Genomic DNA, 288,358 nt, shown 5'->3' on the forward strand with positions numbered 1-288,358 from the left:
TTATGTGGTATAGCCTATAATGATAGGCTCATATGCATGCTCATTTACGCATGAAATTCATCTTGCGTGGATGATCTGGATTACCAGATCCAAACCACTTCATCTGGAGTAAAGGACTGGGCAGGGACTTGCAGTGGCTGTTTTTTAGGGCTCTCCTTGCAGCCCTTCTCCAGAAAATGCTGAAGGTGAGAAAAAGCCAAACGAAGGTCCCAGTAGGATTCATGTTCATGTAAATCTAGCACCAGAAGCGGGGCAGCAGTGTCTGAATTCTGAGAAGGAAGTTGCTAAAAAGGGGCTGGGAGAAGGGAAAGGATTGCACAGCAGATGTGTCCACCCCACTGTAAGCAGTTCTACCTCTTCACCCCCTCTGCCTTCCACTTCCATAGGAACTGATTCTTCCATGGTATTTTAATGGTATGAATTCCCACTTATCAGAACATGGTAATAGTTAATGCTCCTACAGGTCTACCTTTACAAGTTTCTCTCTAGTCAGTCCCAAATTTCCAGGCATCTAGACACTGTTCCAACAAACAGGAAGAGTTAGGGTTTTTCCATCTTCACAAATAACTTCCCAAGAAGTCATCACCAAAAGTTGGATAAACACAGTTATCATCACACTCCAGGCAAAATGACAATACAGCTAGAATCCAGAAGGGATTTCTTCTGATGTGGTACTAATCATATGACTAGTCCTGACCTGGCAGAAGCAGTGTAGTATAAACTCTAGCAGCTTTATCTTTAGAGGACTTTCCGTCCTGTTCAGCTGCTACCTTGTTCCACCATCTCAGACCACAACCTCAGAGTGTCATCCTTACTGAAAGATTTTTGTTGCTCTCATTTAGGGTTCGTGCAAGAAGAAGGGCCCAGCTACACAAATCCCACTGGCAGGATAGGGCTGCTGAAACAAAGATAATATAATAAAATGGATTACACACTTGTACAGCTCTCGACTGATGATCTGAGGGACTCCTCTCCCAGTCTGGCCTGCAGTACCCACTGAAGTCAGTGTAACTATCATCTCCACCAACTCATCCTGGCACTGGATCACAATACTCATAACAAACTCTTGTTTTAAAGTGCCAAGGCAGACGAACTGTACTGTATGACTGTTCCACAACACGCTGCACTGTTGCTTTGGCTGAATTTTTGTCTTTTTAAAAATCTTTTTCTTTTTTAAAAGTCACCTTAATATCAGAAGAGAACTTTCATTTTGTCCATCTTTCCTCTTTCTTGCAGTATTGGCTGTAATTAAACATTAAATTACAGGGACATTACCTGACATTTTTCTCTCTTTCCCAAACAATTCCTGGAACTGAAAATGAACAAAAGTAGATATACCTTTTCAGTTCTTTGTTTAGCTCCCCTGGCTTATTTTCAGCTTTTGATGGTGCTTTCCAGGCTCTTGGTTTCACAGCTTCCTCCCCATTTTCTGGTTCCCTGAGCTTGTGTGCAGTCTTTGATGCTGCAACAGGGCAAGGTAAAGCACTGAAAAAAGCAGGTACAGTCCTCTGAGAAAGGACAGGCATCGCCGCAGGGATTCATGTACTGAAACATCTTTAAAATTCCTCTGAAAAACTGTCTAGTTGGGTGTTGACAGTATCCTTTTAAGAACAGTTTATGTTAAGAAAACCTGCTTAGTCTTATGAACAAGTTTTGGCTGAGAACAAGTGCTAATGACTTTTTTGAAATGAAAAACATTTCTAAAGACAAAAATAGCTAGTACTGAAATCTCTCACAGTCATTATTTACAATTTCTCTGTGATCCCTTGTCCAGATTTATAATGATTGCTTGCCACGCCAGCAGAACTTCTAACTTTGTGGATTTGTCTTTAATGCTGTAATTAAAACCACCATGATTTTCATGGGTCCAGAATAATTTGTAATTCTTCTGAGAGCTCTGTCTTTTAAGTGGCCTTATAGGAAGTATAATCTTCACTGACCTAAGCATGCAGAAATATTTTTTTATATTCACTGATGTTTTCATCAAGGAATCGTATACCTTTGGTGTTTTTTCAAGCTGATTTAGGTAAAAGTACAATTTTCCCAGCCTTTCTCAAGATTTTGTAATGTGTTTAAGTTATCTTTAAAATGCTCCTTCTTATTCTTCTGCCAGTATGCCTCCAAATAGCTTGTCTCTTTTAGTCCTTCTGTAAGAGTTAAAGACACGCCCTTGAACAGGCCTTTCCTACTGTCTTTTGTCCAGCACGACATATTCCATTTTACTATCCACCCACTCACGATACAGGCTGGGGACCCTGCAGTGACCCCCTAGCGTTCCCAGAGCTGAGCAGTCTAAAACCCAAAACCTTCTTGTTCTTTTTAAATATGGGATCATTATGCAGTGTAACCCCCAAAATCTGATCTCCTATTAGTTCTCCATATTTGTTGGAGGGGTGGATGGTTCCTTATCATACAACAAAAAGACCAGGCTGGCATCACTCACACACTCCACAGGGCAGAAATATATTACAGCAATAGTCAGTGAGGGGTAGTTATGTGGGGATAAGTGGAGAGTTATCCCACTGTGAATTTCTTCTTATTGGAACACGTAGCTATTTTTGAAGTCTGACGTTTCATTAGCATGTCCTTTTAACTTGTCCTTAAAGCTTTTGTTCTGGGAATATTTCATGTAAGGTGTTTTGAGTCTCAAACCTGCTCGTGCCTGGTAGTATTAATAACCTGGGGCAGAGAATGTTTATATAGAACTGAGCACCATGACAGCACTTAGTAAATAATGAAATAAATCACAGGCTTTGTTTCTGTTTAAATACTGTGTTTGCCCTCTGTGGATACAGATCTTCTGGATCCTGCTCAACAACCTCATTTGGGTGAAACTGGATATTGCGCCAATTTTATTTCAGCTCCTTTAGTGTATGGCAACAGTACACACAACGCACTGGCTAGCAAAGAACTCAGAATCCCCCATCTAAACCCTCAAGAAAAAGACAAAGCCCCAGGAAGCTGCACTAAAAATATCCCCCAGGATCTTTAATTTTTGTACAAATACACTATCAAGGATCGTGTAAGGAAAGTAGTGAATATGTCCAAATCAACAATTACAGCATGCGGGAACCATTAGGGTTCAAATTCACTGCCGCATTCCAGACTTCTAGACGTGGTCTGAAAATACCAGGGCTGGAAAGTTACTCTGGCTGCTACGGAGAGGATGCCCAGGCATGTGAGAGCCAACATAGACTTAGCGCTGTGAAGAAAACCCACACTAGTTAACTGTTTTGAATCACCAAGCAGAGAGAAGTTGGGAGGACAAGAGTTATTGCGTTCTGTGAACTTGGCCTTCCAGACCCACAGGCAGGTACAGAAGCTGGGGGGAAACGTGTGCCATACGGAGGAGCTGCGTGTTTCCCTTCAGAACACCCTGAAAGCTTTTCAGGAAACCCAGCGCTTAAGATACGTCTCAGAGAAATCATACCACAGTTGACTGTGCCTAGCTCGCATATGTTTTCAATAGAAGCATTGAAAATAGTTTCAAGATTGAGACGTATACACTTTAAACTTTGAGTATAAGCTGAAGAACAAATAGAGCCATGCTAAATTGGTTTCTAGTAGAGCCTGAAAAAATACTCCAGATGCCACCTAATCTAAGTGATCCCATAGAAACCACCAGTATCTATGTGATCTCCTGCCTCCAAATCAGTCTTATATTTGGAGGTGAGGTTACTAAATTCTCAGTCTGATTTAATCTCTTTTCCATCAGAAATTGGCAAAGCTGAGAAATACTGTATGGCTAAATTCAGCATATTTTGTGTTTGTAATATTTGTACTTTCCTATTTTGAACATAAAACATAAGTAAATATAATCCCTATAAATGTGTGAACTCATCATGCATTTATTATGGAATAATAATACTTATATTAATCAAAAGATTTGTAACATTTGTACATAACTTCATTCCTGCAGAGTGAGGTGCACTAAGGAGCCTTGAGCTGGTCCAGATGACAGGAAAGCACAAAATTCAACTCCAACAACCAGCGAATGAGGAGTTAAGGTATTACAAACTGCAGCCTCTGCAAAACCAGAGTAAAATGCAGAGTTAAAAGCCTCTGCCAATTCTTGAACAGAAACTAAGGTCTGCTTCTACCACCAGGAAGTGATAGCAGCCAGGGGAAAATGGGAAGGGATCAAGCAACAGATGGGCGAGAGACAAAAGCTGGAAGACCATCAGGATGAAAGGTGAATTTGCCGTCTTAGGCGTCATCAAAAGGAGGGTGCATGCACTGTGAGCCTTGCTAGTCCATCATAAGGTATTAGGTCCAGCAGAGGATTTCTTGGTCAGAGTTATGCAGGAGGCCAAGCGAGACAATCCAGATGGTTTAGGATGTGCAGTTGGAGTTTCAGCACTGACTGCTGCCTGCTTTATGACAGTAGTTGTAGCAGTATTGAATGGGTGAGTGAGTAGCAGCATGCTGGAAGCACTGCGGTTGTAGTAAGAAGAGAGGTACACTTGTATCTTGATGGCTCAAACGTGCCCCGTGTCAGCAGTGAATTCTGCAGTTTGTGTTAATCATAGGGGCAAGACAAGTGTGTCTACTTGCCATGGGGGTGGCCGGCAGTAGGGCAATCTAGGTGAATGGTAGTTGTGGGGGCACAGAAACAAGAAGCTGAAGGTACGGTCTGAAAATAAATCTCTGTGGAAAGGAAAAAGGGAGATACCATTCTGCGTGTCCGGGCTAGTGTGAATTCATCAGGCTCCGTGTTTGAACGGGAGCCAGTTATAGTGTACAAGTAACTCCTGTTTGCCGTGCCTGACCTAAATCCAAGTGTTGCTTTGTCAGGTTTTGTCTGACATGTGTTCTGGTTCCCTACTGTGTAACGCTGCTGGAGACTGGGTGTTAGCATTGGAAACCTGATGATTCAAACACAAAAGTATGAAGGCTGAATTGCGGCAACAAGGAGGAAGTGGGGACATGTAACCTTACCATGATTTTTATGGTGGTCAGAGGTTTCAGTTCATGTTAAAAGAATTCTCATTTGGGAAGTTTCAAAGGATTAAATAGAGACCATCTTCACATGCTAGATGGCAGTGAGGCTTCACAAGCAAACCGATTCTCTGCTAACAATGCTTGTGGGGATAAAATGTCTTGCCTGTTTATTTATTAAATAGTCATTTTTCAGGATTGACACCTATCAGAGCCCAGCCATGCACCTCCACTGCCTCCCATTCCTTGGCAACGGTCCTCTCGGTGAGAATGCACAGCCGGCACAAGTCCTCGAGCTGCCCCTGAATCCTTCCTCATCTTCAGTCTCACTGGTTTTCAGGAACACAGGAGTATTACACAAGGGGTCTCAGGGTGGTAAGATAAGCATCTGCTATTTGAGCCCCTGCCTTAAAGTACTGCATTGCCATGAATGACTTAAGTTTCCAGTAGCAAGGAGCGAGGAACTGTACTCGACAGGAGGACTGACACCTCTTCTGTGATACTTGCCTCTGACTGGGGCATGAGCAAAGTTCCCCTGGTATGGTATCTGTGTGAACACTGAATCCCACTCACCCCTGATGCTGGTGACAAGGCTGAACAGTGCAAATGCACTCTATCCACAGATGATGCCAAGGTCCTTTTCTCAGTAGAAGAACAGCAGGTGAGCTTGGTGTTGAAGGTGGAGAGGGTGATGGTATCTTCAGTGAGAGATGAGAAGACAAGAAGCAGTTGAGATTGTTGCAGTGTAAATCCACTAGGGCCCCAACCCTGGGATGCAAGAATTTTCCAGGCAGTGGAAGGCATTAAGTGTCTTTACTATTTCAAAGATCCATGTTTAAAGCCTAAACAAGCAAACAGTTAAAAAATAAGCAGCAATGAAACTGAAAAGGAAATCCACCAGCCAAAAAAGGGGTGCCAACAAATAGCAGGGAAGGGAGAAAAACAACTTTTGGTCTAATTAGGTGACAAATGCATCAAGTTGCTAAGAAGCAGTGGTTTTGCTGCAGCAAGAAACTCCATCTCAAGTCAAGAAGGAGTGGAGGTGAACTGCAATGAGCTCGGTGTACGTTCCCCTTCATGTGTTAACACCAAGCATGGGGTGCCATATACATAGAGTTAGCCAAGCTCACACACCCAGTGTGCATGTGTCACCACAGTGCAATGGTTACAAGTGTCGTCACTCGAAGTAGAACAAGGAAATACGCGTAAAATTACCTTTTTGGAGGAAGGAGGAAGGGAGAAGGAGGAGGTGGCTGTAACTTGACAACCCCAGCTTATATGACCTATCAACATTATTCCCTCGCTTACAGGAGATTTCAAGACAACATGACAGATGTGAATTTTAGAGAATGTAGAATAGTCCAAACCAAGACGCAGTCTTCTGCTTTAACTAGGACAGTACTGCATTGGGGCTTGGAGTGCACTAACAGCCCGGAGCTGCCCCGAGGAGCCCGACCTGGGACTCACACCCTGGCACCCGCTGGTCCAGGAGCACCATGCCTGGGTCTGCACCTACCCGAGGCTCCCAGCTCGTCCTGCTGCGTGGAGCAGCCCCAATCTTGCTGCTCTCTGACATACATTTAGGAGTAAAACCGAAGCCATCTCAAAACCATAGGCTCTATTTATGAATGCTGTCATGGTTGCAATGAAAAATTAAAATTAGTGCTATTGCAGGATGACAGACGTGGAATAATACGCCAAAAACAAATCTTGAAAGAAGGAAAATATATGCCTACAGTACTTGAGTCAAGGTCTCAATGTAAAATGTTACAGGCAGAGCAGCTGTACAAAATCTTTAGATATTTAACCACTTCTGTGTGTTCCTGTGGGGAGGGAAATGACAGATCAGTTTTCCTGTGGAGGATTCATTAGTATTCTGTCATTGGCGAATCAATATTTTTAGTTTCGTGAGCTCAAGATATATTGTGGTTTAGGCCTCGGAAGTTACCAACTCTGATTTATGAATTAAAAGACAAAAATTGAGTGCCTTAGGAACTGTAGAGTGATTTTCCGAGATCTTTCATGAACTGCCCTCCTCGCGTTGCTGGTTAGCATTAAGTGCTTATTAACTCCATTTCGGGAAGGTGGTGATTAAAGTGGGTCAAACGGAAGTGATTAGGTTGGATTATCCCTGTCATGGAAAAATTCACTGGAAGATCTAAGAGGAAGAAAATTGCCACACAGACCCCATCAAGTTCTGCTGGAAGGTATATGAATTTGCTGTTCTCTCTGCACAAGAGCTTTGGCCCACCCAGGATCCCTTTAGATGCCTCAAACTTGCTTTGAGTTGAATTGTTTTCATCTTGGAAGTTCCTCAGGATTAAGAAAAGCAGTTGCCCCAGCATTGCTCCCACTTGTGTGGCTCACCCCAGGTCTACCTGTGCTGGATTTTGGAAGCATCACTGAAGACACCGAAGCCACCTTTCCTCAGGGGTCTTTAATGAAAAAAACTCTTGTTTCATTTCTTGTGCTAAAAATTACTAAGGAAATGTTTAGGTGAACAAGGAAGAACAGTGTCATGCGTGCTGGGAGGGAAAACTCTAGAAGGCCACTAAGAGGGCCCAAAATGGACAAAACAAATCTTGTACGTGAAACTGGGGTGAGAATTGGGAAGGCACAGGGTCCTGTGGGTGTGCACGAGCACATCTACAGCACCTGCAGTGCCTTGGATCTGCCCAACCCAGAGAGCAACCTCTCTCCCTTAGGCCAAGGGAGAGGCTTCCGCTGTGTGTAGCCGTGCAGCGAGACCAGATTCAGCAGGGTGAGCCTCAAATTTGCTGTGTGCTAGCAAAAGGCTCCTGAGAGCCCACGTCAGGTAGAAAGCTCTAGAGCCCCGGGTACTGTGCTTGAAATGAGCCCCACTAAAGCATCTAACCTACCCTAGCAACCTCTGCATGATTTGCGCAGTGACCCTGAGCTCTGGAGTAGAGCTCAGAGCAGACACATACCCTGGCAAACCTCTTTCTCAGCACAGCCCCAATTTAAGGCCACCCTCTGTTATGTGATCCTGCCACAGAGAAGCAAATATTTTGGGACTGTCATGATTACTAAGGAACAAGTAGCATTTTATTGCAGGGACTGGTACACGAGAGCTTCCTGCTGGCCAGCAGCCAAGGGCTTACTTCCTCCTGGTGACATCTCTGAGTGCTCTCTGCATGCTTGGCTCCGCTACTCTATTCTATTGAGATTTTCAGCAGACACCACATCACTGACCCCACTGTCATAACCCTTCACCTCTCATGCCGTCAGAGAACTGCCCTGGGGAAATGGGGCCGAGACGTGTGTATGTGTACGAGCACGTGTATGTGCGTGCGCCTGTGCACACAGCTGTGTTTATTTTATGTTGCATATAGAAGAAAAGAGGATTATTTATGTTCCAATCGTGATGTTTTCCCCAAGCGAAATATTTTCTGCTCTGATTTATTGCTCTCTGTAGGCCTGCCCTCAAGCATTGTTCTTATTTGGAGCCAGTCACATTTTTTCCATTTGGAAATGGAAATCTGAAACGTAATGGCATATTTAATGAAAAAAACCAACAGTTACTTGAAGGGAGGAGGAGTTTCCCTTCTCTGATTTCCCATTTTATGTTTGTTTTCCCATTTTATGTTTGTTTTCTTTCCCCTATCTTTCCTTTTACTCTTTCTCCTACTTTATCTCCGAAAAAGCAAGAAAAAACAGTATCTGGAGAAAAGGCAGGAGCAATACTTTTGTTTCATTTTGGTTAAGAAATTAGAAAAGTTCAAAAGGTTTTACCTAGAAGAAGCCCACATGAAAAGTACCTGTCATTTTCTGATTAGCACTGTGGTACTATTGATCAAAAGTATCCAGCCAACAATCCTGTGTAAATTAAAAAGGCTTGTGCACTATATGGAGCCAGCATTTCTTTGTAACTACAAAAGAAATGCCTTTTTTTTCCTTCTTTTTAACCTCATAGTGCTTTACAAAGCTTATGCAAGTGGCCTTAGAGCTTGGTTTTCTTTTTATCTCACAAACATCAAAAAAGAGAGGTTCCCTCACCCCCAGCCTTCTTTTGCTAGAGGACATCTCAGAGGACCAATGATCTCAAATTAGTTTTGTAGGTTGCACTTGGAAGATACAGGAAAACGCAGATCTTTAAGAAACTGAGCTTTTCTCCCATGGGTTTCTCAAGAGTTTTGATTCAAACAATCTCAGAAGAGTTTTTACACAGCCTGAATAAAAATTATTTTTAGGTCCTTTTTTAAATCTGTTCTCCTTACTCCAGTTTTAATTCCCTTCAGTAGCTCAGGAGTCCTTTCTGGTCTGAGGCATGAAACCCATTCAGCTCTATTGCCTACACAGCAAAAAGAGCAAGAACAAAGCAAGACATTATGAAGAAAACCCCACCAAACCCAAGAAAATATTGAAATTTTCTAAAAATGCTCACCCATCATTATGCCATAAGAATACAAAAAAATACCAGCACAAACACATTTTCCCTTCTTATGGGTCACATCTATCAAGCAAGAGAGAATCCTGTATTTGGTTTCTAAGCTGGGTGCACAAACTACCCTGGCTGTAGCCGCCAGGGATGTTGTCACAAAACAAATGCTGTCATTAAAGTGTTGGTAGGAGGTCCATTAGGAAATGCAAAGAGAAAAACAATTTTTGGGGGGTTGGGTAGGAAAAGCAACTAATAGCTAACTCTGGAAGTACATCTGGGTGCTCTTAAATTAGAAATCTTTAGGAGGTCTCCCACACATTCCTGTAAGATTGCAAGCTTGCTGAAGAGTTTTTTGAGCTGTGTGTTGCTGCAGATATGCTTCACCTCCTCCAGCTTTTCTGTTTCTTGCTAAGCTCCTCTATGGCCGTAAAGCCTCTCTTGGTTAACTCCCCAAGGTCCCTCTGGGCAGTGTCTCACTGCTCCTCCGTCTCTCCTTCCAATTCTCTTAGTTCCTCAGTATGGTTTCAATCCCGTACCTCAGCTGCTCAAGAGGAAAGACAATTAGCTCAGTGGATTTCTCCCCTTCTCCATCAGCTGCCCCTATTATTTATCTCATTATGAAACAAAGCTGAGCCAAACGTATAACTAAAACAACACATTTTTCCTTAGACATTTTCTTGCATCACTCTTCTCTGCAGGTAATTTTATTGTTCTTTTACACTGCAGGTAGAAGGTAATTTCCCCACATACAGTGTTGCTTTGCCCTGAATCTGGTGGGTTGGCAATTTTTCCGTGTTTGCAGCTGAAAAGATTTTTTCAGAAAATATGGACATACTCCAACCTGAGAGGACTAGCAAAGACATCTTAATGCATGTGTAACGCCTGTATCTTAAGCATGCATGACTTGCATGCATGTAAGCAACTGGATCATCTCACCAGATAGGTGGGCAGTTCTTCCAGGATTAGTTTGATATATTGGTGATATATCGTTAGAGATAATGAAGGAAGAGAAGCAGTTCCTCTTTTACCTGGCACTGCACAAAGCAAATTCATTACAAAAAGGGAATCTCCAGAATACCTACAACAGTTACTGCACAGACTTTGAGGCTGCTGCACACAGGGAATTATTATTACCATGACAGTGGGAGGAAAAGAATAACCATCAATTGCTATTCCCCAGTACCTTCCCCGTTAGGGCTAAAATTAATCTTTGTTTGAAATGAAAATAAAGCAGAACTCTTGTCGTGCTTGTGGATCCAGAATGGGAAAGATCCTCAGAAATCAGGTGCTTTGGGCTAAAGGCCTCTAGAGGTCACCAGAACCTAATTAATAAGCATTGCTAAACCCATCTGTGAAGTGTAAACTTGCTTTGTTTTGATTGGGACTTTCCACCTCTGCAGCTCTGGGTCTCCCCTCTCGCAAAGGATCCAGGCTCTCATTACATGGCAAATGACATTAAAATGCTTGCAAACCCGTACCCTGCTGGAGAGGCTTGGATATACAGAAGTCAGCTGCCTTTTGGGGAAGAAAGCAGAATCACCCAACTGGCATCTTTTCCTCTGCGCATGGTTCCAATCTTAGCTGCGTGCTTCTGCGACAAAACCGGCCCTGGCACAGCCGGAGCCTCTTGTGCCCCACGGGCAATGTCTTTGCCACACCTTTGTAAGCCCAGTGAATGCCATGAGCATTACCAAAGTGAGAGGGATGCCAGTTCTTTCTCTTGTGCTGATGCATGAAAGCAATAACCCAAAAGGGGGCACAGCCTGAGCATGCGGATTAGGTAACCAGCAAGGAATTTCTGTGTACATTTTTGCCTTGCAGATTATGATCTGCAAACACAGGAAACCCTGTAAAGAGTAAGGTTTCCTTCCAGGTCACCCAGTACTATATCTACAGGGAAGGTTTAGAGAGGAGCTACAGTATGATTATGATTAAGTGGTTGTCATGAGGCCAGAGACCTCATCTGCTTCATGCAAGGGCAGAAGAGAAAGCTCAAGTAATTTTCCTGGAGCTCCCTCCAGGGTTTAGGCATGAGGCAGGCTGGGGAGGAGGGAGCTGGGTACAGTTGAGGGAGAAGATTTATTTCAAGACAGCAAACAGAAGCTGGTCCTTTCAGGAGAAGCTCCTCTGAAGAGAGCAAAGGTGTTTATTTTGGGAGCAGTCACTGGAATGGAGGCCTGTGGTGTCTCAGCAGAGGGATTTTTGTCTCCCCTGAGAAGCCAGGAGAGCTGAATACAGACAAGTGGCCTGTGCCTCACCAGGAGGCTGAGGGTGGTCTGGGGGGGCTGCTGTGAGGGCATCCCCGCAAAGGGCTCCTTTGCTTTTAGATACAGGATACTGCAGGCTCAGGACGAGGGAGGGAGGGAAAAAACTCCCTCTGAGACCAGGGAGTTTTTCTGGATGCACAGCAAGAGGTGAGGCTTTGCGCCTTCAACAGTCCCTGTGGGAGCTCCTTTCCGTGGCCTGCCCTTTGCTTCAGTGGTAGCAGGTGTTTTGCACCCCTTGTGCCCAGCTCTGGGCGCAGCAGCCCACGGTAATAGGATCGCCCTAAGTGTGTTTGCGGGGTATTAGCAGGTATGTTATTTTTGCAGACTGGAACTGTGACGCTGCAGCTTGGTTGTAGTCCGCGTGTCAGTTCCTAATCCCATGCAAAGCCCCAGAGAGGTCAGCAAGAACATAAACAGAGGTATGTGCCCACCTGAAGGAGGTCAGGATTATTTTTTTTTATATATTTACCACTCCCAGAGTGATATGAATCTTATAGCCATCCCTTATTTCCTTCCCTTTTAAAAGGTGCACAGAGTTAGGGGCTTCCCTTCTTCTCAGTTCCCTTCTCAAGGTGGGGTCCTAGAGAAACCTTGCTGCTTCTTCCCCCTCTCCAAACAGCAATCTCATCAAAATTTCTCTGTGGCCACCATCTGTCGCAAGCAGAACACCACCCTTTTTGCTATTTACAGTGCAATTAACCTTTAGCAAATTAGCCTGTGACTGTCATGAAAGGATTAACCAAGGCAACACACCCTTGACTTGTTCCCACTGTGCAAGTAGCATGCTGCGTTTGCAGCAGCGTACCCATGGCTCCACCAAAACCCCTCCAGAATCATGGGGGTAGTTTTTATCCTTTCTGCATTATCCCAGCAAATTTGCCACCCACGGGGAAATGAGTGAGGAAGGGCTAACACAGACACCGTCCCGTGGAAGCAGTTACAGTGGTATAAGACCTGCCCTCCCCCAGCAGCGTGGGTGCTTCCCCACTGCTGAATGTTACTGCCCTAGTAGGAAGGATGTGGGGCCATGCCTCAGCCACTTCAGCTGAGCATTCTAGTTTAAGCAGCCAAAGAACGAAGTTGCTGTCAAAATACCGGGCTGTGATGTGCAGCAGCTGTGCTTTGGAAACATACCCTGTTTTGCCTAGCACCGTCAGACTTCCATCCAGATTTCTGTGTGCACGTCTAGGAAGCATAATGCACACACGCTGAAGCCAAGGCTTCCCGAGAGCCTTAGACCTCTGGCTGTTGTACAGCGGACTTGATCTTTGCAGATGTGAAGGACATGCCCAGGTTATCTGGCCATCCCGGTGCTTGCTGCCACGCCTCGGAGAACCCTCAGGCAGTTCCCCCAGCTCCAGCACAGCCTGATTTCTGGTGGAAAAAGAAGCCTTGGCTGGGGAAACCCAGTACACTGGCCCTGCCTCCACTCCTCTTCCCACACAGCTGTAACTCCTGGCAGAGAGGCAGGGCAGCCGGTAAAAGCAGTAACATCTTAAGCCAAAGCAGCTGCAGTCACCAGAGGTGATGTCTGGAAGGCCAAGATCTCCACCAGAGGACAGCTAGTGCGCAGCAGTGCGGTTGGTAGGCAGTGCCAGGCAATACCTATAGCGCCAGGCAATATCTATAGCGCCAGGCAATACCTATAGCAGCAGGTGATGCTTTTGTTGTCCTATCGGTAGCCCTGTGTCTCACGGTGTGTTGTTCAGCATGGGCTTGGTCCTGCTGTACCTCTGCCACTGCCACCTCCTCCTCACGCAGTGAGATCCCACACACACGGGTTCTAGGGAGATGTCATCGGCCCAGGGAACGGGGCCTTAGTGAGGAGGGAAACAGCCTCATTTCAAGCCACAGCACCTTAAAGTTTAACAGAATAGTGATCGTCGGTAGTGCCCAACACTTGTAGTTCTTCAGCACCGAGATTCGAAGGGCGTGACCCATGGCAACACTGTCCTGACAAACCCTGGACTGTATTTTTTAATTGCAATCAGTTGTAAACTACTTCCTTACATTTCTTTGGACCCATGACATTTTGAAGGCAGAGCTAAACAAATTATTTAACCTTATTGTGAATTCAGTCAGTGCTTGACAGGGTGAGGCACTACAATGCTGTTACTCCTTGATGACGGAAGCGTTTACCTAATGTTGTGTCTTATAGCAGGAGAAATCAGTTATAAAGTTACATCATCATTGATGCAGTTCTGTCATCCATTTGCATATTTTCTCTGATTCCCAAACTCCGTCAAGGCTAGAAAACTTGGGAGTCTTTCAGGGTTTTGCGTCCATGTGCGTACCCTAAGGAAATCACAAGCATGTACAGAGATGAGACCTAAATGCACACTATTCCCAGCCTCCTCCTGGTTTTCTCTGGTGGAAAAACATTTAAGAGCCAGCTTGGAAAATACTGGCGCTGGAACCCTGGGCACGCAGCATGCTCTGATCCAGAGGTACGCATAAACACGGCCCGAGGCGACACAAATGGGTAATAACCATTCAGCATTACCGGGAGGAAGGGCTGAAACAGCATCTGTTGCAATGGTGAACTCAGAACACTGTAACGGTACGGACATTTCTAGCGATATTCAGAATGTCCAAAAAGCCAGTAGGGAGGAACAGGGGATTATTCTGGTTTCAGCCTTACCCTCTGTGTTGCAGCAATACCTTGGCGAGGCGGCTGGCCAAGGCCGCAAGGTGACTGAGAGGTTGCAGCTTCAAAGATGGCAACAGCAGGATGCAAGACTGCACCAAGAATTAAATAATAATAAAATTAATACAAAGTATAATTGATACAGGATAATGAATGAGTGTACTAAATCATTACACAACTTTACACAACTCCTTACCTTCTTACACAATTGATTACTAAGGCCTCACTAAGAACATGAAAAAGGAGTGTCCAAGGTAATTTGCTGGTTATATGGGCATTATCTGGAAATTCCGACAGCTCCTTAAGGCTCTGATCCTTGCCAGATTTAGTAGTAAAAAACTAACGATGCTCTTGCCCCCACAACTGAAGCCAACAGGAACCATAAATCAAAGTCTCTAGATATTCACGCTCCATGTATCAAACCAAAGTGAGTGGCAGTTTGTTGTCATATGTTGAGCTGTAGTATGTCAAATGGGGCTCAGGCTGAGAAGCTGACACGCTGGCTGTTGGTTGGAGGGACAGTAACCCCCGGCAGAGAGGCAGAGTGGGCAACCGGCTGTGCTCATCTCTCTACTGCGGTGGCTTTACTGTGGACTCAGAGCCCTTGGTATTAGGATTTTTTGCCTGTAACAGGGGTGTGACTTCCGTTTAGTCCAGGGAAGACTGATGTGGGAAAGCTTATCTGTCAGGAAGCGGTGGATGCTTAGGTTCTCCTCAGTTGAAGGCAAGGAGAACAATGGCATATACAGGCCTACACTGACAACCTAATTTCAAATAAGTGAGTCTAAAATAAGATAGTCCGTCTCTAGTGAATTGGGTCATCGGCAGTGACCTCTTTGGGAGGAAGGGCCCCTGATGCTGCAAACCTAGCTGGCTGTTACAGAAGGCACTTTTCATTTCCCCCTCCAGGGCACAGCACAGGTTCATGAGGAACACCAAGACGATTACCTCTGCTTTGCAGTCTGAGTTATATCAATATTAATTAAATATTGATAAAAATCTGGCAAAGGCAGCTTAAAGCAGATGCAGAGTTTTTATCTTCAGTCACCTCCTAGTCTGAAGTCTGCAGCTGTTAAACTGCACAATACAGGAATCTTAAAAACAAAAAAGAAGTATAATCAGTTAAGGAGTGTCTTTCTGTGAACAGCATCTCTGCTCCGGCTAATCGAGGAAGGATTTGGCATCATGGCTGATTTTAGGAAAGGCTCTTGGCTCGGGGAGCTCGGGCTGCTTATGCGAGGTCTCCCGGCAACGGGCTATCAGCCCTCCTCATTTTTAAACAGTAATTGCTTCAAGAAAACCCCAGAGAAGTGGAGCAATAGCCTCAGAGACCCTTGACCGGAGTGCGGGGGCAGTTCTCCCCAGGACGTCAGAGCTGCGTCAAACGGCGTCACAAGCTACCGACAAGCTGCCCTCGTCAGCCACGAGAGCCTTCACGGCTCCCGGGGACGGGCCGCCCCCACTGACACCGCCTCCCTCCCCCCCTCCCCCCCTCCCCCCCCTCCCCTCCCCCTCCCCCGCCCGGCCGCCGTCAGCTGCCCCCGCCCTGACGTCACTGGCGGGGCGGGGCTGCTCCCGCGCTCTGCCCGCCCTCCTCACCTCCGGCAGGGACCGCGAGAGCTCGGTTGCCTGGCAGCGGCGCGGCGTGACGTCACGACGGCGCGACGGCCTCCTGCACCCCTCCGCGCCGGAAGGGCCTTGTCGCGGCGGTGACGTTAGCGGTTCCTTCTTTCCTCGCGAGGCCGGAGCAGAGGTAGGAGCGCGGTCGCCGCGTCCCCCGCCATCCGTCCCCATCCGACCCCTGCCCGCCGCCGCCGCCTGCCCCGGCTCTGCCCCGGGCCCGCCCCGCGCGGGGTGGCGGTGGCGGCCCGGTGCTAACGGCGGCGGGGGTCGTTGTGGGGGGCTGCCCTCTGCCCGCAGGGCGCCATGGGCCGCGTCATCCGGGGCCAGAGGAAGGGCGCCGGCTCCGTCTTCCGCGCCCACGTGAAGCACAGGAAGGGCCCGGCCAAGCTCCGCGCCGTCGACTTCGCCGAGAGGCACGGCTACATCAAGGGCATCGTCAAGGTAGGGGCGGCCGCCGCCGCAGCCCCCTGCTCCGGCCCCCGCGGGTGCTCGGGGCCCCGCGCGTGGGCTGCGCCGCCGGCAGGGCCCGCAGCAGGCCTCGCCACCCAGCCCTCCGCGCCGCGCCTGGGCGAGCGACCTGCGGTGCCGCCAGCCGTCCGGCTGCTCCGTGCTCAGGCGTCGCGTGTCCTGCGAAATCAGACCTGTTCCTGCAGGCGCGGAGCTACTGTGGATTTACGGCAGCATTTAAATAAAGAAGCTTGCAGCAGCACGAGTTTCTGTTACAGCTTTGCTTATCAGCGTGCTTTTATATCACCTAAGGACTCCCAGTGCCTCGTGAAGCGTGGGTGGGGAGAGCTGTCCGCATAGCTGATTGCATCTTTAAAAAAAGTCAGTCTGTACACACTAAGTGGCATCCATCATTGTAGCCCTGAGCAGCGGGGGCAAGGCAGTTCTTCGGTTTGGGGTATGGTACAGTGTTTCAGGTGTGCCGTCGGTATTTTGGGGGGCACCAGTGACTTAGGCTGCGAATAGTGCCGCTGGGGACCTAGCCAGAAACCCTGAACATCTAGCCCTCCCTTCAGCCTTTTAGAGCCAGGTCATCTTCAGGCTGTAGAAAGAACTTTCTTTGCATTCATCATAATTAAGTAGTAGCTTTGACTTAAATGTATGTAGTACCTGGGGCGGGGTGGGGAGAGGTGGCCCAACAGGGTTGAAAACAGCAGAAAAAATGTTGGACACCAACAACGTCTGAGTTTTCCTAGAAACTGGACACATCTTGAAGATCTTTTAAGTACGTGGCTGTAGTCTAAATAGATAGATGGTCGTGTATTGGAATCTCAGTCTACTTCAGGAACAGAATTGACACATTTTTCCACAAGAAAAAGAAACATTAAGTCTGTGCTCCCTCATTTAGGGCTTATATAACTTCAGTGTACCTAATACCAGGAGGCTAGAAAACACCTCCATTCTAAGAAGACACCTAGAGAAATGGCTGCTTGTGTCCAACTTTGTCTCTGCCCAAAGGTGATTGGGCAACTAGTGAAAGCTAATTTCTTAGTATGGAGAGATCAGATATCTGCAGAATGTCAGGGATAAAACAGTTCAGAAACTACTAGTTTCGGGCAGCACGCTTAACCAGAGTCACTGTTTTGTGATACAGGTACAGGAGGTTGTATTCTTAAATTGTGATTCTTCAACTTTTTCTTGCCAGGAGAAGTCAAGATCCCCCTGAGAAAGGGAACCCTAGTGAGAATCACCTCAGTAGTAATCATTTCCAGTTCTTCTGGTTCTTTGGGTTCTGCAGAACCCATGGCAAATGATGTGACCTGGTCTAATGTGCATCTCTGTTCCAATAGGACATCATTCATGATCCTGGCCGAGGCGCTCCCCTTGCCAAGATTGCCTTCCGTGACCCGTACAGGTTTAAGAAAAGAACCGAGCTGTTCATTGCTGCTGAGGGTATTCATACTGGTCAGTTTGTTTACTGTGGCAAGAAAGGTGAGTTAAGAGGGAAAGCGTGTTACCTGGGCGGTTTCAGAAGGCTAAAGCAGATGTTGTCTGAACATAAGAAGTTTGGGATGTTTAAGTGCAGTTGCAAGCCACCACAAAGCAGTAGCTTCTGCCAGCTTCAGGCAAACCTAGATGTCCTTGGAGCTGGCGGTCTCCTCACGCAGCCTGTTTTGATTAACAGGCCTAACTGCAGTTCTGGTCAGTTGTTTGCGTCAGCCCAGTTTGCTGGCCTTTCTGTTACACTGAATGTGAAACCTGGCGTTTCCACTCAAGCAATAAAATGCACCCCTGCCCGTTGGCTACTGAAGCATTTATGCGGTGTCCTTCTATGCAGAGGCCCATATTAAATAGAATTCAAGTACAGGAGCCTCAACGAAGCTGTTGATGCTGTGATTGCCCTTTGCAGCTCAGCTGAACATCGGCAATGTTCTGCCTGTGGGTACCATGCCGGAGGGCACCATAGTGTGCTGCCTCGAGGAGAAGCCTGGTGACCGTGGAAAGCTGGCCCGTGCTTCTGGAAACTATGCCACTGTCATCTCTCATAACCCTGAAACAAAGAAAACCAGAGTGAAGCTGCCTTCTGGCTCCAAGAAGGTGATTTCTTCTGCAAACAGAGCTGTTGTTGGTAAGGAGTGACAGCTATGAACTTGTCTTCTCACTGAGTTTACATACTGCTAAGCAAGCTTTTGAATGGGGCCCCTGTCTCCAATACTGTCTAGAAAATAGCTGAATTCACAGGCTGGACCCAGGATTATGCACAGGTGCAGCCTGCGCACAGGTGCCTGGCTTGTATGTTATCCCTGCATTGCTTTTGGTAATGGGAGCTTAAACTCGGAGATAGTTTGACCCAGTGAGAGGACAGAAAAGTAGATACTGATTGTCCTCAAGCTGTAATGGAATCACTCAGCCTGTAAGATCTGCAGTCCTTGGGGAAGAACTTCTGCAGAAAGTGGCGCTGGATGGTTTCCCGCTTTTGATACGGCGACTGAGCCTATAGGGGTAGTGCTGGAGGTGCATAGCTGCTGCAGATGTTGTCAGATGGGTGAAGTATTCTGGAAGGTCTGACAAGGAATGAAAATACCATTGTCAAGAAGCAGAGGTTATCAGGTTTGTTGTACACTTGACTGATAGCTGAGGCAGCTACTTGGCTCGGTAGGTGAGGCTTGCCTGCCTCTGAATAGAAGACGCTAAAGTGAGCAATCTTTGGCCTGTTACTCTGGTAAAATGGACTAAAGTCATGAAATAATGAGATATTAAACCTGAGAGGACTTGACAGTCCCCTGAGCTCTTTTGAGTTCATACTTTCTTTAGTTGAAGATCTAATGTTAACATTACCCAAGAAATTTTAGCAGTAAAACTGGTAATGCTTTAGAAAGTGTTAAACTCAATCCCGCCTGTATGGATTGAAAAATGGTAATTAAAGTACGTGTCCCCTTGCTGACCACTTAACGTGTGGCTCGTAGCTAGAGTCTAGTCTCACGGTTAATTGTTGGCTGGAAAATACTAGTTTGAATACACAGTTGGGATTGTTCAGTCTTTAGAAGCTTATTCTTAGAACTTGAATGTTATTAGGAATTAGTCTTGTTCTTAAACACTTCCTTTGGCGCTTGTCTGTTACATTTGCGTGTTACCATTCCTGCCATTTTTTTCAGGCATTGTTGCTGGCGGAGGCCGTATTGACAAGCCCATCCTGAAGGCTGGCCGTGCCTATCACAAATACAAGGCGAAGAGAAACTGCTGGCCCCGTGTCCGTGGTGTGGCCATGAATGTGAGTCTATATTCAATTAGAATTGTCACTTTCCATTTTTTATGGGTTAGAAAGGATTTGTTTAATATGGGGACGACGCTGGCAAGTATCTGGAAAGCAAGCTTCACAGACTACCCTGGAACGGCACATTTAATCAGGGTGGTTAGCAGTGCTCGATAGTTACTGCACCGTATGAAAAATGAAGCAGTTAAATGTTTTTTGTTGTTGTTGTTCCCTTAAATCAGTTTATTGCTGTTAAACGTCATTATTTATTCATTTCTGTTAGTTATATTGACGACTTGCTTTCCTTTTCCACAGCCTGTAGAGCATCCCTTCGGTGGTGGTAACCATCAGCACATCGGCAAGCCGTCGACCATCAGGAGAGATGCTCCCGCTGGGCGCAAAGTTGGTCTCATTGCTGCCCGCCGTACGGGTAGGCTGCGCGGAACAAAGACTGTGCAGGAAAAGGAGAACTGAAGACCCAGGATGGAGTTTACAGAATAAAGTTTTAAAACATAGCTTGTGTGAAGTGCAAGTTATCTGTTGCTAAAGCGTGGTTAAACCAGGGGTAATATTCAACTTCAACAGGGGAAGTTGTGAGTAGAGGTGAGGTGTTTTTTCCCCCTGCCTTTGAGAGCAGAAATTCTTTCAGCCTGAAGCTGGTACTACAGGCTGGAATAGCACTTGGAGTAGATGCTCTTGTGCCTGGGTGTGATGTTAATGCTGGCCTAGTTATGTGGATGCTTAGGCCTGGCGAAGCATTACAGCTGATCGTATAATCCCTGGGTTACCTGATTTAACCTGTGAATTCAGCTGAAATGGTTAAAGGGCACTCAGTTTTCTAAGTTCGTAGACTCTAACGTGATAGAAATGGAAAACTATCTGGAAGACGTGACAACAAGGTATATGAAATGCAAAAAGTGTGTTTCCTCTTCAGAGGAAAAGATTCTTTCCCCTTAGGTACAGGGTCGTTCACAGTAGAGCAACCACATAATGCCACTGATCCTGATGTGCCTGTGCCAGACCTCTGCCTATGACTGACCTTATACTGACGAATCCAGTGGAACGCAAAGGAAGAATAAAAGTTTTCTGTATCTACCTGCAAAGCTAATACTGGCTAATACACCTGGCTAGAGGGGAACAGGTTATTTAAAAAAAACCAGACCACACACCTTGAAGAAAGGCACCTGGAAAAAATCTAAAAAGCAATTTGACAACTTTTGTTTATTTTTATACAATCCCAATATCACAGTTTGTGACCATTCATGTTTTTGCCATGAGGTCAGAAGCTCTTACTTGTGTGCCCATATTGGTCTGACATGGATCCAAGTTTAACACTCCTCCCAAACAGTATCAGAAGAAAAACAGCTGAAGTATTTAATGGTCAAATGACTACCTTGACAAGAGCCTAGTTAAGAACAAATTCACAGTCCATCAAATGCAGTAGAAGTCTCCTCGCACGAGAGCCATTCTTCCAGGATGCTGGTACAAAGAACTTCCAGAACAGCCTGCATTACGTGCGCCTAAAGAACTCGCAGAAACCACGCTTTCCAGCCACGCTTGCATTTGTTGATTCCATCCGTTTTCTAGGGAAGGGGGAGATTCCGAACTGGCCCCGCTGGCTGCCTCTATTGCTGAGCCCAGGCCCTGGCAGATAGCTCACAGCCTGCCAGGTGTTTACAGCCAGCAGCTGGAATGTCAGTGTGCTAAATCTGTAGGTAGAGAATAACTGCACAAATAAACACTGTATTCCTGAAGGTAGCTACAAGCACCTTTAATATAACTACAGGGGACGCAATGCTAAATGTCACTTTTAAGTCCACATAGTAGTATGAGGATTTTGAAGATGGGAGTCTGTTCCCCAAACTGAGGAACAATTGCTTGTGTTGCAAGTAACTATTATTAATTACTTTTAATAATAAAGCGTAGTCTCTTGTTACAAAGTCTGCTACAAATGGGAGGCTTATCTTTAACATTTGCATCCTATAGGCCTGAGTGCACACATGTTCTACCTGCTCCTTTGGAAAGATTACCCATGGAAATGAAAGCCAGGGTTGCGAAAAGCCCTGCAGTATGCTCTAAACATAACTGTCCTGAACAGGGAGTTGAAGCCAGTCAACCAAGGAAGAATTCGGTATGGCCCTCTGTTCACACGTGAAAGCTTCAGGCACATGAACAGGTACCGTAGTGGTCCCTGGGGCACTGCGCATTTCAGAGCTATAGGACAGGACTACTTGGACAGATGGAACTGGAGGAGCCAGTGAAGCCAGAGGTGGAATTTTATGCATGATGGTGTTTGAACACACTTGTGGGAGCCCACCTGTGCGTGTGTACACGCAGAGCGGAATTTATGATTGCAAATGTGAAGCTGCAGGAACTCCCCGCACTGGTGGAACCGCACCATGAGTCTGCTAGAGGTGGCACAAAGGCCACCAACACCCACAGGAGGCCTCGGCGGCGGTGGGTGCGCCCTGGGAAGGTGTGAAAGGAGCAGCTGCTTAGTGAAACGGGGTGCCTACAGCCAGGGTGCCCAACAATCTGACAGGACAAAATATAGAAAGGCAATATCAGAACGTAATTCTTTCAAAGGGGAAATTACTCTAGAGACTTTTAAGTCCAGTAACATGTAACTTAAATTAAAAAACCCACAGTGATATTAGCAAGTGACCACAGCGCAAGACACACACTCTCCAGGGCAAAGTGTTTCCCCCCCAGCACTAGCCCCACAGGTGGTATAAATTTTTGAAAAGGAATGGGAGGAAGAGGAAATTAAATAAAGTCAATGACTAAAAATAAATATCAGAGTCTCTAAAGAAACTAACTGAAAATGAAAAAAATTCAATAAACTGAAATATTTTTTCCAAACTGAAGGTCAACCATAAGACAAGCTGTAGAATAGAAGGCGAACTCTAACAGCAGATGACATGACGGGAAATTAAGAGAACTAGCAATGTTACCAGGAAAGAATTAAAAAAAAAAATCCATAAAAATATACTGCTGAGTTATTAACAAGCTTACTTCAGCCTGGGAGGATCTGTGAAAACACTGAATGGAAAATGAAAATGGGACTGAAGTTAACGTTAGTCGCTGGCCTCTGCGTGGGCTGAACGGAGTGTCATCCACCTGGGGCAGGCAGGAGGTTCAGCTGAACAGGGTACCAGCTCCTCCTGAATTTATGCTGTAGAAATCAGGAATTAAACAAGACAAGGACACTGCAAAGAAGAAGGGCACCTTCCTTTACTACCTGGGCTGGCAAGATCCTCGGCGTAGGCTTACAACTTTCAAACAACAAAAATGCGGTGCAAACACGGGAGTATCAGGTGGGACAATATTAGGACAATTAATAAATCAAGAGCACTTTGTCACCAGGATCTGGCGTATTTAACCAGCCTCTCCGTGGCTGGTCCTGGGATTCCTGGGTGAGAGAGTTCTCATACAGCGAAGTAACCTGATTGGAAATAGCCCTCCTTATTTCCCACCTTGGTTGGCATCGCCTCTGTCACGTAGTACACAGATGTCTGCTGCGCTCTGGGGCTACACAGGTCGGGTACCGCTAAAGCCGTAAAGTGCCAATAGGAGAAATTAAAGCTCAAGCACCCCCCTTCTGCTCCCTTGCCCTGCGCCTGAACGAGGCCCCAATTCCCCCATAGCAGCCAGTGTGGTGGTCCCTCCGCCCCCTGCTCTATCCCCCACTTTCTGCATGGTCTTGTGCTTCTACCCTTGTAATTTATGGTATGCTTTTATATTCATTCCTAGTAATTATATTTTAAATGTATGTCATATTCAGCAACATCTTGCCCAAACCAGCTGTTCTTATCACCATAATAGACTACACAGTTGATTTGCATATATAGTTTATACCCAGGATATGAAGTCATGGATGAGTGTCTCAATTCCCAGCCCTAATGCTGCACAGAGGGCATGAGCTGCTATAGTCAAACTTCAAAAGCTACAGCCCTGCTTATTATTAAAGTAATAATAGGAAAAAATCTCCTGTAAAGATTAGCATGGCTACAAGGACATGAGAAATCTTTAAAACAGAGTTTGCTTCATTTCAAGAAAAATGTTAAGTGTTCATGCAGGAATTGCAGTGGTTATTTCCAGCGTTAGGCTTTGTTTACTAAAAGAAAAAAATTAAAAAAAGGAAAAAAAAAAAAAAGACACATACCAGTGAAGCACTAAAAACTCTTCCTTTAGAAGGGCTTCAAATTTCCACCTACTGAAAGACCAAACAGCATTTTCTTTGTACTTTGGTGTTTCTCAGTACACCCTTAACAAGTCCTAAGCAAGCATCGACATGTATCACATTCTTTCATCATAATATAACACCCTCGTTAACATCATTATCCCTTTCCGATCTACTCCTCCACCGACACCTCAGCAGCCTGGTGGCTGTCGCACGGGCAGCACACAATTCTCACTTGCACAGACCCCCACACGGCAGAAGCAAGGCTGCATCAGAGATGGGCAAGGCTCGCCTCCCCGGTGCTTTCCACACCACCATCTCCCAGTGCTACTGGGACGCCCACAGACTGGCTGCCCGCCCGCGACACAGCAGAAGGGGGCGTATTTCTGAAGGATCCACAGCCTGCGGCACACCAGTGCAGGGAGGGAGGACATACGGAGGGAGATGCAAGAAAACTGTGTGAGGTAGAAAAAGGTCAGAGGAAATCCATCCAGAGAGATTTTGCAAAAAGAAGAGGTTCAGCACAAAATTATAATGCTGACTTTGTTATGCTGAAGTTACGAGGCAAGCGAGTATCAAAACTAGGAGAAATGCTTTGGGCCAAATTTTCAGCTAATGTAAAAACCACAGGAGCCCAAATTCTAAATGGTTTCAAGGAGCCAGATGATCAATAAATCATTACATATTTCAGTGTCCACAGAAGTTAAAAATTGGCTGGTTTCATCCTGTGGCATTAATGAATCCTGAGAGAGAAATGTGAGAACAACACGTTCGCGAGAGTCACTTTACACTCTTGCTGTCTTCATCAAAAGCTTTCTTCTCCCAGTTTATAGCAACCCCCCAACTGGAAATGAACTACTGGGATACAGCAAAAGTAAGAATTCAAGATAAATTTCGGCTAACATGTCAATGCCCAGAGAATTCAACACCCACGTCCACTCAGATGGGTTACATCAACTGACCAGAGCTACGATAAATGTGGGCATTACCTGCTTCCACGGGTGTCTTGTTAGATAAAAAACCCCCAATTTTAATGTCAGTACAACAAATTCCCAGTAAATTGCCATTGTTTTGTGATTTCATTTACATGTCTTCAAAACCAGTGCAAGAGCAAACACAGTAAACCAGAGGTGTCCATTAGCTCTCCGTTACACCCACTTCATTTTAGGTGATGGCCCTTGCTCCGGTAGAGCAGAGCAGCTGGGTAATTGGCACCTTAGGGAAACACAGCGGTAACGGCAGCTCTCCAGCAGTCCGCATCGGCTTTTAGCAACCAGGAATGTGAACAGACACCGGTCCCTGGACTAGCCCTCAGCGAGGAGGAGAGGCAAGTGCAGCTTGCAGAAGCCTCTGGCCCTCAGTGGGCACGAAGGTGGAGTGACCCCCTGGAACGTTCCCACGCAGACAACTCTTCTCAGGCGACTACAGCGCAGTCAAGTCAATCCATATGTGCTAAAACAGATTAAAAGGCAACAGTGAACCTGGCTACTTTCCCGAGTTGAGGACACCCCAGCTTTATTTCCCTGTCTTCATCACAGTGAATCTCTTCCATCAACAACTTTGTTATATTGCACTTTAATAAATTCAACACAAGAGTCCTCCACTAGCCCATTCTTCAGTTAAGTCCACATTTTATTTACGGTTTGCTGTTGGTACTTCAATCAGATTTATATATACATCATCTAAAACCTACATCAAAATCATGTTGACTGCTCTGAAGACCGAGAGAAGTGACACGATCGAAGTTTTCTTCCACAGCTATATGGTAAGTCTACATTCCCATAGCAGTTTTTTGGTTCAGGTTGCAGAAGTGTTCAGAAAGCCAATGCCAGGTGTCTCAGACTCTGAGTGGGAGGGTTACACAGTTGTCTTTCAGCACACATACCACGGTAGCAATCGTTAACATTTCTTTCTAGGTAAACACCTGGGTTGACCTGCAGCACGCTGCCTTTTCACGTTCCGACATCCCTCCCTTTCTAATCCCTCACCGCATCGAGATTGCTGGAAGCTGATATGCCTCCCTGCAGTTGTATTATTTGAACAGTATTAGTTGTGAAAGGATTTTATGCTACATCACAAGGGTAAGGAGGTAGCACAAGAGACTGAGCAGAAGTGTTTGTGAGTCCGTGTGGTGCCACCTGAAAAAAAATGCGGGATCCTTCATTCTGATGCAAACATACGTACCTACTACTCTTGGAGTCATGTTTCAAATGGCTACTTACATCCCCTGCCTGTGCCTGCCCAGCAGGCAGCCTGCCCAGGTATTTCTGCACCCATGTTGGCCTGACCTAGAAGAAACTCTCACACCGCTAAAGCCACTTCGCAGCCTATCAGCCTGCAGCAGCTCGGCAACGAATTTCAAGAGGTAGAAAGTATTAGAAACAAGCTTGCAAAGCCTCTTGCTCAGCCCGCTCCCTGTCTTCATTTGCTCAGAGAATTCAACTCAGTACAGATCTTAGAGAATAACAGAAAATGTTTTATTATGCTACTTCATCAACTCCCTGCTGGAAATCGATTTGTTGGTGCTTGGGGAAGCCTGTGGCTCAGGCGAGTTCACACCGGGGGGGCTGACACTCAGCTACCACCAGTGGTGCAAGCCCAGGCAAAGCACGCGCGGCATTTCCCGTTCCCGAGGGATTTCACATAGCATGACCTCTCTCCCTTCAGTGATCTATTGCCATTCCTGCTGTTTCACCTGTTCTCAGCCATGCAGCAGGGCAGGCAGACAGAATTTGTGAGCATCGTGAAATCTCGAAGACCCGGCCTTCATGTTTCTAAGCTTTACGAAATTGCTTCCAGAAGACTGAGGACTCTAAAGCACCTACCAGATACTTAAATACAATAAAGTATATTAAGAAGATTCCAAGATTTCAATCAGCCACCTTTTCCAAAGTAGATTCCAGCAAGACCTACCATTTTGATTCACCCGTGGAGACTAACTGTTGAAGACAGAAAAGGAAGCAGGAAAAAAAAACCACACCAAACAAACCCCAAACCCAAACAAAACCCAGCAAGCCTCAAGCTTTTTGAATTCAAAACTGCCATCAGTAGCACAAAGCTTTCATATCCACACATAAATTCTGGGAAGATTTAAGAGATGACAAAGCCCACCTGGCCAAGGCTGCGGCTGCTGCTGCTTCCGCATTGTGGAAGGCTCCGGCTTGGAGGGGCCGGGCCACCTGGCAACGACGGTTCTTTTGCGGCAGCCAACAGAAAGGAGCAGGCATAGGTAGAAAAGGAGGTAAAACACACCATGGCGAGCGAAGGGATTTGATTCCAAGAAAATACAAAAACATGGAATAGAAAACGATCCTGGCAACCCAGAGTGAGAAACCTGGTAAGAAGGAATCATAAGCAATGATGGGACAGGAGTTCCGGAGCGACGGACAAGAACCGAGCAGCATTTCAATGAATACAACTACATAAAAGGCCGATACCTTTCAAAGCTGCATCTACAGAGGTATCGTTACAGTAAAGGAACGTAACTTCTTGCTTAACGGCTCAGGTGAAGTCACACTTGGAAAGCATTCATCCTGTCCTGGTCATCGTATGACGACAGAAACAGCACATCACGACAACGACAATGGAAACGCAGAACAGGGAACTGGCTCATACGGGTGAAAGAAACATTTGAAGATTTTGCTCTGGTAAGGACTAAAGGGGACTGCAAATGCATCAGGGAGCTGCAAACTGTGCAGCTGACGCTGCCTTGGGCAACATAAACCAAGTGACAGGAACAACAGCTGTAAATTAGGAATAAAAATGAACATTATCAGACATTTTAAATAGGACAGAGACAGAAAAGAAGGGAATGATCCTGTTTTCCTGCACTGGATGTTTTTCTATGGTTAGATTTCGGATGAGTTCATAGAACCCGTTTTCCTTTTTTCTCCTATTTTCACTATTCAAGGTTAGCTCATTGTTAAAAACTAGAAGACATTTGCGCATTATTTTGACCATCGAAGAATGACACTGTCACTTCAGAATTGTGCTCATGTAATTAAGGCTATACTGAATTCTTCTACAGAAACAGCCTGCAGGTCAGTTGTTTTATCAAAAAAGTGCCTTTAAGGAATTCTAAAGCTAAAAAATAGAGTTGGGTATTTAAAACCTGATGAAAAGTTAGCCCTTATTCAGGAGAGTGTTTTTCTCCTTCAGAAACTGGTTGTCCTGTGCTTGTTTTTATTTCATTGTCTGCAAATAAGTGGAAATGAAGCAAGTAAGATAGCCGCCTTTTGGGCCACCTGCCGACTTATCTGGCTTGATCCCTGCAACACATCACCAACTTCAACCCTTATGGTGCTGAAATCAACAGGGGTTGTACAAATGCCGTTGAAATCCACAGATCCATCACAGCTCGCATGAGAAAAATCACATCACAGGATGAGGATCTCTGAATTTAAGTGCTGGAATCCATGTCAGCAGACTTCTGTGAACGGTAACAGACACTACAGAGGCAGGACTGAACACTCAACACTTGTAAAAACAGAACAGAAGAATGGCTATTTCACATTTTAGAAGAGTCAGTCCAAGGGAAATTTTTATACCTTAGAAATGGGAGGACATTTATAGTACAAACCTTAAGAAGTAACTTAGTGTAAAAAAATGACAGTGCCCAGGCTGGGTTAAAGCCCTTCTAGAGCAGTAGAGCTGTCTAGTCTGTAACGGAGGGCAAGTCTCAGCATAAATGAATGTATTAACATGACCATCCCCAAAGACCAACAGAAGAAAGGTATAATGAACACCCTGGAACAGTATGGAGGGCGTATATAGCGAGTGTTGCTTGTGCTGCTGCTGCACAGCGGTCTTTACTGCGCTAGCATGGACCGATTCTAGCTGCAAGCCAGAAAGAAAATGCACTGAGCTTTAGAGCGCTGTTTGCTGTCACCCTCCTCACAAGGCCACTTGCAAGATGCACAGAAACCATGCAGAAGGATGTAGCTGGGTTTCTTTCACCTTGCTTTCCCTCTGTTGTAGTATGGCTGTGCAGCACGCGGTATCTAGAAGATGGTTCCTACTTCTCCCCCAGAAAGCCTTGCCTTGCTCTAGACAGAGAGCAGGTTTAGACTTTATTCCCAAGACCTCACGCTGTGAGAAAAGAGGTATCACAAACATGATGGAGAGCACAGGAGGTAGGAAGACGGGGAGCCAAAATTACGGTTGTCCTGATTACACCGTGCTGGAGCAGAGCCACAAACAGCAAACTCCCACACCTGTCTTAGGAAATGCGAGGCCAGCAGCAGCATCTCACCCTCCCAAACACTCAGGTGTGTCCCCTTCACCACAGGGGCGCATTTGCTTTCGGTGTGGATCTGCAAGTGTGGACTAAGAAGGTTTAACTAAGATGCTTAAACGCTTAATTGGTTACTCTGCAAACTTCCCGCCATGCCACTTTTCCCTCTAATTTATATACTTAGTCTTTAACTTCCATTTGAAGTTAAATTCATTGCACTGAAAGCCTTGCTGCAATGCCCAGTAACTGAGACACATGCCACCAAAACCATTGAGCCACTTCGCTTTGACATAGTTTACCAGCCTGTTCATTTCTGGCAAAAGACTCGGAGGTAGACAAAATTTATTGAAACCAAAAATAAAGTAAATCGCTACAGCGGCCAATTTTTGCCCATTTTAGCTTTGGCAGAATGGCTAATCTCATTCTCTCCTGGAACTAAGGAAATATATAGAAAATTTTGGAACCGTTAAGTGCTTTTTCATTATACGTATGCTAAAACACACAAGCTAGGCACAACAAAGTGGGTGAGAAGGCATAATATCAATTACCATAACACAGTTTTCTCATGTCGTATAAAGTTTCACTCGGAAAAAAAAATAATATGAAATGTCATTGTGGCATTTCATTTCCTTCTGGCTCAATTTCAGCAAGATACACTAGCTTTAAAAATAGAGAACTTAACATTTTCAGAGCTGGTAGATAGCAGGGAAAATAATCTGAAAAATTCCAAGTGAAGCAGAGTCCTCTTCTGCTTGTGCATCACCACAAAATCAGGTTCTGCGTGGCATGTAAGCTTTGACTGAACTCTGTGCAATCTCATCAATGTCAATGGGATAACACAGGTGTAGGAAACCAACTTTGTGACCGAACCTTGGTACATCTACTGATATACAAATAGTAACCAAATTCCTTTTATATATGGCTGTACTGTTTTTTTAACACTAACAGTAGCAAGTGTTAAAAAGCTTATTTTAGTCACTGAACAACCATAATCCGAATGTACAAGAGGGAGAAGTTCTGTGCAGTAAGGCTACGGGTTATCCCCTAGGCCAAACTACACGTTAACCGCCACATAACATCACCTACGAATTCTCAGTTCCCACGTATTTGACGTTACATTGCCAGGAACATGAGTAATTGCTTTACTATTTATTGGCTCACTTTATGGAAGACCAGAGATTCCCTAGTAACTGTTCTGAACAGGACTGAAATCAGTGATGGGGGAATGAAATCTTTAGGCACTTTGAGGACTACTGTTTTAAAGTGTGCCATCCACAACGAATGAGGTACTGTGTATCGCCTGAAAATGAGCACTGCCGAAATGCTGTGACAGTAACACGCACGCAAAGCTTTTTGCTTGTACAGTATTCGTTAAGTACAATTCAAAATTGTTTTGCCCAGGGCGAAGGAAACATTGCACCTTTTACTCTGCAGCTATCCGCCTAGAAGCAGCAGCTGCCAACAGCAGCACAGGCTGTCCTCCTCCAGAGTCACAAAGGTGCGCAATGCTCTCAGTTTGCCGCCTGAAAAACAAGTGCCACTGCAGTCGCTCTCAATTCAGGGACAGGTGTGTTTGACTGAAGAGTCACAGCCTCAAAGTGTCACAGGTTTGACATGTCTCTACAACCACTGCACTACTGAAAGCAAACAGATTTGGCAAGGCTGAACTATACTTCACCTATGTAGTAAAAAATACATACTAAACACCTCTGAGATAGCTTGTTTAACAATTACTGGTCCAAACAGATATGAACTATTTCAGCTCGAGTACTCAGGGTAGAATTTTTGAGTTAAAACCTCCAACAAACATCCCCAAACAGAACTGGGAACACTACCCAAGTTTAGCAAGTCCAGGTAAAATGGTGTTACTAAAAAACTACGAAGAAACCTGAATTAACTTGAGCACTCGGGGAAACGTGGAAGCATAAAAGTGATCACCGCTACACAGCATATTCAAAAACCTTCTGTGTCCCTTCCTTATCACACTAAATGCATAAGAATGCGCTTGCGACTGAATTTTCCTTTGTTCATTTCAAAACTACAGACCTTTAATTTGATAAGCAGCTTTGTTTCTATCAACTCATTTGTAAAAAACACCATCAAGCTTGTGCTCATTAAATATATATATGTATATATAAAAACATACAAAAAGTACAAGATAAATCACATTAAGAAACTTTTACAGTGTAATTGTCCTGATTATTTTATTCTTAAGGGCCAATTTGTTTTTGTGCACAGAATCTCAATGTGACTGTTGTTCCAGAATTCAGCATAGTGCCACTGCACAGAATTCAGCTTTCTGTGCAGTCCAATTAAAAAAACCCCAAAAACAACACACACCACAGGACAAAACATTCTTCTTAAATCAAATTCTATTTGTGAATTCAGCAAAATAATTTCTATAAAATAAAACAGCAAAATATTTAAATAGTATAGGGTGGGCTGTATCTGTTTTGCAGGGGTATTTGGTTTTTAGACAGGTTCCAAAAAATTACACACATTCAAGTTACCAATTTTCATTTAAATACAGTATTTACTGATGCGTTTCTTGAAGTCTTTAAACAAATGTTTATTCTGGAATAGCGATACCTCAGAATTGTATTTGACTAACCAGTAGTTTCTTTTATCATTAAACCCTGCTTCTAATGTTAAGATTTCCTGTATAATGGATAAAGAGCTACGACAATTCTCGCTTTCAAGTAGAACTGTGAACGAGCAGAAAACCAGCAAGTTAACTTTGTGCAGTGGCACTCACAAGTACTGTGTGATTTTGTTGACTTCCGCTTCACTGGGATGCAGTAGAAGGAAAGTGTTAGAAGTTTATCTAATAAGCTCTACCAAAGAAACAAAACAAGCACACCAAATACAGTCTATTATGCTCCAGGCATCCTGGCATAGCAAATTTTTGCATATTTGTTTTAAATCTTTTAAATTCCTATTACTGAAAACTAAGTGTTCTTTATCCCACCCAGAGACAGAACTGTCAAACATCAGATGTGAGGAACGTATGTGAAACTGAAAATCACTTGTCACATTTTTCCCTCCCCATTTTATAGTCTAGGTGTAGGAAGAAGAAGTTCTGAGCAATACAGTTGTCACTTTGGGACAACTGCTGTCACGGTCCCCTCCCCCCTCCCCCCCCCGCCCCCCCCCCCCCGTTGGCTACACTAACTTGGTGTGAAGCCATGCTAAATGTTACAGCATAACTATAGCTTCAAAGTGATTAACCTAAGACCAGAATGAAAAAGGCAATGAAAAAAGATCTAGAAACAATGTTACATCACCAATTTTCCACATCAACCAAATAATTAAAAGGTTACCAGCCATTACGTTGCTCATAGTAAAATCGACTCCAGTGGCAAAGAATTAACATGAAACTATTTTTGTGGTTGACATGGATAGGCTTTTTCGTAAAGGAATTGATCCGACTGCCATGAGGCAGGCAACACTGGTCGCAGAGCGCAGCAGATATATCAAGAAATTATTTTTTTGTTTTTGTAGATCTGTGAGTCTCAAGACAAAAAAAATGTTTCTTGCTCAAGAATTAACAGTCAAACATTAATATACTATATACACCTTTGCCATTTACACATTAGCATCAGGCCATTTATTACAAAACACTATACACTTTCCACTGCAGGCGGGTTATATATTGACAGCAATTTTCTGCAGATAAGACAGTGAATAGACTCTCCACTCCATGTTGATTAGGAATAGTTTTTCTAGTTTTAAATATTAGCCAGACACAGAGAAAGGTTGGACTGTAAGGCCTGGGTGCACAGTCTTGATGGAGCAAGTTAATTGATTATGTGCATTTCACTAATCTTTTGCCTGAGGCGGGGAAACTTCTTCACTGCCTTCGTAATTTTCTTGTGCTCGTTGGCCAGTTCGCTGAGGGTTGTTCATATGATGTGCTGCCGGGCCTGTATATGGCTGTCCATGCACGTGGTTATTCTGTAATAAAGCACAAGCATTTTAAAGGGACATTACACTTGTGGACCGTTTCCTAACCCGTTACTTGCTTTGCCCCTTTATACTCAGACTACTGAAAAGTATCCTCAAGCACACTGAACTTCTTGTGTAGTAGTATCTACGTGAACACACATCAGCTTCTTCACTCCTCTGAATCGCATCTTTCACTTCCCTTTTTAATTTACAAAGAAGGTAAACAAACTTTCAACTTGTGAAGGTAAAAGGATTAGTTAAAATAGTAACCTAAGCTTTTGAATAACAAGCATTTACATGCAAAGCAAAAGCAGCAAGAAAAAAAGGGAGATGAAAAGAGGCTGCCTATGTGCTACGGACATGAAACTGTGCACATATTTTATCAACAGATTCAACCAGCTGGAATTTTTTTCCGAAGTCAATGGAAGCAGCATACCCGTTTTTATGCAGCATACTTTAATTTTTAAGAGGGAAAACTTTAATGTTACAGAACTGAATGAAATCTAGACCAGAAGTTTTCTCCAGATCCTGTCCCAATTTAAAAAGTCACACGCACACCTGGCAAATGGAAACATCTACTGTTTTGAGAGTTTAATCAACAGTGGAGAAACCAGGAGTATGAGGATTGTGTGCATTAGTGAGAAATGCCATCTCTTGCAAGAAAGTGAACACATCACACGGGTAACGGTGAGGTTACGGTATGTGTCTGACCTCAGGAGCTCAGAAAGGAGTGGGGAAAATCTGCGTGACTTACCAACTGCTCTGCTGAGAACATCAAGTAAGGAAAGCAAGACGGAGGGAAAATGGGTTTGGGCAGGAAAGGAAATTAAATTAGCAGATGTGGAATATATAAAATGAATTGGAACAAAAAATGGCAACTAAGTGGGGGAATCTAATACTTGACTCAATTCAGTAAAAAACCTGGTTATGATTTCTTTCAGATCTGCCTTTCTACTGAAAGATATTAACAAAGCAGCCATTTAACATAAAAACAGACTTAGATTTTACATGTACTTAAGATTTAGAGATCAGTGTTCATAGCACAAATTATACATAACAAAGCCATCTGCATTTTTTCTGAAAGCCTTCCAATCACCCAAACTGAAATTCAGGCCTTGAAGCTTGATTTTGTATTAGAGAACAAGAAAGCACCTCACAAAACATTATCAATGTCAACAAACAGGACAGAATCAAATTCAGTATGCACTAGTCTGTGACGACACAGACAGACAGACGTCACTAGACTGTGATGACATCGGTCGTCTATCGATAGTTAATCCCTGATCTGGTAACATTAATCCCTGATTAATGTTAATCCCTGATCTGGTAACATTTAAATTCTCACCTGAAACACTGACGGTGAAACTGTTGCTGGCAAAATGGAGGTGTATCCTGATTCCTCCAAGTGTGATTATTTCACAATAACATGTTTCTGGCAAAATGCCTATAACCTAAGTTACCACAAACGCTAAAAAAGGTAACCTGCACCTCTGAATAAATAAATGGTGCAACTCTGAGCTTTTACCTGTTGATACTGGGAACCAGGTGAATGGGGATACAGTGGGGCATCTTCAGGCGGAGAAGACTCATGTTCATCTGGTGCATCAGGATCATCTGGTTCCTAAAGTTTGAAGAAATATTTAGATTTAATTAGGTAAAACGTATTACAAATTATTCTATCCAGAACCAACCCCACATACTACCTAAAAATTCCCACTATCAACATATTATTGGAAAAACAGACCAATTAATAATCTACTTTAAATGGTCTATTTCAATTCTATATTGCTAATTCTTTAAGTGACAGATGTCTACAGAATCGGCAATAGAAGTGGAAAAATGCACAGGAGTATGTAACTGAAGCCAACAAAACCAGAAATCTGTATTTGTAAAATACTTACAAAATGTGTTACCTCTATAATGACTGGAGAGTGTTGCTAAGGTTAATTATTTATAGGAGTACTTTACTCAATTTTTTTACTGGAAGTGAAATTAAATCTTTACCTCCTCTGGGCAGAGCTCACAAGCTTTTGCAAGGGTCATTCTAGCACTGTGCGATCTCTCTAGGAAGTAGCCATTTGATGTTTCATTGCTTTGTATTGGTGGAGACCAGTTATTATAGGTATACTGGGGATTGCCAGTGTATGGTCTACGCTCAAGCTCATCTCCAAGCCATTCTACTGCCCAGGTCCATTTTCTCTTCAAATCTCCATTGCTCTGCAGATAGAAAATTAACAATTCAGAATTATTCCTCTCTGTTCTTCAAAACAGAAGTATTTTTCCCTTTCTATACACCAGCTATCTGAGAAAAGACCACCAGCACATATGCTGCTGTTTATAAGACTCCCTGAAATACCCTTTTTTGCACGAAGAAAACTTCAAATTTCAAATGGAGGCTGCAGATCTGCAGCTGCATCTCAGCTTAACCAAATTGTTCTCAATCGTATGTATCGTTCCCATGATCTCAACCCCAGATATATTCCAAGGTTCAAATGAATTCAACTTGGAAGCTGTAATTTCATCAAGGCAATGAAAACTGAATAATGGTAGTGGGTTCTTTTTGTTTTTTGTGGTTGGTGGGTTTTTTTGGGGGGGTTTGTTTTTTTGAAGTACACAGAACTGGGGGAAAAAAGCAGCAAGAAACAGAATGAAAGTTATCACCTGAAGGATCTGGTAAGCTACAGGACAGTTGCTGAAGAGAGCTACCATGCACTTTATACACTGGTAAGCTCTTTTCTGATAATGATTCTTAGAGCGCTGAATGGTGTCAAATAGTCCATCCCTGTCATCCGGGATTCCCTTAAGTGCATTGTGAATCCTACAAAAAACAAAAAAAACACAAAAAAACAAACCACCAAACACAAACACCCAACAAAACCGAAGCTTCAAGTGTTAAGAGTTTTAGTATTTAAATTACGGCTTCACTTACAGTGTAATTATAAAACAGACAGCTTGCATTCCGACTTCTGGTTTTAGTGAATAGTTTGTGGCGCTTTTTTTTTTTTTTTTAAAATCAGAAAACTAACTTGACACATCACATATCTAACTTCTAATTTTAGCATGTTTAGTAGTATTTAAACTCTCTGAATGAGATATATAAAGCATGTAAGTATTATTAATTCTAACCACAGCAATCAACTTTAGCTTGTTAATTTTTATTACTTATTTTTAAAATCAACTGCTTTTACAAAATAGACCTGTTAACCCAATAGGTCCTTACAGAACTGGAACAGTTAAATCCTCAACAGAATGGTTACTTACTTTATAGTTACGCTTCTTAAAGATAGACTCTTTTAGATGCAGTTCCTCTGAAGAGGAATGAATGGTACATATTTGTGCATGGGGATAAGGGACATGGGCATTCCCTGGAACAAAGCCCACTTCCTATGCCTTCTGCTCTCGAACAAGGGGTAGAGGAATTAACTGCCACCCTGAAACTGTGCAAGAACTGAGAGTTTACATACTTTTGGCTTAGAAAAAAAGTCAGAGGAGGGCACAGAACCTACACTGTCGTCTCAAAGAGCTACACTCACTATAGGAAAAGCAATTGCCCTCTTTCCATATAGCCCTGGCAACAGTCAACTAATAGACTACAGGCAGCCAGCAATCTAGGCTCCATCTGTAAAGTGATGATGGGTTTTACTTCAGCTGATTTAACTTAATGGTACTTGTAACAACACTATTATCCCAAACTTGGCACTTAACTTGTCAAATCAAGAGAAATTTATAAGAGTGGGTCTGATGCCAAAGAACAGCAGCAGTCATCTCGCAGTACAAGGATATAAGGAGCACTGAAGTATGCACACTGCCTAAGATTAGATGATGTTTGTTATTACTGTTTACTGTGGACAGTTACGCTATTTTTGTTTGTTTTGAAAGACAAGACAAAGATCATGAAAACTCTATGATTACCATAGCAAAACCAAGAACAGGACAGAGACCAGTACTTCCAGTTACTGCCAGAAGTGGCAGCAAGAAATCAAAGGATGACTGCAGCTGGCCACTTAATACCCCTCTGCTGAAGCCTAACACAATTCCAAGGAATACTGTTCTTCCTGATACTGCAACCTTAAATAATACAAGTATAGTGAAAGCCATACTACAACATTCAACGTCCTTCACACCCCAGTATTTTAAACATAGCACTATCCCAAACAACCACTTCCATGATTTCTCACCTGTATTTCCACCCTGAAATATATTTATTTTACTTCTCATCTACTAAAGTATGCCCATCCTCCAGCATTCTGTGAACTTAAAGACATCTCATGAAATTATTTATCAGGAAGAAAATATAAGCAAACTGCATTATATATGCATTACTTATACATATATATGCAAAACTGAAAAGCCTATGTATAAAGGGTATTCTCATCCCTTACCTACGCTGTAATTCCTATAAGGAAAATGAAGAAAACCCTTCAACTCAAGTCTTCAGGTTGTGAAGTGTGGTAAACCAGAACACCGTCTTCTCTTACAGTATCTTCTAAAGTAAGGCTAGGCAACTGATAAAATCCCAAGAGCACAGTCTACTTCTACACGTTAAGTTCATGAGTTCAGTCCAAGATCCTTATCGCACACGGCAAGTGTGCTCTTACTCAAAGTATTTTAAATGTCATATGAGACATGGTTGCAAATGATTTAGTAAATCCGGTACTACCTATATTCACTTATTAAGAAACAGTGACATCTTGAAATATTGACAAGTACTATGCTGATTACATTTATTTTGTGTTACTTCACCCACTGCTCTACAAAACATCTGAGCAATTGACTATTCTCTGAAATAGTCAGTATTTGCAATAATTAATTTTTTTAAATCTCAACTTTCAAAAGCCTTATTCTGCAGATATATGAAAATCAGGTTTGAAACTGGATAAATATTTAATATATTGAAGTTAAAATTCGATTGAAATGTAATCACATACGGAATATTTATGTACGAAATTTGCTTTTCTCCCAAGTTCACACTTTATCCACGTCTTGGTATCACTACTACTGATGTGCTTCTTAGTAAGACCAGGCTACCATCAGACCCTCTTGAATGAGATGTTTCTAAGAACTAATCTGGAGCACCTCATAGTAAATACTAACAAGTTTAGCCTAAATGCCACATTCTTCTGTATGTGAAAAATCTTGGGTTTATAGTGATAAGTAGAAAGTTTCCCAACAGTAAGGAAGGTCAAGGTGAAAAATTATAGATTTGTCTCAAAAACTGAGATAAAGGTGGAAAAAATGCTTTATTCCTGTATTTTGATTTAATATATATTTAAAAACAAACCTCTTGAAAGGATTAGCAACCACTGGGAAAATAAGCTGTACAAAACATAATAATCTTGAATTATAAAACGATAGGTAAATACTAACCTGTGAGTTTGCCAAGAGTCCTCAATTAATAGGATTTGCAGAAGCAGATCCAAATACGGTCGAAGCTCATATGTATATGAATATGCAACCTTAGAAAGTAAAAATGCGGAGAATATAAGAAAGCAGCTCTCAAAGCGTGTAGATTACATGGTGCAATGCAAGAACACAGCTAATTTGAAGTGAAGTTCACTTTAAATTAAAGGGTATTAAGATACAATGCATACTTTTTTTTAAAAAATGTTGGTTTTGTCACCTTTTTTGGGGGGTTGTGGTTTTGGTTTGTTTGTTTGGGTTTTTTTGTTTGTTTGTTTGTTTGTTTAAAATATAGTAGGTTTTGTAAAGGATAAAATGTTTCCTCAGGAGTTTCTAACAGAATTGATCTCAAGCCTTAAGCACGAAATGCTGAAGAAGCTACCTTAAAAAAAAAATACCTTTAGAAAAGCAAAATTACAAAATGCTATTTTTCACTGAAAGTACAATCAAAGGTTGTCTTCAAAGGTTATCCTAAAATTTAAAATACATGGCTAGTAAAATATCAGTAAAGTGATTTTTATTCTTATTCGTTCAAGTGCCAAACAAAAGGACATAGAAAAATGTGATGTTCACGTGGAAAAAAAATAGGGTAAATAAAAAGATGAGCTAACAGAACCAAAAATTTATTTGGAGTGGAGAAGTGTGACTAACATTACAGAGACTACAAAGGAAAAACAAGACAGTCCCAAAGATTCTTTCCTGAGGCTGAAGCCAAGTATGTTCTGCAGACTTGTAAAGAAGAACCTTACGAATATACTCCACATAAATACAAGGGAGATCTTAGGAAATGATTCTAACTTTACATGCAACATGAGAAGCTCTTTTATGGATAATGATAGAAAAGCCAAAGGCAATGCTCTTGCAATACATAAAGACCACCTCAGTCTACGTATTTTCCACCCTTAACATAGCGTTCCTCACTCACAAAAGGTTGATTGCTTTCCTGAACTCATAAAAGGAGTTCTCATAGTACTCCGATGTGATATGTAGACCTAAGAGTGTAAATACTGACAGAGGATGTTCAGGAAAGTTCATTTATCGAGCACCTGTTCAGTATTTAATATGACACTCCTATATATAAATATAGAACCTTGCATCATACACATTTATATGCCCATTTTTCTTCTAGCTTTTTATTTTTACCTGCCAAAGAAGTTCACTGAGGACAGTGGAAGAGAACTGAGGATTCTCCCAACAGCAGAAACGAAGTAATTTGATGGTCTCTTCAGAATTGCTGCAATCTTCAATAATTTTCTTCACATAACTAGTTCTCACAAACAAAATGTCTGCTACGTTCTGCTGAAGTGCCATTATAGGTTGAGATAAATTAGGATCACCATAAGGGTTGGCAAGTGGGGGATTACCTAAAACAAACAGTTATTACAGATGAAAACGTACTGAAGTACTTTCAAGGTAGGCACAACAAAATATAAATTGATGTAGCTCATAAAAAAACAATAGATGGAGAAAAACCCAACCCCTCCCTAACAGTTGATTTTCTTTGAAAAATACTATGGTATCAGACAAGGAAGTTTTTTGATTGTGAAGCTTGACACTTGCTGCCCAAGAGCACTACTTCTCCCCCTCAGATAAAATTACACAGTGACAATCAAAGCAGAACAGCTGGAGACATGTTCACATGCAGGAGGAAAAATTACTGACAGCTTCCTCAGTGAAATCCTCTTATCTCTTGAATTTATCTGCTTCACAGGGTCTATTTACTTCACTAGGCAATGGGAAAGGATTCAGAGGAATATCTGTCAGAACCGTCCCATCTGGAATGTCTAGAGTGTAGAGAGAAATAATATGCTCTTGAAAGAAGACTAGTTAATGTATCTTATTTAGTAATCTTCATTTTGAGGAAGGAAAGGCTGTTGATTTTTCTAAATTTAGTAGTGTTTTTAGCTATTGTTTGAAGATGCCCAGAAGTCCAAGGGAGAACTTTTCTGACTAAATATGCTGAAGGAAAAAATACCTTTACTGTGCAAAGAGTAATCATAACTACTAGCCAGAGTAATGTTCATACAAAGTATTTTTTTTAGTACAACATTACGAATACAGTGAATATACAATTCTTTTTCATAGGTAGAATATGTTTTCAGTGTAAGCCTCAAATAATGCACTGGAAACAAAACCCAATCAAAATTACCATATGGTTCTTGGCGTTATTATAGCACAGTAAAATTTTCAGTTCTTTAATCTTACTGTAGCACAGTCTAGCCTATTGACTTTATAGCCCGACACATCAAGCTGTAATGAGTTTGCCATTGAATAGCTTCTCTACAGACTCCTAATTAGGTTTTCTAAAATATGCTTAATAGAATGTGTACATATACAGGCTATAAAGTGGCTATAAAGTCATATAGCCCAATATTCTGTCACCATTTCTCAAAAATAACTGCACTCTATTCAACTGCTGGAGATATTAATGATTTGTACTGTGGTCGACCAATTTCTAGCTGATTCTTTATCTTTTATAAATTAAAGGCTGGCTTCTGTTTGTCTTCTTGACTGCGAACAAGCACCAAATGATTTTCAAGAGCTATTCACAACAATGCAAGATCTCTTTCCTGATAAGCAGCGTTAACTATTTCAGAGCTTGCTGTAGTCTTTCTCCTGTACAGATTACTTTTGTACTGGTAACATGAAAGTAACCTATTATTTTATTGCCTACTCAGAATCAAAAGATTTTTATGCAACTCTATACAATAACCTTAACCTATTCTAAAATCATTACTATTTTGCAATCAAGAAACTACTACTTTGCTACTCAACTCTTTTCCTATATCTTTAAGGAATAAGCTAAGAAGCATAAAATACAGAACAGATTTCTGTCTTGTGCTTTTCAGTAGATTGGTATAGCAAATCAGTTTTGCTTACAACAAAGAGATTTCTGTCTTTGAACAAGAGGAGTTGCTAAACATAAAAGGCAAACATTCTTCCAGCTAATCCATCTTATCCATAATAGCTAAATATGCACCGAAGAAATTTGCTGACATATTCAATTAATCTAAGGAAAAGTTAGAATTCACTATACCGTTGATAGAAGACTGCATCCGTGATGACACATTGCAACAACGGATCAGTTGTGACACAACAGTGTATAGCTTCCCCAGTTCAGCATACTGGTATTTAATTGGAGGACCTGGACCTTCATCCAGAGCGACAAGCATGAAGGTTGCAGGAACATTTAGTTTCAGAAGTTGTGTCTTCTCTGCTACACCTTTATGGGAGGGGAAAGAAAAAAAAAACCCAAACTTGTTTCTGGCACTGACAATGCTTTTTTTTTTCCCCCTCAAAGAAAATAACTACTGTTTATATGATTCGTAACTTTTCAGTTGCTGTGTTTGATTATAACCACCATTTATGCTTTCTGGGGAAAAAAACCAATCAATGAAGACGCACAAATTGCACTGAAGGAGAGTTGTAAATGACCACGATTTCTTAACAGTGCTCATTAGCACTCAAGTAACTAGCACCCGTGTTAAAAGCAAAGCCTCAGAGAAGTCTTTTGGACAAAGAATTAATCTTTTTATCGTGAGGACCAGGATAGGATGAACACCCCCACAGTATATTTCATTATTTATCCATCACATCCTAGACACATCAGTTACAAATTTAAGACACTTCCAACTGTGCCATACTATGCGGTAAGTGTAAGTAAGTGTGACAAAATCAATTTAAGAAAAAACATAATGAGAAAACCTCCATAACCAACCAAAAACCCCAAACAGACAGCTAGCTTCACTGCAAGAATACCTTGTACATACCACACAAGGACTTACCAGTAAATTCAGTATGTCCCTTCTGATCTTTTATTCTGTTTCTCAATTTGGTTAAAAGTAATGATTTTTCACACACTTGCAATTTTTTCTTATTCTGAAATACAACTGGACCTTACCCACCATCTTTCTGATAAGAAGGAGGAATCCAGATAGCACCTTATTAGAGCTCTTTTACAGTATCTTTTTTATTATATTAGTTTTGTAGTTACATCCTTTGTAGAACTGATCTCTTGCTTACTTTGACGTGAACAATATATTCTTTGATTTCTCAAAATGTCAGACAATTTAATCTTTTTCACAGAACTTTGGATGTTACAGGAATGATGTATTGTGGCTTTTACTGAATGAACACTCTACACAATCATACGGAAGCCTTCAGTTAACAGTAGTAAGACAAGCAGAACTACTTAGTATTTCCATGTTTATCTTTGTGGGGTAGACTGTGATAATGATCAGACCCAGAAATAGAATTGAGTTACGCTTTCCGATCTTGATTGAGTGCTTTCCTAGTCAGAGGCTTCAACCATACTGACTATGAAAAGCTAGTAAAGAAGAAAAGGTAAGTTAGAGCAGAATTGCATCTCTCTTCTCTGTAATGACATTAAGCCCACTGTGGGGGGCACGACAGAACCCTGCCTGACAGAGAATGCTTTGGTAGACAAAGTATATGAAAGCAACATACTCGGTAAGTGAAATTAAATTAACACAATTGCCTAGACAAATTTTACAGATAGACAATTTAATTCCTTTCATGCGAGCAGACAATTTTAAAGAGCTTCCAGAACTCTGCGTGTCAATTCTATGTGGAAATACTGAAATAACTCCATTTGGATTGATACACTTGCTTAACACTTCAGCCACAAAGTAATCTAACAGAAACTCACATTTATAACTTGCCCGTATGAGCAGATAACCAGCAGTGGTTGAGCTGCTCAGCATTATGGGCATTTTGTAAAATTTCCGAGGGGACTGGATCTCCTAGCTTCATACTACTTCATCTTATTATGTGAAAATACTTTGTATTACAGTAAGAGGGAGAAAGTATTCTTCCACTATTGGAAGAATATCATATCATGTTTAGAACTTGCTATAGAGGAAGATGCTTTGTCGCTTAGGCTACCACACATTAAAGAGAAACAGGCCCCTAAGAGAAGATCCTAATTACTGGGGAAAGTAAGAATGTCGAGCGCTGGGAAATTACAGTAGATATGAACCTGTGACTACCCTTATCAACCTGAGAGTGCAAAAGCAATCCTTTATTCATTTGATGTGCATTTTATTACCCTTAACTGCTCTTCCTCAGGGCAAATATATAAAGCAGCAATGGATTAACCCACCTGAGAAAGTTTATTCAATCAATTGATTTTCAGCATGCTGATAATGCTTTGAGAAAGCATGACAGAGCTGTTCATTTGGATGCAAATGGAACTGATCTCAGTTTAACGGCAAAAATTATTTTTGTTCTGGAATAGCTAATTCAGACACTATTATTTTATTCTATTCTTAGTATACAGGCTAGTGACTTTCTATGCAAAGAACCTACATAGTCCAAAATTTAATCTAAGTTTTTGTATACTTCTAAATCTATACTTATTTCTATTTCCATAATACTGGATACAATTAAAGATCCTGAAGAAAAATGGGTGATGCTGGAAGTGCCACAGCCAATATTTCATGTGGATCATCACAAAACTGATAACTATCTCATCTCAGTTATATTATAGCATGTGTATAGTGGGTCTTAAGTATAGCACCTGCAAATACAGGTAGTCCTACTGGTCTTGTATTCAAAGCTGCTAAAAAAAAATAAATCCATTTGCAATCATCCTCAATCTCTAATTTAATCTTTCATCAGAAAATTTAGGACTCTAGTCTTCATGGAAAGACTCACTGTCTCAAGCCTGAGAGAACTTTACTTAAGCCTTCCTATATTGCAAAGACACTGGCTTTTCTTGCCTGTTTACCTTGGAGGAACTACAATACTCTATAAGTATACAGTGGAATTTCCCAAGTCTTGTGTTCCTTTACCATGTCTATGGTGAAAGCATTCTGGCAAGCAATGATGTCTAAGAATATATACAGACTGAGCTATTTTCTCAGCCTCCCAAAGAGTCTTTAAAGGGAAGACAGAGTTAGTATTTTGCATTCATAGCTGTGAACTTCAAAGGTGAACTAAATAAATTAACGTTGAACTGGCACAGTTGGAATATACAAAGCATGACCATCTGTATTGACGTTTCCATAAAGGAGAATCACGCATCTTTCTCTTTTTTGAACTTTTATCTTCCTCAACTTCTTCAGGCTCAAAGCAGTTGACAGCCCCACATGCTTCTTGGATCTCATTACCTCCCTGCAAAGGGAGCCCTGAGCAAAGCATCATCTCTCTTGCCATTTTTTCATCCCCACACCCTCTCAGAATGACACACTCTTATTGCTCCAAGATTCTCATGTTAATCTTCCAAGGATGGCATTTAAGACTAAAGCCCCGAACTCCAAACTGGAGGAACACAGATGCTCTAGAGAGAATTTATATGGCATTTAATGACAACAATCTGCCTGAGGCTGAAGAACTGGATTCTCCTGCTGTTACCTGTGTAACTGGTTCATTAATAAAAAACAGTTTATTACAGTGTCATCAGGAAGAGTGTGTGTAATTTGCTTACCTAGATTGGCATACATCACAAACAGATTGAAATACTGCTGCAAATGGCGCCCATGTTCGGATACTTCCCTTCTTAGAAGATTTAGTACCGCTCTCAGTAAGTGATCACTTAAACTTAAGTTATCATAAGCCTATAACAAAAAAAGTTTTAATATTAGTGGTAGCACTTATCTAATCTTTATTGAGGCTATACTTTCTACCATGGCAGAAAATAGAATTGGTTAAAAGGTACAGAATTCATACAAGCTCCAAAATACTAGCTGCTGGTTAGTCTTCTGTATCTTACACAAAGACAGACAGACATACAGGGAATAAGACTCCTATCACTAAATACTATATAAGTCCAAGAAATTATGCAAGTAAAGAAGCTTTTAACTGAACTTTTTCTCCAACAGCATCTAGGCTTAAATACTCACAAAAGCACATGAAGTTCCACTGTGAACTTCATAGATTAAGACAGACAACCAAATCACCTCTACAGGTGTACCTCAAATACCTCATGAAACAAAACACTGTCAAAGCATATGTACCTTTAACTTAATACAAATTATTTTGCTGGATACAGTAATGAATACATTCTGAGAAGGTAAGTGGAACAATACAAATAAAAAGTATCCTACTGTGGACATTAAAAATATGACAAAACAAAGGCTCGGAAAAGATTGATCTTTCAAATTTTAACACAGTCCAAACAAAAACATTGTTATTACACATATTACGTTAAGATTTTGGGGTTTTTTTTTTTGTTTTTTTTTTTTTTTTTTTTTTTTTTTGTCAGTTCTAGGCGTATAATATTAGGCAATTAACTATATACTCCTATGCCAAGTTACAATTTTTGATAATTTCAGTGTTGCAGGATAGAAGGAAAGAAAACTTAGGGAACTCCTGCATGTTTTCATGGGTTTTGTTTGCCTTGGTTTTGTTTTGTCAGGTTTTCCTTTTTTTTTTTAGTTCTAAATTAAAACCAAAGGTTCACTCCCCTACATATTACTTTATTATAAGCCACTACTTTTATTTTGCAGATTTCACACTTGCAACTCAACTCAAAGTTCTCACTACTTAGTCTTCACAGTGATTTACAGATGAGAGAAAACTGAACTGCTCTGACAGCAGCTCTCACACAAACTGGTTAAGTTAACATGATGTATGTAGTGCAAAATGGACTGTACAGCTTTCCTGCCAACACTGATGCATCTGCTCCAGAACCTACTTTACATTAAATGCTTCTAATGAAGAAGAATAAGTTTCAAAAGCTTTTAGTTAGAAAATTAAATACCTGACTGGAAGGTCCAGGAGACGCAAAAGGTGAAGGACATGGTCCGTCTTGCAATGAAAAATGTGCAATAAATACTATAAGTTTTGCAAATGCACCCCTCACTTCAGCACTAGGGCATTCCAAAAGATACTCAGAGAAGCGGTTTGAAACATTAAAAAGGACGTTGTGTGCAAACCAAAAGCGTACATTCTTGCTGTGACGAAGAAGGATGCATAATGCATCATACCTGAAATAGAAGACGACACAAATGAGAGATTATGATCAAATGTAGACATTAATGAATTTTGGCAGACCTTTTTTTGCAGAATTCGAAGAAAATACATGTTTAAACGTGATCCCCAAACATTTTTACTCACAAAATGATTACGATCAGGCAAACTGTAGTTCCTAATGACACTCTGTTACTAGCAATCGCAAATTAAAAACATACTTCAATTAAAAACCTTACAATTAACTGTACTTCTATCTTACTCATTTACTTCTATTTTACTCATAAGAACTAAGACAGGGTTACATCTCCTAACTCCCAAACTACTACTCAGTGCAGGTCCTAAATTGGCAGTCATCATTCCCTCTATATTGGAACAGAGGGAGAGGGTGAGCAGCGGGGAATGTGAGGTGGATTTTATGAGCTGTGTATAAGACAGGTAACTAAATATGTAACCCATCAGGAATGTATATTCTTATTTAAAAGATCTGAAAACCCCCAAATCCTAAAAAAGTAAAATATCTGTTCCGGAGAGGATTCTGTGGAACTGTCCTCCTTCCTGCAGCAATATTTGAACTCCTCATGATCTCTTGAAGTATCAGGAGTAACTTGGCTACTCTGAAAGTTGATATTGGAGAAAAACTTGACGTACATATTCACCATGTATTACACAACCGCTTCCTAGTAGCTGGTAAACTACTGATCATCATGAATACTAGATTTTCTCTCTAATTCTACCAGTAGTAACCCACACTCCTCTCCCCAACACAGAATAACCTAACTTAAAGGCTAAAATGCTGTTGTGCTATGAATAAGATTGCACTGTTTGTTATACTACAGATTTAAATTACAGGTCCCATAGCAAGGTACATAAAGCACTCTGCTAACAGACTTTAGAAGATTAGATACATGTTTCAGAAACAGAATACAAACATGAGCTACAAAAATGGGTTGAAAAGACCTTTGTTTATAACTACTCAAATCATGAACAAACCATTCTGAATTAAAAGTCAGAATACATAGCTTATTAGTTTTGCACTATCGATAGATTCTACTCCTTTATTCTTTTAAAAAGACAGAAAAAAGGTAGATTTAAACTCTGTTTAAAAATTAATTTTGAAGCTGTTCAAGCTCAGCAGCTTATTTTAAGGTTCAGTTTTTTCCCAGTATTTTCTGCTCAATTTTCCCCTTGCTTTCATGTGCACCATGACCATGTATTTGGGGGAGGGGCAAAAATGGGACAGACCACTAACACCTTTTATTGCCATATGATTATAACAGGGATCTTTTAACAGACATCAAACTCCCAGAACTGTAATTGTTTTTAAAAGACAAGATACCAATCACTAGCAGGGCCACGGACTATTTTCTTTGTATGAAATCCTGTGGTGAAGAGAAATCTAGCAGCAAGCTGAATACTAATCATAGTTATTTCTTCTGCTTCAGGCAACAGATGATCTTGTCCTAAAGAAAAAAAAAAACCAAAACAACAAAATAGTCACATGCAGACAAAAAGCAACTTATTTTTAATAATTTAACTGATTCCAGATTACTATTCTGACACTGTGTTCCCATTTTAACAGAAAACTTGATCAAAACAGCCTCTAGCTTCTGTAATGTATCATTTAAAAATGTAAGGTCTAAGACAGTAACAAGTACCGGGGGCTAACACATGCCTGATTTTCCAAAATTCAGCATCTCACCTTTGAGAACTGTCTTCAGCAGAACAGCCCACAGTGTTTTAACATGACTTAGCACATAAGCTGAATAACAGTTGATAGTTTATCAAAGGACCTTTTGCTAAATATTCTGGCATGTTACCACTGACGAACAACTCAACAACAGATGTTTAACTGCAGAAGTCAAGAAAGAGTATTCAAAGCAGAATGCACAAAATTTTCACTGGCTAGACAAATTCTTGGGAACATAAATCACAATTCTTCTTGCAATAAATTATTCGTAATTATTGCACCAACATACTAACCTGGAGGAGGATTTAAGTAGACACTATTACACGTAAGCAACTTCTTTATGAACTGGAAATATTCTAGGCTGTACTGCATACGATTATGCATGAACTGCACATTCTGCTTCCGTACGCTTCGTTCAATGGCTGATGGCATTTTAATCTGATGGGGTTTAGTGGTGATAGCGAGTTCTGAAATATATTTTATTAGTTCATTGTCTTTGTCTATTGTGTCCATACGTTCATAAAAAAGAATGTAAGCATTCCACCATCTCTTCTGTCGTCTGTAGGACATGCGCTTCATCATATGATCAAACACTTCCCCCATGTATTCTCCACCAAAACACTGGTTTTTCATTTCTTCATCATCATCCATTTTACACTCGGTCACATCTCCGTCATCAAATTTATACCACCGATTTTTCTCACCATCTCCACCATTCCTCTGGATAATATAAGAGTAATAGTGTCCACCACTGGCCTGGCCACTGTGTACAAGTACACCAACAAGCCTGTATTTCGTGCTCCCAGAGTGTTCATTTTCTGACTGTTCATTTTGTATTATCTGATTTTCAGGATTTACATCATCTCCTTCCAATTTAGCCACACCTGCCACTGTGTAAGGCTCCATGTCCAGCTCTCGTGGAAATTCAAAATAATCGTTGAATTTGATTGCACATTCCCTTTCCCAGTCATAGTCAAATCGTTTCAACTGGATTGCAAGAACTGGAGGCAACTTCTTAATCAACAAGCGTTTCACTGTATCAACCTAAAAAAGGACACAAACCGTTATCAGCTCTTAAGTTTCCATTCATATACTCTTATCAACAACCAAATTCAGTAATTAAAGGATAGTTCATGTTCAGGGAAAAAAGTTAAGACTGAACTTAGTATGGCTATCATATTAAATCTGTGTACAACTGATGTAAAGAATCAGTACCTTCTTGTTGCATTTTTCACAATGATATGCATTTGCACCTTCCAATAAATCTCCTTTGACATACTGTTCCAAAGAATCAAGAAGGTTTTGGTGATTTCTTATATCTACATTCAGAGTTGTGAAGGATTCCTCGCATTCGTACCTACCAATGAACAGACAGATGTAAGAGAAAAGTGTTGAGCACATTTCTACCTATGTTTTACAGGTGCTATACAGCACCTTACTGCAAAAGTTTTATTCAGCATTTGATGTCAACTTCTGTCAAAAGGAGTTAAGCAGTAACAAAAGAACTGAACTATTTTTTATTGTAGTCTCCCTACAATTATATTACAGGATCTGCACTAACTATTTTTATTTTATGAAGATCATAGAAATGACTTGTATGTCTCAAGTTCACTGAAAAGATCGTGGAAGGTGAATGTTTTAGTACATCTTGTTTCTAAAGCAGCTAAAGTAGCGTGACAGACTCCTGGCTAAGTGGAGAAGCACAGGTAGCAAAGTAGAGTACTTCTTCCATTGCTCACCTTTATTGTCAGGAATTAGACTGATAAACACAAATATTGTATCGTACCTAAAGACAACAGTTAAAAAAAATAAAAAAAGACAGAAAAAAGTGCCTTTTTATTTTTCTAGCTGATAAAACCTGAATAGCTGTCTTCATAAAACCACTTGGCATATTTATGACTGGCTTTGATTTACTGTGTCCTGATATAACCTTTAGATTCCTCATAATGAACCAGCAATGCTTGAGACACAACCAGTTAAGACATCTTGGAAACTTTTAAAAAAAAAAAAAAAAAAAAGATAAAGAAGTGATGAATAAATTTAAAAAGTTGCATCTATTCCAACATAACCCTGCAGGGCTTGTTTCTCTGATATGCAGTCAAGCATACAAAGGTTTTTATAACAGTGAATAAATATTTAGAAACACTTCAACCAAAACAGTAATATCCATTCATCTATTATTAATTTACAAATTTGGAAGGCTGTTAATCTGTCATACCCCAATCCAATGGTTTAGTTTATCATCACTTTTCTCCTCCCTAAACTACAAGCAGGGTAACATTTTTATTAAGAAGTACAATTATGCAAATCCAGCAGAGCTCCAAAAAGACAGGTAGTACTTCACAACAGTAGATAATATCAGAAATGAATGGTAACTCACATTGCTTCACATCTGTATCTTCCATTTAATTACCCATTGCAGATAAAATCAGTGCTTTCATTTTATCTTGCAATATTTCAACTTACTTCTGGTCACATATTTTTAACCCATGAAACTTAAGATGTTCCACTTATAAGTTCTTCTAATTCACAAATGAGCTCAACTGAATTTGAAAGATTACCACATTTAAATCTGTTTGTATCACTGTTTTTTTCCTGTATTTTAAATGCAAACTGAAGGATAACAGTAAATCTTCAACTTTCACAACAAAGAGAATTTACAATGGTAATGTGCAGAGAGATCCATGTTGTTTAAGAATCACATGTGATCTGAAAGATGTCGTGAACAGTGTGAAGACCAACTGTTACTGATAAAAAATATAACGCAATAATAAAAGCAAACAATCAAAAAAGAACAAGTCCCTTATTAGGCCATCTTGAATCTTGCACGCAATTCTAATCATCCACCTCAAAACGGATACAGAAGAAAAAGTCTAGAGAAGTACAGCTGTACAACGACTAATTCTATTCTTTCAACTAAACATTTGTCATTGATCACCACCATCAAGACAGTAGGCTACAGACTTTGAGTCTGATTTGGCGTGGGTGTTTTTTTTACATACCCCATATGAAGCTGAATTTCAGTATTCACATTTTAAGTTAATTAAAAATACAGCAGAAATCTTAAGATAAACTTTCTATGCCATTCTCCTTAATTACAGCTTACACAATGAGTATGAACAGAGTTTTACTCATTGGAATTAAAGATTCATGCTTGGGTTAGCTCTATCCACACACCATGGAAGACAGAAGACAGCAACAGCTGTTGGCCACGTCTTAAAATTTTATACATTGCATTTGGTCCCTAAGTTGTTTTCGCCTTTAACACGAAAAAAGCTGTATCTCTTCCTCCCCTGATCAATACACAATGCTTCACATACAATCTGCTAAGTAGAAGCAATAGTAAGTATTTCAAGGCACTTGAAGACAAGTTAATGTTAAGGCTGTAGAAAACAAGGTAGCAAATTTTATTAGCTTTAAAAAAAACCAACCCCAAACCATGCAAAAACCCCACTCCTGACTCTTTAGTCACTTTTATAAAGATACAAACACAGGTTCTTTTTCTGTAAGGAAGGAGAATTTTAAACACTTACCGATGTGGGCATCCTTGACAAATCTTCTGATCAGCAAAGGACCCTCCTAAAACTTTACTTAACATTGCTGGATGGCCCAAAGCTTTTAAAGCTTCATCTAGGCTGTCCACCAAGGAATTAAAAAATTCTAAAGCATCATGCTGTTCACGTAGATTTACAGGTTCACCCCAAAGTCTGAAAACAAAAGCACACTCTTGTCAAATATCTTTTGTTTTGTTCACCAACAATTTATTTTCTAAGAAAATATTATTCAAGCTATTAATCCCTCCTTCTTACTGCGCAAAACTATTTATTGGTTTGTGGTATAGTACACCAACTGTTACTCTGGCCCCTGACACTTACTGGTAAGTAAAACCAAGCTTTTGTGTATAATGCCACATTTAATTCGAAGTTTGAATGTCAAGGTCAAGAACCACTAGAATTCAAAATAATCATCTTGCTGTAGACTTTGGTTTACTAAGACTTCTAAAGAATGGTGAACAGGTAAGATAACAAGAACAGTGCTGCACAAGTTCTGCTAATTTACACTTAACACCACTACCATTTCTTCTACTATGATTAGTTTTTTTGCATTTCAGTGCTCCAGTGAACAGCCATCAATACTATATTTTCTATTTACCTAAATTGCTTCCAAAACCCTCTTGGTACATAGTACTGTAGCCTGGAAGCTGCTAAATGACCAAAAATTACTTGGAGATGCCTCAGAACTCCAATATTGTACTCTTTTCTATCTTCTGTTTTACTCAGTGCTGGTTTGTCTTCATACTGATGTGGATAACCAAACACGTCATCTCGTGGGTCAACATTGCTCTGAAAAGCAGAAGAAAATTTGTGCAATCAACTTTGACATGTAGCTACCTCACAGTTAGTTGTATCCCTTGTTTCACTTAATCTAAGGTGTTTCATATTCTCATCTGAGGAAAGAAATAATGGTTTTGTATGCATTGATAATTTCTGGTGGCAGAAGTGGTGTGCTGTGCTTTCAAGTACAAATCCATGAGGAGGAAGTCTGCAAACCCTGCTACTTGGATCTTTTGTACTGCCTTTCTGGCAGTGAGCCTATTAAAGTAAGAAATATTATGCTATCGTCCCCACTGCTAGAAGTGGAAAGCAAAGTGATTAGCAACCTAAATTTGTTACAACTTTTTCACAAAAAATAATTCTATTTTGAAGATAAGCAAATTGTACGTAATTAAATTTACCTCATTGTCCTGCTTTTCATCCCCAGACATGTCATCATCTACATCACTGCCTGTGCCTTCAATTGCAAGAATCCCATTCCTGATGGCTGGAATCATGTACAGCTGCTGAATGACAGAATTCATGTAACAAGTGGCACCAGCATTTTTTAGTCCTACAAATCCCTTTGGTGGTCGAGGCCCAACAGGTGGTAGATACTCCCATTCTGTAAGCGCTTCACAAGCTAAAAGAAAATAGGAGAATGTGATTAGGAAACTGTTTTGTTATAAAAGACTTAGACCATCAATGCAGTACAAAGGGCAGTTGCATAAAATTAGTATTAACCTGTATCACAGTGAGTTTAATAAAACAAGTGTTCCACCAGAAAACTTAATTGCTAAAACGAGCACAACTTCTATGAACAATAGTTCTATCTGTAATGTTAACATTACACCATTTTTTTTCTATTGCATAACTAAAAACATGGCCAGAAAAAAAATTAGCCTATTTATGTATCAAACAGAAGTCTTCCCTCAGTACCAGCAAATTTCTTCGCTGAAGATTTCAGTTGAATGAATCTGGAATATATAACCAATTTATAAGCCTTTCACAAATTTATAATCCTTTAAAAATGACAATATTTCACTTATGCCTCACTTTTCCTTGCCAGGATGGGAAACAGTTTTAGATAATGCTATCTATATGACTTGCAGTAGATTATTTTCTCCTGAGTCTTCTCCCTCAGATCTCTCCCATCTTTTCTGAGTACATTTATGATCACAGGTCTCCTACACTAACCTATTGTTCCATGGTTTTAACACAAAAAATTCTGATGTAAAAGGAAGAGAGCATGCATGTTTACAAGCAAGCTTTACTTGGTATATGAAACACATAGCATGCACAGTTCATATATGTGTTCTCTCTTCTGTCTGACATACCACAGAGATCTGGCGTTCTATTGTGCTTATCAAGTATTTGAGTGGAAGTAAATGCCATAAAATCCTTCAAATTGTGAAGTGATAAGAAATACACTAGTTCCCAACAGAAAAGGGTGAAGAAAAAATGATGAGGCAGGGGGAAAAACCATAAAGCTGCTATTTTCTTTTAGTTATTTGAGATGAAACTGAAGAGGAAGTTACTGAAAAACCTCAGATGACTCACTGATACCACCAACTGGGCAAGTAGCACTGCCATTGTGAGAGGCAGTGAACAGTTCCCACTATGGAGCACTGTTTCTAGTTGCTTATAGTTTTGCTAAACTCTAGAAGTTTAAACATTCTATTACAGCACAGAATGGTTTGGGCTGGAAGGGACCTTTAAAGATCATCTAGTCCAAACGCCTGCCATGGGCAAGACATCTTTCAGTAGACCAGGTTGCTCAAAGCCCCACCCAACCTGGCCCTGAACACTTCCAACAATGGGCATCCACAACTTCTCTGGGCAGCCTGTTCCAGTGTCTCACCACCCTCATTGTAAAGAATTTCTTGCTTATGTCCAATCTAAATCTACCCTCTTTCAGTTTAAAACCATTGCCCCATGTCCTATCATGACAGGCTCTGGTAAAAAGTCTCTCTCTGGCTTTCTTATAAACCCTCTTTAAGTATTGAAAGACCTCAATAACATCTCCCTGGAAACCTCTTCTCCAGGCTGAACAACCCCAACTCTCCCAGCCTTTCTTCCCATACAAGCTTGGGTTTGCTTGGTTTGTTCCTGGTTTTTTCTCCTTTTCCTGTTAATATTAACAGCCAAAATGGTTTAACCATCCCATTTAGGGCTGCAAAAAATACACTCATGTTTGTTCATTTTTAAGAAAGTCTACATGCTTTTTATTTATAACAAAATCTGTTTTAAGTATGAGCCTTTGGCCATTCTTGTGAAAACTAGCCCAAGTTTCATTTGGCTATCGGCTTTTGAACAACTAACATTTTAAAGTTTGTTTGTACATACTGTAATTGCTATAATCTTTCTCCAGTGAGAAGGAGAAAGTTCTTTAAGTGCAGAGCTGTGCTGAGAAAAGGCCAAAACTGAGAACACAAACATTTGAGAAAGGACTATAACAAGCAGAGAATGAGTACAGAACTGAAAAGGGAAAGAGGAGAGTGGACCTGTGTCTGTGTGTGAACAATGATGACAAGTGAGCAACCAAGAGACTGGCACTAAAACTAAGCCAAAGATACCTGATGAGGTTCTGGGATTGGTTAGGCAGAGCCTGAAACGATGAGACAAAAGGAGAAGATACAGACAGAATAAGGTTCCTGGGAGCTGGTAGGGACAAAGGGAAGTAGCCAGAGATCAGGGTAGGAAGGGTCAGACTGCGTAAGTGACTGGGACTGAAACTCGAATGCAATCATGTAATGCAAGTCAGTACATTTACTGCATAAAGAAGAACAAATAAAGGCTACACTGACAACCTTTTCCAGGTTTTGACAGCCCAATTTTGCACCATTAAAAGCGGCCACAAACACACCACTAACTAAAAAAACTCAGCATCTAGTTCAGTTAATAATATAAACAAAACCTATACATAATATAGACATTAAAAAGTAGAAAATAGGTAATTAAAAATATTACATACTAGTGATTGCTGTACCTATGTAATACATTTCAGTCAAGGTGTCTACTATCTGTTTGAGATTTCGGACACATCCAACTGCTAGTGCAACTAGTAGCTCAAAGCCAGCATTAATAGTAGCTGGTGAACTACAGACTGGTATGGCCTGCTCAGCAGGCAATTCTCCATTTCTCATGTATTGTAGATAAACATTGGATGCCGGAAAGATGAAATCATCTATCAATTCCTGAAAAAAAAACCAAAAGAAAATAAAGCACCTGTTACCATAGATATGCACACTATTTTATAACAGAATAAGAGTGATTATATAAATGAATGTCTGAGAACCGGAGTACTTAAAAAAGCCCAAGAGTTAAAACTGAGACCAACACCATAACAAGCTTTTAAATTTAGAACATAACAACTCCATTCTAAAGTGGTTCCCTGCAAACCCACCCCCCACTGCAAGTTAAAAATAAATCTGCATTCCTGATGAGTAAAAATTTATTTTGCTAAACCAGTATTATTTACAAAGCTCTTTATCAATTAGTGCTGAAAAAAACCAACGTTGCTGCTGTATAACATCAGAGGTACAAAGAAAACACGACTGATTAGAGATGCTCAGATGTCACGAATTTGTTCAAACCTGCCATAAACATTAATATCACTAATTAAGAACACATGGAGAAAAGACAATACAGGGGTAATGAAAGAAAGCAGCCCCGTACCGGACTATCCTGTACCTAGCTCACTACCCTTGTGTGATGTTTGCCGAGCCTTGGAATAACAGCTTGTGAGGTTACACCAGCTCCGTATGCAGTGGTTCCAAAGAATGAGAATGTTAAGCACCCTTATGAGTGAAACATGCAATTTTTAAAAAAATTGTTTTTAAAGAAAACATTAAACTCCAAGTAGAAGCCCTTGTCAAACAGTTAAATTGGGACCTTTTATGGTTACAGACCATAGGTAAAAAGAATCTTTGCATCTTATTTATAGTAAACAAACAAACAAAAACTCCATAGGTCAAAAAACTTGAACTTACTTTAATGAGATTAGCACCTCCTTTTTCACAACCAATATGGTATTTCTTCTCAGGTGTCTGGAATGCTAACAACTCTTTTGTTACTCCAAGGTGACCCTCTAAGATAGTTTCCTCAACACCTGTTTCCCCTGTTCTTTTTACTTCATCCTGCCATTTAAGAGAAAGTTAGGATTCTCTAAATAATATACATTTACCAAGCTTAAGACTGTACAACATAGCAGCAAAAAGCTGATTGTCGGAAATAAATTGATCCTAAAACTTACCCTAATCCTCTTAAGCCAGTCAATTTCATTATTGAGAAGAACTTCAGCATTGGGTACATTAATATTACTGTTGTAAGCATAGTTAAGAAGATGTCTTAAGAGAGTGAAGTAGTCTCCAGAATGCTTGGCTCTCTCTCTTGCAGTACTCTATGAAAACCAAAACCAAATGATACAGAACTCATACATGCTTCTACTTATTGTGCAATGCTAACATTTTCCCTAAAACTGTCAGTAAATGTGAAAGAAAAGTGTAAGGGAATTTTTAACCTTTTAGAAGCTTACAATTGCATTTAGCTGTTAATGAATGGCTTCTGGGCAATTTTAGTAGCAATTTCTATACCCGAATAAGAAACAAACAATGAAGTGATCAAATGTTCACGAGAGCTATGAACATGCAGAACTGAAAAGCCCTGGCAGGCCCTGTAAAAGGCAGCAATAACTAAGTATCCATCTGATCTGCTAATGATTTTTACTTTAAGGTTAGCATTCACTGAAGATCAAATGCTTATATTAAAGCTTATTATTCATGTTCTTATCAGAACACACAAAAAAGTCCCTTTCCCCCTCATCAAACTCAAATGGAAATCTACTGTGCTGCTGCTTGCCTATAGGTCAAAGGGAATCTGTATTTTAGTGACTGCTGTTAATCGCAATTTGCCTTTTCCTGCAGATATTCCGCCTTATTCTTACAGAAATTCACATTGTACTGTAGCCTTTACCTCTCTAAACTTACCCCTAGAACAGTAAACAGCAAGGTAATGAAGAAAAGGAGGGGTCTCTGTCCCATGCAACACCTGGTAGCCATTAAAAAGAATTGCTCCTGTGCCATCTGACGAACAGTTCTGGAAATCATTTAACAAACATATTAAATGCAATCTCCCTATCCGAGCAGGACATTAAAAAAAATCCCACGATTAAATTTGTGCTGATCTGCTTCATGCCATTTTCTAAAACTCCACATAACATAAGAAATTGGAATACTTTAATTATTCACTACCCATCATATTGTTTCTCCTTGCAGTGAAATTTCAGACACGTGAAATTCAGACACAGGAATTACTGTTACAAAACGTGTTCCACAAATCAAATATTTAAAGGTAAAAGAAAAAAAACTCACCAGCACCTAACCACTAAACCTTTGCAACAGCCAGCAAATACCACATAACACAACAAGCAATGTGCAACCCTAAATAAATTTTAATTTTTTTCTAATCAAGCACCAGTTCTACCTGAAAGACAAAATAAAGCTGCTCTTATTATCACTACAGCAGTTTGCTGAGTACCTATGAAGCAATCAGAATTTACCATTGGGAGGAAATGAGAAAAAATGACCCGCTGCAAATTCAAGTGGCTAGAATTAAAGGAAAATTTCCTTTAAGAACTTAATCTAACCACTGGAATAATGTGGGAGTGGATAATTTTTTTTTTCATTAAGGTTAAGGCAAACCCTATTCTTTCAAGTTGTACAATTAATTGTTGAAGCATTATAGCTCATAAAAACCATTAGAAACAACTCTGCTTGGCTGGGGAGAGAATACAAATGAATGCTGTGCTTTATGAAGTTACCTCAACATATAAGAAAATTAATTTTACAGTGACTTTGTTGTGTGGCTGTCATTATTTTCTGCCCACAAGGTCACTGTGGAAAGTACAAGAAAGAATCCTATCTCCTTCAGAGTTCTTTCATGTGCGGTTAACTGTGCTTCAAAGCCATGCAAGAATGACCATGAGGTCAGAGCAAAGATGCACCTAGCTGAGCACTCCGTCTCTGGTATACACCCATGAAAGGGCACAAGAAGAGGGAAGCATGCAGTGACACTTCTCCAGAATGTTCTCTCAGCTTCTAGCAATTTGTGGTTCAGGAAGACTACCAAAAGCAGTATTTCATAGCTCTCACTGGACTAATTAATGAAAGAACCCCTCAAACTATTTCCAAACTGAAGGTTTACACTGCTTAAATGCTATGCTCAAGACTGTTCTCTATTTACTCTCCCTTCGCTACTTCTGATTTTAAAGGTCTCCGTGGTATTCTCCTCCCACCATTTATCTCTTGTCCAATATGAAGTGCCCCAAGCTATTCAGCTGTTCCTCAGATGGAAGTAATTTCAGAGCTTTGATCTCCCTTGTCACCCTTCTCTGATCTTTGCAAGTTCTACTACATTGCTTTGAGTTGCAGAAGACCGTGGGGTGGAGGGGGGGGGTCTGTTTTGTTCTTAATAACTGACATTTTATGGAATCTGATTGCTGAGCTGACATTTTCATAAAACTTCTCACAGAAATTTCTTTTAAGATGCAACCTTTCAACTGCTTGGGGCACATTACATAGGCACTCCTCAGGTTCATGCACTTAAAAGCAGAAAGAAACAGATAAAAGCGGTATCTTCCTGAAGTGGGAACCATGACCAAGGAAACATATTTCACACTCTTATGCCTCTAAGGAGTATGCAGTATTTGAACAAGTATTTTCATGAGGCTATAACCACCTAAGAGCTCTTAAGGAACCATGGGAAGGATGCATCTGCCTAAACGCAGGCATTTAGTGCCATGTGAGACACTAGGACAATGGTGTAGAGTTGGCAGATAGGACACGAGTTGTATGATGAACTCATAGTCATCTGGTGAAAAAGCCGGAGGCCAAATGCCTCCATTAAGGCAGGCAACTTGAATCCCACCCTACTGAAAGCTCCAGGATACAGATTTCTGTTTAGTTAGCAGGAGTCAGCCTCTTCAATAGGCATAAGCACCACTGCTTTACACAGGCAGTAACAGTTTTTGTTTATTTGGGCCGTATGTTTATGACCACCAAACACTTCGCAGCCATCAGCAGAATACTTCTGGGTTCCAGGATCATTTAGGACTAACTGTCCAGCTATCTACTGTTGGCCAAGCCAGTCTTGTATTCAGGGGTCACCGCTATAAAAATCAATTACTTTGGAGGGTAAGAACTGCTCTGTTATTTAGTATTAAACATTTTGCATTCTGTTTCTCAATTCACAGGTAGCATGGTTATGCTACGAGGAAACAGCAGAAGTCCCATACAATCTCAACCTCTCAAAGAAACAAAACCCACCAACCCATCTGACCATATCCAAAATGATTGTATTTGTGAGATCTGAACTTGACCGTCTTCCTTGTCTTTTACGGTGCACCAGAAACATTTTCTCACATGCATATTTTTACTCACATTGTTCTCTGATTGAGGACAGGAGATTAGAGAACAATAGTTGAAAATGAAAGGATATTCAGAATTCCATCTGGTATTTGCTGTACTTTCTCTGCACTGGAAACACTAAATTTGCTTCCACATTAATTGAGAAAATTACTTTTTTAGCTTAGTTCAACTTCATTGTCTTCATTTTCAAAGCAGTCTTCTGTTTCTGCTCATGTTTATGCTATTCTAACCATCAAGTAATAATTAACAGTTGCATTCTAAGTGAGATCATCACATATATCAGAAATTTCACAAGCACATGAGAGAAAAGTGCTCAGTGGTTAGCTTCTTGGACTGACAGTATGAACCATTTTTTCCATATAATAAATTCAGCTCATTTCACATTTCGGTTGAGAAAGCAAGCAGAGAGAAGGAGCTGAGCAGCAGTCCAACTGGGTAAGAGAAGCCCTTAAAAATTTTATCCCCGCTGACAAAACCCCAAACAAACCTCATCCATTAATGCCACTCTTGTTTTTGAAGGGCAAAAAGCTAACATACCTGGTGAATTAAGGCGCTGTTGTTCAGACTTGGGCTGACATGCCAACAAAACATGTGGAAAGAGAAGCCCCAGCCTGGGGACATATCTAGTTTCTTCCAGTATTTTAGGAAGAAGAGTATAACACAGTGAACTACTCACTAGGCCTAACGATATGAAATAGTGGGGTATCAGATTCAGTCAAAGCAGCTCAAATCAGCAAGAAGAGTAACCACTGGAAGGGACTGGCAAAACCATGACAGATACTCCCATCACTAAATCAAAAGTGTAGGTTTTGCTAAAAAGACCTTCTACCTCCATCACAAACTGTGTTGGTTAGAACCTGCGCAATGAAATTCAGAGACTAAACTGTTTAAGATTTAGAGATTTAGAAGTTCCTTATTTGAACCAATAGTTCACTTCCTTAGGGAAATGACCGGAACAGAAAAATCTTCACAAAGATCATCTTTCAAAGACTAAAAGAGTGGTAACAAGTCATCTTTGCTGTAGGTCTGTCATTGGCACTATTCTGTTTGTAAAACAGAACATTGCTATCTTGCTAATAACTATTTTAATTTTTTACATTGTGCTGTAAATGTAAAACAGAGCAGACTATTTTTTTGTAACTAATTAATAGTTACATGTACTCGTTCTATGTTTCCTTTTGTCTGTTGTTTTTTTTTTAAGTAAACATTAACACAACTATTCTGTGAGTTCTTGCAGCAAAAAAAAGGCATTAAGGCACAGCATTTTTAGAGTGGGAAAGATCACAAAATGGATTCATAGTAACAAAAGAATATCCCCGTATTTTCTTCTTTCAGTTTTTCTTGATGACAATTTCCTGGCCTATTAATCCAAACCAGTGAAAGTAATAGCAAGTAAGTAACTTTTAACCCTGACACCTGATAAATGATGGCAGAGACATATCTAGCTGTGATGACAGCTTTCCAGCCCACATAAACTGACAACAATTCCAATTTGTGATATTCAAAGCTTAAAGAAAGGTTTTAAGACCACTTCATGAGACACATGTCACGCCAGAAGCGGCCCCAAAAGTTTTAATATGGTAAATTAGCATGGAGATCACACAGATTTGGCCACTATGTTAGATAATAACCTTTAGATTCTCCAAAGTTATCATTTGTGCAAGTATACTTCTTATTTACAAACTGAACCTGAGAACTGCTCACTGAACTTAATATGCAAAGAAATACTTCTGTCTGCAAAGGGTTGATACCAAACACTAACTGAAATATAAACAAATGCTGGTGAACACTTCAGAAATGTCACTTAAATTCCAAGTACAATGCTAGAAAGTCAGATAACTAGCAAAATTTATTATAAAAGTTATCACCCATTACTTGAATTTGTACAATTAAAATAATATTAAAAAGCCACAAGTCTGATAAATCTTTGGACCCACATTAAAAAAAAACAAACAAACAACAAACAACAAACAAACAACAAAATAACCACCAAAAAAAAAGTCAAAGGATGGGACAGCACTAACACTTGCCCATGCTATTCAGCTGTACTGGTACTCCAAATATGACATGCAGCCAACATACGCTTACTGAAAAATAGTAACTTGTTATCAACTGTTGACAGTTTTAAAAATAAAATTTAGTGATTTCTTACTCATCAGCCTTGAAATTTACCAAAAATAGTGAAAGACAGCTTGTTTCATTTAATGTGTAAAATTGCAACATACGTTTGTCAGCATGTTTTTTTTAAAACTTATCTAACTTAAGTGATAATAACAAGCTTCAGTGAAGCTGAAAATTCAACATCCTATATCACGGGTTGCAAACTAATAAAGCTTGTGGGATTCTGACAATAACACTCCACAACTCCACTTTCACCAACATGTGCAAATAGTTAATTGTAAAGAGATACTGATGATACTATTGATTCTTTTGTTATGGTGAATATTCATGAACATAAGACTTTTCAACCTATTTTATCTAGAAGAGTAAAAAACCCAACACATGGTGCTGAAATTCTGAGCCCAGTCACCTCAGAGAGCCAATACCTGACTCCAATAAAAATGTACTGAAAGGCTTAGAAAACTTCACTAATTTTTGATATCTGTCATTTCTCAAAGTTAAAATATTTGTGGAACAACAGCAGAGATCTTACAAAACTAGAATTAAATCTTTAGTAACAGTTCAAAGCACTGGTATCTTTTTGTTTAATAAGAACATACAAAAACTTTCAACCTGGATGGCTTTTAAAAATACACACCCCAATAATTCACATCACAATTTCACATGGACTAAAAGTCACAAGACGCACATCATACAGATTTGGTACTGTGCAGATGCTAAGGAGACCTATAGGAGTAACTTGGAGATAACAAGATCCCTGAACTCTACGGCAGGACTGCAGGGCAACTGAACCACATCGCTCTTGGCACCTCCTGCTGGTTTTCCCTGTCCATCTGTCCCCAACTGTGCTAAGGGTTCCACCAAGACGCTGCTACTGCGCCAAGTGACAGCTCCAGTGCGACAGCTCTACTTAAAACATGAGTCATGTGAAGAGTCACAAGTGTACCACTCCAATGCAAGAAAACCAGAGGATTAAACCTTAATTTCCCCCTCTGCTCAAGCTGCTAGCACTGCATCTTGTCTTTACTTACAAGAAAGAGTATAGGAAAGTTCTTCTATACCTAAGTCACTTAAACATACCAACACAGCAAGTATTCACATAATTTCTGAAAAACATAATGTACCTATTATTTTATTCTACATAAATTGTCCTAAAGCCATCAGCAGCACATTATCAGGCATCCATCTGGCTTGACAATATCCTCCTTACGAGTACGAAGAAGATGGGACTGATATAGCTACCACTTTAGGACAGGTATCCAAATGACAGAATTATATTGCTAAACAATAAATTAAGACAATAAATTAAGACAACTGCAGAAAAATCACTTAAATAAGAAGTCACTGCTCTGCATTTAGGCTTTATATTAATTTTGAATTGTAAAGTAACAGATGTGATTTAAAAAACTACGACCAAAACTTACTTGCTGTGACAGTGCAATAGCAAATCGATGATAAACGTCTGCCATGCTTTTTCTTTACTGAGTGCATCCAGTGCCGTTGGAATCAAAGCAAAGCACAGGGTCATCACCTCCAATGCTTCACAGCAAACTTGTTCATCTTCCATGTCTGGTTCATTTCCTGCATTTGTCTGTGAAAATAAACAAGATACCACAAATTGGTTATAGAAAAAAATCCCAAGAAACCCAACTGGCTCCAAGGTATATACACCAAATACAAACACAAACCACAAATTTGTATACTAAGTGATTATCAGTGCCAAGTATTTTATGCACTTCACTCAGATGTGATTCAAAGCACTATGCAGGATGACCTGAACTTCCAGTACTGTGCTTCTCAAAGGAGGATTCCAAGCACAGACTTCAGGAGCTAGATGTTAAATAGGAGACTTGTAGGCAAAAGTGACATCAGTTAGTACTGTTCGGGTTTTTTGTTGGTTTGTATTTGGGGTTTAGTTTGCTTGGTTTTTTGATTTTTAAATAACATGGTTTTCTTCACTACTCGGAACCTGGAGTTTAAAGATTTGGAAACAGTTGCTGTTTAAGCAGAGAAAGGCTGCAGAAAGGCTGTAGCACTGTATAACTCGTCAAGAAGTCCAGTTTTATAAAACTTTGATACTCACAACTTATTTGACCAAAAGCTTCTTAATATTTATTCAGCACTTCACTTTCAGAAACACGAAACAGATGAACCAAATTTCAAACATAGCTCCTGTGGTGACTTTTGAAATATGAAAGGGTAATATTTCTGATTGCTACATAGGTTATTCTTTCAGTTAAACACTTGAAACAAGTGAGTTGATTTGCTGCATTTTCCCAAAATAAATACTTTGAGAAAAGACGCAAGCCCTCTCCTCCGTCTCAGCAAAAATTAATTAGCTTGAAGAAATTCTGAAGAAACTGAATGTGAGCAAGTTTTAACGTTACTTCATCGGTAATTGTGGCTGCATGTTAGCAACATTAACCATAGATATAAAATAAGTATTTGTTTTATATATGGAAAGGTTATCAGGATTAACTAGGCAGAAAGAAGGGATTACAACACAGAAGAGATAATTAATTGTAAAGAGCAGAAGAGTGTACGTCTCAGCCTGGCAATAGACATGACTTTGTCTTTGCACAACAATTAAAAATCAAAGACAGTCACTACTGCTCCAGCAGGAGGATGTGGTAATTCTGACACATCTCAAGATATGAAAATAAAAGCATTTGCTTTTAACAAGTTGAGGACTGCACCTGCTCTGCACTGAAGCCCTGTTTAGAAAAAAAAAGGTATTTCTGCATGGGTGCAGGGATCTAGTAAAAAGGCAAAGTGCACTCTATACTCAAAGAAGTACTTCCCTATACTCAGGCACCAATAGCTGATGGGTCTGTACAAGCAGCATACTTGCCTCGCTTCAGATGGGCATGGGCCTTCTCTGAGCTAATAAGGAAGTGGTGGTTGACACCACTGACAGTCATGCATAGTCTTCTTCAACCACTGGGAAGACTCCCATACCAGATTTTTTTGGGGGGCAGGAAGCAGAAGAGACTCCGTAAAACTCGTGCTCTCAAAATAATTTATCTTGACGTTAAATATTAACTGAATTCACCAGTTAAGTTCAGAAGCTTCTTAAAGTGCTCAGAACATTCTTTCAGAAGCTGTACTTGATGGGACTACTCTGAAGTACTACTTAAAAAAATGATTTACCATAGTTGCCTTTGATGTTTTTAGGACTCCTGACATGTCATTCCGGATTCCACAAATATCAGTCTGCTTTTGTTCTTAAACCGACATTTAGCGATAAAACTCTACCCCATAGACTTAGCAAAACACTCATTTGACCAAAATACTCCTTTTGCTCAGGATAAAACAAATGTAGCTGCCACTTATTATAAATGTCCATGTAAGTGTCGATAAAAATAAAAACCCAAACCTCTCCATAAAAAAAAAACAAACTTTGAAGGATGATTGATAATGCATAGCTTAAACTTCACCTATTTTAAAATGTCAATTGTTTGAAAATATTTTTACAGAACTTAACTGTAAATTTTTCACCCAGAAAAATGTCAGGAAAAAACCCATTTAGGTATATTTTCCTTCAGGTGTATTTTCTCTAGTGCACTACTGTTCTTAAAACATCAAATGTATAGATATAAGAGCACATCTTCACGTGCCTGGACTATCACACTAATTAAACCACTTTTTACATGCAAGTTATACCACCTCCTCCTCAAAAAAACAAAACAAAACAAAACCAAACCCCAAATTCTTTCATGAAGGAGTCATTCTCACAGCAATAGAAGCAGATGCCATTATACAACTACATAAGCTCAAGAAGCTAAAGGTGTTGCATTCTGCTGAAGCAAATATTATTCCTCTAATTGATCATTTAAGCATAGCAGCTAATACACCAAGAATATAACTTCCCTATATATTCCTTTCCCTTTTGCTCACAGACAAGTATTGATTAGTACTGAACTTGATTTTACAAGGCAAACAAGTGAAGGTGTTTAGAAAACAAAAGTATTTTTTAAAATCACTGTCAAAATACAGATTACTATTTCCTGTAACTGTAAGCAACATTCATTAAACACAAGGTATAGGATAACATACTAATATAACACTCAAATCTGAATTATTTGCATAAATCACATGTGAAACCATGAAGATGGTCTACACATCTACTTAATAAAAGGAAAAAAGCATACAGGATTAGCAATTATTTCGTTTTACCAGTGCTTCAGTGCTAATTTCAGATCGATTAGCTCTTATTTCTCATTCTAGACTGCACATATGCTTTAAATCAACTTCTGCAGTACAGCCCTTTTAAATTCGAAGACTAGAAAAATTAGTATTGCAAAGAAGTGCTTATTTCTTATTTTGATACGGAATCTAACTGGGCTGAGAACATGTCACAGCAGCTTACAGAACTGGTGCGTTTTTGAACTGACACCAGATTCAAGTTACAATTAAATATCTACCAAATAAAGGAATTTGGAATAGAGAACTAAGAACTGTGGTATGACAATTGACATATCATACTAGACTCTGAATACCTAATCACCAAGATAACTACCTAAAAGCTCATCACATTCTAAGCCTGACCTGGTTGACACTGTCCCTTCTGTAAACAAAGGAACAGTTATATAGAAAAGAAGTCACTTAGGAATTCTTACCTTTTCATAGATTTTACTGATTTCCTCATTCGAGCTGAAAACCAGCTGAACTGACCCACAACCTGATGCCCAAACAATTTTTTGTACTGCCCTAATAACACAGATATCAGGGATGTATTTTGAAGCCTGAAAAAAGAAAAATAAACCAAAGCAACGTTAAAATGCGGTTGCAAATAACATTACAATGGATTCTAAATTCTCACAAACGTATTTACAGAAATTTAAAACTTAGAACTTTAAAATTTAACAAAGAATTTGTCCTTAAATAGAGGGGGAAAAATGTATCTTGAAAAGCATTTGTACTTCACTTATGTAATAGTTCATTTTTAAATCAAAAGTAGCATGTATTTTAGTTGTATTAAAGAATCTTAAATCATAATGCTACAAGTACCAGGAATTGCAAGAAAGTGAACATATTTGATAAATAACCAGCAACAATTTGATTCTGAGTAAGATTTCACAGAAACTACCAACTTCAATGCTGTAACATTTTTGTTTTGGGGAAAAAACCCCAACAAACCATCAAACATGCATCTGGAAGGTAACTAGCCTCTTAATTAACACAAGTTGAAGTTATTTTAGGGTTTGTCGTCCTGTCCCCCGTCCCCCGTCCCCCCCGGATATTTATTGTGCTAGCTGACAGCTAGACAAGCTAACACTTATCAAGTATGTGATTAATATATAAAGGGATTGTTCTATATTCAAGTTATACAGGTTTTAAAATTAGTAAGAACAGAGATCATATCTTATGAATGCAGACTCACTCTCCAGTATTTTCAGCATGGCTGGGAGTTAACATCCAACAGTTTCTACTGATATACAAACATTACAAAACATACTTCAACTGCCATTATTTATAGTTTGCATCAACTTTCAAAAAAACCCTGAAGCTATTTGGAGTCTATATTCAAAGCAGAACTCTCCAAGAAATCGGCAATCTTTAAAAGCAGATGGTAGACAGCTCTCAAATTTCAAATTTCATTTTTCTAATGCTCAGACTTATTTAAAAAAGGAGACTCTAAGAAGCTTAACTAATAAGCTGGCTGCGTCAGGAAACCTGAACAACGTGCATTCTTACTACTTATATGAACATTAAAGTAGTTACAAGAAAAATAATAGGTATTTCACCTTTGCCACAAGGAAACCAACCTTACAGTAACAGCATCACAAGAAAAATTTGTCATACAAAGAACGAACATTTTTAAATCTCACTGTAGTTTTAGAATCTTGAAGTATCAAAATTTTTTTAAAAGGTGAAAGATTTCCTTCTGTGCTGTAGTCTTCTGTTTGGCCTACAGAAACCACGTCAGACTTATTTTTTTAAAAATTGTGAGGTCAGTTGAAAGAGTCTTTGACCATCAACACATTAAAAGAAAAAAAAAGTTTTTCAAAGGCGAACTATAATATGTATGAAATATAGATCTAGAGCAGTTTTCATAATTTCAGAAAATTACAGACAATACTTTAACAGCAATACTGTGTAGACTCTCGTAAAAGAGATTCAGATTTTGTTTGCTTTGATTTGCCTGGTGAAAGAAAAAAATATTTATTTATTTATTAGGAGACCTCCAAAAAAGACAAAGGCACAATTAAAAACTTTTCTTCATACCTCACCTCAAAAGACACTTTTGTGGAAGGAAGTTTGTTAAATCACAGTTCAACTGGGTAATTTTGCAAATACAATCCCCTATGGATGTAATTCAACCACTAATGGAAATCAGATGCTGTAGTCTTCCAGTCAGTACATTGTGCTTTCTTTAGACACTGCTCTTGTTCAGAAGAAACAGTGTACTTTTCAACATTAAGATGATAATACAAGACTACTTTTATTTAGATAGCTCAGAGCTGTTTTGGTGACAGCTTTGCAGATATCCCGTACAGTACAGAAAAACAATATTCACTGTTTCCACACTGGAAACTGAGGGATCCCAATTCACCATGGAAGAGAAGTTGCACTAGTTCCCATTTTAGCTTCTGCTGAATTCAGCAGTATTCACTAATGTATTCACTAACATGCCTCAGTTCCAAATCCAAATGGGATTTGGTCATACCATACAGTACCATACAGATAAGACTATTACATATGCAAAGCACATTGTTCAACCCTACCAAGCCCCACAATCCAGTTTTTCACCTGTATCATTAATGCATTTTCAATATATGAAGATACACTGCAAACAAGTTGAGACTTATCTTTCAGCATTTAAAAATCATGCTCAATATTGAAAAATTTCCTCCCCTTTTCTGTGTTTCTCTTCAAGAAGGGAATGTTACTCAGAAACCAAAATACAAAGGACCAAAAAAAAAAAAAAATCACAAAATGTCTTCAAAATACCCATTAACTCCTTTAAGTCTATTATAGCAAATCTCTGAAGTTCGAAGTCTAACAGTATTCACAATCCATTAAAGAGCTTGTACAGAACCTGCCTAGTTCACTTAAGGCTCTTTATGCTATTAGACACTGAATTTCGTAATTGCATATGGAAACAATTAATTAAATACTTTTAATTAGTTAGAAGCTTATGAGCCATATGAACATGACCTAAAATGTTTCATGATATTTTAGAAGGAAATCCATGTCTTAAAGCAATAAACCTAAGGATTAACAACAACAAAAAAAAGAGATACTACAGGAAAAAAGGCGATACAGAAAAGAGTTCACTAACCTCATCAGATATTTGCTGTGCAAGACGTATTGCTACATTTCTTAGCATGCATTCTGAGGTTGGATTAGGAATGTTTTGTAGGGCATTTTGTAGCACCACTGCCTGATCATGCGTAGCCTGGTTTATCTGGAAGAAAGTATTTCTTATACTTATTTTTACATTGAAAAAAGAAAGCAAGAAGATATGAAAATAGAAAGTTACTTGGAAAGGTTTACTAGAAGTAGATAAGATCTTGGAAGGAAAACTACTTACAGAAACTGCAAACACCAAGAAAAATAAACCCCCTCATTTTCAAATAGGTATCACCCCATCTGAAGACACTGTATGCTACAGTGCACGATCATAGAGCAAAAGTAGTTAAGAGGAGAGGCACTTGCTCAAAACTACTTATGTTTTAGGGGTTTATTGATGAGACTATTTCAAGTTAACAAAATGTTTAAAATTAACAATGCCTCCTTCCCTTTCTGTTGATGCAGGAAAGAAAGGGTTTGCTAAAACAATGGCTCTCCCTCTGGATGAGCCAACAGTGTCCAGACAGAACACAGCTGCAGTGTTCATTACAGTTAAGCACGTTTTAAACATTTGAGTTAGAGCACTATTGAAGAATTGTATTCTGGATTTTCCCTCTTGTTCTTTATCATACTTTCTCAACAGAAACAGCACCAAGGCAAGTTTTAATCATTTTTGTATTGTTTGAGCATAGAGTTCCTTCTCCTTGGGCTGACAGAGCTCCATAGTTTTGACAGTTCAAGTCTGAAATGGTCGTTTCCTTCTCATAGACAAACTTGCTTGAAAAGACTGTGTGCTGTGGTTAAAAGTTAAAGCGTGACAAAAGAGTTTCTTCATTTTCTAATACCATTTCCGCCAAAAAAAACCTGTCTCGAACACTGCTCAAAAAATGTGCTGTCAAGTTGATCTGTAACACCTGGTGCTGATCACATCCCTTTGCTTTTTCAGCTTCAGTAAGACACCTGATTTGGGGAGCAAAATGACAGAACTCCCACCAAAGACTGTAATGGAGCTTACACAGTCAATTAGCTATCAGAAGCAGGCTGTAGAAGGATCAAACATATATGGGGGCGAATCAGGACCCATGCACCAGAATACTATGTTTAACAGCATTACTGATTCGACTTTCTATGAAAGAAAGGAAGAAAATACAAATTTAAAAGGTCCTAATGACAGGAGCAGACTGGTAACTGGAAGACTGCAGATGCACAGTCTTGGTTACCTCATTCTCAAGTTCCAACAGAAAGCCAAGACAGGAAGTTATGCTATTCTACTTATGCTCTAGATATGATAGATGAAAGGTTATTTACAAATCCCACCTCCATCCCAAGGTGTAAGCTTATTGGTGCTGTAGCCGTAAAAAGTATCAAGTCCAAAGTCCTTTGAACAGGATGACAATGACAGCAAGAGTAACCACATTTTTTCCAGCAAACTGGTTAATACTGTTAGATGTTTGCAACACTTAACTGTGAATGTCAGTAGTCATGGACAAATATTACTACCTCCTAAGTGGTCAGCATAAATCTGTTTCAAACAGTATTTCAAGACTCAACTGATGTTATCTGTGTTCCAAGATGCCTTTTGAATAATTGTCATTAGCGTACAATATAAATTCACTCATTTTAAACAGATGAAGGATAGGATAGCAAACATGTTTGCTTTAAGATGTTTCTATTATATTCTAACATAAGACATGAAAAGGAATCTTCACCTCTTTGTAATCATCAAGAATTTTGATTTCCTTGAAAAAGAATTAATCTGGCATCTTCCAACAGCTGGAGCTAACCAGAACACGTATTAATTTTTCAGACTTAAGGGGAATTTGCTTCTCTGCTTCAGAGATGGATCTTAGTAAATATTCTGGAAGAAAGTTCTCTGAAGTGGGGTGCTCTATGTACTCTTGAGTATACGTTGAAAGCTCAAGCAAACACTTGGGACAGAACTTCACAAAAAAAAAAAGCTGGAATACCTGGAAGGCGAATGCCCAAGGACAGCAGCAAATTTTAATTTTTGGGCTCTATGCTGTATGCCTACTATAAGAGGGCAGAAACAAAGTCTTGACCCACAACATATTTTTCCAGATGCAGAAAAATTAACTAGCCCTCTTAAACACGCACAAAACCTATTACTATGGACATGTGAGATCACAGTTCAGAACACCTGTGTTACACTTTCCCTTTCTAACTCTGAGAAATCTTAGGGTAGGACACCTTTCAACTATCAGCACTTAACTTTGCAATGTACCTAGTTGATCTCTGTGAGAATTTTCTACAAACAATGGACAGAATTAGGAATCTGGCAAGCCAAGGACCTATTTTTGTGTAGAAAAAGGGCTGGCATGACTCAACATCAGTTCAGTTGTTTTATGCTCTCCTCATAAATAGAAGATACAAGAAATTCAGAGGCACATCCTTCAATCAACTCAAGAGCTTAAAAGAATCAGAATTTACATTTATGGAATAGATAAAATTTTCCATTTTCAAGTACATCTACTGACAATCATGCAAACACCACTGAAAATCATATACAGAGCAGGTGGGTCTCACACCTGACTTTACTACAGTCAGAAACAGGATTTCCTTAGTAAGTTGAGCTCTTTTCTAGAATTGTCAGACAACATTATCTGAAAGTACCGTGAGTTCTTGAAATGCAACTCACTCAAAGAGATGGTCACACAGACAGATGTTGCTGCAGACAATATAGAAGAGTACATTGCTATTCGCAACAAGGAAGATTTATATTACCGGTGAAATTGTACTTGTGCCTTCCACAACGGGCTGACAAGCTTCTGCCACAGCTCGAACATGGCCATATCCAATTGCTGTTAGCAATAATTTGGCTATTTTTAGAGCATTAAGATAGGCACCCCTTCGAGTTTCCATATCTGCATTTGGCAGGAAGTTATTTCTAGTCAGCATGCTCAATACAAGAGGCAAACCACCACTTTTTAAGAAGTTGTACTGGAAGTCACTGGCATCTTCTCCCAGAGGTGCGCTGGCAGGCATTAACAAGGCATAAACTACCTGTAGAACAAAATACAGAGTTAATAGAAATGCATTAGCTTGAATATAGATGATTGAACATGAGACTATGTTGGAATACTACTCAAGCAATGCTTTGACAGCATTGGACATACACCAGTTTATTCCAGTAAATTAAATTGTTAGGTACTTTCAAGTGTTGACCTCAAACCAGAATTTCATCTTCGGCTTCGACAATGTTACAGGAAAGATTGTCAAAGAGAGAGTTGAAGATTTTTGAAGAACAGGCAAAGAATCACAAACCTCTGTTAGATACAGCACTTGTGAGGCAGAAGGACCAAAGAACAGAGAATCAAGGGATGGACTAAGGCTGCTTTCCCCAAGCTTTGCATGATCTAAACAAATAGCTCTTAGTTTCTCAACCGTAGTGTTATCTGCAATAAAAACACAACTTATAAACATTTTATAACACAACTACTCCAGAACAAGCCAGTAGTATTTACAATTATAAATCGGAAAAGCTTAAAGTGTATCAGAGAAGTTGCAAAAAATACAATTGATAGACAAGATCAGACCATGAAGTGTTCTACAATGATTACTTGTCAGGACAGAAGTGATCCTATCAAAGTAGTGCTACAAAACCCACTTCAAAATACAAAGCCTCTCCCCATTTTCACTGCACTGAGGCACTGAACCCCAGTACCAACTGCAAACTATGCAACTTTATACGACAGACAAGAAGTGACTACTTGGGAGATACATACAATCCTAATTAGGATAAGTCATGAATTACAGTATCAATTAATTCCAGAAAGTAGAAAATACCCCCCTAACAGGTGAGAAATTATAATATAATTACAATATAAAACAGGATAAAAAAAAGTTTTACCTGGTGGCATGAGCTTCATAAGAACTCGTGCTCCATCTCTAAGAGGTGGCATGTTTAGGCTACTGCCCAAGTCTGCAACTTGCCAAAGAAAAGAGATGTATCGAGGATGCAGTGACATGATCTTAAAATAAGCAAATAAAAATCCCCATGAAAATTGTTAGTTAAAGGCAAAGTATAGGGAAAAAATTTCTTTTAAATTGTTCATTTCAGAATCTAAGTGTATGCTTACCACTCCAGGCAAACAGCTTTCAACTTCTGGATTTGGACCATCACTGTAGTGATTGCCATGGTTGCCCGGAGAACCAGTTGAAGAGTCAGAAGAACTATCTGGACTTGAGGGCATATTAGAATTTATCTGTGTAAGCTTAGCTGTAATTAGCTGAAAAACATAATCACAGTTTTAATACTATGCAAAAATGAAGATTCTTTACTAAATAAGCGTCTGACAAAATGTTAATGGCATAATACAAGGAGGAGGAATGAAACTATTTCACAAGAATAAGGGATCCCGTGCATGGTATTTTTCAAGCAATTCCACAAGGGAAGTGACATCCGAATTGACACAAATAATCAACCTGCAAGACTTACCGTTTTATCTTTGAGATTCAACTGCCCAATTAATTTTCTGTCATCTGCAGGGTCCACCAGCTCACCACCAATGAACAGTTCAACTTTTGTGTGTGCACTGTTGGCTTTAATACGATTGAGAATACAGCGCCGTACTTGGCCAATTGTGTCATTTGTATGAGACCAAATATCCAAATCTTCCACCTGTCGGCCTTGGTTTGGAAACCGAACTACCAGTGTGATATGTTTACCACGGAAAGCTCTGAAAATAAACAAACCAGAAAAAGTTATTTTTGCCATCCTTAAATAAATTATTTTTCCTGCTGTATTTTGTGTTGCAGATTTTTCAACATCGAATCTTTATGTATGGTGGTATACTCCAGCACGAGATTATTTTGTGAAGGCACCAGCAACTATGCAAACATAACATACACAGAAACTTTTGAAACTTTCAAGAAGCCACACTGCACACATGCATTAAACATATGGTCAACTTTACAGTCAGGTTAGGAACATTGACAGAGTTTTGAAGAGTCTCTTATGAAGTTTTAGATCCTTTCTCTTGCTCATAATTTCCTGATCAAAATGCACAAATAAAGCACAGACGGGCAACTACGTTTTGCTCTTTTAGCAAAACAACTCACTTTTAAATACACCAAGATCAGAAAAAGCCATCAGGTTACCAAGTCTTAATGCCTTTTGTTGAAAGTTTTAAAATGGAATTGCAATTTTAAAAATCAAAATGCTTTTAAAAATTCAAAGAGGTCAAAAAAAACCACCCATTTTCACAACAGCAGTGTTCACACTTCACATAATGGCAGGGAACTCAGTAGAGAACATGTGCCCAGATAAGCCCAACAAACTAATCCCATGCAACAGAAGAAGGCAAAGATTCCTCATAAAGCTCCTTGCAAACAAGACCTGTGAAAATGTTAGTCTAATCAAAGCAGCAGCCCATATAAAAAAAGATGTACCTGCAATCAACAAGAGAATTTAGTTAGGACTAAATCAATATATACAATAAAAATGCTGTAGGAGCACTGCGAATTACTGACGTATCACAAAGAAACAGCAATCTCTTCTGTTTTCTTGACAAAAAGGGGATTTAAAATAAGGGGACAACAAACCCTCACCATGTCTAAAAATATACTAGCCGCATCATAAATCCATAGCATCTCAGTGTATTCCTTATGTATTTTTGAGACTTTCTTCCCACAGACAGCATTTACTAACACTGGAACATTTAAACCGTTTTCTGTTCTGCCTTCCTCTCTTAGGAAATAAAGTATTTTGTTTGTGAAAATATCTACATGACACTGGATTTAGAGTGCTTCCTTTTTGTTTGTACCAAAGACAGAGTTAGAGAAGAGCAGCTAGGACTTAAGTTTTTACTCAAGGACAAGTATAAGAAGAGTGAACATATATAGAAAATAAATATACTTCAAAGTGCTTCTTCCCCCCTCTTTCTGAAGAACTTACACAGAATATTTCATTTAGACATAATCCTAAATTTATGCTTGCAAAGTAAGATTAGCATCTCTGTAAACAACTCTGGATGATGAATATATACATTAACAACATGTTTTTTGCATGACAGGACTATGAAAAACTAAGAAGGTTTGCCCATGCTAACTTAAAGAATGGTGTTGCTTTTAAACAATTATCTGAAGGAATACATCCAAAATAATCAAGCCACAAGGTATGTTGTGCTAGTTCTAGAAGAAAATACGAGAAACAAGTTTATTCACAGGTCCGCTATCCCTTTCATATATGCCTCTGTTTGCCTGATCTTTCAAATTTTTTCTTTAACTACAGATCAGAGTTTAGATGTTAGCAGAGAAAATGGAATTTTGAAACTCTGTATTTCCTGAATAGAAACCCTTTAGGATGTAAAAGTCAAAGATATTAGTAATAGTTTATTTAACAGAATTCAAAATCACAGCAATGCATTTTCACACATACCTTGACATAGGTAGAATAGTTCTCTCTTCGTGGTAATCACTGTCACATTCATTTATGTACTCTCTTAAAACAGTCAACACTCTCACCATTCGTATTGCTTCTTGTCTTGCACAATTGATACTGTCTTTATCTCCATCCAACACACATAACGTATCATAGGAGGCTTTTAGACGATCAAAACAGGACTGAATAAAGTCTTCATGAATCACTACCTAATTACATTAAAAAATTGGTGCAATTACAAGAACTAATAAAAGCCATCTTTTCAGCAGCATAATCCAACAGTAAAAAGTTAAAAAAAAAAGCCACCACAAACCAGGTAAGTTACTCTATAAAGCTGTTTTATTCCACTTTAGACAAGTCCCATTGATAAATAGCTGTAATTTAGTGCGCACCTCAAAAATTTTTCATGCCATCCATAGCTGTAACTCACAGTGCAAACTTGCACTTAAATAGAAAAAATGGAAATTTGCACAGAGAACACTAAATTGGACTTTGTTATTCATTTCCTCAGGCTATGTCAGAGGGTCTTTAGCTGACAATCTAGTACAGGTTAACTTACTGTATGCTAAGAGTGAACACAGAAGATTTACAGGCCACCAGAACAACTATCCCCACGTGCCCCCCCCAATCACATAACTCAGTTCCAGATACACTCTTTACCTGCATAAACTCAGAATGGGGATTTTGAGATAGATTCAGTATAGTGGTAGCTGAAGCCAGTCTCTTCCTTCTGCCTAATACCTAACATCTCCTTGCTCCTGACCTAGACTGACATAGAACCTACAGTACCACTGTAAAAAGTCTGCAGCATCTGCAGGTAGCAGTCTGCAACAGAAACATTAACAGTCACAACTACGGCAGTAAAACACAGTCCAGTAGCCGCTTTCCTTAGAGGCAGCTCAGGAACCGAGGCGCTACTAGCACACTGAAATAAAATACCTGCACGCATATTAACTAAATCTAACACTCTAACACTTCCTGGAGGTGTCAGATCTAACCATGTGCAGATGGACAGATCTATTCATGCTTAGTAAGTCCAATCTATAGCAAGGAGCATAAAGCCGATCTGCCCCTACAGTAAGATATAGCTTGAATGGCTGTAAATGCACCACCTAGAGCAGCTGTGCTGTATCTAGCAGCCTGCCAGTTCTGAGGACTATAAAAGTGTTTTTGTGGACAAGTATGAAAATTGGGAGTTTTAAGAAATACAACCGGCAAGCTACAAACTGGAGATTGTCTGAAGGATAATATTCCCCCCCCCCCCCCCCCCCCCATTTGGGAAATCCCAACAGTTCACTTCCTCTGACCTTTCAGCAACTCATCAACTCTTCTCTCTGCCCACTGAAATGCAGCTCCCAATAGATATTAACGTAGGGAGAAAATATCTGATTTGCTAGAGCTCAGCCTGACCGTTATATGGAAACTCTGTGACCCTTTGTAAGGGACATAAGGTTAGACAACACTCAAAAGAGACCTGTCCAGTGAACATACTAGTACAAATAAGTACCACAACTGGAAGTCCACCAAAAGGCTTACCTAAGTGTATGATATGAACTGTTTTCTGAGTAGAAAGAGTAAATACAACAGATCAATATAGAAAAAAAAATTATCAGAGTGCAGTCTGTAAAGATCAGGAAAAAACCAAAAATCTTAATTCTGCATCTGACAGGAACCTGATGGCTGGACTCAGGAGCATACTCTTCAAAGCATGAAAAATCTTCTCTGTTTTCAAAGCTTTCAAGTATAAAAATATCACCAAATTGCATTTTATCACTAGTATGAGAGAAAAACATATTCCAGTTTTCTTGTTGCTTGTTTTTTGTTTTACCTGATTAACTTGTAACCTTGGGCCAAGATTAGTGTAGATCTCTTTAAGAAGATCTATTGCTCTGTTTGCGATGTCATCATTTCCCTGAATCACAACCTGGCATAATAAAAAAAACAAAAGCATTAGAACATCTTAAAACTTTCTGGTATAAAATTTAAAACCAAAATAACTACTTAAGTATCCTGATAAAATAGTACATCTAATGTACTTTATGAGGTGAAAGTGACTAAAATGCTTAGTTACAACATACAATCAACACAACTTACACTCAAGCCAGAGTAAAAATTAAGAATTAACTAGTTTAAAGGAGTTCAGAGCAAAAAAGCCAATGCTTTATAAACAGAATGAAAGTAGTGCTTATATATTTATCTTCACATTACATTTCCATTTTCACTAGTTTCAGAGAATAACTATTTTTTCAGATGCTTGGACAATCTACAGCGCCAAAGATTTAAAAACAGAATTTTAAAGTATTTAAACGACTGCCAGTGGGTGGAAGGCAGCAAGGCAAATGAGTTCTGTTTCTAACCTGATAATCTATATTTTAATTACTAGCCACCAGGTCTGAAAGCAGCCCTTACAGACAAACCCTGCAGGATACTGAGCTGAAGCTTAACGAGTTCTGTCATGCTGCCAAACGGCAGGGCAGATCCAAGTCAGTCAATTCCCACAACTAAAACTTGCTAGCATATGTAGGCACTTTGTACACAAACAATGTGTGAAAACTTATTTGTATAAAAATTGTGATCTACTTCAGCTTTAACTATTATCACCACGACTAAAATACCTAACCCTTCAGCAAGCCACAACCAAAATTACTCAAGACTGCTGCTTTATATACAGCACATTTTACAAAACACAGGCACAATAATCATGCTACAGTGTACTACTGTGTGTTCTAATTCAGCTCAGAAGTTTTATAAATACTCAGAAAATACTCTGAAAAAATTAAGTATCAAATCAGATACTCATGTTTTTCACCAATAGATTTGGCAAGCTTCAGATATCTTTCTATGGGAAAGCTATAACCATGTTTAGGCAAAAGGTTGTGGACATAAGAATCAGACCAGCGATCGTTTGGTCTAATCTAGAATCACTTCGGTTTACCATACTAGCTTATGAAGTGCACAAAACAAAGTCTAGTTCTAATGTGCATGTGAGAGAGAGAGAGAAACCTACAGATAATTCACCTGGAACAATCCTTTCTTCTTCAACAGTGCAGGCAAACTTTAATCTCATGTGCGTATACAAATACACATGACATTTCAAATAACTTTCCATTAAACATCAGTCTGCAAAGTTACCAACTTGCATACTTGTGCTGGCAACACAACGGAGTCAATATCCATGCATTTAGTTTGAAGAAGTAGCTTTTTGTAATTTCAGTCTATAACTAATAGATTACACATCCCTAAAAATATAAAAAGAGACTGAGAAAGACTTAGCAGTTAACCTTTCAGGTGTTTCCTCCAGTTAACTTACCCTCCAAAGGTAGTCTAATCCTATTAATTCCAGATCATCCATCATATAGGCTCGTCTCTTTGCTACTAGCTTTCCTTCTCGACAGTTCACAGCTTTGAAGAAACGTTCAAAACATTTCATTCCATTTTCTGTTAATAGGGAAGGATCCAGCTGAAGCACATTATTTTCAAAGAAGTCCTTATTAATGTCAGGGTCTAAGTCTGGTTCATCCCCCATTAGTTTGGAATACCATTTAAAACAGGCTTCGCGATCACAAAGATAAACTGCATTTTCAGCTAAACACTTCCATATTTGCTTCGCCTGAGGGGCACAGAGCCACAGCTGACCATCCTTCAATAAAAATCTTGAGCAAAACAAAAAGACAATTAACAGCACTGTCTAACAGACATCTAGAGTTACAATTCAGTAAAAAAATACAGGCAAAAAGGTGAATATGTATATAATACATATATATATATATAAGTATGACCCTGAAAACTTTATTTACATCAGTCTACTCATAATTAGCCCCACAGTTTCTTACTAAGTTCAAACAGATCAAGACCTTATAGTCAAAACAAAAAAAAGGAACAAAATTCAGCAGAAAAAAACCACCAACTTTTCACACAAAAGTACCAAGCACTTTTTATATATTATACACAAACAAATGCACCTCTCCTAATGTAAACTATTCAGTTTAAAAGTCAGGTCACAACATAAGAGACTAAATTACATTAAATTACTTCTGCAATCATTTGCTATATTTTAGCACTCTAGCAAAATCACAAAATAAGGTATCAATTCTATGGAACAGAGACAGAAGCAGAAGTCAACGAAGTTGAAATATCTCCTTTTATTTAAATACATTTTTCATTTGTGTTAAATTATTATTAAAGAACTATTAAGAACTTAAATTCTGAAAGTTAACACTAAGAATGTTTCAGGAAGAACAAACAATAATCAAAGTTCTTCAGAATCATTTTCTTTGTAAAAGAAATCAGGGGCTAAGTTATGGCATTGCTTTTCAGAAATTGTTACCTACATATTCTACATTTGACAGCCATGGGACTTCATTAATTCCTTTACATTAACAACTAGTGAACTTAAAGGAAGTTACAATTTTAATGTGCAGGAGTGATAAATTAAGTCCGCTATCCATACACTACTGTATAATTTAATTAAACAGTTGTTTAACACTTCAATTTAATTAATAAAATTTCTTGGTAACATTTTAAGAAGCAAAAAAAATTCAGTTAGAAAACAAGTAAAAAATGCTTCAGTTCATGTACTTTTACTTGTCTAAAAAAGGTTAAAACCAACTAAGAAAAAGCCAAGGCAGAGTCTAAAAAGTATCAACGTGTTGCAACTCTGTAATGAGCAGAGATCCTTTGTTTTCTTATTTTACTCAAACAGCAGCTGGTCAAAAATCCAAACAATTTTTTATTCCAAACCTCTTTCTAAGGCTCAGTCACTGACAACATCAGTGTCTGACACAAGTATATGTCAGTTTATGAACATGGATTTAACTCTTCTGTGGTACAACAAATAAGGACACAGGGCATACCCCTACATGGAATACTTTAATTTTTCAGCTAAGTTACCCCAATATGTATGTAACTATCCACATGAACATTGTATTAAAGTCAGTACGGTTCTGCATGCAGACAGAAAAAGCCCATACAAATCTTAGTGCAGAATCAGAGCCTTGGACTGCAAAAGATCCCAATAAGATTTATTTGAATATTCTAATACTAGCACAGAAGCCCTTGGTGGGCAGACGATGGGGCGGACGATGGACAGACCAAGAACCCCAAAACAAAAGCATTCAGTGTATTTTTGCATTTGAGTTTTGAAAGAAGTTGGCACAACAAGTTAAAAGTAGATAAGAGAAAGAGATAACCGAGGTTTTGTTTATTTTCTTTAAAGTATCCTTGCAGAAGCTAAACAAATTATGGAATTAAAACTAACCGTAAGAAGTTAAGTCGCTCCTGTACTTCCTGCACATGACTGTATCTGCTCCCTGGTCTTACAGTTTGAGGATCATATTCACCATGCTCTGCAAATATAAAAAGTTTTATTAGACAATACATTCAGAAAAGACATGCTGACTCTAAAAGACAGGGAATGTTTGAAGACTTGTTAGTCTGAACATAATTAAAACCACTCAAAGAGCAATAAATTTTCAGTATGGTATGAAAATAATTTTAAGCAGCCTGCTACCAGTTAACATTTCATCCTAAATTAAAGTCAGTATAGGCAAAGATTACTGAGCTCTATAATCAGATCACACACTTACGTGCAGATCATATGCTCATCACTCAGTATAATGAAAGTATTACAGAAGAATTAAGAACTTGCATTCTACTTATTTGAATCAATACTTTCACGTTTCAAGTAGTCAGTTTGAAATCAGAAGTCTGTTAAAATACAAGTATACTTAGCATATAATTCAGATTATCCAGTGTTTTTTCTGAGGATGCTTTAGTTTTGTTACAGAGCATCTTTCTCAAAATTTCAGTTACACATTTTTAGTGGTTTTCCCCTCCAGAGGAAATAACAACTCCCGTTTGTTAACGCCTTTATAGGTAGCTTCATACGTGACACCACTTACAGGAGGAAAGTATATGACAACTTTCTTCACTGCAAGATTCCAAGTACAAAAACCAAATGCCTGTAATACTGACAAGCTTGAAACAGTAGTAGTTGAGTAATTTGGAATAAGGCACAAAGTCAAACTTTTATCTACATTTTATCAAATCTCAGCACAATATTTTAACAAACAGCTGTTTGTTTCACAGGAACTTGGTTTTGGTGTGCGTTTGTTTGGGTTTGTTTGGTATGGTTGGTTTTTTTTTTTATTAAAGAGATACAATCTAGATCTGGACTTGCACTACCTTGATCTGTACATTTCATCATGACACGTGTTCGTTACGACAGCTCCATTATAAACTAGTTAATGCTGTATTTCTTACCTGCAAAGGTATACAGATTACATTTAACTAAGATAACCCAGCTGTGGGAGACTATCATGACAACCTCCAGACTCATGGTAAAATTTATCTTCAGAGCTGAAAATCAGTATCTCTTCTTGGGGAGGGTGGGGGGAGGGAACCCAAACAAGTAATAGTAAAAGTGCATAATTAGTGTTTCAAAATTAGGAGAAAAATAATTGTCATAAATACTGCTCTCTATATGCAAGTGTAAAAGGTACATTAGCTTAAAAATTAAATAAAAGGGAAAACAGAAGACTGGTAGTTAACATGTCTACAAAACTGGAGACTTTATGTTCACCAGAATTCAGTCAAAAATGTAAATTATAATCCTAATCAAGTGAGCATAAATGGGCAATTATCAAAAGTGTTAAAAAATTCTGAAAAAAATAGTATAAAAATAGCAGAACAAAAATTATTTAAGTATTAGAAGTAGAAAACCTGAAAAATACCCTGTGGGTCTAGCAGAAGAAACAATTACGGTAGATAAGCATATCACAGAGAAATTAAAACTAACTTCTTCGAGTGTTACCTGTATTGGGTGGTTTTTTGTTTGTTTTTCTTTTGTTGGGAGTGAGGTGGTGTTGGTTGTTTAACTATGGGGCCTATCTGGGCTTTTTTTTTTTTCCTGATTAGAGATTAATTCACAGACACAAGTGTCAAGAGTGGCAATGACAGAAGAATTCAAGTATTAAAGGCCAGTCAGTTGCCCAAAGGCAGTATATGTGTACTTCAGAATTCTGAAAAACTCTGAACTACAAAAAAAAAAAAACACAAAAAGAAGAAACCAGTATCCTTAAATATTCTCCATCTCAGCTCCTTTCTACATTTGCCTGATTTATTTTCTACAATATGCATCCCACGGCAAGTCTAAGTGTGATGTCCTTTAAAATTCTTTCTATGTGCAGGAGAAGGACGGACAGGGAAATTATAGATCAAAAGCTGACTGGTTGAAAACATAAGTATAGTGATAAACACATAGAAGATCATATGGCACAATTTTTACAAATAATTACATTTAATTCACACTTTGGGGTTTTTTTGTTACTTCCGAAAAACAGAAGATGAAGAACTGGCTAGCAATCTTTTCAGATTTTCAAAAGCTCTTTGATAAACGGTCAATAAGATGAAACTTCTTCAGGACTATACAATGCAATAGCATTTGTCTCATCTCACGGAGGACTTTGCAGAGTTAGACAAAAGGGTGAGTTCAGTAGAAGAGAAAGTCATAGATCATGGAAAAAATTGTGAAACAGATTAGACTTTTCTTTAATCTTAAAAAGGCAATCATATAAAAGGGAGCGTGATAGAAAAGAACATGCATGAGTGAATAACAGGACAATAGGAACACTGTTTTCCATCACAGAACACAATGACGGTAGCCTTCAAGGAAAATAAAAATACGGCAAATTCAAAATTAATACAAAAAATAGTCACAAATTACACAGTTATTGTGGCATTAACTGCCAGAAAGATCTCTGGGCAACTGGATTTCCCCTGCTGCCCTGTGGCATTTGACCTCTGCTGTTTGGGTGTTTGCCCTGATTTTCCCTCCGTCTCAATTCTCCTTCTCTAGCTCAGCTGAATTCTACAGCTGTCCAGTTCTCTCTTTCGGTACTCATAATCATAATCTTCTTTCTTCTCCTTTCATTTATTCCCTTCCCTGCCCCCCGGCCCTCCCCCTCAATCATCTTCCTCCAGGAAGACATGGAAGGTAAACTTCACAGTGCTCTATGTTCTGCTCTATCTAGTATATAAAACTGAAACTCTAAGAGAAGTTGCACAGGAACTGTGTATTACAGTTTTAGGCTTCCCTTAATCATGTAATAAAGCACCTAATGAAAAAAAAATCTTCACTATTGTTTATCTGGTTTTGTACTCTGATGCAAACGAGAAGTCCTGCAGCAGCTGTGTCTCAAGAAAGCACAATTGCTCTGTAATTAGATTCAATTTAACCTCTTTGCACACTTATAATTCCTATCATGCTGAAGATGTTTATATTACTGCTTTACTGAGTTGTTATAGTTCGGGAGGGGCAGGACAATGGGATGTGTTTTTTGGCACAAGAAAAGAATCATGCAACACATCAGCTTAATTTTTCTGCCAAAGTCATCAACAATTTGATAGGTAAACAATACTGTCAAAAGTGACCTTTGGCGTCAGTGTTTAAAAACAGTTGAAATTAATGAGTAATAGTTCATGTATTAATAGTGTGTGTAGGCTATTTTGGACAAAGACAACATTGCATTAGAATATAGCTGTTTATTATGTTTCCTTCGTAACCCTGAGGGCCAAACCCCAGATTTCATAGCTGGCCAAAGTCCAAGAGAGGGAAAAAAAAAAATCATAGAATGACAGATTCTAAGCTACCCATATAGTTAAGATGCAAAGTTCGTTATAAACTAAATTGCATTTTTGCATCACTTTGGCAAAGTTAAAGCTCACTCCAACAGCTTACACAAGTTACATGAAATAATACTTGTTCTATTCCACCTTCCTGGAGAAGACTAAGCCTAAGACAGCATGGCTTCAGAACAGAACAAAGCATTTAGTATTATTTTAATGTTAATTAGTGCAATACTATCATTAAGGAACTTAACTTAGGGTAAACGCCCTCATTTACTCCTGAATAGAGAAATACAGCTGCAGTATGCAATATTTAGCTTAAATGTCACTCTCATTGACCTATACCTGGCTGAAGCTATTATCTTCATATAGCACCACTATTCAAGCAAGTCTTCAAGGACATATTTTGGATATCTTTTATCAAGTACTCCAGAATAAAGTGAATTCCAAAATTAAAGGTGCCTGGGCAACTTACCCAAGTATTGGATGACAAACACACGCCCGCTTTACAATATGCAAATATCCTGTCCTCTCTGAACAAATCTGCATTGAATTCCTACATAATGTACTGAGTCATTTTTGAGATGTAACTGAAAGGCTGGTAGGATGTTATGATGCCAGGGTAGAATGGTCCCTAGTTCCAGTCAGTAAAGTAGATGATGGGGCAGGCCATAGATCTCCTCTCACTTCTGTTGGCTTAAAAGGACTGCGGTCCACTGTAACATGGAGTTTCCTGGTCCATCACTCTCCTTCACTTCCCTACTTTTACTGAGCTAGAAAGCTAGTCCAGAGTAAGAGTGTAAACTCGTTAGCAAAGGGTTGAGTTTAGCCTGAAATATATAAATACTAACATGATGTGCTGCCAAAGTGCTGCTGATAACAAATGCAGCGAGAAAGCAGCTAAACAGAAATGGGGTTGCATAGTAAAAAGAAACAGTATCCCTGTGCTCTAAGTCCTTCTCCCTGACAGATTCCAAACACTGGCTTCAAATATAGGTGACTAAAGGACTTCTCAAAGGAGCCTAGAAAAATTCAGAACTAAAAGTGGGACAAGAGGCAAGATTATTATTAGGACTTGCCATGAAAATAATCACCCTAGCCTAAGGAGGACATGATGATATTTATCAATCCATAGATAAAAAAGAGCTGCCACATCCTTCCCATATTCTGCTGTAAAACACACATTTTCAATCACGAAACAAAATGTTTACATTTTAAGCTTTTCTTGCCCAATCAGACACCACAAGGGCTATCAACCCCCACAGGTGCTCCAAAATTAAACAAATAAACTTAATAGTTCATTATCAGAATTTGCTTTTAACTCCATTTTCAAACTGGAGTTTTCACACACACTATTTATGAGACAATTTTAATTTTAAAACTTACCTTTAGCGTACTGCCTCATGCTTTCCATATAGGCAGACAGATTTTCTGCAACCAACGTAACTAGGGCATGATTGTGCTGAAGTTGATTGATTAAGTCATGTCGGTAAAACACATGGGGACTTCTCTGAGTTTGACTGAAATTAAAACACACGCGTTAGGTGCAAGACTTCCCTGCTTTTCTTATAACAGTTCAGAAATCCATTTAAGAAACTTGTCTTTGATGCAAGTTCTAAATTTTCCTACAAGATCTCTAATAGAAAGCATATTAAGTCTCTGACAGTATTTTTGTTCTGACACATCAACAATTCCTACCAGTTGTTAAAAGCAGCTAATTAATGAGGATTACACAGTTACAGTATGTATGAAAAATATCAAAGCGATCTGAGCAGCTCAGTATGCTGTGGGGAGAATATCTGCAGCAAGACAGGAATAGAAATACCTGCCCACAAACTGCACAGTAAAGATAGAGACCCTCAACTGTACTGCAACTACAGTACTCATAACCACAGTTTCTTTCCCATCCATCTGATATTCTTTCCTCAAATTAATATAAAGACACTAAGTAAAACTAGGTAATTTTTCAAAACAAAAGCTCATGGTCTTACAACTATAGCGAAAAACTACTAGCCAATAATTATGCCAATTCTTTCCATACTTAAAAAACTGCACAACTCTGCATTGTTTTTTCTAATATCTGTCTGAAAAAATGTTGGTACAAACCTAAGAAAGCATAGTTATGCAGAGCATATAGTCTAAGAAAAAACAGAGAAGTTTAATACCCCAATTAAATAATTAGATTATAATTAAAGTATTATCAAGATCTGACCAAAAATGCTGCTCTCAAACAATACTAGACATCATTTTAGATTACAAAAGTAAACTGTAGGAGAAAATACAGAGCATGGATGTAAAACCCACATGGCATGAACATTATAAAATTCTAGAACTGAGGGACTAATCACCTCTGCAGAATAATCTCAAAATTCCCCAATTTCTGTAGATCAGAGCACTGATCTCGGCTGCATAAACAATGTAAACTTGCACTGCTCTTCCATGGTAAAGAGAGAGGGGAAAAAAAGAAGGGGGGCGGGGGGATATAGAAAAAGAGAGGCGTTCCTCATTATATTGCCACTCAGCTGATCCCATAGCCTGCCCTGAAGAAATATAAATGCGATTTCAGAACTGTTCTCCTTTCCTTAAACACTGAAGAAAGCAGACCTCAGAATTAGCTGAACGAATTACAGGTAGAAACTCATCCTTCCTAGGAAACAGGGTCTCCATACTAGGTGGCCTACAGCACTCTACAGCATTGCCACACCTTTTGAGAACAGTAGGGACGGACAGAAATCCCTGTTCCAGCATCAGCTGATAATGATCTTGCAGCTGATAACCACATTTCACTGTACATGTAACAACAGATAAATTGATGCACTGGGCCAAAGATCACTGTCAATCTGGGTTTAAAAGACAGAAGCCATCAACACCCTTCCAATAATTTTGTTATCTGCAACCTACAGAATTGGGCCTGCTAAGCACAGAGATTTTCAGAAGATTAAATTGCATAATATGCAGAGCTTTCCAAAACAGCTTGAAAGGGGCACTTAAAACACAAATTGTGTTTAAAAAAAGGATGCAGACATTTGTCAGAGAGAAAACAAAAAACAGATAGAAGCATGAGGGAAGAAGACAAACGGGGTTTTGTACACCCAGAAAGAACATCCTCTGTTGTCACTTTGAGAAACTTCCCAATTATACTTTGTTCCATCTGGGTCAACCCTCCTTGATCAGCATAAACCAGCAGCAAAACCAGCAAAAGACTGGATATCTCTATTTTAGTGGCTACGCAAGATTTCACCTCTCAATAGAGAGACGCACTTACAAAGGACAACTGTAAATAAGAACACTGACTATTGGGGAAATAGATATGATGAAACAACTAAAGGAACAAGCAGAAGTAAGGCGGGGTATTTTGCTGAATCAAGCTACTGGCATGTATATTTATATCCTCCCTCATTATATTATGCATTTGTATCAATCTTAAACTACCAAAAAAGGAAAGCGTTATCAGCAGAAGACTCAATCCTCTGCACTAGACATTTTTTACTTTTCTCCTTTCTCAGCCACATGCACAAACAGTATATCTAGAAACACGGGTTCATCTTCATTAGCAACTACTTCTAAAAGTTGAGTAATTTTAAGAACTAGAGTTAAGAGCTACGAGTTGTGAGTTGTTACACAGTATTTGTGAGCACCATGTAAGATGCGATTTTGATCATCTGCTAGGATGGAGTCAAAGACAAGATGATTGTCTTTAGGCACAGAGAAGAGCTGGTCTGAGAAGACTTTCTAGCATGCTTTTTAGAATAAAAGCAAACTCCACATGCAACAACAGAATTACTCCTTAAGCATTTGAGGTTAGGCTAAATTACAGTGTTGACATTGGGACATAATCCTTCAGTAATAACTTCAATTTTTCATGCTCCTTGGTTAACAGCAACTGAGTTTCTTTGTGTTTCTATTAAATGGATATCAAAAGCCAACATATAAGAATAATTAGTATTTTGAAATGGGTGCCAAAGTACTCTGGAAACACTAAAAAGGACATTTAATAGTTAGAATGCATGTTTATTTGCTAGAAAAATATTGGCAAAGTGACAAAGGCAAAATTCCAAACAACTTAATTTAAATGGATTTTACGAAAATATTCATCTGCACATATAACTTGCCCAACATAATACTGCACATGTAACTCAGCTTTTGAAGTTGAGTGTTCTTCTACTAAATGAACAAATGCTATGTACCATTAAAAGCAGACATTAAAGATCCAAATAGCAGTGACCAGACCCAGCAAATTCTATTATTTAGCCTAAAAGTGCCTCTTAAAGCACTAATAAAACCCCTGAACTCTTACAGAAGGTCCTCTCAATGTTCAGTTAATGCTTCTGAGCAAGTAATTTAGGAGACCAAACTTTTACTGCTTGAGTAGACACAGGTCAAACTTAAGTGCCTGAAATTGGTCTACAGGAGGCTCTACCTCCATCAGCCAACACAGAGAAAATTAAGATGATTCATTATCTGTACACTAAAGGTCAGTATGTTGAGTAATAAAGTTGACTATTCCTTAATACTAATTAAGTAACCTTGCACCTGTTAAGAATCCTTGTACCAAAATAAAAATTATTTTCTTGTGCTGTTGCAATTCTGGTTAAGCTAAACTTCCTGAAACTCATAGCATTTCTTTGTGGTCATTTGTCAAAGCAACTGTTTAACCAGTTCGTCACTTTGCTCAATTGCATGAATAACTAGCAACAATTAAATCCTCCTCAAAAGAATCTCTACAGTGCCAATGGCATAATATATACTTTTCTGTGCCAAGGATCAGCAGCCTTAGTCACTCTGGACCAAACTTTTAACTGCCAATGCCAACCACCCCAAAATAGTAGTATAGAGATTATGGGATTAATGTTGCGCACAGAAAGCTCTGTGAAATGTTTTTGAGGCAGTTGTCACAAACATTTGTTTTGGTCTATTTTCAATCCAAATTCTAGAAGGCTCTAGATTAAAGTTTTAAGTCAGATGAGGTAAACTGATAGGAACAGGTATTCGATGTATGTATTGGAATTTCCGAACTGTCCATGTTAAGAGTTATCAGAAAAAACTCAGAGGACTGGAAAGTCACTGATTACTTCAAAACAATGTTTTCACTCACCACGTTTCCCAGGCACCTGGGCAGTGATATTACATGACTAAAAAAAATTCCCCCAACAGTATCTTGCTAACAAAGGCTTCTCCATAGAAAGAGGTCTTTACCAGTCCCTTGATTAAAACCTTTAATTCAAAGTTTACTTTCCTGCCATGTGCATTTTCAAATTCTGGATAAAATAAGGTATTATCACAGTCTGCAACGCAGACTTGCCTGAAAGCTGAGGAATGGAAGAGATGGTCTGACCACAGAGAGAGGGAAGGGGAAGAGAGATTCAAACCATCTAACTATACATATACCACATACCACACAGGGAATGTACATTTCCACATTCAAAAGAAGTTAGGTTCCTCCCAAGATTAACTCAGAGCAGAAACCTAATCAGTGTCTTGAATGAGCTCTGCTTCAGTAATTACTTAAAGTAAAGCCTCTTTGTTAAGGCATTCTGCTAAAAAGCACCCAACTTGAGAAAGTACCACAAATAACCACGTAGCTACATTTACCTAGATCTTACACAGCATGTAGAAGATGAAAGACTCCAAGACACAGAAAACAGACTTATCTGCTAATAAGCAGGTTACTTTGTAACCTTGTTGGAAAAACCTCAAACAATAATTAATGTGAAACTGTAAAGGATTAAAGTGTCATGAAAATTGAGAAAGATGTTGCAAACAAAATTAATTTAAAAAAAAACACAACTCCAAAAGCCAGGAATGCAATAGTATCACAGCTTCTTAAAACAGTATCAGTATGAACAGTTGTGTGAACTGAAAGCTTATTTTCTTCAACTTTCCCTACCTTGATCCTTCTTCTAAGGAGACTGTAATAGCAACACTGATTTGCTTACAAAATTAAAATAAAGCAATTATGCAACACTGATGAGCAAACAACATTTTTACAGATTCTGATATGGATACAAAAAAAGTTAGGGGCACAGAATCTCAGATATTTCTGTAGTGAGAAGACATTTAAAATAATGAAAATAAGCATGTATATTTTAACAAGTCCAAATAGACAATGGCTTTTCCTTTTTTTCCTTCCTTTTAAAAAAAAACAAAACACACACACACACCCCAAAACAAAACATCCTTCACAAGAGAACAAACTTAAAACATTTCTAATCCCTTCCATTTAGGAGAGAGAAGCAGTAAAGTACTTTTCCCAGACCAAAAAAAGTCACCTTTGTAGAAAATAAACTACATGACCTGTATAAATTTATCATCAAATAGGGATGGGTATGTTTGTGTGCACGTGTACGTGTGTATGTGTATATATATGTACATAAAATATATATTTTGTAAGCTAGTTCCACTGTTAGCCAGGGTAGGCCATAGATTAACAGAAAAACAAACCCGGATTTTCCACAGATCAGACTATTCTAAAAATTAATAAAAGCATGTTTGAGGAAACAGTTAGTGCTGTCTTACTGAACGTAGGTGCCTAAAGTTTTAGAAGCTACTTATACACATTAAAAACTCAAGAACATCTTCAAACACTGATTATAATTTCACCTAAGCTTCCCCTGCCTCTTGTGAAAAAAAAAAAAAACAACACACCACACCCCAAAGATTTGCCTCATTCCAACCCATTCAACTTTTAATAGACAAAACTTTATCATTCCATTCTTACCTCAAGTTTTGTGGTGCTTCACCAAACAAACTGCAAATTTCTCTAATTTGTTTCAGTGCAGGAATGACCCATTTGTCATTCGTGCGAAGCTCTTCTATAAAACGATCTATCCACTGGATCTTTTGTGTATCTCGATCCTTAAAGAACAAGCGTATATAATAAAAATCAAGTATATTGCAGAAGCTATCATCATTCCCTTACTTTGTTTCCAAGATAGAACAGAACATAAAAAGCCACACAAATACTAGATCAACTGAGTTCTGAAGCATACAAGCGTAAGAAAAGTAGCTGAACAGCACTACATGTTGGTAGAAGCTATCAGCATATTACAAACTCCCTACCTTCAAGCACTCTAGCATTCAGTACATACTTAAGAAAACCTGTAGCTAGACAGGATCATCAGTGTTTAAATAACCTGCTCTTTCCTTTCTTTCATTTATTTCTACTTGCTGATACTCAGCTTAAACTGCTGTAACATATCAAGAAACAATGTGAAACTGCTTCTTGACAACTAAGAAACAAAACCTGCCAGTGGCTGTCAAGGCAGGTAACTGAATCAATTTGAACCACAACGAATTATTGTTCCAGCAGACTTCCACAGAAGTTTGTGTGGGGAAGGAGAGCATCTAATTGCTTTCACTGCTAGGTCCTTTCTAATATTATACAAGACATGTAAGGACTTACTGGATTAAAAAAAAAAAAACAAAGAACACCCAAACAAATTAGCACAATCAAAAAAGAAAGCAAAGACAGGAGGGGTGCTGCTTTTCCTTTCTCCTTATTTACTTTGGTAGGGTTCTCTTCCAATTCCTTCAATGCGATCACCAGTAAGTCACTAATTGCAACAAGACAGGCAAACTGATGTATTTCACTCTCTCCAATTAAAGCACAAAGTGTGTTACTTGAAGTATGCCCCATAACATTCTGAAAATACTTGGATGTTGGTAGAATAATACAAATCTTTGATAAGGAACACTTTTATTAAATTACCCGATCTCTTGAATTTTTAACGGGGGATGGAAGGAAACTGTCTGTGACCGATTTCACAATAGAACACATCAGATTACTCACCTGTGAACAGCTGTAATCTAAGATTTTAATATGGGCACTAAGAGCCTGGTCCATGATATCAACTGGTACATCATCACTATGAGCCAAATTCCACAAAAGGTTCAGCACTTTGTGTGCCATCACACCATCCTTGTCATCCTCTGCAAGCCGACGAATTAACTCAAGTAGTTTCTCACGCTGTTTCTTGCTTGCATTTGTCCAACTTGCCTAAGAAAATATTTTATTTGATATGAAAACCACATTTTTTTAATTTCACATATAATCTGCACCGTTAACAAATGATGCAACTATATAAAGAACTTTCATGTTAATGTCTTTCATTAAAGATAAATAGCACATTAGATCAATACATGTCAGACAACTGAATAGCTTTTCTAGAGTTTACAACTAAAGTGTATTCAACCTGAGACATAAAAAAAAGGATCTATATTCAAAGATCACAGATGTGTTTGTAGAAGTTAACATCACCATCAGGCAAGTTCACCCACAGGAAAAAATATACTGGACTCAGCTGTTTCTTGCAAATGCTTTCTCAAAACTCCTGTTCGTATACTTAAGAGACGACTTAAATAACTTATAATCACTAAACGAGTAAAATTTTAGTATCGCCTCTGAATCTGACTGAAACAAATGTCTTCTGCATTAAGTTAACCTTTTTCTGAGTCAGTTTCCAATATAACATTACTCCACATCCATCTCTCAAGGTCAGACACAACTTGCAACAGTTTACACGTAGAATTTGAGCATTTAGTTCAGTATCTAGATTAAAGAACATTAGACCCATATTTATCAAACTAGGAGACCCCATCAATTGGAGCACAAATTGCATGTAAGCCAAAATGTTACTATAATGTATTTATCTAAAACCAGGAAACTGAGTCTACAAAGCTGGCTTGCATTTCCCAGTTCAGCAGATCACCTCCTAGAAGTGAAACAGGAAAACAAGCTGGATAGCACCACTACTGGAAGCTACAAATGTTCACATAAGCATACATTAAAAAGACAGTGAGTAACAAATTTTCAGAAACAAGGAGCTCTGCAATTTCAATCAAATCATTATATGTTCATCAACATTCAACATTATCTTCCCAAGACTGTTTCATTCTGTATCTATGTTAACCAGAGAAAAAATTACTACATGACGAAGAAGTTGGGGGAGCAGGGAATGAAAGTCCTTGATCTCATCTACTTAAAGATCAAAAGTAGCAATGCCCAGTAGATTTCATGAAACCTACTCTAATGCTAGGAAAAAAAACATTATTTACTAAACCATCAACACTTAATAATTGGGAAGACATGCAAAAGTATTTAAGATAAATAACTTATTTTATTTGAAAAAGTCAATATTCCTAGGATTGCTGACAGTCACCTTAACACTACAGGCCTCAACAGATGTGCATTATCCAAGAGAGTTTAAACCAGAAAACAAAACCGTCAATTAAACTAGCATAACTAGTCTTTGCTTTAGACAGGAAGTAAACAAAAAATCTCACAATAAGTGTTCATTAAAGAACAGCACAATCTAGCATTTCTAATATTAAATATTATAGACTGTTGCTATACACATTAAGAATTCTTTTAACACAAGGAAACTGCATGTATCTAAAAAAAGTAGAGAGTAGACCTTGAAAGTCACGTGTCTGTATCTATCCAACTTCACAAGCCACTGCCTGAATACAGTCAAAACATGCACAGTTACCTTAAAACAATCAAACAGGTGATCAAGCTGTTCAGGAGAGAAATCCCAAGCTAATTTTGCAAGGAGGTCATGTACATTTTTTACAATGGCTTCGTGTTTTCCTGCCTGTCAAGAAGACAAAAAGAAACCACAAACATTTGTAGCAATCCATATTAAGTCAAGCAGCGAGACATCCTACATCATTTCTAGAAGACGGCTGTTCAAGGTGGCCAGCAGGAAAAGCTGATGCTGTGGGAGCAGCATGGCAAACTGAATACTTACTTCACTGGGAAGTCTCAGTATTTAGATTTCCCTTGTGTGTGTAAGAATCTAAGTGTACTCTCTGTGTGTGCACACAAGTATTTAGAATGTAAATACTGCAGTGTCACGCTATTTATTTTAACAAAATCATGCAGGAACAGTAAGTAGATAGTAAAGCCTTAAAGGATACTTTAACTTACAAATCAGTAATTTAATGTTGGGTCTGGGGTTTTTTGGGGGGTTGTTTGTTTGAAAGGACTTAAAATCCACTTCCTCAATTAATTTTATTGAGGCATTTTAAGCTGTAAAACAATTTTTAGTATTTCCACATAGTTTCTCAGGCTGAAGTACTTCCTTTGTGCTAGTGGATTCATGGACAACTAAAGCTTTCTATTACAAACAACTTGTTGGCAGACATAAATTTAAAATCCAACAGCTTATAAACTTACGCAATCTAACAACCACAAAACTAATAACAAGATGTTATATCCTAGACACTGTTTTAAATAAGAAAGTCTGGTGTATATCACAATTTTGATATTTAAGGAGGAAGACAATAAGGCAAAACCAGCTAGCTCAACTTTAACTCTGGGTGAGAAGAAAATTTCTTTCCTATGTGCCTGGGCTGGAAAACGTATCCCATACTTCAAATCTGCACTCAAAACCAACAATTATGGACTATGTGAATCAATAGCTGATTTACTGTAGAAAAATTTCCTTAAGTGTAGAATAAAAAATGCGAAACAAATACCTAGAAAACAAACTCTGATGTAATTAATCTTGTACAGTATTAAAAATGCATGCATGAGCAGTTTTGAAATTTGTTTCCTTCTAAAAGCTTGCATCAGTGGTTCACTTAAAAACAACAAAAAAATAGACCAACAGCTTTGTTATGTGCTGTGCCATAAATTCTTCATAGCGTGTCATAATTTTTTCTTTAAAAAAGGTGAATTTAAGCAGAAACATCAGTTTTCATGTTACAGGTCAGATTATGAGAGAGGGAATTAATAAACCACTTATTCCACTGGATTTTGTAAAACATCATATAATTTTTTTTCTCTCACCACACCATTTCCTGGAGAGAAAGAAAAGCTAAGACCATACAGGGCAGCAAGAACATCTAAAATGTAACAAATAAATGAAGAAGTATGCACAGCTGCTCGGGGGGGGGGCAGGGCAGGAAGACCAAGACATAAAACAATCTTGCCTTGGGAGCTTTTTAACAGAGATGGGGAGGCCCTTAAGAACAGAAAAGGCTGGAGAAGCAGACAAGACAGCAGGAGGAGGTAAGGAACCTGATGTGCGAACTGTCAGCCTGCTGTGCTAAAAACAGAGAAGCACATGTCAGGTTTAGTTAAATGCTACAGAACATAAGTAATGAGACTCCAACACTTATCTCTGCAACTTTCTTGTCCAGCTGGATCTTTCCCTGCAACTTAATGCTTGCCTTTAGAAACTTCCAACATTATTCCTTGAGTCAAACATACTTCCATTTTGTGAGTACTCACTTTGTAAGACACGAAAACTCTTCAATGAAACTTAAAACTTATGTTGCCTTCTAAAGGCAAAAGCAGCATGGTTTTACTACTTTTCATAAACTTATTTGGTTTTATTCTAGTTGTATACTGAGATTCTCAGGGCGCTTCTATACTGTCAACTGTAAATTTGTGCACGCTCACCCTCTAAATCCAGGCAGCAATGTAACAGTTCTAGCCTGAAAGCAAAACCACACCGTTGCTGCACTGAGCCAGACCTAAAATAGCCTGCCTGTTATATAAAGCTACACGGTAAATCAACGCTTCCCTACTGAATTTCATGCTCCAGCTGCTCTTAGAAGAAGTCATTTAATAAGAACTTCTAAAAACTATTAAACACAGGGAGTAGTGAAGCTGATAAAAACTATCTGCACTGGCAGATTTTAGTAATCTTACCTTTCAGTCTATTTTAATTCCATGGCCAAAGCCACAGTGAAACCATCTACCTGAATAGTACTGAACTCAACTTTCCCACATAAAAAATACAGGGCAAAACTGCAGCAAGTGCACTGTGGCCACTACCTAATTGAAAGCCAGGTATTTGAGAGCATGGAAGATTTATTCTCAAATATTTTTTTTGCAACTGTTGGCGTGGACTATCCATGTCTTTTAGGGGTTGCATCAGTTGTTGACACTTTTCTGAAAGGGTAAAAAGTTTGACTTAAACTAGGTTATCCACACGTTCCATTTCCAGGCACTGTGACTAACAGAACTGCTTGGAAGACTGTCACATTTCAGGTTTGGGGTTCTTTTTGTCCTTATAAAAGGTGAGTCTCTAGTATAGCTAATACAAGCCTACTAACAGCAGACTACCTTCTCAAAGTCTTTTTTGACCCCCACAGACTTCTTACAAAGACAGTCTGGAAAGGTCTACAGACCACAAGCTGAAAACTAAAAATATGATCACAGATGTTAATTCAAGTAATCTGTGTATATCTCTGTTACATTATGTAATTTTCTAAACAGGACTTAGGGATAATGAGTAAATAAGGATCTTCTTGAGTTTCAGCCTGTGCAGTTACTATCATGCTGGAACTGAAGTTTAGAGATTATTAAGTTAGTCGAACCACAAGAGATCTCCAGTCAACCCTTCACTAACATCACCTGTAGTCCCAGGTGCTTTAAATGCAACCTGAAAACAGCACACCTGAAAACACGGACACCTGGATAAATCCACTTCAGCCAAACTGCTACCGTTTCAGAAGAACGCGAACACACATAAACTAGGTATGTAACACTACCCAATCCCTGTGTTGGTCCTTGTTGTGATATAATCCCAGCTGGCAACTAAGCACCACACAGCTGCTCGCTCACTCCTCACCCCACAGCGGGATGAGGGATAGAATTGGAAGAGTAGAAGTGAGAAAACTTGTGGGTTGAGATAAAAAGTTTAACAGGTAAATCTTTTGCGTTACATACATAGCCACATATAAGCTAGTATGAAGAAATTTAACTCTATCCCTGCCAAAGCCGTTACAGCCCTCTATCTTGGAAACCAGATTTAGCCTTCCCACACTTGAAAGGCTGGCCTAAGGGCTTATTTGTACAATTAAGTTAGAGTTTCCCTACTAGTTACTTATGAACAAGAATACTCATGCTTGTTTCTATCCTAAAATAACCTTTTACTTTCCGCCTCCTCAAAAATTAATAATGATTTTTGTCTCCTCAGCTACCCTTTATGTGTGCTAAACTCATGCAGCCCACAGCTAGAAAGCCCAGATTCACCCATTATTTAAGTAAACAAGCCACTATTGCAAAATTTATAGTTTTTTCAGACATAATCATTACAACACAAAGGAAAGAATTTGCTGTTAAACAACTTCTAGAACAGTCAATATTATAAGCCTTATTAATAGCACTCTGACCAGGAAAAATTTGTAAAACTGATGAACTCAGAGATTAGCAATACACTTTATTGCATTTTAAAATAATATTAAGTCATAATGTGTCATGTTCTTTCACAATATAGACTTTGCTCAACATTGAAGGCTCCTTAATACTTATAATCTCTGCACCATGTTCTGAACTGTTCCTTCAGACTTTACATACATGTGCAATTGACCCCTTTTGCTGAAGACATTTGAGAAGTCAATTTTGGGATCCAGGACCCCAAAAGAGAACACCATTTCATTTCAAAATTTTCTTTAGTTTTTTTTCCCCAACACCAAGGATAAGACACACAAGTCGTCATCTTCTCAATACATTACACAAAACAAGATCCCTCATGCACACCAGCAGACAAGCAGTTGAATTCTTTACCTGTGCAGCCCAAATGTTGTCAAGATCCTGCAAAGTGAGGGCTTTCTCTTTGATGACAAAACGAAGAATTTTCTCTAACTTCTCTACATATTGAGGTTGATGAAGACTATCTCTCAATACAATTGATAAAATATTATTCTGCTGGATCCATTCCTGAATATAAAAAGAAATTAATGCCATCTCAAATTACTGAAGTGCTGTCACTGGTATTGAAGCTAAAAAGAAGAATTTCAACCTGTTACTGACTTTACATACAATATTCTAATTGGGAGAAGTGAGAAAGATGCAGCACAAGAGGAAGATATTTATCTCTAACTTTCATTTCCTCTTTAAAAAAAGATCAGCATTTTAAATAATCCAATATGCTAGCCACTGTGACATCTTAAGGGGAAATATTTTTTCAGGCATATTAAAGTCATGAACTCAAAGCATAAAAACGTTCAAACAACTTCAAACTTAAAAAGCCAATGGAAAGAACAGTTAACTCTTCTATTCAGGGAAAAAAATTCTCTTCCAATTCACAGTCATTAAATATCAAAACTAAATTGTTTAAGACACTTCTAGCTTTACTGGTATGCCTACATATTATAACATAAAAAGGGCGTAAGTGATGACTGAAATATAAGAAGGCTAGATTATTTATGTACTGCCACTTATACAGCTTTTTTAAATGCTTCTAACTGAATTAGAGGCAAATATTCAAGCCTTATTTAAGTAGGTGCAATTTTTTTCACCGGTGTCATTGACACAGTCAGATTAGAATCATGTAATTTTTTTTCCAACTAAAGCAAAGCAGCATGTGCTTTGAGCACTTGAAAAATAAAACGAACACACACAGCATTATACCTTCCAGCAGTGTCCTTGTCTACAGACATAAAATATTCAAGCTAGTCTCATGAAACACTTCCATCTACAAGTTTTCATTTAAACAGAGGTCTTGTTTGAGATGCCAAAGCACAGGGAATATGTAAAAAAAAAAAGAGACCTATTTCCTCCTATTGCTTTAAAAAGTTAAACTACAGTCATTCTTTTTTGTCAGCAGTCCTTTTGCAGATTATAAAACCTAGAACAGATAGCCAGTCACAAAGATGGAGCAGAACAGTGCAAACAATCCTTTAACACAATTAAATTTCACAAAGATGAAGAGAAAATTGTCCTTACTTTAACTTTATACATACTAATTCTAATAGTTCCCTACATATGCACTCAAGCATGAAACAGTAGCCAAAGTATGTAAATATTAAGTAAATAAATAAAAATATGGTGCCTAGAACTTTCTATACCAAGAAATCCAGCTTGTGAAATGTGGAAAGCAGAGTACTCTCTTAGAAGTACAACCAGAAAAAAATTATTTGAGGCACAAAAACCAGACTAGGACCTTATTTAAAATGAATGTCCAACTTCTAGATACAGTGGCACTGAAGTTTCAAATGAATCTCAGGTGTTTTATCTAGGTTTGCGTTTTTGTTTTGGTATTTTTTTTTAATGCTATATAAAACCCATACTGTTCAAGGGTCCCTTTCTAAAGCAGGATTTTAGCAGCACTGAAAATAATTCTTAACAGCAGCTTTCAAACAAGTACAGCAATTTTTCACAGAAAGACTACTATTAAAATGACTTATTACCATGACATGATACTTACTGTAAATAACACTAGATATGAAAATTAGCGGTGTGTGCAGGATTCCATAAAATATAGGTACTTCTACAAGTAAAGCAATAAGGAGGAAGAAAATCTATTCAATGCATTTTGGTGAAGAGGAGAACTTACTGCCATTCTTTCAGCTGTAAGCCATTCTTCCTCTTCAGGATTACCATGCCGGTGAGTATAATATGACACACTGGATATTACTTTGTTAACTTCATTTAGTGCATTCATTTTACCATTGAAAGAAGAAATTTGTAACAACCTATAAGAGAAATTAAATGTAAGAAGTGTGGAAAAAAAGTCAGAAGTAGCATATCATATTAGGAGTAGCATCTTACCTAAGTATCATTTTTAACCTAAATATTTCTAAGTTTTTTACAGTTTCTTCTTGTCCTGGAACTCTTGAAGCTAGGTTCTTTAAAGATTTGATTATCATTGACAGAGCATCATTTTTGGCTTCGTTCTTTGCTTCTTTTTTCAGTTCATCATCTGTTAAATTTTCTAAAAATTGTGGAACCATTTCTATAATTGGAAGGAAATATTTCTTCACTGTATGTAATGTTAGAAATTCATAACATTGTCCAAATGGCCTAAAAAGCAAGAAAAAAGGGATCAAAATGCCATAATTGGTAGTTGTGTAATATTAAGCTAGTAACAAGCAATTTACACACAAAACTCAAGTCTGTTTACAAGCACATGAAATGCTGAAGGCAAACACAACTAGTTAGGAGATAGAGTGAGGGGAAACACTTCAAGAAAAGACTAAGTTTTGCACTAACATAATGTTTTACTTAGACTAACTTTTCTAAATAAGTAATAATTATTTTTTTAAAAAACTTACTTGATGAGAGCTGCAATTATCTGAACATTCAATGCTGATCCACTCATGAAGCGATCGTGCAAGATCTGAAATCCATTTAATGTGCCAAACTTGTTGATAAGATCTACTAGCCAACCCTGCAATATAATGAACAGTAATTTAGTGATTTTCTGACATTTACAAATTACCATCTAGAAATACTTTGAAGTACCTGTTATTAACAAAACTTGCTTTAAAAAAATCCATACACAAACTGTTAGAAGGTAACAGAACTGACAGTGAACTAGCCTATATGGTTTAAATACTCAGTTTTAAGAAAATGTTTAGAAATAGGCAACATGATCTTTCCTGTCATGTCAAAAAAACACAGATGCTGTATATACTAATTATTCAAAGAATTTTATCAAATACATAGGAATAAAAATTACTATACTTCAGGTTCACCTTTGACTACTAAGTTACTACAGAAAGCATAACGATTCTGGAATTTTTTTCTGGTCCTGGGTGTGATAATGCTGCATATAAAAGCAGTAAGAATGCAAAATAACATCCTTCTAAACACAGTTTGCAATGCAAGAAAGTTCAAGGACATCAAATTATTTATCTTTGGCTCTTACATATCAATAGCTAGCAGTTCTACTAAAAGGGGAGGGGGGGGGGAAGAAAGAAGAAAGAAGCAAAAATATAATTCTGCTAGCTCCTGAAGTTTTAACACCACCACTCAGAGCACAATTCTGAAAAATTCAGACCCATGAACCAGAACAGTTTACTAATCTGCACTGCCAGTCCAAAAAAAAAAAACAAAACCCAAAAAACCCAAACCCACAAAAGGTAACCCACCACACCACAACCCAAAAAACCCTCACCAACCCCCACAAAAAACCAAACCAAAACAAAAAAACAAACCCCCAAACCACACTGACACGAGCACCTCATGTCCAATTAAAAACAATTCACCCACCACTGAGAACTCTAAGAAAAGGGAGAGAAAATTCCTACGTTGTCACATAATCTCCTCAAACTATGCCACCTATGGAATCATTTTGAGTGAAAAGGTAAATCCATCAACTGGCAATACAAGCAAGTCAATTAACACAGTAGGGATGGCATTCCAATAAGACTGAAAGAGTTTGAAAGGGAAATTTAACCAATCACGATTTAATGTATAAGTCAAAAGCAGCAGAACATCTTGGTGACAAAGACAACAAAGGGGGTTTTTTTCCCCCCTCTAAAAACACTTCTCTATGGCTACTGTGTAATTAGGTAACACTGCATGAAATTAAAAATACAGGTCTGAAAATGCTCTCATACCTTTGGTGATCGTGGGTCAGGAGGGCGGGCATAAAGTTCATCTTCAGCGAGCTGGACTCCTGCAGGAACTGTTTCCGAGGGACGAGTACCATTGTATAGATGGAATTTGCAATGAGGATTTAAGGCCATGGCAAGAAGTTCAAGAAGGGGAAACCAATCTTGGGACAGCTTGGCCACACAGAGTTCCACTAGTCGATGAGTGTTGTTAATAATACATCTCTATTAAAAAAATAACAACCAAGAATATGACAGGTGACTGTACAATGAATATGAACTATAAACCTGTGAACCTCTGTACCTAGCATGCAGAGTTACATATGAGTTTTACAATACTGTGGTTTAATTTGTACGCACTCCATTAGAGGCTTTAAACAAAACTTTGAACTACCTGTTTTCAGCTAAAAATTAAATTTAGGAAAGACAAATATTTTTGGCTTTTGAGACATTCATGAATCACCACTGAACTGTTACCTTTTCTTTCTTTCACCCATTTCTCTCACATATTTTCATTTGCTTATGAAGGTCTTCACAGTTTCTAATTTGGCATGTGACTAGTTGTCCAACAGGTAGTTTTTCTATTCAAGCAGCTGCTACAAACATTCAGAAGTTACGAGGTTGCTAAAAGCTTTTACTAAAAAAGCAAGTTTTCATGTCCTACTACGCACATAAGAATAAGCAGGTCTCTAGACATCTGGCCAAAGACAGCCTGCCTAACAAGAGCCGCACTACTGAACACACAAAGTTCAGCTTCTCCCCATATCACCTCTCATGTTTTATTTCCTTCCAAAAACACCAGAGGCAGTAAGACAAAATAGTGACAGAAGGATGACGACCCCCCTCAGAGCCATCTATACGAGAGTTCTCCCAGTTCTCTATTGAGATGAGTTTCAAAAATGAGATTCAGCCTCTGCAGTCTCCTCATAGTCACAAAAAGGCAGCCTCCTTCCTCATTTAAATTACTATGCTTTTCAGAAACACAGCATTAAAAACTCACATGAATCTCAAACTTCCAGCCGCTCACTGCCTCATCTGTAAGGATTTTTGTGAAAGATATTGTTAACCCATCTCGAAAAAATCGCTGGCATGCTTCGCTTTTGACATCAAGGCCTATTTTAAAATAGAAAAGAAAAAAGCTATTAGATATACAATTTCATTAGTTGTTACATTAACTTTTAAATATTGAAAGTAGTGATTTGGACTTCAAAGGTTTGGTGTTCAAAGTTTCAGAATTATTTTTAAAGCAGCAGCCTTGGATGAAGACAAACTTACATAAGCTTGAATGCACAAAAACATGATGGATTAATGTTCCAGTAAAGCCCCCTCAAAAATTGCACTATTTTAGATAATTTTAGAACTATTTTAAAGATATGTGATAGGGGTTTTTCCCTCCCCACACCTGTAACACTCAAAGATATAGTAGCAAAAACAACAATAAATAAATGCATGTATACCAGAAGAATGGAAGATAAGATTTTATGTTCTTCTCTTAATTAGAGTTGCTACAAGTAAATCTCAGGGAGTGAGGAGAAGAAAGGGTAAGACCTGCTCAGCTTCCCAGACAAAATTAACCTGCAAAAATAAACATGAATCCTTCTGCCTCTCACCCTCCCTTGAAGTACAGTTTCTTGTAGTTCTGCTGCCAGGAGCAAACACACCTAAACCCCAACACTGCCCTAAACCTTTGCAGCTGCCATACATCAAGTTTAAAATAAAAGTATGAAGCACTGTTCTTTAAACTATTTTAAAACTCTGGAGTTATTTATAACCCAATATTCCAAAATATCTGTATTTCCCCTTTGAAAGTTCAGTTAGAAAATCTAAATAGGGCTAAAAGTCAACAGAAAAATATATCGAACATATATCAGTTCACACTGGAAACGATGAAAGCCATTGGGCACATTATAAAAAGAAAACTGTGACCTGCCTGCACAGTTTCTTTACAGAACAAGTTTAATTTTCAACCAGGGAATCTCAGCATTTGACATGCCTACAGCATCCAGGTTCACAAAAATTATTGCCACCACTCCCCCTTAGCCCCCGCAACCTCCCTAATGAGGCATCTTAACAGTAACTCCCACTGGTTTGCAACGGATTGATTTGGGTTATCAAATTAAAGTTCCTCATAGTCACAAACAACTGTACAACACAGGTTCCTTTTAAAAGTGGTCACAGAACATCTGCCCTGCTTGTGAGTACATACCACAAAGGCTTTGCAAACAGGCCTTGCTAACCTATACTCTTATGGTGTGTGCAGTTCTCAAGCAACTCGAGTAAAGCAGGAATCTTTGAAGCGCTCCTGTCACCCTCCTTGAAAACTACTCCAGTGCTCCCTCCTTTTATCACTACCAGAGATACATGATTTATTCTATGCAGCCAAGTAGAAAAAACTCCACATTATCCTTTTATGTAGCTTGCAGTCTGAGTTGCTGACATCCCTATACTATATAGTAAGTGCTAAGACCAGTAACGAAAGGCCACAAGCCATAGCAATGACAACATGACAAGAGAAGAGGAGAGAGATGGACACTGCCTAAAACTTAGGCATCTGCCATAAACAAAGGACTTTGTTAAATTAACTCCTTGAGGAGGTAAAGATGACAACCTAAGCCTATACAAAACAGAGGACAGGGAAGGCATCCAATGTGGTCAACTTGACCTAGGGGAAATGTTCCTTTCTAAACCTAAATGTAACAGTGAACTTAATTCTTGAATACAAATTTAAAGAAGACACTCAAGTGATTTTAATTCTCCTTAGAGTACCAGTATACCACACTGAAATAGCTCTCAAACTTTCAAGTACTTTTTTGACCATGTTCCCCCACACTTCAGTCAGCAAGACATTTCAAACCAAGTTCAGGAATACCAAAACAAAGTATTTTTTGAAATACAGTGTCCTTTCTGTACTTCACTGAACTTGGAAAGAGAGGGAAGATGTAGAACCTTAGAAGGTAATTCTAGGACTTGAAGGTTGGACTTGATGATCCTAGAGGTCTTTTCCAACCTTAATGATTCAATGATTCTATGAACCACCTTCTACCTTGTCCCACAACGCTGCATACTGCTGAAACAACAGATGACACTTATGGAAGGAGTGAAGGCTAGGTGCCTACAAGGACCAGAGTATCATCAAAAGCAGGGTACAGGAGTCCTAGAAGACTGCATGTTGGGAGAGGAGGCAAGAGTAATCCAAGGACAGTGAGAAGAAACAGCCATTACACTCAGCACCTGGCATCTACTGCTTGAATCAGATTCAGTATCACTAACTCTTAGGTAAGACCGCAAGCAGCCATTTTTCTCCCTGCTGTCCATATTCCAAGGGCAGAGTAGGATAAGGAAGAATAACAAGAGATAAGTAAGCACATGCAGCCTTGAGCTGAGTATTTAGAGAGAAGTTGGAGAAATGGATTATGCAGTGAGAAAAAAAGTGAATATGAAAGGAAAAGGTGATGTGCAACATAGAGTACGCGGGAGCTGCAACTACGGGACTGGAGGAAGAAGAAAGGGCCATTTGATTTCTGTACCTGCACTTAAAAGTGGTCAGTTTGCCAGATAAACCACACAGAGCAAACTAACCCTGCCAACAAAAGCAAAAACACTCTGGGTCCACAAAACTTGTAGGTCCAGATGCAACTGTAAAAAAACACTCTGATGCACCTGGGGGGTGTTCAACAGTATAGGGTTGGAGCACCAAGACCCCAAGCAAAATCACCCAGCTCCTCTTCTCTAGGACTTCAGATTACACAACTTTGTAGCTCCAACCCCAGAGATGAGCTAGCTCCACACACTGGTGTGGCGCTGTGCCAGTGAAGCCCCCCCCCAAACCTGGAGCCTGAGGAGGTGCAGCACAGAAACCTTTCAGTGGCTTGGTAAGGGCTGACTCAGACCCTGCAGAACTGACAGTGACCTGGAGCTAATAAGCTCTAGGGAAACCCACACTTGCCCACAGGCACAGCGGCTACACCTGGCACTCACAGATTCTGGCAGACTTTCAATAACTCTTAATCATCGTGATTACAATCATCAGGATTATCATCAGGAGTATGAGAGTCCTTCTACACCAAGACACCGCACTGGCCCTGCTGTAGTTCATTGGATTGATTGTAGCCCAAATACCTGGCTAGGAAACTTTGGAACATGACAACACAAAGCTGATGTCCTTGCTTTAGACAGGTGGTTAAAAATAACAATTTCAAGAAAATGCAGAAGATACAGCTTCAGTAAGGCACTCAAGAGCGCTCTCACAGAAACGCAGATGGATCGTCTAGAGACAGTGTTTAGAGAGGATGCTGGAAACAACTCCCATTACTGGGCTGCCTAGACTTTGGATGCATGTGTGCTCATGCACAGATACACTTTTTTTTTTTTTTGAGGCTCTAGGGCCTGCCTCTCTACTCTTTCCCACTCTGTAAGAGCCTTTGCAATTCATCAAAAGCAAAGATTTGGGATCAAGGTTGAAGGTTTAAGATGTGCAGTGAAATCTCACTTCAGTTTAAATAAGCTACAGATTCTAACAGTTGCCTCACATCTTACTTGTGTGTGTCACATTGGAGAGCTTTGGCAGCACATTAAAAATTGAAGGTAAACATTAGGAGAAATAAAAGCCACAACAAAGGTGGATAAGTGCAGAGTTGTTATGGGGACTTTAAAAGGAAGAGTGGAGAATATTCTAGGCTATTAAAAAAAACAAAAACAAAAAAACACCCCACAAACAAACAAAATAAACCAAACCAAGAAACCTAAAACAAACCCTTTTGCCTTTACTTTTAAATTTATAGCATCCAACTCATTATGGCATTTATTTCTAGAACAAATCTCATTACTCAAAACACTTCATAAGTATTCCAGAATTATTATGAAGATAAACATCAGTCTTGCTATTAAACACTATTTTTCAAATAGGTTCTCTTCTATTAGCAAGTAACTCTAGACTATCATTTGATAGTCTCATGGCTTGCTAAATGAAGAATAATACATTGATGCCTACACATAAAAAGATAATCTTCCATAAATAAACGCATCTGCCAGGAACAATGCAAGTCAGTCTAGACAGGATTCATACCACTCTCAAATCTACTGCTTGCACTTGAAGGTGGTAATGACAACATTTAATTCTTATGAGTATTTTCAATTCAGTTATGTCCCTTTCAATTTCAGTTCCTGAAAAGATTTTAAAGAGGATGCAAATATCACTCTTATTTTATAGACAGGATCACAAAGACAGCAGTTACCCCAGAGTCACTCCAGAATGCCAATGCCGATGTTAGGAATAAAAGCTACTTAAGAACCCTAAACACTAGAAAATGGTGCTTGATAAAAAAAATTGAGTGGGCTCTTTTTACATTTTGTTGCTTCACATTATAAATGAGTTACAGACTGCAATATAAAATTTAATTCAACAGCTGGTTATCTTTCAACTTCTCCTTTCAGTTCTTCCCTTTTGAAACAGAACTCCTCAGATTAAGAAAAATGCCCATGGACAGCCAGCAAGGCGTCCAATCTTAGATCTTACTGAGATAATAGAACACATTCTCAATCTATTAAAAAAAACATGCACAACAGAATCATTTATATTACTTCTCTCTATATATATACACAGCTCTGAAACAGCGTCTGCCAAATTTTGAGCTACCCAGTGTCAGTTACATCAAGTGAGCACCCGATCATATTCCTTGAGCACTGGAAGTTATTTTGAAAAGAACCATCTTAGCCATCATGTAACTTCAGGTAGCGAGGGGGGGAAAAAAAATCTAGGTTGTAACTGTAAAGATAACACAGTTAACAACCAACTACTTCCAACAGCTTTCCTTGTTTTCTCCTTAGCCAATAATCCTTGCGTAGGTAGACACATAAGAATTCATCTAGAGGGCAAGAGGAAGAACAATTAAATAGCAAAAAGCCCTTTTCAGAATTAGACATCACCAACTTAGTGAAAAACAAAGTGCATAAAGCATATGAATAGACTTGACTGCTTTGCACAACTTCAAGAGGAAAAGAGGACTTTTTGTTTAGGAACTTTCAACTAAGTCTGATGCTTTGGAGAAGTACATTGATGTTAGGAGTAGCCAAAAAATCTCATTATGCTCTTACTCCTTCACTGCATTGACAGTTTTTGGGTTTGTGGTTTTTTGTCGTTGTTGTCTTTTTAAACGATGACTTAAAGCCTGGCAGTACATACATCTCCTCTCTCACAAATCACAAGCAGATACTTTTTTTACTGCACCGTTCCAACAGCCCAGACACAGAGATAGCTTCCTTTTCTTTCCATAAGTCGGCATTTCTTTTGCTCCTGAACAGATGCGAACACTTGAAAATTCTACACTCACCTTAGGACTCCTGCCAGACCTAGCTACATGCAAAGAAGCCAATTCCAAGTGCAACTACGGCTGATAAATCAGTGTTGGCAACATGTCATTATCCTATTTTGGATCACAAGGGTGCACCTTCACTTCTGTTTCTCCGAAGAGTGCTCCAAAGCAAAAAACCCCACTTATAGAAAACAATCAAGATAACCCAGAATATCACAATCACAATCAGTTTTTTATTTTTAAAACTGCCTAAGAATAACCTTTATTAACATTGAAATTAAGTTGTCCAGGTCCAGTTATTTAGAAGTATGGAACAGGCACTTTGGATGTCACTATATTTAAAACACAACTAGCTGGTAAGTGTACATCTCCTAGAAAAATATTTTGATCTGACTTCTGGTATTACTCAAATACTGGGGCAACAAACACTTGACTGAAAGAGGAGACCAAAGCAACTTTCCAGGGGAACAGAACTTTCCAGAACACATGATGAACTTGTCAGTCTGACTAGTACAATTTAGCAAACACAAACACAGTCCTCATATAGAACCCTCCAACTTCAAAGCAAGTCAGACACAGCAAGCAATACAGTAGAATTATTGTCTAAGTCACACTGTTTAAAATCCTAACTTTTCTCTAATACCCTCAAAAGTATGTATGTGCCAGATTTGAACAAAAATTTCTGGCAAGGCATTTGGAAATGCAGATTATAGCAATTTCTTTTTTTAAAAAATATAATTCTTTGAGTTTTAGTATCTGTTATAGAGACCAAACCCACCAGGTCCGATATCAAAGTGAATACAGAAAACAGGTAGGACAGGAATGACCAGATGTTTATTGCTGTGAGCTTATTTGAGGTCCCTACTCATGCTAAGGCACCTAATTTCTAAATACATTGATGGCTTTCTAAAATCTCTGACGTATGAAGGTTCTGCATACCACTCTGTCACAATTTTCAGGACCAGGGTTGTAACAGAAATAATTGAGAATTTTTAAGCTTCCACCAGGGAAGAAAAGAACAAGAAAAGACTTCACCAGCCCAATAATAATTAACTGTCTTTTCAGCTTACCTTTTTTACTTAGGTCAATAGCAGCTTCTAGAAGAACTTCTAATTCCCCTTTCGGCAATACAGGAACAACCCATCGAGGCCTATATCCAAAAACAAAACAAAGACCCCTGTATTTCAACTGTGCTTCTTAAAAATCAATAATCATTGCCCCTTTGTAATGCTTTTAACAGAGAGTAAGAAAATACATGTTTAAAGGCCCTAATGAGCACTCCATTAAAAAAAAAAAAAACACAACACAAACAAAACGAACTCTGATTTGAGCCTCTTTCTCTTTACAACTCTAACCCAATTTTAAGAAGTATTTCAAGAAATCCAGTGAAACAAAGATGCAGGAATCCCAAATCTGCTATCAAGATATTTGCACAAATAATCTACACCCTCTGAAAAAGTGTGAAAGTACCTGTTGATCATGTCATCCAACTTTGCCAGGTCTGTGTGTGGAAAAGCAGGCTCCTCATCTTCAAGCTGGGGTGGAGCATCTCCTTGGCCCTGCTCATCGGGCGGGGTAGCTGGGGAGTTCTCATTGGAAGAATCAGGTGAAGAAGTCTAAAATTGTTATGGAATATACTTTAAATACGGCCTGCACTTACGTGCCACATTTTGACATTTTTCATTCACATTGTATTTTTTTTAAAAATCACCTGAAGTAAGTACCTGTCATCATGAAATATAATAAATATTATTTCAGCTTTATTAACAAGAACTAGAGCATAAAATGTGCTATACGCTACCTCAACAGTTTAAAAATTAAGCTGCTTTCCCAGTGGGGAAAGTGGGAGGTTTTGTAACAGACTACTACTTTCAGCAGACCACCTATCTAGAAGGTGAAAATAAAGACTACAGGGATGCTCCAGTTTTCACAAATCTTCTGCAGAAGATATTACTATTTTAGGTAGAGACACGAACTTCAGCAACAGCACAGAAAAAAAACGATAATGAAAACCATTTTCTAAAAATTTTGCTAAAAATGAGTACACTACTACAGCTGGCTACTAACCAACCTCCAAGAACATGGTTAGTTAAGCCCATTTTGATGGGCCATGCAAAATACAATGCATTTTGTAGATGCATGCTTATTTGTATATAGAAATAAGATGAACTGACAATAAAAAAGATTCAAATCAGAACAGCAAGATATAGGAGGACAAGGGAGAACCAAAACCTCAAGAACATTTTTCACATGTTGTACTGCATCTGGCTGGCATGGAGTTAATTTTTTGCACAGGACCCTCTATGGTGCTAGGTTTTGGATTTGTGACCAAAATAGTATTGATAACGCACCAGTGTTTTGGCTGTTGCCGAATAGGGCTTGCACAGATTCAAGGCCTTGGGTTTCTCATTTTGCACCCCAGCAGTGAGTAGGCTGGGGGTGGGCAGGAGGCTGGGAGGTGACACAGCTGGGACAGCTGACCTGAACTGATCAAAGAGAAACTCCATAGCATATAGTGTCACACTTGGCAATAAAAGGGGTGGGAGGGTTTTTTTCCAAGATAGCTGTTGCTTGGGGACTGGCTGGGCATCCATCAGCTGGTGGTGAGTAACTGAATTTGCATCACTTGTTCCGCCCCCCCCTTCACTTATTAAACTGCCTTTATCTCAACCCATACAATTTCTCATTTTTCCCTTCTGATTCTTTCCCCCATCCCACTGAGGTAGAGGGAGTGAGTGATGGGGTGGGGGCCTATCTGGCAGCCAGGGTCAGCCCACCACACATGTTCCAAAGAACAATTCATTCTCAGGAAGTAACAACCATTAAACCTTATAGTATTAAATACCTTCCTGATACTGAAATTAAACGACAAAGCGTAGCGTGGCTTTTCTTTTAAATGGGTTTGGCTGCACTGTTTGAAAGCACCTTTTCTCGGATTTTTTCCCCAGCAAAGAAGAATCATCACATTATAGCACAGTAGTTGAAAGTTTTTGCTTGTCCTTTGAAAGCAGGATAACCCGTTCAACAGAAACATGCTAGGTTGTTCAGAAGTCTAGTATGATGAATGGAGACCTAGATGAAGCTGGTCTTAGTGAGCTGATACCTGCTTGTAAGATGTTTTAACCAAAAAGTGCTTTTGCAGAACTGAGTATAAACTGAACTCATGGCAAGCAGTTTTACCAGTCTGTGGCAGGTAAGTCTAAAACATGGTTCTGAGGAAGCTTCTGATATTATTCCAAGACAGCTTCTTATCCAAAACACATATGCTTGAAAGAACTACGCCACTGCCTGAAAAGGGAGCATCTTTTGCAATGCAGTGCTCCCTAACTGTATCTACTTTGCCAGTAGCACTGCCTTCGGCCCTCAAAATCTTTTTGTACTTCCAGACATACCCCCCAAAAAAATCTAACTAGACATCTCTAGGAATACACAAACCCAAATAATTCAGAAACACTATTTCTAAAAGAATAACCCCTTTATTTTTAGACAACTTGATTGTTAACATCATACCTGATTCTGCTGGAGGGGAGGCTGGGACTGTCCATCAGGAGCCTGGCCTTGGCTATCATTCCCTCCTACTGGAGAGCCACGAGTCGTGGCTGTCATACTCGACACAGGGCAGATCTTTGCAATTTTGTCTGCTTATGTAGTTGTTGTGAGAGAAGAAATTATAGTCCACTTAGTAAAGCTGAGGTACCAGCATATGCTTGCCTTAAAAAGCTCCAACTCCAGAACATGCCATCTTGCAGAGACCATTGCATAACCTGGGGAGAGGGAGAAAAATGCTCTATTGACACAAGCATATAGAAGTAATCCATACCTGGACAAGAGCACTACAAAACCAAATACACTGCTATAAAGAATCTTGTATTTTAGACTTAGTATTTCTTTTTATTGAGTATGACTGGCATCAGAAAGTGGTAACATTTGAAATAATTAAAATTATTTTTATGTTCTAAGTAAAAATTACACTAATAATTAAGTCTATACCACTGAGAAACTGACACATTCCAAAATGCAGCTGTTTATTCTGACTCTGTTGTGCTTGAATTGCTACAGTAGATTTTTTTCAATTTGAATTCAAGGTGTTGATCGAGAACCTGGTTAAGAGCAAACAAGCCAAATTTGTCATCTTTTCCAATACTTTCCTCCTGACACTGTCAAACTACAGATGTCTGAGAGGGAATGAGTTAGAGGCCCCACAGCCAAACTTCTTCTATTAGCACGTCAGTATTTACCATGGGCATTTGACCTGTATTCCCTTCTTCCAGCACATGCCTATGAAAGCCAGGGCCCACTGGCCTTTCAGGCCCATTGCAAAGCCCATCACATCCCCACCAACTATTTTAGTGGATTATATGAAGAAAATTCTGACATCAGATTTATTTGTTGTTCTTGTAATCACGATATACCAACAGTTCAATAATCACAGTTTCAACTTCATTATGTTCAATACAGAAATAAAAAGTTGCATTAAGTTATAACAGCAATTCCGCTCTATACCACAGGGCACTGTATAACCACAGAAGAAGGAACATAACTTTCCAGAGTAACTCAGACTTCCAAGCACCACGTAAAACAACAACAGTACTCAGAAAGTTCAAAAGCCAAGTATGGTGGTAGAAAGAACTGGATGAGCTTTCAGCAAGATTCATTTGGCAGTGTGAAGATCCTGATCCAATCAGCAAAAGCTTCAAGGTGACGAGTTAGAGTGAAATTTCTGCTGCAACACTGTGCATATTTGTCAGTGTTTTATTATGACGTCTCATCTCAAATTAGTTTTCAGTGCTGTTATCTTTCTCCAAGACACTTTAAAATCCTTTCCTAAATTGTGCAAATTTGCAAGCCATTACATACACAATAAAAATTTTGACTGAATACATTATTTCTCCCCTGCCCAGTCTCAATATTAACAGCACAAATTCAGAAATCTCTACTGTCACTAAAATAGTGTTCAGTTTTGAACAAAACTGTATTCTTTGAACACAGTCTATGGTAATCCATCCCCACCCTTTAGAATTCATATTCATAGGGATTAGTAAACCTGCTAAGTCCAGAACAAAGACATTACCACCTCAAATTTTCTTTAGGAAGAAATGGATTTTTTAAATGCAATTTAAAAAAATAAACTTATTTTAATTGCTGCTCTTTTTAAAATGCCCTCCTGAATAATTGTTTTCTATTGATGTTTAGAAAGATCACTAGATAGAAAGTATTAGCAAGACTAAGTTTCCTACTTATATATACACACACACATATATGTATACCAACACACACATATATATATACACATATACGCTGCAGTCTACTGCAGTTCAATGCAGTCAGTTCCCCTGCACTACCTGACTGAGGCTTCTAGGTGCTTGCATAACCCAATGAAATCAAACTTCTGCCAACTTACATTGTACTTTTCAACAGCCCTAAGCCAACTACCACAACAAACCTTCCTTAATCACCATCGTTCTTCCTGAACAGATCTGGTTCTCGACATGGCCCCATAAAAACTTGTGCTGGTGCAAGGAGTGAGGTAGCAAAGAAGCAGGAAAATTGTGGAACAGCTCCTTTCAGCCACAGTCATGGTCTAGATTAGCTTAAACTGCGGAAAGGAGTGACCACCGGCAGCTGTGGTTCCACAATAACTTACATCAAGTCCAAGCTGCTTCAGTCTCATCTTTCTTACTCTAATGCTTCTGGTGAACCATCATGAAGTGAATCAGTTCAGAGTAGTAAAGGCAATAACAACAAACACCACCACTACCACCACCCCCCAAACTTAAGGTAGCTGTGATTATTCTTCAGTTTCTTTAATAACCTGAACTAGCATACTGCAAGGCCAGAGAATATTCATCCTAATGCCAGCCAGGGAGCCAGGACAAAAATGCAGCTCTCCTGTTAGGCTGACTTACACTAGCAGGGATTTAGCCTCAGATTTTACCTCTGGGCTTATCTGAACAGTCTGGGCAAAGCATTATTGTAAATTCCTTTCTACTCAAGGTGAGTGACATAGGAGATACAAGAAAACTACTACTGAAATAACCAACTTACTCAAAATCTTGTAAATTCACAGAGTAAAACAAATCTGTGTAACGAAAATATACAGTTTTTTAGACACTATTAAACCAGACCATTTGTATTAAGGACTAACATACCTTTTTCTTCCTCTTATTTAGTGACTGTGCTTAGGACTCTAATCATGATATTCTATGTATTTTCTTTAAATTATATTCCCAGAAAACTGTATTTCAAGGCCTCCAGAGAAGTCCACTTGACTTGGCCATGTACATAAGACAAGGCCAACTTCTTAATTGAGTTCATCACTTCTCCTCTCCATTTGTGTGACATCCCCAAGGATAAAAAAGTAACTTCAAGTTATGCTGCAGCTAACTAAAACCATCCTGTCTCCAGTAAATGGTCCAATTGCTTCTTGTAGTATGTGCATATTCTAAATTGCAAGGATATCCGTGTTCAGGTATTTTCCTTCTAATTACAGAGTATACAAATGTGTACAATTTATGCACTTTAAACAGTATTAGAAGGGAGTAATTTACCAGTCCTGTTTTCAGCCACTAACTTAACCATTTACCTTTTTGAGAAAGTATCAAAACTGCATGTCCACAGAAAACACACTACTGCTTTAATCTCTTTAGAAGTGATTAACCATGACATTTTAAATTCCCATCACTTCTTTAAATCAGATTATTCAATTTCTATTTTTTAGAGTTAAAACTCTAAAGGCACAGTTGGCTCAGCTCAAGAATAGCCTTTACACCTATTTACAATTAATTAGATTATTTGTAAACAAATGTAAACTGATGCGGTGACACCTTGGTTTTGAGTACACAGACAGCCCAACAGAACCAATTCCAATTGCTTGTATCATGCTGAATTCTAATGGAGACTCTATATTAATTTTTATATAAGTCTCATTTCTACTATATTTGATTTTGGATTCGGCAGACTAAGCCATGTTAAAAAAATTATCGCCTTTACCCAAAGCTTTGAAGGGATGTTTTGATAGTGTCAAGATGGAGACAAACACCTATAAACAACAAACTAACTAGTCCATTGTTGATCAAGTGATGTATGAGGCTATGAAGACCAAGTCAAATGAATCCCACTGATGTTTGCTTTTGATTGCCAACCGAGCAAATTCCCATTTGCCATGCTTTTGCCATCTCCTTATGTCACCCTGATGCACCACTAAATTATAAGTCAAGCTTTTGCTTCACTTGACTCCTTGTAATTTTAGTAACACCAGGAAAAGGCAACTATAGGTTTTTGACTCCACATGCTCCCCATTTAGAAGACACCACCGGCTGCAAGGAGCATTCCATCAGAGCACTAGCAGACTGCACAGAGGATGCTGGACACGGTACTGCCCTCCAGGAGGGGCCTCTGATTCCAGGCTCAGACATTCAGTATAGCTGCACATCTAAGCCTCACCTGAGATTCCACAGCCAGCAACCTCACCCGTGTGGCAGAATAGGTTCATTTTGTTGGGGAAGAAAGGAAATCAAGTACCTTTTCAAAAACCAGGAAAAAAAACATCAGACATAGGTTCATATGTAAGTGCTAGATAAGAAGCAAATATGTACATATTACTCTGTTACAGGATAACATGTAACAGCAAATACAAAGAATGGCATTTTAGCATGCAATGATCAAGGAACACACATAATTTTCTAATACAGTTGACTTCTGGAACAGCTTTCATCTGAGTTTCTCAAAGTTGTCTCCTCAAAAGTAACGGAAATACTCCAATACATGCAGCCTTTCTTCAAAATTAGCTAGAGAGTCTCAGAAAAAAAAGCGGATGCAAGGTGACAGATGAAAGTAGCAGACCTCAAAATACTATTTATTATTCATGTGCATTATCTAAGCCCTAGCTAGGGACACAGACCTATCTTTCCTTTATTTAAAAAGTTTTCTGGTTATGTACAAGGGAGAATATATACCACAAAATCTACTTTGCAGTGTGGTAACAATGTATGCCAGGATACTAGTCTACTCAACATGTAACAACAGAGCTTTCTACAAATCATACAACTATGCTAAGGAAAAACAATTTTTTTTTCCTCCAGCATTATTTACAGAATGATGTTTCTATTTTAACAGGATGTCACAGAAGATGTGCTTTTTCACCATAAGTGCCGGACTGCAAAAAAGCTTAACTGCAGTAACACAAATTCTAGGTTGAAAGGTGTCACAGATTTGTTTCATATAGGATTCTGGGAACTGCCTTCTTAAAATCCTAATAAATACTGACTCATCACAAGGGTTATTACATGATTCTAGTCTAAAGATTCCAGAGGCAGGAATCTAACCTTCTACCCTATTCCTTTAGTTCAATCAAAACGCCTTCTCATCTAGAAACACCTCCCTCAAAACTGTCACACTGACCTAGTTCAGTAGTTACAATCTCTACACACCCCCACACACTTATAATTTTCTTTCTTCTCTGTGCCTTGTCTCTTTCAGGAAGGAGGAAATTATTTAAATAATAGGAAAACTGGTGGTCCCAGCAATTTGCTCATTAACACTGACATGCACTAAAATTGAAATGTATTCAATGATTAATGAAAAACTTGTCATTAAGCTACCATTCAGTAGAGCAAGAAGTGTCTAACTTTCAACCTTTAAAGAACACCTGATAAGCACAGAGAAAAGGTTATTTCAAATAGTGTATTTTACAAAGACAATTAATTTGGATTCCTTCTCCTAGTAAAGAATTGAGTGTACATGAGACTTAGTCAACTGCATCAGGCTCCAACACGTTATTTCAGAGCAATAAATTTAAGGGATACAGTAAGGACAGGTTTTGAGTAACTGTAATTGTTATGAACTAAAACTATTCTCATTGAAAAATAGGTTACTTCAAGTAATCTTTTTCATTGATCTTTCCATATCATACATCTGAAATTAAGACACTTGGCAGCGTAAGTTTCTGGAACATTGAGAACACCCATGCAAATGTACAATTCTATTTGCCCTCAATATCATACGACTAAATAAAGAGGGATGTCCTTAAACATACTTCAGTTCTTTCAGGATTTTTTCTTTTTTTTTAACTTCAAAGCTTAACGTTGAGACTAATCATAGCTAAGCTACATCTACTTAATGGTATGTGACCATTTTGTACAAGATGCTCCTGCTCCTAGCATTCACATGAATTTAAGCAAGCAGTGAAAGCACAGAAGCATTACCACTTATTTTCAGGTCAAGGGCAAAGCAGAGGGACCCACAACTCTCAACCCTATAAATATGGTCTCAAAGGAGTCATCTAAATGCATTCAGGTCTTCAAGTACCAGCTAGGCAGCATTCTAAGCTGAAGAGACTGTAGAGATATGCTGCAGAAAATGCTAGTTTTAAGCAATGGTCTTTCCTCCTCCTTGAGCAACAAATATGACTATTATCTATATTATGGACTTACAGGTGTGACAACCTGATCCTATTGTCTTCCACACAGTTTTTAGAACATGGGGGCTTATGAAATTCATAGGTTGAAAATTTAAAGTTCTGAGAACATTGAAAGATTGAAGCCTTAACATGAATAAGATTTGGGGAAAACAAAGTTCAACAGCCTCAAATAAATGAAAATACCATATTAATACCCTGTGTTAAGAGAACTAAAGAACTCATATATGTGGCATAATTCAAGAACAGGGATAGAGAACTCAGTATTTCTCCCATCGCTATTAGAAAAAAACCAAACCCAAACAATTAGATAAAGAAGGCTTATTGACATAAAGAGCAGTTTATTATTATTATAGTTCTGTTACAGCAAAACCAGGTGGATTATTATTTCATCTTTTGAAAAAAAAAGTTTCCAAACAGAAAACTGGACAATGGTACTAGTTTCTCATGTAACCAGACTTGAGACATACTGATAAGCAGAGCAGAATCTGTCTGCATTTAACTGTTTCTGGCATAACAAGTAGCCTAAGCTTATGGTTCTCCAATTCCTTTTTCAGGTGATTGGAAGTAAAGCCTCTCCTCAGGCTTCTCTGGCTAAAGCTGACCCGCTTCCACCAGAAGTTATTCAGTCTTGATATATAATTCTCATTGAAATGCCAAGCTTGGAGCTCAAGAAATTCTAACGAAAGCAAACCATATTCAAGCTAAGTCTGAGAACCCAGGACGTGGCTCTGCATGTCAAGGTAACAAAACTAATGTATTCAAAAATCTATTAACTTCTTGTTTCCACATGGAATAACTTCCCAAAAGACATTAAAAACCCCAAGGAAATCCTTTACACTACTCAAAGGACTGTCCTACTTCAAGGCAATAATCGATGAAGCTCAAGCCCTGAAAGGGAACTGGACAGCAGCAACAAGTGTCTTTCTCCAAGATATTCACTTGCCACTAATTCTTGAGGCATTTAATGGATAGATGGCATACCACTGCTTACTTAAGGTACATGATGGTTTTTCCCAGAAAACATAACAAGAGATCAGGTCTCCAGATCATACACTTAGTTCTGGCTGCCAGACAGAAACATCAATTTCTGTTCCTATTCTGAAGGAGCGTTTTGCTCAGATGACAGTAAATAGAGAAGAATGCCAAAGATACAGCACTCAGAAAGCAAGCAGTCGATGCCTTACATACAAAATCAGCAAATGTTAAAGACAATTAACCACCTTCCCTTCGGTGAGCTGTGGCCTTGCTGCCATGCTTTTCTGTAGGTGTATGTTTCAGACCGTTGTCACAGAGAGTGCTTAGCAAGACTGGGCCTCTCACCCAGTATTACCATTCCTCCACTCTCAGGAGCTTTCAATGGGAGTTACACTGGCTCAACTGGTATGAAACTGTATCCTCACTTATATTCAATATACCTCAATGACTGAAGAAGGAGGGACATAAAATTTACAGCCACTGCAATTCTATTATTTAAATTCTTGTTTTAAACATTTCCAAGTGATTAAGAAACTACAGTCAAGGTACTGGTAAGTAGCTAGGTAATGTGGGTTTTTATGCTGGGAAATTATGATTTCGGTTACAACAGTAAAACAAACTAGACTTTCTGAGAACAAAATGAAGTGAACAGAAGTAGTACTGGTAAATGCATACACTATAACCTAAGAAAAGCAAACCTGGTAAGTCACTTTTATCTGGAAAATGGTAACACCCATTTTAAAAATTGCTTAAATGTTTTGAACTATGACTTTCACATACTATGCAGCCCTTCTCTTGAATTCGCAATGAACATTCAAAGAAGCAGGCAAGCCTTCCTTTCACCTTGTATTAAAAGAATGAGGTACAACAGGGAACAACCTCAAAAAAAATTAAAAAAAAAACAAAACAAAAAGAACAGATCCAAGAACTTTAGTATGTACATTTATTTCAGGCAGAGTCAGAGTCAATCTCGTGCTGCTAAACAACACAATGCTATATTTTTCTCCAATTATGCTACAGTTTATTTATGCAGGAGGCTGCCCTTCTGCAACCCAAAAAATGTGGTTTTGCCAATACAGCCAATTAGGATTGAATTGATATGGCAGGTCCAACTGCAATCTCAGTCTTTTCCAGGCAGCAGTACAACACTGTACGCAAGGACAAATCATGGTTTAATGTTTACATTTAAGTAATATTCTAGATTAAAAGCAGTACACATATGCAGTTGTCACTCTATCGTCTATGGAGTAAATATTATTATATCATGTCTACTTATCGCTACCTCAAGAAAATACTATGCCTAAAGACTGCACCAAAGACTGATTAAATGCTGTTGGTTCCTTATTTCTGATTATTAAATCTGTCGTTTGGTCATGGCCATACCAAATACTTCAAGCTGTTCATCCAATTTTAAAATGGATGTCATTGTTACACCTCTCCAAGCTATATAAGCAAAGTTCACTGTCCAGAACACTTTAAGGACATCTTTGTTCCTTAAAGCATTAATCCAAATGCTAGTAATTGCAAGATGTTACACTATGAGACTTAATTTAAAAGAGGGATAATTAACCTTTAATGTTATTTCATATTCAACTTGATTGTTCTGCCTTTTTGCTACAAAGAGTGCTATTACTGGATGCCCAAAAGTCAATGTGAAAAATCAAAATACATTCTCAGTATTAAGGGTAGCAAAAAAAAAAAAGCTTAATTGCACTTAAGTAATGAAGGCTTTTCTCAGTAAGACATGAATATTTACAGCAAAGAACTAGGGAACAGAGGAAATTTGAAAATTTCTCAGCATTGAGGTATGAATGGCTTCCTACTAGTTGGTGAAGCACACTATAAAATGAGACCTTTGGGAGTGTACAGAATGGGATGTATTACAAAGTCTGAAAGAGACAACAGACCAGACACCTAAGTTTACACAGTAGGACTCATCCCCATGTTTTTTCTCCATGAGGATGCGCACAGTACAGCCTACAATTCTTCCCAATTAATATTCTTCATAAGAGCAGACAGATGTAAACTATATTTCTGTACTGGCATTGAAAGTTTTCTTTTTTATTAGTTGTAACAGTATCTAGCAGTGGTTCAGAAAACTTGTGAAATACAGTCTTTACATCCAGGGGAAAAAAAAGTAGCAACAAAGGTACCCTTCACACCAATTAGCTGCCAATGAGAGTGCAACATGCTGAATCAAATATTTGAACCCATTACAAGACTGGCCATAGGACAGAACACCAGAGACCATCCTCTTCCAAGGCAGCCTAGCTGTTCTGGGGTTTCCAACTGCTATTTATCTTATCCCCTTGCAGTAAGGGAATAAAGATGTCCTTTTAAGACTGCTATTTCTACTCTCTTCAACTTTTGGGCCTATGAAAGGAGAAAAAAGAGCTCAGAAGCCACCAGAAAAGTACTATCTGAACTGTATTTGTAATTGACAAATCAAGCACATAAACCAAACTGGAAATACCAGTGGAGACCTGCCTTTTCCCTACAACTTTTGAGAAGTACACAATTTTCCCCATGTGACATAGTATTTCCTTTTCCGTTCTGAACCCTGAAGTTATAAATATAGTAAGGTATTATTTCATGCTAAGAGCTTTTAAGCTGTAGACTTAAAGAACAGAACCAATACATCTAAAATGTGTGTTTTGCAAATCTTTCGCTAGTCACACAAGAAAACATTTCTTGGCTGTTTGAAATAGCGCACAGAGTTAAGACGACCAGCTGATATCACTACCAACTATATATAGCTACACTTTCAATTAAAAATAACGTGCATACACAGAAACCATCTTCAAACATAACTTTAAAGTATAAATGATAAAGAATAATATATTCAGTAACACTATTCTTCACAGCAAGCGAGAAGGCAGGATGCTGAATGCACTCTCAGAACACTGGGTAACAATGAAGTAGTATATCCATCCATTGCAATTCTCCCACTGAATGGGGTTCAGCATTGATTCCTCATATGTTGGAAGATACAAGTACCATGACACTGTTATGGTTTTGCACTGGAAATTAAAGCAGAGAGCAGATATATAGACAAAATACAGAACTAACTGGGGAGGAAGGTCTAGGTTCAATAGGTTTGAAACAAAATCAGTAATAGTAGGGTGTAAAAAAATTACTCCCAACTATGCACAGGAAAGAATACCAGTACATCTTCAGCATCAAAAAAACAAAGCCAAAAAAGCACTTTAGCAAAAGGCTCTTAAAATGAGTTCAATCGTGCCAGAGAAAGAGCAGTAAACACCATTTTTACCAAAGTCTAGTTTTCTTGAAAGCAAGAACTCAGCAAGAAAGTCAGTTCGTACAACCCAAGAAGTATACTAGCTTCTACAAAGTAACGTTAAAACAAACAAATCAAATCTGATTTTGTTAACATGTAACCTCTTAGACAACTCTGCTAAGAAAATGATCTATTACTTTCACGTTTCTGTGTTGAGCAGTACCCATTTTTGAAGTACTAAAGCAAATTAAACCAAGGCAAAAAATTCGGTTTGTAAAAAGCTGCCAGTCTCACTTTTGTGTCATCTCTGAGACGAGTGCAATCAATACTACACTTCGCAGTAGCTTAAGCCTACTTGATTTTGTTTGTGTTCAGACATTACATCATTTCACAGCAAAGAATGTGGGGTTCTTTTCCCTCGTTGTATTCAGATTTGCCATAAGAAGTCTGCAATATTCACATTTCGCTTGACACAAAATAGAGAGATGTTGATGCATCTACACAGATTTTTCTCCTCCAAACTGCAAACACCAGTTTCTTGACCGCTTCAAAAGCTCCTTCAATTCCATCTTTAGGAATGGATATTTCTTTCTTCCTTCATGATAAAATCCTTGGACTTCTAACTTCATAAAAGCTTTGGGGTTTATATCTGATACTGTGTGAGTAGCAGTGAAACCATTGATATATATCCAAGAACTTTAGTTCTGCAGCTTACACAGGAAGTTTTTATTGTTATTTTAGGTTGCATTAGATTCTATAATTCCTCTCTAAATCAGTCCTGAGGTTAACTAGACAAGAACATGAGTCTGTAAATTCCAAAAAGCATCCACAAACTATCTCACTTCTTTTTGGGAGCTGGGCTCAAACCCTTGATAATTTTTTAGCAAAATTTTGTAGGCAGGATTGGTGAAGCTAAAACTATCAAGTGTCCACCTCCTACTTCAATGAATAGAACAGAATATTTAAGAACAGAATTATTTTTCAGCTGGAAGGGGCCTAAAACAATCATCTAGTCCAACTGCCTAAGGATTACAGATAACATTAATTGCAGACAAAAATCTAAAAACATTATGAAAAAAGTTTAAATCAAAACGGTCCCTTTGACCTGCTATACTGGAGCAATTTAACATTATTCACAACTTCAGTCCTTCCTGGGGAACAGAGCAAAAGAGGAAGTTACACTTCAACATTTCATCCTTGGAAGACCCCACCGAACCGTACAAACGTCCAAATCATCGTTTCTCATGTTCAGCGGCATCCCTAGCCTTGGTTTCCTCCAAGACACAAATACATTGTTGCTTCTGTTATTTCCGATGAGGTTCATACATTCTACCAGGCTACTGCTAGGTGCTGAATGGCTTTTGCTACCTTCATTCTGTCTCAAGTATCCAATGGGAAGCATAACGGCATCTTCCAGGTTCATTCCACTTATGGCTTTAAAAGATGAAATTATTTATAGTATATGGCACTTAAGGCTTTGCTAAACTCAGCACTGTAAGTATTTGAGATGTTGTCTAAAGCCATTCAGCTAATGAATTACAGATATTACTACATCGTTATGTCTACATTTTACTTGTGCCCTATTCTTTGTTAAACCATGCTCATATGCAGCACCTGACATATGACCGTAGCGTGCAGTATCCAATGCCACTACCACAATTTATAGTATAAAGCTTCTGTTAGAAAAGTGAAGTTTAAAGTTAGCCTGGAAAAATCGGGCTAGCCCCTTCTGACTGCCTTTGTGTTTTCCATGGAGAATTTAAGGGCTATGTTAAACATTACATGAAAATTATTAATTTATTATTAGTCTATACTCCTAATATCCTGTGATATTCTCGACACATTACAGAAATTTTCCGTTAAAGCATAAAATTAATACAACTTATTGCTTGGTTAACTGCAAATAATTAAAGCATGGTACAGCACCTAAACCAGATATTAAGTTGGAAGCAGTTTGCATTCCTGAATCATGACAAAATTAACTTTATGAAATACGTAGGTATTTTGAAATGCTTTAAATCTAAGTATTCCCACTACTGTGCTAGCTTTAATTTTACTTTAAAAAAAAAATCCTCTACTTTTCATTTAATGTTCAATCAGAAAACACAAACTAAGCACAGGAACTCAAGCACTACCTTCATCATCATCAAGCATAATATAAAATGTCTCAAATACAGAAGGAAGTTATAGCAGCATTAAAATTCATGTTTCAATAAGCTTCTTCATAACTGCTTAACAAACTTAGCCAAACTTCCAACTAGTTTTCAGTGTACCGACTGCCTAACTCAGCCTGGAGATCTTTGTACAGTTCCATGCTAGCTACCTGCAAGTAAACATTTTGCCATTTCCTGTTGCCTTAAAACCACTTCAGTCAGAAAACTTGTTCTGAAAAACCAAGCTTGCACAAACTCACTGGAGGCGTTATAAGCTAATTTCTTTTAAGACTGTCTGCCTTAAACATGCCCCATTCCAACTAAACTCATACAAACCATCTGCCTAAGCAGACTGAATGCTCAAGAAATCACTGAAAATGATCTATCTGCTCCAGAGAACTTGTATAACAACTGCCCCTCAAAATGCTGGCCTCACTGCAGGGAAATGAGAGGTGGCAACAGGAACAGCAGTTTTGTCTTCTGTCTAAACGCTCCTTCTGCCAATACAATGAAGGCTGTAGTTTGACATAAATGCAAAAAGGTAAATAGCAGAGGAATTGGATAGGAACAAGTAAGGAAGACCCTAGAAAGTACATTAAGAACAAAGCAGGGTTGGGAACAGGAGAATTATTTCCAGTATACCCACTCCTCCACAGAACCAAAAAGGGATTCCACTGTCCTGGAAATTTAATATCCCTGTATCTATAAAACCTATCAAAAAGCAGGTTCTAACCTTTTTAATTGAAAAATGCTGGAAATAATGAACTACTACTACCATGTCCTAAGGACAGGTTTAAAAACTCTGCTTCCGCTGCCTGAAAACCAAAAAGTCCTTCAAAAAAAACCAAACCCACCACCACAAAGAAAAAAAAATCCAAACCACACATTACTACTAATCTCCCTGCACTCAAAATGGTTAACTGCTAAATCCCATAAACCCCCTTGCTAAAGAGCACCTTCCTTCAGTACACAAAATAGACTACAGAGATACCAGTTCTCAGCTGAATCCACCAACAGGCCAAGAGAGACAAGAAGAATGCCGTAACCGTTCTTCTTAAGGACAGTGTTTAATCTAGCACAAAGTAACAGCAATAGAACTCTCATAAGGTAGTTTTGCCACCGCAGTGCGCACGCGGATCTTTTCTGCTTCCATTGCTGGAATCTCGGTGAGAAAAAAAACAATCTTATTCCCCAGTGAGAGTACTATATCCTGGTAAATTTTAAAACAGAAGTTTCATTGTATTTCTGCATGTGGACAAGCCTTAGCTGAAGGTACAGCTTCACAGCCTGTTTGAAACCAGGTAAGTCTCTGCTGTCACAAGAGGAAAAGGAGGGTGATCTTGCTCACTTTCATCCTAACCACATTCTCACCACTAGTATTAGCCCTTGCGTCACCACATAGTCAGACAGATCAAGAAGCCAATCTGGCTCAAAGGTAACTGGGGGAAAGGAATGAAAATCGTTTTAGTTTTCAGCTGCATCACATGCCATATGAACACTAACAACGGCATGAGGAACAGTAAGAATACATAACCATGAATAGAATCAACTCTTTCATCAGTGCAAATCTATCATGAAATTTACCCTGAAAAAAAGGAAGGAAACAGAATATGGATAATTACAGTTAGCACACACTTAGCTATGATAGCAACAAGTGTTCACATACATTAGAGCAGAGATGAGTCTTGACAACACGGAAGTGTCATGAAGACCAAAATTCTTCTCAAGTATAATGGATATCACAGGAAAATACACACAGAGAAAGCTATTTAGTATATGGTAGATGCCAGGAATGTCAGTTCATGAACAGCCCAAGTTCAGTCATGAAAGAAATATTAAGTAGCCGGAGCAAATAACACTAAGTGTGAGAAGTCTAAGAAAGTAAAGGGGGAAAAAAAAAACCAAAACAAAACAACAAACAACCTGACTTTGCCCTGGAAATTATGATAAAGCCAGTGGAATACTTAACAGATCACAATGAGTCAGGAAAATTGATTTAGCAGTAACACTTTGAACAATCTGACCACAAATACATAAATCAGTGACAAAGCTACAGCAGGTGATGCAGATGATGTAAAACACAGAAGCTAGCAAAAATTTTACTTCTGACAAAAAAAAAGGCCGGAGTTATGAAACTATAAACAAGACTGCACAATTCAAATATTATCTGGAAATTCAGGTTAAAAAACTGGAATTAGAGATGACAGAGTATGAGTAACTGAACACAGCAACTGTACCCACTGTGGCAGTCAACATCCTACTACTATTTAGCAAAAGAATTTTCACATAACAAAATTTCCTGTCTGTGTGAGACAAGAGACAGACAGAACATGCTCTCTATATTTGTCAGAGGCTCAATTTGTCATTTTTCTCCTATAGAATTTGGGATTTTCAGAGTAATCTATTTTCCACTGTAATTTCATTTCCATCAAACTAAAGTTTGTTCGCATCAAACTAAGTCCCCTGGGTAAACAGTCATCAACTGAGGTACCACAAAGCAAAACTGTCCATACTTTATTTGCTGCAGAAGAAAAGAAACAGAGCCGCAGAAGTCAGAGAAATCTCTGGGTTTTAAGGCAGCTACATAGAACCCCTGAGAAGTTCATTCTCTCTGCATCTTACTCACATATGTTGCTGGAGAAGTCACCAATTTTCAGATTAACCTCTTCATCCTCCTCTCATTCTTCTGGGTACCGAGATAAAGGCAAAACTGAGAAAGAGCGAGGGAGCACAACAGCAACTTATGCCAACATAAGCTGTGTCTGTAACACCTGAACATCTAATAGAAATCCATTGAAAAATTGAAGTTTAGAGCCTTTGTGCCTCAATTCTTCAGCAATAAAACAAAAGACAACACAAGCCTTTTAATTTACAGAGTGATGAGAGAAATAATATGTTAATGTTTGGGAAATGTAGAGACTGAGAGTGTTAATAAACTCGATAGGTGCTTTCCAGAGTAATAATTCCACTCAGTACTGGATTTAGACTGATGTAACACATGCATTTACAGAATGAATTCCGAAGATAACATACTGAATGACAAACTAATTCAATCCATCTTCCAAGACTGAATGAGTCAAGGATCCAATGAGAAAAGAGTTCATAATTAAGTGAGGGGAAAACGCCACTGGTTTAACAACAAGTTTCCTCATATTTCTCCATTTTCCACTTTTATGTAAACTTAGAGAAATTGTCTTAAATCACCCATGGATGAAGTGAAGATATCCCCCTTAAATGGTAAAACACTTAAATAGATCATGACATGTGCATTTTTTCCAAGGCTCTTTGCATCACTTATTTTTCACTGCACACAATTTTTAAGTAACTTCACTGAGCCATCTAATAATTCAACTGAAAAATGAATAAGGGAAGCATTTCCAAAAAATCAAGCTTTTAGTTCTGTTGAGGAATCTGCTCTGAAACACTACAAACCCCAAGTCCTGATGAAATAATATATAATATAGCTGAGAATAGCTCCTATCCAAATTCAATTTATGTTTTAACTTGGGGTGCCTGGGGGGGAGAAATCAAACTTTTCACTTGCATTTATCAAGCATCTCAGCAAAAATAAGGTACCTCAAACATCAACCTCATATTTTAAAACTCAGCAAAGCAAAGAAAAAAGCCCAACTGATTATATGTACCCTGGGACAAGCTGTCATCTCTAAAGAAGACACCACCTTCCCAGCAAGAAAGTCTCTCCAAAGCATATACCTAATCTCACCAATTTTGGTGAAACAAAACACTAGTTAACCAGAAGCATTGGGGGGGGGGGGGGGGGGGGGGAAGGAAGTCCAAAGGAATATATGCACTAAAACAATTGGGCATTCTGAATTCGTAAGGAATATTTTCAAGGAAAAATGAAGAATTAATTAAACAGAAGATATTCAGGAAGAAAAAGGAAAAAGGTAAATGCATAGACACTAATTCACTAATTTTATCGTATCAAAAAAATCTCACCACAGTGTTACTTTAATAGCACCAGACCAAGCAGACAAGTAGGAGCAAACTCCAAAAAATTAATAAGAAATTAGAACTTTTTTGTTTAAGAGAAAACATCTTAAAAATCATGATAAAGTATCTTAAGAGAAATCAAACATTTCCAGAGCTTGTGAAAGAAGCAAAGGAAAAATTTTTTATACCTACTGTACCAGTCTACAGAAACGTACCCCAAAAACAATGTCTTCATAATTCCTATAGATGGAAAAACCATTGCAGCAGAACTGTTTAAACATCAACATTGTTGTTAAGACCTCTCCCCTCCCCCTCCGGCCCCATTTCTGGCACGGAAGTTCTGAGATAAGAATTTAAATTCATCAAATACACTAGAAAAGCTGATTATGTTGAAGAGATGTAGAATAACAAATTCTAGTGGACAACTGTCACATAGAAGTTAAATGACATACAGTGATAAACTCACATTTAAAGCAAAATTTTGCTGTTAGAATAATTGAAAGTAGAACTAAAGGGTTAGTCTCCATTTTAAGTGTGAACTGTTATAATTTATTGTATTTCCAGATTCAATGAAGAACCACAGCGGCTCATCGACATTGGAAACCCCTCAAACTGTATTTTAGGTGTAGTATAGCAGAAGCACATACTTAAAAAGGGTGAAGCAGCTCTCATGGGAGAGATTTTGATTCTCAGCTCTCAACTGTTCAGTTACCTGCTGCTGGTCTAGATAACGCATACAACTTCTACATCATCTCAGTCTTCCTACATGATACATGCACCTAAGTAAATACAAAGCATCCATACAAACCGCACATCAAGTATCAAGTAAAATTCAACTTTAGAAAAAGATGATCTTCTGAAGTACCAACTAAGGATCAATCAATACAGTGCATTTGAATCATCGGCTCACACTCTCATTTTGTCTACTACTTGCCAACAACAAAACTAAACTAAGATGTTGGTCGTTCACCATCCTCATCCAGCTGCCTCCAGGCACCATATCCAGAGTTACTACTGCTTCTAAATATTCATTCCATTATCAGGGGAGTGATGGAAAGAAAAAGGAAGATTCATGACAGGACGCATTACCAAACCCTCCCTTCATCTAGTCAAAAATCTTAGGATGGTGCAGATAACTGAAAAACTTCAGTCACACACCTGCTAACCAGAGGCTGATACTGATCACATGGGGTTTTCTTCCATGGCTGAAGACACATTAGCTTAGAGCAAGGTTTCACTACCACTATGCTAACCTTGTGTCACCCATTACCACTAATGAAAACAAAGCTCTTCATTTCACTCCAAAGCTTTTAATTTTACAACAACAACAAAAAAAATCTGTTCTCCCAATCCTAAAACGTGTAAGGAAAGGGAAAGGAATTAATGGCTTCTCAAATGCCGTAAGGGGAATTCATGTTTCAAGTTACATCTTCACTAGACACATTACAAACCATCAACTACAGCAATGTGGCTAAACTGCTACAAGAATATGAACAGTAAGAATTTTCAGGCAATGTGAGGTTATCTTCCTGTCTAGTTACCAGAACTATCACAAAGAAAGTCTGACACAGCAAGAGGGCTATAAAGCTCTTAAGAAATCTGACATTACTACCTCACCTAGGGAAAAACGTCAGTACACCATCTTAAAAAAAAAAGTCCCATTGCCTGTATGTACGTGCACAGGTGTGGGCGTGTGTTTACACATTATAAGCAGTCAGGAAAAGACCCGGGATTTTAAGGTCCCACTGTGATTAATAAAGCACTGTCTGAAAGACAGGTCAAGCCATATGGAAGGCTGTGCAAAACTGGAGCCTGAAACTGTAGAACAAGTCACTGGAGTTCACCTTTAAGCTCCAGAGAATTTACGTCACAATTTAATAAAAAAAAAAAACCTCACAGTTAAAGGACTCAGGCAAATGCATTAGAAGGAAACATCAGAAATCACCACACAATTCACATTTTATTTCTAAATTAGAAATATACGAAGTCTAATATAAAACATAATTTAAACTGAAAGCTTAAACTACAGTTTATCAAAATTTTGGTCTTTCACCAACCTATTCACCTAAAAATTATGCTAAGCAGATCCACTTTTCTTAATTAACTTTCCAATTCATGGACTTGTTCTGTTGAAACTTATTCATAACCACATTGAAGTACTTCATCGCTGAGACAGCAGAAACATTAAGCACCAAAAGATGCAAGGCTCGTTTACTGACGTGCCAGTGTACTTTGACAACAATGTTAATTCTTGTCTAATATTAGAGAAGTAAGAGACTCTTCTTCCCCTCGCTGTCAATTTTCTTTTCTGGACAAGAAAACTGAAGTTCCACCCACAGCCAATACAGGCCTGCTACCACCATCCCACACCATGGTGCTCACAAGGACACTCCCCTCCAACCAAAAAAGCCTGTCTGGTAACAGAGAGATCCTACCTGGCACACATCACTACTGTTTTTATTTTACTGAACACACTTCTAACCAATCTCCTTTTTCTCCTTTCACCATATCAGAGCATTCTAGCTAAGACCACCCTAATACAAAACAATACCTTTTCCTCCTCCCACACCTAGTCCTACTGAAGCTAGAGAAGAGGTTGAGCAGCAATTAAGTGACTTAAAGATTGAAGCCTATGAAATTTATAATGTACATTTTTGTGTTATTCGATGTTGCCACTCAGCTGTTACAAAAAAAAGTGTTACTTGTCTTAAACAAAGGCTCTTCTAGGGACAATGTTCTATTACTTGAGTGCTGCGTATTTTACATGAAAGCTTAATGAAAAGTTAGCTCTGAAATTCCCTCCATGTACTTTTCATTATTTTGAAGCACTCATTTGAACAACGCTTCTGTTAAAAAGAAAAAAATATACTAGGTAAGTCTTTCACAGTTTATAGCAGAGAGAAGAGGACATGAGCAAACATTAAGGAGTCATATGTCTGTGTTTTGCCTTCAACATATTACTGAATCTCAGCTTAAAAAAAAAATTGGGAAAAAGGGTTTCTTCTGTGAGAGTTCTCCATTCACAGACATACATCTTTAAGGAATGATGCAATGTGGAATTCCCCTCTGAGGAGTGAATTCATGGCTAAATGTTAACTACCAAACAGTATGATTTGCTAAGATGTCCATCCAAATATCTATATGCAAGAAAATCACATTTTTCTGTTGGCAGTTACCCGTGTAAGGAAAACTAAATCACAAAACAGGGTTACATACTGTTTTTGTAAGCAGACCAAGGATGCTACAAGTAAAAGTTTCCCACAGTAACACTCCTGATAGATATCCATCACTTCACAAAAAAAGTTGAAAACACCAGCATTCAAAACATGACTAGATTTTAAACCTACATCCCATGGATCTCTTTTGGAGGTGTACTAACACAAAGTTGTTAACCAGAAGCAAGTAATTATTCTTACAGTTAATACTAACTAATCCTTTAAGAAAAACATACATCAGTAACATTTCCTTCAGAAAGCAAGCCTGTGAACATACATGTGTCCAAATGGTTTTTATTTCCAGCATCTTAATTTTTATTTGAAAACACATCAACAGCTGGCAACAGCTGACATCAAGCAGATTGAATTCAATTCTCAAATAAAATGAATAACTAATGGCTTCTTATAAAACAAAGCAAACAACAGAAAGTTCACAACAGAAAATGCAAAAGGAACTGGCTGTGCTGTTAAGCTCCCATAAGAAAAAAAAAAGCAACGAAAAGATTTTACACTAAGTCACAACTGGCTACTTTAAGACCTTGTTTACTTTCCTCCTCTCCTCCCTTGTGGTGAAAGTTAACAGCTCTCCTGTAACCTTATCAACATTTAATATTTCAAATTATTTTAACAAACCAGAAAGTGCTCGACGCTTTCTGCGACTGTCTATCTATTCAAGACTAAACAAGATTTAACTCAAAACATGGTTCTGTTGTGAAGTGCAGAGGGAACCTCTGTTAACCATATTCTCAGGTCACACTACAGCCTTTAGCAGAACAGAGACAGCCAATACAACGTAACTGTTTTAAAAAAAAGATATCTCAACTTATTAGGAAACTGTAATTCATTCTAACAGTGTGAGAATGTTAAGATGTTCCTACATTAATAGAAGAACAAAAACTAGACTTAATATATGAAAAATGTCACTGCATTTTTCTAACGCATTAATCCAAAGTAGCTCGGACTTCCCAGGTAGAAAAATTCAAGCCTCAGTGCATGCAAGCATATGCTTATTAAAGACTTTTCCATCCCTTGCCTCTGCTATGGGAAGACTGTTCCTTTTAACTACCATTCTGCAATACAAAGGTTTACCACACACTGCTCTTCCTAAACATAACCAACTCCTTGGCAAGACAGCTAAGCAACTGACATTCGTCACTACTGGATACTGCAGAATAGGAACTCCTTAAGGAAAATGGAACAAAATAAAGACTGTGGTGAAAGTTCTACACTGATGGTAAAGGGCAGGTATAGCAGTACAGCTTAATTTTTAATTCTTTTTCCATCAGGTTTGTGTCAGGGATACAGCATGCTTAACACAGCTCAGTTATGTAAAGGAAAAAAAGTCATGTATTTATATACCACAAACATCACATATGATATAAGACAAGTCTACAGCAACAGCACACAGCATTGCCAGGGTTGCAAAAGGCGAGGTGCTACAACAAAAGATAGACATTATCAAGCTGTGTTCCCAAAACACACCCTCAAGTACAGCTTTAAATTTTGAACTCTGATTTTAAACAAGGGTGATATGGAGAATAGAACTGGACACAGCTACACAGAGCTTCAAGAGGAGACACATCCAGGTGATAAGAAAAACTTAAGACACTTGAACAAAAGAAACCATGTCCACATGTTCATATTCCTACCAATGCTAACATCCAGGAAACAATTTTCTAAAGGACACAAAAGCCTTCAAACGTACAGCTTTCCAAGTGAACAGAAAACCCAGCAAAGTTTCTTACATCTTCAGACAACCACTTCACACTGGTCTCTGCAAGTGCTGGATAAGCAAGACTACTGGTCTGATTAAACAATCATTGTTATTACAAGAATTAAAGTGTAATAGTTTTGGGGGGTTTGCAGGGTTTGGCTTGTTCTTAAAAAAAAATATGAATCATACTCTAAGTGAAAACCAGTAAGGGACACCTTTGATTAATTTACTTCAAATGAGGCTATCCTGCTCAGGATGTTTTAAAAAAATATATCTACAGGTTTTAGATCTCTTAGGATATATAAAACAATATTTCTGGGAAAAACAAAATATATATATATATACGCACACACACACTCAAAGTACTGCCTAACACAAAAATGCTTGCCATTCCAATACCTGAAATAAGTTCTGAGCTGATTTCTAAACCAGAGTTGGAAGGACAGAAATATTTACCATGGAACTTAATATATTTTCAATACACACCTGACAGAAACATAACTTTAAAGCCATTTAAAAGTAATTTGTTCAAACTAGTAAGTAACTGAATTCCTAGCCAGTGTTACCCAAAGTTGTATTCATATTTGGAAGTCCTAAACTAATTTCAATTTTAAACGTAAGATGTCTTGGAACAAAGGTATTACAGGTACTTTTACTTTCTTAAAAGTCTATTTAATTTTGTTGAATAGACACTAATCCACTATTGCTGTTTATCCTGAGTCTCACTTGTAAGAATACCAGAATATTAATAAAACGTACAAACTTCTGAAAGTGTGCATTTAGAACAGAGTAGTTGTACTCATCTATTTCTGAGTACAAATGCACCACAATGTGGGAAATAAAATGTTTATGTAAGGATGACAGTGTTCCAGGGATACAGAAAGAGTAAACAGTTTTGCTGCCACTATCCTTATTGATTACCACCTCCAGATGTAGTCTTCCTGTCAATTCAATGGGCAGAAGTATCACCACAAGGGCAAATTCTGCAAGAGATGAAGCAGCAGCCTAGAAAGATTAAGACAGAGGCTACCCAAAAGAAATACTATTAAGAAAACCTACACAAAAGTACAAAAGATACTGGAGAAAGAAGAAAGAGTTACTATGATACAATCTTACATGTATTTTAGCTAGATTCCCCCCTGCCCCTCAAAAAAACATGCTGATGCTTGAGTTTCATCCACTGCAGCTTTATGATTATGTTTATGGTTTTCGTTCAAAGCAAGCATCACTGTTGTCCAGGGTATTGCAACAGAATAATCAATACATATATTTTATAAGCTTCCCCAAAATTCTTTATATTAGCCACTGTACTTTGTTGGTTCAAAGAATAACCATTACTTCAACTCAAAGAATCAAAAGCCTTATCTTAAAACAAAAACCAACAAGCCACAAAACACACAAACAAAAAAAAACCCAAGCAAACAAAAAAACACCCAACACCCTCATGTATGACTTAGGTTTTGCTGAAATAAATAAGTTACTTGATCAGGAACAGTTATGGTGAGGAGTTCTGCCAACTTCCCAAAGTAAAACCTTAAAATACCAAGAATAAAGTTAGCTGCCTACAGACTTCAGTCACACAATTTCAATTTCATAATCAATGAAGGTCAATCCTCCAAACGCCAATCAATAGCCCCTTCCTAACCATAACAATTTTAATATCTGTTTGTCAGGCATTTAAGAAGCCTGCTGAAAAACACAGGTTACCTAGTCCGCCTGTCATAACAAGTGTTGCCACTGAAGTATACTTGACACTGCATCTTAATATCTAAATTCAACAACTTTTTAGAAATACAGGCCCCAGTTCTGCAACTAGGTCAGCAAAAGTGGGCCTTGTGCTAGCACTGAGCCCATGACTTCAGAGGGTCTTTGGGCTGATAGAAACATCCAGTGATATGAATACAACTGCAAAACTGCGAGTATAAATCAAGTCATACAGACAACACGAAGACAGCTGAGACAGACACAGTATGTCTACAGTGAGCCTGAGAGTCCTTTGAACATTTAATTAGAACAATGCTTTTCTGAAAGAATTTTTTTTCTTGTAGGGTTGTGTTGTGTGTTATTGTACATCTTCAAAATACTTAACCGGACTTCTTAGGAAGCAACCTGAAAATTAAATACGGCATCACCTCGACGTTTTCAGATGCTTCTATAAGAACAAATTCACTTAAGAACAAAATAAATAATTTTCAAAGGCCGTTCTCTCTGTATACATACAACGCCGCACAAAGCGGGACAGCACAGGTTAACAGAGTGATCACCAATGCACAAAACACCCCAACAACCCATCCAACTGCTGAAAACCTCCGTTTTCTTGAAGACAATAACAGAGAACAACCGTGGCTAAACTGCACGCAACTACCCCCGCCACACACCTCGGACAAGGGGAGGGGGTTACGTCGCCTGAAATAAATTGCATCAGACGAGCCCCAAGACCTAACTTGGAGAAGAGGCGGCAGGGTGAACAGAGGGAAGAAGATGATGTGAAAAGCCACGAGCGTTTTTTGTGCTTCGAAATAGGGTTGCTATAAGCCCGAGACCAGAGGAGTGGCCTACGTGTAAATAATGTTTACAGCGGGCGTCAACGAGCTGGTGCTGGTGGTTTTCATTGAGACGGTAGGAAAAGCGCCTCGGCAGGGCCTTATTTCCAGGCGTCGCCCGGGCCTACACGACTCCAATCACTCCACCTCAGTAATGGCGTTCGGTGCGAAGGGAAGCAAGAACCAGGGGAGGCAAAGCTGGGTGCAGCGCTGCGAGGAGCCACCAGGCCCCCCTCGCCGGGGGGGGTACGGGGGGAACACACGGCGGCGGGGGCCGGCCGGCTTAGCCCCCCGAAGGGCGCGGGGCGGGGAGCGCTTCCACCCCCCCGGCAGCCGGGGAGAGGATGAGGAGCCGTCAGCCATTTTCCCTTGCCCTCCAAAACACCAGCGATGCAGGGCCACACGCCGGGGGCTGCGAGGGAGGCGCTGCCGCCACCCGCCGCCCGTTATCCCCACCCCGCACACACACCCCCCGCAAACACCCCCGCTCCCCGCCCCGCGGGGGCCTGGCTCGCCCCCTCCTCCCCGCCGCACCCCGCCGTCCCGCACCCCGGCCCGGGGAGCCCCAGCCCCGGGGAGCGCCTCCCGCCGCTCCGCTCGGCAAGGCGGGCAGCACACGAAGGGCTTCCCCCCCGGCCCAGCCGCCTCGCCTCCCGGACCCGGCCCTCCCGGACCCGCCCGGGCACGGCTTTCCGCCACTCACCCCCGCACAGTTTCCCCTTGTCCCGCGGCGGCTGCTGCTGCGACGGCCCGGTGCCCTCCCGGGTGCTGCCGAAGGAACACGGCCGGGGACTGCCTCATCCCCGGCAGCCAGCGGGGCAGAGTCTCATGCCAGGCCCCGCGATCCCGGGCGTGCAGCCGGCTGGCTGAGGGGGCGGCTCCGCTTCCCCGGTTTCCCCCCCCTCTCCGGGCGGGCGCCGTGTACTGCGACGGGAGGAGGAAGAGGAGGAGGAGGGAGGGCGAAGCTGCCGCCGCTGCCCCGCGCTTCAGATCTCGGCCCTGGCCGGTCCGCTCTCTCCGGCGCCGGCGGCACCGCTGGGGCGTTTTTCCTGCGTCACCAGCTCCTGCCCCGGGCTTCGGCTCCGGCTGGGGCTTGGCCGGGGCCTGCGCCCTCCGCTCCGCCCCGTCCGGGGACCGGGCGCTGGCGGGGGAGGGGGAAAGGGCGCACGGGCACCGCGCGCCTCTCGCCGAGGCCCGGGGCTCGGTTGGGCGGCGGGGGCAGGCAGGCGGAAGGCAGGAAGGTGGCAGCTGAGGGGCCGGCCCGGGCGGCTTGAGCGCTCTGCGCTGACGGCTCCGTGCGTGTGGGGGGAGGGGACGGAGGGCGGGGGAGGGAGCGAGGCGAGACGCGGCGGCGGCGGCTCCTCGCGCTCCCGGCAGCGCACCTCCGTCTGGCGGGGCCCTGCGCAAGATGGCGGCCCCGGCAGAGTCTTCCGCGCCCGGCCCGCGCCGCAGGCCCTGACCTAGCGCAGCGGCAGCGGCAGCGGCAGCAGCAGCGACGGCTCCGCCACCCGAACGGCGTGACGCGCTCCCCGCCCCCGTACCCCCGGGCTGTCACACACGCCGCAGCGGCGAGGCCCAGGCCGCGGCCCGCCTGCCGCCACCCCTACGTGTGCGGCGAGGGAGCGCGCGCGAGGAAAGGCGGCGCGGAGGGGGGGAAGGGAGAGCGTGTACGCGCGCGCGCGCGCGACCGTTTCACGTCGGTTGGGCTCGAGCGGGTTCCATTGTGACCCGCCGGGCGAACCGCACCGAGGGCCCGGATAATGACGTCAGCGCTGCCGTCTGGGTCCGGTCCCTCCCCTCCCTTTCCTCAGCGGCCACCGCCGACGCCGCGCTGGGGCCCGTCGGGGGGGGCGGGCGGTGGCCGGGGCCGCTCCGCCGGCGGCGCGTCCCCTCGGGCCTGGCGCACCGCCCCGGCCCAGCCCGCGGTCGCCCTGCGGGAGGCCGGCGGACAAAGCCCGGCGGAGGGCTGCGCCGGCGGTTTGGGGACGCCAGGAGCCGGTCGCGGCGTCCCCGCTCACCGCCCGCGGCCGAGATCGAGCCGGGCAAGCGGGGGGAAAGGCGGGGTTGTGCGGGGCGGCGGCTCTTGCATCGGTGGCCTCAGCTGGGGCTGGGCCGTCCCTCGGGCCTCGGCCACCTCCGGGCCTTGGCCCCCTCCACGCCTCGAGCTCGCCGCCTGGCAAGGGGCTTTGGACAGGCCTTCCCTCGGGGCCGGCAAAGGCGATCGCAGGGGTGACTGCATCCGTCACTGAAACGCTGCCTCCCGCACAACCGACACCTGGTTAGGGGGCACCAGCATTTTAAAAAGCTAAATGGATCTTTCTGTCGCCCTCATTTCTTCTTCAGATACGTCTACGTTTATGTGCATGACTGTTTCGTAGAGCCTGAAGTCAGTGGAATCCCAGTCTGCCTAGGTGCTTTGCATAGGAACCGGGGAGGCTTTAAATCTGGATTTAAAACCTGGAAAAAAATGGGAAAGCATGCCTTGTGGAAGGACAGAAGTTTGGCAGACGTGGGGAATGTGGTCTTGGACAGTACCTGAAAGGGTGCTCAATTTTTTGTGTAGTTTGTTTGTATTCCAAGGTCAAAGTCTCATTTTAACAACATCATTCAAGAATTTCAGAGCAGGAAGTGAAAAATACAGTATCCAGCTGAAAACATAGGAGGAATTGAGGTCGTATGGGTTGGAATTTGCTCAAGAGGCTAGGGCTAACAGCCTTAACTCTTGTGCAAAATGTTTATCTGTTGGACCACGCAGTGACAAAGACTAAAATACCGGTTGCTCATTGCAGGAGCTGTGGGTGGGTGTTTTTCTGTAAAAAGCTAGAGCTCAAAAGCAAGTGGTGATATCTACTGTTATTTCCTATTTTAACAAAGTTCGAGTTAGTCCTTTTTTTGCTAATCACTAGGTTGTGTTACTTGGGAAGGAAATCTGAAGTATGTCTCTATGTTAACCACTCAGTAAACAAAACAAAGGATGCAGCTGCTTCATCACTGTACAAATGCAACTGAAAGAATAGCTTTACCTGCATTTTCTTCACCAACAGTGAAAACAAGCCATAACCACAGTGAAAATCTGTGTAAGCCTGTTCATGTTTGGGTTGGAAATACGTGTAATCACAGAAAGAACAGCCCTTTTAGCTCGGTGGTTTTCATGCCTCTGAGCATGTTATTGTGGTTGCCTTTCCCCTTTTTTGTCTCTTATCAGTTACTTTGGGCTTTCCCCCCTATTTCAAATTTTTCCAGTTCATTCTCCTGGGAAAGCATTTAAAATTGCTGCAACTACAATGCATTTAACTCTCCTTGCCTGCCGCAGCATTCTCCCTCGAGCTCTTCATTGTTTATGATGACTTTCAGAGGCACAATGGTGCCTCAAACAATTGTAGTTGTATATTTTTTGACACCTCTTATCCTTAAAAATAAACTGCTGTGTTTATTGATGTTTATTTATTGTTAAGTACACCCCTGTTTTAACAACAGGCCAAATATTGTGTTCCTTTTAACCACTCTGGTGTTTTTAGCAGAGCCAAACAGTGACACGTCAGTGGATTTTTATAACATGGGCAATTGTCCACCAAGAAATTGACTGTCAGTTCACAAAGAATTCAACCAAAAAGATATAAGCAATACTTGTGAAAAAAATACTGGTACAAGCAAGTGTTCCCTCTTGTGAAGAAGGGTTCCTGCAGCCAGGAAAAAGAGTAGAAGTTCTGATTAATTTAATCGAAACCTTAGGCTTTGAACAAAGTGAGAACCGATTCCTCCTCAGCTTTCTGGGACCTTTGGTGGTATTTTTCTGATTTTAGATTCTATTTTATGTACAGTTAGCAGAAGCATAATGAGATATAAGGACTTTTGCACTTCTATGGGGAAAAAAAATACATGACTTCATGTTTATTCTCTTATATTTGACCTCCTTCCTGTTTTAAAAGTATATTCTGAAGTGCTTTGATAGACCAGCAGTTGCTTGTAGCTGTGCTAATCAAAGGTCACGATAGGCTGAAGTAGACAGCTATTTATGGCACTGAATAAAAGAAGATATTGGGAGGGCAATGGCACGTTGTGGTTACAAAACAAGCGAACGGCACACCAGACTCCTGTCTGGGGAGTTCTTCCTCTTCTCCCAAACAGAAATCAATGCCCATCGCTCTTCTTCCAGAGTTCTCTGCAGGCATTGCCGTGGCTCACCTTGTACGACACTGCTTTGCCTTTGGAAAAGGTTGATGCTTTCCCCCCACCCCCTCAATACTGCAAATAAATGTTACTGGTTTATGTTTGTGCAGCAACTATGGAAACAAAAGGGTATGAGTGAGATGAATTGCTGACTGAAGAGTATTCGTGGTATGAAGAGAGAAGTCAGTAGGCACTCGCAAAACTCACTAATTGTTCTAAAGTAAGTGTCCACGCAGAGAACTACGGCAGGATCATGTATTCCTCAGCAGCCCTTCTGGTTGGTTCCCCTCTGTACACAACCATTGGTATGACTGGAAATGCTTTTGCAACGTGTTTAATTCAGTGCAAAAATGCAGGGAATGGAAGCGCTTCCCTGCAGGCTTCCCAGCTCACGCGCTGCAGCCAACCTATCAAACAAAAAGTGAAACCAGTTAGGAACTAGCTGATTGTGTTGTTCATTGACTAACCCAAAAGAAATTAAAACCAAAACATTTTGATGAGGGAATGATTCAGAATTTAGAAAGATCTCTGTGCTAATAGATGCGTTTATCCATAGCTCTTAAACTCTCATTGGCACCGCACTGCTCCGTAGGCAAAAATGAAACTTATATGGAGCTTTGCAACTGGGTAGCATAAAAGAGCAATAACAGATGAGAGAACACAGAATTTTGTCACAGACCAAAGGCAGATCATTTTTTTCCTTCCGGTTCAGCCCCTTAGATGCTGCATTACGTGGTATCTCCCAACTCTCAGAAAACATCTTCTGAGAAAATATCTTCTTAAAAGAAGATAAAACACTGCTTGAAAATCAAGCAAGTTACTGGCTGGACATTAAGGTCTGTTGTAAGGAATCACGTCAGGGATCAATCTTGCAACATTTTCGGTATTTTTGGGCCCAATCTAGTAAATCACTTACACACATGAGTAGTGCTCTCAGTTTACACAATTTTTCATTGACTGACTTAACCTGCGTGTGAGGGCCAGTAAGGAAAAAGTACTTTGCACTTGCCCGAGCCTTTGGTTTATGCAGCATATATTTTGTGTAGTATTTTGGCAATAATGATGTGCGGGTATATGTCATTCTGTGCAACATCAGATCATAGGATGTCATCCCTTTCAGAAAAGAACTATGTTTCACAGTTGTAATTTCTAATGTAAAGCATAACTATATGGTAGTAGGAACTGAACATTACATAGATGATTAAATGATATTTTCATACTGGGAATAATAATGAGCCTGAAATACAACACGAGTGGTGGACAGTGTCTGTTATTCCCACTCTCGCACTCGGTGCACATGTTGTTGTGTACCATTGGTTGTGTGAGGCATGATGAAAATGAGAGACTATTGCAGAGATGTGCAGAGATGTTCCCCACAGGAAATGGGTTCCATCATGGCACCCCAGGGACCAGCTTTTCCCTGGGGGTCAGGAGCAGTGGGGGCTCCCCATGGTGGTGTGGCAGGGCAGGCCCTGGCAACCCAGGCCCATCCCTCTGCACCTCCCACCACCAGGCCAGCCCCAGCCCCAGGCATCGAGCACCTCTATGCTTGGCTGGGCTGAAATGGGGTCCTGGACAGGAGTACTGGGGGCACCAGGGGAGGCTGCTGAGGGGCCCTGTTAGTGCCCTCAGGGCCCTCATACATCTATATTTTCTAGCCGACATGGCGGGTGATTAGTGTGTCGGACGGGAAAATGCCAAGCAGCTCAGTGAGAACTTTGCCCTCTGTATCCCTTAAATTGATAAGCAAAAGCCAATAAAGTTATTCCAATAACAAATAATTAAGGTGGGTTTAAAGTGTTTAGCATAAAATTACTATATCTAGACACCATGTTTTTAGGGTTTTCTATATGGAACAAAGCCAGGATCTAAATGCAGTAAATTTAAAAATTGAGGTATTGTGTATGTATTACAAAATTGAGATGCAATCTCTGCCTTCCATACTAGCCTGAGTTTAATAAAGTCTGGGGCAGGGGGGAGGTGTCACGCTGAGGTATCAGTACTTACTATACCTTACTATACATTCAAAATTAGGAAAAAAATTGCCATAGAAGTAATGTACCAAGAAGTTGCAAAAACTGTTCTGGAGTGATGCTATATCTGTTTTCTGTTACAAATAAAGGGTGAGTACGGACACTTCATTTTAGTTTCTCCTGAGATGGCTGCTTTAATTACCATTCCTCATATCAATATAAGACTTCTCTTCATAGTCATAACTTACCATCTTTCCACTTTCAGTTTCTGGTTGTATGAGATGTTAACAGTGATGTTGGAGTGAGCATAATGTCACTCATTAAAGACTCATAGAAACAGTTAAGCCCAATTTATGCTCCACACTTACGGGTACAAAAGAATGCATGCTTAGGTAGAAATCATAGAAATTTGATAAGAAAAAGATTCTACAGGGACCTGTGGCCTCTTACGTTGAAGAAGGAATGGTGCCTGATTAGGAACAATTCTTATGAGAAAAATACGGTGTGGTATTTTCCTGTTATTCATTTAGTTGTTCAGATAAAGGTTAATTGAATAGCATAAACAGAAATTCTGTGTCTACCAAATACCGCAAGAGTCTGGTTGTGTAAACTTCTGTTTACAGGCCGAAAAATGTATCTCACCATCTTTCAGAGAGAGAGCAATTTGGAATACTTTATTTTTCCTGTCTAGTTGGTTCCTAGCCGAACTGTCCTCAGATAAACCATGTGGTGTCCATGTGAAAAGCATCCATCCCATAGGATTTGGACAGAGTTCAACAAATTGATTTGACAACCATATGGTCCTCTTCATCCACATGAACCTTGAAGAAGTCTGACTTCCTTCCAGCCTTAGGAGTAGAGTGAGGGAAGAAGGGAACTGTTCTTAAAACTTGTCAATGCTGCTAAGCATGCTGGATGAGAACACTGTCAAAAAAATGCAAGAAATTTTGTAGATTCACGAACTACTCCCATTTTATCAGTTTTTCCTAAATGCATCTCTTCACACACAGTGTTTGTCTTTGCACCAGTATAAACTTGAAGGAGACTGTTATTCACAAAATTATATCCGATACGTATTACGTGATGGTCGTTTTCACTTACATAGGGATTCTAAACACAAGAGTTGCTATGTGCACAGTAGAACTGAAGCAGCTGGGTTTCCTAAGGCTGAGCATCTCACACCCTTCCAACCCTGATCTCCCCCCAACCTTGAATTACATCCCTCACATGCTGAAGTGCCTGTTTTATGTTAAATATGCTAGACTAGTCAGGAGCTTAATTAGCTATTAGCAAGCAGGAGGTATAATAACTAAATTGTACTTGCCTTTCCAACAGCGGGCACTTCTTCTGCATTTCTTCCCCCTCTTGCTAACAGTCTTCCTGAAATTTGTAGGAATTAACGTCTCTTTGGAAGCCCTTATCCCTTGTTCAGAGTTTATTGAAGTTGGCTGAAAGGCTCAAGGGGAACTGATAGGTAGAGGGACAGCTAGACAACAGGATTATGTGAAACCAGTATCATTAAGAAACCATGAAAAGTTTCAAAACAGGGTAGTCTGACAGGAGAAAGGCTACTACTGCAGTTCTGGGATGGCAAAAAAAAGAAAAGACAGAGGTGTGATCAGAAAGAAAGAAAGAAACAATAGAAAAAGATTATTTAAGAGTAAACCACAAAATATGAAACAAAGACTAACATGATTTGAATGAAAGCACAGATCCTTTCAGATCTTATATCAATACTTTTACCCAAGCTTTATAAAATAGCTTGTCAGAAAGGCTTAAATTGAAAAATATGTACAGGAAGGAAGTTTGGAATTTTGTAAAACGAGTTTTCTTTTTCTTTCCTGGGATTAAAGAATTTTATTTTTTTTTTTTGCAGTCTGTAGAGGAATTTAACAGTGCAGCATGCAAAGTAGTAGGATTTTGGAACCTTTAGTTATTTGTTTGTCACTCCACTCTTCTTTTTCACCAGAATCTTTTCTCAGCTATCTATATTTAATTGCCAGTTACCTGCAAAAATAATCCCCATTGTCAAAAACTTCTCTGAAAAAAACCACTACTTGTGTTTTCATAAAACGGGATAGTAAGCAAATGTCAGTTTGCACTGCTGATTTGGAAAGACTGAATTTTGGTAACTGCAATTATATTGCTATTCCATTATCTCACTGTGACAGGTCATTTCAGAACATAATGCGGATAAACTTTTTGCCATATTGTGTTTTATGTAGACCTATAGCCTTCCTGAGAGATTACATACATTTAAATTATATTTGACAAATATGAAGGAACTTATACTAGGACTTTTGTAGTAGCAGTGTTATTTTAGCTGGGAGGTTAGTAGTAGTAATAATGTTTGAGCAATAGCACTGTCTTTGTAGCCAGAATGGCATAAGGCAATAAGCAAGCCAGAACTTGTAAGGAGAGGTAATATCTTTTATTAGATCTGAAAACAGACTTGTATGCATCAAAGCTTGTCTGTTTTTACTAGACATATCAGTTAGTCTATTGAAACAATATATAAGTAGGCCCTTTATCATCCAGAGGCAATCTGCTTTTTCTCAGCACGCTAACACTTTCCCATTAATTTTTTTAGCTTACTCTTTTGGGAAGGTAGATATTACTCAGGGTCTAAATATATGGAAATAACTGAAGGGACAAAAGCTAAAGTGTATGCTGTAAACAGAAGTTTATTTCTGTGTTTTTCCTTTTTGAATACTAAGCAAAACACACTTTAGAAGTGCAATTGACTTGTCACTACTTCTGTCTTTTGCACTGCTCTCACTTACAGATTGAAACCAAATGGACAGCTCTGATACCAACAAGTTACTTTTCTTTTTGAAATCTTCATAGAATCATAGAATGTCCTGAGTTGGAAGGGACCCACAAGAATCATTGAGCCCAACTCCTAACTACTAGACTAGAATTCTGTATTTTTTCTGCTTTTAAACTTATTACCATTTATTTCCTAAGTTAGAATGAGATTCAAATTTCAGATCATAATGTCCCTTTGTTTGCCTTATCTTGTGTTTGTACTTTTACATGCACATGTAGTAATACACATTTAGGGGTACTTCCACGTTTTTAAATCTTTGACAGAAAATCTTAAAATCTTTAACAAAACAAAAATGAACAAAATAATGTATTAATTTCCCAGAGACAAAGTAGTTACTCCTTTATTTTCTGAAATGACAGAAGAAATCTTAAACCATCCATGTTCTGTGCTGGGGTTTTTTTCTTGTCTCTGAATGAGATTTTTAATAGATGAACCAAAATGCCAGCAGCTCTTAAGGATTTTCGTTTGTGACTATACATCATTACAAAAGACTAATTCCTTACTCTTCTCAGGTGGAGGCTCCATCTGAAGTCCATGGATTAATGCCATTAGTAGGATTCATTTCACTGAGTAATAGTAGACTTTGAAGTTTTCCTTGAACCTTAATTCAAGGAATGTTACAAGTATCAAAAACACATGGCTGAAAGACTGCGGCTGATCACAGTTTAGCAGATCTAGCCCCTTAGTGGGCTAAATCCATCATAAGTCTGTCTCTATTTCAAAGGAGAATGAGGCTCCTAACATGTTAAACAAATAGTCGTTTCAGCTGGATACATCTCACCGGGTTGTAACCCCCTGAAAATGGGGCACCTTGTCGGATGTGGCTGCCTGACATCCCCGGGCAGTCCATGGGGAAAGGCAGGCGCTCCCCGAGCACGACTTGCCTCACTCTACCATTGCCCTCCAGAGCTGCTTTCCTTTCTCCCATAGCTGCGGAGAAAGTGTGAATGGCTACGTAACTTTTAGCCTGCCAGCGTTAGGTGATACGAAATTTGGATTCTCAGCAAGGGGAGTGTCTGCCCAGAAGCAAGTTTTGCAGCTGTAAGCAAGCTGAGCAAGGAGCCCACTAACAAGCAGGTGCCTATGGCCAGGGCCAGGAGGAACCCTGCAACTCATGTTTCCCTTAGTCAGCACGCAGACTGCAAGTGGGTTACAAACTGCTCAGGCCAGAGGAAGAGAGATGTGCTGCTCCGAGCATCTGAAGTATTCAGAGAGCAGATATAATGAGTAATTCATGTAGTGGGGTTGATGACAACCACTTATCTCTTTTACCAGACGTAGATGAGGTGCCATAGCAGCTAATGGGAGAGAAAGATAGGGTGAGAAAAGAGATGTGATAATGGGAGTCTGAGCAGAAACAATTATTTCCAGAGAATGGTTTCTTTAACTTATCCTAAACAATGGGATATTTCCATTGGGAAATGTCCACATATTACCTAGGTCACACTTGAGAACACTCATTCTAACAGCAAACAGCTGTTTGATTCAATTGCGTTTATGCCCTTTTCTTAGTGTTCATGGACATTTGTATGATTCAAGTTTTGGTCAGCTGTTCAGGAAACGGCTGATCTTCTAAGTAAGTATCTGTCTTGCACATGAAGATACTCACTGTTTGACTTCAGTCAAGCATTATTCCTCGTTTCCCTCCTTCAAAGGCTTAATTCATTGTATCAGGGGGTAGAAATTACAAGATGACCATTGTTTCATGTGCAGATTGAAAATTTTGGGTCCAAATTGGTCTTGGGAGCCTCACATAAATTTATTCTACAAAGAATTGTTTCAAAATTGTAAACTGGACTCAGGCCACACGGGGCTCAACACACTGCATGCATTTTTCAGGTGTAGCCTCTTGGAGTTGCCTTAAGGGTGCTGAATTTCAGTGCCAATCGTACTTGCAAGAACCAGTACATGATAGACTAGCTCAGTGTCATACATGTAAAGAATTCATCAAGATTATACTTGGGGTTTTTTCAATTTCTACATGTGGCTGATACTTTTTTGTTCACTTACTTTTAATGGTGAGCAAAGGTCATCCTTGAAAGACATATAGATGTCCTCAATGGTGAAATTTAATATCAAGTATTTTAAGTCGTATTAGTACTTCCTACTATCCAGGATAAGTATCTGCTAAATTCAAAACCATCTGGAAAAGAGTTTTCTCAAACTCTGTTTCTTAATTTTCTGAAAGGAATATTGTTTTCTAACTCCATAATCTCATAGCTAAAGGCCAAAAACAAAAGCTCAGAAACTGAAGATTACTATTGTAACACTACTGAATTTACCTTGGAGCACATTTACAGACTTCAGATTGTCTTCATATGACGCAGAGGAACAGCAACAGAAAAACAGGAAAAGCGTTGCTGCCTTTCTCATCTTTCTTTCATGTGTTCATGAAAGACCATCTAAACTTCTTATTGATAATATTTGCTCTCATATTGGCTGGATACAAAAATACAAAGGAAGACTAAGTTGCCTATTTTCATTAAATATTGCTTGGATTCTCTCATCCCACGTTCCAGTATGATACACCAGAACACAACATGCTGAATTTTGAACATGCTAGAAGTCTCTTTTAGTCTTGCTAAATCCCTTATTTCTTTATCCAATTCAAGAAAAATACAAGCTAAAAGTTTTAGCTTTTATCAAATCTTAAGCTTAATAAATATTACAATCACCTATCTCACTGTGAATGTAAAATTTTAAAATCAACTGTCTTGTAAACTAGAGAAAAGAAGTACTATTTCTGCCTAAGTAAGCACTATGCGTTCGCTTAGGAACGTACTGCATATTAACAGTAAATATTATTTGAAACAAATACAAAATGAAAATGTATAATCAGCCTTGCAGCTTGTCACAAAGCACTTATTGCTTGATCAGCTCACCCAAGATGTGAAAAATTTCAAAGACAGTAAGCAAATTCTCCTCACAGATTCTCACCACACTAATTAGCTTTGACTTGCTATTCCTTCTGTGAATACAGAGAACTTTCTTTGACTTCATAGAAATCCCTAGCACTGCAAGATGAAATAATCTATAAATTCTGTTATTTTGTACAGTAAAAATGGATGATGTATTTAACATAGGCAAATAAAAATATCTATCCCATGGTAATCAAAATATGAGCTATCGGTGTCATCTTTATTAGAAGTATTAAATAAATATATAAAAGTGTGTAATGCAATGGTACAACTACACAGCTGTTCACATAGGAGTAAATGCAAAAAGAAAATACACGGCCTTAAGTCCTTCCCTGCCATACATGTGTATGTAATATATGGTTAAGTGATTACATACTGTGCATGCTTAATTATAAACTAAGAAATAATAATATAGTGTGGCTTTTCTAGCACCTTAACCATGCATAGATATATTGATTATGAACATCAGATAAAGATGATAGAATATTTTGCTGCAGCTATGAGGCTTGTAGGAAGAGGAAATATTTTTTTAACGTGCCAACTGTCATAGTTGAAGACTTCAGAAAGCTTTCAGACACACAAAGCCATTCTTCAGGACTGAAATAAAAGCACCAGATTTCAAAGATCTGGGGGTTGGACCGGATGGTCTTTAAACGTCCCTTCCAACCCAAACCATTCTGTGATTCTATGAGTCTATAAGATAAATATGAACTGAGTTTAGCTGGTTAGGTGCCAATTAGATCATTGCTTAAAAATCAAGGTGATTGGTACCTGTGAAGTATGGAGCATACAGCAGAAGAGAGGAAAACGCATAAGAGATGGAGAAGTTTCAGGCTTGCCACCTCCTGGGGGAAAAAAGTGAGACTCATACTTTATAAACTGTAGAGCACGGAGAGGTTAATGGTGGAGAAGAGAGTTTGTCAAAAATATATCTCTCTCAACTCTCTGCCTTCTGGGAGTGTGCAGAGTTATAAATGAGCCCATAGTTCCCAGGCTCATCTTCAGGAGGTTTCTCCTGAGGGTCAGGACTGAAGGATTAGGATGAAATGACCCTTTTGTGAGAAACATACACCCACTGGCAAGTAGGTGTTTCTTCCTCTACAGGTATTTTGTGTGAATTCTTCCTGGGGCACAATGGTTATTTACTTTCCTTTCCTTGCTGTCATGCACTGGATGAAGTACATTACACTCCTAGACACTCAAGGACAGGATCCAGGATTATTCTGCTGTAGTTGGTATTTCCTCTGCAGTTGTGATGGACAAGAGTTGCCGAGTTTTACATTGTTTGATTAGATGCAGTCTAGACGTGATTGGTATACTTTAGACTGCAAGGACTTTGCTTCTGATCACATGCTTCGTGGGACTGGAGAATGGTTTGAAGGCTAGGGTGGACACCTCTGTGGAGATTTGTGGCCAAGTAAAATATTATCTTGTACGGGATGTAAGGATTACAAAGCAGAATGGTATGTGACAGTCAGAAGTGTATCACCAAAGGGAGTGCCCCACATAGTGCTTGAGTGTCTCTTCAAAATAATGCTTATTACTTTAAAGAGTTGTTTCTGCATAAGGATGAAAGAAAAAGGGTTTGCTTAAAACCCCCTAAATTCCACCGGCTGCACTCCTGCTGTATTTTTGCCAGTGATAAAACATACTGATGAGAAACAGTATCTAACATGAAAAAAATGCACATTTCTAATAAGAAATGAAATAGTGCATGAGAAAAAACTATAATAAATGATAGATGCAAAGAGTAAATATTGCTAATGCAACCAGCAAGAAGTTGTGGGTTTTTTTTTTTATCCCAGAGATTTCACTCCAAAAATATTAAAGGAGATGCATCAGGTTTTACCTTTTTTTTAATAAAAGCATTAATGTGATGAACTTGGAGATGACAAAATTACCTCATTTTTAAAATGTAAAAGCTCAAAATGTGGGGTACTAGGAAGGAACTGAATAATAAACAAACTAACTAAAAAGAAAGAATTTGTTCTAAAGTCTCCTTGACTCTCACTAACACAGGAAAAGCTAAAAGAAAAAAAAGCATGAGTTACTAAGATTTTCATTAAGGTGTTATTTTAATTTGTGAGAAGAGGCACTTCAAGACAGTTGGAGGGTCTTGTATTTTTCTTGTTTAGGACATCAGGGTGACAAAGTTAATTTCCACCTTTTTTGGCTTTATTTTATTTGACGTTTCTAAGGAACTCAGATACGGGCAATTGCTCTGCTAGTCCTGGGTCCCTCAGGTGTGTTTGAAACCTACGGCCCAAAGAGGTCAGGAAGATACCTTGTTCCTGCAGATATCATGAATGATTAAGTAGAAGGGAGCGACCAGCCCGGCATCCTGCTGGGAGTGGGAGCAGGTTGTCATGCCTGGCCCAGACAATAGCTGGTGATGGCTCACACCTAGGCCCACTGCAGGCTTCCTCTTGCTCAGCCAGCACGCAGGGAGAGTGGCAGGTTTTTAGGGTGAAACAATGGGATGTCGGTGGGGAGAGCTGAGTTTGTGATGCTGAGGATCAGGGGCTACGTTTGCATTATCCAGTCATGCAGCTCTACAGATGCTCCTGGGCTCTGCTACTCCGGCTGCCCCATGTGGCACATATATTAGTCCATGCTGGAGCTCTCTTTCTGGGGTGAACAACTAGCTTCCTCCAAGACAAAACCTCTGTAGGGTTCAGGGGTAGCTTGTTTCAGGAGCTGCTCACTCCAGCAGCAGGAGTGAGACCCTACCAGGCTGAGCCCCTGCAGTCCCACGTAACCCTACAACTGTATCCAAGCAGGCTTTACCCAGGGTGCACAGCATATACTTCTGGTGTAATTTTACAAAAGTATTGCTCTGGGTGTTCATGGCGACCCTCTAATTATCTGAGCGCCGTGTGGTGGGGAGGTGGCTGTGCTAGAGAGGGCTGTCCCCCAGGGCAGGCACGTGGCACCACCGGGCCAGCTGCCCAGCAGGCAGTCCCTGAGGGCTCCCTTTAGAAGGGGATGTATAGGCCAGAGGACTACCTGCCTGAGGTTATCTCAGTGTGAGAGAGGATCTAAAGATGAAGGACACAGACACACAGGAAATCAAATTACAATATCATGGTTAACCTGGCAGGCAGCTAAACACTACACAGCCATTCGCTCAGTCCCCCCCAGTGGTATGGGGGATAGTATCAGAAAAAAGGTAAAACTCATGGGTTGAGTTAAAGACAATTTAATAGGACAGAAATGGAAGGGAAAATAATAATAATGTTAAAAGAATATAAAAAACAAGTGATGCACAATGCAATTGCTCACCATCCACTGACTGATGCCCAGCCAGTTCCCGAGCAGCAGCTGCACCCCAGTTTTTGTTTAGCATGACACCATATGGTACAGAATATCCCTTTAGCCAGTTTGGGTCAGCTGTCCTGGCTGTGTTCCCTCCCAGCTTCTTGTGCACCTCCAGCCTCCTTGCTGGCAAGGCAGTATGAGAAGCTGAAAAGTCCTTGACTTAGTGTAAGCACTGCTCAGCAACAACTAAACCATCGGTGTGTTATCAACATTATTCTCATAACTTAATAAAAAACACAGCACTATACCACCTGCTAGGAAGAAAATTAACTCTATCCCAGCCAAAACTAAGACATGCATTAATTCCCCTGGTTATTGTACAAATTGCACACTAAAACATGAAGACAACTGCTTATTTCCTCTACATGCTGGGATAGGGCTAGCAACCTCTGATTATCCTGATTTGAAAGTAGATGTACATTAGAAAGATCTAAGAAGTTGTCCTAACAGATGGGATCTGGCTTGGAGAGGGGAATCGTATTACTTTATGAAAATATAAACGTTTAATATTTTATACCACATTAGGAATGCCTTCCAGCTTAAACAATAATTTAAATGGTCCTCAACAAATGTACAATAAACAGATCATTAAAATCAAAATCAGCCAATAATTAAAATTTTAAAAATCATGGGATGGTTTCATTAATTGCCTCTAGGATGGCTGTTGTATACATGTAGCTGTTTCTCATCCTTAACTAAGGCCAGTTTAAAATGTAACATTGGGAAAAGCACCAAAATAAAGAAAAAATGTTGGAAAATAAACAGTTAACTTCTTTCTTCTGGGTTGACAAGGAGGATACTATATCAAGAGCATTGACTAAGACTTTAAAAACTAAGTTTCTGAGAGTCTAACTGCTGAGAGATCATTCACTCCCCAAAGCCTGTGGGAAGATTATTCAGCCATGAGCAGACTGTGTCACTGGTACAGTCATATTTCTGTATCTTATCTGTGAGGAGCCGGCTCAACTAGTGAGCATTTGTAGAAACTGGAATGTGGTACGGAGATGCCGGAGTGACTCTTCAGTCTGCAACAGTACTGGCACTGGGTTTTCCTGTCCATGGTGTCTCTCAGGCTCAGGTTGCCCTAGATAATGAAGAGTTGGTGGCATAAGCAATATATCACGTGGATAATGTTGGTGATATTTTCCCTCTTTTTTCATATAACCTAAAAACCATATTATTCGATGACAAGTGGTGAATATTTCCTGAAATGTTGTTAACCTAATGTGGTTTAAATGAATGATGAAAGTAGCGTGATGGTGTGATTTACAGGCACTGATTTATGGTAGAAAACTTTAATAGAATCATAGAATGTCCTGAGTTGGAAGGGACTCACAAGGATCATCGAGTCCAATTCCTGTCCCTGCACAGGACAGCCCCAAATTCACACCATGTGTCTGAGGGCCTTGTCCAAGTGCTTCCTGAATGTCGCCAGGCTTGGCGCTGTGACTGCCTCCCTGGGGAGCCTGTTCCAGGGCTCCACCACCCTCTGGGGCAAGAACCTTTTCCTAATACCCAACCTAAACCTCCCCTGGCACACCTCCCTGCCATTCCCTTTGTTCAGTGCACATTAATTAGGTTGGACAATTTCAGGCTTATATTTCTTACATCCAAATTCTTAGAATTGATATCTTTTAAAATAAAATTTTAAGATGCTGTGATTCCATGGACATGTCTTATTTAGTTGTTCTACTGAATCATTGCGGCAAATATCAATTTAGGCAACTAAGTCTCCTGAGATAAAATTAGGCACTGAGAAACACACTCTGGCTACAGAAGCACAACCAGACATATTTAAAAGTTTAATAGTTCTTCTATTAAGGATGTAGAATGGCTGTTTTCTGCTGCTTTACTGATTAATTTTTTTAATTCTGTAGGAATGCTGGATGTTTTGGAAGTCTTTGGAGGAAGCTTAGCACTGCAAGGATGACTGAGGTAAGTTACTGGCTCTTCAGGAGTTCTTTTCAACTCTTCTGATCTGTCATGGCCTGCAGATGTGACTTCTTGGGTACAATCTTGAGGAGGAAGGTTTGGGTTCTGCAGTAGGATCACACTGCCCATCATATTTATCAGCCACATCCAGAACACACCTGAAAACACACTCTGCACAAAAATGGGAAAAGATTGTTATAAGCTTGATTCTAGAGGGGTTATGTTTCATCCACTGACACATAAAATTAGGCAATATTTTAAATTTTCATAGGTGAGCACTTAAGCACATTATTTGGCTTTGCTGAATGATTTTATTAGTGGTATTTTATATTCTCTCTAATGAGCAATATGAATATTATTTTTTTTGTTTATGAAAAAGGTCTTTTCTTCAAGAATAACAGCCTTCGGCATATGTTAGAAATGGGGTGGCAGGTTAGGATAAGAACCAACAACTCTCAGTTCCCGTATGTAGTGAAATAACTCCTAGCAAGTGTCTTTGCTTTTAGCCTACTTTTGTCTGCTTACAAAGAACTTTACTTGTCAAGAATTCTAGGTACCTTCTCTTCAGCTGGAAAGAATAGCTGGCCTCCAGTCTCCCACAGGGAGAGCTGAGAATTAAAAAGATCTTTTAGAGAACCTAAGAATGGCTTTAGCTCCTTCAGCAGCTGAACAAGGATTTATAACAAAAGTGCAAATGCACGTGCTGCAACTCTCAGTGAAAAGCTGTCATGATACCACAGTATTTGCAGTCTAAAAATCAGCATTTCCAGGCAGCCTCTTGCACTTTATCAATGCTTTTGATGTACAAATAATTTCTGGCATAGCTCTTGATAATTCCTAACGAATACTTCAAAATTATAATCTCCCATTACAAATACAAATTAAATGTGTGTGCTGGAAGCTTTCTTTTCAGTACATAGCATACAGCAGTATGGGCAGAGGCTGTCTCAAATGAGCTACAAAATTGCTAGCAATGAACATTACATGCCGTAGGCAGGTTTGCACCTGGCTACCGTGACTTTGTCAACTTCCTTGTGTGCTCAGGTATTGTTGGTGATGAGGGCCTTTATAAATGCACGCGATAACAACTGCTGCCAGTGACAAATTCTTCAGCATGAACCGTAACAAGTTCTGAGCTTCTTTGTTGTCCAGAAGAACTAATCGCTACTTGGGAGACATAGGTTTGTACTTCTAAGGCAGTTTCAGCTGCTGGATGTAAGTGCAAGTCATAGAGCTGTAAATCAAACTTTTCTACCCAGCGTGCTATGAAAGCCAGTGACCCAACACCACTCATCATTCCAAGGAGGAGACCTCATCACCCAATTCTTCCTGCACAGTCTCCCCTCCTCCAGTCCTGTCGGCCTCTTCTTGCACTTGCCCTTTTCTTCTCTGACCTTCAATGACACTATTACATCTCCAATGCCATCCATCATAACTATCTCCCTTTCTATCCCCTGCCCCATCCCCTGCACCCTTCTGCCTCCACTACGTGTGGTTCACTGGGGGGGATCCCTTTTCTCTCTTTGGTTTCCCGTCCTTCACTCCAGCTGCCCTGGACTTTCAGTTTCTCATGTCCTTCTGGCCCCTTTTGCCAAGGGAGGGACTTTGCTGAAAGGGTCTGCCAATTTGAAAGGACAAGGGATAATAGCTGTTCTGATTCCTGCCCTATAGCATGCTTTAAGAATGCTATATTCTTAGGATTGAGGCATTTAAAACATACATATTGTATATAGTCAGGAGTATGCGTAACCCCATTACACACTCACACCTTGCCTTCTATCCTGACAGTTTGAACTGGGCAAAACTTCCATTTATCCACATTGCTTCATCCCACATGTTCTCTGCCTGGTCTAGCTGCAGTCTCTCCCTGGGTATGTGCATATGCAGCTAGAAGTTGTGGGAGCGTAACCCTGTTCCCAGCTGTCCACCCCAGGGAGAAGAGAGGCAAAGCTGTGACCAGAGTGACTGCACAGAAGATTCAGTGAATTCCCAGCCTCACGCCTTCCCACTCCTCCCCTGTTCCAGGGACTCTCCAACAGCCTCTGTGTTTACTTCTTCCTGGCCCGTGGCATCTTCTTACAGTCTCTGTTCCTCTTTTGCATGCCAGAGAGCATGTCATCAGCAGCTCTTTCGTTTTCTCTTCTGTTGCACTGAGCATGCCTAAGACCCTTCACAGCTCTTGTCCTGCCAAGGATATGAAAGACGGTGCCTTTATCACTTCCCCTCGTTCACGCCATCCTTAACAACAACAGCAACCACAACAAAGCCCTTTCCGACCCAGCCTTGTTCCTCTGTGCAGTTTTCAGCTTATTTTTCATAGGCCTGTGTTTGTCATTTGTGAGATTGGATGTGCAAAACCATAGGTGTAAATTTAGTAAAAAGATGTCTGTAAACAATACTGCACTCGGCACCATGATTTTTTTAAAATGTAAAGTTGGATGTCTATATCACAGGTTTTGGGTGGTACCTAGCAAGGCTTTAATTTTAAGTTTAGGTTCCTATATCCTTTTCCAGGTGAGACACTAAAGACAAATACCCATGAAAAATCTGAAAGGAAGAGACATCTCAGACTGGTTTGCAGTCCCACTGTAATACTCAGCCAAGATTTTTCAGAGCCAGATGAAAACATGACAAATTGGTGGGGGGAAGGGTCAGCCAGTCGCAGGGAAAAAACCACAAAGTTTGCCCTCCCGGCTACCTTCATGGACTGGCTGACATTCCTGCTGCATGACAAATGTGTGGGCATCATTTTCCCAAGCTGAGAGGAGAAACAACTAGAATGTCAGAGAAACGAGATGAAGACAAGAGTATGATGGATAGGTTTAGGGAATAAACCCCTCCTTTATGGAAGGATCTGGGCTACTGATAAATATCCATAAGGGAAGTGGTGGTGAGGGAACCAAAGATACTACACTAGGTAGGAAACATGTCAGGCATGCTGAGAGGAGGCAGGTCAGCAAGACATGGGATGCAGGCTCCATAAAAAAACTTGTGTGAGACATTGCTTGTCTGTAGAGGCTCGCATGAGCTTTTACAATTCTTCAAAATAGACATTGCTGAATCCTCATTAATCAAGTCTCCATACTCTTGGTTTTGTCCTCTTTCTATCTTTTCTGGGCTGTCTGTGATGCTTGGGTGTTAGAGAAGGAAAGCATCCCCGTTTATGACTTCCACCTTGCAGTATTGCTGCTCCACATGTTTAATCTGCTCCCAGTGCTGACTGTTAGTCCTATCAATAGCCAGGGGTGCCAGAAATGGAACAATAACGATGAACAACCGTGGTGGTGTGGCAAAAAATTAGGTTCCTGGAGTCTTTCTTCCATGCACTCTTGAGAATCTCTGCATGGTCTTCTGACTGGCCACCTGCATGTCAGGGGACTTCCTTAGCGTGACAGAGCACGGGTGAGCTGTGGAGAATAGCTACCAGGGTTAAAGAGCACATATGGTAAAATAAAGTATCCCAGCTCCCAAGGAGTAGGCGTTGAGGAGGAGCGTACTAGAGACACAGAGAATTGTCCCAAAGAACGTTCAGCTGCATTTGAGTCTTCCTACTTGGGATGGGCTACTTTCACAATAGTGAAAGTGAGAAGGCAGGTTATGGTGGCTTTCATTAAAGCAAGGCTTGCAAGTACAGCCTGTGTTCATCTCTTAACAAGGGAGGGCAGCAGCTTTTTTTGATAGTTGGGGTCAACTGTCTCACATATTTCTGTCTCACCCCTCCTCCCACTCCTGTGGGAGGATGCAGCTGTGCACATCCAGAGGAAGCTGGGAAAGGGGAGACGTTGATCATCAGGCTTTCTAGATCCCTTATTGCCAGGCCCTCAAGAATCTGCTCTGCCAGTCCCTCCTGAGCAGCCTTTCTCCAAGATGTCATAGGAAGGCTTTAGGTATGGATGGCAAACAGCATGGGCATGTATGCAGACACACCAGGTGTGTCTGCTGCAGGCTGAGCTAAAGGATCCTTCAGGTTGCAAATTCAGATGTTCAAGCATTTGGAAATATCAGAATCATGGTTACCCTTGGCAGTGCAAGCCTGGAAAAGCATCATCAGTTTTGTGTATGTATGTCCTCCCTGAGAGTCTCCGTTCTTTGTGGCAGGTCTAGTGTGTGATGTTCCTTGTGGCTCTGAGCAAGTCCACCATACGCATCAAAGACTGATGAATCCGTCAAGTCTGTCAATGAGCATTCTTACAGAAAGCAAGAGACATTTTTATAAAGTCCACAATTGCTGATTACAGATTATTTTTAGAAATGTTTAAGCAACATAAAGAGGGAAATGGTTAATATTAGCTAGACTGCTTGTGTTTCAGTATTTTGAAATCATTGAGCTCTCTGTGGTTTTTTTGTTTGGTTGTGGGTTGGGGTTTTTTTGCCTTGAAAATGGACTTATACTTTTAATCTGATGTAAAAACTGGAAAAGTCGTAGGCAACCAGAAGTTAAGTTATAATGGACAATTTTAGGCAATCATAGTATAAATATTTATACTACTTGGCATATATCTACAACTATATTTATTTACATTGTAAGCTAAATGAATCAAAGTGGCTACTGGAGGAAAGCTTGTAAACATGCAAGTAGTCCATGAGTTCTGCAGCAAGCTAGACCAGTGGAAAAACAGAAGGTTTTCTTAAACTTTTGGGCAATTGGCCCTGAAATAAGAAGCTACAACCAATAGATTTTAACAGTTTACACACCACGACAGAAAAAATAAACAAAACTTTGCATGGCTATGTGCTAGATTTCCTTGTTTACCGCCAGGCTGTATCTTGAACAGTCACATTTCAGCTCTATTTTTAGGCAACATTTATGGAGAGGAGCCGTGATACCCAGAGCTCCTGTGAGCTGTGCGTTAACCAGGGAGACCTCAGGGAGCAGCTGATGTCTTGTTTGCTCTTCCAAAGAGGGTAGCTCTGAGCGCCCTCTTTCCTGTCAAGTCCTTCTGAGAAAGGCGAAGCTTCTTCCTTGTACCCCTTGGGATGTGGCAGGGGCATCCTTGTGGGTGAGCAGGGCTGCCAGCACTGACTCTGTGCCATACAACCCTATAAAACAAGCTGCTGAGAGCTGCTGGATGAAGCGGAAACTGCATTTTGCAAAATAAGCCCAAAGTTTAATCATTCTTGATGTAACGTACATAAGAAGGAAATGAAACTCTTCTCTAGAAGAGTGAAGTATTTGCTTATTGTCTGAGGAACTAAATATTATGAAAAGGAAAATGGCATCTATAAAGTATTGTATCAGTTTGTTATGCAGCTCAGAGGATAAACTTGCCTTCCACTAACTATAGGCATAGTGATAGAAACCATCCCTTGGTGCAAGACTTGAAACCGAATTTAAAATGAAAGAGTTGATGCGATTATACCATAAAATTCAGTCATACTGAAAATGAAAGCAAAACCCATGAAGGATTCACATGAATCCCTCAAGTGATATTAACCTAATGAAAACTGCGCTTTGCTATCATCTGCAGGCGTTTCACGAGCCAGAGGTTTTAGTGCTGAGGAAGCACACAGTTTATTTAAACTCCCCCTCCAGCAGCTGTCGACGGGTTTGAAACTTCCCCGCATCCCCTCAGGGGCTCGCAGGTGAAGGTGATGATTTTGGTTCAGCACCTCAGGGGATGTGCACTCTCACTGCCCTGTTAAGAGAAGTAATCTGACTGCTGGGACTTTTATATGGCATAGCTAACACAAATAAATCAATTTAACAAACACTGCTTTTCTCTTTCCCCCTAAATGTGTTCACGGATGCCTGTGGCAGCACATAGAGGTCAGGCCGAGCAACTGTTGCCATCATAATTTCCTATTTTCAGTCACACTTGATAGAACTGCGGTTTTCTCTCCTCTTGGAAAGACCAATGTCTGATCTCTGCTCAAATTTAGTAAGTAAATAAAACATTTGGTGGTGTTCCTGTGGACGTTTAGGAGTATAAAAAGTGGCAAAGTAGGGTCGTTTGAGCTCCTGTAGACTGAGGGCAATCACTCCCATGGCACCCATCTCTGCGCTGCCTAAAGGCAGCCAAAGGGCCTCTCTCTGAAGGCCACACATATTCCACCACCTACATTTGGACAGACGACTCTCACCCTTTAGCTTTTATTCCATTTGCCCCTTCAAAGATAGAAAAATTATTATTGTTGTTGTTATTATTATTAGCTATTGAGATAATATAATTTTATACATTAAATATAAGATGTACAAATACTGCAAAAATAGGGGCAGCTCTTAGCTATTTTTATAACGTATTTGGTTATAACAACGGCTTATAACTGGTATAGAGTCACAGCCAGTTTCCCTTTCTTAGTGGTGGTGTAGTTCAAAAGCGCTCTGGTTTTGCACCTGACAAGCCAAAGAGAAATACATTCTAATCTTGTCCAAAAAGATGATTGTACCAATTTATCTCAATCTTTTCTAAACTGAAGTAGTTAAATGGATACCTCTGTGTGTGTGCAGCTGATGGTGTTCATCTACACTTCCCTTTCAATTAATCTCTTTGGCAGTTGCAGCACATCCTGCCTACCAACCAGTCCTTGTGTAGGCTTGGGAGAAGTTCAAAGACTGCAACTAGAAAAGGACTGGGCTGCAAACAAGACAGAGCAGAACTGAAACTAAAGTCCCAATGTGTTCTGCTTATTGCTTAGATCTCTTCTGCAGTACAACATCTCACCGTGCCCCAGATTAGGAGGCTTGCCAACAGGGACTGTTTGAAGCCTGTTTGATAGACCACATTTTCTAATGCTGTTTAAGTACTTTGTCCTTTCTACAGTTGCAGTGCAGAAATAATTAACATTTACCAAATTCTAGCAATAATTTGTCTTTATAGGGCTCAAGCTTAATAACCACCTTTAAACTTCTGCTCACAGTCATTCTCACCTTTCTCCTTAGGATTCAACTTGACCAACATTTAAGCAGAAAGATGCTGGCACTCGCACCATACTAAGTGGTTCTGCTCACCCCCAGCATCTTGTCCCTGTCACTGGGCTCCCTATTTCTTCATGTTATTGTACATATTTGTGCAGTTGCTCGAAGAACTGATATGGCTGGGGGCGGGGAAGGAAGAAAAAAGGTTGCTTTCAACCATATCAGTCTCCTGATGCTATTTTGCCCTGTGATTATAGAAACAGTTTTGCTGGAAGAGGGGAGGAGGTAGCATGGCTGACCATCATGGTTAGAGGCAAGGGACAACATCTTTCAGTGGCTGCACTGACTTGGAGTGTTTATCCAACAGTAGACCCTTCATTTCAACCTTTTATTGCCCGTGACACCTCCTAAGGAATTCTTCACAATCACTTATATTTGTCATGTTGATGAAGTGCATCTAGTGGCACCTCACCCTGGGAGCTAAGCATGTCTGGGGCTGACTCTCACTGCCTGGGATGTCACGTAGGAGTCCTGGCCACTGGGGTTCAACCCACAGTTAGCATCAACTATTCAGCAATAACAAATGGGCAGAAAGCCTTTGCCGTGACATATCTGAAAGACAGGAGTAAACCAAAAGCTTATTTGTGCTTACATGTTCCTGTAATTAAATGGCTAGCCTTAATCCAATTGAAAGTTCTTTGATTACAGCATTTTAAAATGTGCCTTCATTACGAACTCAGTAGGCCCACTTAGGTTGTAATTAAAAACATTAATAAGTGGTATAGGAAAATCAGGGCAGCCTGGAGGATTTGGGGATCATAACTGCTCCTGAGGACATGGTTGTGTTGCTCTGGAGTGACGGTGATCAGAAGCTGCTACCAGGCAACCTGGGACCTGAGGGGAACCTCGTGGGATGGGGGGCAGGATCTACCTCATCTCATCTCCTTCCACAGGGAAAAGAGACTTGCGAGGGCCTCCTCACCACCATCTGCTCTGAGCACAGACTGAGCAGCCCCATGGGAAGCAGAGTAGGGACACGTGCTCTTTTCCTCAGGGCTGCCAGAGAGCCAAGTGTCGGCAAATGACTTCCACAGCAAATTTGGTTAAAAGTCTTTCAGACTGGCTTTATCACATGCATAGATACAAGAGAAATTGGGCCATCCAAATCACTGAACAAAAAAAGACCCAAGTCCCTGGCTTTGTGTTGGTGCTCTCTGGATCAGGGCAGAGAAGTTGTGATGATCATGACTCAGCATGCTCTTTGGTCCCATACCTGCCTTTTTATTGAAGCCTTATGTGAGGTCCCTGGGGTAGGACTTAGTCTCGACTCAACTAAGCTCTGGCTCTTGCATGCAGTTTTTCTACCAGCTATTTTGCTGGTGTATTATTGGTTCCAGATACCAAAGTAAGAGGACAGGAAAAGGGACCACAGACTGGTGACCATTTCAAATTACACAAAGTAATCAAATTAATCTCCTTTTATAATGCCAAGAATGAAAAAGTGGTGATAAAGCAACAGTTACTTGAAAAGATTATGGATTAATCGTAAATTAGTATTAAGGGCACTCAGAAAACCACAACCCATTTTGGAAGAAGAAAGGTCTAGTGATTACTGCTGTTTCATGGCTCATCTGCTAGCTCTACTAAATTGCCATTTTGAAGGCAGGTAGAATTTGAGACAATGGCCTAGGCAGGGTTTGTAGGCATCCATCTCCCCTCAGTGCAAGCTTTGAAGTAGAAAAAGCAGCAGATGAGCATGTAATAGTCTCAAGGTGTTGAACTCCACCTGTCATTTCTATCTCAGAGAAGAAGGCTTCCCACGCACATCTAGCACATTAAAGGGCAGCACTGGCCTCCTTCAGAGGAAATGCTCTAATGTTTTAGGAAGCAGAAGTTCAAGGTAAGGGGTAAAGTTACTGTAGTTGAACATGTTACTTCCCATCATCTGAGGTAAGGTAACTTGTTCTGAGGATGCTTCAACTGAAAGATATCCTGCCTTGATAGAAAACCTCTCCCTGGAGGTTCAGCCAAGGCCCTGCCCCTTCCCATCCTCTGGCCTCATCTGTGCCTTCCTGCCCTCCCTGTCAGTGCTCCTTTGATGCTGATGTGAGTCAGACCAGGGAGCCAAAATGGCAGAAAGCAAATCTCTTCTGCTGAAGGGTGAGTTTTAACTGACTCCCAGCAGCACTGGAGGAGCCCCAGTGTCAGCAAGGAGGAGGAGGAAGCGTGGGAACGGGAGCTGGGCACAGCAGAAGGGGAGTGGGACTGCCTTTTCAGCTGCATCAGGTTGTTAGACAGGCTTCGCTGTAATGTCAAACCACACCTTGAGTTACACCATGCCACCGTTGAGTCTGGCTATGTGAGCGTGTGGGATCGGTTACCAGCAGCTACTTGACGGGCGGTAACATGGCCATCTGCCATTGCTCCGTTTTATTGTCATACTGTTAATGCAATTGCCTTCTCATTCAAGGCTAGCATTACCTGCAGCCGTAAAGGAAGCGTTTCCATTACCGGGTGAGTCCCATTAGCTGCAGGGGTAGACCTGAAGAGTTTAGACCTCTGTGTGCAGGCCAGCCTGCAGCTGGGTTCTTGCCAAATGCAGTCAGGGATGCTAAACTGAAATTACAAAAATGTCAAGCACACACTAAACGTGTGTGCCTGTGCAGCAGTGTTACAGAAGAGGCTGAGGTAGAAGGACATTTTAGGACGAGTCTGGTCTCTTCTAACTTTAGATCTCTACAGTGTAGACAGCTACACTGATGTAGCTGGCAAGGCTCCCTTTGGGGTCAACTGGAGAGAAGCAAGCCCTTTTAGGATGCAGTTCATCCCATCCTGGTATAGATACCCACAGCTAAAGGTGAGAAATACTTGTCTGAAATTTTAAAGGGGCTAAATTCTCCATAGGCAACTATTTTTAGATGAGAGATTTGTGCCCTACAAGGGCCTGTTTCTTTCCAGCTTTTACTGCAGAGAGCTTTCGGTGGCTTGCTGGAGCGCACACTTGGCCAGAGGAATCCCACCATTTCTCTCCCAGGACCCGAAGGATGAGGAAATGTGAGCAACATATTTCTCCATGTTTGCAGAATCATAAACACATTCTCATCGCAAAGCAATAACTAAAAATTGCATCAGACTCAGAGGGAAAGGTAGTGATGAAAGAAGGAACGGCATTCCGTTCTCCGAAGGACAAAGAACAAAAAGCTTTTGAAAGAAGAAGAAAATTGCCATGTATTCAGCTTTGTTCTGGACTGATGCAGATATTTCTATGCAGTGTGATGCTGACCACACAGCTGCTTCTTTGCAGCTAAGCCTTGACACCTGTAATTAAGTTTGTTTTGGTTTGTTTTGCCGTTAGCATCTTAAGATTTGTTTTTTTATTTAGAAAAGTGTTATTTGTCTCCCTTTAAAGCCAAAGGCAGCTGCTACTCGATTTTTATTCTGAACATTAATCTACATTTAGGGGTGTGTAAACCCTCAAGGCGATAATTGTTCAGAAATAGCACTGTACTGTTCAGTGTGGAAGCCCAGGCCTCTGTTACAGTGTTTTGCCAGCTAGAAGAAACTGCCAACACACCTACGTCTCCTGGGGGTATAAAGAGGTAAAGTGTTCCTTGCTGCAAGAAGAAACCCCTTGTGCAGACACAGTTACACTGGCAACATAGCTCTCCCATTGGTAGCACTCATTTCCTCCAAGGGGTGGTGGTTCTGCTGTAGCGGTGAGAAGCGAAGGTTTGTCGATCTAGCAGTAGCTGCAGGAGGGATGTTTTGTCAATAGAGTGCACGGGTTAGACTTTTGTACAGCTGCAGTACCAGAGGTGGTACCTATTGTGCTTGACCTTCATGTCTGTATGTTTTATTTCTTTTGGCAAAGGTTTTGACTGCTGATTTCAACTCACTCATTCTGGAGCTGTTGGTGATGGGCCACTTAGCATATTAATGGCAATAAACACTTTTCAAGAGTTTTTAAACAGTCACACTTCATCACAGATTGCTAAACTTCCCTTGCATTATTTTATTAAATAGCATGCAGTTTATTCAAATTACTTTTATTCTTAATATGCCTGAGATGCTTATGTAAGTGTAAAATACATGTTTAAGAATAAGTTCTTCTCCCTCCTTAAATTTGGCCTTCATGTACTGTTTAGTTTATATGAGGGGCACAACTGACCGTGGCATAAGGACATTCATCTGGTCCTATAAAAAAGAAAAGTGCACTCCTGTAACATTTTTGAAAGGAGGTAGGCATACACTCTGGCAGCTTCTTCCTCTTTCAGAAAAGTGTGTACCCCCTTGCCTCTACTTCTGCTTGGGACGAGAAAACATTCAAAACAACGCTGCCATTTAAGCCAGGCTGCTAATATTTGATCCTCCAAGGGTTAAATAGTGTCATTGCACAGTTTCACTTCCTCTCTGTGAGAGACAGAACTACACTGTATGAAATAATTTGTTTATATTCCTTTCCTATTCCAGACAGACTTACAGAGCACATTAGTATGATTACTTCATCAAACACTTCTGCATTCCTTTAGCACAGGTCAATTGAAAATTAATTCTTTTTGAGAAGGATTTTTTTTTTTTTTGACCTCTTCTCTAAATGGAAGTGATCCCCAGAAAAATTTTATTAGATAAATAATTGGCCTGGATATAAGCCTTTGCCCTGTAGAAGCATTTTCAAGTGTTTGGAGTGATAAACTGTGTCTCTAGAGACCAGTAATTCAGCAGACTGCTATGATTCTGTCTGTGGCAGATGTGATAGATGTGTAAGTTCGGGTAAGCATTTCAGGTGAGTAAATTTAGGCTACTATTAAACAATCACTTTGTATAATGTAAAGGAAAATGCTTTTAAAGAAGTAGTTTTATGGAATGTATATGCCTCTTGGATCATAAATAAATGACTACTAAAAGAAGAGCTCATTGTCAGCTCCAGCAGCAGCGTGTGACCAAGCTATAGATACATTTGGTCTGAAGCACCTGAACGGGGCCAGGGTGGGGTCAAGAGGGGAAATCAGGGATGTGAAAGGCTAATTCCAGACTGTGCTGCAAGATGGTCAGCATTCATACTCAGGCTGTACTCTCTACCTGGTTGTGCAGGAAATAGTGACAAGATTGGTGACAAGCTCCAAGAACTTTTTGAAATTACTCTAAGGAAGGGAATCAGGACAGAAGAGTTGGGGAAAGTTATGGGGACAGTAAAGAGATCCTGGGGGAAAGGGAGGAGAAATAGGAATTTATTCTACTAGAAGAACCTTCCTTTCCTCCATAGTCTTCTTTGGGCAGGCTAGTCTTGCTCCAGGGACAGCTGTACAAGCTGTAATTCGATGCAGGTCCTTCGCCTGACCCTTCTGTATTCCCTGCGACCTTATTTCCTCCAGCCGAAATAAGCAGGAAACAGCCTGCAAGGACTACATATGTATTTAAATGGTGCAGATGATGATCCTGTGGAGAGAATGGCCTCGCTTCTTGGCCCCACCACCATGCTTCTCTGCCACGGTAGGTCATTTCCATGTGCCATTTAAATGTAGCACCTCTCCCATAGCATGAACTGTCTTCCCTCTGCCTGCCTTGAAATGAAATCAGGCAGCTCCCCAGCCCAGGACAGCAGGCTGCCACCCAGGTGTGATTTAAAAGGAAGGTGGGCAATTTGTTGTGTGGCAGGACTGGAAAGGGCTCTTCAGCTAGAACAGAAGCTTTGCAGTGCAGATTTCTTGCATTGGATTAATACTTGAATGTTCTTAATTTAAAGGAAATTGTTGGTAGTTTCTGCTACCACTGCTGCCACTGCTTTTGTGGGTTGTTTGCCAAGGATTTACTATGCATGTGTATTCAAATAAAGGCCATGATACTTGCTCAGCAGCAGGAGAGCATTAGTGTGTGACAGTGTTCTCTTGCATCCATTCCCCAGCATCTGGCCAAAACAACCCTTCCACGCACTCTTTAAAATGGCCTTAACTAATGTCTCTTAAAGATGGCAACTCAAAACTTTCTTCTGTAGTTTCCTCTAATGCTGTTACATTTCTTCATACTCATTTTCCTAACCAATTGCACTACAATCTGCCTTTCATGTGCATCATGTCAGCCTCTGACCAGTACAGAGCTTACAGCCGGGTAGAAACGGAGGACACACCATCACTTGGCATCAGCTCGGTTCCTCCATCCCAGCAACATGCCTCCCAGTTCTGGCCTTCCACAACAGGCACAGAATAAAACTACTGAGGGAAGGAAAAGTTTGCTTAATGCTGAGTGGGGAGTAAATACTAAAGTCCATACAGCATGATGATTCAATGGATGAGAGAAACACTGAGAGCTTATAGAGGCCCTGTGGAGGAAAAGACGGAGACATGAAAGACTGATGATTGACGCTTAGTATTTGAAAGACCTATAAACAAATCCTAGTTAAGTCTCTCTGCTAGGTGAATCACTGCCACCAGTATTAAAATGTCAAAAGATACTAATGTTCAAAATGACTGCTGAGATGGCAGTTATTTTCTAAATCCCTGTTTTCACCTGCTCCATATCTTACCTTTGGAAGTGAAATGTGTCCATTAGCCTTGTCGTGGAAATGAAAAATTGGGGACTTTTGAAACTCAATTTTAAACAATGCTGCCCAGCACAAAATAGACTCTGTTGTTGTTCTGAAAAATGTGTGTCTGCCTGACATTTTCCAGCAAAGCTGCTGGCTTTATAATTTTCAGTCTTATGATTTTGACAGGTTGGGGAAAAATGTGAAAGGAGGAATACTACATAGGTACTAGGACTTAGGAAAAATCACTCTGTATCCGGCAAAAGTTAAATTTTGTTTTTTATATTCAAGAAAAAGGAATTACTGGTGACACAGATACTCTTAAGAAGAGTTTTGAAACCATTCTTTCACTTACAAATAAGTATCCAATTTTATTAAAGGAGTTATTTGGAAGCGTCCTACTGCTCCTGTATAGGCATGATCATACAAGTCTTGTACTCTGAGTGAGTGCTGCTCAGCTGTGCCTACTGCAAAGGCCAAAGCCCACCTGACCCACCAGCGGCTTACCTGTGGTTGGGCTTGCAACACTAGAGCCAGCGGAAAAGCAAACACTAGGGGTGTCACAGAAACAGGACTGCAGCCTGAGCCGGGTAAATTGCAGGCCTTGTGGCGATCGGGGCATCAGAGAACACGTTCGCTGTGGCCTGGATAAAATGACTGCAAAAGAAATTAAAAAAAAAAAAATAAGGATTTTTAAGCTCCATGAATGTTTGGACAGAAGAGAGGAAGTGCTCTCTTTTCATGCCTCCGCAGTAGAAATGGCTGCTGGTGAATGATGACTCCATCAACTGAAATTTTTGCTTGGAAAGTTATAGATCTTTATAGATCTATAGAAAGTTACTGATATATAGTTATAGATCAGTAGCCAGCCTATTATTAACAGCAAAGCAGAAGTTTTGTAACAGAGCAGGCATCCCACTTCCAAAGCAGGGGTTTTCCATCCATGACCCACAGTCTCACTGGGCCCGGTAAGGCGAGGTTGAGCAATAGCTCCCTGCTCTGCTGAACCTGATTAAAGTGTTTCCAATTAACAGCTCACCAGTAATGGGGGGACTGTGAGAGGTTGTCAAGGCTGATAGTGGGCCACTTTTTAAAATTCTTTAAGAATCCCTGTTCTCACAGCAGAGGTGTGTCTTTTAATTATGTTTTAATCAAATCCTTTTTATAAATAGTTAAGAACACACCTTTAGGTAGCCAACCAGTTCTCCACCTAGGCAGTAACCTCTTGCTCGTTTCATTTCAGCAAAGTACTTAAGTAAATGCTTAACTTTAACCACCTGAACTGTCCCGCTGGAGCCACAGAGATGACTCATGAACTAAAGTTAGGCCCCTGCTTGCATATCTTGCTGACTGTGGGCTTCTGCAGCATCTAGTGCCAGATGTTTGGGAGAGGAAATGAAAGAAACTCTGTAGTGGACAGTTAAGGGAATAATTTACTAACAGAGGAAACTTTGTATTGCTTCCAAATATCTGAAATGTGATCTAATGTGAATGTAGATATTTTGGTAGTCCAGACATAGGTTTAGACCATTCTTAGTCCAACTTAGGTCTTGATCTTTTATGTTCATTCCCCTGGTTTCTTCTTTAATGCTCCAGACTGTCTGCATTCGGCTTTACCGATTTTGGGCTTTTGTCCTAATTTATGCATGCATTAATATTCTTCATGCACTTACCATTAAGTAGAAAATTGCTGGGTAAGAATGTATAATAGGAGAATGAAAAATGCTATGCTCAGTAGATGTAACCCTGCATTGTAGAAAGGCTAGAGTAAAAGATGGTAGGGTTTCCAGTATACCTCTACTTTTGCAATCCATATGCTGGTTTTCTTTTCTTTTTTCTTTTCTAGCATACTCATCTTTCATTTGGATTGTCTTCGGATAGCTCATTAAGGGAACACAGCACAAGTCATTCACGAATAGCAGTGTTGGGATAGTGTTAACAGGAGACTTCGGCCTGAAAATCTCACAACAATTTTCTATGCCATTATGGCACCACCCATTACAATGAGGTCTTTGATTCAGATTACACAACCCCACACAATGACACTGGTCAGCTAATACAGTCAGAGCCCAGTTTTAAACGCAGCCCTTCCCACAAATCAACGCACAGGTGGGATACCTCCGATGTATCCTGCATAGGATGCATGAGACAATTGTCACCTGTAGGACCTCGTGCATTTTGTAGAAGTGCTGTTTGTTTGTCTAGCTCTGGGTTACATGGTTTTTAGAGAAAAGTATTGCAGACTTGTGGCAGGTTGACATAATCTCAGAGAGAACAAGTGAAAGATTTATTAGGGGAATCTCCTTCTCCTTGAATGCAGCCTTCTCTGAGGGCTGACACTTCATTTCTTCCCAGTGCTACCTCCAAGGGCTTTAATTCCCCAAGTGACAGCAATAGAATAAACCTTGGCTGTCTCCTGTCTTCTTCACCAGTGTGGACATAGCCCAGTGCCTCCTGAAACCCCCCTGGACTGTTCATACACAGATGACCATCTCAGATTTTAGCTGAGTTACTTTCACTGGGCCAAATTGTCTGAGTTGCTGTTCTATCTGCTAGTAATTTCTGCAGAGAGGTCAAGCAATGCCAGGGTCTAATGCTTACTTTAAAAGCAGGTTGCTCCAGCACAGGCCTGAGACAGACTAGAAGGGGACTGCGTAGGAAGCCTTGTCTTGCTAATGCATGGCTGGGGGATTTTCTGCAGGGGAGTGGAGGCCTGCAAGACAGCCCTTTCTGCGAGCACCAGCTTCATTTTGAAAAGCACTGGAGAAATAGTACACAAGAGGCCACACTCAAAATATAACCGACTGCTTTAAATTCCTTCTGTATGAGTTCTGCCTTTCCTTAACGTCTATGGGAACTCTGCCAGTAATTGCCCTTGTGCTACGGTTTCTCCCTTTATATTAGTGTCCAGCAAAGCCTGATCTCCACATCAAGTCAGAACAAGGCACAGCCCTGGTTTCTAGTCTGAAACAGCAAAGTTATTGCGAATACATACCTTATTCTTGACCTTACTTCCATCCTATATGACAGCTACTTCTAGTTATGTCATATCCTATATGGCAGACCTCTCCTCCTTGCTGACGCTAGAAGGGAAACAAAGGCTTGTTGTTTCTCTGAAGTAGTAGAGTTACTCTTAGTTTCCATCCAGAAAAGCCCTTCCCACCATTTACTCTGTCCAGGGAAAGATCATAGATACCAGTGGATGAAACATTGACCGATATTTTAGAAAGTTCTTCCACTGCTGTTTGAGCAGAGGAGACAAGAAGGGAATAAATGGCTATAGTTCTTCAGTCCAACCAATTAGGTAGGCCTAATTGCCTAAAAAGTTCTTTAGCTGTACCTTTTTTGAATTTTTACGCAGCTTGCACTCTACTTACATGCCTATACGATATGCACAGCCACCATCAGTGTTGCTCCATACTCAGTCTAGAATATAATTCAGAACAAAAATGAAATACTCAGCTAGGCAAGGGCATTCAGAAAGGTTGTATGCTTTTTTCCTCTGGTGGAGAAGGAGGGTTTCTGCGGTAGTTCCTCTCTTTTGTGGCTTTTGAGCAGGGTTTTACCAAGAAGCCATCCCTGTGGGGAATTCTCACCTCGCTCCGGGCAGCTGCCATCAGGGCCAGCAGCACTACTGAAGGGGCTATGTAACATGCAGAGCCACCATCAGTGCGGCTTGTACTGCATCACCCTGCTGTGAATGAGGAAGAAGGAAAGGGAAAGGATGCAAAATCCCCTTGGCTCCTTGTGCAAAGAGCAGCTGCAGTCCAACTCCTGGAACTCAGGACTGGGTCTGTGGGTCTCCCCTGATGGGGCTCCTGTTTGGGTTCATCGTGTATTGCAGCAGGAGACTCGCTGCTTGGCAAGAAGTGAGAATGCCTTCATGAAGAAAAGCTGCCGCTTTCTAAATAATGTGACAGCTCCCATTCCGGATTGCATCCTAAACCCTGATGGGGGATGTGGCCAGGGTAGCTGCTGCCCCTGACCAGGTCCTGATGCCAGCTGGGTCCTTGACACCAAGGTCTTAAGGCACTTTCCCAGCCCTGGGAGGTCCTAAGCCAGGGGAGTAGGTAGTATCATTTCAGAGAGACGTCCCCTTCAGTTCAACTCAGCTGATGAGAAAAAACAACTTTGCCCCTCCAGGGAGTTTAACTAACATTTGCCTACTGTGGTTCAACCAACAAACCAAAATGTTGCAAGAGGCCCCTCACCTGTTAGGAGGACTGGAAGAGTGATGCACGGAATTTGGGCTGCAGTCAGCCCCTTCAGTCCTGCTCAATGAACGTGGTACGCATCTTTGAAAAAGCAAGAGGTGACCCTGGGTTTGGACAGCAAATACTTAACTTTCTGCTAGGCTTAACCACAATAGCTTCACAACTCCAGGTTCTTTGCTGTAGGCATTGGATATATGACTGTGCTACTCTTTTCAGGCTCACTCTGTTGTTTTTTTTTTTAATATTACTGTCTGCATTTATGGGTGAATTGTTTCATATCTGCATATAACAAATTAAACATATATTAAAAGTAGCAACATCAAAACAGCTTAGTCAAGTAAAGAGACTATAGCACAAAACAGCTTTATTGAAAAAGCGTCTTGTAATGCTCATTTCATTCTTGTAAACAATGCATCTTTTTTAAATGTGGACTGCAAAAATTACACACAATACTTTGGTTCAGGAATCTGCTGGCTGATTTTCTGAATCACTGTTTTTAATATAGGGACTGTGGGCGTCTAAAAAGGGTTCTATATATAATTCTGAAGAGCCATCTCATTCAGTTGCTGCAACTTACTTTACCAGTTTCTCCTGATTCATTTTTTTCTGAATGCTGAGCATTTTAAGAGTACAGATTGAGCAAAAATGCTCTATATAGATCATTATAGTTTGCAGCTCCGTGACTTCCCAAGAGGTTATTATATTTCAAGCAGTGAGAAACAACTCTTACTGAGTAAGAAATTATCCCATTGTGCAGTATTATTCAAGCAATTAGAAATCATACTGTGTACAAAATACCGGATCTCTAGGTAGCAATTTCTGGTGTTGTATCATGCCTACTTAAGTGTGTAGCTACAGCAAAAGAAGTACTATGTTAACAATACAACCATGTTAAACCAATAGACTAACAGATTCAGAAAAACAACAATATACTGTAATTGCAATGCACCTTTCCATTGGCTTTAGACATCTCAAGTCCCCATTCCAGAATCTCCTGGATTCTTAATTACTCTGCCATTCATAAACTTTCCATCCAGTCAGGAGAGTAAGGTATATTTCTTTGAAACCCATCACAGCAAGATTGCATAGCATGGAGAAGAAGTCCACAGGAAGCAAAAGGTAACATGCACTTTCCTTTCACAGAACTCATGACTGATCCAAAAAGCCCAAAACTCGGTCTTGCTTTTTTCTTGAATAGTACCACAGAGTGCCATAAAACTAAGCAGAGCATTTCTAAGTATTTCCTTCTGAAGACCTGTAGTCAGCCTTTTTCTTTAGAAAATTAAGTTGTACCAGCATATTAACTTGAAGCATCATGTTAAACCCAGCTTTGCAAATTATACAGACAAGGGTTAAGCGGGCCAAAGCTTAACAATTACCCAATTCTTAGGGTGGATCTTGTTCACAGGTAGAAGCAGAAACAGACTAATTTCTTTTTAAAGTCAGTTAGGAGACTTTTATTGGTATCAGCTTCATCCAATAAGCTCCCAGGCATATTAGAGTGATATTAATGAAAAAAAGTCTCACAACATGCCAGTGCAGTATGGAGGTACAAAAGCATTATTAATATCTACCTAAAATTCACATGGTCAGTGCCAGATACGAACACAGAAAGAAGAGTTACCATCCTTAATGCTTTTGGGATGCAGCTGCTCAACTAGAAAATGTTTCCTCTAAAGAAGCAGGAAATCATGTTGCATTCTGGTCCAGAGTTTGAAAACCATGCTCAGCTGTGTGGAGGTGGGCACATCTATGCTCTAAACCATTTTAAGGCCCAGAGAGCAGCATGGTGTTACATCAGTGTTTCCTCACAGCATAGGAGCGAGGACATGTGTCTTGACTCATCCCTTCGTAACTGCTCAATGCATCTGGCAGATAGCCAGCCCATCACCAAAGTCTCAGGTCGGTGCATCCTACCCTGTAGCGACCGTGCCCTGTGTCCCTGGGGAGGCAGGAGACACACTGTGAGTTAAGTCTTGGTGATCCTTCTCCACACCTATGACCTTCAGATATCACTGAGGGACTTCCTACCATACACTGAAATTGGCAGGCACACTTGGGGGGCTTGGGAGCACCTGTGACAGGTGGATGGCTGCAGGACTGGAGGATCCAGTGGGGCACTGGACCAGTATGGCCCAGGAATCCCATGGTTTTGGGAATCAGTGCAAGTCACTCTCTGACACTGGGCCTCTTTGCTATAAAAGCACCAGTGTTGGGGGGAAGGAGAGAGTGAGAGAGGCAGGAAAGCACAAACACTTCTGTATGTAATGTCTACATTTCATAAGGCTTTCTGTTACCATGGCAATGAGCATGGTATAAATACCTAGGCAGATCTCCCTTGTGGCAGCGCGTTCTGCTGCTCCTGTGCTGCAGGGCTAGTCTGCACGCAGACATTTTGATGGCCTTCTTCAGACCCTCTCTGGTAAAACTGCCAATGATTTTGTTCAATCTCAAACCCATAGTCCAGTAGGCAAAGGTGCTCTTTCCACTTCACCACAACTTACTTTCTGGTCCCTCCAAATAAGCAAATAATTTTTTTAACATAAAGATGGAGGATTGCATCCTTATTAACTTGTATTGAGGCTAAATAATCAATAGGAAGAGCTACATTCTGGTCGCTTTAGTTATATTTGAAGTCAGATTCAGCACAAGCAGTTCCAATAAAAATTTAGTGCAATCAAAATTGCTAATGCTGTTGAATTCTGAGTTGTAAAGGAGTTTTAACAGATCGGGGTTAGGCAGTCACAGAGAAGCATAGCCTTAAGCTAAGTGCAATAATTTTTAAAAAGTGCCTATGTTTCATAACACAGAAACCCTTCAATTGATTTTTCCAGGATGTGTACAGTCTTACATGAGATGCAGACAGAAATGGGTGGATTTTGTTTTAAAATGTCAAGCATGATCCTATGTATGGAACCTAAACACCTTATTTTAAAAGGCTCACTGCTTCCTTATTCATTTTGCAGGTATGGTAATTGCAGTGACCAGATTTGCCAGGACATCTCTTTTCCATTCACCCCCTGCTTTTTGAGCGTACAACTGAGAAGAGGAAAACGAAACAATGGAAAGATATATATGTTTCCATATATTACATCTCTGCAGGAAGACAAACTACTTCAGATGGAGAAAAAGTGTGTCTTAAATGAGGTTTTCTCTAACACCAAGGTAGCTAATTCAAACTCAAATCCAGGCTAGGACAAGAGAGTTGGTATTTTCCACATAAATTAGTTGGGTAAGTTACACATGGGAATCCCACATAGGTTAAAACAACCTGATGTGTGGAAAAGACAACAAAAATGTCAAGCTGCCCGATTTTATCTTATGATAGTTAACAAGATCAAGACAAAATGGGAATGAGAGAAACATGCCTTGAAACAAATCCATACCAGAATGAGTTTAATCCTGTACTCTTCCAGCTCCTAGTAACAAGTGCGTAATATGGAAATTTGGGGCTGGGAACAGGAGGAGAGTCATGGAAAAGCCAGGTGATGGGATGAAAGAAGCCTCCCTGGTACCTTCCTGGTACGAGCATCACGTCACTTCTGACAAACTGAAGTTTTCCAGAGCAGCACTTATTTTCCCTTTAACTTCTGAATGATACAGGGAAGAGGTCAATACAGCCCAAATGTGAGGAAGAAGCAAAAAAAGTGAATGCCCCTCTTAGCCTGTCTGGGATGGATTTGCAGCTGATATCATGAAGAGTAATATTTTATTTATTCTAATTTCTTGGCCCTCTTAAAATAAGTCTGAATTCTTCCTCCTCCTTTTTCCTTTTGTTTCCTCACTCTTCATTTCTAAGGCAAACAATTAAAAGTAACAAGGCTGAACAAGAGAGAGCACCAAATGAGTTTGGAAGAGGAAAATCTGTGTTGGCAGTGAGTGAGAGCTAGTCAAGGTGTATGTTTATCACACTAAGCGTATTTGAGACACAGTTCTAATAGAATTGTACTGAGTCACATGCTAAAAATTAGTAACAGCTTGTACAACTCTTCACACTAAATAATTTCCAGGTACTTTTATACTGAAAACTCCTCCAAGAACTGGGAAACTGAATTGACCTTTCCTTGGATGCAGGTGAGGTGATTCATATAGTGACTGGAGGGGGAAAGGGACATGGCATGAGTCACTTCTGTTTGTTATATGACAAGCACCGTCTACTAATTGGTTGCTTAACCAACTTTCATTTCCATCTGCCACCCTTTGACCACAATAGAGCATGTAATCCACAGTATGTGGCTTGTACTTGCTTCTTAACAGTGAAATACATTACGGAGGCTATTCAGTGGAGTCATACAACATGAAAGAGAAACAGAAAATACTTCTTTGTGCTGAAAAAACACTTCTCGGCCATTGGCTTGATTCTGATTTGAGACCTATCCTCTCAGCTGAAGCCAATGGAGATGCAAAAATGCATGAAAAATGGTTTCCTGATCACCTGGTTCTTTCAGGCATTAACCACTTCTAATAATGAATATCCCACTGAGTTAGACCTATAGTCTTTCTAGCCCAGCATCCCTCTCTCCGATAATGGCCAGACCTGGATGCCTAGAAAAGTATAGAAAAAGAGGACAAGCATATTCCTAACCTTTCTGTGTCTCTAGCAGCCTATAGCTCGTGGATTTGCCTGTTCTTATATTCCCGGGACAGTTTTCCTGTACCATGAGGTTATTCTTTTTACAGGGAGAAGAATCTGCCAGCAAACTACAAGGACTACAATTGTTCATTGCTTTTGCCCTGTACACGCTCCCACACGCTCTCCTGAAGATCAGAGGCAGCTTTTGCCAAAGGTGAAGGCTGCTCTGTAACTCTGAATGTTCAAAGTGGGTTCCTAAGAGTCTTACCTTGTGCAGGGACTTTCCCTAGCCATTTGTCTAATGGCAGAGAAAGGGCTTCTGTCCCTACGAGCTGAGACTGCTGCTTTCATGAAGGAAGTATGTACATGTATACGTACTGATAACGGCTCCATCATCTCAGGTGATGCCGGTTACATTTGGGCATAGTCCACCAGAATGAAACAAAGTTTCCTTGCAAATGGGGATATGCTAACCAGAGACATGGGAAAAAAAAACTTTAAAAACAATCTAAAAACCATACTACACTTAGGCAAGTACTGCAACTTAAAAAGTGTACATTTGGTGAATGATAAATAAAAAATACTAGGAATGAGTTGAAGGGTTTTTCTTAACATTTCCCTTCCACGTGAGCAGAATGTTGTGTCTCTGATGTGCCAACATCAGCTACACACGCAGAGAATTTCTCTAAGAAGCGTTTTTTAACTTTTTAGTCAGAACATCTGCACCAAGGTGATCATGGTGTTGAGGTGGGAACACAATCACTTCTCTAAGAGTGACAGTGTCACCGCTGTCTATCGGTGACGCACTCTGTAAAAAGACACATTCTTCCACAAAGCTTTCCCAGTAACTTTAGGCAGCTATAGGCAGGATATCCTCTGATGTCACATAGTCTGATGGGCCGATATCAAGGGCATAAAAACCAGGATGTCCTACATACAGTCTTGCGTTAGCTTGGAAGCTGGACAGGGTTACCCGTCACAGGCTTTTACGTATCTATCAAATATGGAACATGGAGCCCTGGAGTGTGTTAGAGATGGTTTTATAAACAGCAAGAAGGGGAAAGAAATGCAAGTCTCTCCTTTTCTCTGTTCGATTTCAGGAGTGGGGGTGAGTTGGGCATGCCTCGCCACGGTCTTTACAGTGAGTAAAAGCATTTTTTCCTCTGCTGTTATCACCAAGAGGTGATATTCATGTGACTGCTCTGCATTCAGCTGGCACCTTTGACAGTCTTGCCTGCACTCTGTCCACCAGCACTTGGAAGTGTCCTGTAGCCTCAGATTAAAGGAATGACTCTAAAGCGCCGGTGCATGCTGCTGCCTAATGGCTAGCTGCTCCATCGAGTCTTGCCTGTAGGAAGGTTGTGGTAGCCTGGGAGAGTACTCCTACACATAGATACGCACATTCAGAATAACAGTTTGTGATGATTTGGGAAAAAGCCAGGACAGCCAGCAGAGAATCTGCAGCAAACTGGGACTATACCTGTGGGGATTAGTAAGGGGAACATTTTGCCTAATGTCAGAGGAGATTTTAAAATGGACAGAGAAAGGAGAAGACATATTTTTTGCAAGATACTGAAACCTAAAAAAAAAAAGGAACAATCCTTCTGCAACAGGATCCATAAAAACACACTCCATGATCCAGGTAAATTTGGTATGGTCCTCTCCTTACTGTGCTATTACATCCCTTGATGTTAACTATAAAGGCAGCAATATATGTGCATGCATATGGTTGAGTGTGGCAGCACTGAGGAGGATGAGAATGGAGCTTCTTCCTTTCTGTCTGCCTTTTAATTAATGAAAAACAAAAATTCAAAGCCTTGGTGTTTGGTACTGATCTCCACATTTGGCATCTGGGATTGGTTCTGCAGGCCTGCCGTGTGCAGATCCCCCTCCACATCTCTGCCAGAGCCGCACACACACAAGTGCAGCATCCAGCCCCAGGTGCTGCTGTGTTCTTGCTTCCTGGGGATATCATCTCCTGATAGCCAGGAGGAAAAACAAAATAAAAATCCAACCGGGCAGCTGAGGAATTGACTTACAGAGTTAAAATTCAGAATAGAATACAGCAATGCCCGACTACCAAACTGTTGCATTTGCTAAATATTTAAGCAGACAATGCAAATAATTGCAGCTAAACCCAATTCTTTCTGAGAAAAGAATACAGAGCGACAGGACAGGATGCTGTTTGGCTTATGTTAGGCATATTAAATGAATCTTAGCCAGTGTTGATAAGTCTGTCAATCCACAAGAGGGGGAAAAATGCCTTAAAGGAACTAATCGTAGCAGGAAAAAGAAAATCTGTATTCAGGATGGTGCTCTGGGTACTGGACTGCAGCACCAATGGAGAGAGTGGTGGTGGAAGGGAGAAGCAATACTCTTCCATATTGCTGTGCCGATTATCAGGCAAGGTAGCTGAGGCATTGTGAATTATTTAACTTCAAACTGGTGTGTAAACAATATGTTAACTCTGATATTTTTAAGCTTTTTTAAACAGTATTTTTAGATTCAAGAAGTGAGAAACATGTAAGGAAGCTCACAATGGTTTACTGGAAAAGAGCACAGAGCAGTTGCCTCTGTTGTTTCTCATGGATTCAACACAATGGCATGAAGATAATCCTTACCTAAAGAGCAGAGGGCACTGACAGGGTGGTGTTCTAACTCCACTTCTGTTGTTCTAGCTGAATAAGGTAGCATTTTTAAAAGCATTCAAGCGCAGTTCTGGTTGAGAAGTCATATGTCTGAGTAGTTAGCTCCATGTGGTGCCAGACTTAACAACCCCTGCTGAGAGGCAGTGCCACATTTACATGACTGTACAGGCCTCTGAACTGGAGCTGGATAGTAAGCCTTATTTTCAGAGTTACTAGGTGCCATACAAAAATAAATATTTAGACATCTACACATACAAATGCACAGCTGAAGGATTTACAAAAGTGCTTACTTCATTAGGCACCTACTCTTAAATCAATATGAACCTTAAGTAATGAAATCCTAGAAATCCCACTAAGCATGGTGTTTGGTCTCCCCCCTAAATATTCTGTAAGATCTGGCCCACTGTCAGGTCTTGTACTTGTATGGCCCACTTCTCTCCGAAAATGGGATGCAGGGTTCTGTGTCATGTAGATATTTTTATTATTTCTATTGTTTTCAGACACCTACCTGAAGAAGTGATCAAATATAAGATCACGTGCATAATCTCTAACAGGGCAGCATTTTTACTGCTGCCCATGTCAGCCTGTGGCCAAGACTCACTTCCTCTTCCATTGCTTCAGGACATTATGCTGTGAGGATGAACAGAAGATGTCCAAGGCAAGGAAAGATACAGAAAGGTGGTGGCACATCCAGGGCAGCAAGGAGCACAGCTCCCGTGTCAGTACCAGCCATGGGAGCCCCTTGGTAGGGCTGGCCATGCTGCTGCGCAGCCCCTTCGGTCACCCTGGCACAAAGCAAGCCCACAAAGTATGTCAGCGGTATTGAGCAATCAGGTCCTATGGAACGCTGTACTTTCTGCAGGAGTGGAGGGTGATGTCCTTTGACTTGGCAATGACATTCACAAGTCACTCTGGAGACTCCCAGATTCACGTTTATGAGGTTTCTAGTGCAACTGCCCAGCTTTTCCTTTTAATTGTCTCCTCCTTCTTCTTTTTGCATTAACTTAGGTAGCCTTGGACTTAGACACACATCTGCAACAAACTCTAGACTCAGTCGCTGAACTGGCTGTCAGTAACAGTCAGATGACAACCCGGCCTACTGTATATGTTAACCGCACCTCACAGCTGAATAAAGGGTTGATTAAGAGCAATGACTGTAAAGCGCTCTGTAGAGACTTTTCTACCTGTGACTGATAGGCAGACCATGCCCCTTTCTTACCATCTGAGGGATTTGCACTTGACCAGACTTATAAGTGTATTTATGATTTCCAGGCTTTATTATTGTAATTCCCTATTCCTGCATATACAATTGGCAAGTTTAAAATGAAAATCAGTTCAGAACGTCACATCTTCTCAAAGGCACAGCCTGCAACCATCCTTTATATCCTATCCTCTCCTCTGCTGCTACCCTGAATACTGCAAAAAATTGAAAAATTCTATTTTCCTTTCCAGGACTTTCCAAGATAACCTACCTAAGGGCTGGCTGCACAGCAGTGTGTCATTTGGATCTCCCACAGCAGCTCCAATGGACAACTGTATAGAGGAAGTTTGTGTCAGGGCAACAACTGAATGTTTTAGAAGTGATCAGGAACAACTACACTTGAGGAAAATTCCAGATTATTTCTTTAGCTCTAGTCCTATTATTTACCATTTGTGAGGGATACCCAGGCTCCCATAAAGAGTGCTATAGAGCCACATACTTAGAAAAAGTGAGAGGAAATCGTATGCATACAGAATACATAGATATGGACAAACATCTCCAAGAATTCTTTAAAAAGATGCTCAAACTACCAGGTACAATAAAACAATCTTATAACCTGGAAATATCATACAAATATTTTAACTACTTCAGAAAAAAAAGAGACGACTGCTGAAGTGTCAGGATTACTAAGTACTTACTGCAAACACCACTGATAATTAAACCACTTTTTTTTTTTCTATATTTATCCATTTAATAATGCAAATGTCTTTCTGCAACCAGTTGAATTCCAGCTGTACTTGCTCCATCCTGAAGGGCAAAGCTGTCAGCACACATGGCTCTACAACACAGTGCAATGGGCACGTTTCATCTCTGGGGCAAGATGTGGCAAATCTCAAGGGAGCATTTCATCCCAGCTGCACTGCGGAGTTCACCTCATGCTCTCATACAGAAAATATCCTGGAGTTCGGTGGTGTGGCAAGGGGTCAGTGGCTCAGCTATTTGATTAACATAATGGCTAGTGTCTTCCATGGAGAAGAGATTGTACCTGAGAGGATATAAGCAATATCAACTCTGAAATTACCCTTCCAGCCTTGCTTGTGCAAGAGGGAAGTTTCTCCTGCGTTGCATTATCTGAAAGCCAGCAACCCAGTTGCACAGGCCGCTGAGGTTCCATTGATTATTTTAAAAGGCTCCATGAAAGGTAATTATGAAAAGATTTGTTACAGGAGAGAAATTTTTAGGGATCTGCAAAATGAAAAAAAAAAAGGCTGAAAATCACAGGTTTAGGGTGCTGCCTTCTTCCTTCCTTCCTTGAAGCCTCTGCTGGCAAGGTACGGAAATTCTTTCAGTTATCTCCAAAAATGACAGAAGATGAAGGCACTCAGCACCCTGTACAATCAGGTACTTAATGTCCTTACCCTCCCTGGGGCTCTGCCACTGACAGCAAATGAACTAATAGCTCCTGCTGCTCCCACCAGCCTGGTTCTCTGTGTCATCCACCTACACACACTCACACATTCATTCTTTCCCTCATCATTTATTAATTCAATTTATTTATTTATGTAGGTTATTTTCAGTAGTATTTTTACAAATAATGGTGGAAATGAAAAGAGCAAGAGAAACACAGTTAGGGAGAGAGCTGGTGGCAGAGAGGGAATGGCAGGGGAAACTCTACTCCCCTGAGAACAAGATGTACACTGGAGGATCATTCCAGATTTTCAACTCAGGCAGAGCCTGGGCAAACTCCAAGTGACATCAGCTTCACCAACCTTGCTCAACACTGACTTCAAACAGCCGATTTACCTGGTGCTCATGCTCTGCTTTCTGGACTAACATGGTCTTTCTGATTGTACTTGAGGCCTTTTAGAGCTCTCAAAAGACTACTTCTGCATTTAAAGACCATTATTTTGGTTTTCATGGCATTTAGTCATTAACTGTGTTTTAAAGCTTTAATCCACAAGGGTCTTTGCTGTAAAGAATAGGCATATTTACATTGCCTAAACTATGTGTCTAAATGAGATTACTTCCCTTTATTTCCTTTTTAACCATCCTCTAAGTAAACTCCGTTTTCTACATTGACTCCACAGGAGCTCTAAGGAAATTGCTGTCCTAAAGATGTGATCAGAAAGGTGAGATCAGCTGATCTTCAGGCTTTCTGTCATTGAAAGAAGCAGTCTTGTTCCTTCACCTTGCGTGCTTTTTTCTGCCTTTTTCCTCTTCCTTCCCTTAATTCCACCTGTATATTGCCCACCCATGCTTCCTTACAGCACTTTTGACACTCACCTGACCCCTCACGGAGCTGATTCAGCTCACTGAACTGGCAGAAAATAAATCCAGAGAAGTAGAAAAGGGACAGTTTTCTGATGATGGGTTAATGAGCTGGATCAGCTTAGTGAATATGAAAGTCGGCCCATGTAGGATCATGTAGGGGGGGAGTGTGAAGAGCAAGGAGATTGACCCTTTTCACAGCAGAAAGTGATCAGAAGAGCTCAGTTTGTCTCCATAGATGGTATCCCTAGTTGGGAATATAATATAGATGCCTAGAAATACAGATAATTTATCCTCACTGTTCTAGCTATGCAGTAATGAACTTGTATTTCATTTTATGGCCCTTCTGTGCTCTGCTGGCATGTTCTGCCACAGTTCATAGTGTAAGACCTCCTTCAAGCACAGCACTGTATACCTCTTGGAAAATCTGTCTCTCGGGATGTTAGAGCTAATATGTGAAACACTGAAAACTATTAAGTGTCTACTATGACCTGCCCTGTTATGGAGTCTCGTGGAGGTGGATAGTGGAGCTAAGAGCAGCACAGTTGTCAAACTGCGAAAGTGATTCCTCTCTGAAAAGAAACCGCAGCTTCTCCATCTTTTGATATCTTCAGACCAAGACTGGACGCTTTCTGCAAGATACACTATATCAAAGACAAGGTATACTTCATTGAACATGTTATGCTCAGTAACAGGGTTAGTGCAGTGAAACGGAAGGGTCTGTGATATACAGGACGTCAAAGGATATAATCTTATACTCCGTAAATCTGTAAAGTACAGAAAACACAAAGAGAAAAAAAAAGATACTAAAGCAAGACTTTTGGGGTAATGAGCACAACCAATTCCCATTGTTCTCCCAAAACAAAGAGGACTTCTCCCTACGCCCTTCATCTTGCGTTAGTAGTTTGTCCCTACTTACACCACCATCCTCCCTTACCTAACAGGAGAAAAGCTCCTTTTCTTTTGATCAGTGGACACAAACACCGAACCAGCAATTACAGAAACTGCAGGTCCTATCTCTCTTTAGAAGAGTAATTTTCGAATGTACACGTGGCATCTCAGCATTATCCTAGCAATGTACTGGAAATGCTTTTGTCACTTCTGCTTCCCCCGTGACAGTAAGAAATTACGTGCTCTGCCCCAGCCCTTCATGCTCAGGCCGTGACCGAAGCACACGCAGAGTGCACACTCCAAAGGGTGCAAGATTACATACTTAAGTGGAGACCTCTGAGTCCCTCAAAATGTAATCTCTATTCTGATTACAAAATTTGTGGAAGATACTTTATTTCAGCAAGGCTCTCAGCCTCTCTTCATGGGTTAAGCAGAAATACATTAATTTCCTATCTTCGTTATAATTTTTTACATTCAGCATGCATGCAGAAAGATACAGTCTGAACTACAGGCATTAAAGAAGTAGGTGCCTATCCTAGCAATAGGTTTGATTAAAAAGCACCTTTCTATCAGACTCCTTAAATCAGAGTCCTCCAGTGACTTAATCAGTATCCTAGTTAGCTCTCATTCCCATCAGTCATGACAAGTTATGGATTGCATTTCTCCTGCCTCAATTTAACAGCAGTCTGGCTTCCTCTGGCTTCCTACAGTTTCTTCATTTCTCTAACTTTCTACTTTTTTCCAATGATGAACATAGTTTTTTTTCTCAGTCAAAAGTTGTCACAAGTTTCTACCCATGGTCCAGGACTACTATAAATAGTGAGTAATAGCAAGTTAGTTTCCTGTTGCAGCATTACACATGTTAAGGCAAACCGCAACTGTTCAGAGATGGACCCATTTTAAGAACAGTTATTTGTGTGTTGTAGAAGATTATTGGTCGTTGAGAAAAAGGGCTCAGATGACTCCTTAAAAAATTAGGAGAGTAGGGAACGCCTTCTGACATACTGAGACCTGGAGTCAGATGGGAAAAATACCATCTGCAGGTTGCTCTGCTTGGGGGAGTTAATTACTTGAAGATAGTTCAAGAGTTTTGTGTTTGAAAATGAAATGGTGCTCTGAAGGGAAGGACTAAACAGGCTATTGAATGAAATTGTTCTGGGCTAGAAGACAGGCTTCCCTACTTTTGGGGGGCGGGGGGGGAGAAGAATGGCAGCCCCCACCTTCAGTGCTCTTTGCTACTTGTCCTGCACATTCTGAATACTGTAATTTATTACTCTTATCACAGGGGAGGATAATGACCCTGGTCAGGTTCAGCCCTCGCTGCTGCTATGTACTATGTACACAGACTCACGCCTCCACTACCCGTGTCTGCGCATGTGCACAATAGCTCTATTCACATCAGCGTCTTGCGGCATCAAGATTAGATGTAGTTCAAAGCACGGCAAGAGTGTAAGTTCTCCCATACTCAGGCACCCACGTAAAATACTTAAAACTGATAAACACTTGCCGTGTCATTCACTTGTCCTTTTGCCTCCCTCTCCATGAGGTGGGTATGCAATTTGCCAGCGCAGTGAAGTTCTAGAAACAATTTCCTCATGTAATGTAACATCGCAAACAAAACAGTGACATAATACAAACATAAGTTGTGAAGCTCTTTAACAGACAAACTTTGGAGTAAAATGAAGAGAGGGCTCCAGGTGAGGGTTCAGATTCAGTAGCCACTGGTGGAGTTTTCGTTGTTTTCTTGACACATTTTAGACTGAAAAATACCTCTTACGCATAGAGTTCTGTTGCTCTTTTCTGACTGGATTAACTGCAATTAAACTAGAGCTTCTTTGCATAAAGAAATGTGTCTGACCAGCTGTTCCGCAGCAGATGTTCTGCACTGGAGGACCATGTGTTCTTTCTTTATTCACCTTTTAGAAACAGATTAAGCTAAACTGCAAAAGGACACTCTTTGTACAGAATGAAAGGATCTATGCAGAGCAAGGTGCAGAATAATCATGTTTTAAGTACGTGTTCACTGATTTCCCAGCAGCTTTCCCGTGTACACAGACCCATTCCTGGAAATGTTAGTTTTCTTTTAATCTACATTCTAGCAAGCTGAAGGAAGAGGAATTGGTTTTGGTTTACATTCCTTGTTTTCCTCCAGAAAATGTTCAGTGGGGCATTACTGTCCCTTGTTCTAAATTCTTAACTCTTGCTGTACTGGTATTTTATGTACTGTACCTCTGACTAGTGCTCTACAAGACGCTAAAGAAAGAGGGGGTTTTGTGCATGTCTCTGGAAGTAAGCACATGATACATTTAGAAGAAAAATCATCAAAAAGACCTCTGTAAGTTTCTTTCTGCTCCAGAGCAGCCTTAATACAAACTACCTGAAAAGTCTAGTTTGTATGCTTGTGCAGAGAACAGGCTTCCAAAGGCCTGTTCCGGAGAGCCCTGATTAGATAATACGTAACAGAGGAAAAACATGGTTTGAGGACTTTTGTTTTCATTTGCAGCTCATTAGAGTCAGCCCAAAGCTAACTTCAGCCTCCTGGCTGGGAGATACTGGATCAAGATAAAACCAGGCGCAGACAAAATAGGACTGTTTACATTTGATGCAGCTGTACCCTGAGTTCCTACATGATCAAAAAATAATAAGCCACCAGAGGAAGAGGCGCTGTCTTCAAAAGACTCAAACCCCATCCATTCAAATTGCTGCAACACAGTACTTGCAGGGGTACTTGCATTACAAAACTGGTCAAGGGAGGTAGCCCTCTGGCAAAGAACCCTAAATCTATGAAGGTGACTTTATCTTCCCACAGTTTCAGATTGCAAGAGGTTCAACTAGACCAAACTCTCATCATGTTGCAAGAAGATCAGACAGGGGCAAGCCCTGAAGACAGGCCTTCACCAGTTCCACCTAGATCGTGACAAAGGGCACTGTTTAGCCAAATTAAGAAGGCCACGTTGGGGGGAGGAGAAGGAAGAGTGGGCATGTTTAATTCCATTTCTAAATTAATTTAGGTAAATCAGTAGAACTTCTGTGTGTGATCAAGGCTTATTGTCAGAAAGCGAATTCTAAATTAAAATGAGAAATAGAGTGGTGTCATCCATTACAAAGGAGATATGGGCTGAAAGTACTGCTGAATTGCATGATGGCTTCTAAAAATACCAGAATGCAAGGATTAAGTACAAGTGAGTTAATAAGGTGTTATACTGCATTCTGAAGGCTGCTTAAAATTAGCTGTGAATGTGCTTTTGCTTGTCCTAAATACATTGCAGAAAGACACTTTTTTTTTCCTTTGCATCTCTTTCAGCCTTACTTCAAGCTGTCACAATCTGAAAAGTCTGGCTCTGTAGGCACTAGGAGGAGAGAGATAGCTTTGCTATTGCTCTTCTTTCCAATCATGCTCTGAAGCCTGAAGGAACCAATTTTAATAAGTGACGTACAGAGGTGAAGCTCAGTCATTGCCCCATGTGATTTATTCAGCGTGTGGTATAGCGCCATTGTACGGTGCAGTATTCTCTGATGAGAAGGCATTTTCAGAAAAAGTGCCCATTTTCAGGATCAGATGTTTTCATAAAAAAACAAACAAACAAAAGACAGAAGGAGCTACAGCTTTCTCAGCTGAACCTCAACTTAAACCAAAACGTTGCTAGGATTTACTGAGTTTCTACTGTGTCTTCCACATTCTAGAGCTGCGCAGAAGAGTAATGATTTTTAGGATTTTGCAGACTCGGACAATACTGCAACAAGCCCCAGGCTGTCAATTACCTTTGCAATCAGCAGGGCTGGGAAACCTTCTTCTTCTAAGCTAAAATGTGAGTTGCATGAATCGTGGACTTATATGCAGATCTCGGCATGTGGTCTGTGCCTCACAAAAATCTTTGAACACCTGCTGGGCCAGGTGCTGCCTGGCCCCACACGAAGTGCTGCATATCCCTCTGGCACAACAGGCAGTATTTAGTTAGGTGTAAGCAGTTTGTGTTTCCAGAACTAGGATCCTGGCACAGAGGTGGTCCCACTCTCAACCTACACTGTCTGATCTTTCAGAACTGGCACTGGCCGGAGTCGCTGCCTGTGTGCATGCCCCCGTGGCATCTGAGAGCAATCTGCTCCTCCTGTCCATAAGCAAAACATCCTATAGTCCACCAGAGGACCAGTATTCCTGTGTTGCTACAGATGTAATGTTCTGCTTTTTCACTGTACGTTTCTTTCAATTTTAATGGACAATGAGGAGTTGCTGGAGTTCGCTAACAGTCAACCAAGTCTGCACACACAAGTCACACAACTAAACATGTAATCAGCTCTTCAGTCCCCGGAGCCAAACCCATTCTGGCATCCCCTTCTGCCAAAGCTGACATCTCAGAGCTTTGTGAAATAGGTGGACAGTTTAGATAAGTTTCTCCTAACTGCTACAAAATGTGCTGGTTTATTCTTTCTCAAAAAAAAAATTAGCTCATTCTAGAAGCTGTGCAAGAAGGAAACTCCTTGGATAGCATCTTAGCCCAGAAACTTGGACAACTCCCTTCCCATCCAAAGACTGGGTGGAGAATGGCAGCTCCGGCATAATTCTGTGTGTCCTTACTCCTGCAAGGGAGGGTCAGCATCTAAACACTATCTGACCACAGCTGCAGATCTACAAAGCCTTTGCAATTAAGCATGTTCTGGTACCCACCCTTGTCTTTAGAAGAGCGTGAGAGTTTGCATTGTCTGAATGTATTAGCCAGCAGCAGTTAAATACAATCGAGCTGTCTACTTCTAAGTTTAGGACAGAATACTTCACAGCTGCAGTCCTTCTCCCACTGGGTATGACTAATCAGATCTACTTCCCTGATATTCTCTCCGTCTCTTTAGGTGTTTGCACAGATAAATCCTTTTGGCCAAAAGTACTTTCATGTTGAAGTAAGTGTTCACTTTGTATTTTTCCAGCATACATGTGTTTTTTCAAATTCTGTGAGTAACACTCAGGGACTGCTAGGGAGAAATCGCAGGTTATGGATGGTATTGTCAAGTTGTTCAAGTCAATGATTGAAGAGTGCAATTCATCACTCCACTGCCAGGCATTAGACCAGGGGTTCTTTCTCCTTTGTTAGCTTTTCAAAGATGCGGGGTCCAAAAAGGATGTTACTGTTTTGCTCCTATTTCAGAATTACTTGTGAACAAAGCGGTTTTTTACCCACAGAAAAAAATGCAGCTTGTATGGTTGAAATAGTAAATTGAGTTGTAATTAACTTAATTATAATAATAATGAAAATACACTCTTTTGAGGATAGCAAGGCCTTTAGCTAGCTTTAGTTCCAGTCTGACAGAGACAAACCAATTTAAAATTTACAGTGGCTATCAACATTGTTAGTAAAGAAGCCCAAAGAGAAGCTCAGGTTAATACGGCTATGTTCAGCATTAAAAAAAAAAATAATCCCTTTGGCATTATTATAAGAAAGGGGACTTTTGTAAATTCAAATAAAATCAAAGATGCTATTTTATGACTTGGAGAATGTTTCTTTTCTTAAGTTGTTCACAACGTATAATTAGAACTGTAGTGTACTTTACTACTACACTGCACAAGAGATTCTCTGTCTCACAGTGGCACACTGTCTCATAAACCATGAGTGACTGACAGAGAACTCTCAATCTGTTGCTATGTGTTTTCTACCATTCCAAAAAATAGTTGCCAAACTTCATCCTATGAACAAAGCAGACCAAAAAAGAGACGCAACTCATAATTTTAAAACTTACAGGTTGGAGTTTCTTTAATTGGTTCCCTTTGTAGCCCTTTTAATAAACAGACAAAAAACAGAGCACTTGTGCAGTAACCAGCTATGAACCCCCTTCCTCTAACCTACATACACTTTTGCAAAGAATGCTCTTCTATAGGTACAACAGCCCTGCACAACTCACAAACTGGCAGTTTCTGTCATGAAGTACTGAACTGTCAACAAATAATGTAATCGCTAATAAAGATATAGGCCATGATCATTTAATCATTTGTGATTAAAGGGTCATTGGTATTTTTCAACTGGACTTTTATCATAACATCATAGAAAAATGTTCATGCAATTATGTTCATGCAAGTGCTACAGTGGAAAAGTCTAAATATTTTTGGGCTATCAGTATGTATTTGATGTACAGTGATGCATGATATCTTATTAGAATTTAAATACATACCTTAAGTTTTATTGAATATGAGGTTGAAGCTTTGTAAGTTCATAGTATGCAGCATTGCAATAACTGATATTATGTGTGGGAACTCTCCCACACCATATCTGATTCTCTGATATCTTCTGAAAAGGATGAAAGATATCAAACTTGTATTACTCATAATTTATATAGGCATTTGGATATAACATTGCTAAATGTTGCAACATTTTGTACATCAAGTGATTAAGAAGAAACCTTCGTACTATATTTTTTTATTATTAAAAGAATGCTTAAATGTCAAGTCCAGGAGGTGCCTGTGTGATTGCACAGTTCTCTGATAAAAAAAACTGACAGAGAAATGGAATGACCAAGCTCTAAAACACAGAACCACAGGATAGCTAGGAGGCTGTCTCCTAGAGTGTGATACGGTCTACCTCCCTCCCACTGAACATTTGTCCTGCCGCTCCAAAGAACAGTAAATGTTTAACTTTTCTGGAAATAGAAAGTCATCTGCTGTCCTTCCCATTAGCTCTATAACACTGTTAGCTCCACAGCTAAATACCAACAGGTTTTGATCGACCAACAGATCTTTACCCAGTTACACTTCTAGGCTCCCCATTATGGTAACGAAGAGGAGCCAATTTAAAATATATGGCTGCATGCTTGGATAAATATTCCTGTGCAGAGGGGTGCAATCTCTACTGTAGCCATTTCACAAGTGGGGAAAGCTGAAGCACGGAGATGAAATGGCTTGCCCAGAGTCACAAAGTATATTAATAACAATGTTGGAAGGAGAAGCTGATGTTCTGATTCCTCAGCGCCGTCTGCACGGCAAAGGTTTGGCAGTACTCCTGGACTGGGAATGCCCAAGCTTTTCTTGAGCACAAATGCCCTTTAAGCCAGACTGAGCAGTGCACTACACCAGCAGCACAGTCCTAACGTAGTAGACTCCCATGCTGCTTGTGCAACCTGCCACACATCTATCACACAGCGGAGGACATGATGCACATAGCAGGAGCTGGCCAGGATGACGTCTGGACACAGGTTGCGATGCTGGGCAGCCCCCCACGAGGGCATCACCCTGAGTCCCCCGTGTGCCTTCCACACCTTCCTGCCGGACGCTTCCCTGGTTCCCCTGCAGCTCTACGACCTCGCCCATGCTCCACGACAAGACGAGACAGGTAGAGCCGGTTATCAAGCTAAATATGCAGGCCAGGCATGCCCTGCACATCAGGTCACTCAGCCGGAGAGGAGTCCCAATGCTGCACTGCCTGCCCGCAAGAAAGCCCGAGGTGAGAGCCAGCTGCATGCATGAGGCTTACCAGGCCTGTTCTCTTCCCATTACTACCAAAAAATCTGTCATCGGCTTTAAACGGCAGAAGACTGAAAACTGCTGAATTAAGAGAATGAAGACAAATGAAACTACAGTAGAAATCTGTATTTAAGTAGCCTGAAAAACCCACATGAACACAGCCATCCTTCTCAGCCCCACAAATGAGCACCGCCTACCTCTTAGCAAACAGCCAACAGAAAAGCATGACAGCAATCTCAAGATGGTCAAAATGTCACTGCCTTTAAAAAGTGCTCAACAGCAGATACATAAGTTTTGATAAAATATCATAACCCTAGGAACTAAACAGTATAGAAAAAGATCAACTGTAGTTGATCAACTGTAAACAGAAAAATAAACCACACCTATCAAATAAAATCAGATTATAAATTATGACGAATTATCCTTTTACCCTTGCAAACCACAAAATTCCGTAACTCACAGTGAATCTCCTAGGGCATATAATTTAGTGAGACACGCTACTGTAAGAAATAATACAATTTGGATTATTTTTCAGCATTATTCATTAATTCTGCTTGTCTATCCTCCTGAAATGCATCGTCGTATCGTACCTGGAGTCTGGTTTGTTATTTGGAGAATTGCATTTAGAGTGTGCCATCTACCTCAAAATATTAAGACATTTTGTTACCTATGTGCAACAAATTTGCCTATATAATGACTGCAGTCCACAACGGCAGTCCGTGATCAGATATACCATTTTTAATCCATGCACTTAAGTGTTAGGAAATTGAGGATCTGTAAGATTGCAGGAACCAACAGCCCCAGTCAGAACTAAGGCTTCATTTTCCTCTCTTATAGCTTGAAAAATCCAACTTTGTTCGTCACCCTTAGGGAGAGTGATGCATACGGCGGTTATCTATAGCCTACCTAACACCTGTGCAATTCACCAGGTCCAGGTGAAAGCACTGTCCAAGGAGCCCTCTCTCCCCCACAAGTCCTGTTACTCTTCCAGCAACCCCACTGCTCCAGTTTTCTCTCTCCCGTAACTTTGCGCCCGCCACCCCAATAGACTCCCGAAGCCTGTTTCCAATTCCTGCAAGCTGGGGTTTTGAATTTAGACACAATGCTTATCCTTCTTAGAAGCGCTTGTATCAAAGAGTGATAGTGCTGCCAACCTTGGAAAGGCAACAAGAAGCAGCAAACATATACATTTCTTTTTACAGTCACCTGATTTTTGAACTCCCAACACCCATCTCCAGCTTACTGCTAAAAAAAACTCATCTTGCCAGGTCTCCCAACACCACGACTGTTGCATGCACGCACACATTAGCATGGAGCTTCTGAATTTTCTGTGGCTGCTCCTCCTTTCTCTGAAAACAGTATCAAGAGCTTCTTTCCTATGCAGCCATGTGAGAGGAAAGCTCAATGTGACCCCCACCACAGCTCTGATTAACCCCTCCTCTCCAAGAGAGGTGGAGAAAGGCAGCCAAGCTGAGGATATCATCCCTCCCCAGCCAAGGCTGAAAAATTCACCGAGACCAGAGCTTCTCCAAGCAAGAACAGCTCTAACAGGGGCAAAGTCAAATTGCACTGCAACAACTTCCCACCCGCCTTTTCATCAATAAAGTCTGAGCCTGTGCTGCTGAAATCAATCAGAATTTTATTATGGACTAAACTGAAGAGAAGAAATGGGAAGAAGGGAAAAAGAACAATTAAAAAAGCCTGTATTTCTAAGTTTTAGTTCTCATAAATAGCCTGATCACATCTAAGTATTTTCTTCAACTGTGCACCTAGTTGGCCATAAAATGGGTATACAGCATTTATTCATGCATATAAAGGAAAAAAATTATATTCATACAGTTGGAAAAATGCCTCTTTGCAATGGGGAGGCAAGAAATTACAATGCAGTAAATTAATAATTTATTTGTAGCAAAATATGATCCAGACAGTATTTGTCATTCCATCCTTTATAGATTCACTTTGTAAACAGTACAAAGCAGACATTTCTTTCACCTTCAGTGAAAAAAACCCTCAGTTAACCTAAAAACAAACAAACAAGGAAACAAATGCAAGACTTAAATCTAAACACATTTTAGGAGTACAAAATTCCCAAACCACTATCACCACCCACCCCATGTGAGCTCTAAGGCTCACAGGTTCATCTTGCTGACGCAGCCCACAAAACTATGGGCTGCCATGGCTCACAGCTGTAGCAATCCAGCCCCTTCCCCCCCCAGACGGGCAAGATACTGCGCTCCACTACAGGTGATGGCTCTTCTCCCCTTAGAGCTGAGCCATTGGCAGGCAGCCTGTACGGCAAGGCCAGCGCTGGCATGCCAGCGTGGAGTTAACAGTCCATCTTGCTCAACACACTGTTTTAGCTCCATGGAGATTATGGGAGAGCTTGCCTGCCAGGGAAGCTGCTCCTTGTCAGCTGGCAAACAGCTCATAACCTGGAGCAAGAAACACGCTACCTGTAAGAATATAATTGAATAGCCTTGTTGCTGGCATAGATATGCCCGCCCCCCCCCCCCCCCCCTTTGTATGTTTTTAATTGAACCATTGATTACACACTTCTCGTGTTGGAAAAAAAAATGTTTCCTTTTCTAGTTAACTTTCCCTTGGAAACAGATGAGTAAGACAAGAGGTCTTTAAAAGTCTACATTTAAAACAAAACAAGTAGGGCCTTTTCTTCTTAGTTAAATAGTTAACTTCAAAGTTAAATACATTTGAGTAGTTTGGATATTTATTGCCTACAATGTGCCTATTTTGGGGATTTATTTGTAAACATCAGGCAAGAATTTATGATTTAACACTTGAGTGAATCACAATACAAACCACTCAGGCTTTATACAGTTCCTTTCCTTACACAGCCTACTTTGGTAAGAAGTCCGCCCCAAAAATCCATCTTCTGTTGTTCGCAGATCTTCCCTCTCCCTTCAGAAGCGACGGTCAATCTGGAAGACGGAAACAGGCAAAAGTTCCCGTAGTTTTGTGTTTATCCCCAGATCGCCCCTCTTCCGAGCTTTAAGAGCGACTTTAAAGGAGGACGTATACCTAGCCACCTCTAGTCTCGGCTACCCGGCGTGGCTCTGCACCCTTCGCAAATGCTTCACGTTCCCCAAGTCATTAGGAAGGGATTAGCCAACCCAGCGCCTAACACAGACTGTTGTCTCCTTGACAGCCTGAAGAACCGCAGCAAAGGCTCTGTGAGGCACTACGTCTATCAACTGGTTCTCCTTCCCGCCGCGTTCCGTTAAGGCGGGCGGGCACAACGGCAGAGCCACCCTCGCTTCCCTCCCCATTATCTTGCACAGACGTTCCAAACGCGGCGCTGCCGGGAAGCGGGACGGCAGCCGGCTCCAGCCCTCCTCCCGACGGCTCCTTCCCGAGCGCGGCGCCATTTCACACAAGCACACACACACACACACCACCACCCTTGTCCCGCCGTGCCCCCGCAAAGAGGGGGGCCAGGCTTGGCCCGTCCGTCCGTCCGTCCCTCCCGCCACCAGAGCGGCGCACGGCGCGCAAAGCCACCTTCCCGCCCGGCACGGGGCCTCGGGATAGCAGCGTCGGCCCGGGCTAGGCGCCAGCCCGCCGCCGCTCCCGCCGCCTCTCAGGAGGAGGCGGTGCCCACACCCCGCCCCAACGGCTGGCACGCGCCTCCCGCCGCCGCCGCCGCCACCTGCCGGCCCCGCCCGCTTCAGCGCCGCTCCCCCCCACGCTCCCGCTCCCGGTTTAGGCTTTCCCGGAAAGGTTCTCTTTCCGGTCCACCACAGCTGTTCGCTTCCGTTTCCGTGCCCCCAACATGGCGGCGGCCCCTGCGCCAAGTGGGCTCTGAGCGTTGCAGAGCCCCCTCGGTGCCGCCGCCGCCCGCCCGCCCCAAGCGCCGGGACCCGCCGCTGGCCTCCCCGCTCCTTCCGTGCGGGGCGAGCCGGGCCGGGCGCCGGTGCCGCCGGGAGCGCCGGCCGCCCCGGGTTGCCGAACGGCTCCTGCCCTGGGTTGAGGCGCTGCCGCCGCCGCCATGGCGCCGGTGCAGCTGGAGAGCAACCAGCTGGTGCCGGCCGGTGGGGGCCCCGCATCAGCTCCGGCCCCGCCGGCCCCTGGGGCCGTGACAGCCGCCGCCAGCCCCGGCTACCGGCTGAGCACCCTCATCGACTTTCTCCTGCACCGGACCTACGCCGAGCTCACCGTGCTGGCTGACCTGTGAGTGCCCCCCGCTCCCCCCGGGCCGCCCCCGCGCCTCTCCCTGCCCGGCTGCCAGAGCTAGCCGTGCCGCCGCCGCCGCCCCGCAGCGTCTCGGGAGGATGAGGAGGCCTCGCCGGGGATCTGCCCCGGGCCCCGGCCGGGGCTGGGGGGAGGCGGTTGCTCCTTCCTTTTCTCCCGCCCTGGGGAAATGCTCTGTTCCCGCAGGTTTGTCTCTGTACGGGGGTGTGCTCAGGGGACAGCAAAAGTTGCCAAGTGATCTGTTAAAAGGAGAGAAGATGTTTGTGAGGAACGCGGAGCAGCTGGATGCGGATTGTCTGGTTAAATGCTTAAGTTTGCCCTCCAAGTTACTGTCAGAAAACCCAACCGTAGTGGTTGTACCAATAGCGAAATAGATGAAGCCAAAATGTATGAAACTAAGATGTTTTCAGATGCCGCAACTCCTTGAGTTACCTGTGTACTTTTAAAAATACCATTTGATTATTTTGGAGAAAGAAAATAAGTTATTTACTTTACAGTCTGGTGTGCTGATGTTGTTGTGTTTGAAGTGGCAAAACAAAGGAACGTTTTTGGGCCAAGAAAAACTTTAATGAAAGCATGAGGACTCTGAATAAACCTGTTTCCCTTTTAGTTTGTTTAACCTTAGAGGTTCTTGTGGGGAACCTGTATGTTTTAAGAAGTGACATACAGAACAAATGGGGGGAAAAAGATGTATCGTTCTTGTAAAATACCGTATCTGGTAAGTGTACAGAGTTTTGGTTGACTTGGGGTGAAGAGCAATCAAACTCTGGAAAGGACGAGGAGTTTTAGAATTTTAGTTTGCTTTGCAAAAACTTCCAAAATGCCAGTCAAGAAGTTTTTCCCATATGTTTATGGAATGTGTAGGCAGTAGTTGACACTGTATGCTCTTCTGTAGGAGCACGTGCCTGTGATGTGTTTCATTCTTGTTTTAATGCATAGAACAGGTCCTTTTTACTTCAGTACATCATTAAGGTACAAAACAAAATGGCTGCACATGGGGAATGCTTTGGGCACTTTGATTCACAAGTAGTTTAAGAGCTATGTGATGTCCCCTCTGAAAGCAGAGCGAGCTAGAGTTTTCCACTATATTTCTCCATAATACAGGGATTTGGCTAGTAGAAAGCCCAGCTGGGAAGTATCATCCTCCTTCCCTCCAGCAAAATGATTTCTCTTTCTTTTACTAGCACCAGTCTAGTCCTAGAATAATAACAAAAAGAAAAGCTTTTTGAATGAGATGCCTGTGATACTTGTAGAACATTACAGAAATACAGTTCCGTCTCTGCAGTAGTATCTGTCACACAGGTCTTTGGTAAAGTTGTGGAGTATGACATTTCTCCACTTTTAGACTGATAAAAAGGGAAGAGAGATTCATTTCAGGCAAGTCAGGAAACTGCCAATTTTTAACACCTGCTGCAGATGCTCTAGGATTGCTACTATGAATTAATTAACTCTAGTCATGGATGCTTAATTGAGAGTCATCAGTTACAAAGCACAGGCAGTGATACTGTGTGGCTCACTAGCTCAGCAGAAATCTTGGGATTTCAACACCCTTCATCAAGCTTTTAATTTGACCAGTTCCAGCTTACCTGGTAGAGAGTAGTGGCAAGTGCCCTGTGGTGCTATTATATGCCTGATTTCCCCCCCCCCCCCCCCCCCTTAACCAGGCTGCTTTTTAGAGTGGTTAAGCTACAGCTACTTCCTTTATCAAACATGTTATTTAATTGTATTTAGGAAACACAATTGTAGAAATTGTGTTCTTGTACTTAGTTGAAGGTTACTAACAAAATTTCTAGTAGTCTGAAATGCAGTAGACCAATCTATAATATGCTTTTTGTTTTCCTTTTTAATATAGATTACCAAGAAAGACTGATATGGAAAGGTGAGTTACAGTAAGCAAGTCTGTAATGCATGTTAAAAGACAGAACTTTGTTTGGGGTGTTAAGGTTAATATAGAACTGTTTAAAATTAGGAGGAAAATATTTTATTTAGATTTTATGCAAGAAAATAAGCCGTGTCTGTCTTGCTGTCACTACATAGTTTCATGATTTTTCTCAGCATCAGTGGCAATATCGGGTTTTTTGGGGTTTTGGTTTTGTTGTTGTTTGGGCTTTTTTTTGTCACACTGTTCAGTAACAATCTGTTGCTGTTATAGTGGGTAAACTATGCCCTTATTAAGGACATTTTTCTCTTCATGAATCTTGAAGCAATGAAGTGACAGTAAAGCTGATGTGAAAGGGAACTGTGGTTTATTTTTCTGTTTATTTGTATAAATTTTATGGAAGTTGTTAGTAAATTGTTTCCTTTATTTGTGTTGACATGCTAATTGACCTAATTTTCTTTGGAGACATATAGCAGCTGTGATATTCCTAAGGATGTTAATAAAGAATGATCATTAATTCGGTTATCTCAAATATTCCAAAACTCTCATCATGTGTTGTGGAATTAATCCAGTTTTTGGGGAATCATAACCTGGGATGATTCCTTGCGCCCCTTTTCCTTAGGCATAATGTTTTATGAAGAGAAACAATTTGCTTTTTGTTGGGTTTTTGTTTGGTTGGTGGTGTTTGTTTTTTGTTTTTTAATTATCACTCTATTTACTGAGGAAATTACATTCAACTCTGGGTCCAGAGCTTCCTTGTACTGGTGGGGGGCTTCTCCCATCTAGATGCTTAGCATTTCTTGGTAAAGCTGGAATCTACTTTGTGGGGCACACAGGTCTGGAGCAACATCTTAAGTCCTAATGGATTACAGAAATAAGAAAGAAAATAAGACAGCCCTCAATGGTCGCAAAGAATGTCCTGCAGTTGAAATTGTACTGAAATCAAATGTTCACATCCTTGTCAGCTTTGACTTAGAACTATTCTTGATGAAGTAAGTGGCTTTCCATCTCTTGGAGGAAATCTGTAAGGGAGGTAGTTTATAATTATCCAGATTATTCTATTTTTCCTAACTTTGAGAGCTGTAATGGCAACAGTAGTTGGGCTTCAAGCTCTGTTTCTTGAAGCTAGCCTGGCAACATGGCATACATACTTTGATAAAGATCTGATGGTATTATTCTCTAATAAAGTTCATATAAAATTGAAGTTCATTACTATAGTGCCTAGCTAAAAGATGTCATGATAAGAAACACTGATAGGAATTTATGTATCATAGTATCATATGGCTTTTCTTTGTAAAGAGTCATTTATTAGTTATCAATGACAGGAATAAATCACTTTTGCAACAAGAAAGAAGTGGTTGAATTTTAAAAAAAACCAAACACATTAGTAAAATGAATAGTGCTGAGTTCTGGGGGAAATCCAGGGGCTTGTTTCTTGATAATGGAGACCTTTTTTAGCTAAGTATTCTTTCTATTTTCCTTTTTACCCTTCAATAAAGTGTAATACATGGAAAACTTGTATCTAAATACAGTAAGGGCTGTATAAGATTTAACTGGAACTTTGATTATAATCACTTTGCAAGGCCCTATCTTCTGTTGTGGGGAAGTAGAAAGTAAAACCTTACACCTGCATTTCTGAATGAACAGTTCCTGCTGACAAGCATTTAAGGGAAGTGTTGTTAAAATACTTCCAAGAACTACATAAACATACTGTTTTCCTAAAACCAGGCAGTTTTCTTACTGGTTTTGCAGTAGTTTATGAACAAGGCTGTTACTTCTCAAACTTGCAGCAAACACACTGCCATCTACACAAGATTTAAAAACATTCAGAACTATTGTAAATACGTGTTATTCACAACTTCACCAACAGTGCTATTACACACCTAATTTTTGTGAAAACATTGAGTTCCATTCTTTTCCAATGACAAAATAACAGTCATTTCACTCCCTTCATAGACATGGATAAGAATTTTGGTTGGAAAGGTACTTTGGAGATACCTAGTCCAACCCTCTGCTTGAAGTAAAAGACAGTTTCAAAATTGGTTCAGGTTGTCCAGGGTCATATCCAGTTGATTTTTAGATACCTTCAAGGATGGAAATCCTGTAGCCCTTCTGGGCAGCCTGCTTCAGTCTTTGCCTCTCTGTCTGTTTCTTTTTTGTTTTCTTAATGTCTGACTAGTTTTTCACTGTTGTAGGTTGTGGCTGTTGTCCCTTACCCTTTTGCACTTTTGTGAAGAGTCTGGTTCCATCTTCTCTCTAACACCCCTATAGATATTTGAAGATGGCAGTAGGATCTCACCATAGCCTTTTCTTAAGCATAAACAAACACAGCTTCTTTAGCCCCTCCCATGTCATGTGTTTCAGCCCCTACCCACTTCTGTACGGCAGTATCTGCCTTGGCTAGGGAGTATAAAATTGGGCATAATGCTTCAGATGCAATCTCGCAAGTACTGACAAAAGGTGAATAATCCCCATCCTTGAACTAGGTTGCACCAGTGCTAATACAGTCTGTCATTGTTGCAAGGGCATGTTGCTGATGCCTGTTCACCTGTCCACCAGGACCCCCAGCTCTGCAAAGCTGCTGCCCAGCTGCTGCTTAGTACCCAGCTTGTGCTGTTACATGAGATTGTTTGCTTCCATATGCAGAACTTGGCATGTGGTTTTGCTGAACTTCATGAGGTTCTGTCAAACAGTTCCTCCATCCAGCTGAGGTCCCAGTGTTTGCTCCCACCTGTTCGGCATCACCTGCAAGCTTCCAAAGAGTACATTCCTTCGCATTGTGCAGGTTGTTGATGGACGTGTTGCATTGTACTGGCCCCAGTATTGACCCTCAAGGAACACCACTGGTTACCAGCATTAAAGAAATCCAGCTGGTAGCCAGTCACAGCCTTTTATTCCTGGCAGTGCAGCCAGTTTTTCACCAACTTGTAGCCCACTTACCCATGCCATATCTTACCAGCTCGGCTACAAGGATGCTATGGGAGATCTTGTCAAAAGCTGTGCAGAAGTCAGTGTAAATGCATCTTCTGTTCTCCCCTTGATCACAGGCAATTACATTGATTAGGGATGGTTTGCCCATGGCAAATCTATGCTGGATGTTCCCAGGCTACTTTTGTGTTTGTTATTTATGTGGACATAGCTTCTAGAAAGACTTGTTCTATGAATTTTCTTCTTAACTGAGCATAGATCAGCTGGCCTGTAGGTCCCTGGATGCTTTTTGGCCTTCTTGAAGAAGGGCATGATGTTTGCCTTTTTACAGTCATCAAGACCTTTGATCACTATGGCCTTTTGAAAATAATAGAGAGCATCTTTACAGTGGCATAGGTCAGCTCCCTCAGCACCCTTGGATGCATCCCATCCACTCCAATGGACTTTTGTATGTCAAGCTTGCCTAAGTGGTCCTTGATACTCTTCTACTATAGCTAATGGTTCACTCCCTTAGACTCAGCCAATAGTCTGAAGGATCTGAAACACCTGAGACCAGAACTTACTAGTAAAGAACGCACTGAGTACCAGGGTTGTTAGAAAGCTTTTTAATGTGCTTTGCTTTGCTTTTATAGGCCTTGTAAATATACTCTTTCCTTAAGTTTTGTCATCTTTGAATAAAATATTTTGTGCAGCCCAGCATAAGGTCCTGTATCTATAATGAAGGACAAAAGGATGCAGAAAAATTGACAGACTTCAGGTTCTTGTAGGAAATAGATGGATGTGAATTCCCAAGGCAGTTGTCATTCAGGGATGATGGTGGTGGTTCTGGAAGCAGGATGCTATCAAGTAGAAGTAACAAGTCTTCTGCAACTTCATACACGTGGTATTAATGGAACAGTTACTGGAACACTATGTCTAGTTTTATCAATTTTTGTTATTAAATTGCTGTGCTTTTTTGGGGGTGTGTGGGGCGGGGCGGGGGGGGTGTCTACCTTTGATTTCCAGTCACAGAACATCAGTTTGAATTTTTCTTGCGATCATGCTGTTTTCACCACAGAAGTTTGCTAGACATAACTGCTAGACTTTAGCAACTTTTATATGGAGTTTGTCTGAGAGATGATTGGCTTTCCAGTCTCCCTGTGGACATCTTTAAAATCCCATAAAGTTTTTCTGAATCTTTCAAAATTCTCAACATCTTGTTTTCATAGTATAGTTACTGTTAAAGCAGCATGTACCTATAGCAGTGTGTCCACCACTTGAAATCTTAATATTAGGCTGAATGCTATTCTAAAACATCTGCTCTAGAAAGCAGAGAAGTTATTGGCTTAATGCCCAAGTTCTTGAATGAGGTTTGTCATGTGTAATGCAAGAAACTGGACCAGGTGGTATTAGTTGTGCTTCTGGCCTAAATGTTCATCTGCTACAAGCAGATTATGCTTTATGTCTTGCACAAGAGAGTTAGCCTCATTACACCAACACCTTCAGCAGAAACAGGCTTTATCTCTATTATGTGTTTTACAGATTAGGATCAGAAGGAAGTGCAACTTCTGTTTGGTAGAGGCCAGTATCTGTTGCACTGATTAATGTTCTTTTTGTCCTAATGCTTTTGTTACTTTAGAAAACCATATCAGGAAAACATCTTGGATTTGGGTTTGTGGTTTTCTTTTTTTTCAAAATAACTAGAAAACTGTGGTGAAAATAGTGAATTTAACATGTGGAAAGGGAGGGAAGCCTCTATAAACAGTAGATGAAATGGGATTTCAGAGTGTATTTCATGTCTTGTCTAATGCATCTACAATATAGATCTGTAATGAAGGGGGAGAATCTGGGTTGCCTCTATTATGTTCTTTTACGAAAAATAACACCTAAGATATGCAGACATACACTGCCTCAGTTTGACTGTCTCATACAAAGCACAGTGGGAGGAATATTATCAATTGTCAGTAATTTCTTCTCATCCCAATTTCTTTGCAAGGCAGGAATAGAGAGTAAAGTAAAAGGGTGGGTTTTTTTTGTGGTCTTCCCCAACACAACCCCATTTCCTGGCAAAATGGTAGCATATTGTAATATACTGTGTAAAGATATCTTAAATTTACTACTGTGTTATTTTGATTAGTATCTGGGTTTTTGGTTTGGGGTTGTTTGGTTTTTTTAAAGTGAATGTCAGTGTATTGTTACTGCCAAGTCCTGTAACCCTTAGGCGTATTGCCATGTCTACTTAAAACTTAATCACAAGCCCTGGGGAAATCCTGTAAAAGGTATAAAGATAATTCTGTTGAATTCATTATTGAATTGTTTCTCTTAAAATCAGGGATTAATTCATGTGAGCATGCTTTTCTGTTTTCCCAGACGGTCTTGGTTAGAATCCATGTCTATTGTTAGCATTTAGGTATTCAGAACAGTGAGCTTTTTTTTTTCTTCCATGTTCTAATCAAACAAGCCATATATTAGTGATGCTTCCATTAAGACAATTAGAAGTTAACTTTTCAGCCTTTTTTTTTATTGGCACAGAGTTAAATTGCAGCTTTATTATATATCTGATCACTGGCTTAACGAATGTTTGGGTTTTTTCCAGAAAAATAGAAATAGTGCAGTTTGCAAGTCGCACTCGTCAGCTGTTTGTTCGTTTGTTGGCCTTAGTCAAATGGGCTAATAATGCTGGAAAGGTGGAAAAATGTGCGGTAAGTTAGCAACAGAGTTTGGTATGAAATAATCTCAAAGTGATATGGGATTTTGGTACACCCTAACTTCTCCTTACTATAGAAGTTAAAAAAAAGCCTTTTTCATAGGCAAATGAATATAAAATTATAACCAATTTCTTCCTACTTAGAAATTGTATAATCTTGTCTTTTAACAGTTCATGTTCCCAAAAACTTACCAGTGGCAAAAAATAAAAGGCTTGTCTGCACATAGTTTCAGGAGTGCTTTGGGGGTTAGGTGGTACGACAGGGAAGATGGTGATCTCAGTATGTCAGTTCTTGTTATCACTTTCATTCTGCTCTTGGTTAAATAAGAATAAAGTCCAGAATGTTACAAAAAACAAGCACCAAGTAATCACAAACAAGTATGGTTGCATTCCAGTAGCCGTCATGAGATAGAGAGCTGTGAGGCTTTACAGCTCCTCCACAGAAATGGAGGAGCATCAGAAATGGCATTCAGATTTGAAGTGTCCTTGCATAAGAAATGGCCAGAATATTCATTCTTTCTTTGTTTTATAGATGTGATTACTTGAATTGGAAGTGACAGATAAAATCATATCAGCCATGTGCACTAGATGAACTGAATACAAAGGAACATTGATTTGTGCATTTTTTGGACATGCACCTCTTATTTTCTCTTCCCCCCCCGTTCCCCCCCCGTCCCCTACAGATGATATCAAGTTTTTTAGATCAGCAAGCCATTCTGTTTGTGGACACCGCTGATCGTCTGGCATCGCTAGCTAGAGATGCTTTGGTTCACGCTCGTCTACCTAGTTTTGCTATCCCATATGCTATTGATGTTTTGACAACTGGATCATACCCGCGTCTGCCTACCTGCATTAGGGTAAATAATGCTACCATATGCTGGGGGTGGGGAGGGAATCCCCAGTACAGTATCAAATGCATGTTAATTAAACTAATTGTCTATGCGCAAATGGAACTGTAGTTTAATACAGGTCTAGTGCCAGGTCTCTGTAGTGCCTAGTTTCTCATGCAGAGCACTTCCTATTTGAACACGTTATGCTTTCCCAGAAACACATTCTCTCCATTTAAACTAGTTCTCCTCTAGGATGAGTATAGTAGCAACTCTTCTTCCTTGGTTCTTTAAGTATTTGCACATGCTTAGCCACCATCCTAGAGAAATGAAGTGTGAAAAGGAGACACTGGCATCTGTTGTTCTTGGAGATTTTGCGTGCATTTGGAAATGTACTGAAATACTTATAGCTCTTTCTAATGCTGGTGCCTTTTCGTACTGATAAAACGCAGAATAACAGGATTTTGTGAAGTACTATAAACAGTAGTACCTGTGACTTAGATCTATAGCTACACACAAGGATTGGCTTTCAAATCTTAGTATTTAAAAACAAGTTCAGCCTGATGTAAGGCCCTGAATTTATTTAATTGATCCAAGTTGAGCAATTTTATTCACTGATCAGTCTCAAGTAAGATGTGATCAACTAGGAAACAAATCTGAGTCTAAGATACAAAACTTCGCTCTTGTGTAATGGTTCTGTAGTATTTATATTTTCAGACTTCTAGTCTGGTTAGTTTTCACCATTCCTACTGTCAATGTATTATACTTGTTTGAGATATGTAGACTAGTTCATGTTTATTTTAACAGGATAAAATAATCCCTCCTGACCCAATAACAAAGAGCGAGAAGCAAACCACACTTCATCAGCTAAACCAGATTCTTCGCCATCGACTAGTGACTACAGATCTCCCTCCACAGCTGGCAAATCTTACAGTTGGTAAGACCTGGAATTACTTTTTGAAGAATACATTATTGCAGGCTGATTTAAAAATGTTGCATTAGTGTTAAAGCAAAGCTAAAAGCTTAAGTGAGACTGTTAGGCATGCTCATTGAGACTGGGATCCTGTCTTTGTATGACATCAAAATATATCTTTTCCCCTTTTGAAAAAATGAGGGCACTGATAATACTGCTGAAATTTTACTTACTTTCAAGAAGAAATCCTGTGCAGGTAATGGCAAGAGGTTGTAGACATTGTCTTGCTCTTTCAGCAAATGTGTTATGAAAGAGTCTTAGGCCTAACAATGTAACTGCTTTACCTTAAGTTAATTTAAAAATGCAATTTAATTAAACTGTTAGGTCCTTCTGTAGAAACTCTTTGAACTTTAGCTTAAACAAGTCACTCTAATGTTGCTTTTCAAATCTGTTTTGATATTAATCTTCATGCATAGACTCTGTTCATATTTATGCATGCCTTTTGTCTGTGCCTCACTGCAGTGCCAGATCTCTTAATCTGTTTCAAATCTCTGTTTTAATCTAACTCAAGTAATGGTAGCTATTAAGATGGACTTTTTTACAGGAAGGATGGCTATAAACTGGACTAGGTTATTGCAGAATCACAGAGAATAGGACTGGAATGGTCCTAGTCCATGCTTTTAACTAAGACAAGGTTAGCCATGTGTAAACCATACCCCACAGACCTAGATCGAAGATGTTTCTCAAAAATCTTAGTTTTCACTGGTCCCTGTCTGAATGCTTGCAATGTCGGTATTAAAGCCATTTTTGTCTAACAGAAGTCTAAATGGATATATGTCTGTGTTCTTCAGATTTTTCAGTTAACATTTCAATGACTTAGTTTCTCTTTTAGGGTTAAGAGCGTGTGTGGGATGTTTGTGAAAATGAAACTTCCGGAGTTAAAATGGTTAAAATTTCAGTATGTCTATAATTGTAAAGGTGTATGTCATATTTCATTAAGTAATTGAGAAGAAGGTCGACCCACAGTTTATAGTAAGGACTTGTACTAAATTGTTTGCTCTGCCATTCATTCTCTTCATGACCTTGCTTACATACTTTTGACAGTCTTTGTTCCCAGTCCTTGAAGCTGATAGCAGTGTTCACAAAAGGTGGGAGGATATATATGTCAATTAGATAAAAGGTGTATGTAATCTTTGCTTGTGTGCATATATGTGAATTATGCAAACAATTTTCTTCCTCACATGAAAATGGAGTTATATTTTTAAACATTATTTTAACATTAACATTTTAACATTACAGAAATGGTTTGCAGTGAGATGTGTTTCCAGGACTAGATTTCAGCCTGGGCTGAGATCGTGTTCTGAACCTCCTTTGAATATTGCTTGAAGTAATCATTGTTGATATAGTAAAGAATTTGAAAAATTAAGCTAGATGTTTTGTTTGTGTAACTTGTCAGGCTGGTAGTTAGCTCAGTGTTACTCTGGATTATGGTAGCAGAAGTGTTAACAAGTTATCCTGACTGAAGAGCTACTGTTAAGGACAGTTTGGGACATCCATCTGTCCATGCTGCTTATTGACACTGGTTCTGTTGCAGAAGCAGCTGTAAGTTGCACAGAGCAGAAACTATACGGAAGTAATCCTGTGCGAGTGCCAGGAGCTACCACCCTGATATTTTGAGGCATCTTAGGAGACTGAGTGAAATATACCTTTTTTTTCTTTCTTCCTTAGCCAATGGCCGTGTGAAGTTCCGAGTTGAGGGTGAGTTTGAGGCCACCTTGACAGTGATGGGTGATGACCCTGACATCCCCTGGCGCCTTCTGAAACTGGAAATTTTGGTTGAAGACAAGGAAACTGGTGGTAAAAAAAAACATTTACACTTTCTTTTTAACATGATGTTCGTCTCTGATGACCTATAGGTCTTGCGATAGCAAAAGACCCTGTATAAACAACTTAAGATAATGAAGCTGTATATACTTGTCCTGTTTCCACCTTGCTCTGTATGCATTTGATACCTTAACAATGGTGGACTGTGATGGTGTAGTAGACTGACTGAAATGTCCAGAGTAAACCAAGGTTGGGGTTTTTTTTTGTTAGAAATTCTGATACAGAAACTGCTCAGTACAGTTATATCTTTCTTTTTTTTCCTTTTTAATTTATTATTCTATTTAATTATTTTAAATACCTGTTTTCCTGGTGTCTAATGTGAATTATTTTTAATTCATGAAAGATGGTCGAGCCTTGGTTCACAGCATGCAGATCAACTTCATCCATCAGTTGGTCCAGTCACGACTGTTTGCTGATGAAAAGCCGCTTCAGGACATGTACAACTGTCTGCGTATCCTTCTGAAAGTTGCTTCTGAATAAGCTGTGTAATGTAGCCTTGCCCTTCCTAGCAGCTGGAGGTCAAGAAAGATGGATTCCCTTTTAAGCTAGGGGGAAATGTCTGGACATAAAGTAAAAATGATGGCCTTGGAAACAGTTGTTCTCATATGCCAGCATGTAAAATTTGATTTTACACGCTTAGTCAGCAAAGGTAAAGGTGAGGTACTCAAGACAACAGGTTGTGTCGGAAGTCAGTGTGGCAGCAGCTGGCTGCACGTGCTGATTTCAGAGATAGAATACAGCGCTGACTTGGAAGGTATGGGAGCTGACCAAGAACTGCAGTAAGGTGATGATGGTGTGTTAACTTTTTTGCACCTGTGTGAATAATAAAATGGGATATAGCATGTGCAGAAATAGTGCAGTGATTTTCCACATACAAAAGGCAAATTGCTTGACAACGTGAAAGAGTTTTCAGTGAAACAGTTTCTGCAGAAACAAGTAGAATCATGTTATTTTAGGGTGACCATGGAAAATTAGGTTAGTGGTAGCTATAGGGTGAATTTAATTTTTATTAGTAATCTTTTCCCTAAAAGATGATCAGAGTGAAAAATCAACAAAACAAAGCTATTGTGACACTCTTGTCCAACACTCTGTCTAAAACTCTAGATAACAGTTTAAAAAAAGGCAAAAAAAACCTTTGAGAAATATTTGATGCTGTTTATATGTCTGTATCTCTGGATTAGCACGAGTGTGTTTTCAGACAGCATCTTGTCTGACTTTGACAGATGGATTAATGTAGTGTACAGAAACAGATTTATGTAGTGTACAGACTCTTGGGAGGTCTTATATTTTCTTAACTCCATTTGTTAGACTCCTTCTGCTTAGCACTTCAGTTGGAAGTCTTGCATTCACAAACACTAATGCTGATTCGAGAGCGCTGGGGTGACCTTGTGCAAGTGGAGCGATACCATGCAGGGAAATGTCTCTCACTCTCTGTTTGGAAGTAAGTTAATTTTAGAAGGGCTGTTAACAAACAATAAATGAAGTAACAGGAGGGTTTTCATTTACTAAGCTTGAGCCAGAATTTTCAGAATTGTACTTTCTTTTTGATGTGAGACTCCTAAATTCTTGTGATTAAGTACCTAAACATGTGGTTGACTTGCAAGGAAGTAAGAGATATACATTATTGTACAGTAGAGCAATGGATACAGTCATAAATCAGCTTGTATTTATGGGGCTATCTAACTCAATAAATGAATTAGACAATTGTCAGTCTTTCACTGTATTTATAGCTCAATTTGCACTATATAAAATTTTAAAAAGCAATCCAAATGCTCTTCTGATTGTGTTGAATTTGCAGCCATCTAAAACTTCTTCATGTAGTTATAGTTTACCAACAGTTCTGCATTAAAATGTAAACTAAAACACATGTTTTTATTCAGTTCAGCTGACATAATCTTATTTTTATGTAGAACTCTCAGAATCAAGGATTACCTACTGAAAAGCACATTTTCTGCTATTCCTGTTACATGGTTTAATTATTCTCTTTATTTTAAGTCAACAGGTGCTTGGCAGGAAAACAGGGACCGCGTCTGTTCATAAGGTCACTATTAAGATTGATGAGACTGATGTCTCAAAACCCTTACAAATATCTCATGAGCCTCCACTGCCAGCCTGTGATTCCAAACTGATGGAAAGAGCCATGAAGGTAAACGTTTGCTTTGCAGTAGGCATCTAGTTTTGTAAATCAAAAACTTAAATATACTTTGCATTGTCAGTTTGTTTCACTTTGATTCTATTTAAAGAGCTGTTTCTAAGATTTCTAGTCAGTAGTTACTCTAGATTGTGGGGTGTTTATGTTGGGACCTAAAATTGTTGTTAGAAATTACTGGCCTTCACTTCATCTTAAAAATTACATCTACTTTACAGTGCACTATATACCACTTAAGAGACAGAATGCTGAGGCTGGGGGGAAACAACAGCAAAGTTTCAGTTATGTTTAGTGTTTGGCTTGAAATGCTCTATAGGGAGCCAGCTCTTCCCTTGGAGATGCAGTGTAAACTTCCTCAGAAAATCAGGTCACCCATGCTGTTTGAGTTTGCTACCCAGAGAACTGGGTATTCGCTTTAGAAAATCTTACATTATGACTTGGAAATCTTGTTCAAAAGAGCTAATGTGATTTGCTTGTTACAAGTGTTAAGTGAAGCTCGGTTCTATGTTATCGCTAACCAAATTGTCACATGGCCTATTTGAATGTGCCTTTGTATTGTTCAGATTCCCATATGTTAAAGGTGGGATTGTTGAAATGATCCCAAATTAGTAACTGCAGTCAACTTCCTGCTCGAATAAGGCTTCGCTGGTGATAATTCTAGATCTTGGTTAATGACATCTAAGAGAAACTGCGTTCTAGGATTTATAATAAGTCTTCTGTAAGTTCCTGAGCAATCTGGCAATTGTTCTTTCAGAACAATCTGCTGTTCCACGGCAAAAATATCTGGCTGTGATATATCAGAATGCGTGTTTTGTAATGATTTCTTACAGTGTTTGGGTTTAAGAGAGTTAATAAACTGGAGTGAATGGTGTAGTTTTCAAACTTTCAGTGGAGTTTTTCCACAGGGAAAAACTCTTCAGCTCAGATTCTTCACCTGTCTTACAGAACCTTCTACTGATGATAGCCTTCACCTACTGTACATACTTTGTATTTGAGCCTCTTGGTGCATCTTGTTTATGAAGTCTGATAGACAAGTCTATATATGGTGAATGTCAAGAACTTCATATGCTTGGGCCCCAGGGGAATGTGGAAAGCTTAGTGGAGCATAGTAGCTGTCTACTGTATTTCTAGAGTAGAAATTCTACTATAAGTATAGTAAATATATACTAAATTTACTCATTTAATAGCCAAAATTAGCATATTTAGGTTACTAAGTATGCAGTTCATTTAGTGAAGATACTGTATTTATCCCTAAATCCAGAAAAATGTGCTTGATCTAGAACATCTGCTGAAGATCCACTGGAGCTGACGCAATCTGAGCTCACTGAATCATGTCTACAGGCTGTAGATTAAGACATGAGGCCACTGTAAATTTGAGATTTATCAAAATTAATGCTGACTCCCTTTATAACTACTTGCTATGAGCTTAAAAAATTTATCAGCTATGGTATATACACTGCTGTTTTAGTGTTTGAATAATGATCTCAGCTGTAATGACGTAGATAGGACACTGTGCTTCTGTTTATTTAAGATACTATATAAAACAGTGGCATGAACAAATATGTTTGTCTAAGCAGATTTTTATACATTAACCTACTGAAAATTGAATGTAGCTATAGAACCTGTAGTCACTTGTTTGTGAGGAAGATTTAACTCATAGAAGCTTGCTGAGTTGAAATGCTCTTGTGGGTGGCTGAAGACTTGATTTTTTAAGGGCTTGTCTCAGAAATAGTCTTTATGGGAAGGTCATTTTGGTATATATGAAGGCATGTACTGGAATTCTGTATAATTCCGTTCTGGTGTAAACCTCTGCATGCATCTCTTATGCTAGAATAAAATTTGAGTTTAATTTGCCTTGAACAGTTTGCAGAGCAATGTGAAGTTAACTAGAAAAAGGTTTTTGCAGTAATCTGTAGCTTTGCTATGCAAATATGTAAATATTAGGACTGTAATGTGAATGGATATAAATACAAATGCTTGAATTTAGGTTGCACAAGTAAGCTACAGTTAATATAAGTGGTGGCATAAGCTTCAGCAACTAGCCTCTAGATACCCCTGGGTCCAGTGCCATCGGTTGTATTCAGTGTCTGCCACTGCTTCTTCACTGACTGCATTGTTACTGCGCTAGCAGGACTGAAACTAGTTTGCTGTATTTCATTCTACAGCTACATATGTGTTTGTGTAGAGGCAACCATGTTTTAATATGGGTGGGGGGCGGGTTGTGGTTTATTTTTCTTTGTGGTTTTTTTTTTTTTTTTCTTAGATTAAGCTAGTTATAAATGGGTGCATGCTAAGCTGGAAAATACTCCGGCCTTGATCCAGAACAAATAGGTCTGCACAAGGAGTGGTAACAGCATAGTTTGTGAAACTTCTTTTCTTTTACATTTTCTTCTATTCTACTCTCAGAAACCCTCCCACTGCCTGCTGAACAGACAGAATCTTATTTCAGTTTGTTATATTTATAGTGATCCAAATACTCAAGTTATTAGTTCATTTGGTTCTGAGCAAATTCTTTCTTAAGTGATTGTTTTATTAAGTTATGTAGCTTTGTTCCAGTGCGCTAATGCATGAAGTCTACACATCCAGTTTGAACTTACTCAAGTACATTCCTTCTTTAACAGATTGACCACCTATCAATAGAAAAACTCCTAATAGACAGTGTCCATGCAAGATCTCATCAAAAACTCCAGGAGCTGAAAGCCATTCTTAAGAGCTACAATGTTAATGACAATTGTATGTGTTTTCTACAAGTTTGTTTCAAGTTAATTTCCATTTGTGTCTAGGAATGGTTTCCTTTTTTCTTGGCCTTTCTTGTTTTCATTAATATAAACAAAAAATATGAAAAACTGAAGGGAGGTGCATTCAGAATTTACAAGACTTAGCTTTAAATTATTCTGCTTGGATAACTAAAATTCTCATACCTCTAAATTTAGTATAATAGATGAAGCTGGTAGAAGATCATAGTCTGGGTTGAAGGGTTAGAAGTTGCCTACTGTAGAACGTGTATGTATTCAGAATTGAAAAATCATTCACTGTCTTAAGCTAACTTTGGATAAGATTTTGCTTAAACTGTTGTGAAACTATTGGGATTCAAATTGAGCTTATAATCGTGAAGTAGTGAGTTAAAAGATATTCGAGGATTAATAATCTTCAAATTTGGCCTGTCTTTTCTCACTGGTTTCTTACTAGCACTATTTTCACAGAGAAATTCTTATATTCAATTCCCTCTTTATGTTAACAGTATAACAATGTGCAAGTGAAGATTGCTTCTGTAAAAACAGACAGGTTTTGTGATTATAATGGGCTAAGTTTTAATATGGTGAGATTGAATTTTGTGTCAAATTATTAACATCAATTTTTGTTTAGCATTCATTGAGACGGCTCTTCCAACTCTTGTGATTCCGATTTTGGAACCATGTGGTCGATCAGAGTGCCTACATGTATTTGTTGATCTCCACTCTGGAATGTTTCAACTGATGCTGTATGGTGTTGGTAAGTAGATGCAAAACCAGATTGTATTTAATATCTTGCAAGAATCCCACATTATGAGGTAACTTCATGTGAAGAGTTCTGTCAAATCTGTGAAGTTCTGTAAGTAAATAAGGGTAATGCAAATGAACACCGCACTTAGGTCATCATCTAGGTATTCGAGTTTGAGGAATGGAGAAGTAGATCTTTGTTCTTAAAAGTCTCAGTTCAGTTAGGTATATTTTAAGAGGACAACAGACTAAATATTGCTAGGCATCACTGTAATGCATGTTCTTTATGACTCATGATTCCTGGGTTGTGCTATTAATGGGTGCAGGCATTTCATATCAACCTGACTGAGAATTGTATTATGTGACCTGATACATCTTGAGTTACTGTTCAAGTCTTAACTTCAGGTTTCAGATTACTTAAGAAAACAAGTGAGTTCTTTTAGTTTATTTGTCTAATAACATACTGCTGTGGTTTTACAAGCATTATGGGTCATTTGTTTTGTATCTTAATCTCTCATTTCAAAATGAGCCATGTGGAAAAGACAAGGGGCAACAATTGCAAGGTGCACCAGGAGAGATTTCATCTCACTATAAGAAAGAAATTTTTTACAGTGAAAGCAATCAATCACTGGACCAACCTCCTCTTCCCCCCAGGGATGTGGTGGAGTCCCCATCACTGGAGGTTTTTGAGGTGCATTTGGACTGGGTTTTAGATAAACTCATCTAGGCTCTTTTTCCCACAGAAGGTTGGACCAGATGATCTTTTGAGGTCCCTTCCAACCTGGGCTGTTCTATGATTCTGTGATTAATTGTTAAATTAGATGAGGCACTTTCATTAAAAGGCCAAAATTTTGTTCGAAGAGCAGATGTTAAGACCATTCACTCACCTAATGTTTTCGTAGATCAACTGACACTTGATGACATAGAGAAGGCTGTTAATGATGATATGAAGCGTATCATTCCTTGGCTTCAGCAGCTCAAGTAAGAGACTTGAATGATTCATTTAGTTTGCATAGAATAAATCATCGTATTTGTATTTTGGACAATCACACTTGCATGGCTTTGTGTTTTGCTGCAGTAGGGAATATACTTTCTCCCTGTTCTAAGCAACTTTGAGTATTTGCCATCTCCTCTAAATGGGTGGAAGAAATCCTGCTTTTGCTTGGAGTTGATTCAATAGTCATCCTTTAGTCTGCCTCCCTACATGTAGCCTCATGGATTGCTATGTGCACACTCTGCATGAAGTCTTTTCGCTTTAAGTCAGTAGCAGACCACTTGCTTCCTGAGGATCTCGTTTTGTATTCGTGTTCATTTTCTGTGTCCCTTACTCCACTCTGTGTCTACAGCTGAACTCTGCTTGGTTCTCATCAAGAACAATCTCCCTTCTCACAATAGAGGGAAAACCAGGAAGTAGCCTAGGATGTTTTAAATAATATCTGTTTATCTTCTAACACTTCAGCCCTTGCTGGCTTAAACCTCTAATCTTCCTTCCATAAAGCCCTGAGATTTAGGCACAGGTTGCATTTGGCTCCCCTAAGAGGTTGTAGCAAATAATACAAATACAGTTTGCATCTGCATGAAAACCAAGTTCTACCTGCTCTGTCATTTTGGAAATTCCCAGTACTCTGAGCTAATTGCAGGGTGAAACCTCTATTTGAGAAATGTTGCTTCTAAAAGAAGCATGATGACGCATGAAGCACTGGCACCCTGGAGAAACTAATCAACCTCCCTTTGTTATAAATAATGTACTCGAGATAATGGATTGGGTAGTGCTGCAGTTTTTGAGGAAGCTAGGCAGTCCCACGAAATGTCTTTTAGGACAGCTATATCTAACATGTATCTATGAGAATAAGTGCCGTGTGTCGTGATGGAGAGGTGCTGAGCACCCACACTTACCACTGCTGTTTTCAGTGGGAGTTTGACTGAAAAAACAAGCCACACATTTCTGAGCCCCTTTCAAGCCTAGTTAGGCTTTCTGGCCTTGCTACTATAGCCAAAACCCACTGGAGTAGAATAATGCCAAACATTAGAATAAGTTTGGTGTCTTGCATGTGGTTATTCATGTCCAGACTTCCTCAGGTGAATGAGTTTGTTTGTAACATAATCCAGAGTGATGTCAGTCCAACTTTGGTGACTTTTTTTACTGTATTGCTTACCAGCATATGGGAGCAAAGATTTTCTTTTCTATACCAAAAAGTAATTGAAGATTCTAAATTGTAAAATAACTGTAATCTGCATGTTTTTTAGTTTGTCCCTTTTTTTATATATTATAATTTTATATTGTTTTGTATAAAAAAATTATGTATTCCTTCAGCAAATAATTTCAGGGCTTTTCTTCTTAAATGAACAGCTGTCTGTTACTCAAGCTGAAGACAGTATGTAAAGATAGTAATAAGAAAATAAAAACTTCTGAAATTTTCTGTGTGATTTTCTGTGTATAGCTTGTGCAGCAGTGATAGATGTTGACTTAGAATATGACTGACTCTTAATTTGACACTAATGCTCTGAACAGCAGTATACTAGAATAATTTAAAACAGCCTCAGGGTACTAATGCTTTTATTTCAATGCAAGGTTCTGGCTTGGACAGCAACGTTGCAAACAGTCTATAAAACATCTTCCTACAGTGAGCAGTGAAACTCTTCAACTAGCTAATTATGCTAGCCATCCAGTGGGAAATCTTTCCAAACACAAATTGTTTATCAAACTCACTCGCCTTCCACAGTACTACATTGTAAGTAACTGAAAAATGTTTCTATCTTTTGCTCCCAGGCATGGATATACCAGACAGTTTGTACTGTTAATACTGACATTAGGAACCAAGTGATTGATGTAGTCCTCGACTCTCCCCTCTCCCTCCCTTCTCTCATTCCATGTGTTTGTTAAGCATAGAGAGGAGGGGACCTAAACGTTTATTACTCAGTGACCTTCCCATTCTCTTTGTTTCCTGAAAGTTCGGTCTTCCTTCTCTTCTTGGATCCCTTTCCTAGCCCCAATATTAGTATCTTGAAAGAGCCTAATGTCTTTTGGGGGGGGGAGGATAGGAACTGATGTAGACATATTCTTAGCTTGAAGGTCTTCTCAATTTGTTGTTTCGTTTAAATATAGGTTGTAGAGATGTTTGATGTTCCCGGTAACCCCACAGAACTGGAGTATAAGTACCATTTTCTCTCTGTGAGCTATTCTGAAGGAGACGACAGCCCTGCTACTGCACTTTTGCTACAGCAGTTCAAACCAAACATTGAAGAGTTGGTACTAGACACAAAAAGTGGTAAACAAATGAAAAGTGGTGTCAAGCGCAAGGTACGTGCTTCAAAAGCCATTGGGCTAGTGATCGGGCATGAAAGCTAAACATTTGTTCTGAGCATCAATACCAGCTTTAGTAGTGTTGTTTCAAAAGTTTGTATGGCTGACATCTTACTAGTATTGCAGCTTGGTTCTCTGGACTGCTTCCCTAGGCAGATGTTGGGAAAATATTTTGTAACAGTTGTCTTTTAATTCATGCCAGGTCTTCTCAGCTGTTCTAAAGAGCCAAGGCAGAGCACTGAGCTGAGGTAGCTAGAGTAGCTTGTACACGCAGAGCACTGGTATCTGCGTGATATGCTTTGTGCCATGTAGGTGTAGTCTTTGAAAGACTTGGAAGGGCTGATAAGAGTTACTTCTTGGGGTCAGGCTGACATGGCTTAGTGATATGTAAATACTATTTTAAGGAAGGAGGTGATTATAAAATTACTTTAACTGAATTGCTTCAGTCCTGAAGCAGCTAGATCGTTTCAGGAGTTTGTGCTCAGGGTGTGATTCATTTAAAACTTGGATGAATTAGATTATTCTCTGACATATTTTCCAAATGTTTACTCCAAATACACAAGTACATTTGTCTTTATTTTAATTCTAGTTATCTGGTGATCCATGTTCCGTAGAACCTAAGAAACCAAAACGGTCGGGAGAAATGTGTGCCTTCAATAAAGTGCTAGCTCATATTGTAGCCATGTGTGATACAAATATGCCATTTATAGGACTTCGTATGGAGGTATGTATTAAGAAATATTTTTCCTTCTTCCCCTCTGCTAGTCCTGATTCTCTTGTCTAGGTGCAACTATTCAGCAAACTTGTGGTCATGTGTTCACTTTGGAGTTTCCCCGCAAGCTGAGCCCGGGTGACTGATGTTCTACACTGGGTTGTTCCAGTATTGTAGTTGGTTTTCTAATACCAAGCACCGCAAAATGGTTGAAAAGTTGAGGGAAAAGGGAAAACGTGAGGATGAAAGACACGCTTGTGGGAGGGGGTGGGAGACAATTTTATACCAGATTTGCGCAGACTGTTTTTTGGCTTTCCAGTGCTTGAGGATGTGAAACATCTGTCACCCTTGGGGGGGGAAGAAATCCTTGAGAAAGTTAGTTATTTTTCTTGACATTTTGCTTGGGATAACATTTTTCACGTTCATTCCTAGTTATCTAATATGGACATTCCTCACCAAGGAGTACAAGTAGAAGGAGATGGCTTCAGCCATGCGATACGTTTGTTAAGGTAGGAGGATGTGCTCCTTTGTTTCAATGTATTACTGTACATATACATATATTGAGGAGGGGGGATTTTTCATTAGTTTGGGTTTTTTTTTTCTTTTACTATTTTATGTCTTGCATTCTCATGTGAAGCAGTGCTGCAGAAAGAGGAATATAAGAGTAGACACAGAGCCAACTATAATTTGTTTCCTTCATTGGCCTAAAGTGGGGAGCTCTGAAAACAGCCTGACAGTCCTCAATCCTAAAATCCAGGCAGTGCTGAGGAAGATATGGTGATGATTCATGAACATGTAATTGCAATTTTAGATCAGATCAGAGGCCTACATATTCCATATGTTATTTGACAATTACCAGTATGTGATACTGCAGAGGAAAATACAAGGAATCTCAGAAAAGACCATTGCAGGATAAAAAACTTGTAGAGAAAACACCTGAGAATCGTAAAGTAATTTAAGAGTGGAAGGGACCTGTGGAGGTCATCTGGTCCAACCTCCTGCTCCAATCAGGGCTGATCAGCTGTGTTTTCCAGTCTCCAGGTGGTTTTGTGCACTCCCTGGGCACAGCGATCTCAAATGCTGGCTAGCGGGGGAGTAGTGACTTGATTGCCTGGCTAATACAGCCCAGGATGCAGCAGTCTGTCATTGCGGCAAGGGCACACTGCTGACTCCTATTCAGTTTGTCTCCCAGGCCCCCAGCTTCTTTTTCTGCAGAGCTGTTACCCAGCCAGTCAGTCCCCACCCTGTGCTATTCCTTGAGGTTATCTCGGCCCAAGTGAAGGACTTCGCCTTTGGTTTGGTTGAACTTGATGAGGTTCCTGTTAATTCATTCCTCCAGCCAGTTGAGGTCCCTCTGAATGGCAGCCCTGTCCTCCAGCATGTTAAGTGCTCCCTTCAGTTTGGTGTCACCTGCAAACTTGCTATTCCTTTGCATCACGTAGGTTATTGAAATTGTTAAATAGTATTGGCCTCTGTGTTAACCCCAAGGAATGCCGGCCACAACCAGCCACTGATTGGATCTGCAACTATTGATTACAATGCTTCCTACCTGGCAGTCTATCCAGTTTTTCACACCTCTTGGAGCCTACTTCAGGCCTCACCAGTTAAACTTCAGATTGTTTTATGAAGTAAAACAGATTATATCAGTTTAAAACATGAAAAAGAAAACCCCAAAGACACCTTCTGGAGTAAAACCTTCTTTATTTCTTTTATGTTGCAGAAATGTCTAGTGATATAAAAGCATCAGTCTCTAAATGCATCAGGACCTACCTTTTTAATTTTGCATATGAGCAGAGAAGTACTGAGAACTTGTGAGCTGAAGTTGAGGGTGGTATATGAAATTTCTGGAGAGACTCTCAACGGCTTTGAAAAAGTTGCACGTGTTTTTACTTGAGCTTTATTTAGTCTGTCTCCTGAGCTCAATTCTCACATTGGGATATAAGTTATGAATAAATAAGATAACTGCCAGGTTGTTCGTTGCATTTAGAGTGAGCTTTTTCTAGAAGGCAAACTGATTTATGAATTCAGGTTGCCACAGAATTTTTTTATTTTCATCTTTTTTGGCTTGTTTCTCTGTATAAAAGCTATATACTGGTGTGCTCTTACTTCCACCAGGAGACCAGGGCAATTCAACACATCCCTTAAGAGTTTGTAATTCGCAGGTGTTGAATCCGTATAAAAATTGGTCTTAACTCAGAGTGCTTTTGTAACACACTTGTTACAGTCCTTGAAGAGGAATAGGATATTTCACTGTGCAGCCCAGCTCTCGTTGCTGCTGATTTGTTCATTCTTTCATGTCCAAACTTGGAAGCCCTTCAGGAAGTGTTAGAGAGTAATATTTTTAGTTTTGGAACTGTACTGTGTTTAATGGAAATCCTTTTTGTTCATGAATAGAATTCCTCCCTGTAAAGGTGTAAACGAGGAAACACAGAAGGCTCTGGACCGATCTCTTCTTGATTGCACTTTCCGATTACAAGGTAGAAATAATCGCACGTGGGTGGCTGAGCTGGTGTTTGCAAACTGTCCGCTTAATAGCACTTCATCCAGGGAACAAGGTAGGTTTTGTTTAGGAAGACTGGTAAATTTTGTTTCTTTGTGTTTTACATCGTCTGTCCAGTAGGTCTGAGATTTTGGTGTTACTGGACAGCCATCTGCTCTTGAGATTTCTAATAAACCACAGTGCACCTGAATTAAAATTTTGTCTGCTGAGTTGATGCACTTTTATTATTTAAATATGTTTCCTGGTCACTTGCCACCGCTCATTCCGAGTCTGTAAACCACAGTTCAGGAACCACTAGTTTAATCAGTATTTACAATCTCCTAACACTGCAGGACCAACCCGTCATGTTTACCTGACGTATGAAAACCAGTTATCTGAACCAGTTGGAGGTCGCAAAGTTGTTGAGATGTTCCTTAATGACTGGAACAGTATTGCTCGGCTGTATGAATGTGTCCTGGAGTTTGCACGATCCTTACCAGGTACAGAAATCATCTCCTTTTCATTAAAATGATGTGTTTATGGATTACAATGGTTTTTTTTCACTCTAACTCTTCTCCCTCCTCTCTTCAAAGACATACCCAACCACTTAAACATTTTTTCAGAAGTTCGTATCTACAATTACCGAAAACTTATCCTCTGTTACGGAACTACCAAGGGGAGCTCAGTAAGTAAAACCTAAGTGCACTTAAAATATATGATTGAAAACAGAATGGGTAGGCATAGAGTTCCTAGAATTGTGCTACAAAATACCTCCTTGTATTGCATTATTGAATTAATATTGATGAGTGTAGAAAAGACAAAAATAGAGGGTTCCAGATTACCAATTTGCTAGGCTACTAGAAGTTCAGAATTTTTGAGAATTTGTGTAAGATGCTTCAGATTGTGGGAAGGACAGTTACGTGCTTCTGATTGATGAAAGCTGGTGTGGCAGCCTTTTTCTGACAAACTTGTGGTAAGTGTTGGTACCGGTCACTGTTGCATACTGGGATATATGGACATATGTAAGCTGTGCGCTTAATGCTGCCTTAGAAGAAAGGACTCTAACAAAGTTTTAAATGTGATACTGTGCCTTCAAACGAGAGGTGGCCCTTAATTATTTTGCAGCAGTGCTGTTCCCTTGTTCAGAACTCTAGTTTACTCTTCAGTATTTGAATTTACAGCTTATTGATTACTTTGATAACTGTGTGCTTGCTCACACCCTTGCATTAAATCAAGGTAGGAGAGGAAGTAAGTGCACATTTGTTACAGGCTAAGAATGTACTTTTCTGTGGAACTGATGCAAAGTAGCTGATGCAGTTGAAATTTACTTCCTGGAAGGTTTTTGTGTTCATGTTCTACACTGAATTTTAAAGAGTATTTCTATGTGCATTTTATTGGGACAGTTAATAAGTAGCAAGAGTAGCAGTGTGGATTTTGCATGTCACTTCCTTATATATTAGCATGTCCAGTTCTCAGTTTTGTGTGATACAACTGAGAAAACCAGTCCACCTGCAGCAACTCATTAATCAGTTCTCTGTAGCATGAATCTCTCAAGTTTCATTTTCTCTATCTCACCTTTGGCAGAAAAGGCTTTTGTTCTTTCTGATTGACTTAAAGTAATTCCCTGGTTTTGTGGTTGCCAACAATCCAGCTAGCTAAATGAATGTTAAAGCTAACAGCACTTTTTTTTCAGAACCTCAGCAACTTTTGAGGAAGGTGAGTTCGGAATCTGAGGTTTGATGAAAAATGACAGCAGACTAGCTTTCTTGTTATAACCTCGTAGTTGTTCTAGTTTCCAAGACCATTTTATGTTCTTGAAATTGCAGATCAGCATTCAGTGGAACTCCATACTCCAGAAGTTCCACATTTCATTGGGAACAGTTGGCCCAAACTCAGGTTGCAGTAATTGTCACAACACAATTTTGCACCAGCTCCAGGAGATGTTTAATAAAACGCCAAATGTGGTGCAGCTGTTACAGGTAACCTTTTAAAAACTTCTCTCAAGAAAAATACAATGAAGAGCTCAATTCCAATCAAACTGTTCTCTTCGAAATTACATGTGTGTGTTATGATTGTTTATGGATCTCATTGACAGAAGGTGGCTTGGGGAAGATTGTGTCCTTCCCCCCCACCCCGCCCCCCCATGTCCCATTTTCCCTGACCTTTACTTAAATGTAAGCTACCTGATCTCTCAATATCTGTTCTCTCTCAGGTTTTGTTTGACACTCAGGCTCCATTAAATGCCATCAACAAACTTCCAACTGTGCCCATGCTGGGTCTGACTCAACGCACCAACACTGCCTATCAGTGTTTCTCAATTCTGCCGCAGTCACCCACGCATATTAGGCTGGCTTTTAGGAACATGTACTGCATTGACATCTACTGCCGGAGTCGTGGTGTTGTAGCGATACGTGATGGGGCATACAGTCTGTTTGACAACAGCAAAATAGTTGAAGGTTTTTACCCTGCGCCTGGATTAAAGGTGACTGTTTCTGTGTTTTCTGGTATATAAGTGAGCTTCTAACTTGAAGTATGGGTCTGATGTGAAGAGTTTTGTGATACTTTTTTGTGAAGAGCTGCAATCTTTCCAAAATTCTGAGCATGGAAGGTATTTTCTGATTTATGTGTGGATTTCTTAATTAGTTTGAGGTAAAACATTTCCTTTAACAAAACCAGCATCAAATGTTAGGGGGTTTTTTTCTTATCTATAATGTAGAGGCTACTTCAGGCATCCTTTTGTTAAAACTTGCTGAAGCAGTCTAGATGTATTCTCCAGAATTAACAACTGCTCCTCACAAATACGTTGTGTGGCAGGACAGTGCTTATATGTTGCAGATGAGGAAACACTCCACCTCGGATGATTCTAGACAGAAACTTCTGTTTTTAAAACAGTTTCCATCGGAGTGTGACAGGAGCCTGTGGATACAGTGACAGGAGCTTCTGAATACAGTGCTGGTTTGCTCTTCTTGAGAAATTAATCTGGGCACACTCTGACAGAACACCTTAGCTGAGGACAGCTTGTACCAGTGCTAGTTATACTGAAATACTGGAAAGTGACACCCACTGTGAAAGAGGATAGTTTGCTAATTTTTTCTTCTGACAGTCGCAGCTGAACGCTGATTCTCTGGTACTGCACTTACCTGATGCTAAACTTCTACATCTTTCACAAACTCTAGTGGGAAGAAGAAGGGGATGGAGATACCAGTGGAAAAGTGCAAGGGAAAAAAACTGGGGAGGTAGAGGGAGGAGGAAGTAGTTCAAGAGGGTTCGCAGATTCCTCTGTGTACAAGAGAATGCTATGGAGGAGGTGACCTGGGCATTTTTGCCCAAACAGGGCAATTGTAGGTGTGGTACAACAGCCCAGTAGGTTCTGGATACTGATGAGTTGTTCTGGAACAGCTGTTTCCAGATGTAGGCTTTTCCTTATTTTTAAGGAAAAAAAGAAAAATGTTGGTATTTCATTAACTAGAGATATTTCATGTTAATAAGCAATGTTACTTGTTTAAAAAAAAAAAACAAAACAAAATAAAACAGGAAATTAAGCTTAAATATCGACTGAGAAGCTCTGTTTATGAATTGGTACATTTTGCAGACTATTCATACTGTATATAATGAATGCCCACTAGTAATTAGTTCTAGAGCTCCACCTGTTTCTTATGTGCTGTAACCGATAAAGATAGCATTAGAGCTCAGCAAATACTGTGCTCATTTATGTAATAAAACTTAAATGAGGAAACTGCTAACAAAATTGATTTTTCCACAGACATTCCTGAACATGTTTGTTGACAGCAATCAGGATGCAAGAAGACGATCTGTAAATGAGGATGATAACCCACCTTCTCCTATTGGAGGAGACATGATGGATTCCTTGATATCACAGCTTCAACCCCAGCAGCCACCACAGCAACCACAACAACAGGTACCCTCCAGGCAAAATAAGAAATGTTTATTGTCTTGCACAACTGTAGGATTTTAAGAACTTACTTTCTAAAAGGATTAGCAGTAAAATATGGAAAGGGAGACTATAAAACTGCTCTGCTGCAGAATTTGTCTTGGGGCAAAATGTATTAATTTATTTTGCCGTTTTTCTTCCCAGTGTAAACAGCCCATAGCATATGAACAGCAGCTTTGGAAGCTCACATGAGGCTCGCTGGCTTAGAAGCAGAGTACTGAGGGAGGGAAAGTGACTGCTTAAGATAAAAGATGGGAGGGGGAGTCAGCAGGCTTCTCTGTTATAGAGTGGCAGATAAAAAGCAATGAGGTGCCAAGGTATCATGTCTTGAGGAAAAACTACAAAAAGTCCCTGAAAAAAAGCAGTGAGCACTGAACAAGGTGATACAAAGAATCAAATAACTATGTTGATGGACCTATCAGATTTCATAGGTAGGGACCAAACTCTCATTAGTATTCCCCTGCACATACTTAACTTTAGTTTTAGTACAAAATGATCAAAGATTTTCGTTGTCCTGTGTTGACAATTCCAGCCATTTGCAAAACAGGCAGGAGCATCAGGAGCATATCCTCTTACATCACCACCCACTTCCTATCACAACACAGTGACACCATCTCCATCTATGATGCACACACAGTCACCAGGTAAGATGGCTGAGAGTTTGCGTGCTAATCATTTACTGGAAATACACAGGCAACTCTTCGTGTGTGTGAATGTTTTTTTTTCTATTATTTGAGGTGTGTTTAAGCTTCAAGTTAGCCAAGAGAACACACCTTATGTTGTGGAAAAACAGCAAAGTCCTGCCATGCATGTTTTGGAAAGAATATTTTGAAGCTTAAAAAATTCAGCTAAACTGTCATCTTTAGCTATGTAATATTTGGGACTGTTTCATTCAAAACTAGTTAATTTTGAATACCTGCTTTTTCAGAACAGCTTTTCATCACCAAAGCTCTGCTTTCTGCTCCCAGCTGTTATAGCGCAACAGCTGAAAATATTTAAATTTGGGGAAGGGCTGGGCAGGGGGGAAATGCCATTCTTCAAGCCAAATATCTTGGAAAGTTTCCTCTGTGTGGTGAATCAATCTGGAAAATATAACGCTCATGCATGTATGAAATACAGCCTTTGAGTGCAAAAACAAATTCTCATGAATCTTGTTTGCTGTTTCCCTAAAACTGAGATAGCTGTAGCAGTTGATAGAAAAAATTCTAAAAGAAAATAGGAAATGTGTATGTTGAGCAATGTGATGTCTTTGATTAGGAAATTTGCATGCTGCAAGTTCACCTAGCGGAGCTTTAAGAGCACCATCACCAGCGTCCTTTGGTCCAACTCCTTCACCTTCCTCTCTCGGAATCACAATGGGACAAACAGCTAACTTTGCCAGCCCCCATGGTGAGTTCTTTACTGGCAGGTGAATATATGATGACAGGGAGAGCACGTCTGCTTCTTGAAATTAAGTCTTCCAGAGCAGACTTAAGTTAATTGAGAAATATTCATGTTTTGTAATTGGCTTAAGTAACTGTTTTCATATATGTGGTGTAACTTTCAACAGCCGTCAAAAGTAGCTGCATGGCACGTTGAGATGTTCCTAACATTTTAAAAATTGACTATCAGTCACTATTTCCTGCTTACTAATGTGGGGAAATTCCATGTGGTCTTGTAGCACAACAATGGCTGCAGCTTTTAATGAGCATTGTCTCTTTTTGGATAAGGTAATGTATTTTTACTGCTTACATTTCCTGGAAAAATAACTGGAACAGGTTAGAAAGTCGAAGACTTGCAGTCTGAAAACATTGTCAGAGTCTTCCTGCTTTGACATACATATATGCGAACAACGTGCCTTTTGGTTGTTTCCTTTATTAAGGTTTTTTGGAAAGCTGCCAAAACAATTGTTTGTTGTAATCACAGTGCATTGGAAACCATTCCATAGATCACAATAAAGTTCAGACTGTAATTTTAGTACACCAATTTAACTGTCGAGATGAACAAAGTGAGATAGATACACAACAGAGTGTTTAAGCAGCTTATTCCGATCAGTCTTTATAGCAGCGTACAAAGCCAAAGATACTTTTGCAGAGGTAACTGCAAGATACTGAATAGATAAGGAACAGTCTAGCTGAGGCTTTCATTTCCTAAGGAACAGTAGAAGGCCAAGTCTACAGGCAAGAGCTCTTTTTCATTTAGACCCTGTTATATGTTGAATATGCTGATTGGCTTTAACACTCAATTTTATCTAACTTTAAAAAAAAAAAAAAACTGGAAACCCCTCGAATCTGTATCTTGATTCCCCCATCCTCGCCTCATTATGTTTTTTATATGGTTGTAAAATGTAGTCTAAAAGCTTGCAGACACTTTCATGCTTTAAAGATTTTGGTAAGCCTTTTATTAGATATCTAGATTAGAAAACCTTGTACTTTTTAAAAAGATAGTAATGGTTTTGTAACATCTGTAGGTACCATAGACCCAAGTTCACCATACACCATGATGTCACCCAGTCAGCGTGCAGGGAACTGGCCAGGATCTCCCCAGGTCTCTGGTCCATCACCAGCAGCACGAATGCCTGGAATGTCACCAGCCAACCCTTCCCTTCATTCACCTGTCCCAGATGCATCTCATTCCCCACGAGCTGGAACAAGTAGGTTTCTTTATCAGTGTAACGACTGTGAAACACTCACATGTACCATTTCTAGTTCTGTTGTTCTTGGTAGTTTTGTGTGTCAGCCTAACAGTCCTTACTGCCCTTGTGCAGTAAAATAGCTAAGGAAATGAAGCCTTTATTCTGTGCTCGTCTTCTGTAACAAATTGGAAAACGAGTTAAATCATGCAGCATAAGCTTCAGTGGGATTGATACCTCATGTTGCACTGCAGAAATTAGTCTTAAACTATTGAGCTCCGTGACTGAGAGAAAATTCTTTGGAATGAAAGCAATGATAGGTGTATTTGCCTACCCAAATACTAACTTTTCACATCACAGAGTTGTAATGCTGCTCTTGCACAACTGATTTAGCCATCTTGGCATCTCATTGAGTAGTACAAATCTGCTATCTGCTGGCATGCTGCAGAAAGAGGAAAAGGGGGTAGGATTTGAACGTTACTGAGACTCGTTGCATGGGTAGAGGGTCGAAACTTAATTATTTGACTTACTTTGTCTGTTGCCTATCACTAAGCAGCCAGATTCTTAAATAAGAAGGATTAAGCTTCGGCCCAGAGAACTCATTGCTTGCGTAGTCACAACAAGTAAAGTGAATGCATATCTTATGTTTCAGCTTAAATCCTTCCTTACTGCAAATGCTTTTTCCATATCACTAGGTTCCCAAGCAATGCCGACTAGCATGCCTCCACCTCGTAAACTACCTCAGCGTTCTTGGGCAGCATCCATACCTACAATCCTTACCCACAGTGCCTTGAATATTCTGCTGTTGCCCTCTCCTACCCCTGGGCTTGTGCCAGGACTAGCTGGCAGCTATCTTTGCTCCCCCCTTGAGCGATTCCTTGGATCAGTTATTATGAGGAGGCATCTTCAGAGGATCATACAACAGGAAACGGTATGGTTTAGGTTGCTTTAATATTGACCTGCAAGTATGACTTCACACCTGTTCTTTTTCATGCTTCTGTACTCCATGTCTTTTAAATCAGGCACAAACTGAAATGCTTCAAGTACAGCAAGTATTTTCTGTTGGACTTGTGCTATACGTCTGAAACTTGTCATCTAAAGTGTCAAAATATAGAAAAAGCATTTAGTTATGCGTCTTTTCCACACAAATTAGAAGAGGAAAGCCTGACTGGTCAGGTGAAATTTGATAACTTATATGATAGCAAGGCTGTGACCAGGCACAGGGTTGCTATGGATGCCACTACTTGGCAGGAGTGCCCAAGAAATTAGTTACTAGTAGACAATAACTGAACTACTTAGTCATGAATGTTGCTTTAGGGTTTAGGACAGACAGTGTGCACCCCTTCACTTCTTTGGCATTGATTCAGTGACAGAGAAAGAAGCCAAATCTTGCATAATCTTCATTCTCAAGGCACTTTCAACTGTATACAAGTATCACATGTTTCTTTCTGGAAAGAGGACAGATAGATCACTACAGTCTTGGGAGCGAATGTGCTTGTCTCTTGATGCTATTTAACAAATGGCTGATTGGATATCATACTTCTTTTTATGCAGCTACAGTTAATAAACTCCAATGAACCAGGTGTAATTATGTTTAAGACAGAGGCACTGAAGTGCAGGGTTGCTCTCAATCCCAAAACCAATCAGACCCTGCAACTGAAAGTAACACCTGAAAATACAGGACAGTGGAAATCGGAGGAGTTACAAGTTTTGGAGAAATTCTTTGAAACAAGGGTATGTACTCAAATCATTAATGTTTAAATTATTGCAAATTGCTTTTAATCTCTCGTGGTGTTTTGAGTGCTACTGCTGGCTTTCATTGACATGTGTAAGGGCTGCAAAACATAAAATCAACAGCTGTGCATGCGGGTTACCATATTAAATGATATAGCTATTATCTAACTAGGCAGTGCTAATTAGTGTCTGTCTTCAGGTTGCAGGACCACCTTTTAAAGCAAACACCCTAATAGCCTTCACAAAATTACTAGGGGCTCCAACGCATATCCTCAGGGACTGTGTACACATCATGAAACTTGAGCTGGTAAGTTAGCCGTTCTATTAGTTCACCCAACTTTGGTTGTTATATTTTTTTTAAAAAAGGTGCTTTGTCTTTATTTATAACCGCATAAATTGCTCTAAATTTATATATATATTATTTGGTGTTAATTAAGAAGTTTTCATTTTACTACTAGCTCTCCTGGAAACTCCCAAAATATCTCCTTTAAACTGATGATTTTGAGAAACTGCAGGCACGTTACTGCACAGGAGGCACTTGCATAGGCTGGCTGGAATCTTTCTGACTGTATTCTTGTTTGCCTTATGCTCAATTCTTTCAGAGTTATTCAGACTTACACTAAACCTGGCAACATCTGCAAGTTGAGCTAGAGAGGCACATTCTACTTTCTAACGCTTCCCTAGTCCGTAGCTGTGTGTGCCACTGATGTGAGACCTTTGCTGTTCTTTCTCTCCACTGCTCTTTCTAAACAGTTCCCTGATCAGGCAAGTCAGCTGAAATGGAGCGTGCAGTTTTGTTTAACAATTCCTCCCAGTGCACCGCCAATTGCGCCTCCAGGAACACCTGCTGTTGTGCTGAAATCCAAAATGTTGTTTTTTGTAAGTAGAGCTATCTTTTTTAAAATTTTGTGGGCTGCATGTCTTTGAAGTCATCACGGCTTAGTGGCAAAACATAAGCACGCTATATCTGACAACTGTAATAGCTAAAAACGTTCTGCCATTCGGAAGCCTAGGTTTGTGTGCATCTCTCCTGTAATGAGTTCAGTTAGTATTCCTATTCTCCCTCTTATAAAAGCACAGCAACTCTTCATGTTTCGTGTTCTTGGAGAGGTGTTGAAAATATATATGAAGTTCAGTTCCCTCTGGGCTGCAGGTGTCTTCGAGTGCTCAACTTCTGGGTGTTTTGTTCTTCCCTGAGGTACTAGCCACCTAAATTAAGTGATCTACACATTAGTGGTGCTGGGGAAGGGTAGCAGGAGTGAGATGTTTAGAACAAATCTGTATTAGTGTCATCTCTGAGGCAATGCTCACTGTAGGGTGCTTCTGAGAAGGAAATAGTCTACACCTGATTCTCTGTTACAGAATTGATGTCTGAAAACCGAGGGGTTGGAAGTGCATGCTGTCTCTAGGCCTAGAATTCAGCTGTATCAGAATTCGGACTGAAGTACGTGGTCATTCAATTTAACACACCTCTTTTTTTTCCCCGCAGCTCCAGCTAACACAGAAAACAACAGTCCCACAGGAAGCTGTTAGTATTATTGTCCCAATTATTTATGATATGGCTTCGGGTACAACGCAACAGGCTGACATTCCCAGGCAGCAGAACTCTTCTGTTGCTGCTCCAATGATGGTTAGCAATATTCTAAAGAGGTTTGCTGAACTGAATTCACCACGACCAGGTACTGTACATGTCCAGTAGATATATTCTCTTCACCCAGACATCTGTGACAAATCTCCAGTGTAAAACTAAACCTCTCTTAAGTCTGAATTCTTCTTGGTTTCTATCATACTTCTTTAGTGATTACAAACTCCTGATGTGACAGGCAATACGTATCTTGATAGCAAGTACTGGCAACACAGCAGAAGGTTACACTGGCAATTCAGGCTGGATTTTGCTGTTCTGCCCAAGTGATAGAATGCACCTCTTGTTGGCCCAACTCTTCCTGCGCAGCAGGAGTCATACTTTTTAACAAATGGGCCCAGAATGAGTCACAAGGAATATGCTGTGGTCAAGTGTCAGTTTTCATGGTTAATTAGGAAGCGATTGAGCTTAACAGTAGAATATAAAGGGATGTTAAAATAGTTATCAGAACTTGTCCATGTGCTGTGAATAATGAAAAAGTGACTGGAGTGATTGTATCCTCCTTTGTCAGTGTGTACACTAACAGAGGCGCATACAGTTCTGTCCACCAAACGTGCTGTGAAGTGTTTGAGCTAAATAGGTTGTTCTGAATGTTCATTGGCCCATAGGTAGTGCACTGTGAGCGGCGCTGTGCTTTGCTTTCCCTCTTGTTTGTCATGCTTTTTATATTTATTTTTTTTTAATATCTGAAACATTGAACAACAGTAGCAGGTTCTTTGGGCAGCATGTTGTCTGTAAGCAGTGGTTTGGGGTCCTAATACACAGATGGCTCATAAGAAAAATAGCTTTCAATTCTGCTGTAGTTACATGCTGAAGAACAAAGCCTTTTCCAATAACCCAGTGAATAGATGGAAGTTGTGAATCCAGAAGTTGAATTATACTTCTATTCTGTATAATGGTTGATCTCGTCGTTATGCGGTAATTTTAACTATGCTTGATGGTTTATTTCGATTGCTAGAACATGAGCAATGTTTTTCTTAAATTGGTGTGGATATGCATACATTTCTGAAAATTGTGGTGAGATTTAAATTAACATGCATTTTCTGTTTAACATATAGTAATAGTGTAGGTAAATAGAGAGAATAGTCTTGAGGCCACGTGGGGTTGCCTGTAAGAGTTCTGTATGTGGTACAGAACTGTTGTTTGTATAGCGCTTTTATTTCACCATATGTTAACTAAACTTCAGGTGTTTCTTTTGGGAGGTGCTTCCCCACTGAGTTCCCTGAGTGTGGGGAGCAGGAGTTACTTGTTTTGCTGTTTGTTATTGCACTAAGTAGTGTTTTAAGGTAAACCCTCCACAAAACAGCGCAGCATAGGGAGTAATTGTCAAAGCTGCTCTTGAGTATCCCAGGTGGATGTCTTCTGATGATCAGTAGATAGGTAGGATAGACAGTTTTTTGTTCATCACACAAGTTTTGGAGTAGTCTGGGAATGCAGTACAAGGAGCAGATTATAGAAAGAGGAAAAAAAATGCATATAAAAAGAGCTCGTGGCCCCAGGCAGGACCATATCCGGGCAAAGAAGAATGTAGCTAGCTGAGCAGAGGACATTTCTAGTAGTGTTTCCTCTGACTTCTAACAGAAAGAATGAGTCTGTATGGGTTTGCTTATTTATTCATTTCTTTATTTATTTATTTCCACCACCACCAGCCAGCCAAAGTAGGATCTTCCCTGAGAACAACTGAAATGCAACTTCATGTGTTCTTACTTACATTATTGTATCTGATAAAAGAGAATAAGATACCTTCTTTTCTTTGCCACTGAAAGGTGATAGGAGAGCCAACAGATGAAAGTAGGGAGTTGGGAAACTTCTTTTGCAACGGCAGTACATGGGACATCCCAGATGCATATCCTTTCTCTTCTGATGCTATTGTGCTGTACCCATGGTTTTCCTACCTGTGTTAGCTCTTCTGCTGCACTAATTGCAATTTGCTTGGTTAAGTGATTTTTTTCCACTGTTTCAGTCAGAAAGGACCAGGGCTTCCCATCATGCACGTATGATATTACTGGCACTTTCGTTGTAACCCATAATCAGTGTTGCCTCGTTTTGGCTGTATCTTTTTTACCTTTCTCTCTTTGTGAGAAAGTATTTTGTATTCAGCTTAATTTTCCTCTTAATAAAATGGTAGTGCCTGAAAAGTAAGTTCTTCTGGAAGAGTTTTCTTTTCAGATCTGTGGGCAAACACATTCTGCTGTGTTTAACAGTAAAATGTTGACTCATTGTGAGTACGCTGTCTTTCTGAGATCACTTTACCTATGCCTCCATGGGAAAAAATATTTTATTTTGGGGAAATAATTATATGAACTGAGGTGGAATCAATGCCCTGGAATAATAGGGTTAAACCTGAGCTAGAAGCCTACAACCTGCATTATGTAGTGGGCATCAATCTGGTAAGGAAATGCAAGTCCCTACAGATGCTGGAGGTGACCCCTAGAGAGGAGTTCAAGGGACTCGCGATATTTCTTAAAGCACTTCACAACTAAGCATTTTTCAGTGATGCAGTGGATGGTATTTAGACCAGATTTGTAGCTTTGGTGTGATAAAACCTTGCCCAACATAATCTTGGGAATCCCTAGTTTCTCAGTGAGGGTTAATGCATCCCAACAGGCTCTGCTCTTATCTCCTTTCTCACACTGTTGCTCCTTCAGCAACAAAATTCAATGTCTTCTAATCGATCTTTCTTGAAATATGCAGGAAAAATTCAGCCCACGGTGACCAGGGTATGACAGTGGCTATTAACTGTATTCTTTTACTGGGAAACAGTAGATGAAAGTCACAGCTGCCTAATACCTCACCTCTTGTTCTAATTCAACTCTTCTGATTCTATTGGTTTTAACTTTTTAAAGCTATTTCAGAATGTGTGTGTGTGTTCTGGTCAAAAAATGCTGGTATTCAAAACTTGAGACAGCTGTGGCTGGCTTTTCCTCCCTGTATTAGATCTCAGCTGTTTGAAACAAAAGTCCATTTCCTCTGTATTTTATTTTGCTGTTTAGATGTCAAGGATAGAGCCAGAGCGATTTGGTTGAAAGAAACAAATTTCTGCCTTTTGCCCAGTCTTGGAATTAGAAATGTTTCCAAAACTAGGCTCAGGACAGAAAATATCTTCCAGCTCTTTCAGTAAAATGTTGACTCATTGCGAGTACGTTGTCTTTCTGAGATCACTTTACCTGTGCCTCCATGGGAAAAAATATTTTATTTTGGTTTAGTTTCTGCTCTTAATCAATACAAAATAGAACTTGGAAAAGTGGGGGTGGGGGTGGTTTTTTTTTTTTTAATAAAATATAGTGCTTTTAATTAACAACATGCTGAAAAATCGGGATTGCAGTGCCATGTATGATAAATTCTAGTACAGACTCAATCTGACATTCAAAGGCAACTAAAAGTTAAGAGCTTCCTTCAATTTCATGACCAACAAGAGCGGGTCCTGCTGGGAAAGCCGGAGCTACTTCAGTTAAAATCATTACAAATCCTGACGTCCTTGGAGGTCGCTGGGATTTGCGAGTCGCAGCCGCCACGTATCGTCAACCCCTGCCCGTACCGGGCAGTAGCTGTGCCGGCGTGGTCGGAGCCGGCGTAACGCGCTGCCTCGCGAGCTTGTTAGAGTGAAGCCCTGTCTGTGGAGTGATGCTAACCTGTCTCTTTTCCCTGTTCCAGGTGAATGCACAATATTTGCAGCCGTTCGTGATTTGATGGTTAATCTTACGCTGCCCCCTGGTGGGCGTCCGTAGACACTTTTAAAAGAAGGCTGAAAGTGAGACAAAACCGCAAAAAAAAAAAAAAAAGTAAAGCCTTCGGTTAAAAGAGGACGTTTTAATTTTACCTTTTTTTTTTTTTAAGAGCTAACTATAATAAACTGGCAAACTTTCAGGGATGCACTTTCATCAAAATGAGTATCACCACGACTTTTGTATAGTGCTGTTGTATAGTGTGTTTTAATGGGAGACACTTCAGACTAGGTAATAGATCAAAGTATCAGCTTGCTGGTAATAGATTTAATATTCTGTTTTATACTATAAAGATTATGAAAATGCCAAACTTGTTTGTTTTTCTGTTTTTCTTATGTTTTGGTGTAATAGTCTTTTTTTAAGGCAGGTCTGTCATTTTTGAATACTGTAAAACTGTGACAAACTTTATATTGAAGCTGTATTTTAATATGACTGCTTTGAATCCTTAAACAATTTATTTGGGCTTGTTGTAAACATGTCCCCAAAAAGCAATATTTAATAAACTGGATTAAAAAAATCTTAAACTGGATGTTGTATAATCTTAAACTTTATTCCTCCCCACTATAGCCAGTGGCCAGATCTCTTATATTGACACTTACTTGGCTGTCTCTGTATGTGGTCTTGTTTCCACACACGCACATGTGCTGCTAACTTTAAAAAAACCAAACAAACAAACAAAAAATACCCCCCCCAAAACCCAACCAACCAACCCTTCTTTATTTTTTCTGTTGGTTTGATTTGTTCCAAGTCATAAGAAAACAGTTTGTTCATTTCCTGGTTGTATAAATAACCAGTAATTACTTAAAACAATGCTTCATTTCTTACAGTCATAAAGAACTACATCTGTTCTGTACCAAAAGCAAAGTTCAGTGGAAGAAAGCACCTTTTTTCATCTGCCATGGAGTTTGTTGTTACAGACACCTCTGTAATGATAGAGTATTATCAGGTAAGATAAAAGCTTGAGCTGTACACCATGAAATTGGAGAGGCTGATCCAAAAAAGAAACAACCTGACGTTTAGCTTTCTGAATTGGATGTATGTAGGTAGCTTTGTCAGTGATGACGGAAGGCTCTTGTAGTTGAATAAAACTTCCGTCCTTAGGAATTACTCTGTCTTCTAACCATTTGTCCTCACAGATCAGGTTTCTCAAACTTCTGTTGAGTTCGAGTTGGTTTCCTGACTTCCTGCAAGTGTAGCTTTCTGCTACGCTGCCTCACCTCCTTACCTCCTTTGCCGAGCTCTGTCAGCTCCCTGCCCGCCTGAAGGATGTTTTAAACTAATTTTAAAAATCTTCTGGTGGATGTATTCTAGCCTGCCTTGCTGGCTTTGAGGCTGCCCGTTCCCCCTACCGCTGTCGCAATGCTTCTTTCCCTATGAATGAGTGAGTCTCTTTCAAAGCTCTTGCATTAGATGTAATCTTTTAGTTGGTGCCTGCTTCAGATTTCAGCCTTGAAGCCTGCGAGTTTGGGTGTTGGTACCAAATGAGTCCGTACTTTCCTGACCTGTGTGTATCTAAAATCTTTTACGCAGTTTCTGCTTCTGAAATGTGAAACTCGACCACTGGGCTGAAAACCCTGGCAATCTTTAAACCTTGTTGCTGCTACTACTCCTTTGGAAAGATTCTGTATTTCTATCTTTTCACAACTCAACTGATGTTTTACAACAATTGAGAGTTGATACAAGTATGTCTGAAAAGGCTGGCTGTTATGCTGGCTGGATTCAAGGTCGTGAGCATTCCCATGCCTAAAAGCAGCTTTCAGATGCGCGGAGAAGTGTCTGCTGTTCTTTGTGCTCAGGGGCAGGTGAGCGTGCTGGTGGGCAGAAGCCCCCTCGAGAGCTTCCGCGCTTGAAAGTAAAAGGGAGGGGGAAGGCCTACCCACCAGGCAAGAGAAAACAAAATACATAAACTTGTGGCAGATGCTTATGAACTGACATTCCCAACCTGAGATTATGGGAAGATGGAATTTTATTTGTTATACACACCGCTTCTCTTAACATGCACCACATTTTATGCCTTTGTCCTAAATAATTAAAATCTCAGGGAAAACGCTACTGGTAAAGGAAGCATTTCCCATTGACCAGTGACACTTGTTCCTTTCAAAGAAATGAGCGTGTGTATTTGCAAGTGCAGTTTTAAGCTTAGTTTTTCATGTGTTTAGGCTAGTCTTCTAATGTTACACCTACGCGCCTCATTGGGACTATTTGTAGGTTTTAATTGTTACAGGAGATTTAGTTGTCCATTTATTTTGCTAAAAATGCTGTGGTGATTCCACATCCTGTGGGTACCCATAGGTTGTTTCTGATAAACCTACCTGTGCAACGAGCATGAGAGAAATTGTACCGAGAAAGATAGCAGCCCTGAACTGACCTGCGGATCTGGCATCGCAATGTTAGCCAGTGTCAAATGGGAACGCACAATTTTTGAACTATCCAAAAAGCCGTCCCAGGTGGCAGCAATAGACTTTGTGGCTTTCCAGGTAGCAGATATTGAACAAGTTGCATTAAAGGTTTTCTTAATATAGAAAAGAGGGGACGGGCTTTTTTGAGCCCTGAAAAGAGTCAGACAAAGAGCTAAATCGAGGTGAGTTTTTGGTTTGGTTTTTTTTGTTTTCTTTTTGCTTGAAACTGAGTTGAAATCACTTGTCCTTGCACATTTGAGTGTCCTGCAGGTTGCCCTTGAGACTGCAGATGTTTTAACCGAGTTTACAAAGACTACAGGAAACAAGTTCTGATAAGAAGTAGCTGAGACAAAACAAAGCTTCATAAAACTAGAAGCTGTTTTTTGTTCAACAGCCATAGTTTGTCTCTAAGCACGTGCTTGGTTTCATCTATTAGCTGAAATATACTCTAGTTAGCGGGCATTTTAAAGCAAAATCTTGTGTACGAAAAATAGCAGATAGACTACTAGGGGAATATTGGATCATTTTAATCAGATAATTATGATTAAACTGTCAAAGGTGTCACTTCAGAAGTTGTACTACGCTGGTTATTTCGGCTCAAGTGGTTATAGTTGTTCCCCTGGCCCGAATTTTTCCATGTACCAGAGAATTTCAAATGTCTTTAAGGTAAGAATGTATTTCAAGAAATTAACGTGTAATTGAAGGATATTAACCCTATGTAGCATCTAGACTGTAGTTACAAAGCTGCAACTGCTGTGTAACCCCACAATAGCAATATAATTGAGGGTTTCATATTTAGATTAAAACACATGGGCTTCAAATATTGCAGGGCTTTTCTCAAGACACTCCAACAGCTGCCGGTGGTTCCGCATTCAATGGGTAGATCATAACTTTTTTGAGGAATGTTTTCAAGACTTGACTTTGCCTCCAGGAGCATCGCAAGCCCAGGAAGCAGCGGCGCTGTGCTGCCCTTCCCTGCCTGACGCTCTCTGTGCACTCCCAGCCCCTCACATTCTTACAGAGCGGTGATTAACTTTGGGAAATGACCCCGCATAATAGGTTTTACAGGAAACGTCTGGCTGCTGCTCTGCAAGATAAGAGATGCTGAGCGAGGAAGGGTTGCACTTGGGTTGGTTGGGGGCTGTGCAGAGCATCACGAATGCGGGAAGCTACGGCAGCTAAAGCCTGGACAGCTTGAATTTGTGCCCCAAGCAATGGAGTTCAGAGGGGCCTCCGGAGGTGGTGGAGGCAGAGCCCCCCAGAGCAGGACTGTCCCCTCACACTTAGCTAGAGAGCTGCTCCACGCAGCTGGGAGCAACTGGCACGAACAAGTGCTGTGGGGAAAATGGTCTCTGCTATGTGAAACAGGGCTCCCGTAGGGGTGAAAAAGTATGATGTTTAGGCTTTTCGTTGACTGTTTTTATTCCTTCTATGATTCACCACCACCACATGTGCTTTTAAAAGGCCGTTATCAAGGCTGCAAATACCAGAGCTGGGAGTTTCAGCTGCACATGAGGCTTTCTTTTGAAGGGCAGAGACTAAGGGGGGAGTTTGTCAGCACGCTACTTTTCTGTAGTTTCTAATAGGCCGGTCTGAGGTGGGGAAGGGTTTTGCTGAGATCCTTGCCATGTGTTAGGGCAGGCAGCTCCCAGGGCAGAGCAGGTCCAGGTGAGAAGGGATCCTCTCCCTCTCGTCTGCCGCACCCAGGGATGCACCTGCCTCCGTGATGTCTAACCCCTCTGAGGGTCACTGCAGCTAATCAAAAATAAATTACTCCTACCCTACCCTTAGGAAACCTGCAGTGTGGCCTTGAAGCACTCACGCCTGTGCATTGCTGTAACCTGGTGCGTATGGGCAGGAAAGCCAGCACGGAGCCCCCAGCTCTCGCCCGCAGCCCCTCACTGCCTGGTGCTCCTGCTGGCGCAGAGCCCACATGTCCCAGCAGCCCTGCATGCCCACGGCCCTCCCAATCCTGCCTGCTGCCATGGGAGCAGCTCCCTGATCAGGCAGCGTGCTCCTTTCTGCATCTTTATTTTTGAGGCTTCCTCTGTGACAAACACAGCCTTGAAAGCAGCTGGCAAGCTTGTAAAGCAGCAGGCAAACCATAAGTGCTGCATTTAAAAGAGACAGAAAAGCGCTCCCATCCTTTGAAGCTGATTTTGCAGCAGGGGGAGGGAGGGGGTGGTTGCGGGGCTGCAGGCTAGGCTGGGCCCTGCTGTGCTTTTGGCACAAATCTGTGCAATGTCGATCCTGCAAAGCAGAGATGGAGCCAGCTGGCACAGAGCTGGGACCTGCCACCGGTGTCTCTGGTGCCGCTCAGCATGGGAGCTCCCAGCTTGCCTCGTGACAATAGAATAGAATAGAATAGAATAGAATAGAATAGAATAGAATAGAATAGAATAGAATAGAATAGAATAGAATAGAATAGAATAGAATAGAATAGAATAGAATAGAATAGAATAGAATAGAATAATTTCGGTTGGAAGGGACCCACAATGGTCATCTAGTCCAACTGCCTGACCAATTCAGGGCTGACCAAGTTAAAGCATATTGTTAAGGGCATTGTTCAAATGCCTTTTAAATGCTGACAGACATGGGACACTGACCACCTCTCCAGGAAGCCTGTTCCAGTGTTTGACCACCCTCTCGGTAAGGAAATGCTTCCTAATGGTCAGTCTAAACCTCCCCTGACACAGCTTTGAACCATTCCCACATGTCCTATCACTGGCTACCAGGGAGAAGGGATCAGCACCTCCTGCACTTCCCCACCTGAGGAAGCTGTAGGGAGCAATGAGGTCACCCTTCAGCCTTCTTCCCTCCAAACTAGACAAACCCAGACTCCTCATCCACTCCTCACAGGACACGCCTTCCAGCCCTTTCACCAGCTTTGTTGCCCTCCCCTGGATGCATTCAAGGACCTTCACATCCTTCTTAAATTGTGGAGCCCAGAACCACGCACAGTACTCCAGGTGGGGCCACACCAACGCTGAATACAGCGGGACAAATCACCTCTGCTGACGGGCTGTGTTTGGTGCACCCCAGGATGCGGTTTGCCCTCTTGGCTGCCAGGGCACACTGCTGACCCCTGTTGAGCCTGCTGTTGGCCAGCACCCCCAGATCCCTTTCTGCAGCACTGGTCTCCCAGTTTATAATTGTTATCAGCATGTGACATGCTGTGATGCTGTAGGAACACGTCATGATTTTCATGCGCAGCTGAGAAGCCATGTTGTTCATTGTGTACCTCCACAGAAGCAACTCCACAATACTGAAAGGTATTTCAATTATCACGTACTGCTGCTATTAAATAAGAGCTAACACTTTGACTTACTGATCTTTTAAGTCATCAGCTAGCAGGACAGACTAGATCTTGTTAAATCTATCCCCTGTCCTTCTCCCATCAAAAGCTGCAAGGAAAATAAGTGTTTGTGTACATGTGGCACCAATGAGCTTGAAAAAAAAGGTAGAATGGATCTATGCCTCAACTATTTGGGCAGCCTGCAAAGCAGACTATTTCCTAAGGATTTAGCTATGTTAAAATATGTATTTTAGTACATTACTGTGTGAAAACTGAAACATAACTTCAAATGCTACTGAGACATCTTTCCCCACACACCGAAGCAGCCTGGTTCAGCCCACCTTAGCCATGAGTCCTCCTTAGCTGTCACCACAGTGCCCAGAGGAGAGCTGCCAGCTGCCAGGATGGGTCCTATTACTCCCACGCAGCAGTGTGGGTGCAGTCCCTCACCGTCACGTAGCTCCGTGCTGAATGCGCAGGCAAAACGTGTGTGCTTGGGGTAGCTCTGGATGCTCAGAAATGTTACATTCCTATTGATTTCTGTGGGCTGGAATTTACCTTGGGAGCGACTGCTGTGCTGGGTAGTGCCTTACCTTTTGTAGTATCTCACAAATGGGGAGCAGGGCAAGCTTTAGAAATAAATTAATTTTATATGCTGCAGGTATCCAGGTCTATACATAGTTGATCATAGTCAACCTGAATTCATCTTGGATTTGAAAGCATGCTCATTGGGCCTGAAACCAGATTTGTAAGTTGCTTTCCTCTACACACTTCTGCATTTGTTTTGTTACAGGTGGGTGCTTCAAAAAAAAAAAAAGAAGTTTGCTTATACAATCTCCTGCCTCTTGGCTGCTGCACAGTTTGGCGCAGTATGGTCCACATTCAACTCTTGCTGAAGAGCCAGCTGCTCAAAAAGGGAAAGATTTAAGTCTGAAGGAATCAACCTTTTATTTAACCATGCTGTTACTAGCAAGCAATACATTTTGGGCATCCTGGAAGAGGATTATTGCAGTTTGTTTTGTTTACTTCAGATGATACGACCTTGAAACGTGAGTGGCATTCATGGTCAGGTAGTGATGCTGGACAGAGTATGCAGCTGAAGCCTGAGGTGACCCATCAGCTGCGTGGGTTTTGTTGTACAGGTTTACGTAGCTTGTGGGCAGAAGAAGGTTTTGGGGGCCAGGCTGGTGGGACGCAGCAGCGGTCCTCCAACTTCTTAACTTCTACGACTGCTTCACAGACAGACATACCTCAGCAGAAAGTCACACAGGTTATCCTGACCAGAGTATTTCTGAGGAGTCCTCTTTTCTTTCACAATATGTAGTGCTGTACAGCCCTACATTGTGCAAGGTATTTGTGGGCAGCAGTTACAGAGCTGGGCGCGGAGCGGTCGTGGCCCTGCAGTGGCGCTGCTGCTGTTCTTCACCTTCTCTTGGAGGATTGGAGGCTGCAGTGAACTGCTATGTTCAGCAGAAATTAGTTTCTTCCTCCTCTAGGCTGAAGGGGTTTGGGAAGGACACCCAAGAATCATGCGTTGCAAAGGTGCCAGAGGTCTGACTGCTCGTACAGCTATAAGAAAAGGTAAAACAAGGGGTTCTGCTTAGTGTTTAGTGAAAAATGGGTTGGCAGTGGCCTCCTTGTCTCCAAACCCAGATCCATTGCAGGCAGGCTCCATCTTAAAGTTACATGGTGAGGCCACACCTTGAATACTGTGTTCAGTTTTGGGCCCCTTAGCACCAGAAGGACATCGAGTTGCTGGAGCATGTCTGAAGAAGGGCAACGAAGCTGGTGAAGGGTCTGGAGAACAAGTCTTATGAGGTGCGGCTGAGGGAGCTGGGGTTGTTTAGTCTGAAGAAGAGGAGGCTGAGGGGAGACCTTGTCGCTCTCTGCAGCTACCAGAAAGGAGGTTGTAGTGAGGTGGGTGTTGGTCTCTTCTCCCAAGTCACTAGCAATAGAATGAGAAGAAATGGCTTCAAGCTGCATCAGGGAAAGTTTAGGTTGGAGATTAGGAAAAATTTCTTCACTGAAAGAGTGGTCAGGCATTGGAACAGGCTGCCCAGAGAGGTGGTAGAATCGCCATCTCTGGAGGTATTTAAAAGACATGTAGACGTGGCACTGCAGGGCATGGTTTAGGAGACGTGGTGGTGTTGGGTTGACCGTTGGACCTGATGATCCCAGAGGTCTTTTACAACCTCAACGATTCTATGATTCTATGCTTTTGCCTAAACTCACAAGTCTACCCAGTATCCCCTGGTCAGGCCTTTGTTGATTCTCACTGCTCTGAGCTTTGCGGTGCTCTACAGAGACAATGTCAGCCACAGAAAGCTATGGGCATGAGGTGATATTTTCAAGCGTCCAAGGGAAAAAACCTGCCCCTTTTCCATCTTGTTTCTGAGCTCAAATCCCTTTGGGCAGGGTTAGGACCACAGTCAGGCAGCAGATGTTAAATCGTGATTTTTAGAAGCAGCTTGATTTGTTCTCTTGCAAGATCAACAGCAACGAAATCCACCCAGCCACAGCTCTCTTTAAAAGGCCTAGCTTAAAGTTAGGGAGGAGTGGAAGGAGGTGGAGGGAGGAGTGCAGTGCAGACTGGCCCAGGGGTGTTCAGCATCCTGGGGAGGATCCACCACAGGCTGGGTGGAGGGACTGTCCCCAGCTGTTTCCCTCATTTCCATTACCCGTGGCTGCGCTCCCAGCCCCAGGCACTGGGATGACCTCCCTGTGACTGAAAGGGAGCAGGAACATCTCTCTTGAGCTGGCATCGCCTGTTCTGTTCTCCTCTTCATGCCTCAGACAGGTCATTGGGTTGGGCTGTCTGTGCACAGGAGGAGGCAGACCCACGAGGTGGATTGGAATAAGAGGTGGGAGAGTGCTTGATCTCCATGCAGGTAAATTAAATAGAGCAGAAATTAATAAAGGAGAGATTTCAAGAGATCTAGAAGAGCAGGAGAGGCTGTCTGAGAAGGTACGTCAACTCTCCCCATTGAACTCAGTTTATTATTGTGGAGAGGTTAGCCTTGGGAAAGCAGCAGGCAGATAGCTCTGTAGGATTCCTTGTTTGACCTTAAACAAGGCGTTTGCTGACGAAGACCTGCATGAGCAAAGGCAGATTTTTAGGTTGCCGTGGGACAAACTTGGAGTCCCTCCAAAAGGGATCAGAAACGTTCTCCACCTCACAACTCTTGTTCTAGTCCATGGTGGCAATTTTGCAGGGAAGGCCTCACGTATTCACCTTCGCCTCCCTCGTTGGCATTTGTGAACTGCTCTCTTCCTCCTCGGTGCAGCACTCTCACACACTTCTTACCTGCCTCTGCCAGCAGCAGGGCTCCTCAGTTAACCAAACTAACCAAAACAAATTCCAAAAAGGGAATTTAAAAAGGAATTTATTTTTCTCTGCTGTTTTTTTCCCATCCCACTGTTGCTTGGAGCTTTTTGTCCTACAGTCAAGATTTTGCATGCGTCATGCTATGACTCTGGAGGACTTGTATAAGCTTTGCTAACTTAAGGAAATGGTTTAGAAAAATAATAAAGCCAAATTGTCATTATTGGGTTTTGGAGCAAATGTAATTATTTGAAAGCCTATTTATGTCTACATAAATTTTAAGACTTAACATTTTACGCATTGAAAAAGTTTAAAATTGAATTATCACAAAATTAATCCCTTATCCAAATTCTAATTGCAGTGGAGATAGCTGAGACAGGGGTATGGGGTTTTGAGGTTGGATTTTGTTTTTGGGGTTTTTTTTTTTCAATGTGAGCATCATTGAGTTTTTGCAAATCTGAATATAGCAACATCGTGCTAATCAACGACAACAAACAGAAAGCGAAGCCACCTGGATAGTTGTTTTACTTCAGTGCTTTTCGTACCTTAGTTTTTAAGGAAGGACGTCAAAATCTTACTCTGGTTCTCTTTGACTTTCCACATTTCCCTCCACATTCGAGTCGCACAGGCGTTTAAATAAATAATTAAATAAAAGTAACCCCCTTCATCCCATCCCAAATCTTTGCCAGGGTGCCCCACATGCTAAAGCATGCAGCATTAGCCCGGTTCAGGGATTGGCAGAGTGCAGGTTAAAGCTGACAAACTGCAGCTGATGCAAAGCTGTGCAGGAGCAGGCCACCCCTGGAGAATTAATTCACATTGTCCACTTGAGGGAGAGGCGTCCGGAGGAGCCTGCTGCTGGCTGGCACCCGCAGGAGCGCACCGGAGCAGGCCTTTCTCGGCGAGCACAGGTCTGGATGCAGGCCTGCACGGAGACTGTCAGAACTCCATAAACACTTTGACTGTGGGAAAGACTTCTTTATTTTTTTGCCTAAAATAAAAACGTGGCTCTGAACCAGGTTGAAAGGAAGATTTGTTTAACCCTTTCATTTCCAGCTGTGGCATGATGCTTCACACACACAATATTTACTTTAGGTGAACCCACTTGCTGGACCTCACAGCGTTGTCCCACATTTGGCTGTGTTTGACTGCTTTAATAATGTTTTGCACAGAGAAATTGGGTCATTATTTTTTCCCCCTCTAACACCTCTATTTCATTCTTGCACCTTGAAGTCTTTGGGCAGAAGCTGATGTGGGAGCCTCAGAAACAAAAAGCAACTAATAGCTGGGGTTTGCTCGTGAACCGCTGCCCAGGCTCGTAATTTCTGACCTTTAATTCTGGATATGCGCTTACAAAAACTGTGCTGTCAGAACCCCATTTTCCTGCTCTGAACAAGTCTCTGGATTTGACAGTCTCTGCTCTTGCCTGGCTAACAGCTTCCTCCAGCACCACCGCCCCCTCCCCCCCACACACCCCCACCCACAACCACACACCACCCCCACCCCCACCCCACCCACCCCACACCACCCCGCCGCACAGCTCTTGGGGGTTTTTTCCTCCATAGATCAGGAGTTAAAATAAAGCTTTTAGCAAATGTGGCATTTCCTCCTCCACCACTCTTCTATTGTCACGGATGATTTGATAGAACAAATCTAATTTTACCTTTAGCAAGTGTGGGGGTTTTTGGTTTTTTTTTTCTTGTTGTTGTTTTAAACATCAATTCTTGTAATTACAGTAGAAGTGTTCTTTTAAATGAAGTGTTGATTTTTTCTGGGGAAAAATATGCTCAAGCCTAGCTTTCTCGTATTACATGTATTTTCCTAACTTTTGTAGTAGGTTTTCAATTTATATGAGTACTTTTAACCTCATGGTCACTTGGGACATACCTGGATCCATAAGAAAATGAAAATAAATATTTTTCCCTTTGACTACTCAATATATCACAGTTACGTGCTAGCTGGCTTTGCTGTATACTTTGTAAGGACACAGAAGTATCCCTTCAGATGGAATATTTTCAGTATTTCAAAACCAAGATTTTGTACTGGAGGGTTTTCTGCTTCTGTCCTCCTTGCCCACTTTGAGGAAACGTACCCACTCTGTGCGTGGTTCCCTCCCTCCGTCCCTCCACGTCCTGACCATCAGTGCCCTGTTGCCAAAATCTGACATTTCATAGACTTTAATCTGAGAACCTTTGTTTCATTTCACAGATTACCTTCATAAATTTGTTTCTGCCATGGATCCTTAGTTATTTCCTCTGTATTCTCAGCAGCAAAAATCCTTCTGGTGTTTCAGTGTTGGGCATGGCAGAAATTTTACTGTCTCTCTGTTGGAACTCTCATGGAGCACAGAAACGTGGTCCAGCGCTGCCTCCCAGCTCATATACACTGCATAAGCTTATTGCTGCTCCCAGGACAGGAATTGCCCCGGTAGTGGGAGTTTCTCAGGGCAGCAGTAGGTTTGCCAGGCCCGAGCAGGCACTCCTCGGAGCCGGTGTCCCCGGCAGCCCCGCTGCTTTCAAGTACAACTTGAATATAAGGCTGCAAACTGATTTTCTTTTCCAGCGCTGCAGCATGAAAGAAACCTTTCCAGTCTCGGGCAATTATTCTCGCTTGATCTGTGCCACGGGCGGCTGGGTCGGTGCTGCAGCAAAGCAGTGTAGTTGTGCGGTTGGACTGACAGGGTGGGCTGAGAAACAACGGGATCTTCCACGCTACGCCCTGTGCCTTGCCGAGCCTCCGCTTTCACAGCAGCCCGTGGTAAAATGCCAGCTCTTCAGACGGAAAAGTCCCAGAAGCCGACCGGTCACAGCCTGAGCGGTTTTTAACACTGGGAGGTGTTAAGCAGCCTGCCCTCACCGTAACCTGGTTGCTGCAGGTGTTTCCTGTATCATGGTCTTTTCTAGATTCCCACTCCGATTCGTAGCTTTTAAACTAACTTAACCACCATTATTTTTTGCAGTTCATGGGAGAGCCCAAGATCAGAAATGTTTATTTCTGGCTAGAGATCATACTGTTTCACCTTAGACATCAGATACCAGAATTTATGTGGTAATACTTTGTTCCATCAGAATTTTTTTGTCTATTTGTTCTACTACTGCTTGCAAGACATGCGGATTTTCGAATTGACAATTCAAATTTGAATTTAAATTGAGAACTTTTGGAAGGACAGAAGTGCAGAGGCTACAACGCTTTGAAAAACAGAAACATGACCAAAACCAAATTTTAACAGAGGCTGGAGAGGAAGAACTCAAAGATAAGAATGTAAATATATTTCTTTTCTAGCTGAGGTTATGTTGCATGTTACAGGGCAATTCATAAAGGAATTTGGCAGGTGATAGGTTTTTAAGACTTCAGCTTTATAGATTTTTTTTTTCCTCTGCCAAATAGTTAATTTAGGCTACAGTAACCAATGACTCCTACGCAGTGCTGGAAATGATAGCAACCGGGACTTGGGTTTACCACTGCCAACAATCTGAATATTTCAGCAGCTGGGGAATTTGTTAAGAATCAGGTCTGCAGCATGAAAGTGGCCAATCATGGGGTGGAAAGAAGAAATAAAGGTGATTCCTGTGTGGATGAATTCCTGGGAACCTCTGGAATAACAGAGAAAAAGAGAGAAAGAGAGAAAGAAAAGGGAGCAGAGGAGGAACTAAAATGCAGAATGGTTGGTTGTGATGTTTAAATCCAGACTGTCCTTTCGGGAAAAGGAAGCCGGTCTCATGACAATGATCATAACTCCTATTGCGACATGTCAGAGGCTGCTTTCCCAAGTGAGGTTCCTGGGACGGAGCCGTTTGTCCGGCTACTAGCTCCTTGCCAGGAGCACAGGAGGCTCCGTCTCTGCCCTGAGATGGCAGGGCGGACAGACTTCGAGGGAGCACTGCCCTGAAATGACTTTCTGAAGTTTCAGGCTTTCTGCTGCTCTTTGGACAAGTTGCTTCTTGGCCGGGCCGTGGGGCAGCGTGAGGGGGCAGCAGTGGGCTGGGGGCTGCCTGTGCCCAGCAGCAGTGCCGGGGGACGCTGGCAGCTTGTGCCCTTGGGACCCCAGAAGTCAGGAAAGAGGACAGAGGGGGCTGGCGACCACAGGCCCGGCACATGTCCCGCAGCTGCCTGGAGGAGATATCTTTTCTTTCAGTTTTGTGCCCGGCCCCTGTGACTCCATCTGTGTTCCCTTCAGTACTGACTCTTCCATTCCTTTGGATAAAAAACAGTCGTAAGGGGAAAAAGGCAAAATTAAAGTGACCAGCATGCTGCAGGTTGACACTGAGGCTATTATGCTTTGAGGGTGCTATTTGTGTCCTCGCATGCTTATTTTCCTGATTTGCTTGTGCTTTCTTATTTTTGGTACGCTTGTTTCTGGTAGTCAGCATCACCTTTAGTGGTATGGGCACAGTTTTCCCGCAGATGTTTTAATGGACATCTTTTTAGGCGGATATATTCCTATTAGTAGCCTGAGTTTATAGATCCTCATTTTTACAAAATACTGAGCATAGTTTTGTTTTAAATCTCCTTTAGAATATGGAAAGAATGCAAAAATATTTCCACTTTTTAATAAAAGTAATGTTTAATAGGGGGAGGAAACCTCTTCTTCCAATGCTTCATCTGTAAAGACCTATGTAACTCCATGTGTACACACGCACGCACGCATGTGCACAAAACAGATCAAGACCAATTCATATACAGAGAGTGCTTATCTCAGTTTTTGCTTTTTCCAGTTATGCCTCCTCACCCCGTCCACTGCTCTGCATGGCTGACAGTTGATTGCCCTTCCTTTTTTTAGCACATTTTCCTTTCAGGTTACCCAGAGCTACTCTGACTTGTTTCCCTTGGAAGTAAGACCACATTTAGCCATGAAACAGAGCCGCTCTGCTCCCAAGGGTATATATAATAACCTGAAGATTTCCAGAGGGCAGAGCTGCACACTCCCCAGTGTGGCTTAGGTTATACTAACTCACCCATTTGCAACGCTGATGACTTTCTCGGGGTTGGCTGCCCCAGTTAGAGGTGCTCCAGCAGCGGTGGAGGCGGCAGCTCAGCTATGGGGAGCACAGGCAGCAGCACCCAGCTGCCTCCTCTTGGCTCTGCCAACTAGCTGAAACATTTGAGATCGGTCGATTGAAAATAATTGGTACAGCTGTTTTTATGTTTGGTTTTTTTCCTCCTTTTTTTTTTTCTGCAGCAGAGACCAAGAGTGACAGAAATAGATTCTTAGGAGTTGAGAGCTGTCTGATCACTTGAGGGTTTTTTTTCTTTCCAAGCTGATGCTGTACATTAGTCAAGATTTTGATTGATGACCTACTGTAGGATGTAGGTAGAGCCCCCGTTTAGCTCTGCTGTGTTCCAGATGCTGTAACTGATTACACAGGTATTGTGAGAGACTTTTTTTTTTTAATCAATTCTTTGGGCACTTTGACCATGGCATTTTAAGGAAGTACTTAAAATAAGCGGGCTGAGCAGTAAGCAGGTAGGCAGCTCTGAAGCCTGTAAAGTCAGTGACTTCAGTGTTGGTTATAAGCTACCAGCTAAATTGCTGTGAATTTATCCTAGCCATACTGCTTCTATCCCCATTGCCTAATGAAAAGCATATGCTCACTAGATTAAGGGCATGTAAATTTATCATCATAAATTCATGCACTGGAACATAATTAAAGTGGAATTTGACTGCCTTTATAAAAACATTTGGTGCAACCACTAATTTTGTTTCCCTTATGAAGCATTCTACATATTTTATGATGTGTATTCATGCCAAGAACTTAGCTATGTATTTTTGGTGATGTTGGGCGACATCAATGGCATTACTAAATTTGATTGCCAGAGCCCCTTAGTGTGAAGCTGTCCTTCAGCAACAGAAGAACTTCTTCAAACTCTGGAAGCACGCTGGCAAGGTAAGTCCCTATTTAAGGATGGGATTTACATTCTAAAAGCTGTCCTCACCCACTCTTGAGTATAGATGCAGTTTAGCATGCCTTTTTGACCTATTCCAGAAAAGAATTCCTGCTACTTTTATTATTGACCTCTCTCACAATCTCTACAGTTTCAGAGCCGGCCTTTCAGCAGACCCATCTCCTGCCTACCATAGACAGACACCATCTGTAGCAATGGATTTTCCAGCAGTTCAGGTGGGAGAGCACAGTGGAGCAGGCAATTTGATGTGTGGCTTCATGCCATCCGTCAGTTTCCGCTCTGTTTATCTGAGAGGAATGCGGTCACCTGGGCTTTCTGTACCCTGCACCTCGTCATTGGCCAGGCAGGACACGTGTTACCCAAGTCTGAGTAGAAAGAACAGCACAGTGATTTCACAGCAGCTGTGCTGTGCCAGGGCACGAGTCTCTGAGAAGTATGGGAAGTGTTGCAATATCTGCTAGTGCTCCATTGACTACGGGAGGCGATTCCTCCCCAGAAAAAAGAACACAAGCTGAGGGACCCAAGCTTGTCACTGGATAAGGAGGTTGCAGTCATTTACAGCAAGACTGAAGACTTGCCTGGGAGTGGTCCCAGTCCAGAGACCTGCTGTGATCTGTGGTTGCAAGTGGTGCCTGGAGAGGGTTTGGTGGTAGTGGTGCCAGCATCTGTGCTAGCTCTGCACAAAGGGAGCCGGGGGGAATCTTTGCTCTCTGATCCAGTGGCACACCACGTACCAGCCCTGCTCCTGCAGGGATACAGCTTCTGTGCAGACAGGCTAGCTTTCGCTCATTTCTCTTCCATCCTTTGCACTGTGAGCTGTAGGAGCCCTTTATAGTTTAGTGCCTTGCAACTAAGTGTAGTTCCTCCATAGCAACACCTTGCATCAGTGGCAGAACAGGACAGGAAATAAACTTCAGGGTTCCCCATTTATTCCAGCTTTTTTTTGTTCTGTTGGATTTGAAATCCTATAGTTCTACTTCAGCCTCCCTTGATCTGCCTCCTTTTCTGTCCTGCAATGCTTGTGTGGATCCCTTCTCCCCTGTTTACAAAGCTGAAAATTCTTAAGAGTATAGTTCAGGGCCTGCAGAACAGAAAATAAAAAAATGCAGAACAGTCCCCAACCCTTGAGCTCAAAATTTACTTTTTTTCTAGAGAGCATTTGTGAGTTTTAGCTCAAAGCACCCACTTCACCACAGACAAAAAAACACTGTGTCAGTAATAGGATTCCAAAGGTCATTGTTATTGCAGGGGGGGTTGTTTTGAGACAGATGCTTATCTCCTTACTTAGACTCTGCAAGGGTCCTTGTAGCTTCCATTAAGGCTGACCTATAATTCCCAGCAATCCCTTGCAAGGTTGCTCAACATTTGCATTTCAACATGGTTTCTACTTCCTTTCTTAAAAAAAAAAAAAAGCTTGAATATAACATTTACACATTTCAGATCTGCTTTAGGCTTCCCTTGCCTGTGTGTTGCAAGAGCAGTGCGTTGGCTGAAAGAGCTTTGAAAGTTCCCACGCCTGCCACAGAGAAGTCTGGAAAACTGAGGCATCCGCAAAGCCTAGATTATACCTCTCTTCTGCCAAGTTTAGACTTTGGGGGATTATCTCGAAAAAGCAGCATACTGGCTCTTAAAGAAGCCTTTATTTTATGGCTTACTTTCTCTTTTCATTCTAAATACCAACAGCAATGCTCAGGCTTCAGTTCTGACTCAGAATTCTTGCCTTTCTCAGAAATGTCAGCGCTTCACGAGAACAGCTACCCGGACTCTGTACTCCCCAGTCCAGATACTGGACAATATAGGGCTAAGCTCTGAAGCAGACCCAATCAAGTACATCTCACCTTTTGCCAGAGGCCAAGCTCCCCAAGGAAGAACTCCCTTTGGTGACCAGATCACCACTCCCTGCAGCAGCCACATCCTAATTCCTACAGACGGCACTGCATCAAGCCTTTCAGCCAGGCTGGGAAAGTTGCTTGCTGCTGAATGTGGCGTAACGACTCTCCTGCCCTCTCGCTTTGAGCGGCCAGGATCCCAACACAGGCTGTATTTTCCTTGCGTCCCTCTCCCTCCCTTGGCCTCGCAGGAGGGCCTCAAACAAACAGCCATAGCTTCCCTTTGGAAAGCAAAACTGTGGGCTTCTGCTCTCGCTGTTGTCTTCCTCCGCTGAGCTTCATATGAAAGCTTCGTCGCTTTCCTGGTAGTGCTGTACACAAAACCTACAATTTCTGCCATGTCATGTAAATCTTTTTACAATTTATATTCTTGGGATGATTAAAGAGAACGATCAGTAGCAGGTCTAATGGTGTTGACAGCACTTTCATTCCCATTAACTGAACTCTAAGTAGGAAAAGGTTATTGCTGGCCCAGGGATCGGTATTGTCATTGCCTCTTTGATTAGCAGTTAAGGACCAGTACTGCTGTACAGTAGAGCTTGTCTCACTCACCTAGCTCAAACTAAAGCACCATGGCTTTGGAGTAGTTCAAAAAGTAGCTTGTGCTGCAGAAGCAACCAGAATTTAAGAAACAGCACACAGTAGAGTGCTCAAAAGCACCTTTAGTACCAGCTGGGGGCCTGCAGCCATGAGAATGAACAAACATGGTACTAGCGTGAGAAGTGGAAATTCAAATGTGCCCTTCACAGTAGTCTAAGACTAGCTTTAAAAAGTAAAACTAGAGCCTAGAGCAGCAACACGCAGCTGCCACGGAACTGACAGGATGACCAGTCTCAACAGCAGGTCCTGTATTTAAACAAACTCTGTATTGCCAACTTCAGACTAATTACAATTTAGCTACCTAGGTATACCTGGTATGCAGATGTTAAAAGACTTAAAATTAATTATACAGTCCCTTTAAACAAATAGCTCCTGTAAAACTCTGCACCAGTATCTGAAGCAGACTATTAATCTGCTTAAACCTCTGAATTAAGTAAACTAGGAATGCACTCATCCAATATAGACCAGCAAGAAGCTCAAGTTGAATTAAATCCTCACCAAAAAGCCTATAGCATGACTAATTTTCAGCCAAGCAACACTTCACTTTGTTTAAAATTAAGAACCCTACCCCAGACAGCTTAACCTTGCAAAAGCATTGGGAGTCCTCGTACTAGACAGTAGATGTGCAACATGGTTTATCCTTTTATTTTACCTCCATAGAAGGCCTTGCTGAAACACTCTCTACAAAGCCGCAATCTGAGTTAATTACTGCTGATAAAAGCAGGTGAGAGAGGAGTTAAAACCTGATACTACAGTGTCTGGCCTATCAGAATCGTGATGTTGTGTATTTTTACCCCAGACATACTGTTCTTCCGTATGACAGAACCTCTCTGAGAGGTTCTTCAGAAACAGCCTGTCACAATAATGCTTCCCATTTACTTTAAATGAATTATGGCAGCTTTACTCTTATTGCAGAGCTGAGCTCCTCATTTCCATTAGTACACTGGGTCTCCTTAGCACATTTTGTGATCACTGAACATTATAGCAGAGATGTTGCGATTAACCAGAAAGTTCGTGCAGCAAGCCTCAGAAACAGAGCTTATACAGCCTCTTAAGGAATAAGGGAACTGATACAAGAAGGCTTAACAACCGTAAATCGGTAATTAGAAGTTTTCAAGAATTATTTGAAATACCACAGAACCCATTGTGGCATTGTTTTTTTAAAGACTGTTTTAACATTTTAAACCTTTTCATACTGTTTAGGACAAGCAGAATGTCATGACGCAGCTTACACTTTCTCAACTGCTTTATGTCCAAGACAGCTGCAAACAATGCAAGCTTCTAAATATTCCCAGAGCATTTACCTTACCTTTGTGTTTACCTTTCACTGCAAACTGGTCCCTGCAATCTGACAGTAACGTGACAGTCATCGCTCTTCCTCCTGCCACATACGTAACTTTTTAAAGTATAGTTTAGTTGGAAAGATTCTACTATTAATGTACAACCCCCCTTTCTCAACCTAGATCGTGCTTCCTGCTGAAGTTCTGGGATATTGTCTTCCCCAATAAGTGATCTCAAAACAGTCAAAGAAATGTAAAAACACAAATAGACTATCACAAATAGTTTTCTTAAAACATTAGGGTTCATGCCTATAAACGGGATGATAGAGCTGTATTTTAATTGTTTCCATAATAAAGTTGTACACCTTCATCAGGCAGACTTGATTCTCATCAAAACACTGCAAGTGTTCAACCCCTCCAAATCTGACATTCCAATAAATGAGACAAATTAACTCAATGAGCAGATCTTTTCCAGAAGAGGAACCAATCTTTCCAAGCAATAGGGAAAGTTAAGCACATTAGAGGACGACAAGATGAAAAACAGTCTCCATGTTGCTGTAGTCTGGAAGAATTCCTTTTACCACAAGAGCAAATGAGTTTCTAAAAAGCAGGTAGTTTAAAAAAAAGATTCAAACCACTTGTTTTAACCACACTCACTATTTGGTTTAGGAACTTTAATCCATGCAGGGTGATCTTCTAACATTTGCTTTTGAAAGACAGTTAAAACTAAACCCTCATAGACTTAGGCCCGCTGTCACAAATCGGAAGCTGCCGGCACCTGCTCTGTTCAGCTGAGCTAATGCTAAACAGAAGAAGCCACAAAGAATAAATGCATTCCAGAACCACTGGTCTTTGTTTTATTGAATGGTTGAAGTAGGACTATAATCAGGGTATATTTAAATCAAGTGTTGGTCCACTCTTATCAAAAAGAACTGATTTAGGTTTTTTATAATAACATCAACACAAATGGAAGGAATATGAAGCATCATAATAGGAACTTTCAACTGAACATGACATTAGACCATGATCCGACGGGTGCTACTCCAATATTTATAGGCTCTCCACTGTATAGACCAGCCACACTAGTGTTATTTACCTCCAGATCATTAAAGTTCTAAGTAAAGGATCCTTCTGTCTACAGCTCACATCTGAGCCATCAACATGAGATCAAAATGCCATTTGTGCCACTAGAATCACAGTCTTGTAGAAATATTTCTATATTTAGTATTTTACTAAAGAATAATTACTACCCTCTCTGAAGTTACATATAGCCATTATAAATATTTACATCAAACATTTACAACTGGTTCATAATATACAACACAACAATTTAGCTATAATTTCTAATCTTCCAGTGTAAAAGTTTCAAACAACATGTTGCTATCATAATTTCAATTTATCTGGTTTGCACACAGTCACAGGCAGTACAGGGCATTTCAAAAACTCATGTTACGTGATTAAAAAGATGGAATGATGTTACTTTAATAACAATTAGTTTGGGTATTGTTGGTTTGGGGGGGGGTTGGGGGTTTTTGTTTTTGATTATTTTTTTTTAAACAAGCAGATTTCAATTTCTAAATCCCATCTGGTGCTACTACTAACATTTAAAATAGGCTTGAGAGGGGAAAAAAAAAAAAACTTAGAAATAAATACACCTTTAAAAAAACTTCCACAATTAACCATGTCAGAATATTTGTTTTCCACACAGTTTAAAGGAGACCTTACTCTTCATCATTTCCTCGCACTGAAATACAGTGCGGTTCAATCCATTCTTATCTTCTGATTTGTCATCCTATAAATAATGCTGTCATACCCAGGATCCATGTTCCAGAGGTTGTAGGAGATAACTATCACAGCTAAAGCAAGACCTATCATCATCCACAGAATAATGTTGAAGATTACAGAGTAGTTGTAGTTATATGGATAGGCGAGGTTATACGGATTTTCTGTTTCGCTCTGTAAGAAAGAAAAGAAGTGTATTTCTTTAAAGTTAGCTTGCATACAAAACACATTCGGACTACATCGAAAATCTGAGCAATGTGAATAAGAGAGATGCATTTTTGTCTAGGCAATTCTGACGCTAGGGCACAAAATGCAAAAGTGATTACGTGACCAACATTAACAGAATCCAAAGGAATGGGCTGACAGGAGCCTCATGAAATTCAATGAGGACTAACACAAAGCCCTGCACCTGGGACAGAACAACCCCACTTAACAGCACAGGCTGGGGACAGACCGGCTGAGCAGCAGCTGTGCAGAGATGGACCTGGAGGTCCCAGTGGCCAAGGTGAACAGGAGTCAGCAGTGTGCCCCTGCAGCGACGAAGGGCACCTGCACCCTGGGCTGCATCCAAGTGTAGGCAGCAAGTCAAGGAAAACAGTTTTTTTCCCCTGCTGCAAGGCAGGACTTGCATGCACTACTGTACTGGGGAGAAATCGGCAGAAATGCAAATTCTAACAAGACATACGGGAGAAAGTTTTCACAGTGAAAGTGGTTAAGACTTTAGAACAAGCTTTCCAGAGAGACCCTGGGACTTCCAGCCACAGACTTTTCAAGAACTTGTCTGGACAAGGACCTGAGCAGCCTGACCTAACTCCTAAATTAGTCCTGCTTTGAGCAGTAGGTTGGACTAGATGACCTCCAGAGGCCCTCTTCAACCTAAATTACTATATGATTAAGTGAACTCAAGACAGGTAGGCTGACCTCTTCACCCCCATGCCCAAATCATAGTCAGTATTCTAGTCCTTAAAAAAAAGTTATGCTCCAGTGAAGAAGTGTTGCAGTTTGGATCACTTTTAATAAATGATATATACAATAATGTGCATCTACTACCTGTGAAGACTGGAGAATGGAACGCGTCTTCCTTGTGAGGGGAGAATTAAATGTCTTTACAGCCACCACTTCTACTACTGCATTCCCGCTATATAGATTAAACATCTCATCTGCAAACTGGAAAAGCAAAAGTGATTTAATTTAAAACCTACATTTGTAGCCAGGAATTAAGGAGAGTTTTATTAGCAAGATATATTAAACCATAAAACGTCAGCTCCAGGAATAAGCAGCTTATGGAAAGTTGTAAAAATTTACACTATTTTAGAATTCCACTGAGAAAGCGCCAACTTTCACCGGGTTTACATCACCTCTTTAAACCACCCCCCCAACCAGTGTTCGGCAGACTGTAGCTTATGACTGCTTTCTGGGCTGAAACTCATTCTTTCATCCCTTTTACAAAAGGCCCACCACCATATAGTTTCCCAAGTGTACATCTGTCAGTTTCAACAAAATATTTAGGTTCTCAATATTCCAATGGGAAATTATGAAACTGAGTATTTTAATCTGGTCCAAAGACTAATATGTCTAGTATTTAAATATATTTGCTTAACTGCAAAGAGGAAGAAGAGTAACGTTTAGAGCAAACAATTATTTGCCTTAGCAAATTCATGCTTTTACACTTCTGCATCATGCTTTTGAGACTCTTAAAAGTGACTGGTCTTAATAAAGATTTATCTAATGATTGCATAAGACTAACTAAAGAATTACTTTCTTGAGCACACTGAGAGATGAACGCAGTGATTTTAGAGGCTCGGAAATTTAGATTTATACAGCTTTGTGGGCAAGGGGAAACTAACCAATGTACCCTGGGATAAAGATATTTCCACATTTCTGAGAGGCAGTTTTGTAAGACATACTGGTGGTTTTAAACACAGGATATTTATTTAGGAAAAACAAACATATTGAATCATGTTGATATATGGTTTCAATATGTTCCTACTCCTTTACGCAAAATACCTAAACACGTTGTAGAATCATGTCAACACTTTCCAGAGTGACAAATTGATTTCATAACTGAACAACTGCATTTTAAAAAACAAACAACAAAACCAGGCATCAGTCAAGCCATCACTAATGAAGTGACAATTCAAAGCAGAAGATAGTCAATAAAGTAACTCCCTTGTAGTTAATACAAAAAATTATTTCTGTAGTATTCCCGTGAGTTCTGCTCATTAGCTAGAAAGTATACCTTTTGCAAAGAGTCTACAAGAATTTGAGAAGCATCCTTGAACTGCTGAGAGTCTTCCCCATATCGTTTTCCAACCTCTTCCAAACCAGCCAGTTCCAGTGAATACAGGTCTGGAGAATGGTCTTTGGCTAAGTGCTTGTGTCGAGACAGCTTTGGCACACCATTGAGGGCAGAAAGAAGTTAATTCATACACAGGTTACTTTAAAAGCGCATTTCACAAAATCAGTTTGCTGGGACTAATCCAGCCTCACTTTCTACAGTCATATTCCATATTGATTAGGAAGTGGAATTTCTTGCCAACTTTATTAGAAGATAGAAACAATTGTTTCTTTTTTTATTCTGCAGAAGGAAGATGATCATCATGTAGCATCTATTCCTAACATCATGTTATATACATGTAATATAGAGCTCTACTAAAAAGAAACATTATACTTATTCACATCAGAATCCTTGTTCTGTAACTGCCGTAAAAATAAAACTTGGAGAGAAAAAAACCAAATTACAATACTCAGATGCTACTCCACTGAATGCTTGGATACCCTCCACTGAAGCTGGCCTGTGCAAAACTGAGCAACTTCTACCTTGCTGTTGCCCATGTACAAAAGTAGTTTACTTAAGGAGTATCATCTTGTTGTCATAAAATCCAACCAATATAATCCAAATTATCTCAAAGGAGAGTAGCAATATTTTGCAATTCTACATGTGTGGAGCTGCAGCACTGACATTTGCCTGCACAAGAGAACAGTCTCTGAAAGCAAGGAATTTAATCTGCTCCTGTCTTCCCATCTACTTTAACTACAGCATTTCTAGCCTGAAAGACAAAACCACGTTGTTCTACCTCGTTCCTCAAGAGCCCCATTTCTCTCCCCCAGCCCTTCACCTAACGTGAACTACTGAGTTTTTCACGACTGTTTCCTTCACTTTAAGTGGCTGAGGGCTGCCGCTTGAAGGACAAAAAAACCCCAAAACACCTAAAAAACCCAAACAAACCATAAACCACAGCAATAAGACAGGAGCTTCTTAGTAAAAAGATCAGAATTAAAAGCTCGACCCTCCATTGGAATATTTCTATCACCACACCTATTCATGCTACAAACTCACTCCAGTCTTTCAGATAAAATGTTATGGTAGTATTTAGAAATAAAACAGTGGACAGGGCAAAAAACATGTTCTTGACTACCATTATATTTCTCAAGTAATAAAACAAGGAAAGCCCTGGAAAATTCTTCACCAAGTACTTCCTATGTCTTTGAGAGTGGAGAAATAGCAGCTCAGAATTCCCCCTGTTCTCACCAAACACAATACAAAAGAAACCACAGATGAAGGTTCTCATTTTCTTCTGTCAGTGGTAGGTCTGATACAAATAACTCGAGAATTCATTATTTAAAATGATGCAACCAACTGATGACACACTCAAATATATATCACTGGTTGCCAAGTATCCTGGCTATGGCTTCTCTACCTTTAAATGAGATCTCTGAAGTTTGTGACATAAGATGGGGAAAGTGTTTCAAAAAAAATCTTACCAGGCTTGCAATATCATGTAGGACTTGTAGCTCTGACAGAAAAAGCAAGTCAACCTGGGGGAAGAGGCAGGAAGAAAGTGACAGGTATTTCCTTTGATGAAACCAAAGTTAGGGAAGCCTCATTTTGTTGCAAGTCTCAGTATTTTACAACAGGTTGTCTGTTACAGCATCAGAACATGCTAGAAGATAATTACTCTTTCAGTAAAGTTACTTTAAAAAGAGCTTAACACTTACTTCTTAGAATTCAGTTAGAACAAATTAGATGGGCTCTTCAAGCAAAGCAAGGGCAGGGAAAAAAGGGAGAGGGGGGTGGGAAAAGGAAAAAAGCACAAGCTAACTAAGAATATTAGAAAAAAATCATTAAAGTTCCAAGTGATTAAAGTTTTTTACCTCGTTGTTTCTGCTGAGGGAGTTGAGAGGAAGGGAGCTGAGAATGGAGTTGTCCTGGAACAAGCGGTTTCGCAATTGGCGCAGTGTGACAGAAAGATCTTCAAATACAGAGTTTGCCTTGCCCACCATGTACACTCGCTGCAGGAATAGCCGTTTAATAAAAACAAAGGTTAGTTTTTAGTTTTTCCAGTCACACACTAATAATCAATCATACTTGCAATCTCTCTCCAATGCAAAATATTTATTTCATATAATCAATTGGTTTTGCTCCAGCCACACAAGTGGAAAGAGGTTTACTATTTAGAACATCTGGAATCAAGAGTGAAGCAATACTCACTTCCTCACTGGGGGCCAGCTGCAAGACCACAGGAGTTTCCTCAGAAAACAAAGTATGAATAGCATTCGCAACACTGTCTAGACTGAAAGGAACAGCCTGGAAGACAAAGTCCAGTTAGATTTTTGGGTAACAGAGGGCCTAATGATATAAAAGGAGATAATTTGCTTAACGACAGGAGACTAGAAAAATAGGACAACCTCTTTTTGAGCGAAGAGTATGAAGACTTCTAAAGTGATAACAACAAATAATAGCAGCCAACATGGAAAACAGATACACAGATGATATTTTGAACACACAATTTATTTGTATATATGGCAGACACAACATATTTTTAGGAACTTCAAGGGGCTATGACCGTGTAAATTAAGAGGCTTACTTAAGCTAAGAGTATAGCCTGATTTATCAGTAAAGCAAGACCAATATAGAAGCAACACAAAAGGGAAAACCAATCTTAATGCAAATGGGAAGCTATGAACCACAGAAAACTGATGAACAAAAATATACCAGTAGAAAGACCAACCGCTAAAACACACAAAAAAAAGAGCTATATAAAATTTTACTAAAAGAAATCCTAGCACAGTATAGTGCCTTTACTGGCAAGCTAATAAAACTGTTAGTTTTTCTAAACACTTACTTCTGGGTTTCATCTAAATAGAAGCAGAATGGGACATTTCCATTCACTAGTTAAAGAGCATAAAAATAGTTTTTCTAATAAATTTTAGTAAGTCTGTAAGCTAGGATAATTTGCACCCAGTTGCAGTCCTGAACACGGACTCAGTGATGATCATTTGAAACTATTCTTGAATATTGGAGAACCAGCACTTTGCAGCATACAACTGGGGCACCTCATTTGAAGCCATGGCAGCAGTTAACCGAAACAATTAAAGCTTAGGAATATTAATCCCTATTAATGGGAAATAAAGAAAATATGCATTATGTACACATCAGAACTTTATCAAAGTCACAAATGCAAATACAACTGAAGGCTTAAAGTATATTTAAGGTTTCTGCAGTTAGCAATGCCTATGCGGTCAGGTGCAGACAATCCTAAATCAGTTTTGGTCCAGATACCATTTCAGCAATGCCAACATGTAGCTGTGCCTGAACTAGTGCGCTCTGCTTGAAAGCTGATGTGAAAGCACATCTGTGTTAGGCTGAGTTTGACCCGAGTTTAATGTAAAGCCACATAACGTTCCAATTAAACACTGATATTTTAAAATAGATTAAAAGATTGTCTGACAGCTGTAAAAGTAATTTCATAGGGAAATCATCACCTCATCTTGGGGTGTGCAACAGGGTGTCAATATTAAACAAAACACTGTTCAACATTGTCACTGATGATTCCACAGTTTGACTGAAAAAATAAAATGATAAATAATAATTCTTAACAGGAGCACAGCAGTCGCACAGAGCCAAAATGCATGGTAAACTATTGCAAAACAAAGTTTTCCAAGATTGGCAGCAGCAGAACGAACTAACTAGAAATAACCTGAAAAACAACTCATTTGAAAAGGGTTTGTGGGTCCATGCTGGACAAACAACAGCTCAACATGAAGAACTGGTCCAATACTACAGCAAAATGTATTAAGCAGACAATGTATTTATAAAGAAGTGAGTAGACACTGTACAGTTACCAATATTTTGTAAGTCACTGTGCTCCTGTTAAGAAGTGTACTGACAAAAATCACATGACAGAGAGGCAACAGAATTTCCTGTTTTTAAATTTACACCTATCTGAACACAAGAACAGAGTTTTTTACTGTAAGGTCAGTCAAATACTGGCACAGGTTGCCTAGAGAGGTTGTGGAGTCTCCATCTGTGGGGATATTCAAAACCCAACCAGACACAGTCCTGGACAGCCTGTTCTAGCTTACCCTGCTTTATCAGGGGGTTAGACTAGATGATTTCAGGAGGTCCCTTCCAAACTAAATGATTCCGTGATGCTGTGACAAGTGTGAAAAAAGAGTCTCAGCAAAGACAGACAGTGACAGGTAAATTTAATTTCATTTGTTGGTCTCCTTTTGAAACAATCTAATTGAATGGTGTCTCAAAGTGCTATATTTCACAGTCAAGTATTTGCGGAAAACGCAAAGACTGCTTAGAGGGCAATACAGTACATGAAAGAATCAACATCATATAAAATATTATCACACACACTCAGCAGAAGCAAAAACAAGTTAATAATTCTGACTATGAATCAATAAGTTAACATGGGAAGCAGTGGATTCTCTGCCTCTTGGTATACATTTATTAAAACTAGGTGCCTTTCAAGGAGAACATGCTTTGGTCAAACAAGTTACTGAATTCAGCACAGGAGGCCCTGGGTGCTCTTAAAGGCCTCTCACCTCGTACAGGGGTCTGACTGGATTATTCATCTATACAGCCTGATCCAACATTCCAGGAGGTATGTGATCTTCAAGTGAAGTAAGAAGTAAGTGAATGTCCAGGACTACAGTAGAGAGTCAAGTACTTCTCATCAGATCACAAAAGCCACAGAAACTGTGTGACAGTTCCAAACGTGGATACTCACATTTTCAATGGGGTAAGAAATCCCTTTCACAGGCAACTCCAGCTTGTCTACTCCCTTCACTGTTACCAGCACAGTAGCTCGTGGTCTGTGAAACAGATCACCCACTGCAAGCCCAGGCCAGGAAAGGTCCTATTACAAAATAGTAAAAAACCTTGTATTTCACAGGGAGAAAGAGAAGAGCCCTCCCCCACCATTACAGCAAAAGAACTTACTATCTTGTTAATATCTCTGTGCAGGACAGCCTACTGGAAATTTCATGGGGAAGTAAGTTAATACTGGACTGCTTTCATCTTGAATAATGCTGTCTCAAGTTAACTATGAAGAAACTGGTAGTTTAAAAGCTGCCAGTAACTTCACATCAAAGTCTACACAGAGAAAGCATTATACATATTGGATATATCAAGAGTTATTTCCCAAAATTGCATTAGAAATATCATAGTCCACACTTAAGTGAAAGCTGAATTTAAAAAAAAAAGAAAAAACCCATCCTTTGCAAAACACGACAGAAACAGGTTTAGGCACATTAAAACACTAACATCTTTATATTTTAAGTGCCAGAAAGAAACAGGGAAAAAAGGGAAGGGAGTGTCAATTGTACCAACAGTCTACTAAGCTAAAACTTACAAATTGGCATAGAAACATAAAAAGATTCCTTAGTGGCTTACTACGGTTATGTATCAGTAGGAGCACAGTGAAGGCTACCTGGCTGCTTTATTCAGATGAATTTGTATTTTGTGTCTATTTGGAATGAATTCAATAAGAGATTTCTCCATTTGTGTAAAAGACATGACTGCTTGCTTAAGTTTTATGAAACCAATTTATTTAGATTTGAGAATTAAATGCCATTGGCATTATGATCTGTATCACCTCAAAGAAACAAGAAAAACCTTTTAAAGCACCATCAAGGACAAAAAAGAGGTTTGGCTTTATCTTGCCTTAACAAGGGAGGAATATTGAATGACTGGTCTTGTGAATACCCAGTGTAATGCAGTAAGAACTGTAAGCTCTCTACAGTGCACGTTCTGCACTGTCAGTTTATGTTTCTAGACTACAGCCTTGACTGCAAAATGGGTGTTTGGGCCCTGCAGTGTCCTCTGTACCAGGGCTGGAAGCTGCCTACACTGTGATCTCTGCCTTAGTGACAATGCTGATAACTTTCAGTTTCAGGGCTTAACGGAATAGAGTTATTTAAACACTTCCTTCCCTACCTGCTTCTAGGATTTGAAATAATACCAATAGAGAACTATTTCTACAGGATGCTGTGGACCCATCACAGCAAATTAATTCCAAACTTTGGCAAAGGCACACACAGAGTGAGTACTGAAACACCTTTTTTCCATGATAACCTTGTTATACCTCCAGATGACCAGTATGCCAAAAGTCAAGCGTTCAAACTGGGCCAAACCCCACTGTCTTGCTGGGTGTCTTTACATGCACTGCACACAACACCATCTGATGTATTGTTTTTTCCTTGATAAAATATTCAAAACATACTTCTTAGGAACACTACTTATAAGAATATCTGTTAGTAGTTTAATGACAAAAAAGCATAATTAATTGACAGCAAGATATTTTCAGACAAATCCCAGAACACAGGCTAAGCAGACCTGCATTCAAACCAGACTTATCAGACCCCTGGCTTAGCTGCAGTATGGAAGAAATGGGAACCGGCCTCACTCACCATCACTGTGAGAATAACCCAGCTTGTAGCTTTGAGTACCTGGCTGCACACAGACCCTGCTAGAGATGCCTGGCCATTAACCTTTCCTGTACTGCTTCAACAGCCACTCATCCCTGCTGAGGTCCAGCAAAAGATTCAGTAGGCAAGACAGAATCAATCCAAGGGCTCCTGCTCATGTACCCCACTTTAAACATCACTAAAGCTATGTTCAAAAAAGCTGATTTGGCCACACTACCACAAATTAGGTTTTCAAGTATTTGGATTACTTCCTAACTATTTGGTTTATTTGTTCTTATTAACTATGCTCAGCAGACAATCTTGCTGACCTGACAAAACACCTGCCTAGCCAAGCCATTTCTTACAATCTTCAGAGTACCCAAGCGCAGAGCCCTACAGATAGAGCTCATAAGCAAGAAATAACAGTGGTTTCCACAGATTCTCAGTACGTGACTACGGGTAGGGGGATACAGCATGTAGCTGAGTCTCAGAGGAACTGAGGAACATCACAGTAGAGACTCCACAGGCATGCTTCCTTCTGTAGCTGATGATTCAAATTAGCCAGCTAGCACAGGCTTTTGCTGCTCATATGACTGATACAGCTCTATGCTTGGAAACCACACTTTGACAAGTCATGCATTCCTCAAAACAAACAGGATGATGTTTTATATATCCCAGCACATGACAGGAAGATTTGCATGTTAAGTGAGCAGGTCTGTAGTTCTAGAGTAATTGCAAAAATCAAGACCTGAAACATACATCTTCAATAGAAAAGCCCATGGATAATGCAGCTACATCTGGGATCCGCTCGCCAGGAATGGGCCAACTTCCATCCCGAAAAACAACTGACTGAGGTGATCGTAAGACGCTAAATTCATCACCACATACACCTAAAAAACAAACAAAACAAAGCTGTCAGTTTTCACGACCTTTCCCTTACATTACAGAAAAAGAGCGTATTAAAGCTTAATATGGTTCCTTATTCCTCCGTCTCATACCTATCAATTTATGTAACACAAGTAATGAGAATCGATTGTTTTAATGCTCTGGAATACAAAATAAGGTTTCTATTCAGTGACAACTAAGGATGGACAAATCCACATTAACAAAAGCAAGACAAATATTCAAGCAACAGCACAGTACACTTCTGCATACTCACTAGCAGGTTGTGAGCGGTGTTACAGTTCAGACCTGGTAAAGCTAACTCTCAGCAGAGCCAGGCAGACTCCAAAATCCTGTTAGCTCCCAAGCAGCTATTCACCTACATGGCTCCGTTTCCAGGACTGCTTGGCATAACACCCCTTTTCATGCAGGCAACAGCCTCAGCCACTGAACCCAGAGGCAGGGGGATCAGCAGTCAGTGCTGGCTTAAACAGAGCACTGCCAGGAATGATCTGGCTTTGGCAGAACAGCTCCAGTGTCTCTGCTCTGCCTTCTCAACCACCTGACATTGTGATACATTCTTCTTCCTCAGATGTGGTACCGGACCCAAGCTGACCATGTGAAGCCACAATCTGCATTACTCCTCATGCTGGGTTTTCACTTATTTTCAATCCCCCCTTCCCTCTTTTCCCCATTACCTTGAACAGCAAAGTTGGCTGAAAGCATTATTTCTAATCTGTATTATGACTACAGTAATTTATTGCGTAATAAAGCCAGAGAGGACTTAATGAAATAGATGGGCTTATTTCAGTCTAACGTCCTATTTTAAAGTCACTTAAGCGTAACTGCAATACTGTGTACAAAAACATTTATCTAAATAAATTTTAAAACATATTTGGTGTATATAAGCAGCAATATGCACAATTAAGAACTTCAGACGTGTCCCCCCCCGAGCAATCTGTGTGTCTTTCTACCAGAAAGCTCATCTGACACAGGACACAAGAACAATAAATATTTGCAGGCCATCTAAGCTTAAGTTCTAATTATATAATCAGTCTGACTCCATACTCCAAAATTCCATGAATAGGATAACCTTCTTTAAAAAAAAAAAAGTATTTACTCATATGACCACTGAAAATTAAGTCACCAATCCAAGCAGCTATATAAAACAGTTTTCCAGGGCATCTGCAAATCTAAAGGCTATTTACATAAATAATGCAATAGTAAACTGACATGTTGTGCAGTTATAATCTTCCCCAACATCAATTTAACCAATATGACCTTGCAGATGCTGTTTTAAAGCCTGGATCATGATCATGCATACAAATGTTGACAGTAAATCTGAGCTATGTTATAATAAACATACTAAAGGAACAAAGTACTCGATGGAAGTCAGGGAAGGGTGGCAAAAGGAAGGAAACATGCCAAACCAACAGATGTATATGGAGCAGAACCAAGCATTTTTTGTTTTAAATTAATATGCATTCATTGGATGGCCTGCTGTCAATTTTAACGGTGTATAAACCCATAATTGGAAGAACAGACCTGTTCCCAGACCAATTCGCTTAGGAAGGAAATTACAAAGTTGCTACAAACATTTTTGCTCGGTAGCATTTCATGTTGCTTTAACTTTCCACAAGGCTATAAGACAGCCACACACGTTATTTAGGACAAGTTGGCTTACCTGGGGCAAGGTTGTTTAGGGGGATAAAATTAGAGCATTATGCTTTTTAACCAAATTTGCCTCGTTGGCCTTTGTTCAGCAAAACTGAATTCGAACTTGGGAACACAAGCCTTTCCCTCAGACAAGCTGTAATTGCTTGGCCACCATTCCCCACTGGGCTACACATGCAGCCAAGTCTAGAAGGTAAATTCCGAGGTGCAATTCATCCCGCGGACTATTATCTACTCACCTACAGAAAACTTAATTAAACTTCTACCTTATCAAAGCTGTACCTCAGGAGAACCCCGGCTCTCAAAAGCCTTTGCGAACCCGGACTGAAGAACTACGGGTACACTGAGTGAAAACTATCTGTGGGGCCTGGGAGCCCGACGGGCGGGTCACAAGCCGGGCTCAGGGCGAGTGACAGAAAGCCTCCGGCGACCGCCACATCAGCTCGGCAAAACACGAACACCCGCAGAAGGTAACGAACCCGCGCGTATTCATCAAACGCTGACACACACACACACACACGCAGGGGCAGGGGCACGGACATCCCCCACCCCGGGTCACCCCTCCCCCCACCGACCTGCCTCCAACCCCACACCCACCCGCGCCCTCCCCAACAGCTCGCGGCCCCCTTTCCCACCCTAACGGCCGGGCTGCCGGAGGCGCGCGGCCGCCCCTTCCCCCCGCAACGTCCCTCCGCAGCGGCTACGCAGCCCTCCCCGCCCCCCGCGGGCAGCTGGCCAGGCCGGCGTTCCCCCACCACCGCTCACCGGCGAGACAAGCCACCGCCACCAGCAGTGCCGCCTCCATGGCGCAGGAAGCCCCGCCACGCCGCCCCATATCCGCCGCCGTGCCGGCCGCCGCGCTGGCCAGACGCCGCCGGGAAGACACCGGGCCGCACCGTCGGAGGGAGAACGCCGAGAGCCCCGCCCACTAGGGAGCGCTGACAGACAACCGCCGCAGCCAATCTGCATGTGGGATTTGGGGCTACTGGGCGGGACTCTGCAGGAGTGACAGGCGGAACTGACCGCTCACCGGTGAAGCCCACCCTCACCCTGTCACGGGGTCGGCCGATCAGCTGAGACGCTGTCCGGCCGTGGGGGCGGAGTCTTAACTGAATGGCGTTTCCATTTGGCCAATCAGATCGTGAGAGATCACTGCACCATTTTCCTCCGCTCACGGTAAATTCACGGGGGAGCGGTGAGGAGGCGGAGCCTCGCCGGAATGAGTTGGCTGCTTATTGGACCAATCGGAATGCGAGGGACCGGGGCTTTTGCCCCTCCCACCGCCAATCGGTGTGACCACGATGGCGTTCGGCGGAGGCGCGGTGGGATTGGGTGGCCTCGGCGCGGGGCAGGGAAGGCGCTCTGATTGACAGTCAAGCGCACCATTCAGAGAGCAAGAGCGCCTGATACACCGTCTTCGCACCTGTGTCACGCGGGGTCGTCTGGCCGTGAGGTCTTGGCCCTGAGGGGAGGCCCAGGCTGCGGCGTGGCAGTTGTTCCCCTGTGCCAGTGCACCTGCAGTGCCTGAGGAGGCACAGAGGGGAGGACAAGCACCCATGTTAAGGGGGGGCTGCTTCCTCTAGTGGGGGAGTATGTTTTGGAGGGGAGAAGAGGGGCAGTTGTAGGTTTTCTGTTTCTCTCTTCAATGGGGTTTGAAAAAATAGTTAACTATGTTTGTGTGTTCATGCCTGTCGCCTGCCTCAGCATTGCACCCCTGAAAGGCAAGCAAAGGAGCTGAATCAGTGAGTTGGGCACCTCCACATAGTTTGTTGTTTAGATATTTATGGGGGAAGCTGCCTTCAGGGTCTTGACTGGGTCCATTAAGCTGGTGAAGGAGAGGGGCTGAGATGAAGTGTTTGGAAAATCCCTGCTTGCTTCCCTGAAGGTTTATTGTTGAAAAGAGTTACAGTAACATATGCACTTGCTGCACTTCAGCTGTTCTTGCTTGTAATAGAAGCAGGCAGCTGGGTATGTGCTGTTCAGTGTATGTGTAGTATTCCAGTAATAGGCCATGAACAATAAAGTTGCGAGTGTTTCTTGGGGTCTTGATGAGACTCTGCAAGTTGAGGCAGAGAAAAACCAGACTTGGGGGGTGAATTGTCATGTAGTATAGGAGGTTAAGACCTCCAATTCATTGTGGAGAACATCCTGTAAGTAAGACTGTCTTTATTTCTTTCCTGGATTCCTCAGAAAACAATGTGTGTATGTTCACAGGAAATCTAGGGAGTATTTTATCTCCTTTGCTGGAACACAACTGTGTCACAGTCACATGGTAAGACTGCATTTATGTGCTAAACATGCCAGAGATTACTGGCCATACAGCTATCTGATCAGAGCTATTCTCCTATGTATCTAGAAATTCCAGCCAACTATAGAAATACTTGGAAAATCTGCCTGAGCAACATTTCTGTACCAAAAAAAAAAAAAAAAGGGTGTGTCTAAGAGAATCAGTGAATGAGTTGGGAATGGCAGGTAGTGAAATGAAAGTGTGTGTACAACAATTGAACAGTATTTAAGAGAATAAAGTTATATCCCTGCATCTGCCACATAATAGTGTATGACAATGGGCAAATCACTTAAACCCCTATTATTGCCACTCATAGGTGGCAATAATAGTCTATTCCTTGTCTGTGAGATGATTTGCATAAATGAACAGGAGCTACTGCTCCTACTGTTGTCAGGTAGAAACTATTCTTTGAATATGAAAAACATGCCAAATATGTACTCTCAAATTCAGCAGCTGGCAAGTTACGAGCACTTCAAATTAATACTCAACTTATTCTTTACTCTGTATTGTGCATCACAAAACCAGCACCACATAACAGCATTTGTAAAATAAGTGCAAATAAATGTTTGTGAAATTACCTGGATGCTGTGAGAAAGAGTATGATCAAAATATTTGTTTGCTTATGGGGTTCTGCCTTCAGAAAAGGATTAGAAGAGCATACAGGAGACAAGGCCTGGATCACTGAACAAAAAAAGATATTGAGCGATTGCTTTTTCTATGAGTCCAGCCTGTTATGTGCACTGAGCAAGGCAGGTTGATATTAAAAAAGAAATACTCTCTTGTAAGCTGACAATGGTATCGCAACATGTATGCCCATGGGTTCTGGATTAAGGTTATGCAGGTTGCCTTATTTTTGGCGTTTACTGGCTCTTGGGTGCTTTACTTTGCAAGTGTAGTGTGCTCGTATTTACTGTGTGTATTTTAGCATTGTTTCACAAAGTTTTACCTATCTGGGAAAATATGGTTCCTGCACCAAAGATGCTTGCAGTCTGAAGCTGGTGATCATAGGACATCAAATATGAGTATACACTGGGTTGCCTTGTCACTGCATCAGCTGTACAGCTGCATTATCCCCCTTACCCCCCCCACCCCTGCCCCATTCAGATTGGGTCTACTCCCAAAACTGTCATAGAAATAAGGCAAGAAGGGTGGCTCAAAGCAGGAAGTTTGTGAAACTAACTAGAGGGCATTAGGTGGATGTGATGGTGTTTTAGATGGGAATGTAGCAGAAAGTGCAGAGCAAGGAAAGGAGCATGTGAGGGAAGAAGTTTTTCCCTTCATGTAAATCAAGGATTTCTTACAAATATGTTGAAAAGAAGGGGGCAGGGGAAAAAAACTGTTTTAAAGAAATTATTCCTCTTATATCTGTTACTATCTGTGTGTTTCATATCTATGCACGTTAGCAATCATTTAAAATTTTGTTATGATTATTTTGACACTGTTTTCCATAAAGTGTTCGCTCTGGAAGTCTGGAATTGTATTTTGAGACTTTAGGGTTCACATTCTCCCTTTTTTTTTCTGAACTCTTGGTGCTGGCAATACTATAATTTAATTCTAGAAACAGAAGAGAAAGCAGAGTTCTGCATTCCTTCTCTGCTACTTGAATTATTTTTCTTCTTGAAGTCACAATAGAAACACGGATTGTGAAGAATTCTCTCCTCCATCTTCTGTTTTCCTGTTCTCATCTTGGTTTCTTCTTTGGGAAAATAACAAATAGAAGCAATGAATTTTATTATGAAACAGTCAAGTCTCACTAACTCTGTACACTGGTTTTCAGTACCCATTGGGAATATCTGTATGTCAATGAAGCCCAGTATCAGAGAATAATACCATCACTTTACAGGCTGGCAGAGTTCTAGCTATTTTCTCTAAGCTTAATTTAGATCCCAGCTGTGCTTTGAAGGGAGTGAGTTTTGTAATTCTGTAAGCAGTACTTGTGACAAAATCTACACGCAGTAAAATTATTCTATTAAACTGATTTCATTCTGAGCTTCTGCTCAGGGCGAGTAAAAAAACAAGACAACATGCACATTAGGTCAGAAATAATTTTTATAAAGCCATATACTGCTAGTTGCGGTCACAAAATCAAAGTGCCAGCTGTAGGCAAAATACCAGTATTCACTGGCTTTTTTAGTAGTGTGCTGTGCAAAAATGTCTTCGGCAGGAATTGCTCATGTGGTGTTTGGATGCTGCCTTTGCCTAGAGCCCTGTCTACTAACGGCATTGAAGATAAAATGATCGTAGAAGAGGGAGTATGAGGAAAAGGCTAAGTCAAAGAGCCAGTCATTTGTCTGTACTGTACTACTGTGTTATCATTTTTTTCATCATATCACTTCTAAATCTAGCGTCATTGTTAGCAGAAGTAATTGCCTCAGCTATTATTTCCAGAATGGTGCTTTAACTGGAGAATGTTTGCCTAGCTGCTGCAAACACCAGGCCAGTCACATCCTACGGGAAAGAATGAAATCCCAGTGCCAGGTGCCGTTTGGTGTTACCAGGTCCAGAAGGACTTGGGGTGAGCAATGCCCCCTTTGGTGCTAGGCTTTACAGATAATTTATGCACAGAAGCTAAGCATAAGCTTTTAACATAGAATTGAGAGGATAAGACGCTGGTTTTTGTGGTCCTTTCTGACCTTGATACACACTAATGGAACGTGTTTAATGCCATACGGTTAGTTGGACACCCCCTATCCTGGGGTGGTGGGGAGCAGGACAAGTCTGAAAGCCTCTCTGTCTGACATAGTGGGAGACTGGGAGGTGAGAGACTGGAGGCGATTGTGCCTGGCTTGGCAATTTATACTGGTTGCAACTGACAGACAGGTCTCGCATGAAAAGTTGTTAGTCTCTGCTGCTGAATTGCTTTGTGGTCTCAGCTCTCCTGTCCCTGGAGTTTGCAGGCTCCATCTATGTAAGCGGAAACAGTTGTTCTTGCAGATGTGGACACCAAGGCTAAATTAATCAAAGGTAGCTCGAATAATTTCTAAATTACTGAAGAAAACCTGAAAACAAGAAGAAAAGGGAAAAAAAAAAACCCACAAAAAAAAGCTTGTCACTCAGCTAAATCTTGGGCTGTATCAGAGTCGATTTAATGAAGACTCAAATCATAAGCAAAATGTAAGTGCTATCCTCCCTAAAAGGTAGAGATGTCTTCTATTTCTCTTTGTGAAAGGAAGGAAAAGTGCCTTTCTCTTTTACTTCTGTCTGTCAGTAGCTGACTTTGTGGGCTTAAAGAGGGTTGCTAGCTTTATCATCTGTGGGACTGAGCTACAGTCAAAGCCTCCAAATATGCTTGAGAATCCCATTTTAGGGTTCTTTTTTGCTAGGTTTTATTTGCGCATCATACAAAGAGAACTATACACCTTCTTTGTGTATCAGTACAAATGTCACAATGTCAAAATTGTGATCTTGCGATGCAGCTCCAGCAGACTCTTGACATTTTCTAACAATTCTCTCCATGGCCTTGTTTATGACTTCGCCAGCACCCGCAGGCTCACTGGAGGTGCGAGTACCACTGTACATGTGTTTTGTAGAAAGCAGTCCCCATCCTGCAGAATTTGCACTCCAAATAGTGTGGGGGGCTGGAACAGAGTATCGGTGAGGTGACTGACGTGCCCAAGCTCCTAGAGCAGATCAGTGGAAGGACCTTGCCTTTCTTGCCTGTACTTCAGGCTGTGCTGCCCTCTCAGCCCCTGAGGGATCTCTCTGCCCTCAGTGATCATAGCTGATTTTCAGAAATGTATTTTACAAACATTTTGTTCCTGTACACAACACTGCAGTCCACTAAGAATACAATTTTGATGTAAGAGTTCTGAGGAAGATGATCATCTGGAATCCACACAGAAGAGATGACTTAGTTTTAGCAGTTTCAAAGTCACATTAATCGCTATCTTTTAATTAAGTCAGCTTAATCAAAAGACATTTTAATGTGCTATTTTAATGGCCTTGAAAGTAGAGAGAGAGTATGGTTTTAAGGATATTTGATATAATTAAAGGTTCATAGCTTCTGTGTGTTGAGGTCATAGCACTAATGAGGAAGCAAGCCTGGGAGAAAGAAACCCAGGCATTTCCTGAAATTGTGGAGAGAAATCAAGATATGTGTGTGTGATGCATATGAATTGTAGTTGCTTTGTTCATTATATCTTCATTCAACTTTTCCTAATAATTTTAGCAGTAAGGACTTAAGCAAAGATTTGCCAGCGGCCTTTGGTAGATATTTTACTCGCATCGCTAGATAGTGAGCACTTTTGCCACCATCTGGTGGTCGAAAATACAGCTGCAGCCTCTCTGGGTTTGTTTTCTCATACTCAAACCGAAAGTTAAATGAACCGCAGCCTCGGAGGGACACTTCATTTGGTCTCCCCTTTATAGGTTCCTGTTCTGCCCCACTACCCAGCCTTTCTAGTAAGCAGTGGCAAAGAGCATCACTGAAGTGGATGACAGAAATTGAGTCAGAACAAGGAAGCACAAAAATTTGGTGGGAACTGGGGTGAAATTGTCATTCACTGTTTCCTTCCAGGTCAGTGGAGAATTTAAGTTATTCTGTCCCACTTGTTTGAGCTTACGTGTTTTCATAAGAGGTAAGAAGGTCATTCAGAATAATTTATTAGCTTATTAGGGGGAACTTGCCTTCAGTAGTGCCAGGCTAAATTTTGCAGGTAATCTGCAAAATCTCATAAACTGCACCGTGGAGAGCTTAGCACATTTTAGCTGACAACACTTAAAGCATCTCTGTTCCTAATTCTTGTTAAAGACTGAAGCTGGTACAGTAGTCATCCAAAAGCTAAAAGAATAAGTTAGGGTGTGTTTTTATTTGACATACAGTCATTCTTAGAGGTTTTGAGCACCTTCTAGAAAGGCCTTAAATCTTTCTACATCCTTTCAATCATGTCTCTCAGCTCTGGAGAGGAAAAGCTGTAAAGCAGGAGAGAGGCCTTGGTCATATACAATAGGGAAACACTGCTAATCCTCTTCTCCCCAAAAGCCTCTGTCCTACTCCAGTTCTTTCTCTACCTGGTCTCCCACCTGCAACTTTGATATTCGGTTTTCTTTCTACAATTTCCCCCAATTTCCGAGAAACCCAGGAGGCTAACCAGCTAAAGAAGAGACATCGGGGTGTTGGGTGACTGGTTTATGTACTGTGAAATGGCATTCCTCCATCCTGTCCTAAATGCAGAATATACACAATGTACCTTCTCTAACACAACTGCCTAATATTAACATCAAAACCCATGTCAGCCACTTGTCACACAGTAAGATTGGGAGTGACTCTCCAGCAGGTTAATGAGGCCTCTCTGCTCTGACCTCTTGTGTTTTGCAGCCCCACAAACCTAATATCCTGTTGTGACTACTCAACCTTTCTGGAAATGCACGTCTCCTTCCAGTTTGAGAAGATTTAGGATGTGGTGAGAGAGAGAGAGTTAAATTTTACATTCTTTCCCCTATGCTTGAAGAGATTTAATTGAAGTTCACCCAGGGGAGAAGTCACTACCAGCAGATAAACACCTTAGCTTGCTGTTTCTACTAAAATGGTTAACAATGGAGTAGTTCAGACTTAAAATATAACTTGTTGTCATTAAGCTTTTATGTTATGTCCATCCTGAGCTTGATAGAAGCTCCTGTTGAAGAGTCCAGATGCTTTAGATATGTCCTATATTTTGAAGGTAATCATTGCAACCATTAGCCTGAAGATTGCTGAGCTAAGCTTACAGCTTCTTGCTTTTGAGAGGGGTGATGATGTTTCTGTTCTCCCCCAGGTTTGGATATCCCCCACTCTGTATCATATTGGCTGTGAGCCTCCTCTCATCTTACTGTGTGTCATTCTGGCCTAGCTCTTTAGAGGAGTTGGTTTTCTTAAACTTCAGGAAGCTGAACTGGCTTGTTGAGAGGCAAGATGAGTATCAAAGCTAGGGCAAGGGAAGAGGCAGAAGTGTGTGGATGGGAGCAGGGGAAGTGGGGTCCTCCCTTTTTCATTGCCCTGATAGCACTTGTTTAGCACAGGCTGCATTGCGCCTCTTGGCTGTATATCTAAGGTCAGGGCTGTGATTAAACAGTCATTTTAATCCAGTTGCTGCTGTTGGCAGAAGAATTCCCGGTTCCCTCCCCTTGTTTGTGCTGTCTCCCTCGTGCTCAAGGCGAGGGAGCTTTTCTTCCTCTGGGGTGGGTCACTCCTCAGTGAGATCAGCTCTGTGAGCTAGGTTGTGGTGTGGCCATGCAAACGCTGACATTGCTGCAGGTAGCAAGGCAGGGCCCACTGGCTGGAGGTGGAACTGCCTCAGCACCAGCATGGCTTCACACCTGAATTAAGTGACTATGTATCCATGCCTTTAAGCCAGATTTTTCTTTTCCCTGCCCTTCAAATCAGGCTTACAGATGAGGCACCTAAATACAAACATGCTGACCGTTCTGTTAATCGTGCTTTCTGTAGTAGTGACTTAATGTTTGGGAAAATCAGGCCAGTTCTATTCATACACAGTTGTGCCGCGTCCTGGGTCTCGTTTGTTACTGATACTTGTTGTGGGAGGAGATAGCATGCTTAAGAGCTGATGGGATGGCAGTACAATAGTTAACATCTGTAAGGCCAAACAATAAACTTAAGGGAGATAATAAGAATGTTTTTTGGTGATACACCATATGAAAAAATTGCCCTTCTCCCATTGCATCTTACGTCATGGAATTTGAGACCACGGTGTAGCTACATACACCTTTGAGAGGGTAAAGAAGGATTCAGCATTTCAACTGTAAGCCACAGAAAGGCTTTGCAAGCTTGCAATATCACTGTCTCTTTCAACAGTTTCTCTAAGTAAGTTTTGGCACTTTGTTTGGGTACTTTCCCTAGTGGTGTCCCAAACTGAATTAATAGACTTGTTCAGCTGATTTCCATCTCATAGTTTTGTGTCTGTCACTGGGTTATTGGAGAGCTGTTGTCAGATTTAAAATAACTGTTGTGGGGGTCCTCTGTGTTTAAGAAAGAGAAAAATATCTGTTCATCAAGTGAAAGAGAGAAAATGGTCAAAAGGGCTCTGATCTGTGGGTGAGGAAGCAGCCTTAGCAATGGAAAATGCAGGGCTTTGCCTGAGCAGTTGTGTGAAAGAGCTCTCCGAGCCAGGGTGGACTTGGGATAGGACGGATAACTTCCACAGGCTTGAATGAAGTTTACCTTTTAGTGGCTTGAAATGAAACACAAAGGTGATGCATGAAGTGTATTATTCTCATAAGCCTCTATAAAACGTCAAACAAAAATGCCTTTCATATAATGGCGTAATAGAAACTGAGAATCATGCAGGAAGAAATAGAGCCTTGAAATAAACGACTCAGTTACTGGAACTATTGGAATTGAACAGAAAAAGTTGTAACCTGGAATAGTGGGGAAGAGATTAAAAAAAATTACCTACTTTGGGGGTGGGTAAAAGATGCTTTAAGTTGACTCCTCTGATTAAATTTTATTTATTCTATTTCTTAAAAAAAATTAACACAGTAAGACCTATAAAACCAAGGACCTTGCTGGTAGAAATGTACTTTTTGGGGGACCCTACAACACAGGCACTATATACTATTTTTATGTATGCTAACCATGCAATAGAGAATGTGTGTTGTACATTTGCAGAATTCAGTGTCTTTCTTCTCGAATCTCTACACTGTCTGTTCTTGGAGCACATTAAAAATATTTACCTCCTTACAAGCCATTCAAAACATAAATGAAGCCCAAAGAACTGCTACATCCATTAGGAACAGGGTAGAAATGTCAGCAGCGATGTTAAGCCGGGATGACAGTCTATGATGCCATAGACACCTGCCTGAAAGGAATAAGTGAGGTCAGAACAACGGGTCTGAAGCACGTCTCAGCAATTCTGGTACCAAAGAGGTTTTATAATTACCTGCTGAAGTTGAAGAACTACTCAAGCAACAAGAAATTTCTAGCAGAAGTTAACGTGTAGGTAGTGGTGGTGGTGTGAGGGGTGGCTGGGGGACTGCAGCCTCAGTACACAGAGGAGAGCAAAGTAGCTCTGCTATGTTTCTATGCCATCACACAAGAATTCTGGATTTCAACCTATTCCCATTTCTTTCTCTCATGTAAGGTTGTACGGTGTTACCTCTAGTAACAAACAGAGGTCTGTATTCTTTGGTGATTCTGTTGCTGAGATCTCAGTGTAGTCCTGCTGATGCCCCGCCAGCAGGTTGGTGGCAGTCATGAAAGAGCTTTGCAGTATTTCCCTGAAGCAGCTCAGCTTGCCACTGCTGCTTGCTCCAGCCTGTGTTTTTACTGTCAGCAGCCTCCTAAGAATCAGAAGTCACTTTCTCTTGACATTGAACAAGGAACTTTGTTCAAGTGAAGGTTGCCCCCAAAGCTATGCTGTCTCTTTCATTGGAAAAATTCTGCCTAGAACATTCTTGTGTCAATAAATACGGCATTCCAGCGTAGTGATGCTGTGGTGACACTGCATTACACTGTGCTGCGTTTGGCTGTTAAAAAGGCACATTGTAGTGTGGATAAATCACAGTGCTTGTCCCAAACACAAGAGCTCGTAAAATTCTTGCTCTGATGTCTTAGGCCAATGCTCTGGAACACTGCAGTGATTTTTAAAAGCTGTTGTGGTATTAGTTAATCTATAAATTACTTGTTCTGAGAGGGCATTTTTGTAAAACTTAGGTAATAAAAATTAAATAATGATAATGTTTTTTAAAAGAGAGGTATTAAAAGTCCCCTATTCTGCAGACCAAAGCAATAATATATTGGGCAGCATGAAAGCATTAAACAAGGTGGTTTGCATCATTAACACTAAATGAAATGGTTTAACAAGCCAATAAATGATGAGAATAAAACAAACTCATCATACAATACAGTTTTTGAAAGTGCCAGAAACAAATTTTCTGAAGCAAATAATTTTCCAATAAAACTAGATGGAATTTAACGGAACATGTTTTTCTGATTATTGAATGAGAGATCAAATATCACAGTTAAAAACTATTTTGCATATTCAGTGTACTGTATGTATAGCCTTCACAGCAGCCTAGTGAAGTAGAAGAGTGAGCATTATTTTTCTTATTTTGTAGATCGGGCAAATAAAGAAATTACATCAGGAAGACTGCAGAAAATCTTGCCTCATCCTGAAATCCGTATGGTAGTTAAATCTTTAAGTCACGCTTTTTCTTTTTTAAGTCTGCAGAAAATCTTTACACATTACATTCCATAAACAAGGCTATGAACAGAACAGTACTTACAAAAGTGTGGGCCATTTCAGAACCTGGAGTGTTCCACTATGGAAACTGCAATTTTTACAGTCTGATATATATGTGCTTTACAGTTACAGACAGGAAGATAAGGTTCATGCTCCACAAAGCTTCATCTGGGGCAAAGATGGGAAGAATTGGCTGTTGGCTGCTGTTACCTGTGATTTAATTTCATGTTGTGGGATCCTTTTCATTTTCAGATAAGGTGAGTGGTAACAAGGCTAGATGAGTCTCTTTGACTCTCAAGAAGGAAAAGGTTTCCCACCCTTGGGCTGACATGAAGTTGGTAAGATTAATATGCTTCTCAGTTCTACTTAGTATTTGCATGCATAGCTACTGTCCTGGAAGCTAAATATTTTTCAGATCCAAAATTTATTACTCTTGCTTTGGATGATTTTTTTTCCTGTACTCTAAAGAGTACAGGGTGGCACAGATGAACCTGAGAGATTTTATTAAACTCATTACTGCAGAACCTGCGCACAGCGTTCTGAGACTAGAATACATCTAAGTATACTAATTCTGTCCTTTTGACATTCTGTAATCTTGTGCTTTTAAAACAAGCCCTTGACATATGCACACACCCAACCAAATTCAGCCATGGTAGTGTCAGGCCTTCTCCAGTGACTTCAGGAGGTTATAATTAGCATTCTACTGGTATATACTGTTTTGTCTTCCAAACTGTGATTCAGGAAAACACTTGTGAGGATCTGTTGAGGTTCATAGTATAACCCCACAACATCTTCTCCCTAAGCGGGAGGGTGGGGAATATTTCTTTTTTTACTAAAGTCATTTTCTGGGAAAGAAGAAAAAATATTTTTGCCCATTCCTAGAAGAGAAAAATGGAAATAGATTGGATATGGTGGTTTCTTGGGTCAAGTAAGCAATAAATCCATTCAAAGAAGTAGCTGAAAAGACTCATAGGAAGCTTGTAGACTATTCTTCCCTTCCGTTGATTTTTATTTTATATTTAACTTTACGTTAAGTACCCACTTAACGTTTTGCTGAACTGATGTTTCCATGAGTTATTATTTCTCTCTCAACACATTGCTCTGAAAGGAATTTTGAGACAAACCCCTCATAATTCCCCAAACTCCTCCAAACACTGCTCTTATGTGATTTGACTGATTTTGATTGCTCATCGCCTCCTTTTCACAGCAAACCCCACCCTCCAGAGCCCTTTCCCCTGACAGAGACAGAACTTAGAAAATAACAAGTGAAAATTTTCTCTCCCTCTAGGTGGTGCTGGGTGGGGCAATGGGCTGCCCCATTCCTCCGCTGGGAGATGACTTTAATAGAAGCACAGTCTCAATGGGGAGAGTTCGGGGGTTATTTCTCTTGCTGCAGGGGAAACCCCCATGGTGGTGGTGACTTTCCTTGCAGAGAAGCCCCAGTAAAAACTGCCTGTTCCCCATGGATGGGTTCAGGCAACAATTTTTTTTTCTTCCTTGGATCTTGCTCTGAACTGTCATCATGACGGCAAGCACTTTTTTCCTCTTTGCTTATGAAGGAGAGGCTGCGGTCTTTCTCTGAGGGGCCAAAGAAACATAGAATTTGATTTGGTCAAGGCTGGGGCTTGTCTGTGGTGGATGTTCCTTGCAGCTGAGTATAATGATGGTCCATTCTGTAAAGTCTAGGTCATGGATACAAACAGCAAAATTTCAAACAAATAGAAAGGGCTACAAGCAAAATTAAAACTAGTATGCAAAATAAAGCTTTAGAAAACAGTTTTCCACCTGAAATTTGGGAATTTATTGTGTTTTATAATCTTGTAACTGATGTGTTCTCAAAGACACATCACAGACCTATACCACCAACCCCTACAGCAATGGCATTTTCTTTCTGATCACAGTGGGGCTTTGAGTGAGGCCCTAAATGCTTTGAACATGTACTTGCCTGTCTTTAAAATCAAATGATGGATTGGTTGTCCAAACAAAGAACAGAACAACTGGGATTTTTGGAGGTCCCTTTCCACCCTGAGCTAATTGTCCAGTGGTGCTCAGCTCCTGCTGGTGCCTGCCCACTGTGGTCGTTGCTTTCATTGCAATGCCCTCACTCTCGTCACATTTCAGTGTGATTTCTCCATTGGTAAGTGCAGTTGAGCTTGATTTTGTAAATGCTTTTAGGATCTTGGAACATTGTTGGACAGCCTTCAATGCTATATATGTGACAGCATGAGCATCTGGAGGGTTTGTGTGCAGATAAAGCATCTGTGATGTTGGGAAATCACTGTAGTGTTTTTGCCAGACTGAAGTTGAGATGTCCATATCTAATTGAATGGCAGCTTTTGAATCACAAACTGGAACTTTCCATTCTGCAAACACACACATGGATCTTACGGCAGAAAGAGTAGTTTCCAAATCAACGTAGGGAAATTACACAGCTAACTCCCGAGCACAATTAGAGATTACTAAAGGCCTGTGAAAAGTCATTTTTAAAGCTAACAAAATAATCACTGGTTGAGGTTTTCCACACCTTTTTAAAATGAAGCCAAGGATCATTTCAGTGCCAGGTAGAAGTTTCAGTCCATAAAGAGCAGCTGTGTTGTGCTACTTTACACAAAACAAATAAGCCAGTAAAGTTTTACAGGACATGGGTATGCTAGGCTCAACATGCCTAACAAAGAGGCCCTACTAAAGAAAAAAACATATTTTGTTACCTGAAAGGACTTGGGTATTTCCATACTTTAGAGAAGATGATTTAAGGGCTGATGTCTTCTTGGTTATGCTGCAAGTTCAACGCTCTGAGAGACAATCTAACTGGAGAGACTGCATGTCAGCTGATGGATGAAGCTGATGTAATTAAATTCAGGTCATCATAATGTAAAAAGAGTTTCACTGAGATAAATAGTGTCTGCATACCTCAGCCTTGATGACTGTCGAGTATACGTCCCCTAAAGTGCTAATCCCAGCCTTTATTCTATCTGGAGCTGTGTGGAGTGACTGAAAAGGCAATCATACTTAAAATTGGACACCCTTTGTGAATTAGCAATGGTTTCCCCATAAATCATCTATAGGAGCTTTCTGTAAAGCTCCTGGCCCTTTCCAGTTTCTGTCCACAAAATACTTAGGTTTGAACGTCTCTGGTAGAAATGGGGTATGTGGGGAAGAATTGCAGTGACTGCAGTTAAAATATGAGTTTACCTTAACTTTAGAATTTTCAGTCTGCGTTTAGGATGAAAAAAGTGGGAAACTCCAAGGTCTATCTAGCTGTTGTGAGTGCTACGCAACAATCAGGGCTCGTTCTCAAACTTCTCATCGCTTTTGGGCTGGTCAGTCTGGCAATGGGGAATTCTCAATACACCAAGGGAAATGAAGCTGGAGAGGGGGAGAAACTCCACTCTCTTGCCGCTTATCTGGCTCCAGCACTGCAGGGACCCTGTCCAGTTCTCACAAGTTCAAGCACCCCGTGATGAGAGAGCTTGGGTGAGGGCCAGCATCATTCGAGAATCAGCATGGGCTCCCTAGCATCCCTTCCCTTCTCTTGGGCTCAACATATCTTGGCACGGCGAGCAATCTGGCCCCCTCCTCAGAAAGCTCATGTCACTTCTTCCATGTCCTGGGTTGGTTGAGTCCCTCCCGAGTGAGCAGGCGGGTCGGCTTCGCACAGAGTGAGCCATTTTCGCTTGGTTTCTCAGAGAAAGACTGTGTTTCAGCTGAATTCAAAGCAGCTGGATAGTCAGGAAGAAACATTTCTTCATGTCCCTTGTGTCTGTCTAGCTCTGGCAGTCAGTGTTTTAGCACATTATTATCTTTTAATTCCCATAGTTATTGGGCATCGTCCAATTCATAAAATGCAGGCCTGTTCGGATCTGGGGTAAGTATGGTGAAAACATGAAGAAGGACAGCAGAGAGGAAAGGTTCTTGGTTTTGCTAAACTGTAAGTAGTTATTTCAGGTTTGGAACAAAAGTTTTGGTTGATTCTTTTGTTATCAAGTGTCACAGACAAAAAAGCAGTCTTGAGTTGGGGAATTTAATGGAATTTAGTTTATTGCAATTGATGTAAAATTTTAATTCTTGATTCCAGTATCGAGAAATAAAGAAGACAAACACTTAGGGAAAATACCACTTCCCCCTGTGAAACCTCTCCTCCTCTTCCCCAGTCCCCTCACTGCACGTCATCCTTTGTCCTTTGATGAGACAACAGGCATCACAGGAGAAGGTAGTCAGTGTGTGTTGTTTCCTTTCACTGCTCCTTGTTTCTTACTCAGATGCTTTGATGAGGTTCCTCCATGGGCCACAGTCCCCTCAGAGATGTACCTGCTCCAGAGAATCTTCACCCCTGCTTGAGCCTCTCCTCTTGCTCTGTCCCTGCTTTGCCCTGGATGAGGCTTCTCTTGCCCCTCCTTTTTCTCTAGCATCTCCCCTGCTCTGGTGTCTCTCTTGCCCCTGCTTGGGTACCTCTTCTTGTTCTGTGCCTGCTCTGGCATCTGTCCTCTGGCATCTCTTCTTGTTTAGTGGTTACCGCCTTTCTTAAATAAGTTTTTGCAGAGGCACCATATGCTCCTCCCATTTGTTCGGTCTTGGTGCACAAGTGGGTCGGTGTTGCTTGTTGCAGAGCCAGCTGGAAACAGCTGTGACCAGCACAGGGCCAGCCCCTCATCTCCTCCTGTGCAGGTCAGCCTGCAGCCCCTTCTCATACCAAAACCTTGCCATTATGCCCAATATAGTGAGTCATTCCAGTTATCTCTATCTTTAACATATATCACACTGATCTCTATGAGCACATTCATTCTCTTGACTTCAAGTGCATCTGGCTATGGTGCTCAGCACCTTTCGGAGCTGAGGCCTGGGTGAAAATTATAATGATTGCAGCAATTCAGTCTAATAATTTATCTTGCATATGCACATACCTATACACTTTATTTGCTGGCAAAGAAGCCTGGAAACTACCCATAAATAAGAGCAAATAAATTAGAATATGTAAAGCAGTTCAACACAAACGTGAGTATTTTTGAGATTTGGGGAGACATGGCTAATTTTCAACATTAATTTTCACAGTCATCTAGTTTTTGCATCTGTTCATGGATTTAAAAGGCGGTGAACATCACTGACGTTTCTAATTTAAACAATGAGAAATGTATCATATTGGTATATGTATTAATACATATGAAAGACCAGTTTATAAGGTGAAACTCTGGGATATTTGATCAAATCAGACTTGAATCTCTATGTTGAACACAAGCCAAATTGCAAAATCCATATCTAAATAAATAACTGAACTGTTTCTGGGTGATGAGGTACCTGGGTGCCAGACATACATTCGGCAGCTCGTGTGATCTGCTCTCATCTCTAGTTGCTGAAAGTCTGTTTACAAGGTCAAGTGATCCTGTCTGGTGCCCTCTTTTTTCCCTGCCACTTGGACTGTGGCACAGTCTGGGGCATGGCTGTACCTAACAAGGAAAAGCGAGTTTGTGCAGACCTTAATTATGGCAAACAGCCATAAGCTATATATGTGCCCCACATGCTCTTTATTTTATAGCTATATATTCCAAGGCTTTTATCTTTTATCGTTCAGAGGTAGGTATAAAAAGTTAGACCTGCGGGAGGGCAGAAGCCACCACTAGGCACATTAGGTGATTAAGTCCAATATTTAGAGCCTCAGCCAGAAACTTACTGAAATGGGACAGTGTTACCACCATCACTGCTTCTTCACCGCACCAGCTCCGGTCCTGCACATGACTCTGGTGTTCACCTCACTCTCCCTGCCTGTGTGGGTAGCCAGGGTACACCAGGCACCCCAGGCAGTCACCAAACCACTGTCCCCTTCCCTGGGCATCACCCTTAAAACTACCAACCAATAACGCCATACCTCTTGAGCTACATGACACTAGCTCACAGCATGATCTATGCCACTTGAAAGTGGAGTTCAGTAGCTGCCAGAATTTCTGAATGCTATTACCTGAGCAGTCTAAAACCCAAAATCGTTTACCTTAGAAACATAACATACAGGAGTGTGTATATATGTATACATGTTTTTTTAAACTCCTATAGATTTTGTTTCTGCTGCAGTGGAGGCAGTTGCATGCAAAGCTAGCATAGCTCTATTGTCCCAAAATAGCCCTACCCATGCTGTTACTTATTTTAGGAACACATATGGCTTCTCTTTCTTTAGCATCTGAGCATCTCACAGTCCCTGTGAGACTTCTTTGCTATTGTCTCCCATTTTACACATGGGGGACTGAGACACAGAGATGGGGTAACTTAAAATAGTGCAAGGCACTTTGCATTCCCTAGGAGGAGTTCTGCAGAAAATACAAGTACCGCTCTCATGCCTCTGGTGGGATAAGGAATGGACCCTGGGCTTCCTGAGTCTGAACTTGCTGCTTAACCACTTGACCACATTTTTCCCATGACAAACCATTCCTTCATTTTAAAGAAACATCACGGCTAGCCAGAAGCCGCCTTCTGATTAATTTTCACCATAATGTGTAGGAGCAAACCCAACTTTATCAGATGTATTGCATGAAAAGCATCCTAGTTGCCCTGGTTACTTTCAGTTTAGAGAGTAATAGACCCTTCCTGACTAAGAAGTAAAAGGCCAATAATCCTTGTTACTTCCCTACTCCAAACGCATTTGCAGCTGAATACATATGAAGACTGCAACCGTAGTTGAAAAACCTTGGTCCCGTCTTGGGCTTCCGACCTTCAGCCATGCAGTGGAGTGTCAGCTCCAGAAATCATGTTCTTCCCTAAGCAATCTGATTTACAGAGCTGTAGTCCTAATGAAGTACAAGACCGGCCAGAGTTTTCGACCTCCACTTCCCCTTCCTTCAAGGTACAAGGGGCCCCTGAGCTCTTGTACAATTTGCTGCTGCTGTGTCACGTTCATTTCCTAGCAGGACAGCTGCAGAGCTCTCAGTTGAGCAAGACCTGTTGGCGTGCAAATGCATTTTCCCATTAGCTTTCTATGAGAAAAGTGCAGCTTTGGTTGGCAAGTGCTGGCCAGAGGCCTGGTGCTCTAATTCCCTCCCTCTGTGCGCGAGAGGCCTGGCCTGCAGCCACATTCTCACATTCCCCACGCAAGGGAGGACTACTGACTTGGGAGAAAATGCTGGCTGCAGACCTGGCTTCCAATGTCTTTTCCATGAGAGAAGATCACTTGAGGCCAGGTCATTCCTATTCTGTATTAAAAATAAGATCTAGAAAGTATAGTTTTATTTATTTACAAACGGTCTAAAATAGAGTTCTGTGGATATGTGTAGCACCCCCATCTCTGGATCAGAAAGCACTTTGTAAAGCACTGAATTAATTAAGCTTAAGAAACACTCAAGGGATACAGAAGTATTATTACCCATATTTTAAAGATGAGGAAATGGAGACAGAAAGAGGGTAAGGGACTGGTGTGAGAATGCAGGCTGAGTCACTTGAAAACTCAGAAATTAAACTTAAATTCAAGATTTTATATCCTTTCCTGCTTGCAATTAGAATTGGCTAGAAAATGGCAGTTTTCTTCTGTGAAAGCATGTGCCCCTTTCTGTTGTAAATAAATAATAAACATTTTTAATCAGAACATTTTCTAGGCTGGATTATATCTGAGATTTTCTGTAATGGTCCTCATAAACATCATTCAGTTCTTTAGTATCCATAAATCTGAAGTGCGTCCTCTTGGCTAGGTACCGAGAGGAGACTTGGAGGTACAGCTTCCCCCAGTTCTAAAAAGTAGGACTATGTTCCTGGGAATAAAATCAAACCAGATAAAAGTTTATGCATGTCCAGAAAATTCAATTAAGACCTGTCAGTGGTGAATATGGGAACAGTGGATGCTTCTTTTCTCTTATACCTTTGAATTCTAACTTATTTACTTCCCAAGAGGTACCTTCTCCTAATGACTTTCCTTCTTTGCTCATGCTGGTTTCAAGAGTTAAACTGAGCTCTTTTTGGCTTGCTTATCATTGCTCATAGTAAAAATCTCCAGAGGTATATAAATTAAAGCTAAAAAACAGAAGTAGTTTTCCAGTCATCCAAATAGCGAGGTTCTGGAAAAGTGTCCCAGGAAGAGTGGTGGTGGCAAATAATTTAGCTTATTATTAGACTATGGCCGGTAGTTTTATTAGAAAGATTTTGTGATGTAGTTTCTATGATAAAGGACCTCAGGTTCAATGACCCATGAGATTTTTTCTGCTGCAATGTTTTCAACAGAAAATGTTATTGATAAAGCAGGACTCGGGATAGATGTTAGCTCATTTTCTCAGATCAGAGTTCTCTCAAGTGGATTGGGGTGCAGTGGTGAGCAGCTGCTCTTGCCTATAAAGTGGAAGGATACAGGCTGCATCTAAACCAGACGATCCAAGGGCGAGTCCTAAATTCTGACTGAATGAGCACCCTGGCAATGCCTTGACTACGCACGTGGGGGAGACATGAGCCCTGGCTTCCATGGGCGATGGGGCAGGGATGCATTCATGGTGCTCTCCAAGAGGTCCCTTGGGAGCAGCCGGGGAATCACGGTGTGCACTTCAGCCATGAAGCTGCCTTGCCCTGCTGTTTTGGTGCATGAGGAATGAGAAAGTACCATTTTTGCATAGTCTCTTTTCTGTACTGCTTTTATACTTGAAGTGTTCTCACTTTTTTGAAACATACATATATAGAACAGCAGTCAGGTTACCATCAGGGGGCCCTGATCAATATATGCATTGGAGAAGTAACTTCAGTGTCCAAGAACAAAACTTAAGATTAAAGAGAACAGCATAAGGAACAATTATGTTTGAACTTTTAAATATTAATGTTGCCTTAGAGATCTTTCTTTTCTTTTTACTAATTAATTGATGTCCTGCCACTAATGTGTATATGCAAATAAAGCACCTTTCAAAGTAAAAATGAGGAGAGTATTACCTGTTTTAACGTTCAGTGCTGAAAGTATTAATTTCAGCTAAAAACCTTGCTACTCTTCTCACCTTCATTAGCTTTGTTCGTTTGACTTAGCCTAATGTTAGAATGAAGTTACTCCATGCAAATGACATCATTCTATAATCAGACTTTTACTGCTTTAAAATTAATTTCAATTAACTGTTGGAAAAAGGCTTTTTAGTGCCTTCTTTAACTGTGGAAGTATTTCATTCATGCTGAACTATATATCTCAATTAGAAGAAAAAGTGTTGCCAAATGACTTGGATTGTGGGCTAGACCAAACCTGTAAAATATGAATTTGAATCCAGACTTTGAATGCTAGAAAGTGTCACACTCCTGTCTCTCTTCACACAAATTCTATTAGTTTGGGGCTCTTCAAGGGAAAAAGTTTTGTTCATTGTGAAAGGTATCAGAATCTGGCCCGAGTGATCAGGCTTCAGAATTTGATCCATGCAAAATGCAGTGCTAGGTTTAAATATGCCAAAGGTCTGAGAGTTTTAGTGTAATGTTTGGGGTTCTAATCTAACCCTATGGGTCCATTAGTAAATGGTTTTACTTCTCAGTTTTGAGGACCATCTGTGTTGTGGTGAAGGATAGGTGAAGGTAAAAAATGACCTGTATTAATCTAAAGATCAAAGCCTGAAATCTGAAAGTAGGGGAGAGCAAAGATGTAGTTTTCTCCATGGTAACATGGATATGTATGCACCTTTTCATCTGTGAAATAGAGAATGGCTTTAAATGGTTTGGAGAATCCTCCCTACTTTGGGAACACTTGGGCTTTCTTTTTGGAACAGTGGGCACAGATCAGTTGATTGAACCATCTTCCACCATTTCTCATTCTTAACCCTTCATAACTTCAATTCATGTTGGGGGTGTGGAAGCATCTCCCTCTGAGTCACTCCTCACTTTTTTCCCGGCTGGTAGCTGAGGTAGCTGAATGCTCCAGAAGTAAATATAATTTCCCTAGCAAGCTGACCTTTCCCTGAGTGAGATCATAGGAGGGATCATGCTGTTACTCTGCATCCTGAAACTCAGTGAAATATCCTTTTATTGTATGGTGAGGACATGATCATCAACACTTCATCTTATTTTGCAAATAATTCCACCTCTTATGTGCAACTTTCTCTGAAACTAAAGCAATTGTTGATGTGCAACTTGGCCATTTGCACAACGGAAAGCAATAAAAACTTACTGCTAAATTTGGATGCAAAGTTGATGTTATATATACTGTATAGTGAAACAAACATATGGTTCTTTAAGTGCTCTGTTTTCTTTTGTTCCGTAAGGTCTTGAGCCACAGTACTGCATGCTAAAGAACCCCAACAGTTTTGTGCAAGATGTGTTTGTTACAAGTTTATTTATACTGGGTAAATGTGATGGTGCTTTTGCAGTTACTTGTAGTTATTTCATTGTTCTGTAAACCAAGGCATCTGTAAGTATAGCAGCTCACCTACATTTGGCAGACTGGCAAGAGCCAGACGATCTTCCATTCAGGGTATCTGATGGCTTTTTTTGCTCAAATAGCCCTGCAGTCTACTGGAATGTCAGCTTAGCTGGTATTCATGCTCATTGCCAGCAGAGGAGATGCTATCGCAAGAGCTTTGTTTCGAGCAGCAGTAGTTGGCAACGCTGCCTTGTAGTCTCTTCCCTGAGGCTCAGGCTCCCTTTCATTATGCCCCACCAAGTACCTTCTTGAAAATCCTGGTTGTGCTGTCGTTGATTCCTTATTCTGAATGAGACGGATGGAAGCCCCTGGCCAAGGGGAAGCCTTGTGTTCCTGCAGTCAGCGGTCCTGAGACTAAACATCCCAGTAGCACCGTCGGCTGATGACAAGAGGCCTGGCAAGGACACCGCCTTGGATTATTCCTCATTTATGCCAAATCTGTTCCAGGAGATAGCTGGCTCCCCCACCACACTCTGGGAGCCAGACACTTCTTGGAGAGTCGTTTCAATAAAGCCACCATCATCTCTTTCGAGGGGAATATTCCAGCTCATTGGCTTTTTGATTTGAGAATTCAGCTGTTACTTCTGGATTCTCTGCCTTCAAAGAGCTATGGGAGAGGGGCTGGTACATCACGTATAGAGACAAAAAGGGGGCATTCATATTCTTCAGCTGTAAGTCTTTTAATAAACCACCGTCACGTGCTTTCATATTACTTTGCTGGTTTTGTCCTATTTTCTGCTTCTTATGTATGTAGCTGAGTGCCAAAGACCCAGAAAAAATAGTTCACTTATATCAAATCTGATCCTCCCATGCGCAGAGCACTTATTAGCTTACAGGCATTTTTCCAATATCACCAAAAGAGATTAATGTAGGGATAGTAGTCTGAGATGTTTTAGTAGCAGCTATCACCAAAATATCCAAGGCCCCAATAATGAAGACATTACAGGTGAAGCAGGTAATAACTTTCACTTCAGGTCGCCTGACACTTCCCACTGTAACTCTTTTTTCAGACCTTTTACTAAACTTTAACTGTTGGGGTCGCAGTTTTCTGTTATACCTACCCTAAGTTGATTATAAGTTTCTGTGGGAGGGAGCCAGGGATGATGAGGTTTCATATAAGATAATTTAGCCATTTTTCAAAATGAGGCTGGCTATAAAACTTGGTTTTTTCCATGACAAACAGCTTACATTCGGTTTATATCAGAAATTCAGCGCATCCGTTCATCCATAGCAGGGACACGGTATTAAATGGGGGAGATTCTTCCTGTGGCAATGTGCACTTTTTTATTTTGCTGTAACAAAGAGTGATATTTGGCCAACTTACTTATGAACCCCTAAATGTTTTGTATTTCTGATCCGGGGTGTTCTGGAGCGTGAAAGGACATGCAAAGCTGAATTTTTAATATAAAATGTTCTGTGAAGTTACTTTGCTTTTTCTGTGGTTGGGCAAAGTAAAATGTTTTTTCTTCCTGCTGGAAACTCTGGGCCTCTGATGTCCAGAAGATAAGATAGGTGAGAATTAGAAGAGAATGTAGAACATGGAGATGTAAGATTTTTAATTTACATCAGGATCAATACTTGGAATCAGTGTTCGAATAAATAAGTGATATAATATTTGAAAACAAGGTGTCATTTAATATCTATTGATTAAAAATATGAAGGATTTTACTGCATTTCAAGGATGGAATATACCCCACAGACTTAGTGGTAGATCTGAAAAAATAAAACCAAAGATGGTATTGTAATGAATTGCAGTTTATCAAATACCTGGGAAGAAAATGTTCAGGAGACCCAGCATTGACTGATCGACTAGAAAGATGACTGCGGCTGGATGTTTTTGGGGCTATCTAGGAAGAAAGGAAAAGGGAAGAGCAGATGTCGTTAAGTCCTCTTTACAGTATAGTTGCTTTGTTTGCAAACGTGAGCAAAACCCTAGACTGCATCAGGCTTGCCTTTGTCCCATCTGTCCCGACCCCAAAGAGGAATTTGTGGCATTACATGGAGGCAATCCTCTCGGGCATTGTAGCCAAAAAGATTTCAGTCTGAATGTATCATTCCTTACTGTTTCTTCTACCGCTTTCCATCTCCATTGGCAATCACATTTCCAAAAGAAAGCCCAGTGCCTTTTAGCTTCCACAGGTAGGACTGCTTCTTCGTTGTGAGATGCGCCCCGGTCAGAGACCAGGAGCTGCTTCTTCAGCTGTTGCCTGCCACCTTCCCTGTGCAAAACGCCAGAGTTCACGCACGGGCATCCAGCTGAAATCTGCCTAATGGCACAATCTGTGCCTGAATGTTTCTGGCGTAGTTGCAAAGGCCCTCTTTGCAAATGTGCTGTATGTATTTGTTTACTTGGCACACCGCAAGGCCACACGGAGACACCCAAAGTGGTTTCCAGTGGGGCTAATTGGGCCAGGTGGAGCTTTGCAGTAATGCAGCTATACTCCCCCTACTACCACACTAGCTCTCTTAAAACTAGTTTGGTTGCGCTGTGGGACATCGTGCTGTACAGCACACTCAGACCCCTGGTGTCCGCAGGGTGCCTGGATTAGCAAGAACAGGACCTTTAAACCTGCAGGTGGTGGGGAGTGTGAGGGCTACCTCCTTCTGTCAGAAAAGTTCCGTTCTCTCCTGGCAGGCTCGACCTGGAGGGGGAAGAGTGGAAATGCTGCCTATCAAAGTCCTGTGCAGAGAGAAGCAGCTTTTGTTTCTGCTGAGCACTCCAGGAGAGGTTGTCTGATAAAAGTAATTGAGTCAGGGAGAGGGAGGTTTCCCTGGGGAGCTACGTAGGCTGTCAGTGTATCTACTGGCCACCTTTGGCAAGCCCTCCTCCTCCTTGGCTAGGATCAGTCGCTTTGCAGGTTGTTGCTTGCTGATCCTTTGTTAGACTCTGGATGGCTGCAAGACTGGGGTTCATGCAGAGGGGAAGCAACCTAAGTGGGATTTCAGCACATTCTGTGCAAGGCCACTCGTTAACACAGACAGATGTTGCAGTGGGGAGGGCTGCAAGATAATCTGCCTATTAATCTCCCGCACGCGCTCACTGCGCTGTCTGAGGTCTGAGGCAACCAGTAGACAAGATCCCCGTTTCACATGGGGATTGCTCTCTTTCATTATGGGAAACAGTCCGTTTTCTGGCAATCAAATGCGGTCTGACATATTCACTTCCTCTTTTACTGCTTTATTTGCAAGAAGAGATCGTTCTGGCATTCAGAGCTGAAGGCTACAGCATCAAAGAGAGTGAGTTGCACGCTCCCCAGTTTTGCAGCCTAACAGTTAAAAGTGAGTTATAGGTTTTTTAAATAAAACAGATGCTGCTATAAGGTTGAAAATAGAAGCTGATTTAGATGCATGCTTCCTCAAATAACAAACTGCTCCTCTGTAGATGTCTGTCTCTGGTACCTGAAGCTGGGACTCTCAGAAATCATGTGCATTGGAAACTTGGCGAGGTAAAAGTAATGCTTCTCCTGGACTATATTCACAAATGGTACTTTCAGTCCACTGTAGCTTTTTTATTTCAGTGTTTTCAAAACTGATTTGTTCATAATATTTTGTGTGTCTTAAGCTATTACCCCTCCCTTTAACTCCACATGCCTCGCTCCCCTGAAAACAAGAAAATGTAAAAGTCGATGCTGTGCTATATAGAGAAGTGTTAACTGAGTGTTAATGAGCTGCCACATCGGCTCCAAACCATCTCTGTAAGCCAGCACAGTAAAACACAATTTAAAGGCTATCAAGTCCATTTAATGGCTGCGAGTCCTGACCATGTTTTGCAGTGCAGTAGATGTCCTTATTATGTAGGTGCCAGTTAAATGCTGCCAGCTTAATATGTGCGTGGGAGAAGTTGCTTTTCTGTGTCTGGAGTGATTATTTTACTGTACTCACCTCAGCTGGCCACTGGTCCTCATCTGGCCCACATCTGCAGATTGAAGAAGAGTAAAAGCTTTTGGTTCAAGAGGAGACAGCAGCAAGTGCAGAGACCACTGGGTGCTTGATGCAAAGCAGCTACAGAACACGAGAAGAGAATGGCTGGCATGTGATGGTGGCTAACAGCCTTCAAACACATCTAAAAAGCTCTTTTACCTCAGTGTGGCAGAAATATCTCTTTAACTAAAAGTGAGCCATGGAAATTATGGAAATTATGGTAGTGACATTAAAAAGAAGCCCCATTTACGAGCAGTGCCACCTCCACCTTGTGCTACTGACTGCCATGTTCACAGCACAGCCATTCCACAAAGCACTGTTGAAGGCAACCATGTCTATATTCTTGTGAACGTCTTTTCTCTTCACCTTTTTCATCAAAGTGGAAAAGGTGGTAGTAGTAACTTCAGCAGACAGTAGAAGAATAATGTAAGGAAAGACAGTTAAAGAAAGGAGGGCCAAACAAGTTGGTGTTCCTGGCAGCAGGAATTAGGTAGTCGTTGAGCAGGATGGTAGCAATTGCCCTTGGATCTCTTCCTCTTTCTGGACAGCATTCAGCTAACATGGCAATAAGCATGTTTGAAGAATCTACATAGGATAAAATTCTCTCTCTTTCACTGCATGAGTTAGGAAAAAAATGAAGTAATCTCTTTGGACTCTTCTCTTTGGGGAAGACTAACCAAAATAGACACTTGGTGAATTTTATGTACAGATCTGTCAAATCTCTATTTTATTTTGGCCATCAGGTGGCCACCGCTCATAACTGCATCACTGCATTGGGTGGACTGTGGGTACGTGGTGGTGCAGACATACTCAATCTACTTCTATGCATACCCATTCTAGTAGAGGAAGATCAGGTGAAGATGCATGAGTCAGCCATATCTGTGTGAGCTTGTGTCCAGAAGTTGTACGGTCTTGCAGAGAGGTGAAGAGTATTTGCCTGGGCTCAGTGCCATGAAAATACAACTGTACTCGTTCTCTATGTTAGGATACAGCACATCAACTAACATCACATAACATCTCCGGTCTTCAGCCTCTTGGAGATTGCTGACCTATGCTCTGTTATGCTGTGTGAATATGACTATTCAAG

The 288,358-nt window shown here is 40.6% G+C and overlaps 4 protein-coding genes and 1 long non-coding RNA gene across 6 annotated transcripts; 3 read left to right on the top strand and 2 right to left on the bottom strand.

Moving 5' to 3' along the window:
• Nucleotides 1-15,868: 15,868 nt before the first annotated feature.
• Nucleotides 15,869-20,092, top strand: RPL8 (ribosomal protein L8). Its single transcript, XM_064473193.1, has 6 exons — nucleotides 15,869-16,007; nucleotides 16,175-16,318; nucleotides 17,674-17,815; nucleotides 18,234-18,452; nucleotides 19,480-19,595; nucleotides 19,893-20,092. Exons 2-6 carry the CDS (start codon nucleotides 16,181-16,183, stop codon nucleotides 20,049-20,051), a joined length of 774 nt encoding a protein of 257 aa, XP_064329263.1. The 5' UTR covers nucleotides 15,869-16,007; nucleotides 16,175-16,180; the 3' UTR covers nucleotides 20,052-20,092.
• A 12,159-nt stretch (nucleotides 20,093-32,251) lies between these two features.
• USP9X (ubiquitin specific peptidase 9 X-linked) lies at nucleotides 32,252-136,297 on the bottom strand. Of its 2 annotated transcripts, none has more exons than XM_064473182.1 (45): nucleotides 135,662-136,297; nucleotides 111,259-111,512; nucleotides 109,219-109,364; nucleotides 108,819-108,898; nucleotides 102,438-102,550; nucleotides 101,444-101,662; nucleotides 100,154-100,269; nucleotides 99,651-99,902; nucleotides 99,436-99,574; nucleotides 97,665-97,817; nucleotides 93,631-93,735; nucleotides 91,932-92,138; nucleotides 90,861-90,997; nucleotides 85,529-85,662; nucleotides 80,775-80,862; nucleotides 78,828-79,170; nucleotides 77,346-77,441; nucleotides 75,515-75,726; nucleotides 73,574-73,814; nucleotides 73,215-73,364; nucleotides 72,986-73,106; nucleotides 72,400-72,530; nucleotides 71,860-72,138; nucleotides 69,107-69,232; nucleotides 66,441-66,566; nucleotides 63,246-63,412; nucleotides 57,262-57,370; nucleotides 56,529-56,675; nucleotides 56,266-56,412; nucleotides 55,263-55,470; nucleotides 52,696-52,916; nucleotides 52,113-52,303; nucleotides 51,494-51,667; nucleotides 49,176-49,317; nucleotides 48,254-49,004; nucleotides 47,610-47,733; nucleotides 46,062-46,287; nucleotides 44,787-44,916; nucleotides 41,376-41,561; nucleotides 39,482-39,702; nucleotides 38,306-38,394; nucleotides 35,600-35,756; nucleotides 34,943-35,155; nucleotides 34,464-34,559; nucleotides 32,252-32,947 (listed from the first exon to the last, which is right to left on the bottom strand). In XM_064473182.1, the coding sequence occupies exons 2-45, from the start codon at nucleotides 111,352-111,354 to the stop codon at nucleotides 32,813-32,815; spliced, it is 7,644 nt and encodes a 2,547-aa protein (XP_064329252.1). In that variant the 5' UTR covers nucleotides 111,355-111,512; nucleotides 135,662-136,297; the 3' UTR covers nucleotides 32,252-32,812. The 2 variants fall into 2 exon arrangements, with proteins under 2 accessions (XP_064329252.1, XP_064329243.1); XM_064473173.1 differs by having other exon boundaries at nucleotides 55,248-55,470.
• Nucleotides 134,737-180,195, top strand: LOC135317259 (uncharacterized). Its single transcript, XR_010376292.1, has 7 exons — nucleotides 134,737-135,034; nucleotides 152,045-152,102; nucleotides 172,656-172,921; nucleotides 173,700-173,763; nucleotides 174,370-174,476; nucleotides 175,363-175,403; nucleotides 178,363-180,195. It is a non-coding gene; the product is annotated as an uncharacterized LOC135317259 (long non-coding RNA).
• Nucleotides 180,196-192,458: 12,263 nt separating this feature from the next.
• Nucleotides 192,459-230,345, top strand: MED14 (mediator complex subunit 14). Its single transcript, XM_064473212.1, has 31 exons — nucleotides 192,459-192,896; nucleotides 194,770-194,796; nucleotides 200,300-200,405; nucleotides 201,094-201,267; nucleotides 202,045-202,174; nucleotides 203,879-204,007; nucleotides 204,378-204,485; nucleotides 205,343-205,475; nucleotides 206,030-206,180; nucleotides 208,805-208,916; nucleotides 209,550-209,675; nucleotides 210,565-210,643; nucleotides 212,235-212,394; nucleotides 212,769-212,963; nucleotides 213,556-213,690; nucleotides 214,111-214,187; nucleotides 216,073-216,233; nucleotides 216,511-216,657; nucleotides 216,751-216,842; nucleotides 217,984-218,136; nucleotides 218,370-218,639; nucleotides 219,921-220,076; nucleotides 220,642-220,753; nucleotides 221,367-221,498; nucleotides 222,559-222,741; nucleotides 223,416-223,651; nucleotides 224,275-224,454; nucleotides 224,654-224,761; nucleotides 225,208-225,333; nucleotides 225,944-226,133; nucleotides 229,751-230,345. Exons 1-31 carry the CDS (start codon nucleotides 192,715-192,717, stop codon nucleotides 229,822-229,824), a joined length of 4,344 nt encoding a protein of 1,447 aa, XP_064329282.1. The 5' UTR covers nucleotides 192,459-192,714; the 3' UTR covers nucleotides 229,825-230,345.
• Nucleotides 230,346-249,340: 18,995 nt separating this feature from the next.
• Nucleotides 249,341-262,484, bottom strand: ATP6AP2 (ATPase H+ transporting accessory protein 2). The gene is made up of 9 exons (XM_064473222.1): nucleotides 262,314-262,484; nucleotides 259,752-259,882; nucleotides 257,315-257,443; nucleotides 254,785-254,880; nucleotides 254,448-254,585; nucleotides 254,058-254,111; nucleotides 252,532-252,681; nucleotides 251,343-251,459; nucleotides 249,341-250,466 (listed from the first exon to the last, which is right to left on the bottom strand). Exons 1-9 carry the CDS (start codon nucleotides 262,381-262,383, stop codon nucleotides 250,272-250,274), a joined length of 1,080 nt encoding a protein of 359 aa, XP_064329292.1. The 5' UTR covers nucleotides 262,384-262,484; the 3' UTR covers nucleotides 249,341-250,271.
• Between the last annotated feature and the right edge of the window lie 25,874 nt (nucleotides 262,485-288,358).

This window comes from Phalacrocorax carbo, chromosome 1 (assembly GCF_963921805.1).
Source record: "Phalacrocorax carbo chromosome 1, bPhaCar2.1, whole genome shotgun sequence".
NCBI lineage: Eukaryota > Metazoa > Chordata > Aves > Suliformes > Phalacrocoracidae > Phalacrocorax > Phalacrocorax carbo.

What these genes read in the sequence shown, in the direction of transcription:
- RPL8 (XM_064473193.1), top strand. Translation starts at nt 16,181, where the DNA reads ATGGGCCGCGTCATCCGGGGCCAGAGGAAGGGCGCCGGCTCCGTCTTC. An exon ending in TGTTTACTGTGGCAAGAAAG is followed by an intron (nt 17,816 to 18,233) that starts GTGAGTTAAGAG and finishes TGCCCTTTGCAG; the next exon opens with CTCAGCTGAACATCGGCAAT. An exon ending in TGCAAACAGAGCTGTTGTTG is followed by an intron (nt 18,453 to 19,479) that starts GTAAGGAGTGAC and finishes CATTTTTTTCAG; the next exon opens with GCATTGTTGCTGGCGGAGGC.
- MED14 (XM_064473212.1), top strand. Translation starts at nt 192,715, where the DNA reads ATGGCGCCGGTGCAGCTGGAGAGCAACCAGCTGGTGCCGGCCGGTGGG. An exon ending in ACTGATGCTGTATGGTGTTG is followed by an intron (nt 209,676 to 210,564) that starts GTAAGTAGATGC and finishes ATGTTTTCGTAG; the next exon opens with ATCAACTGACACTTGATGAC. An exon ending in GTTTGCACGATCCTTACCAG is followed by an intron (nt 216,658 to 216,750) that starts GTACAGAAATCA and finishes CTCTCTTCAAAG; the next exon opens with ACATACCCAACCACTTAAAC.
- ATP6AP2 (XM_064473222.1), bottom strand. Translation starts at nt 262,383, where the DNA reads ATGGGGCGGCGTGGCGGGGCTTCCTGCGCCATGGAGGCGGCACTGCTG. An exon ending in CCCTCAGCAGAAACAACGAG is followed by an intron (nt 254,112 to 254,447) that starts GTAAAAAACTTT and finishes CTCTTCCCCCAG; the next exon opens with GTTGACTTGCTTTTTCTGTC. An exon ending in TTGTAGACTCTTTGCAAAAG is followed by an intron (nt 251,460 to 252,531) that starts GTATACTTTCTA and finishes TTGCTTTTCCAG; the next exon opens with TTTGCAGATGAGATGTTTAA.
- USP9X (XM_064473173.1), bottom strand. Translation starts at nt 111,354, where the DNA reads ATGACAGCCACGACTCGTGGCTCTCCAGTAGGAGGGAATGATAGCCAA. An exon ending in AGGTTAAAAATGATACTTAG is followed by an intron (nt 99,575 to 99,650) that starts GTAAGATGCTAC and finishes TTTCTCTTATAG; the next exon opens with GTTGTTACAAATTTCTTCTT. An exon ending in TAGCTTACCAGATCCTTCAG is followed by an intron (nt 35,156 to 35,599) that starts GTGATAACTTTC and finishes TTCTATCTGCAG; the next exon opens with AGCAATGGAGATTTGAAGAG.